At 43.3% G+C, this 245,268-nt stretch overlaps 3 protein-coding genes across 10 annotated transcripts; 2 read left to right on the top strand and 1 right to left on the bottom strand.

Annotated features, from left to right (window-relative positions):
- Positions 1–2,427: 2,427 nt before the first annotated feature.
- On the bottom strand, positions 2,428–28,633 carry DNAAF5 (dynein axonemal assembly factor 5). The gene is made up of 13 exons (XM_041401968.1): positions 28,098–28,633; positions 27,308–27,492; positions 26,142–26,266; positions 25,590–25,705; positions 21,394–21,626; positions 18,768–18,980; positions 16,506–16,649; positions 12,447–12,615; positions 9,673–9,820; positions 6,096–6,246; positions 4,646–4,802; positions 3,281–3,472; positions 2,428–2,787 (listed from the first exon to the last, which is right to left on the bottom strand). The coding sequence occupies exons 1-13, from the start codon at positions 28,630–28,632 to the stop codon at positions 2,639–2,641; spliced, it is 2,517 nt and encodes an 838-aa protein (XP_041257902.1). The 5' UTR covers position 28,633; the 3' UTR covers positions 2,428–2,638.
- A 2,707-nt stretch (positions 28,634–31,340) lies between these two features.
- On the top strand, positions 31,341–123,525 carry PRKAR1B (protein kinase cAMP-dependent type I regulatory subunit beta). Of its 2 annotated transcripts, none has more exons than XM_041401753.1 (11): positions 31,341–31,542; positions 32,629–32,833; positions 42,210–42,380; positions 45,731–45,822; positions 82,324–82,385; positions 83,131–83,177; positions 90,816–90,974; positions 99,819–99,879; positions 103,915–104,036; positions 120,501–120,582; positions 121,000–123,525. In XM_041401753.1, the coding sequence occupies exons 2-11, from the start codon at positions 32,657–32,659 to the stop codon at positions 121,170–121,172; spliced, it is 1,146 nt and encodes a 381-aa protein (XP_041257687.1). In that variant the 5' UTR covers positions 31,341–31,542; positions 32,629–32,656; the 3' UTR covers positions 121,173–123,525. The 2 variants fall into 2 exon arrangements, with proteins under 2 accessions (XP_041257687.1, XP_041257686.1); XM_041401752.1 differs by having other exon boundaries at positions 31,410–31,542; positions 32,650–32,833.
- A 23,881-nt stretch (positions 123,526–147,406) lies between these two features.
- Positions 147,407–183,445, top strand: PDGFA (platelet derived growth factor subunit A). Of its 7 annotated transcripts, none has more exons than XM_041401773.1 (7): positions 147,407–147,844; positions 148,991–149,087; positions 156,335–156,439; positions 158,495–158,682; positions 165,552–165,678; positions 173,510–173,683; positions 182,381–182,499. In XM_041401773.1, exons 1-6 carry the CDS (start codon positions 147,782–147,784, stop codon positions 173,641–173,643), a joined length of 714 nt encoding a protein of 237 aa, XP_041257707.1. In that variant the 5' UTR covers positions 147,407–147,781; the 3' UTR covers positions 173,644–173,683; positions 182,381–182,499. The 7 variants fall into 7 exon arrangements, 5 of the variants coding, with proteins under 5 accessions (XP_041257707.1, XP_041257708.1, XP_041257709.1 ...); XM_041401774.1 differs by having other exon boundaries at positions 182,343–182,391; XM_041401775.1 differs by lacking the exons at positions 173,510–173,683; positions 182,381–182,499 and adding exons at positions 167,323–167,405; positions 168,622–171,854.
- Positions 183,446–245,268: the final 61,823 nt, after the last annotated feature.

The raw sequence follows: 245,268 nt of genomic DNA, 5'->3' as shown, positions 1-245,268 counted from the left end.
CATCCACAGCAGACTCAATAACAGTAAATTTTTGTAAAGGGATTTAAGAAATTTTGGTTATATAAATTGAAATACAAGCAAGGTTAGCATATTGTCAAGTCCTACACCCAAAAGACCTAATAAAAGGACGTGTGGCAGATCCCAGTTTGTCTCACACACACACACAAACAAGGCCAAGCTGGTGTTTAGCATGTCTCTAGAAGGACTATTAGAATGTTCATTTTAACAAGCTCTTCTGGCTCTGAAGAAAAAGCTGCTTTGTTGGATAATGTGGAGATTTTTCTTTGTGAGGCATCCCACAACGGACTGCTCCGAAAGATAACAAAATGTTCAACATATGGAGGAAAAAAAAAATTCCCAGCCTGCTGAAGATATCAAGCTTGATGAATACTTCAGCTCTTACTATTTGTGTGCCTGCTTTAGAACATCTTGAAAAACTTTGACCAGATTCCACGTCAACCAAGAATGTTCTCTTCTCTTCTCTCATCCCACATTTGAAGTTGGGTTTGCAAACATCTCTGCTTTAGATCACAAGAGTAATTAAAAGCACTTGACCAATATTTGTACTGCAGCTATCATGAGGCTGTTAATCAGTGGTAAAGAATCTAAATTTTGGCAACGTAAGAAGCTAAAAATATCATGCCTGTAGTAGTATCATTAAGCAGGATGTATTTAGGGGACTTTCAAGGGAACTTTACCATAAGATCTGGGTTCTTGCTTCTGAAGTGAAACTTTAGGTTGTATTACAGGAACCTGCTGCTTTGCAGAGCTTTGAAAGGCTATTTTGAGAACAAGGTCTCTGCTAGCATAGAGTCTATTTCCAGTCTAATTTAATTGGCTTTTTAATAATTGATTAGACTAAGGAAACAATTTCATGGAACCACAGAACAGTCAGGCTGGAAGAGGCCCCTGGAGATGCTGTATGTAGTCCCACTCCAGCCCAACAGGCTCAGGCAGAACAGGTTTCTCAGGGCTGTATCAAGTCAGACTTTGAATATATCCAAGGCTGGAGACTCCACAACCTCTTCACTCTGTGTAATGTTCTCTAGGGATTTTTACTTCACCCACATTGCCTTATACAAAATTTATATTTTATACATATTGCCTCGTAAGAATTTTAGCTGCCCCTCCACTTACAGTGAGTTAAATAGTTAATAGTTTTTAGTCAATTAAAATGCTGCTCAGTACAGGAACAGCTGTACTTCAGCTTTTCATCAAAAGAAAGCTGAACTTCAAAGACAGTACAAAGGGCCTAAAATGAGTATCCTATTCTACAGGAATGCACAATAGCTTTTGGATCCATAAGAAACTCCTCAACTATTCTGTATCATTAGTATGATTGTCCCTTTTTGGAGAATTTTCAAAGCAAGCCAGTGTTTTGTGGAGAAGTGGCCAGAAGTTTGACTTTGCCTTTAAGCTAGGAATAAAACTTGTCTTGTGTGTGTAATCTGTCTCAAATGTTTCTTTGGGAAGGCAAGTAGACGTTGCTGTAAACAGATCACGGGCTGGTTGACAACTATGTCACAGGCCTGAAAAGGTAAAGTTAGGTCAGATGGACAAACAAACACGAGCACTTCCTACAGCATAAGGAGCATGAACAACCCCCACTGAGTCTGTTTTTAGACTTGACACAAAGCCAAGGCACTTGGGAATTAGAAGCCAAAGAGCACTTTCTGTCTGTAATACAGATAATTTAAAATACCCACATCAGAATCCTGGTTTTCCATGATTTGTGTGTGCAAAAAAACCCCAGCACCCTACCCCACAATGGTGTACACAGCATCTAGGAGCTCCCTTTTTTTATTATACAGCTGAGAATAGAAGATGACACCAAAATTTACACTCTACAAAGCTACTGAAGAAAACCCCAAACAAACCAAGCTTTAACCTAAAGTCACAGAATTTAATTTCAAAGCAATATGCAAACAAACGTTGCTTGCTTTCCAAGGCACAGTGGTATAAACATGAAAACTGAAAATGACATATATTTAGTACAAAAATATAAATACTGTTAATCTAAATGTCAAAACAGCACATTTTTTCTTATGTATAAACCTTAATTTAAAAAATTCAGCTTTACTCTCAGTCATGAAATGTAATACAATAAAAATAAAAACTACTCTTTTAGTGCTACCTATTTCCCTATTATATCAGCATAAATATGAATATTCAAAACATTATACTCTTTGCTGCATTATGAAAGAGAAGTCTGGCTGCTTTTTTCCCCCTAATAAAACTGGTCACCACATACCTGGCTGTGAAGTGTGATTTTATCCAGTGTGAAATGCTTTTTGAAAGACTGAATCCTTGCTATATTATATTAGTAACTCTGACATTAAATTATTACATTGTCAAATAATCTAAAAATTAAATTCCTGAAAAAAACATTCCTTCTTTAAATCTTGTATCTGAAAAACCAATGCAAAGTGAATTAAAACATTGTTTTATTGCTAGGAAATACAAAGAACTGTTCAAACTGCAAAGAACATAGAATTGTGCTAATTTCACTTTCAAATGAACCAACAGTGAATTTACAAAGAAAAAACAATGTACTTCCAGCTCAGCCTTTCTTAAGCAAACCAAAATACAAAGATAATCCAAGTCATACAGATTTCACATCAGTTTCCTACACAGAATCTCAGCAGTGATTGAGAGCTGATTCCTTGGCTGACTGAATGTGATGTAGCAGCTGATTACAATAGACTGGTGTTTGATGCTTGTGTAAAACCCCTTCAATTTCTCTCACCAGCAGATCTGGATATAAAATGCTTCCTTCCTTTAAAACTTCTGTAAGACAAAAATATGTTTTATAAATCAGTAGCTGCTTTGTGTTTCTCTACCCAAGTTCTCGCAAAGCAGCTGAAAGCAAACCAGGAAATTGTTCTACAAGTGATGCAGTGATGACAACACAATTCCTCCCTCCCCCATTTGCTGAGCTCTATATTTTGACATTTATGTTCTTCAACACAGGCTGCTACACTAATAAATTCCAGAGAGCCCCTCCTGCAGGCTGGGATATGGTCACACCCTGCAGTGCTCCATATCCTGTTTACCATCTATAAAGTCTCTGGAGGTTCAGCTGCCCTGCTACCTCCCCTGGGGAACACTGGGCCATATATTCATTTTGCACACAGGTAAAAGGTCAGAGCTCATCCACTGAAACCCAAAGAAAGTTCTAGCCTGGCAGGGTTATCCTCTACCTGTATGTGCTGCCTTCATGAACACTCAAAATGATGATTTAAAATACATTGTTAAAAATATACATGACTGAAATTCTTACCTAGGACTGCTTTTTGGAGATTTTCATCTGGGTCATCGAGATGTACCAACAGCTCTTGGTACAGAAACTCAACATGACCTTCCATTGAGGATTTCACATCACTGTCCTTTAAGCACTTAAACCAATTAGCCAAGGTGTGAGCAGCTGCCAGTCTCACATCACCCGAGGCATCATCCAGACGCTTCAACACCTCTGAAAAGGAGCAAGAACCAAAATGCTCTGGGAACACTGGAGTTGGCTTTTGCATTTGGAAAAGACAAATGCATTCTGTCAACATTCAAATTATTGTTACATTTCTGGCGTATTTTTATCTTTTCAGCATAATAAATACATGTACCACATTGCTCCTAAAAGCTCCTCATTCACTGTTATTGGATGATGTTGTCCAAACATTAATAAAAGGCATATAGAGAAGTATTTAGATTAATTGAACATTATCTAGCACTCTTTCTAAAAAGGAACTATTGATGTCTACTTATGCATTAGAGAACTACAGAGTTTAAGTATTTGTATGCTTCATAAAGCACACAATTTCTATTAATTAGATATTAATTAAATTATTAAACAATATTAATTAAATTATTAAATTAAATATTACTGTTTCAGTGAATTACTGCACTGCCGACTACGTGAATACGCAAGATGCAAAGACAAATATACTTTGAGAATTATCTGATCATGTACTTCTCCAAAACAAAAATGTTTGTAGTTAGATTTCTAGTGTGCCATGTCAGAAAAAAAATATCAGTTGCTAAGATGCTGAGTTAGGGAAAGGCAAATTTATTTGTCTGTGTAAGAACATAAAACCTGGCTCAAAGCATAGTCTGTACTTCTGAATAATAGTTTAGCACTTCATCCTAAGAGGCATTACAGCTCCTAGCTCTAATTGGCAATACAGAACTCTAGATTAGAGTTTTCTTCTTTGTTTTGTTTTTTTTTGTTTTTTTTTCTTTTGTAGATAAAAACCCAACCCGCTACCTATTCAGGTCTATTTATAGTACACTGAAATGGTTTGCTCTTGGCTCTCAAACACAGCACGGAGAACAATGTGACTTCCATTTATACACTGCAGTACTGTTCTGCTCTCACTATACTTAGCACATTATTTCACATAGTCCAAACTCTGAAGCAATGCAGATGAGCTGCTGGCAAGCCCTGCCCAACCCAAAGCATTGAGTGAAGTTCCACCTAGTGGTCTGATGGATAATGACGTTGGGAATACTGCTCGGTTCTGCCAAACCCTTAAAAGTCCAGCAAACTGTGGCACTTTGGGTAAAAAAGGAAATGTCAACATTGCAATCTTGACTAAAACACAAACTAACCAACAATGCCCTCACCCCAAGTCTACCAAGCCATCACACATACCTGTGTAAGTGTTCTTAAATTTATCTGCATCAAACTGCCTCCCACAGACTTTTAGGAAAACATCAACAATACGACAAGCCATCAGTCGAGTAATTTTAGAGTCTTCATCCATGGAAGCAATGATCTGGGGCATCAGCTCATCTTTCACTTTTAAGATCTACAGTTAATAAGAAAAGAATAGAAAAAATATGCTTAGTGTTACAGCATTTACCATTAGCTGTGCCAGATACTTGTTTGCTTAGTTACAAAATTTGCTATAAATGTTACCCTGAAAATCCCTGAAGTTACAGATCTCTAACTTTGCCTCTAGGTTAGCTGGGAAAATGAAAATCCCCCAGTCAATCACCCAGCTCATGAGCACTCATCATACAACCAGATGAGTTTTATGTAACTCATATGTATTTTCAAGCTGGTAAAAGCTTTCAAACTTACTTGCCTTTAAGAAAAACCAAGCTGTGGAGGCTGGGAGCGGGGCGCTCCGCGCGGGGAGCAGCAGAGGGCGCCCCGAGCCCAACAGGACGCGCCGGGCTGGGCCGCGCGGCAGGGTCGGGATCTGAGTAATTCCCAGCGCTTCACATCAGCCCTTAATGCCAAATAGGCATTAAGGCACGATTCAGAAAAAAATGTTCAGTTAGAACAGCAGCTTCTGATATTAATGTTTCTGTATATATGAACTCAACCAGTTATGTGTGTTTAAGCACTTTGTTCAATTAAGGTCTCTTATAAAGACACTAAAGACTGTGAACATTTAGTAACATTTAAATTAAATTATTTTTTTTTTAATGGCCTTGTATTTAACATATTTCCAGTGCATAATTTCCAAATGCTAATTTGTTAGCAAAGAAGCTTCAAAAACACAGCTAGATTCAATAAACCTTTATCAGGGACGGGTAACAACTCTTCAAGTGCTAGCACTCCAGTCTCTATTCATATTCTTCATGTTCCTTTTCAAGTCCTCCTGTCCTTTCTCAGAATCTTTTGATGGTTTTTTATTTTCTCTAAATGGACCTGTGGGCTCCAAGGCAACCAGACAACTTGTCTTTGCCACATGACAGCACAGCACGTCCTGGCTGGCTCCAGTGCTGCTGCACAGGCTCTGCCTGGGGGTCCAGCAATGTCCAGCACCCAGAGTGTTGTGTTCACAGTGGTCAGTACCTCGGGCTGCAGAACTGATCATCTGTTAGAAAAAAATATCTACAAAATTTGCTGCCACTCAATCTTACACCTGAGCATTTTGCTGGCCTCAGATCTCTTCTCAGGATGTCATCATCCCTCCACTAGTGATTGTTTCAGTCATTATCATTCAATTACAATTAACTAATTTTATTATGAAGACTGTATGTCTTTCTGAAAATATTACTTACCCTAACGATTTATTCTTTTTTTCCCACCTTACATTTATTTTGTTTTCCTGCCTAAGATTTCAAAGGGTGAGAAAGAGAGAATTTACCTCTTTTGGTGAAAGCATTTCACAGTGGATGAGAGCCCAAAGGCACAATACAGCTGTAGCACGGATGGCAGCTGCTGTTCTTCCAGCATGCCACTGCAGATTAGGAGCCAGGATGTCTTTTATCACAGTCTCAAGGTAGCTAGGGAACAGCCTGAAGCCAAAAATAAGAAAGCAAAATAAAGGTTCATGAGAAAGTGATAAAGAGACTGACAGGATGTAAAAGAGAATTTTCTGTCATAGAAACATAGGCAGAAAAGGGAAAAAAAGACTCTGTAAAAATAAATAACATCTTCTAAGGCAATGTTATTGTAATGTATGTGATAAGCTTTTCACAACGTAATTTTTCTAGATAATGTTTAAACAAATACCTAACATTCATAGAAAGGAGAGGCTAGACTTTCTCCCACTTCAGGCAGTGACCATGACTCGGTGTTATCTTGGTAAACTACTTACCTTCTCTGTGTCCCACCTTCCCTGTCTGTGCAGTGGAGATAACACCCTGTGCAATGCTCTGAGATTCATTAACATCTGTGAGGCCCTTTGAGAGGCCAGTGAAAAGTATTTATAATGTGAAAAGTATGAATGCTATTGATGACACTGATACAGCTGGGAGCATACACAGAATATTTCAGCTCTCTCTTGGCTCAGAAACTTGTCTCCCCCAAAGATGAGAAGTCTGTAGGATTTTCTGATGGTGCCAGTCCCCATACTACGGGTTCTTATTACAAACACATAAATCTGTGATGTTTTTGGATGCTTTTTCCTCCTCCTCCATTCAATAGGTTGTTATAATGCTAAAAGTTGTTGTAAAAGTCAGCAATTACAACAGGCAGGATTCCCTCACACTCATTTAGTTACAGCTCAAATTAAGAGGAAAAAAAATACAGATCTTACAAGTTAATTAATATTTTGCTGCATCAAAGAGACATTAGTGTCTGGCTGAGGCTGGTAACTGAGGCCCAGGTTATCCACTGTGCCTGTGCCCTACAGAGCAGCTGGCAGTGTGCAAACAGACTGAACTTACCCTGACTGTCCCACTGAGCTCAGAGCTCTGTTCAAAGTGCAGCCCCTGAGAGCCAAACAGCAATCCCCACCCTGCTGCTTGATACAAAGGGAACAAGCTCTTGTTGACTTTTCTGAGAGTCCTGCACTGCCAGGGTGAATGAGTGGCCCCTTTAGTGATGTGCCAAGACACAGGAGGAACATAACAGGTCCATGTTAACAACTAACAATTACCAGGGAGTGCTTTAAAAAGAATCCATGCTGCAGGTTATGTTATCCAGGTATTACCTGACTAAAGCACAAGCAGCTGCACTGCCAGGCCTCAGTTATGTGCTGACACATACCTGCAACATTTTGGAAATAGATACACCTGGCTGCTGCTTCCCCTTGGCAAGGGAGCCCTTGGCCTCTGAAGAAGTCAGAGATCCATCCACTGCTGCTTCTTGTCAGCAGATGGCACTTAAGTAATAACAAGAAATCTGACATCCCATTAGACACATCTAAATCTGTAAAACCCTTTCGATGCAGTATTTTAAACACATTTTTAAGCACTAATAATTTCCTGTTAAAAAAGTTGTTGGAAAAAAATAAAACTAATGATCACCATAATTCCAAATCTCCTTTCAGCTCCAAAGCTAAAAGCAGCTCTGTGCTGTTTGTGCTATCTGACCAGTAGCTGCTTCTGTTTTTAATAAAACCTTCTGTTAAACTGCAGTGAGAAAACAATCTGTTAAAACACAAAGGTAAATTCCATCAGCATTATGTTAACCATGGTGCTGTGCTATTTGTGAGAATGTTTGTTCTAGTGCCTTGAAACAGAATCAGGAAAGCAATATCTGGCAATTATCTGACTCAAGTCATGTCAGACTCAAATACAAGTAGGTGACCACACAACTGTGTTTAGCATAATAACCAAAAGCCTTCCTATCCAAACTCTGAGAAACATTTCAAGGAGCTAAACAAATTACTGATAGCAGTGAATGTGAGAGTGCAACTGGAACTTACTACTGTTCCCCAACACTATCTCTCATAACCATTAACATTTTATTTTTGCTGTTGCTGATGCAATTAAACTCTCCCTCTTTCCATTTTCAGATCTTATTGCAGTAGATCTGTGTAACTTAATTCAAAAAGTCAGCAATTTCCAGGAAAGGACATACCCTGTCTGTGCTGTTTGTACTTACAGAGTTGATACTTCATTCTCAGCTGGATGCAAGAGCACTAAAATGTGACCTGCAGAGACATTAATACCCTGCTCTTATGCAGATGTTACAAAGCAGAACTTTGGTTTCCATTAAAATTGGTTTTATGAACTTGCATACTTAAACTTTCATTCCATGTTAATTATTTTTTATACATTTTTGTTTGGCACTGGTTCCTTTTCTGCTTTTAGGAACTGCTGCACTTTGCTTTATATGTCTTGGGGTTTTCTGTGTATGCTTTTGTTGCTTCTTTTTTTTAAATTTAACATCCTAAACCCAGGTAATTTGAAACAAAATTGGATCGGCTTTTACAAATCAAAACTACCAGAAATGTTTTGCAAACAATGCTTCAAACACAAAAACTCCATGTTACCTCCTACTTGAAAACATCCATGGTAAGCAGGATCAAAACTTCAGCGGCATTTAGCTGCTTCCACTGATTTTTAGTCTTGAAGATAAACCTACTGCTAAAATTCATGGCTTTGCTTTTGTTGTCAGAGGACAGAGCCTCATTGAGAGCTGGACTGGACCATCCTTCATGCAAACAGGTCTGTGACCTTCCCTGGATGTATCTCATCCTGACAAAGGCCATTCACTCACACTGCCCTGAGCAAAACAACTTCCATCACTGCTGTCTGCAGAGCTGCGGTGCTGTGTGGCCATACTCACTGAATTACTTTGAAACATTCCTCTGTTTTTTGCACAATGATAATTTCCCTTTCCTGAGGATATTAATGAAGCTGGCAGCTCATTGGGTTGGGTTTCTTGGTTCCAAGGGCTTTGCATTCCCAGTTAGATGATACAAACTGGTTTAAAATAAATAGTCAGATCCTGGAACACTTCAAACAGTTTTCAAAGTGCTTTTCTTTTTTTTCTGGACTGTAGAATATCTAGATTAATCTTGTAACTATCACTCAGTTACATGATTATTTAAACAAGTAAGTGACTACAGTTTTTACAGTATTTAAACAAGTTACACCCACAGCCCCCAACTCTTTTCCTAAGAATCTCCCTTTTAGCTTTCAAAAAGTATTCTTTTCAACCACAGCTCTTCATTTGCTTTTTGAAAACTATCCAGATCTGCATGACATTCCTTTTAATTCCCAGTAATGGCACAGGTAGGAAGACTACAGTGGAGGAAGCCAAGACTTCCATTTATTTATATATATATATATTTAATTACTGCACTCTACCCTCCTAATCATTGTTAAAAATTACAGCAAGAAAAATAGCCTGTAGAAGATGGTGGGAAAGTCTTTCTTCCAGCCATGCTCACATGGAGATGGTTATAGGGTTAAATAACTCCCAAGGTCATTATTTCATAGTGCCAATGGAGTTTTCAAATAGCTGTGTGAAATCAGAGCTCCACTTACCCCTGAGAATTGATGGTTTCACTTGCTTTCTGCAACAACTGGGATAGAACAGTGAAGAGCTTTAACCGCATCTGGGGATCTCTGTCTGGCTGGAGACACGTCCTCAGAACCAGAACAAAGTCATCCAGAGCTTCACCTATGACAGCACCTAGCAAACAAACACAGAAGGCTTTTTTCAGAATACTAAGTTCTATTTAGATGTTTCATATGTAGGTGCATTAAAATTTCTAATACAAGTGGTGTTAAAATAGTCCTTAGCCTCCCAGTGTTGCATGGCAGCTGTTGAGGGATCCATGTGACACTGTATTGGGTGGTGCAGAAATCCCCAGGCTAACTCCCCACGGGTGCAGGTACCCCCAGTTTTGGCCAGAGCACCTGAAGATCAGCTCCCCATGTCTCATTTAGTCAGCCTGGCATAGCTGTACCACATTTGCCCCATCCCTGGAAGTGTCCAAAGCCATGTTGGATGGAGCTCAGAGCAACCTGGAAAGTGGAAGGTGCTCCTGCCCATGGCAGGGAGTTGAAACTTGAAGGTCTTTAAGGCTCCTTCCAACCCAACCATCATTTCATGACTCTGGAATGGATCTATCCATGACACCCCAGAGCTGCTGGGACCATCAGTACCAGGGGACTTTTTGGCTGGAGGATGAATGCTGCTCCCTTGTAACTCTGCAAGTCTGAGGCTATGCACAAAGCTTTGTTTTCTTAAACTTAATGAAAAACTACACTGGATCTGGCATGACCCTCACACCTCTGGACACAGCAGCATTAACTACACTTTTTTCTTCTTTCAAGTTTTCCACATGCAGCATTTGAGATGTTCATGACTCCCAGAGGCATAGGAAAGGATCAGCTTCAAAACTTGGATAATACAATTACTGCAGCAGCATTCCTTTTCCCTCTTTAAATAATGCTTATTTTCATCTTACAAGACAATCCAAAATATGATGTATTTTAGAAGCTACTTGAAATAAAAATATCTTCCAAATTAACTCTTTAGTTTGTTAATATTTTCACATCCTGTGATAAATTTAAACAATAAACAAACAAACAAAATTCTAAGCTGTTATCCCAACATTTTAAGAAGTTATTTTCCCACAACTGAGGGACATTTGTGCCTTTCTCCTTGATAATGACTAACATCTGCCTGCTTTTAAAGAGGAAGAGTCCATAAAGACTGTACACACACTTTATTCTGCAAGCTTCTTGCTGCAGAATGCTCTTTCTGCTCCATTTTTGCAATAAACTACTTTCCTTTAGGAACTTCTTCAGTTTTGCATCCTTAAGATGCACATTCCATCCAACTCCACTAACTCAGAAAATCCTTCAAAGGAGACACAACACTGGTATTCATGATGACAAGAATACTCCTCACACATGGGATGGACAGATTGAAGTATTCAAGATTCCAAAACAAGCTCAATAGCATTTAATAATATCTGGAAATTTAATGTTTAAAATAATAATGAAAAAACCCCAAATTTCACTGTCTAGACTGAAGCAATACAGGGTGTTGAACTGCAGTTTGCTAAATGTCTGTGCCAACAAATAGCTCTTTATTTTCACAGCATTTATTCAAGATACATTGCTTCATGTGAGTTCTGAGACATTCACAAGATACTACTACTATATCAAACTGATAACAGCAAATTCAACAGATGGAAAATAAACAAAATAAACTACATTGTTAATTTCAGCTTAAGCATATGCTCCTGAAAAACAGTAAAAACCTCAAAATATGAATTGAGTAAAGCTGATTAAATTGATTAAAAACAACATTATGTGTGGGAATGAAAAGAAAGGAAAAAAAATAGCTCTAGGAGCTGTTGTGTCAGACAGAAAACACAGACAATAGCATATTACCAGTATTGGGTGCAAGCCAAAATGTTTGCCCAGACATTTGATGATTTATTTAGCATTAAGGAAAACAGAGACAACTGTCTAGAAGTCCCTCAGTCATGGAAATGGGAGCACAAATATACAGAAAAGTTGGCCTCTCAAATCTCACACTGAAGAAACTTTTTGTTCTTTCCACAGATGAAAACCAAAAGAGGTACTTATGCTGGTTGCTGCACAAACCAATAAGTGGGATTCACACAGGTTTGATGAGGGTTTCTTTGAGATTGAAAGAATAAATGCAGAAGACACATTCCTTTAAAATATACCTGTGCAATAGCCACAGTGATACTTCATGAAGTGACTGTCCCCATCCCCGTTACAACCAACAGAAAGGAAAAAATAAATAAACACTTCTTTTCATTTTAATAATCTTAAAATGGGTGTCTAGGTGGAAATCACTGCCTGTCACCATGTCCCTTGCTGCAGATGCCAGCTGGGGACTGTGGCAGAGGAGTGCTCACTGAGCAGGACTGAAGGAGTGTGAGATGCACACCAGAATGTGTCACTGACCTCTGCACAGCCACGTGCTGGACAGCAACAGTGAGGAACTGTTTGTTAGAGAGAGATGGTGTCCTCTGAAAGACCAGTGAATAGATGGAATAAAAAGATGGATTTTTGGACACAAGCTACATCAATTTGTCTCCCCTTAATCCTCACCTATTTCATTCACCTGGAAGTGCATTTTCCTTAAGTGCTTTTAGCATTCTCCCTGCAGCCACAGAATCTTTGGGAATATGAGCTGCTTCAACATTTCTTTTACTTTCCACCATGTTCTTGTAAGGTTCTGAATGTTACACTGTTCATTACAAAACACAAGCTGCCTGCAGGCTGTGGAGATCCTGACTGGATCTTTTTTAGAACTAAATAAGTTGTACCTGAATGGGTTGAGATGACCTCAAACTGCAACACCTCTGGGGAATAGCAGCTCCACCCTTCACACGACACTGCAAGCCACTCCAGCAGCTCAATGATGTGCTGCTTGTAGAGACAGTGAAAACTTTCCAGTTGCTGCACTGCAGCTAAGGAGGACATTGTTTTCTCCACCTGTTAGAACAGAGACAGGATACTTAACTGAAACCATTAAAATAAAACCCCAAACGTTTAAAACTCATTCTGTAAGGAAAAAAGGGACATGGGAAGATTTTCATAGTTTCTATTAAACAATCAAGGCTGATATTTAATGTCTGTCTATACTACATCCATTAACTTTTATTTGAAGTGAAACATTTGTCCTGATTTTAAAATGAAATCATCAGGAACACAACAACCTAACAGCAAAATGAGAGTCTCTAACCCATGTGCAGACCTATCCAAAAACTAACCACATCATAAAAAAGGCTATTAGTGGTTTTAAAGATGTAGTGATTTTTCTCCTTAATTTAAGAATACTTTACAACATAAAGATAGGGGGAATTTCTCACAATCCCAAGCCACGGTAGCTTCCAGAAAGTATTGCTGTTGCAGGTAAGAGAAAACATGGCATTTCCCCTCTTCCCTTTCTCCCTCCAGATTTAATTATGAAAGATGCCCTCTCTTTGTAGTAGCTGGGCAGGCTCATTTTGAAATTCTCAACTTCTGTTGCTTAGAAGTACCAAAACTCACTGTTCCATCACAAATACCTTCTTCATGTTTAGAGTTAAGACTATCCTATGAGACATGCCAATAAAACATGTACAAATGAAACATGTAAGAACTACTAAATGAATTCCAGACATGAGCATGCTTGGCAAGGATGCCAATAGATCTTCCTAATCACTTGCAGCAGATGTGTTTCAAAGCAAATGAAAATTTGCTTTTACAGTTCCTGAAGGCTCCTACCAGAAGTATAAAACTTCTCCAAGGAAGAGATAAAAAGCATGCTGGAAGCAGGATCTGTAGCCTTGGTGATTTCAGCAGACTGTGAATCAAGAATGGGGAGCAAGGCACCGTTGGGAACCTCAGTAAGGAATAACATGTGCTGCCAGCAGGGCCAGTTCCAGCAGGGAAAGATGGAGTGCAGTGCTGGGAGTGACATCATTGGACTCCAAGTGCTGCAGTACAACTACAAATTGTACTCATATTTTTAATATTTTTAAGCTGAACTCAACCACACAAGTTAGCTCAAACATGTCTAGGACTTTCAGACTCTTCCAGACTAATCACTCGCCAGACAAAGATGTTTTTATGGAGGTACCAGATGTGGAGAAAATAAATGAGAATTTGAAGCAAAAAATAAATAAATCAGGATTTGCTAAGGACAAAGGTTACTCTTAAAGCAGGTTTGTCTGCCTCAAGCACAATAGATTTCTCCTTTATTGAAGCATTCTGCCAGACAGCCAAAACAACTCAGATAAATGAATATTTTACATATAATTTACTTGTAAATTAATTGTAACATTAAACAGGATGTGTCAGGACAGAAACAATTCCTCATTTTTAATCCCACCATAACACATAACACACAAGATTGTTTTCTATTGAACAAGAGATACAAAATAATACATTATTCACATATGATTTAAAGTAAATTCTGTGGTTTCAAGAATGCAATTAAAAACAAAAAAAGAGAGAATAAATTAAATATGCCAGCAGGCTGATGCATATTTTCTCATTAAGCAGTGTCTCACAGTTAAATAAAAATAAAGGTGATTTTCTTTCCTCTATTTGAAAGCTAACAAGTTTAATGACACAATATTTTCCTGCTAATAATCAGTGTGCTGAAAGAAGAGCCAGGATAGCACAGGGCACTGGTAATGAAACAAAACCTTATTTTTAGGTCACCAGTTAAACCCCTGACAAGCTCAAATCAGGCTCCATCAGTTGATACAGCTCCAGTCTCTTTGGGGCTGTGGCCCACCCTGCTCCTTGTGCCTCTGCTGGGCTCAGCTGGGGGTCTTGGTCCATTCCCTCAGCCCCAAGCAACCACAAACACGATGGACACAAAGCCAAAAATCAGGCCAGACCTGAGTGCTCACCACCAGGTCACAGCAGTTGTGGTCTCCACTATCTAAGTGGTCTTCTGTCCCATTATAACAAAGCCTGAATTAAAGTTTTATAATGCAAATTTTTGAATAATTTATGTTTATACTCAAAATTTTTTGAGTCTGAATACATCTTTCTTTTCTGAACTAAAAACTCATATTCATACAGCAATTGTGATACTTTTGTTCTACATGTTCCTAAGCTATTTTAACAGGGACTTCTTTCCTTCTCCAAGCTGTACAGCTCACTTTGAAGTTTTGGAATAATCAGTAACTGGAGAAAAAAAAATAAAATTCAAGCCATATTTGTCTTTTTGACAATTTTGAAATATTGCTCTTATGTAATCTCACTGCCAGATTTTGTATGTGTCTAACTGAAAGAAAGGCTAATGAGAAAAAGGATTCTCATCCAAAGTACTGTCAACTTAAAAAATCATCTGGAACTGCAGGAACATCTTAAACCTTTAATAATCTCAGGAGATTAAGTTTTTCCATTTATGAAAATCAGGATTTATCTCCATGAAACTGCTTTCTTCATAGGAGTATGAAGTTGTAAGGTTTTAAATGGACATTGCTGACTTTATAGACCACTGCAGGGATAAACAGGCAAGATACCACAAAACATTCCAGAATCATCTGTCTAAGGCTTACCCGGACCCATTTTTTTGTCTAAAAAAAAAACCCCAAGCAAACAAACAAAACCTCCAAACCCCCCCAGATCCCACTCCCATAAGACAGATCATCATCCCACCCCTCTTTGACCTGCAAAGTCTTTTCAGTACTTGTTTCAAGCTTTGTTCCACTTTATTTCTTTCCCAAGAGCTCTCAGAGCAAACGCCTCCTCGGAGGCAGCCTGTCAGCTCTGGGGCCATAAATACTGATCCTACACAGGCCTCTGGAATACCATGCCTGGGAGCAAGAGCAAAGGAAGTAGAATAGCCACTGCACTTAAGGTGTGTGTTTGAAAAAAGACAACTGGGATGGGTCATAATTGTACTGCATGAGGATGGCTCACTGATTTATATGATATTTAGCTTGGGGAAGAAAGAGGAAGAGAAAAATAAGGGGGTGAGATAATGCTGAGCCAAAAAGCTCATCTATTATCTGGGCATGTACAGCTGTCCTTGATTTTAAAGCATTCCTGTGACATTCAAACTTTTGTTTCTTGTGGGGAGGTAAAAAGGTCAACTACTGTAAAATCAGTCTGATATTTGGCTAAAGATGAAAAAATCACCCTGAAACCATCACATTTTTAAGGCCAGTAGTACTCTTGACCTCTAAGTGAATTGTTCTTTAACAGTCAGAAAATAAATGTCAGTTTTTTCCTGCATATAACCAAACATTCCCAGTGACTTATATCCACTAAAAGGTAAACACCAACAGTTCAACCAGCACCACCAGCATGCCCAAGGCTTTACAGGATCCAGTACAAACATAAAATCTTGCACACTTCTTGTTCTGAAACTTTACCTAAATGTGGACAGGTGTTTAACACCCCCACCAAAAAAAAAGTGCTCTACTAGGCCCATGGCTGCTCCCATCCAGCTCCAAGATTCCCATGCTCCAGTAATGCACCTCAAGCCATCTATTCTGAAACCTAACCTAAACACTCTTCCAGAAACAAAAAATTATAGTTGTAACTGCAACTACAGACCCATACTTGATGCTTTTGACCACAAAATAAAATTGAATTCCAGGGCCTTTTCTGGAAACAAAATATATTTTAACTCTATGAGCTTTTAATCAAAGTTATGAAGAAACATAATTCTCTAGGCTCTGCTGTCCCAAACCGTAAACCCAGCTCCAGATTTAATTCTGGTACTAACCATGTACAGTCTGTACTGTCAGAGATGCACAATCTCAGACTAGACACAAATACTCCCCACAAATAATTATGGCTCTGTTTCCACAAAGTGTCTTATCAATATGAAAACACAAGAACACAACAAAATATTAAACCAGCTCATAGTTTACCTTTTCTTTAAGGTCCTGAGAAGATGGTATTGCCATTATGGTCACCAAAACTTTCATTAGCTGCAAGCTAATTTCTTTGCAGTCTTCCTGGCACACTTCAGTCAATGCTTGTACACAATAAAGCAGCTGCTCCATATAAAAGACCTATTTATTAATAAAAGCACATATTTATTATGTTTTCTTAGCAAATATAATGTTTTCTTTAAAGGAGAGATATGGGAAATGACAGTAGTTAAATCTGAGCACTGTATAATCCCTTACATTGGTAACATACTGGTAATTTCATGTTAGTTCTTCTAATTACCTATATTCTACTTTTTACAGAATACAATATAATCTTCCTCCCACACTGTTTGTTTGTGTTTACCTTGTCCTGTTAACAAAATAAATGACCCTGCTCTTAATCACACAATGGTTCCACTGGTGAATGGTGAATAAAAACATCAAAGCATTTTGGAGTGCTTGCTGATAGTACTTTCTCTTTCTCAAGTGCAATTTGTTAATTAATAACATATTTGTTACAACTCTTTGAAATATTATTCCATGTTTGACTGTTTTGGATGAACAATGACAGCTAAACACATAAACCAAAAAAACCCCTGAGCCTTTGCTTTTATCTCAGCCAATTTATCTCATTTGATGCCATATAGTTCATGTTATCTTGATCCAACTGATACCAGTTCAAATCAATACTGTTGTCAGTTAGTTTGCCATGACTTCTATGATAAAGTGCATCAGATATCCATGAAGCTGTCAGGGAACAGAAGGAGCCATTGTTACAAATTTACTCCCAAAAAATGAATTGAGTCTAGGAATAGGTTAGCCATAAGTGTTATTAATCTCATGGACATGGTCAATCCTTAGCTAAACAGTGTCTGTGCAGCATTTGCTGAGAGAGAGATTGTTTTCCAAGACTAAAGGCTAGAACAATTCTGCCAAACTTTCAGTTAGAGATGGATCTGACTCCTGGAGCCAATGCCAAATGGAAGTGGTAAGCCTAAACCTCACAGCAATTTTGCAGCTATACCTCAGGGAATTGTTACTTGAACAATCAGGTTATAATGCTTCCACTTATATGAGCTCCTAATCATCACAGGCTTCATGGAGATTAAGGTTAATTCCTGCATCACTGGTACATATTCCATTAGGGAAGAAACCTAATGAGGGAAGAACTTGAAATGTATTTCTTACAATTGGCTCAAAAAGACAATTAGGCCAGATTCAGTCTGCACACATGAATAACTGTTTTAAGGGAAGCCTACATCTGACATGAAGTCAGAGCTCCTCAAGGCACAGCACTGGCCCTTTTTTGGTCATCTTAACAGGAGAGGTCTAAGAAACTCCTGGTGGAATGAAAGCCAGGATTTCATTTGTGGCGAAAACTACAGGGATTCCTCTTGTGCATCTCTAGCAGATCTATTTCTACATTTGAACATGGGAAGGAACAAAAATTCCTGCAGGTTAAAAAATATCCATTCCATGTTTAAGAGAATCTCTCATCTCCTTATATAGCAATTGGTGGATATTCTTCAAATGCTAAAATAAAAATGGTCTTTGGGTTCAGCTATTACCTAAGGATACACTTGGAAGTAAATTTCTAATTGAAAAAAAAAAAAAAATCTTCCTTCTAGACTTTCACTTAAAGAGAAGAAACCAAGCCCAAAAGTTTGCAAAACATGCTCCTAAATATACACATAAAGTGCTGGTACCTGCCTTTTGAAATGGAAAATAAGAATGTAAAACAAAAATCAGATGACATTAAGAGGGAATCTTGGGAAACCTGACATGCCAATTACAATAGACTATAAAAGATTTTCAGTCATTTTTACTGATGAGGATTGAAGTGCATGATCTTGTTTTGATTGTGAACACAAGGAATTTCAAACCATGGGTTAAACTCTGCCTCAGGACCAGCCAGGGTAGTCCTTTGTGAGTACTGTATTTACTAAGCAGCTGCTTGTCTCCCTGCCTTGCCTCTTCATTTTCTTACCACTATGTGAAGTCCTTTACAGCATTTCTTTACCTGAACCTACATCTGCTGAGAGGATGGACTGTTGGTAAGTCTTTGAAAGCAGCAGATTGCCCAGAACATAGCCCAGAAGGATGGGGAAGCTCCTGTTTTGTCTCAGACACATGTCCACAACTATTTCCTGAGACAGGTGTGCAAGGGAGGGACAGGAATGGGAGCATTTAGGGAGAATAAATGTAAAGGTAGTTTGGTCAAAGCCTGTATCCTGCTGTGTGTTTTGCAGCCTTCCTTACCTCTTCAGATCTCTGACAGACTCCAGCCTGTGACAGTGTGTTGCCAAGCTGGGCCACATGAGGCTGTAAGATTTCTTTTGGGCTACCTCGAATCACTGCAGCCAGAACCATCACACAGGAGGCTTTGGGTGTCTGCTCAAAGGCTGGGGTGATTAATTTCAAAGACACCTTAGGGCTGACAAACGTTCCAATCAGTTCTGCTGCTTTCACACTCTGAAAAAAGAACAGGAATAACTTGAGGATTTTCCTGAAAACACAAAGACCATTCAACATATCATGGCCCTTTTCTTTTTATGATTCCAGCTGTTATTTTAAATGCTTCAGCAGTTGCCTTGTAGGCCTTTTCCACTTGCTCAGTAATGATTATATGCATGAAAAAATTTTCTTGACATGTTCAGTAGGCACATAATAAGACATTGCAAGCAGCCTTCCCCACATAAGACAAACTTCCATGAGAAAGCAATGCACAGAAACAAAGTGTACAACTTCACTGTAATAAAGTTTCCAATTTAGAGCAACCAGATGTTGCACATTTAGTGGTTTAGCACTTTGTCCCTCAAATGCTGTCCTGAGGCTCGCCCTTAATTCATCACCCTCTTTATTAAAAGCTGTAACTATAAAAAATGGAAGAAGGAATTTTTTGTTATTGTACTGTACCGTGAAGCTGACATTACAGATCAGGTTAAGTGTGGAAGCAATGCCATGGGGGAACTGCCCACTGCTTTCCATCTTACTTCTTTAACTGAAAGGCTTAAATTACTGTGTATTTCCCATGACAGTGGCATCCCTTGGTCCCATTCCTGCCTTGCAGATGTATCAGGATGTTGTATTCCACATGAAATACCACCACACCAGGGCTTACTGCCTGACTGATGCCCAATGTTTACAATCATGTGCATGAATAAAGAAACAATCAACTACTACAGCACTACCTGTGCAACAGGAACACTTCTTCCAGCCCCACAGATTTAATAGTTGGGTCATTTCCCCAAAGATGAAAGCTTTCTCTGTCATTTATAGCTAGTGACTTTGCTATGACTTTTTTTTTTTTTATTGAACCTAATTAATACTTGAATCATGCTAGTTCTTTTAGTCTCAATAGAGGCACATAGTAATGAGTTCTACAGTTCAAATCTGCACTATATAGAGCTGTTTCTTTTCACAAAGATAGGACTCAAAGGAGTTGTAGCATCCTCTGTGTAGATATGAACTCCATTCTCCTCCATATTTGCCACAGAGAAGGGAAAAGACTCTTAATGCTCTGAAAACTGGACAAAACAGTTAAAGAGTTCAAAAACATGTTTTCATACATTTGTACTGATCGATTTAATCACTTTAATAGAGGAAAAAAAAGAAAGGGTCCCATTTGGTATTACTACTGGAGAAAGACATGGACATTCTCCAAGTTGGTGGCTGCTCTGAAATGGGCTCCTAAAGTGACAAACTAGAGGAGGTTATCACAGTCCCCTAGGAAGCTGCATCACTAAGAGATAAAAAGCATCCCAAACCCAAAGTTGCTGACTCTTATGTTTGCACAAGGAAAAGCACAATTAAATACTGGAATCATCTCCTAACCAGGAATAAATCTCTTGGAAGCACCCATGAGAAGATTAGTGGTGGAATTCCAAGGAAGAGACGAGTATGGCCAATAAAAGGTAAGGGACAGCTATGTGCTGAACACATATTTTTTATTTAGATTTATAGCAATAAGCACTTGATAGGAAATTTGACAGAATGCAGGGCTACGTGGCCTTATTGTCCTAATTATTTATGTTTTTTTTTTAGCCCAGCTGAGAGCAGGAACCTAAACAAGAGCCTGATTTAGGGTTGGACTATCTGCATCCAGTAAGAACAACACATTCTTCCAACTTCCCAAAGCAATAAAATTTGTAACTTTAGAGTAAGTTACGTAGATATATTTTTGTTATACATATGTTCTCTTCCTTGAGTAGAAACAGGAACAGAAGATTTTATCTTCAAATTGTAAAAGCATTTCTACCACCTGTCTTTCTTTTGCTAAATTTATCTCATGTCTTCAACTGCATCTGTTTTACTGGTTTGTTGATCAAAGTGTTGAAAGAATCAACTGTTACTAAAAATCAAACTAATTATTCCTCACAACCCCCCCCCCACCCAACCCCACATTTTCCAAGCATTAAGTCAAAGATTCAAACACTGAATATGGGTATCACATGGAATAAACTTACCTCAATATATGGTTGGATTATGAAGCAGGGGGAGGTAAGTGAAATTAACTTGAAAGGGCATGACCTGCACATTTTTTTACATTGAATTTGTTGCCCCAAGGCTTTTAGACTTTAATCCACTGCTTATAATTTTTGGAGAGATTACTATCAATGCTTCATGGGGTTGGCATACAAACTAAACAGTATTTAAATAACTTTACTATTGGTCTTCATACCAGTAATAGAGGAATACATTTATTTTAACAGATTAGAGAAGTATAATGTGCACATGTTTTTAACATCCATATAAACCTGAGCCTGATCCTTCAGTCACGGGCAATTCCCAGTGACCTAAGGTAAAGTCAACCTTCAGAAGACAGATTGAAGACTATAAAGTCTTTATTCAGTGTACAACAGCTACTTTAAAAGATCAAACTTACATTTTTAACCACTTCACTTTCCTCATCTGAGCACGCCTGGTACAAAGTTCTCAGCAGTAGCTCCATGTGCTGGGTGATGTGATCCTCTGCATGCAGCAATAATGTGTACAGGAGCTGGGATGCTTTGATTCTTGTGCTCCCAAGCCAGTCTGTGATATCATGACAGAGACCTGGGAGAATTTTGGAGAGGTTTCTCGACACAAGTTCCCGACAACCCAGTCCTGGTCGAGTCTCTAGAAAAAACAAAAACAACCCAAAAAGAAATATCAAAGGAAAAGCCAGTGCATAACAATCTCAGCAAAGTTTAAAAGCTGCAAGGTAAGAGCATCTGCTTCAGCATAGAACAAAATACTCCAAATGCTGCTGAGAAATTTAGCTGCAAAAGGTTGCATTTCCTTGCAATATATATTGCAGAATTAAAATTGCAAAATTAAATATTGCAGAATTAAAATTCCACATACCTCTTTGAATATTTATGTATTTTTTATTGGACGGTGATTTAGATTTCATGTTTTAAAATGTTTATGGAAGCAGAAGAGAAAGATAATTGAAATGAATGCGTGTCTTTACCCACTTTGGAAAACACAGCTTACTAATTCACTTTTAATTTTAACAGCAACACAAATCCCAAGAAAAATAAACTGAAACACACATAGATAAAGAGAAGGCTGACTTGTGCATGCAAACGCTGAGCTCAGTATAATTTGGAGGAGGAAAAAAGGCAGAAGGCACAAACAGTACAGAAGACATGAGCTGCAGTAAAACAGACAATGTCAATTGTGCCCTCTAAAAGAAAAGGTTAAAAGTGTGTCTGGCAAAGTGAAGGCAGAAAGGGCACAAACTATGGCTTGTACAGATGCTGTGTAATAGATCAGGCCAACAAATTGATAGTGTTTTAAAAATCATAACTATTATATCATCTCTTTGCTAAGGCCTTTCCAGGAGAAGCAGCCCACTGAAGTGCCACTTCAGTGTTTCAAAAATGGTATACTATGTTTAAAATTATGATACACAAGTTGGGGGGATGTTTTGGGTTTTTTCTTTTTTTTCTTAAGACTGAATTTAATCTTTAATGACTTTGTGGAAAGTGAGTTTTTGTGGTTTGATTTGTCTTTTGATTTCAAAAAGAACCCAAAAGTTTTGCAAAAATATATTCCCTGCCTTAACAAAGGATGCAGATTTCTGGATAACCAACAAACTTACCTTTCCCAACAAATGTCTACTGTACTGTTTTGGTAATCATCAAATTTACTTGTTAGTTAATTCATAAATCACTGAGATTCAGAAGAGCATCTTGACCAATATCACAAACATCTAACAAATGTCCTGTTCTGTACTTTACAGATAAAGCTGTGACAGCCCTTTCCAAAAAAAAAAAACAGCAAAAAACTTTTTTAGAGATTTTTTTTCTGCAGTCTATTTTCTTTTCTTAACACTGTATATGTTTATACAAACAAAATCTGAAAAGTTGTTCTTTGAGAAGCACGATTTCATAATTGCCAATCACAATGTTCACATGCTGTTTTAAGAAAGAGACATCATTCATTATGAGGTGTCAAAATACACTGAATGTGTGAGTGCCTTTTTTATTTCTGATGCAGAGTTCTGTAAATGCTCAGGAAGAAAATGACTGAGTTGTCTCAAGATATTTTCCTGCACTGGCCTGTGTAACTACAAATGCTAAAAGGGAAACTGACTAACCGAGAATACAAAAGGCTTAGAAATACCTATGAAATACCTAACTAGGGAAAAAAATAAAATTCAAGCATCAGGATATGAATTGCTGCTTCTTTTGTCAATGGAGGAAACACTCTGGATTATGAAAGCTGACAATGAGTAGCAAAAGGTCAAATAAAGAAATCAACTTGAGACAGCAAATACAGACTGGCATCCTATTGAACCTGAGGCAGAATTTTGTTTGAAGAATTTGGACCATTCTTTATCAGCAATTCCTTCATTTCAGATGTTCAAATGCAGGCATTTATCCCTGTAGCTACTCCTGTCAAAGACTTCCCTGCTATAAACTGTCTGCACCTGTATCCTGAGGCAATGAGTGCTGGGGCTCAGTGCAAGCTGCGCAGTGCCTGGATGACACCAGGTCTCCCTCTGGTCCCCTCTGACCTGCAGGATCTGTCACTGGGAGATCAAAGCAGGGCTCCTGTGGCAGGTCCATTAGTCTGACAGCTGGACAAAGCTACTTAAATAAAATGTACTACAGACTCACAGTTGGAGAAAAAATATTCTACTAAAGTCACAAGAAACGGCAACAAAATACTAAAATACCCCAACACAAACCCCACTCCCAATAAAACAAACCAATCAAATGTTCACGGAGAGCAAACAGAAAGGACACAGATAGTAACAATCATCCATACACAGGCTGTGGTAGGACACCACATAAGGTATATTAGTGTCTCTGATAAAGTTCTGTGTCTGTAGGATTAAGCAGCCAATCATCCTTTCCTCTGACTTTCTTCTATTTGTCACATCAAGCCTGACTATTAATAAGATATACAACTTGGAAGTAAAGATAAACAGCAAGAAATGGTACCTAAAAGTCACCATTAACTTGGGACTCAAGTCCAAAATTATCAGGCCATTTCTTTAAAATATTCTTTAGTACGTGCACATATATAAAAATACACACATATATGTCACATTCAAGCCTTAACTGCATCATTCTACCAAGAAAAATGCAAGAAAATTCAATTTAATGTGAGGCTGGAATGCTGCCCAAATTCATGAAGCATATTTATTGTGCTAAGGAGATGATTTAGGAGATCACATATCATTCAATTATGAAGTAATTGGTAGATGTCACTTTCTAAAAAGCCCAACCACAACAGCTTATACACACAAACCCCAACACACACCTAGACAAAACTAACCCAGGTAACCCCATCAGCTGTACAAATGGTAATCACTGTTCCAAGACAATGAAATTAAACCTTTTATGACCTTCACTATATCATGGTCATTGCAAAATTAGTGACTGGAGCTTAGACACTCAACTTCATCAATTTGTGTCTGTTAAAAGATTCTCTGACTGCCAGGAGAAGAAATATGTTTCTGCCATGACTAGTGGAAGTAAAAGCCTTCTTTAGCATTTCCAAACCCCTGAGGTAAGATTATACAGAAAATAAGGAGGAAAGAAAAAAGATTGGGAAGGATGACAGATCAACTTGCCTGCCTTCAAAGCTAAACAGTTCTGTCAAACCAGTCACCATTATGAAGTGCTTCCCCTTTCATTCAAGCATTACTGAGTAAAACAACTTTAAAGAAAAAAAAAAAAGAAGTGTAATTCAAAGAAGAAAGAGCTCCGGAACCCACTGTCATGGAAAGGATTTTGCTGCTGGGTATTCTGTGATGTGATTGTCATGTAGGCACAAGTCAAGCATGAACCTGTTCTTTCACACCAAACGAGTTTTTGTTCAGTTAAATATGAGTATAGAAATCAATAAACGAGCCAGTTAAACTCTCTCTTCCCCCAGCTCCCATATGCATATTTTTAAACATTAACTTTGTGAACCCAAGACAGGAAACAAGCTTCAAGCTACTGCAAACACAATGTTTGAAAGCCACCTATAAATCATATGGTACTAAAAAGTAAACTACCATTCTGCATTGGGGCTTTTGTATATTATAATAAAGGAAATTACTCTGTTCCCACATTCTTCATGTACACTGGCAGATTTTAGGTAGCATCCCAGTGTTTCACAAGAAGTCTGAAATAATTTCATTGCAAATTTTTCTTCAGCACCTATTATGTGGATCACTAATGCTGTGACCTGCACTCATTTCTCAAGGACTTAGCTCATGGCTGCTTTTCTCCTGCCTTTCTTTCCAGTCTGTGCCCACTGTGCACCTGGCTGCTGGTTGATGTAGAACTTACTGCTGTTTCTGCACCACTGCTTTACCTTTTTCTCAGCATAGGCAGCCTCATTTACTTTCTCCAAAATGAATTTTTGGATTAACAAAAAAAAAAAAAAAAGAAGAATGAGGTTACTGAAAAATCACTTTTTAAAATTTAAATTTAATAATTTAAATAATTTTATATATATTTTATACGTGCTACCTCTCTACATTAATATTACATATTGTAATGAATATTACACATCCTGCTCTGCTGTGAGTACTGCTCTGCAGCTCTTGGAGATTATTCACAAAGCAAAAACCACTTTCAGCACAACATTTACCTCCTTTGGGATAATGAGATGGTGAAACACTAAAATCCATCTTATCCTTCAAATCTTCTTCATTCTCTTTCTCCCATTGCAAGCCTATCTTTTCCCAGTAGGTGCAAGCCAGTTTCCTAGATATAAAATAAAGAGTTTTATACCACCATGACCCCAAAGAAAAACACTTTAAAATGAGACTTCTGGAAAAGCTGACTACTTGAACTCAGCTGGAAGGATGGGAAACATTCCAGCCACTTAACCTAGGCACATTAAGTTGAGACTTTATATTTCTTCTGTAGTCAGAGGACAGAGGCCTCCTCTCCTAAGGGATAATTCTGTCTCTGTCCACCCCTGTCTTTGTTGCTCTCACATTTAATTGAACGTAGCATGAAAGGACAGTATAACAAAAGATACTGAAGATAATGCTAACATTTTCCATCTAAGAAAAAACAAACTAACTAACAAACAGAAGTGGGGGTTTTGTCCTCCAAGCAAGACATTTCTGAACTTAGGAACACTTCTTTGACATCTATTTAAGGGGGGGAAATAAAGACTAAAGGTTCCACATACGTATTTTCAGGAATTTCATCAGTAAAGCTGCCAAGTAACAGAGGGATCAGCTTGTGAAAATATGAGTATCTGTCTCGTAGGTGCAACAACCATTCTCCAATGACAGTTGTTACAGCGTGCCGTACCTACAGGGAGACAAAAAAACTATTTTAAAGGTGTCAGGAAAATAACAGAAAAATAATAAAAACAATATTTTGTCATTGTATAAAAGACATGGTGAAGCACATCAATAACTCAGAAGAAATTACAAGAACCCAGCATTTCCTCACTTGCAGGAAGCATGTTAAGGAACACACAAGGAATCACACTCTCATTTTTCACTCTGGCTTAGTCAGTTTTAGAGTTTTTGCTGCACAAAAGCACAGCTTTGAGAGGAAAACAAGACACAGACCTAACTCAGAAAACTAAATTCTTGTGGTTAGTTCCTTCCTGAGAATTTAAGAAATGTACATTTGTCTGGAATTTGTAGCTTTCCAAGCACATCTCCAGAAGAAAATTTTCTCTGTTCACTACAAAGGAAAGATTAATTTTAAAATTATTGCTTCAGTTGCACCTTATAAAGGGACCCATACTATGTTTGTTAAGCATCTGAAAAGGCCAGAGAATGAAGGGCCAGGGAGATGTGGCAGAGAATTTAAGACAGAATTGAAGGCACCCATTAGAACAAAACTCTCGCCACCCTGCTGAACTGGACAGCAGTCACCAGCATTGGTTTGGGACAGATTCCAACTGATACAGGCTGGGTGGGACATTGTCCTGGCTTCAGCTGGGACAGAGTTCATCTTAGCAGAAGGCATGGTGCTATTTTTTGGATGTAGTGTGAGAACAATGCTGATAACACACTGATGTTTACTTGTTGCTAAGCAGAGTTTACCCTAAGTCAAGGAGTTTTGGGTGTCTCAAGCTGTGCTAGTGAGGAGCTGCACAAACAGCTGAGGGAGCAATGCCAGGACAGGTGACACGAGCTGGGAGTGAGCAAGGGGCTGCGTGGTCCTTAATCCCATCTGGGATTAAACCATGATAGATGTATTTACAGATCTCAGCTGAATGCAAGACAGCTGAAAACGGGGGAAGCAGGGACAGAAACGCCAAGAAACCCACGCCATAGGGATGGGTTTTAAACAGATTTAAAATAAATGCAGAGAAAAGAAGGAAGAAAAGCACACCTTGGGAATCTCATCAAATAACCTCTGGGCCAGATGGGACAGGACATCATCCACAGACTTTCCATTCCCAAACTGTATCACTGCTCCAGTAGCCTGAATCACATCAACACGAACTCTGTAGTGTTGGTGGGAAATTGTCTGCATTAGGGGTTTTATCAGAGACTCTGATTGCATATGGAAGTGCTCTGTTAGGGCAGAAAGACAAAAACATCAACCATGTGAGTTCCCACCGTGGGCAGGATCCCTGTCCATGGCAGAGGGTTGGAACTAGATGATCTTTAAGGTCCCTTCAAACCCAAACCAATTCTGTGTAGCATGGATTTACCCATGACACCCAACAGTTGTTGGGGCCAGCAGTACAAGATGATTTTGCATGGAATAATGCATTTGGGGGGGGGGGGGGGGGGGGGGGGGGGGGGGGGGGGGGGCTTAATGCTGTTCAGTAATTCTATTGCTTTCTCTACGTGGGTGACAGAGCTGGAGCAACACGATTTCTGTACCACTATGAACAGCAGTCTGACTAGTGTTGCTGTGTTTATGTAGCAGGCAGCTTTAACTTTATACAGTATCAGAGCTGAACGCTGCCCACAAACCCTCTCCTAGCCCCTCCTGCTGCTACTACCCACACCCAACAGCTCAGCCTGCACTCCTGCCACGGCTCTTCTCCGAAAGACCCTCGAAACCCCGCAGAGCACCCCTGCGAGGGCGTGTGCCACCCCTCATCTCTCCCCTGCCTGCATCCCCGTCCCCTCCTAGCGCGCCCTCCTCTGCCCCCATCCCTCAGCCCCACCTGGCGTGGCCCTGGCGCAGGCCACGGCACAGCCGCAACTCTCCCGCCTGACCTCGGCATAGTGGTCGAGGAGGGTGGCCTGGAGGACGCGGGCGATGTCGCCGAGGTAGGGGGCCATGGCGGCGCCGCAGCGCTGCAGCAGCAGGCTCAGCAGCTGCACCAGGCCGAGCCGCAGCTCCTCGCTGGGCTCCGCGCCCTGCGGCGGGCACAGCCGCTGCGCCAGGGCCGGCAGCAGCACGGGCAGCGCCTCGCAGGGCCGCTCGCCGTGGCTCAGCCCGTGGCGGAGCAGCTGCAGGGCGAGCTCCCGGCACCGCTCCGCCGCGTCCCCCGCCAGGCAGCGCGACAGCGGCCGCAGCAGCCGCGCGGCGAACACCTCCTGCAGCACCGCGCCCGGCAGCGGCCGGCCCTGCAGCTGGGCGCGGATGTCCTCCAGCGCCCGCAGCCGCGCCGCCCGGCCGCAGTCGGGCTGCTGGAGGAGGCTGAGGGGCCGGGCCAGCGCCTGCGACAGCTCGGCCGCCGCCGCGGACGCCGCCATGTTCCCGGCACCGGGGCGGCCGCGTCGCCAGGGACGCGCGGGGCGTTTGCGACGGCGGGAGCGCGCTTTACGGCCGTGACCGGCAGTGCGCTGGGACAGCGCGGGGAGAGGGACCGGGACAGGGAGAGGGAGAGGGACAGGGAGAGGGAGAGGGACAGGGACAGGGAAAGGGATAGAGAGAGGGACAGGGAGAGGGACAGGGACAGGGCTGGGGATAGAGAGAGGGACAGGGAAAGGGATAGAGAGAGGGACAGGGACAGGGACAGGGATAGAGAGAGGGACAGGGAAAGGGATAGAGAGAGAGACCGGGACAGGGAGAGGGACAGAGAGAGCGGGACAGGGACGGGAACAGGGATAGAGAGCGGGACAGGGAGAGGGACAGGGATAGAGAGAGGGACAGGGAAAGGGATAGAGAGAGGGACAGGGACAGAGAGAGGGACAGGGACAGGGCCACGGGGACAAGGAGAGAGAGGATTAGGGAGAGGGACAGAGGGATAGAGACAGGAACAGAGACACAGGGATAGGGACAGGGACAGAGAGAGGGACAAGGACAGGGACAGGGATAGGGACACAGGGATAGGGACAGGGAAAGGGATAGAGAGAGAGACCGGGACAGGGAGAGGGACAGAGAGAGCGGGACAGGGACGGGAACAGGGATAGAGAGCGGGACAGGGAGAGGGACAGGGATAGAGAGAGGGACAGGGCTGGGGATAGAGAGAGGGACAGGGACAAGGCCACGGGGACAAGGAGAGAGAGGGACAGGGAGAGAGACAGAGATAGGGATAGAGACAGGAACAGAGACACGGGGACAGGGATAGGGACAGGGACAGAGAGAGGGACAAGGACATGGACAGGGATAGGGACAGGAATAGGGACAGGGATAGGGACAGGGATAGAGACAGGGACAGAGAGCGGGACAGGAACAGGGACAGGGATAGAGAGCGGGACAGAGAGGGACAGGGACAGAGAGGGGGACAGGGACAGAGCCGGGGGAAAACAGAACAGCAGGGACAGTGTGGGGCAGAGGGACAGAGAGGGTGACAGGGATAGAGCCGGGGGAAAACAGAACAGGGGATAGGAACAGAGCGAGGGGACAGGGACAGGGCAGGGTGACAGGGACAGGGCACGGTGACAGGGACGGGGCAGGGTGACAGAGACAGGGCAGGGTGACAGGGACAGGGACAGGGCAGGGTGACAGCCCCTCCGCAGGCGGTGCCAGGGCTGACGGGGACAGCGCTGGGGGCTCCGTGCCCGGCCACTTTCACATGTGCCACTTCCCCCGCTGTTTCTCCGCAGGGATCAAACAGCAGGAGCAGGAAGGTGTCAGTTTCTGTAACAGCGCTGTATGCTTTTTAGTGTTTATTTGTATTAGTTAATGTGTATATACATTGTGTTTGTGTTGTGCTTTGCACAACCTCATGTTTTTTGTTCTCCTCTGGTGACTGCAAGGAACAGACCTCAAACCAAAAAGGTTCTCAGGGTCCTTTTCTTGAGGGATCACACCGAATCTAAAGTGCAATAAACCACAGAACTAATTCAAATTATTTTAAAATAGCCCTGTGTTTACCAGCAAAGTTTATTCTATTGTTGTGCTTCTCCTAGCTTGACTGTGAACTTCTGGAATCCTGTTTCACCCTTTATTCTATGGGAAACATGAATGTGAATTTCCTGGCAACAGAAGGAATACAAAGATGTATTGGAGTATTCCTGACAGCCCAATGCTGAATGCCAGCTGTGACCACACTCCTCACGGTCTTGCACAGAAGTGCTGCTGGCTGGGATGGCTTTGCTCTAAAAACCCCGGGGCAGAGCTGGTGAGCTGCTCTTCCCAGTCCTTTCCCAGCCCTTCCCAGCGCTTTTCCAGCCCTTTCCCGGCCCTTCCCAGCCCTTCCCGAGCTGTGGGTGCCCAGCAGGGCTGGCAGCTCCTGTGTGCCTGCCTTGGCCTAGCAGCCTGTCCTGCACGGCCAGCTCATCATCCGCGATGGCCAGGACACGTTCCATGGCCAGCTCGTCCTCTGTGCCCCTGTGTCACAGCCAGGCTAGTGTCCTTCATGGCCATGCCATCCTCCATGGTGTGGCCGCCGAGTGTCCATCGTGGCCAGGCCTGCTCTGCACGGCCAGACCATCGTCCATCGTGGCTCGGCTCTGTTCCTTCGCTGGCCTGTCCTCGGGCTGGCGGTGCGGAGCAGCCAGGCCAGGTCCTGCCGTACCCTGCAGGGCCGTGCGGGGTAGAGCGGGACAGAGCGGGGTAGAGTGGGAGTGGCTCGGCTCTGTTCCTTCGCTTGCCTGTCCTCGGGCTGGCGGTGCGGAGCAGCCAGGCCAGGTCCTGCCGTACCTGCAGGGCCGTGCGGGGTAGTGCGGGGCAGAGCGGGTCCGTGCGGGGCAGAGCGGGTCTGTGCGGGGCAGAGCGGGTCCATGCGGTGCGATTCGAAGTGGAGGGGTCGGAGCCGCCCGGAGCGGATCGGAGCGCAGGGGCCCGTGCGGGTGGAAGCGGAGGGTCGGTGCGGAGCTGTTTAAAGAGGAGGGGTCGGTGCCGCCCGGTTCGGAGCGGCGGGCTCCGTGCAGCCCGGTTCGGAGCGGAGGGGTCGGTGCCTCTCTGCTCGGAGCGGCGGGCTCCGTGCAGCCCCGTTCGGAGCGGCGGGCTCCGTGCCGCCTCTCGGCGGAGGCGGCGGTGGAGGCCGCGCCCGCCGGGGAGTGACGGCGGCGGCACTTCCTGCGGGCGAGCGGCGGCGGAGCCGGAGCCTTTGTGCGGGAGCGGGAGGAGGGTCCCCGCGGCGCCCCGCGGCCCCGGCGGGCGGGCAGGAGCGGAGGCGGCGGCGGCGGCTGCAGTGCGGATACCGGCAGGGGAGCCGCTTCCCCCGCCTGCACCGCCGGCGAGCACAGAGGAGGCGCCGCCGCTCCGGCCACCAGGTATTTACCGGCGCCTCCGTTCGCCGGGCCCGGCCGGGCGCGGAGCCGTGCGGCAGAGCAGGGACGGGGACCGGGGACAGGGGCAGGGACAGGGGCAGGGACAGGGACAGGGGCAGAGACAGGGGACAGGGGCAGCGGCGGCGGCGGCAGATCCGCCCGGCCGGGCCCGGGGCACTTCCCCAGCGCTCGGAGCCTCCCGGGGCCTGCCCCGCACTCCCCCCGCCCTGCCCCCCGCACTGTCCCGCACTGCCCCGCACTGCACCGCTCTGTCCCTCGCACAGCCCCGCACTGGTCCTCACTCCCCGCACAGCCCCGCACAGCCCCGCACTCCCCGCACTCCCTCCGCACTGCTCCGCACTGCCCCGCACAGCCCCGCGCTGCTCCTCACTCCCCGCACTCCCCCCGCACTGCCCCGCTCTGCCCCGCGCTGCCCCGGCCGCCCCCCGCACCCACCGAGCCGGGCACAGAGGCCGGGGCCGGGGTAAAGCTGCCTCGGCGTTCTGGGCTCGTCACGGAGCGGTCATAACCCCGCCGGGGGAGATAAAGAGGGTTTGGGGCTGCTCTCCCCCCAGCTCATCAGACTTCCCTTCGGGGAACTCACTTCCCTTCGGGGGGCTCTGCCCGCTCCTCCCCCGGGTCGCCAAGGGTCGCTGGCTGGGAAAGGGAGAGATGCTAAAATTGCCCAAAAATCTCTGTAGCAAGAAGCTGGGCTTCTAGTGACAGGAACAAGTCCCCACGGGGAGAGCAAAGCAAGGCTTTACACTGTCATTTAATAGTGCTTTTGAAACTCCTTGCCTCGTAGGTTAATTTCACTGGCTTGTTGTTTTTGGTTTTGGTTTTTTTTTTCAAAGATTGATCACAATCTGGGAGTTTAAATTCTCTTTGTGTACTTGGTGGGATGTTGATGATACAAAGATGACAGAGTTCAGCATTTCCACATACAGCCATAGAACATTAAAACGTCCAAATTGAATAGGTCCTCAATAGGCAACAGGCAATATTAAAATGTCTTTGCTCTTCAGATCTCTCTGACAAAGGATTTGGGATCTGTCTCTCATCTCTTCCTTGCACCATTTTCTTACCTAGGTTGTGTTTTCTGTTTACAAGCCTGAAGATGGCTGCTGCTGCTTCCTGCAATGTGGAAGAAGATGAGAGCCTGAAGGGATGTGAACTCTATGTTCAGAAACACAACATCCAACAGATTCTAAAAGAATGCATTGTAAACCTCTGTATAGCAAAGCCAGACCGACCCATGAAGTTCCTCAGAGAACACTTTGAAAAATTAGAAAAGGTCAGTGATTTTCAGGTGACATTTTCCATTTATAAAATGAAAAAGATTGTTTAAAGATTTCAAATGTTTTGGTACTTTTTTTTTCCTTTCAATTTTAAATGACCACACAACTGTGAAAATAGAAACTGTTAAGAGAAAAATAGCCCCAGCCTTTCATTTGTGGATGTCTACTATAACAATGGCTATAGTTTAGAATTTTTTGTGCATAACACCAAGATTATAATATCTCATCAAACTGCATTTGTTAAAAATGACCCAAATTGGTTGTGAGGCATGGTGCCCTGAACTTTCATCTCTTGGAAGAACATGTCTGTGGGTGCAAAAGATGTTGTTTATTCCATTGTCAGGTGGTGGGGTTTTCCCTTCCCCTAAAACTGACCAAAATCAGGGAGCCAGCAAGTTCTCAAAATCTCTGAGCAGTTTGCTATTTAACTTCACAGCTCTCTCCTGTCTGCAGTGCCTATCCAGGATCCCCTGGCAGGGGATGCATCAAGAGAGACCTCACTTACTCTGACTGCCTTCAAAGGCAGTGCAGAGAGGGGGAAACCTTTTAGAGCAACCCCAGACAAATTCTTTCTAAAGCCTAGGGGTGTCTCTGCAGGAAGAGCACGTTGTGTGAGCCAGTGTTGTTGTAGGCTTGAGAGATAAGGTTTAGTAGTTTCAGTCTTCAGGAGTGAATAATACATAAGGCTGATTTATCACCAGTGATGTAAAACATTTATTACATCTCACTCTCTGCTTTTCAGTTTCATTTTTCTTTAGGTGAGTATATGCCAAGTTTGTGTTGTTTTAAAAAAATGCAAATATTGCATTTTGGTGGCAGCTTGGAACATCAGAGAGGGGTAGAAAGTACAAGGTGGTTTGTAATTGTATTTGATTATTGTGAAAAAGAAACAGTCTCTTAATTCTGTATATTCTAAACTTCTGACAGCCAAGACCCATTTTGAGAGAATCAAAATTGTTGAATTTCATTACTGTGTTGTGAATTATTACCCGTCATAACATGTGGAATTTTGGGCTTTTTGAAAAGAAGGATAAACACCATTCTTGGGGAAAAAAAAATAAATTAAAATATGCTGTGGTATTATGGAATGTGCTCCATTGCTGGAGGATTTCTTGAGGAGCTGTTCTGGGGGAGTTTGGCTTTGTTGACGTTATCACAGCACACACACCTGAGACAGGAGGGCAGCTCCTACCCTTGAGAAATGACGTCTTCTTTCATGTGATCTCCCCTTATTTCCCAAAGAACAGCAGATCCCAGAGTTCTGTAGGACATCAATCAGGATGCCAGCACAGGAGCTGATGGATATCGCTTGGCTCAGAATGGAAGATGATTTAGAAACATCAAGGCATCGACTGCAGGGAATATTGTGCTTGCTGTGGGAGGACACAATCTTGGCACTGCCTCTCTAGAGCAGCCTGGGGGCTGAGCCTGCTGAGCCTGGAGGCTTTAGGCTCCTTCTGGAGGTTTCCAGCACTGTAATTCTTGTTCCTACAGCAGTTTGACTCCCTCATTGCCCAGCCATCTCCAAGGACTTCCTTGGGATAAATTGCACTGTGAAGGATTTTCTGCTGTAGAATAATATTTTGACTTAGTTGGTTGCATGAGAACAGTTAAAAGGAAGACTTCTAAAGATAGAAAAATCTTTCAATAAGTTTTATCCTGTTTTTATATGCTTGTCATATACAGGTAATTTGAAGAATCCTAATGGAATTGTGAATTTAGCAATTGTTCATTAGATTTTTGTGAATGTGCAATACTGACGTGGCACATTCACTATCAGCTCCTTTAATTTGGTCCTGTGTAGGGAGAGGAGTGAAAATCTTTGGGTTTAATAATGATTTTCTAAACAAAGTCATGCATTTTTCCACCTAAGTGTGGTATTGTGGGCTTATTTTCCAAACTCATTGAGATAAACAACACATTCCACTGAAGAGAGCAGTAGAAGAAGAGTTTATCTGTCAAAAACACACGTGGGAAGTTCAGAGATGAAGTGTAGGATATTTTTCAAGTGGTTAAAAAATGAACTTGTGGAAAACAAGTAGAGCTTGATCCACCTCAATGTACTGGAGCTACCACAGAAGTGAATAAAAAAAAAAAATAGAAGAGTGTGTTTAATTTTTCTAATTCTTAACTCATAAAATCAACTCATAGAAGCAAGATTTATTATGATGTGCAAGATCAGAGCGGATCATAAATGCTTCTCAGCTTCTGATGACACCAGAGTTGGGTCCATTGCCTTCAGCTAAATGAGGATGGGTCAGGGGCTAACCCTGACCCCAGCACACCCCCAGCCCGGGTGTCATCCTTAGCTCTACCACAGCAGGAGCAGGTTTGTTTTGGCAGGAACTGGAGAGAGCAGAGCCAGCAGTGAGGTCGTGCTCAGGGACTGTCCTGGGCTAGTGCTCAGCCACTCTTCATCCACAGCATGGACATGGCCTGAGAGGGCTGTAAAGGGAGAACATGAATAAATACTTCTGAATAAAGTTTGGGAGACTGAGGTTTGATGTTTGATGTTTGATTCTGAAGGAGTGCCAGTTTCACAAAGAACACTCCCCCCAAAGCCTTTCTAAATGCAGCTTATTTGTATCAAGTACAGTATCAAAAACCATTACTCTGAAAATAATTGTGGGAAAACTTTAATATACATTTTTCTGTTCATTTAATCCTGGCAGGACCTGCTTAAGTTGCCAGTAATTGCTGGGAATCAGCCTATGTTTCTATATTCTGAAGTTTGCAAGTTACTTTTATATGCTGTGACCTATGGACTTCAAGATGACATCTACTCTGATCACATTAACAGTTACTTTGTAAAACATCTGTGACATGCCCTTGAGCACAGAAAATAGTTGAAAACAGTTTAGGTACTTTAGATTTTAAAACCTGTGATATTTCTTTTGAACAATTTATTTTACGTTTCCTTCTGACTGCATAGATCTTGGTGGATGGAGTGAGGAAAGTCTTTCCCTTAGGGATTGTAATTGGGTTTTTTTGGAGTGAGGGAATAGATGTTAGCTAAGAAACTGGCATTATTTTAACAGCTGTAATTTAGTCCTGTTTGCTTAAGGACTAAAGGAGGCATAGCAGAAAAAACAGGGAACCCATATTTTATCTCTGGTTCTTACGTTATATGAAAAAGTCAATTACTGAGAAATTATGGGCAATGCTTTGTATTTTTAGCCATACTGAGACTGCAAAAATTTCACAGTGTCAGGCTGTTTAGTGCCACGATTATGTGATCAAAGGTGGAGTTGTCTTGCCAGGCTGAGCTCAGCTGTTCCGCAGCAAAGAATGGGAATAAAGAATAGAACTAATGAAGAAAATGGCACAAAAGAAGAGGAAGCAGCAGGAAACCGCAGGATGTGTTTAAAATGGCTTTGCTGAAGCCATTTTAACGTGGGGTATTTTAGAGCAGGGCTGAGCTGGGCTGAGCTCTCTCCAGGCCCCTTCTGTTGCCCTCAGCACATGCAGAAAACCCTGCTTGATCTGATAAATTACCGCCGGCGGATCGGCAGTGTTGTCTGGATGCAGGCTGGTGCCGCATCCTCACGGTGCCGTCGGAAGGGGAATTTTGGGAAAAGCCAAATTTGGAGCAAAAGCCCCGCGGGCCAACAGCGCTGCCCCGCGCCGCGCCACCTGGCGGCGCCGGGCGGAACTGCACCGGGCGGAGAAAAGGGTGATAAAACACAAATGCAAAACTCTGTTGGCAAAATACAGACTTCTATGCTTTATTTACCTGCCACAGGGAGTTTCAGCAACAAAGCAACTCGAGCATCAAAGTTTGAGCACCAGGCTCTTCTTTTGCGACAGTATTGTCTCCCCAGTATTTGTATTTTATCACAGAAAGAAGTCCTTTGATCAATAATTTCCACCAGAACCTGTCTAAACTGATGAAACTAATTCTTAAAAGTACGGGTTATTATTATGCAAAGTATAACTCACTGCTTTCTTCAGATAAGCTGGAGAGAGGTTATGGATTTGAGGCAAAATCACACAGAGAAAATCTATACAAAAAATGCATTAACTAAGCAGTTTTATAAAGCCCAATAACAATATTGTTCAAAGCTTGCCAAGCAGTTGGGTGGTATCTCCTTGGTGGTCAGAAGTGTTCGTAAAGCGTGCAGGAACATACCTGAGATGCTGAGAGAAGCACAAGAGTGGGAGCACCAGGTGCCCTGGCTGTGTGACCACTTCTGAGCTGCTTGGGCAGCCTCTGTCCTGCCTCTCCCCTGAGGTCAGTACTGGGAAGAGCTGATGAAAAGCAGCTCAGGTGGGACCTCTGTGATTGCCAGAGGCAGCCCCAGGCAGTGTTGTGACAGTTTTCTTGGAAGAGGTAAAGGAAAACGAGGTGAATTTTTAAAGCCCTCCCCAGGCAAACTTTTCTACGTGCAGGGAAGGGTGGAGGATGAAGGGAAAAAGAGCAGAAAGAGAAAAAAAGCTTTTTCATTAAGAAATAAAATTGGTTATAAGCAAACCTGTGCTCTTATGAGCTTGAGTGGAACATATTAGAGCTGAGCTCCCTGTTCACTTTGTGTGTCCACAAGTGTGAGTGGCTTTCCCAGTCTCAGAGCCAAAAACTAACAAAACCAGAGTGCAGTGATGGAACATGGAGGGAATTCTGCCTGGAAGATGTCTTTGTTTCACATCTCAAGCTCCCCTGTTTTACATTCATCAGGTTACTTAATCCACTTTTATGTGGGCTTGTCTCTTCTTACACAAGCTATGTGCGCATACATTGTTATTTGGCTGGATTTTAAGAATCAGAAGGGCTGGCTATGATTCTCTTTGATTATATAAGCTTTTGAGTATCAAAAATAGGGTCTGTGTTTTGTAACATAACCTCTCACTTTGCTGTGAGGCGTATGTAAGGAAGTAGGGAAGAGGTGGTGATGGGTTGAGATGCTGAAGACACTGCTGGGGGGAAGACAAGAAGTGTGAACAAGCTGCAGGAGGTAAAACAATGGCAGGAAAGGGTCTGAGGAAGGTCAGCCATGCAGCTGGAGTGCCATCAGAGTAGGTGGATTGTTGGCAGGAGCTTTTTGCCTAGACTGGAAATTGCGAGTGAGAAGAGATGCAGAGAGGCCATGGAGGATGCAGAAATAGTAATCAAAGTGAAGGATAACTTTGGAGGGGGTAAATACCTTGGTAGGATAGCAGGGAGTGCATTTAAAGATATTTATTAGAATTGCTGTAGAAGAAAAGGTAGCATGGAGCAGGGGGAAGGCAGTGGAACAATAATTGGGATTGTGTGAATAACAAGGCTGAATTGATCACAAAGATTGTCTGTCCTGGCAAAGATAAGACTGGAAAGAACATTAAGATCTCTGAGATTTTTTCTGCTTTTAGTGATGGCATCAGTCAGTCCCGTGCTTCCAGCAAAATGAAGGGCTTTGCCTTTGGCCTTTATTGGTTGCTGTAAATCATCAGCCCCAAGGAGTGGTGAGGGGTGTTAGAAACCCTCCTGGATTGAGAGCATCTCCTCTGGGTCAACTCCAGTGCAAAGAGAGATTAGTTACCTGTGCATGAACCTTCCTGCACATTTTCTGTGAATAATCCAGGTCTGCCAGGCAGAAAAGTTTATGAATGTGCCTGAGGGGGAAAAAACCATTTGGAGTGTACTTGGTGGTGTTGTTTTTTAATGCAATATATACATTGTAGGAAGCAGAGCAGAGGTACTGAGATTTGATATCAAATGTCTGACTTGCTTTTAAAAGTCTTCTTGGGATGTTGTTGTAAGGCTGCACAGTGATTTGGAGCCCCCTGAGGTGCTTTCCTTCGTTCAGCTCATCTGAGTTTTCAGGTAGTGACAAAGCCTCAGAGGAAGTGAACTTCTGTTTAGAAATGCTCCCGCTGACAGGGAAGAAAGCTTCGGTTCAGGACGTGTGTGCTCTGGAGCAGTGGTCTGAAAGGAAGGGTAAACCTAGAAACTGTCTCAGCATTGTGGCTGCTTCACTTGCAATGCTTCAACTCATTAAAAGTTCATGCAAACGTTATCTGGGGGAGATGCTGAGGACAATATGCTAAATTTCCGTGGTTTATACCTCAGCCTCTTGTAGCTGAAAGTGGGCATTCAAAAGATAAATTAGTTACTTCAGTTGTCTGTATTGGTTCTTTCAATTTGAGGCAATGGTCAAAGGCAGTTACACCGTCTTGCTGCTGTGCCTTCCATGTGTTTTCTCATTTGGAGGTGGACATAATTGGGCAGTATGATTATGAATTATCAATGCCATCCAAAGAGGGAGAGAGAGAGAGATCACTTGTTGTCATGACAACAAAAGATGATGAGGTGTTTACTTGAAGCTGAGTTCTGCACAAGGATTCACATCAAGCTGCATCTGAAGACGGGTGTTTGAAGAACTCCTCTTGAGACAGTTCATTGCTCCTCTCAAACATTTGCTGCATTTGTGCAGTTTTACCCCAGGATATGTGGAAGACGTCTCTCTGAAAGCTCAGCCCAGGAGAGAGCAAAGGCTTTTACTTGCAAAAGGCACGCTCTAGTTCAGGAATGGGGATCCTTCCCAGACTGCAGACAGCGGCGTGTGGAAAAGCCAGCCAGTCAACTGCCTGCTGTTTGTATAAAAGGAGTTTGTAGTGAAGAGACATCCTTTTAAAATGAATCACACCGTAACTCACTTTTATAATCCTTTAAAATCTTTTTGGCTTCTAAAAGTATTTGAGTTTAAGAGCATGCTTTGTAGTATTAATTTTACTCACTGAGCTTCCTTTTGTATATAAATCTGTGCTGGGGCGGGGGAGATATTATTTATTAATTCCTTGGAAGTGGCTTTTATGCAATGTGTACTGGAGAGAGAAGAGTCTTTTTTATATTCAAATGTGGCAAACTACTACTCTTCTCTCTGAGTAAATGTGCTCTGGATAAAAAGAACTGTGTAACTGCTACGCACCATTAGTTATCTACAACAACTGCCCTCTTGTTGTACTTGCATTTTAGTTAAATTTTAGCTGCTATTCTTCAGAAAGGTCTTTACTGCCTTTCAGTTAAGCCCATGACGAAGGTGAATTTGGTTGTGTTCATTTAATATAGTCAGAGACCACTACCACTATCAGAGATAGGCAGTCAGTAATGTTATTTGAAATTATTCAGTCATAGCTTTAGTTTTTAAACACTAAATATTAAATATAATTGTAATATATAGCACATATTTGTACTTGAAATATTTTGCTTGATAGTAGTTTAGGAATCTGGAGACAGAGAGGAGTAAGGAAGAAGTTGATGAGAATGCTGAAATAGGATTTGCAGTTCTTACACTATAGGAAAATCTAGCTGAGTAATTTTTTGCATAGCTAGTGCTGCTATTTGTATGTGAAATTAAAAATTTTCAGTAAGGATTTAATACATCTGAAATTCTAGATTTTTGGTTACAGCACTGAGGTCAACTGTATTGTGGTCTGGGAGTTTTGGGGTTGTAAGCCAAATTTAAACCCCAATTGATCTCAGAAAGAACTTGGCACTTTTTGAGGCAGGTCAAGATCTTGAAAAGTCAGATCTTTAGCCAGCCCTCTACATTTTATCTCTGAGCTTGTCCCCTAAATATTTCAGTAATGCCTGCTTCAAAACAAGAATGTGTAACTTGTTACTTTGAGTCATGCAGCATGGGAAATACTGTTCAGTTATTTATTTCAAGTAGCAATAGTGCATCAAAGACTGGTGTCAGAGGTTAATGAGAAGGGCAGTGCAGTCATGGTGCAGGAATTGACTGGAATAAGACCAGGAGAGACAGGTGGCGTGATGGATTTGATGTAAACACCAATGGCAAAACATATATTAATCATCCCTTTTTCTTGCAAGCTTGGAAGTTGTGAGCTCGTGCCAGTTTTCTGTACTGCCCTTTTCTGGTGCCATACCTGATGAGCTGTGGATAAGTCACTTCCTCTGTCAGTGGGACCAGCTGGTGATGTTGGTGATCTGCCACTCGTGCTGGTGCTCCCAGATGCTCCCTCCTCCGCTCGCTCCCGTCCTAGCTCTGAGTGGAAAGTCTCACTGGAAATTTCCTGTAGGACAGAGGCCAGGTCCTGGCATTTCTGCTGGAGGAATGTTGGTTTATGGGGTGTGCAGGGAGCTCAGCATTGCTGTGTTTTCTTTTGGGTAGTGCTGCTGAGCTGAGCTGTCTGCTGTCTAAAAAATCCTGGGGTTGTTGAGGGAGTCATGGGGTGATGGCCACTGCACATCCCTCAGCATGGCCCTGGAGCTACCAGCTGTGGGGTTTGCCTACACGGAGGAGATGGCAGCAGATGGAACTCTGGGCTACTGCTGCAGCAGCCAGCTTGCGTCCTTGCAGTGCCTGTGCCCTCCTGCTCATGCCCTCTGTTTCCTGTACCAGGGAATAGAATTTATGGTCCACACCACCTCTAGTTCTCCCCTGCCTTTAGGCAGGATCAGTGGAGATTGGGATGAGCCAGCCCCAAAGGCTCTGGGGGAGCAGCAGGGACACTGAGTGTGTTGTGGCTGAGCTGTGCCAGAGGTGAGGAGGAGGGCTGGGTCTGAGGAGACATCCCCCATTCCTTTGACTGACAGACATGGATGATGCAAAGGGAATTTTACTCCTTTTTGCTTTCCCTTGAATCTGAGGAAGCTGAGGGATACAACACAGGGGCTCTGGGAAAATGCTGTAATTATGGGTAATCTGGTTTGTCTCTACCCTTTGGAAGTCAAATTCAGTGTATGAATTGACAATCTTGCAACTCTGACCTCCTTTCTTGAAGGTTTTCTGTACTGTTCTGTGCTCTTGTTACTCTCTTGAGGGATTCTCACAAGCATGAAATTTGGAGAATAACCTCCCTATTGGCCAGCTGGTGCTAGGCCAGTCATCATCTTTCATAGTCCTCTGGAGCCTACCTTGGATCCTATTTGCTTGGAAAGAGTCCCATTGCTTATAAATCAGCTGTATGGCAGAAATTCTGGAGTAGGGAGCATCGTTGTTGTTTGTGGTGATAGTAAGCTTGCAAAGCAGAGCAAGATGAAGAAACCAATCTAATATATCAATGTGTGACATCTGACAAGTTGTTTGTACTAGAGACAATGACATGTACAAACCAACTGAGAAAATAGCAGCTGTGATGTTGGAGAGTAAGCAATGGAAGTTTTGCTTTCTCAACCAGGAGTAGCTGCAAAGATACTCCTGCACTTTATATACATTGTTTTCTTTTGTGTAAGAAAGAGTTGAACAGGTCAAATGCCTGTACACACATTGGAGATAATGCTATTCTCATTAAATCTGTAATTTTCTTTCAGCAGCGCAAGCTGATCCGTCACCCAAACACAGATGTGAAAGGGTTGCTGATAGCCATAAAAGAAGGGCAAATTGACTATATCCATGAGTAAGAGATATTTCATTTTCTCTTTCTGCCTCACAGGAAGAATGCAAGCAAATCCTGGCCCGGCAGAAGTCCAGCTCCCAGTCGGATTCCCACGACGATGAGATCTCGCCGCCGCCCCCCAACCCGGTGGTGAAGGCGCGGCGCCGGCGAGGGGGGGTCAGTGCAGAGGTGTACACTGAGGAAGATGCTGTTTCCTACGTCAGAAAGGTAACCTGGCTCCACCTCTCTGCCTCTCAGATGTGCAAGGCAATCGAGTGACTCGTGTTTTGCCCCTAATTTGGACTCCTGGGCCAGCCTGGAGGTTCGTGTCCTCATGCTGCTGTGAGCAGGGCTGGCCGTCTTCACACTCAAGGTCTTTTTCTGTCTCCTTGACTGAGGATTTTCCCCATCAATGGGATTTCAGCATTCATTGTTCCCTCTTTTTTTGAGATGTGCTGCTCATCTGTTTCCCTGTCTAAGAGGGTCAGTAATTCTCAGCCATTTTCTTGATAGTGGCTTCAGCATCTTTGGAGTTTGATCAGAACCTCTTCATTGTTCCCTCTTTTTTTGAGATGTGCTGCTCATCTGTTTCCCTGTCTAAGAGGGTCAGTAATTCTCAGCCATTTTCTTGATAGTCACTTCTTGATAGTGGCTTCAGCATCTTCGGAGTTTGATCAGAACCTCTCGTTATTGCAAGACAGCTTTTCTATTGTTGCATTTCCTGTTTGTTTTTTGGTTTTTGTTTCCAAAAGTCAGTTCTACCTCAAGTTTTGTTTAATCTAAGTAATTTAGGTTTCCTAGACCACTCAGGAATGTATTTACCCTATTGATTAGGTACCACTTAATCCACTGAATTTTGGAAGTCTCTTGACCATACTTGGGTGATTTTGTGTGACCATTGTCTTTGAAGAAAAGCCAATCACAAATTAGATAATTTCTTCACTAGGAGCTCTGGTTTTTTGGGCTACTCTCTTTTTAACTGCCTCTTTTCACAAAAATATCTAGCTATGTTATATCTTTGATATCTCTTAATAACTCCGCTTTTTTTTTTTTTTTTTTTTTTTTTTTTTTTTTTTTTGACACTGGCTAAATCTTTCAAAGATTATTGAAAGAGAGACATTACAATAGCATATGTCATGTTTGTTTAGGGAGCCAGGCTGAAAATGTATTTCATAAGGTTGACAGATGCTACTAATGTGCTTTTGTGCACGCCTGGAGTAGCTTTAACTCAAAGTGCGTTTTCTTTATGGGAATGCATTTTGTCAGTCACTGTTTTTTGGCAGAATGCTTTTTGCCTTCACAGTCAGATGTGCTTTTGTCATCTGCTTATGATACAAGTTCACTGGCTGCTCTGGGGGTTTCTGTCCCAAGAAGAAAAGAATTAGGAGAGCCATTCATCCTAAAAACAAGTGTGTAAGAGTATTCCTGGGGCAGTTAAATAATGTTTGCAAATGTGTGGTAAATTTTAACAGCACTGTGGTCAAGCTATGAATGAATGCCCTGCACTGTTAAAAAACTTGTGTGATACTTCAGAAGCCACTTTAAAACACTTCTCTTTCTGTGCGCTTTGCAATATTCTCCTAAAAAACTTCCACAAAGAGATACCATTTGTTTCTGCTTATTATGGGTTCCATCTGACTCTTCTGAAAATCAAAGGAAACATCCCTTCCCACTCCCCTGAGCAATTCTTTTATGTTTATCATGGAACCTGAAGTAAACTTTGTTTTCTTCATTTCTCAACAGTGATGTCAGTGAGCCCTGACAGTAGCATGAGTAGGCAAGAACCAGAAGCAGCAATACAGATCATATTCTGTGTGTTCTTTGACTAGCCCTGTTATGATTTTAATTTCCTAGGAACTGACTGATCTTAAATAATAATAATTTAGGGGATAGTTTCTTGTACAGCTACAGATGCTGGAAGGAATACAGAACTAGCACTGGGAGGATTTGTGTCAGTGCTTTTTCTTCTGCCATAAGCAAATGAATCCCATGGTGAAACCCATGGATGTGTGATTTCTAGAACACAGAAATAAAAGGAGACACTGAAAGGACAAATTATGGAACAAATTTAAAAGAGTAAAAAGCAAGGCAAAGGTTGTGTTAGACTATTGCAAACAGATGGAATTTTAGATGGTAGTCAGGAAGAACCGCTGGCTTGAATTCAGGTGTTGGATAGAAACACATCTGGGTTATAAGCCAGTTTGAAGGATCCCTTGAAGGGGTGAGCTATAGCATGAGTAGTGCTAGAGGCAGTGAAATGAGTTATGTCCCTGGAGAGAAAATCAAAAGAGATTTAGCTTTGTGATTTGAGCAAGCACATGGCATGGTTTCATTCCGGGGAAGATCTCTGTGGAGGGTTAGTTCATCCTTGAACTAGAGAAAGCAATATTTGTCAACACATCTGACAACACAGTTAACAACTAACAGAACAGGAATCTTGCTCTAAAGAGGGTGATCAGCTTGAAGAGAACATCCAGTAATTATTTGGAAGAGTGATGTAAGAAATGGCCAAGTGATTCTTACCAGCATTTGGCTTTGGTCAGATGCCTGGTCACACCTAGAGAATCTCTCCTGTGTTTTCTGTGTCCCTGCCCCAACAAACCCACAAAGCCTTGTGACTTTCACTGCTGCAAATTTACACTGAGAAAGGCTAGTCAATGCTATTTCATAATCAGACAGAAAGGCTGGAGCTGTCTCAGTGATCTGATTATTTACCCTTTTGGCTCATCAGCAGTAAGCTGAGCTGGTGTATTCTTAATAGAGCAAGGGTTCAGGTCTGCAATTCAATCCAGTGCTCCTCTGATAGGGTAAAAACCAAGAATAAGATACTGGCTGAATTTAACACTGAGAAATTTAAGCTTTTAGATCAATTAGATCACGTTTCACTCTGATACAACCATGCAGTTTGTACATGTGTACTTCTCTAGACTTAATTGGAGTAATCTGATGACTGCAGCAGCCAATACAAGAGAGGTCTGAAGCCAGTTTAACTTTAGATCTTCACAGTGCAGCGTTTCCCTGTGAAATAAATCTTGATAATTCTTTGTGGAAACTGGTTCTACATCAGTTTTACCCTTTGAGACATCCTTCTTTTGGTTGGATGGGTATTCCTGCCTTTCCAGGATGAAGGAAGGAAAATACCTGTCCATCAACACATTTTTCCTTTTTTTCTTAAAGAAATGTTTCTATTTTCACAATTTTCACAATTGCTTCTGATATGGGTTGGAAGGAAGAGGAACATAAAATACATTTTCTTCAGTCCAAGATATTTGAAAGGAGACCACACAGCTGCCAATATCTCCTAATTATAGTATTTTATGGATACTCTTCTCTGCAGTCATCCCTGATCTTATATTTCCTTTCTGAGTGTCATTTTGAGAACAGAACTTCTTATCCTCACATTATCAAAACTGTAATTTATTACTTTCTTAGTGGCTTTATATTATAGCCTAATCCTGTCTCAGTGCCTGAAATCAAATTACACCCATTTTCTTGAACAGTGGAATTTTCTGTAGATGTCACAATTTGTGAGGAAATACAATCAGGCATGTAATTACCTTTCATTCTTTTCTCTACAGGTTATTCCAAAGGACTATAAAACCATGACTGCTCTGGCCAAGGCCATCTCCAAGAACGTGCTCTTTGCTCATCTTGATGACAATGAACGAAGGTACGAGGGGCTTTATGATTCAAGGGAATTCACAGCTTGCTGTGAGGACAAGAAATTAGATTAAATTTCATCTCAGGGTCCAGAACTGCTCCCAGTGATGCATTTGAGTCACACTAGATGCACCCTCAGACATGCTCATGGTATTATGACAGGGTGAAAAAGGACAAGAACAGGTTAGAGTGTATTCAGACATATTTAATGTTTTCAGAACAGATGAGCCTGATAAACTTTATTCTAGATAACTTAATTAGCTAAAGCAATCTCAGAAGCATTTGTCTTTACTTCTGAAACTCGGGCAAGACAGGTCAAGTGCTGAATAAGTGGGAAAGAAAAAGCATAATGTCTGTAAAGAGATAAAAGGGAATGACAGGTAAATTGTTTTGCTCTTGGTAAAACTGGAGCAAACAAATTATGTATAAGCACCTGAACGAGACCAAGGAGTTCAGTAACAGCCAGTGTGACTTTTAAAGACTTGAAAATGTCTTTCCAGAATTGATAGCAAGCTGTACAGCTGGGGGAGGCACAAAGGAGGTCAAACAGCTCAACTTCCAGTAATGGTTTTGACATTAATGTTTCTGATGGGTTCATAGAAAAACCCAGTGAAGTGTGTCTTTAGTGAAACCAGTGTGGAGTCTGTGCAGCACTGATGGAATTATACCAAACAGCAGGTATCACTGGTCCATCATTCCAGTGGAAAGGTATATTGGAGAGTTGTTCTGCTTTTCACCATGATTGTCATTCGTGGCATCAGTGGGACAGGTGATGAGTGTTGAATTTTTAGCTGACATGAAGATGGGAAGGGCTGCTAAAACACAGGGGGACAAGGGTAGCATTCAGAATTATGCTGACAGGTTGAAGGAATGTTCTAGTAAAAGCAGGATGGATTGACACTGAGCCAAGTGCACAGAAGTATTCCTTAGGCAGGAAAAGCACCTTTATGACTATAAGACAGTTTTGGTAGTACCTTGGAAAACTATGTGGAACTTATTGTACCTCATGGTCTGAATAATAATCACTAATGTTAAGCTTTTTTTTGAAAATACTAATGTTTTTCTGGGGTAACTAAACAGAACATGCAAGATGTCTCAGTGTTGGAAAGATTTCAGCTGGAACACAGTGTCCAGTTTGGGCACTGCACTTCAGGGAAAAACAGTTGGAGGAGATCCATGGAGCAGTGGTGGGAATGATCCAGACCTAGATAACATCACTTCTGAGGGGAGAATGGGATTGCTTGGCCTCCAGAATAAAAGCTGGGGCAGAGGGATGCAATAATAGCTTATAATTGCATGTGAATAATGCTATATGAGTGATAAACTGCTCTGTGGGCCAGAGGGTAAAGAAAAACAATTTTAAAGTGCAGTGGGAGAGAGTCAAGCCAGATCCAAGAGGAGGTCTCTGATTGCCTGGGTAGGTTGTGGAGTCTCCACCACTTGAGGCCAGGTTAGACTGTGGTCTGCCAGCAAGGACAAGATCAGCCCTGCCTGGCAGCAGGTGAGGCTCACTGAGGCCAGCAACTCCTCACCAACCCCACTTTTCTGTGCTCCCATGGTTAAAAAAGACAAAAAACTTTCTCTGCACTGGTGGTTTCAGTTCTGGCAGAACGTCAGCAGCACAGTCCCTCAGTGGGGCTACTCAAATGCTTGCAGTCAAAGCACATTCCAAGAGTGCAAATTTTGCTCCCTCTCACAGATGTTTACACAGTTTAATTACTTTGCAGTCTTAATGACATCATGTTAACATGCAGATTTCTGGAGTAATTAGAAGAGGATGAAGTTTGCACATTTCTTCTAGCATTTTCACCCAGAGGAGAACTCTTGTACAGAACTGCTGTAAATCCTGATTATACTGTCAGCATGCTGATGTGACAGGCACTGAAAGGATAGGTTTTTGGGCTGGAAAAAAGGACATTTCAGTAATTCGTTATCAAAATAGGGTGAGAGACAAAGTCTGAAGGACAAGTGCTTTATCTTACACTGTGCTGATTGCACATCATGATCATGGTCTCTCCTGTCTGTTCCCTGCGTCCCATTTTCCTCTGTTCTGTCATGGATTTATGTTAGGAGTGAAGAGACCAGCACAGGCTCCCCTGTGGGTGCTGCAGGTGCATTCTGGACTCTTTGCTTTTGCAAACTAAAGCTTGGCCAGGTGTATTCTGCCTCTGCTGTCAAAAGATTCAGGAGCTCCTGGGCTGTGCACTGGAGCATGGCCTGGTACAGAGCATTCCCTGCTCAGGGATGAGTCCAGAGGCCTCGTGTGAGCCTCGTGATGAGCACAGCAGGGCACAGCTGACATCAGGAAAAAGAAAAGGAGCTCACAGAAGGATGCATATTCTGCTCTGCAGACAAGATTGAAATGAAGGAATAAATTGGCATCATGCTCTTACCCTTGTCTGGTTGCGTTTGTCAAATGTGGAGAAGTCAGCAAGTCAGAGCATACCATTGCCATCACTTCCAGTCTGCATCTTCTTAATGTAAATATGTAGCTCAGTGAAGTAAGTGGTAAAATGCTTCATTTGGGCTCTTGGAGTGGTAGAAAGCTGGGTAAGGTTATTTTCTGTGCTGCAGTGGTGATGTTTATTGGCTTGTGTTTGTTTTCCTCAGTGCTTTCTACACTGAAGATATTATCATTGTTTTATGTAATTTCATGTTTGACCAAAATGTAGGAGGTGTTCAGGTGGGGGAAGGCTGGACTAGCAATTTCTCATTTACATGGATGACTCTTACATTTTTTCTTTCTTCAAAAAGATATTTGCGTTAGCCTGCTCTGACTTGTGTTGCACTTGCTGCTTGGCAGCTGCGAAACTTAAGCCTTATTTATAAAGGCAGAGTGTAGCATATAATCTCTGTGTCAGATATTCCATATGAAGGGCTGGTTGCATGAGAAATCATGCTGAAGTTAAGGTAAACAAGTATCTTTTTGCACTGGTGTTGGAAATACTTTTCTTCAAGTCTTATTTTAGATCACGTATTTCCCTGTGCCATGCTTCAGACAGTTCTGCCTTCCATGTCCTACACACACAGAGTCTCTGGTGTAAAATTATACTGAAAAGTGCAAGGAAAGGGAAATGTAACTGCAGCAGTACCAAAAGCAGCAGAGCTAGTTATCAGCAACTTCTGCCAAGATGTTCAAGAGCTGCTAACATTGCAGAGAGCAGTGCAGCTCTGTGCAGTGACGCGGCACGCCGCTGTTTTCTCGTGGGACTTGGTTAAACTCTGGAGGCAGGTCCTGGTTCTCTCAAAGCCAGTGCCAAAATGCCCATTATCTGAAGTGGGAGTGTGGTTTTAGCCGTGAGGAGCTGCTGCTTATTTGAATTTGGTTTGTCTTGAGGGGAATTTCCTTGCTGATCTTATCCCTTCTGGCTCTAAGGCGATCTCACGATTCAGAGCCACTCTGAAGATGATTTAGGGTTTGCACCAGCATCCCCCCTTCTTTTGGCCAGTGCTGCCTGGGAGTTTTGCACGTGGGGGAGGCTGGTGGGGACAGTGCTGTGCCTCTTCTCTGTGCTCTGCCTCTGCAGCCACGGAAGGATTCCTGTCTGTGCACAGATAGAATTACACCCATAACTTGGCAGCGTTCTATTTCCTCTCCCCCTCCTGGATATCCAGCAGATTAATGTCCTCCAAGGCCTCCTAGTTGTGAAATGGTGTATAAAGTCAAAATTGGTGACAAGGGGCCAGTCTGAGTGACCTTTTTCTGACCTCTTCTGATTAATCTCTTCTAAGCCAGCAGTGTAGCTATGAAGATTTTTTGTTGTTCATCACGTAGTGCTGGAATACAAGCACACCCACTTGGCTCTGCCATGATGTAAAGGAGATGTTGAATTGTAAAGGAGAATCAAGAGGAAGAAATTATTCATTTTGCTTCTGTGGATAAAAATAAAAAGTCACTTTTCATCATTTCATTGACAGGATGTTGTGTCTCTACTGGACAGGGGCAGTGGGGAAGTTCAGAGGTGAGCTGCTGTGGGAATGGAGGCTGGACCCAAAGCTGATGATTGCCAAGGAGGAGAAGGAAATATAACTGAAATAACCAGCAGGGGAGAGAGCAGGGCTGAGAGCAGCAGGAGTGTCACTCCTGCTTCCAGGATGTCACCAGTGCCAGTCTGCTCTGCTGAGTCATGAGCCACATCTGTCAGTCCCTGTGCAGAGCCTCAGTGGCCTCCTGACCACATAAAAGGAAAGGTTAAATGTTCACCACATCTGTGTGTAAATGCTATGTCACACTTGTTCATCAAGGAGTAAAGAGAGTGGATCAATGTTTAGCTAATGTAATTTTTGGAAGCATTTGTTACTAATGTACTGCCTTACAGGCATCTGTAAGGCTTGCAACAGCTTTCAGAATATTTTGGTGTATTTTATTACTTGCATTATTAATAAATTGGTTTATTTGAGCAGTATAATGATGTGAAACAGCTTTCAAAGCAAAGGACACAAAATGGTATTTAATGGTTTTACTAAAATGTTGAGCTCTTTTGAAGACACAAAAAAAGCACCAAAAAATGAACTTGAAGGCTGTATTTCAGCAGTACACAGCGTTATATTTACTTTTGTGTGTTTCCTGTGTGGCTAAGGTGGGAGGATAAAGAGCATTTTTTAATACCTGTGCTTGTTGGGACCAAGATGTAAAGATGAACATTGGCACTTTGCAGACCAGGTTCCTGAGCCTTACCTTACCATTTTTGTTGTTCTCACCTCTCCCCAGTTGCTCCATGTCTTGCTTGTTTATTTAAATTTTTCACAGCAATGGGATATTTTTGAGTCCTGTTTAGGATGTGAGACTGTAATCAGTGGTTTCTTTCCTGCAAAAGTGCTACTTTGGCCATGAATTTTCACCATGTATTTAAGCTGTTGGTCACCCCTCCCTTAATGTTCTTAGCTGTTGTGTCTTTACTTTCAGTATATCTATTTTCTCAGACTATTTCTTCAATTTGTAATCATTTACATCTTAAAGTTTTTTGAAGTGCCTGCAGCTCTTTTGCAGCAAGGTATTGTTTTCAAATTCAGAAAACACACTTTTCATCTGGGTTACTGATGACTTGGGGTTTCTTTCAATACAGGCATAAATTATCATGACAAAAGTGGCTTTCCATAGCTAACAAGTGAATTTTAGTTGTTCTCCTGTTGATCTCATATTGAAATCTTCTTGAAACTTGTGGTGATTAGTGAATTTCAAGGACATTATTATTGCCATGAGCTTTATTCACTTCTGCATAATACCATGTTTTATTAAAGCTCTGGCTGCAGGCCAGCTGGAAAGCCTCATACATGTGGAGGAAACCTAAGAAGGCACCATTCAGGAGCAAGAGATTTTAGAAACAGGATGCCACAGCTATGACATATTCATTACACATCCTGTGTTTGCCTTGCATTTGTAACTTAAGTCTTTTGTCAAAAAACAAACACAGATTTAGCTTCTGCCTGTGCTTCATATATGCCTACAGTGTGCAGAGCAGTGCAAGAAAAATTCCACCTTAGACAGAAAACTCAGGTTATGGTTCCACCATTGATTTAAGCTGAATTCCGAGCTGTACCAAAGGATGAAGTAACAGTGAGTGCCAGACCTTGGTTGCATGTTCCTGCTGCTCTCATGGCCAGGTGAGCCAGGGCAGCTCTCTGGAAGGTGATCCTCCCTGCTGGGTTATTTTCAGCCAGAGCAGGTCCTTCCTTTCACCCTGTGCCTGGCTGCCAGGATGCTTTGGCAAGGGGAAGGATGGAGTGGGCAGGGCAGGATCTCCCCTAGTGGCAGCAGCAGGGGCCCAAATCAAACTAAGGGCTGGCAAAACTGCTCCTTAATTTCCATTCTAGTCCCTGGACAAGGCTAAGGATGGAAATAGATGTGTGGATACGTCTTTAATAAGCCTTGCCAAGAATACCCAAGATCTTGAGCTAAACCACTGGGAAGATGAGGGATGAAAAGAAAGAATAAGAGATGAGAGAGAAATTGCACAGTGAGGCATGGCAGTGGGGGCTGAAGGGCTTTGCTGATCCATAACATGGCTTCCTTCAGTTACATTAAAATTTTTTTGGTGACCAGAGTTAGATCCTTCACCCTCCTTTTTGGAGGTAGCAGAAGAGAGAGAGGAGATGCAGCATGATCCCAGTGTTGTGGAGATGCATCCCATGAGGGTTTGTAAAGGTGTGAATGCCCCACCTGTGCTGGAACTTCAGGAGATTGCCAGCAGACAGTGGTGGCTTGGGGGCAGAGGAAGTGTGAATATATATTCAGGATATATTGTGCATGTGTAACAGGTCTGGCACTGAAGGAACTGGTGCAAATCTCCTCACTGTGTGGGAGATTTTTTCCTGCTCATCAGTGGTACTGGATGATTGGCCTGTCCTGTGAATTCTAGTAGTAAACAACCAAAACGAGGAAACTCAGATTTACCAAGGCACGCTAAACAAAGCTTTTATGCTTTGAGTAACATCAAGCTATTTTCCAGGTAAACTGCCTTGCAATCCATCTTTTCTTTGTGCCTTTTGTGCCTTGTTTAAGGCCTTGATTCCTCATGGTGTTTAAAAGTGTGTTTAACTGTGAGTTGTTCCATTGGCTGGCTGTGGATGTCAAAGGAACTATTCATGTATTTAAGTGGAAGCACACTCAGTCTTGCTGAATTGGAGTTTGCCAATGAGGAATACTACTTAAACTAGAAAAAATTACAGATTTTGGAGACAAGAATCATCTGGCAGCAGAGATGGAAATGAAACCAGGTAGAGTTGCCCAGCCGTTTGGAAAATAAATGATCCAATTCTCCATTGAAGGATTAGCTGTGAATTTAGCACTGACTTTATTTTCCAGTACATCCATCTCATTTGTCCAAGAATTATTGTCTTTAATTACCATTGTGGTGCCTGCAGGCAGCAGTCTTTAAATTAGTTCTGCAAAGTTGTGCTCTCAGCAGTCACCCAGAGATTTTATCTGCTTTGGTACCAATCCCCTTACAACAGCCTGACAGCATCAGCAGAATGCACTTTTTGTGATGTCAGGATTTGGCCTGGTAGGTAAGCTACTCTCTTAAACAAAACTAAAAGCACACACATTTGGTATTTATGGATATTTTTATCTCGAGAAACAAATACTGTCAGTTTGTAGCTTTTTAGGGGTTGTGATTCACCCTCAGTGTTTTGTTAGACAGTTTATATTCTTCATCACAAATGCTGGCGGCGCCATGCCTAATGGGGGTTATTTTTAATTCTGCATAAAGCACTGGTTTACATATGGGCAGTATGTCACCCATTCTGAAAACCAGAGTTAAAGCAGAGAAGTTATTTACATAAATCCGTTTTAGATCTTGAAAAAAATAGCCTGAGGCAAATAGTATTCATGCATGCTCGTGAAACAATCTTGAGTCTAAACTTATCTCTCTATATATAAAACAGAAAAATTATGACTACTGCTGAATATAACAGGCCTTGTAAAATTTTTCTACCACTGCAGTATACATGACTGTGCCTTTGTGTGCTTCTTTACACAACAATTAGCTGGCAGTGGCTCTGCAAATACATTACTCAATGCTAAGGCTTTCCAGAATCAAACACAAAGGTTAAATAAAAGAACGTCCACTCTTCTCAGCAAGTCTTTGTCTTCTGCATCAGAGCAGCTGGGAGCAGTAATTTGTCTTTGTGCAGGGATGAACGAGGGTTTATTTCAACTACAGCTCTTTAAAATGCTGCTTCCTTTCTTTCAGCCCCCAGAAGGGTTGGTAACCTGTCACCAGTTACTGCTGCTCTCTGACTCTTCCTGATTCTGCAGCCTTGGGCTGTGAGAGCTTGCTGCCTTCAGGAGGGATGTGACTGCTCCTGGAGGATCAGCTCTGTGATTCAGTTGCTTTGTTATGCATTTAGAGGAGGGTGTTCAAAGAGCTTAAAGGACCTGGATGTTCCCACTGATTGATATATAGTGGGAAGTGAATGTTTAACTCCTGTGAGGTTCTCTTGAAAATCCCCATTGAAAATCCCCACCTTGCATTCTGAGTGGTTAGACCTGTGTGTTTCCATGATGAGGCGATCTGCTTAGTAACACCGTGTTTGGAAAGGCAGGAACTGCCCTTCAAACAAAACAAAAAAAAAATTCCTATAATAGTGCAAGATTTAATAGTGGGATTTTTCTTCTGTATAGGAGAGAATTCAACTCAACAACCAGATGAAATTTCTCTGTCATTCCGGTGCACTTAATGGGAATACCAAGTGTAAGTTATTTGACTGTTAGGCTGCTAACTCACTTTTAATGAAAAAAAAACCCCGGACAAACCCAAACAATGATTTAGTTCTTGTTTTACAAGTTCCTTAGTAAAGACTTTGACCTGAAGTACATCGCGTCTTGTGAGGTAACAGCTGGTCTATCATTGTTTTCAGAAAAAAGTAACAGTTGCTAAGATTTGGAGAAACAAAGATGGTCTTTGAATCAACTGGAACAGCTGTAAGAGACTGACACACCATGCACTGTCAGCTGCTAAATTCAGATATTCAGACTGCCCGAAACGGGATACTTTAACCCTTGGGCACCACCACATTCCTTTTCTCTCTCTTTTTCTTTTTTCAAAAAAAGCAGATAAAGAATTTGGGTTTTCAATCTGCTTTTTGCTTTCAGAAATTAAAAAACAAAACAAAACAAAATCCCCCAAACGATCACTTTCTTTGTAGGGAGGTTGTCTTTTTTGTGTTTATTCAAGTTCTGATTTATAAATCATCCAAGGACATGCTTGTTGACAGCTGAAATTTGCATTAGAAAAGTATAATGTGCTTCTCTGTGTGGTGCATTAAAATGAAAATATAACAGTGCATATCCAAAAACCAGCATCAGATGCTATTTTAAGGCACTCAGCATCTTCCCAGTTTTGTATGTGGAGACTGTATTTAGTTAATTGAAGCAGAATGAAGGTGAATTTATCATAACTGGGAGGGAAAGGTAAGTGATAGCAACAACCTCTTTAAAAGACACATGTTAGATCCATGTGAAATCCAAAAGCTGGTGGCTGAAGTTGGGCACATCCAGACTGGAAAAGTTTAGTTTCTCTTTTTAGAGCAATCAGGGAACTGATCCATAATTTAAATTAGCTTGGGATGTGGCAGATTTTTCCATTGCTTGAAACCTTCAGATCAAACTTGGCACTCTGCTCTTGCTGGTCCTCTCAGTACATTCTCAACTGCTCCAGAATATTGTGAGGGTTTGTTTTTGTTGGTTTGGTTTTTTTTTTCCCAAAGATGGCAAAATGTGATGACATGAAAATTTATTTCACTTAAAGAAAAGTCAGCAGCCATCTCTTGCTAACAAAACACTTGTATGACATCGGTCCTCCTGAAAGCCAAGCTTACAACGTGGAGCCCAGCTGACTTTTGGATGTCTGAAACAGGCACACACTGGGACTCTTGCTAGGCTATTGTTTCAGCTCACTTACAAAGGATGGGGTTTTCTTTAGGAGCCTCTGAGGTTCTGTGGCTGGTGCTGATGCTGTCAGGGAGGCTGTGCACAGCGTGGCTCCTCGTGTTGCTGATGGAGAGGGTGAAGCACCCAGAGCTGCTCTGGTGAGGAGCTCTGCTGCCCAGGCCAAGAGTGCAGTGCTCAGCACTGAACACTCTCTTTTCTTGCCCAAACAGCCATACTGGCTCAAGCTTCTTCCTAAGACATTTTCTTCAGTATTTCCCAGCTTGACTTCTTCCAAAAACTCTTCCTGATCTAACCTATCTCCTCCATGTGTCCTGCACTCCTAAGTCCTGATCCTGCACCATCTGAATAACTAAAAGATTGGCAATTATCATCACTGTTTGCAGGATCAGGCTTAGTTTATTCTGTTTGTAGATAAAACCATGTGAAAAAAAGTAGATTTGCACCCTGACCCCAGAGGATTTGAAATTTTGAAACTTTGCTCCTGTGAGTGAATGTCCTAGAATAAAGGTTGAGACATGAATTGAGTAATTTTCCAGATGTGATAATTGAGGTAAGCAGAATAAACTGCCCAGTCTGGAGCTTTAATTCTAATCAATAGGAAAACACTTGGTAGTCTGTTACATATTTACAGTTACTACAAGGTCCACATAAAGGCTAGACCTGCTGACATCCCTCTCTCCATTTGCAGTGAAAGACCAAGTCTGCTGTCATTAAGCCAAATTCCAGCTCTGTTTTCCACATCTCTGTATTTTTCATGTCTGATAGTCTGAGAGATCTATTTGTTGTGAAAGTCAGGGAGAAACAAGAGAAACAAACCAGCAGATTTACATATATTCTGAATTTAATTTCTTCTTATATTATTCATTGTTGAAAAGATTTTAAAGGAGATTTTGCTGCTACCTTTGGATTGCTTGCTTTTCTTTTCCGTAACAGAGGCACATCATTATTCTATGAGGTGAATGGGAATTACTTGTCAGTATCCAGAAATAGACTTTGGCCTTTTGACATCCTAATAATTCCCAGAACAGCCAACTGAACCTTCACCATGATAGACTGGATTTGCTATATTAAAATATTGTAGCAGTGCCCTGATTTCAAGTCCTGACAGTTTAATCACTGCAGTTGACCCATGTTCCTCATAGAGCTGCTTTCTGCAATGTGGTTACAACATCCATGCAGATTTTCCTTTGCTTTTAGAAACTTGGTTTAAAATAAAACTTCGCTTGTTTCGTCCAAGTTTACCTGCTGTTCTTTAATGCTATGAAATGTGTCATATTTCTTCTCTTATTTATTAAATCCTGTGCTTTGACTAGAGCTTATTTCCAAGAATATTAAATTATTGTTCTATTATTAGAGCACAAGGTTTGATTCCTTGACAGGTTGACAAGAGCTCTGGAACACTTTGCAGGAGCAGCCCTTCCTAATCAAAACTGTCCTCAGCAGCATCAGTCAGCTTACCCTGGTACCAAAATACAGTTGAAATGGAGCTGCTCAGTTGCTCCAGCAGGGTGTTGTGGAATCTGGGACTTAATTCTCTCTTTTTCACAGTCACTCCACCCTCTACCCTGACAGTGACATTCAGAGCAGCAGCCACCAATGCTCTGCAGTGCCTGATCCCCTGCACGTCCTGGCTGAGCTGCTCAGACTTTCCAACATCTGTCAGGTTTCTTGGCCATCAAACACCACATCAGTACAGGCTCATGGCCATGTGTCTCCTGCCATTTGCTAGCAATAAGCAGATTGCACTTAGACTACAAAGACAATAAACCTGCTAATTTGCTGCACCTTGCAATCTTACTTGTACTGCAGGTTTATTTTTCTCAGCCTGCTGGGTGCTTCCATTTACTGTGCTCTTTGGATCCTTGGCTTCTTTCCTCTTCTGGTTTAGGATTTTAACCAAGCATTCAAGATCACTTTAACATGCTCAATTTGGCTCTTTTTAATTACCTAAGCTGTGTGTCATTGTGTCAGAAGATTTAGATTTCTTTTGCAGCAATTTGCTGTGAAAACAGTTACCTTACAAATACAGTTATTTGTGTCTGTGAACTACGTGCTTTTAGAATAGTTTCATTTTCAAAGGATGCTTTCATGGAAAACAAGGTGAAATTATGTGGGAACAATGGAGATTCTGCATACAATTCTCATAGGTAGTTCCTTTCTTCCTTCCAAGGCTTAGTGTTACAAATCAGATTTGAGCACCAGAGATACAGGAAAAAAAACCAAAAAAACCCCCCAGATTGATGTTGTATCCAGACTCCAGAACCATGTTCTGAAAGCCCACAGGTGAGCTGATGAGCAATTCATGTGAAGGTTACACAGAGCTTATTTCTGAACGGTTTCTCCACATTTCTTGTTTATCTGTTGTATTTGTTTGGTTGCTTTGTCCCAGTGCCGTAGTGACACCCTCTGGCAATGGCAGGATAGTTTCCTTGCCATTAGGGAGCTCTTCAGCAGCAATCAGTGAGCAACCTCATGGGAAAGGCATTGGTGTGCCCTCTCCTTCCTTCCCTCAGAGCTGCTTTGGCTCAAGACTGAAATTCCCACATGTAAAGTTAAAGTTGGCACTGTACATGATGGCTAATTGATACAAAATTCAAGTACCATGCAATAAATAGGGTTGGACATTTTGTTCTGGTGAGCTGGACCTTTCTTCTGGTGAGCAGCTTGAAAAGTTTCCCCGTTGTGCTTAAAATTAATTTGTTTACATCAACTCTAAAGCACACTCTTCTCTTCTGGAGCACAGGCTCTGAGCAAAGCCTTACCAATGCTCTGGCTGTGGTGTGGCTCTCACCAGAGCTGAGAAGACTCACTGATCCCTTCTACTGGGAAATAACACACATTTTTAAAGATGGAAAGGCTGCTGGGAGTTGTCTACCCACTGTAAATTTTGTAGATTGCATTGGTAATGCTTTTATTTGTGCTGTCTTACATGATGGGTCACAAAATGCAAACTTCCTGCAGCTGACATTTTTCCAGGCAGTAAAAAGAAAAACCAGGGAGCTTTTGAGGCAGTTGGAGCAGCAAAGTGGGGTGGATGAGGCTTGGAGAAAGGCATTAAGGTGCCTAAGTTGTATTAAAATCAAGGTGTTGGAAAATACTTCATGTTTTTTGCCATATCTAGGTCTGTGTCTCGTTTTGATAAGCAGCCTTGTGCGTGCCTGCAGAGCCAGCTGGTGATACAGAATTATGAGTTGGGGCAGAGCAATTGCCTGGCTGTGCCAGGTCCCTCCCTGGGCCTCTCAGCAACCTGAATTAGCCCAGATACAGAAGTTTGTGCTGCTGGGCTCCAGCACAGTTCAGGAGTTATTAGAAAGACCTCCTTGGATAAACGAGGAGTGGAGGTTCTGAGATGAAAACCTTTGATTGATCCCACAGGGAGTTGTATTGACCTGCTTGGAGTGAGCCCTCTCCAGTCCCCTGGCAGCATCTGAGCTGTCCTGGATGGATTCTGGGGACTCTGGGCTGGGACACGGGGACTGCTCAGCACCGGGATGAAATGTGAAGGTCTGGCTCAGCTTCTGAGAGCAGCCGTGGTTGTCTCTGCCACCTGGGGTCACTGTGATCAAGGTTATTAAAAACGGGAGGTATGAAGTAACAAAGAAAATAGAAGCAGTAAAAAACATGCTTCCCAACCGTAACCCCTGGAGGCTAAAATTGAGATTACCACAAGTATACAAATTAGTTGAAATTTTTATTGTGTGTGAGAAAAAGAAGCCCTATACTTCAGTGTGTAAACAACTCTACTTCAGCAGGTCAGGGAATTCTATAAAGCAAGACATGGGCCATCACAAGAAAAATGTTTCCTCTTGTACACTTTTCTTGTTGCATTTTGTCTCTTCTACCTGTTGGCTCTTACAGTGTGTTACAACTGACTTTGAAGGTCCTTGGAGCTGTGTAGTTTTGTGGCTGAGAAATCTTCCGTGGTCTTGATGCTGATCTGGGTTAATCCTGGAACTGCCTCAGAATCTCGGTGGCTGTTCCTGTTATTTACACATGTGAGATTATAGGGACTCTAATAGATATTTTAAATCTGTGCCTATCTTACAGAATTTCTCAAGTGTGCTATTAATGAAACCTTTGTCTCAGCTAACCCCCCATGATATATTATGTCCCAGCAGTACTTCTTAAAAGCACTTTGGCCAAATTTTCAAGCTGGCTAGGCTTACAGTTGTCAAAATATGTATTTATGTTAAAACTCCCCCAAACGCTGTGGGGATGTAAATCTTTCTGTGGAGGTGCTGCCTTGTGAGAGAGGAAGGGCTGTTTGTGCACTGGCAGAAGAGGAAAGCCCAGATGATGCACATTCAACCTCCAAAGCCATCTCTTGTCAGAGCAGCACGGCAGTGTGGGAGCTGCTCAAAGCTGGGCATCCCTGCTGCTCTCTGAGCCGTCTCTAACACAGCTGCAAAATTGCTGCCTTGTGTTGTGAAAGTCTAAGCTAAAGCAGAAAGGCACAGAAACCCTTTTTACACTCTCCTCTGTTCACAAATCCTTTTATAAAGGCCTGTAGGTACCCAGAGAACAGACTTGTACTGCTGTACCTGCAGTGGCCACCACTGGAGCTGAAGGAGTTAATGCACATCTGTGTACTGCACCTTTTAGCTAAATATTGCTGGAACTTCTAGACAACGGGGCTGCACAAGACATTGCATGGAATTCAGTCTTTTCTTTAGGAAGAAAAATTGGTAAATCATTTTTTAACCTTTTTTTGTCCTTACTAAATGAAAAGTGTATCATAGCATCACAGAATGGTTTAGGTTGGAAGGGACCTTAAATATAATTTTGTTCCAAACCCCCTGCCACAGCCAGGGACACCTTCCTGTGTCCAAGCTCCATCCAACCTGGCCTTGGACACTTCCAGGGATGGGGCAGCCACAGCTTCCCTGGGCACCCTGTGCCAGGGCCTCAAAACCCTCATAGAAAAGAATTCCTGTATAATTTCCTTATAATGTGTGTAATTTTCTTAATGCTTTTGTTGACATATCTGTGCATTTGATTAGATAAGAAATACTTCAGTTACAGGTATAGTTGAAGCAGAACAGGGTGGAAAACAGTAGCAGTGTTCATAGTAGTGTTCCTTCACAGCTCTTTGCAAGTGGAAAACATCCTTTCCTTGCAATACTGGAGGGTTGTATAGTCAGAACTGCCCTACTCCTGTGCCTTTTCAAATGAACTTTGCATCACTGGCACCACCTCTAAATAAAACTACTCAGCATCTTTTGTAGTTACACGATATTCAAAGCATCTCTCAGAACCACATTTTAGTGCTATTATAATCAGTGTTCTTTGGAGTAATTAATTATGTATCCCATCACGAGGTCAGAATCAGAACATTATGTTTTCATCTCTTATAGTGAGATAGCTCCTCGTACAGGCTATCATGCCGCTGTACACATAATTAGTGCTATATGAAGAATATAAATTAACATGTTAGTTTCGATGGGAATGTTGATGAGGTTGGAAAGGCGTCATTAATACGCTCCATAGTGCAAAATAATACTTCTGATTTTAGCTTCCTTTGCTTTTCCTTTCAACTAGTTAAGCTAAAAATACCGCACAGCTGCTTTCCCTTTACACATGTGGAGATGTGTGGAATGTGAAGTAAGGAAGAGAATTGCAGCCCTTTGGGTGAGAAAACACGAGGCTCGGTGCTGAGGCGCCGGGCTGTGCCTCTCGGGGAGCACAGGGGGGCTCAGGGCACACTGTGGCTGCAGGGATGGAGGGGCTGCTCCTGCTGGGACAGCTTCACTGGGGGGCTGACAGCAGGCTGGGCTCTGTCCTGGCTGGTTGGGGTCCAGGTGAGTCCTGGCTCCTGGTGCAGATGCCACTGCAGTTCCTTCTCTAAGGCCTGAGTGGTTCCAAGCGCTGTGGAGCTCGAGCAGTGCCTCAGATGCTCAGGGTCAGCCCACAGTTAATGGGTCAGATTTAGGCAGAGGCAGAAGATCCTTATGGATCTAAATCAATACTTATCAATGACATCTAACTCTGCCAGCTCTCAGGGCAATGGGGAATCCAGCCGCAGGATCTGATCTGCAGCTTGATAAAAACTCTGAGCAGGAGAAAGGATGAATGGCAGCAAAAAGCAAACCGTGGAAAGCTTTGTGAAGTATATTGTTTTAATATTACTTGGCTCTTAAAAGGTGCTCTTTGCCTGTTGTGCTCTGGGCTTTTTGTTAAGAAGGATAAGCAACCATTATCCATGCTGAACACTTTTTGGATATCCTTTGCTATTGTGGCTGATGAACAAAATTACAAAGTGAGTATCTAATCCCAAAAGTTGATCTCTGCAAACAAACTTTTATAAACTGGAGGAGCTCCGTGGACGTCAGCGGGAGCTGCTACAGGAAGGAGGATTAATCAGTATTAAATTGGTGGCCAAAGTAAAGGAGCTGTCGACAGGGAGCAAAGCAACAGAAAATATTGGTAGGGGAGAATTAAATTGTGCTATTAGATGGCTCTTTTGTGGAACTAAATCAGAAAATTGCTAATTAGTTTTTACAAATTCTGGGAGTTGTTCAAAATTGGCTGCCTTTCATTTTTACTAGAAGTTTCACATTAAGTAGATTTCTAATGTGATTGAATTAATGTTTTCCCATTACTGGAGTCTTCTTTTTCCTTTCCTTATTTTTATTGTTTTAAAATTCAGGGTTATAATATTGTATCAATACAACCTTGCATAGATTGCAAGTGTATAACTTTAAGCCCAGAAATTTTCCTAACAGTTATTTTTGAAAATTTCCATATCTCCTTTTAGTTTTCTTGGTGTTTTTTAGTTCATTGCTCCCAGATTCAGCCTCTTGGTAGTGACCCAGCTTTCCAGCCACAGAGGCATGAAAAATCAGCATAATTAAAAATCATATATTAAAGCAACTTTATAACAGTTTTCTTTTCTGAAATGCAAATGAGAGATAAGAGAAGACTCACCCGTGTTTGCTCTGTGTCTTGCTTGACAAAAATCCATCTTTTGCACTTGGAGACGTGGTGCTGGTAGGATATTGCAGTCATTTTTATTGAAAACTCAGGGTTTAACTCAGACAATGCTCTTCGTTCCTGACTCACAATGCTGATTATAATTTCTGGTCAACTTTTATTCTCTTCCTATCTCTATTGCCATGGAATTCACAGTGATACCACTCTGCCTTTTTCTCTTAAATCCATTGGGTTTACATTCTGGTAATTTTCCACTTTTCTTCTCTTCCGGGCCCTCGGTGCATTGCCTCACAGCTCTCTTCCACTTTGCAGTTTCTGATTTATTTCTGGCATCTGTTCAATTTCAGAAAAAAAAAAAAATCTAGCCCGTGAGTCTTGAAAGGAAATATAAATTCCATTTTTATCAACATTTGTCAATTAAAATCCAATACTGCAAAGCCTGTTTATAAATAACTTGACTATTCCAAATTTATGTTGATAATACCTCACACCATTCATGCCTTATATATAACACTTTCATATGGCAGATGAGGAGAGGTGTTTCTGTGAGACTATATAAATTTACAAGTACAGAAATAAAATCCATTGACTACACCCCAGTGTCACACTTGCTGTGTGTACGTTCACGCTCACACACTTGTGCATCTAAGTTGCTTTGAAAGATGAACTTGTATGTGATTATCTGGTAAGATATAAAACTGAAGCCTGAAATCTGATCTCTTGAGCTTTGGTTAAGGGCCAGATTCTGGAAAATTATTTGAGTTCCCATTCAGGCAAAATCCCCCGAATATGTTTTTCTGGCAGTATTTTTGAGAACAGCTGATCTTTTCACATTTTTTCCATTTGGGTTAGAAATCTTAAGAGAGTAACCAAGATGCCACTGAAATACTGATGTTTGCTCACTGGAAGGAAAGTGCAGCCCATATACATGGAGCCATAATTCTGGCATTTTCCTCTGGTGTGTTTCAAAGCTCTAGATGATAGATAATGACATTAAGGAGAGAGAGTTGAAGTTAATTGCAAAGCATTGCTTATTAGGTTTGAAAGAGATATAATCACAGGGCATTCTAATTCCTTAAGACACTGATTAATATAACAGCTACAGAGAAAAAACTGGCAGGGAATACGTTTCTAGGGAGTTTGCAGGATTGCTGGTTTATGCATTTTCTTTTACAGCCTACACAGTTGGAGATAATTCAGAATCTTACTGTTTAAGAGTAAGCCAAGTATCTAAAATCTTGTGACCATATTTAGGGATGGATGAAATGTTTTTGTTAAAATAGCTCACACTCCCTCACACATGCCCGTATTTCTGTCCGGCCTTCGGGCCGGTGAAAGGAAGAAACAGGAGACCTCAGAGATTTCCTCTGCCTTTCTTGTGATCCATCAGCTGGGTGTTAATGATCTCACACTGCTTATTCCAGTACCCAAACATCTGCCTTCCCTCTGGGCTTGGTTGAATCACCCGGTGCCTTTACCAGTTGCTGTGTTCATCTGCAGCTCTGTTTTGGTTTAATCATCCCATTAGCTGAAGCTGAAGAAACACTTTGTGGCAAGTGGCACTGGTTTGTTCTGCATTTCATCCAGCATGATGCTGGGCTGTGCCACGTTGGGTGTGCCACCTGGCAAGGGTGGAAGACTAGGGGGAAAATTCAGAAGTTATGGGGATGATAGCATTATTTGGGGATGACATGTTTTTTTCTTGCTGTCCCAGTGGTACTGATTTTTTCCAATCATCCTCTGTCTATCCAGCATGTTTGTCTGGATAAAGGCTGTCTGTATCTCTGGTGGGAACGTGCAAAATATGGAGAGGACTAGAGCAGTGTAAAAATAACATTTATTAGCAGAGAGATTAAAGGCTGAAGAAGGATGTTTGGGGGAACAGCAAGAAAGGCAGTCCCAAGCTCCATCTTTAACAATGAAATTCTTGCAGCAGACTCAGACAATCTGTTCCCAGTATGTACCAGGACACAGAGCATTACCCATGGCTGTGCCAAGAGCCTGAACTCCACACAGCTCCTCAGAGTCCCTGATTCTGCTCAGCACACGCACTGGAGACAGATCCTCCAGCTCTAATTGGAATTAGAGGATGCCTGAAAAACTCCAAAAGAAGGCAGATTCAGGCTGTACAGGAGGTGGTTTCTTCAAGCCACCAGTGGCAGAATTGGGAGATTGTTTTTGGAGAAGGAGATGTCTCATTCCTGACCCCGTCACCTTCCGTGCGAGCCAGGGGGAGAGCGCTGGTGCCAATCCAACAGGCATGCTCAGCAGATGGCCAAGGCTCTGCTTTATATCCACTGATACTAAAGGTTGTTTATAAAGGCAAGACGTTATTGTTTTGAGTGTTTGGCACTGCCTCTCATCTTTTAAAAAGAGGAACAAGTCTGATGAGGTTCCCAGCTATTTTGTCTCGGTTACAAGAATAGGCTGTCAGGAATCAGTGCGGTTTTTCTGACAGTGATCCTGCACTTGTTTTACTCTTCGTTGTCCTGCTAGGAAACATCTTTTTGCTTGTCCTTGGAAATACAATCTGGAAGGGTTCTCTTGAGTCACTGAGTTCAGCCATCTGACAACTGTAGAAAAACCCAGTCATATGATCCCTCATATAACCTAAATGAGGATGTTTCTGTTTTCTCCTGTTTATTGGGCTGCAGTTGTTGGAAAGCTGCTGCACACTACTTCTCCCATGGCAAGAGAGCATCTCACTTCCAGCCTAAATGTTTATATGTGTTGATTTTTCATGGCTTCGTTGTCCATCAGTTAAAGTAACTCCTTTTCAACTCTGTTGTTCAGCCTAACCCTTGGCTTTCATCCCTATGTAGTTATAAATTAAAACTATATCTGTTCTTTACTTATTTTACTGCAGTAAATTATCTTCTTTTATAAAGATAGACTCTTCATTACCCTTATCACCCCAGAATACCTTTTTCTGCATCTTTTTTTGAATCAAATGCATCTTGTTTCTCCATTTCTTTTGCACATGGTTGATGAGAATTGTGCCCAGTATTGAAGTGAGATTGTTTACAGAAGTGCTTTTTACAATGGCATTAACCCTTCCTGGCTCTCTTGAAAGTGGCCCAGTTTGTACTGATGGGTTTGCCTTCCTCCCAGCCACGGGTAAAAAGGGTGGCTTGCAGTTACCCAGGGGTTTAATGAATTCAGATTAAAGTAGAAATTGTTGCTGTAACTCCAACATGCATGGCCTTTCATGTTAGATTACTGAATTTCATTCCAGCTTTATTGCTTCAGTCATCAAAAGCATCCTCTGTGCAATCCATCTGAACACAGCATCTCCACCCGTCAGGACTGGGCCTTGAAACATCCTTAATAAAATGACCTCTGGGTTTGTTCTTCCACATCCAATATCAACTGTTGTTAATCTACCTTAAATTATTGCCTTAAACACATTATGGTTCTTCTTCCTAATCAACTTTCCCATTTTAACCAGCAGCTTGCCTCTTAGCATTGAACCTGCTTGCTTAAAGAATTGATTGATTTATTTTTTGTAGAATATCAGTTATCAAATAAAGGGAGAAAGCAGATATTCCAGCGTGCCTCATTTTCCAATTACCGCTCTGACTTTCATTATTCCTGACTTAAAAATTTGTTTTCAAACCTTGCACGGTCGAGGTTGGACTAATGGTGAATCTACAGCTGCCCAGGTTACCTTGAGATGACATCAAGGTACAGACATCAAAGATGATGAACAAAGTGCCTTTTAATGCAGTCTTTTCTGAGTTGATTAAAAAAAGGTCCGACATTTGTGCTGCACTCCTGATTTCACATCAGGAAAAATATACCTTCCTGAGCCTTTCACAATGAGAATTTCAGATTGTGGGATGCTGACAAATTTAGTTTTCAACTGCATGAAAATTAACAACTAGGCTGTCTCCCCTTCAAAATCCTAGTGGGATACACAGTGTTTTTTAGAAATCTCTATTTCTAATTAAAACGAATGAAACTGAAAGTGGTTTATGCTTTTCCATTTCTTCCCCCAGCAGGTCACTGAGTCACTACTTCTCTTAAAATTACTTCCAAAACTTTCCTCGTTATTTCCTCATAATTTTGCATGCTGTGTAATAATTACCATATAAAATGTTTTGGCATATAAATGAGTTCACCATATAAAATATATATGGTATTACGTTAAGAATTTATAGTCGGATCTTCACAGTAGCTTTTAGAACTCAATTTTTAAGGGAATTTTTTGGCACCACTTCAAAGAGAAATTAAATGACATTAAATGTAAATATTCTGAATATTGTAATTGTTATCACCATTCACTGAAAGCCCCTTTTAGAGTATCCTCAGAGGGGTAAATAGTTTGCAAGAAGCAAAATGTCCCTGTTCTGGACACAGATTCTGCTCAAAGGAGACAGCAGTCCTTTTGCTGAACATTTCAAGGTTGTGCTTAACTAATTGAGCCTATTTTGGCATCGTATTTTTCCTGAACAGGACTATTCTAAAATTATCAGTTCTTCTGAAAACCCATAAATGTGGATTTTTGGCTTCTAATTTTAAAAATCTTGGCTATAAGTTTTATATAGTGATTCTGTCTGTCGAGAGAACACTTAGCCCGAGATCTCATCTGGATTTAGAAGACAGAGTACAAAGACATTTTGTCTTTTTCTTGTCCGTTTATGATTTTTCATGTTCCAATTTTGCTATAGTTAAAATGGCTTTTCCTTTCTTTGCAAGCTAACAAATAAATCCTTCTTAAGAGTGCAGCCGTTCTGCCATTCCTTGAATTACTAAGAACTTTAATAAAATACAGTGAAACACAAAGTGTTCACATTAATGAGAGTTCAGAGGCTTCTAAAATATTCAGAGCAATAATATTTCGTGGATTATGTTGGATTATGTCTGTAGAGGTCAACTGTGATATGATCATTGAAACCTGTGGCTGTGCTGTAGCGTTAGGAAACCTGTGGGAAAAGAAACCACATGGCTTTGATGGACCAAAGCAGCCAGCAGGAAATAAGGGCAGAACCATCCACTCACTGCTGAGCACTGATGGCATGAGAGGAGCCATTAAAACAAATAATATAAATGAGCCTGAGCTGGCTATAAGACCTGCAAGGTGATTAATGCCTGTGGTGACAAGTTGGAGGCATAGGAGGAGATTAAAGATTAAGTTAAAGGTAAGAGTGCTAACAGGCCTTTTCCTGCCCAGAGCTTCTAATTGCTCTTCCTTCCTGCAAACCCAGTGGCCAGCATTGCCTGTGCAGCACCACATTCCTCCCTGGGACTTGTCAGGCTGGTAGATAAATTAAATACTTATTTTCAAACACTTTCTTCTGTATTTTCTTCCTTTAAAAAAAAATAAATTATTCTTCTCTCTTATTTTTTCCTTTCTTCTATATTCTTTCTAGCTCTGTCAGCCCCTCAGAAGTCACATGGAAGCTGTTGCTGTTGGCTTTGGGCAGTGCCCAGCACTGGCACTTTAGTGTTGCTTGGTCCACACCAGGCTCCAGCTGCCCAAACTGCTGCAGTGGGCACAGAAGGGGCCACAAGAAAGCCTAGGCAAGGACTGCAGATTTCTCTCACTTGGCTTTCCAAAACAGTTGCTCAAAGAACAAGAAAAACCCTGAGTATCAAAGAGCCCGATCCCCTGACCCGCTAAGGCTCAGTTGTAGTGTGTCTACTGCCTTATTTGCAGGAGGTTTTAACACTTGACCTGAAAAGTCAACAAAAGAATCACCATCTCCCATCTTAATAAATTAAGTTCTATCTTCTCTAATCACTTCCTACAAACACACAAAGTCATCTGTTTCCTTTTGGCTTAGATCTTGTATAATGTTTGGAGGAAGAAGGTCTACTTTTGTCAGCACCCCTGTTAAATTTATTTGCTTTTCTAGTTCAAGGAAAAAGCCTATAACTCTGAAAGTCGTCCAATGCTCTTATTTATTTATTTTGCTTCGTTTGATTGATACATCTTTGTTCTGAGCTTATACAAAATTGACCACAACTGCAGTAAAAGTGCCTCTTGTTAAAACATTTCCAGAATATCCACGTGTTCCCCTCCTGTGCTTGTCCTGGGTGGGAAGAAACTTGACCTTAGGTGGAGGTACACTGAATTCAGAAGAGCTCCATCAGAAATCTTTCTGGCTGATAAATCCAGAGCTTGATAATTATTCAGCCTGCTTTGCTGCATGCAACTCTGCTTCTGGAGTTACAAGCAAGGGTTCTCAAGCTAAGATTGAAATAGGGCAGTTAGTTTGACTTCCATTTGTGGCTTTTCTTTCACCTGGCTCAGTGGGCAAAAGAGTCACTGGGAGAAGCAGAAATGCCACCCTAAGATATCACCAGTGCAAACATACACAAATAGATGCCTCTTAGCACTGTTTCATAATTATTCATTAGTTCTCTCTGGAATAATTAGGAGAACAAGCTGTAAAAGATGAAGTTGATGATTATTTGTGCAAATATCAGTAGATATGCATGTGTCTATGAATGTGTATATATACATATATATTCATTTATTTCATGTTTCATGGGCCACCAAGATTTATTGTCCTTTGTAGTAAATATTGACCTTGGATTTATCTCAGTCAATGTTTACCTCTTAAGCCAATAAATCTTGAGGTTCACCTTAACAGAAGTCAATATCTGCTTAGTGTTCAGCTCCATCATTAATATAAATATTTTAGTGACCTTTGCATGTATTAGGCTATTTTTTAAAGTCAACCTAGTGTTACCAATGCTATAGCACATCAATAGCTTATTTTTCAGTTGCTTATTCTTGTAAGATTTTTACAATAACCTCAGATATTCCTGCTGAGGTGCAGCAGAGATTGTTTTTTGAGGAGAATCTCAGGAATGTGAGTGCGAGTTGCTGTTTCCAGTGGGGAGGGATGAGCCCACAGCAGCCCTGTATATCTGTGTGGTTCATCACGTATTTACCTACTACCAGGGCCCAAGCATTGCCTTGATTGCTGCTTCTTTTCTGGGAGTTTTTCAAGACATTCTTTGTATGAGCAAATCTTTCTGAGATCAAGTGTTTGCTTTTCTGTATCTGTCACTGAGTTTAGGGTTAACAGGGACCTTTAGACCACCTAGTCTGACCTTTTTATCTCCTGCCATCTTTATCTCCTCCATTTAAGAAGCACTTCTTGCCGCCTTCCACCTCCCCTGTCTTTTGACCCTCACCGAGTGAAATTTCTCTGCAGTGTCCTTATTAAAGTTTTCCTTTTTAATTGCATTTGATTGGGTGTGATAGCATCTCAGTCTAGATTCACACTGAAGTTTCCCAAACCAGTGTTGCTCTCTGGATCTCTCTGGGCTGTGTCCCTCAGCACGTGCAGGCATTGCCCTTTTTTTGCCTGGATATTTGGGCAGGAATATTGCATATAAATGTTACCTCCAGCCATTCAGGCGTGGCTGGGGTCCCTCCCGATGTCCTCCCCCAAAAAGTGAGATTCAAAGTGGAGTCTAAATGCTTTTGACCTCTTCCCACCTCCTCTGGCCAGGGGAACAGGTGAAGAAGGATATGATTCAGCCCACGAGTTGTGAAATCCTCTCTTTAAAGTGAAGCAGTCTGAAGGCTCCAGGGCAGTTGCTTAATTCAGGCACCAAGCTCAAGATTTTCCTTGTTATTATTGTTACTGCACCACAAAGCACACTTATAATGCTCGTGATTGCAAACCACTTCACCAGCAGAGATAAGAGAGATGTTCATCCCAGAACATTCTCACCCCCAGTCCCTGATTCTACCACCCCCTTTTCATTAAATTACCCCTTTTATTCCAACTTAGAGTGCTGACTGTTCACATAGATAAAAGCTTGCAGGGTTAAACCCTTTGTGAGCCTGTAGAAAATGTTCTGTGCATGTGGAGAGGTTTTTATTATTAGTTATAAAGGTGCTGCTGCAGTAAATGGTTTAAAAACATTGTGCTATGGAGAATTCTGATCCCTGTCACATGAAACAGCATAAATGTCAGACCAGGGATTTATGAATATTCCTTGAAGAGAAGCAAAGACAAGGAATTAGTTGTTCTCTTGTCCTATTTATTCCCTATAATTGGATTTATTTTTAAGTGGGCTTTAGTATAGCAATTTCTGCTTCATTTCTGTATTGTATATTGGAATTTCATATCAACAGAGATAAAGCCTGCTTGCCCTACATTAAAAAAAATCTATTTAAACCAGTGGAGGTATGTTCCTTAAATGGCAAAATCTATTTATTTTTAAACTATTTTTTAAACCTAACCTAAATGAGTTCTCAGACAGAGTATTTTAAGGTGCTTGGAGCAGTTCACAGCAGCAAACAGCCAGGATCCAAGATTCAGAGCAGTTATAGCTGCTGATACATCAGGTCTTGGGGGGATGTGTGTGCTGCAGGCTGGGCTGTGCAGGATACCTGAGAGAGCAAGAACAGCACTTGGCTGGTGTTTGGTGCATGCCTCGAGTCAGACTGAGGAGCTGCTCTCTGTTGTCAACCTTTGATTCATAGAGTTGTGTAAATGGGCAAAAAAAATTCCTTTCTGTCATGCCAGAGGCCAAATTAAACAGAAATCTGTAAACTGGGAGGGTTGTTTAGTTGGGAGGAAGCAACATGAGTCGTGTGATAATGTACTCCTGCAGGTTTATTTTTTGCAATTTGTTTTGAGGCTGGGTTTGTCCTGGTTTATTTAATGCCATAAAATAGAATTCTTTCTGCTGAGAATTTGCTTCAAAACTATACCAGCCTGAGAGCAAACATGGAATTAGCAGAGCCAAGCAAAGGTGTTTGAAGGTTTGGACTAAGAGTGACCACAAAGGTCTGGGTTAATACTGACCCACCAGCCTGCCCAGTGAATTCTTCATGTCCCCTTTCAACCAGGCATTTAAAAAATGTACTGCAGATATGCAGGAAGGCATATATTGCTTTTTCCCCTCTCCCATCCCAGCTATGCTAATGAAAGCCCAGCATAGCTGAGATTTCCAGATCTGCTATCACTGTGGAGAGATGAAAGTAGGCTCGTGCACGTTACGCTGCAGAATTGAACACTGGGCACTCGTGATTTTTCTAATGTTTGTGGCAGAGTGCAGAATAAAGAGGTGAGAGCAGAGTCTGCTGGGCAGGTTTTAAAAACACCCTGAACTGCTGGGGAACTGGGAGGCTGGAAGGAGCAGGTCTTGCTGCCAGGGCTATTGCTGGGACTCTTCAAGACGTCTTTGATGTACATTGCAGCGGTTAGTGAAGACTTGGGAAGAAAATTAATAAGAAAGATGGAATGAAGCAATGTAACAGCATCTGAATTTATTTCCGTAGGTATGAGGAAAGCGTGCCCTTAGGTGTGTCTTTGTGCATCTACAGATTTAAGCTTTTCATGCTCAAAAAGCTCCTCTTCCTTAGGAGCCCTGCAAACACAGACCACTTAAGAAAACATGCATGTTTTGCCTGATCTAATCAATCTCTGTTTTCTACTCCTTTGAATCATAGTGGAGCTGTAAAAAATGGAATTGCTTAATTGCGATAGTTCACTAAGAACTCCTACAAAAGAAGTATTTGTTGTCTGGGGAAATTTTATCTCCAGTTCGTTTTATTGTAGAAGATTCTATCTCGGAAATGCTGTGAATCAGAGATGAAGGGGAGTAATGATGAACTTCAGGAAAACATAAGGAAAATGTGTGGGTGTATGAGTTTGCACATGTCTGTAAGCTATAATGGATATGCAAATAGAAAAGCAAGTGCTTGTGGACATGTGGTTTTGCATTAGATGTGAATTTTATTCATCAGTTCTTTAACACTAGATTTACACACTTTTAAAAAACCATTCTGACTCATTCCAGAGAACCTTTATCAGCTATTTCATAATGATTTCATTTACCGATCCAATTATAACTGAAATTGAGCCCTATCCGCTAACACAGGTTAAAATGTTTTTATTATAGGCAGCTGTTTGATATCTGCAGGTGTGGGAGCACACAACAGGGATGGAAATTAATTAAGCAAGATGTGGGAGATGGCTGCAGCCGGGTGCTCTGAGCTTGTCAGCCAGGGCAGACACGTGTCAAACACTCTGTGATTAGTAGCAGGACACGTTCCTGACTCGCAGCAGGCACCACTCAGGGACTCAGAGCTCTGCAGAGCTTGGCTTTGCTCTCTCACTGCTCCCGAGCTATTCCAGTGCCCCATACATTGATATGATCAGAATTACCCAGGGAATTTCCTGATGTGATAGATTATTGCACATGGACAATATACGTGTCGCTGCACGTATATTGGGCATCTTGTCCTTCTTTAGCATTGTGTTATTAACATCTTTAGCATCCTTGCAGTATTCTGATTTTTGTGTTAATGACAAGGACCACCAGGTGTGGAAGCATAAAGATTTTAGCCTAATACCTAAGAGTTCTTATCTATTTTTGTGCTGATACAGTTGCCAGGCAGAGGTGCTGTCTTGTGGCACTCCAGGCTCACAAGCTATAGTCATAAAAATAGTGTCTAGGAGCAGTAAGTATATAATTTGAAGGAACAATTGTAATTATCAAATACAATTTAATTTTCCTATATTTATAGAAAACTGTTAATAGTGATTACTTTGGAAAATGGGGGCAAAAAGTAAGTAGATTAATATCAAGTTCATGTCCAAGTTTCACAACCACAACAGTTTGTGTGTAACCATGTTCTGAATTGAAAAATTGGGTGAATTATTAGAACAAAACTTTCTCTGGCAACAATTTTCTAATCATAGGAATGCAAGAAAATGTAAATATATATATATAGACACACACATATATATAACTTCATTTTCTTGAAAGAGTGTCCTCAGTATTAAAGGCAAAACAAAAAAAAGCTATTACTGTTGGGGGGGAAGATGTTCCTCTTCACTGCAAAATGTCAACTGTAAGGTAATGTGCATAGCATGGTTTTGTTCATAATTACTTATGTACATGCAAAATATGATTTGTTATAGTTTCTTATTGAAAATAATGTCCTAAATCCCTATACAGGGATATCCTAAGGGATATATGTTCCATGTACCTGTGCTGAGGGACATCTCCACCATCATCTGCTCCAAGAGGTCACATAACAGTGCATTTCCAATCACAGCCCTCTGGCAGCTCTTGAAATCTGAGCCTTTCTGTTACATTTTCAGATCATTTCAGCTGTAGCAGCCATGAGCTTGGGCCACAGTGATCACCTCCTCTCTCAGTGCCACTTGCCAGGGGCTTCCCCAGCTGTGTTACCTGGTTCCTGGAGTCAGGATGAGGAGTGCACAGTGACTCTCCAGCTTCATTGGGATAGTCCAGAAGAGGGAGCTTGAAATTAAAGAGTGAAGGGATTTAAAAGTACCAGAAGGAAATAAATTGTTCAAATATGGGGACTTTGTTGTGGTTGCCCTTTATCACTGTTGGAATTTGCTTTGTATTAACAACAACAGAGCCTTGTTTTGGGAGTGATGGTTATTCCTGTGGTGGTGTGTTTCAGTCCAACCAGCAGTAATTTTCTTCCAGTTACTAAGTTAAAACACTTATTTGTTCAAGTAGTAAGTTAAAATACTTATTTTTTTCAGCATGGTATCATCCATTGCTTTTCCAGAATTTTGAGAAAGTAATTAATTGTGGGGAAAATGAAAAACCATAAACTTGTGTGGGGCTTAAAGGTCCATTCTTGTGTTCAGTCAGCTAAATATTCCAATCTCATTTCAGTGACACTAGGCATGAATTTGGCCCACATGGTCTGAAGTTCATGGTTTGTTGTTGTGCTGAGCCTTTCCCTGGGTCACTTCTTTGATGCCCATGCATACCAATAACACCTCTGAATTTGTTACAGTGCCCTTTTCTGCTTCAAATAATGATGCATTTGGGAACTTCTCAAGATAAAAGTTTCAGCAGAGCGTGCTTGCAGCAGTGCTGTGTTTTTACAGTGTATAATCTCCATAAATGTCTCTGCATTAGATCCAGTACCTGCAGGCTAAGGAAAGAGTTCCTAAGCACTGTACTGTACCTACTAAACCAGAAAGAAGCCTGTGCAGTTTAGTATTTGTGTTTCTCTGTACCTGCATATATATATATTTGTACATTTTATCGACTAGAAAGTGTATTTTATTGACCCAAGCTCCTCTAGACTTTTGTTTTTTGCTTATTTTTTTTCCTTTTGCCATTTAAATTCGTCCCTCATCTTGCATCCTCGTTCCAAGATGAAAATCTTGAGAATGCTCACACACAGAAAACAAGAGAACAAATGTGATTATATTCAACTGAAATCAACAATGCCTTCTTTTGATTTTAGCTTTTCACTAAGAAATGCTCTTTTGAAGTAATTTTACTGTGAAAAGTAGATCCTCTGGAGTTATCACAGTAGGACAATTAGACAGTTTCAAAACTTTTGAAGCATTTTAAATGGGGAAATGACATCAGCCATTTTCGACAGGAATATTCAGTTTCAGCAAACTGTTTTTTATTTTTTTTCCCCCTGAGAAAAATCATGTTGCCCAATTCCTGCTCAAGGCCTCCTGGTATGCACAGACTTTGTTGGTGAGCAGTGGTATTAGTGATGGGAAGTTGGGACCCAGCCTCTTTGCAATTATTCACGCAGAAGGGCAGATATTCCCCCACCAGTGCACAGAGAGCATATTTTCCGTGCATTATGCATGGGATTTGCTCCAGCTGGCCTCTGAGTCACACTCCCCTGCCTCCCCCGTGTCTGCGGCCGGGGCTGGGACCACCTCATCCCTCCCACTGGGAGCAGCTCCGTGCCAAGCCCCGGGCTCCCGGCAGGTGGACAGACAGACAGACATCCCTGCTCCTGCTCGCAGCCGCAGCCAGGCTGCTCAGAGCTGGCTGCTCTCACCAGAGCCTTGCCCAGCTTGGAAACAATCCCCTTCCCTGGGCCCCTCTTCAGGGTCTGACCACCCTCATCGGGATTTTTTTTTCCCCCCTCTTGATCAGGTGGTAATTTCCGCTGTTCCCATTTGTGTCTGTTGTCTTAAGAGCAATGAGATCTCCCTGATCCTGTTTTCAGAAGAGACCAAACACAGTTCTTCCCCTTCTCTTCATCTGCTCTATGCTCCACGCCCTGCACCATTTTGATGGCCACTGTGGACTTGCTCCAGTTTGTCATTGTCTTGCTGGTGTGGGGGAGCCCAAAACTGGCCATGGTACTCCAGGCTGTCCAGGAGGGAGAAAATCAATTCCTTCAACCTGCTGGCCACAGTCCTGGAGGTACAGCCCAGCCTGCAGTTGTTCTTGAACTGCAGATTATTGAAACCTGTGGATCTGGTCTCCTGTGAGAGACTCTGGGGAGCTGGGGCTGCTCCAAGGGCTGTCCTGTGCCTGAGCCTGGCTTTGGGACCAGGTGGGATGGGCTGAGCATCCACTCTGTGCCACCTTCCTCCTCTGCCCCCAGCTCCCAGTGCCTGCTCTGCCACAGGGCTTCTTGGGCAAGTGGGGATGGGGCTGGAACTGGGGTTGCTGAAGGAGCCCTGGGTCTTCCCTCAGCTTTGGGAAAGGTTAGGGGGAGCTGAGAGCAAGAAGGGGACCTGAGTTGTGCTTCCACCAAGCCCTGCCTCCTGGACAAGTGTGGTACAAGCAAGGCTTGGCAGAGAGACTTCAGTGAGGTGATGATTCTAGGGATGGGTGAGAGGAAGAGAGGCCAAAGCAGGGTGTGAGACTGGGTCCTGTCCTTGTGCCACGTTGTTTGTGCCCCTTTTTAGCTCTTATTGCAGTATTCCATGGCAGACAGCTTTCCAGATGAAGATCCCTGCAGAAGCTGTCTCTGGAAGCTGCTGTTAACATGTGGAAGATGATGTGACCCATTGGCACGTAGATATACAGGGCCTGTAAAATGAATTGATGCTCTGCCCATAAAGCTGTACTCTGTTCATTGGGTGTAATAATTAATGAACCCATAAAGGGACTTAATAAAACAGTAAAAATGAAAATACTTCACAGAAAAACAAGATGATAAATTTTTATTTCATTCTGTTTCATGTGTCTGTTAGTTATGTGGGTCTGTGACTCAATACATGTTGTGGAATTAGACATGGACTTTAGTGTTAACCTGCCATTCACAATGTCCTCTCATGTCCAATTTTTATGATCATTATGGTAAAATCAATGCATGTCTTAATTGTAATAATAACTAATAATCAGCCATCATAATGAAGTAATTAAGTATTCTAAATTGTTAATAACTTTGCATGCTGCTATAATTAATTTGTTGCTGCCCTAACAGGAAAAGAAATTAACAGAAGCAGATGGGTAATGTTTTTGTAAAGGCTTCAGTACTGACTCTTTCTTAGGTACATGCCTGCCACACCACATATTTGATTATAGCAATTGTAACCTCAGGCTGTTAATTTTAAATACCTCTAAAAAGGAATTCTTTTCTTTTACCTGGTTGCAATGCTTTTGTTCTCAGTAGTCAGTAAATCATAGTAATGACTCCTGGTGGTTCCAGTATTGTACATTAGCAAGGACTTACAGCATTCCTAGGAACAAGGAGTATGGATTGGAGCCTTGTACTTACACATAGCAGAGACCCTTGCAATTAATTCAGTGGTAAAGTACTGTGTTTATTCCCTCACTGTACAGATGTTTATTGAAGCCAGTCTGGTTTAAATTTTGTGCTCTTCATCCTTATAGAGTAGGAGGAGCTGTTAGAACAATTGCTAGAAAGATGTTGTCTTTTCAGGAAATGAATCATAAGAAAATCTCAGAAGTACATAAGAAGACCCCATCCAGCCCCACCTCCTATTCCCCCCCCCAGTTCAGAAATCTTAAAATAGTACCCTGATAGTACCCAAAGGTACAGCCAAAGGGAGGTGGAGTTACTATCAACTATGTTTACTAAACTTTAAAGGTATGTAAGTAGGAAAGGTTTAAAATACTTGAATCTTGCTGCTAGGGCAGCCTCATTCCAAGAAAATGTTGCATGTCTTTTGTTGAATTATGCCAGAACAGCTCCATATCTTTTAAAGCTGTCCTCAACAACGCAGGGCTGGCTTTGTTTTGCTAGAGACATAGCAAAAGAAGGAAAAACTGCCTAGCACAAACACTGAAGGCTTTCTGAGGCTGCCTGCACAATGAAATTGTTCTGATTGAACTCTTGACAAATTATAACCTGCAGGTAGAGTGAGGATTTTCCATTTTTGCCTAACACGTATACATTTTGTCTCTTCCATTTTTCCTTGCCTGCAATGCATTCAGCACAGCAAGGGCTGGAAAGAAATCTGATTGTGAAACTGATAAATTGTCTTACATAGTTTCCCTATTTTGGCCATTGCCATGGTCTGGTTCTGAAAGTGCTTGGAATTCTCTTTCTCTCGTTTTGTTTTAACAAGCTTCTTCTCAGTTGCCTATTGCCAGTGCTATATTACCCACAGTGCACATCATTTTTTTTTCTATCTCCTATTCTACGTCGACTCCAAGAGGCCTCGGTGTAAAAGCTGATGAGATGATTTATTTTTATCACTCACTTTTTCTCGTGAGAAAGAGAACCCCTTGGCCCTGCCTTCTCCACTGGCTTCCTCTTAGCACAGGCATTTGCTTCTTGGCAAATGGGGTCCATAAAATGCTACTGAATTAAACCAGCAAAGTGTTTCATTATATTTACTCTGCAATCACAGTGATAGATCCTTTTCTGGTCTAAATAGGTGCAGTCTCACCTGGTTTGAGAGCAGTTTGCCTTGTTGGCATCAGAAGGGAATTGGCTCAACCTGGCCAGGTGGCCAGGAGTCATCAGAGATGCCAGAGAGCAGAGGATCAGCCCCTGTGATTCCAGATCTGATTGCAGTTGTTTGCAGTTCCACATACACTCATGGAAGACACTTTATGTGTTAAAACTTGCTGCAAGCCTTTGATATCTTTGACCTTTTAAAAAAAGTCTTCTAAATTTTGATATTCCCCAAGCAGACAGCTGGTATTTTTTGATTGAATAGATAGAGATTTCATGTCCAAACGCATTTCTTGGTTTCACTTTGCTGGATTAGTTCACTGTTCCCTGTATGTTCTCTGCTGCTCGCAGTCTTTTCTTGTGATTTGTTTTTGAGTGATACTATCAAAAGGTTGTGCCTGAAAAACTTTAGTGGTGTCCTGCTAGTGTCTCCCTTTGGATCTAGACATGGATATTTGGGTACACACAGTCCCACCTGCAGCTACAGAAAAAATTGCCCCCGATACCTTCTGATTGGAACAAATGCTTGGCTCCCAAGAGCCACGAGCAACCAGATACAGATCCTCTGAGAGGAGGTGGGGAAGGCTTAAAAAAACTGCAAAGCATGTCAAAATCTTTGGCTGTGGAGAGGTGAAAAAGGGCCCTCCAAGTGCTGATGCTGAGCCCAGGACACACTGGGTGCAGCGCAGCTCTCTTGGTTGCAGTCTCATGAAACAACAGCTTAAACACCAGAACTGGTGCCCTATTTTCTTCATCTGCCACCTGAATAAGTCATCTGGAAAGAGGGCAAATGATATGTGGTCAACAAAATAAAGAAATCCCTCTGAGCAGTTCTCATTTACAGCACAATCATAAAAATCCTGGCAGAAAATCAAACCATTTCCATATCAGTTGAGCACACAGCATTGCGAGCACGGTCGGTGTCAGCAGTGCAGGGGCAGCAGACAGAGGCTGCTGTGTTCTTGGTGCTGCAGCTCAGACAGAAGATGAAATCATGGTAGTTCAATGTTTGGAGACTTAACTACTGATTTTCTGGCTTTCTGTTTGTGCTGGAGCTAAACCTGCTTGTGCTTGAAAAAAAAAAAATTGGTTGTTAGGAATGTGTTTGCATGTGTTTGGCCATAATTATTTAAAAAACCCTTCAAACACTAGAAGAACACCTATTTTTGCAGAGCTGTAGTTACAGTCTCTGCTTGGTGGAGGGATGGTTGCAGCTCTGTGTTTGTAAGGGCTGTTTTTTGCTGTAATGGCCAGAGAATGACTTTGGATGTCTTATAAACAAGTGTGTGGTACAGGGAAAAACAACAGACCATATTTTTGGCCTTGGCTGTATTGTTTATGCCTTTAGCAAGCACCACTTACTCAACTTATTCAGTATTTAAAGCTTGTTTTCTCTACATAGTACAGGCCCAGGAACACATGGCTTGAACTAAATATGCCAGCATCAGACCTTTATTGGGGGATAGAAAATAGGTCTGGTTTTTTTCAGATTTTAGCTTAGTTCAGGAACAAACACTTCAAAATTTTGAAGTATTTTGGTATATTGATCCTTGTGACATTTTTGTGTTTATTTCAGACACTGAAGATAGAGGGAATAAAAATTTCCAAACCTATTCTACACTTAGAACTGATGAAGTGATTCGAAAGCCAGATTTCCTACAGGGATCTTAAGCATTTGGTGCTTTAGGAGGTGATAATTTCCAGAAGGGTGGTTTTCTTTGGTGCCATTCTGAAAGACCCAATTCTTGGCTGAGAAACTTTGGGGCTGCCTGCTGATCCATATCATTGGAGATCTGAGGGTGTTTAATGAATCTCAAATTGAGCATCCAAAAGCAGAAACACTTCAACTCATTAATCACTGCGCGAGATCTTGGCCAAACCATGTCAATTAAGAGCAGTAATTCTCAAGCAGAAAAGGAACATGGTGGTGTGTTTTCAGTGACAGTTGTGATAGTGCTGATTGCTTACATTTATATCAAAGACATGGCCTGGATTCACTTTGGAGTTGTAAATCAACATCACCATAACTTTGGGAGCCTTGCATGTATCTGTGTCCATATGTACTTCAGAATAATTTTTGATGACATGTCCTTCAAAGGTCTCTTCAAAAATCCAAGTCTTGGCCTAATAAGATTAAGACTTCACTGAATTAAGGTTAAGATTTCACCCCATGATATTTTTGGAAGTAAAGAGTATTGGGGTAAATCTGCTGTTGCTGCTAATAGACTTTGGGTTCATTACACTGTCAGATGAAACTTTTAGTCTGTGAGTTTCAAACAAGTTTTTTTTTTTCTGATAAAATTAAAAGGTGATGTAGAAATAAAATGTGGAGCATTTTGGAGAAGGGTGCAGTGCTATACATAATTTATTGGGCACTGTTTGTACAGTCAATTGTTAAGTTATAAATAAAATAGAGGATTAACACAAGGATGAAAGGGTGAAACTGTGGGTAGTCATTTCCTCTGTATTTCTATTTAAAAAAACAAAGCAAAAGTTTCCAAGTTTGCTCAAACAGCACATTTTGGTTTGGTTATTGATATTCACTGTGTTTTACCTATTTTTGGCTGTATCACATTGGAGACTTTCTGTCTCACCGAGTGCCTTTTCCTCAGTAAATGTTCTGCAGGCTGCAGAACCGTTCTCAGAGCTCGGTGAGGAGCCCCAGCACAGCCAAAGTGAAACCAGAGGGAGGCAAACGAGCCTCTGCCACACTGAATTCCCAGTCCCAGAGCTGCTGAAGAGCAACTGGACTTCCCTCATGGACACAAAGTCCATCAGTGGCTGCTCGAGTTTGGCACCCACCTGTGTGGCTGCTTCCCCATCCTGCTGGAACCTCAGCTCCCAGTTCCAGCTGGAGCACTGGCACAGGGACCAGCTCCAGAGATCTGTCTGTACCAGGCAGATGGTTTCTGCCAGCAGAGAAATCCCTTGAAGTGGAGAAATGCTGAACCTAAGTAAGACCACAAAAATGAGCAGAGTGGATTTAAGAATAAAATCCACAGACTTTTCAAAATAATTTGTTGTAGGTCTTTGCACTGGTGCTCAGAATGAGGTGAGGAGGAAGTTTCTCCTGGATGCCTCAGAGCAGGCTTTGTATCCATGGTGGAGGTGTTTCCTGAGTGTGAGTAGGAATAGCATGGAGTGGGCCTGATGAAAACAGCAGGAGTAAAATATATCATTTTGTTATATATAGGCCATGGGCTGAGCATCCCTTGCAGGTGCTGCGGGAGGTGCCTGGTTTGAAATCTTCCAGTGGTGCTGACGCAGAGCTGTGATCCTGAGCAAAAGCATTCAGACTGATGAAGAGGAAAGACATGAGCAATTTCAACTTAGGAGTGAAACATTTCCTAGAACTGAGCCTGAATAAAGTCTGGAACAGTTGAACAGGAAATAAGCTAATAATGGGATTTTACAATATGCATTTCCCATGTAAGGCATTGAAATGTAGCATAGGTTTATGGATTTGGTGGCTGATCTTCTGCCTGTTTTGATGAAGATCTTAGGTTTCTTCCCTGTTTGTGTAGTTGTGTATGTGAGGTCCTTTCTCCACTCCAGACTGAAGAGTTTCATCTCACCACTGTTGTCAGTGGTCCCTGGATGGGCCATTCTAGGCCAGACCAGGGAAGAGAGCAGTTAACAATCCCCTCTTGCTGCCTTTTGTTTTTGTTGGGGAGCTGTTTCCTTTAGCCCTTGAGGCTGATGCATAGGAAGGGGAAGAGAGGTGGGGAGCGCCGTCTCGATGTGGTTCATGCTTCTGAAAATAAAGTTCCCCAAAATCTGATGTGGGGAAAGGAAGCCCTGGCTCCACAGAGCCTGCTGTCTCCCTCAATAAACAAAGGACTGGGTTTGGGCACGTTGCCCGAAGTGTTGGTGCAGGGTGTGTTCCCATCCCCACTGCTCTGCCTGGCCTTTTAAGGCGATGTGACAGCGAGCTGGAGACATGGAAAGGTGTGTAATTCAGCTGTGATTAACGAGCACGAGGCTCTTCTGCAGCTTCCCTCTTTCTGCAGCATCGCTTGGATTCCTTCTCACGAGTAACTCGCTGAGATTTTCAGAGTTTGGCCTCTTCTGCACTGTGAGTGCAATCTCCTGCCAGCTCTTATGCTATATTAATTTACAGCCAACTACCTTTCCAAATGTGCTCTGTACAGTGGAACAGGTTTTGCTTGTAAATGCAAGGCCAGATGTTCAGAAGAGGAGAGCTCCCGTTTGGGCATCTGGCAGTCACTGCTGGGCCACAAACCCATCTCAGCTGAAAATCTGAAATCTCTCTGCTTAGGCAACACAGTACTCAGGCTGGCCAGTTTGTGCACTGCTGTGAGAGGTGCCTTTCTCCATATAATTCAGGAGTTCTTTCAAAACAGCACACACCAAGTCATGGTCTCAGTTTTAAACCACAGCTTGTGCCTAACAAGTTATTATTTCTTGCCGAGCATGGGTTCACTTTTGAGTTCCAGCTAATGTTTTCCTTTCCTTTTTCTGCAAAATCTGTTAACAAAGGCTAAATAAACAATGAAGGTAGGTCTACTGGCTAGATAAAAAATAGGTCTGATATATTAATAAGTGTTTCTTTTTTTTTCCAGTGACATATTCGATGCCATGTTCCCTGTCACACACATCGCAGGAGAAACAGTCATACAACAGGGTAATTCTTCCTGTCATTTTCCCTCCTGTGTGTTTGCTAGGGTCCTTTAAGTCACATCTCTCCATTTGAGGTTTCACCCTCTTTGTTTAATGGAAAGATTAACCACATTCCAAAGGCCTCCAAGTGTGCAGCTATATGATAAGTTCATGGATGCAAATCTCTTGCTACACACGCAAAGAATCCCACTCTGGTGGATCTCCTGGGTTTCAAAGTGCTGCATTTCAATCTAGATAAACAGCACTTCAAATTAAAATGTTCATTCCTTAACTGAAGATAATCAGGAAGTAAACCCCAGCTCAGGATGCATAAGGGTGGCACAGGCAAGCTGAGAGTAATTAGAGATGGAAAATATTTTTATGGTTGTTGGGAATATTCAACACCTCATTGTGCTGTATCAGAGCTATCACACTTGGCAACTTACCTGCATGCCTGCAGCACATCAGGGAGGGCTTCATTACCCTCAGGCTATATTAAAACCTCTTGAGTGTTTACCCTGAATGAAGTATTGAATCAATCAAAAGAGATAAATTAATGCAATTGAAAGGTATTAATAGCAAGAAATCATAGCGATACTTTGATTTATGAAGGCAAACAAGCAAGGATGTTTCAGAAAATTAATCTCTCTCTAAGTAATCTGGTGTACAAACCTGTGCAAATATGTACAGGATTAAATACAGGGACAGGAAGTTATTGAATAGCTTGGCAGTCCTTCAGGAAACAATCACCTTTTGTATTTTGCTTCCAGGTGATGAGGGAGACAACTTCTATGTGATTGACCAAGGCGAGGTGGATGTAAGTATGCTCTTGCAGTATAATATTTATTTTGAAGCTACAGAATAAAACTGTGTGCTTTGGCAGAGAGCTTGAGCCAGCCACGTGCTGTGGGTCTGTCTCCTTTCTTCTTGAACTAGATTTCACAGGATTGGTTTCATTACTTTGCTTTTGTTGTGTTAAGTTATTTGTTCATAGTTTTAAATTTGGCATGTGTTACGTCCTAGCTTATTTGTCCATTCCAAGCAGGAAATCAAAACCAAGCAAATGACATTATCTTCAGAGCCCTAACCACACCTGGAGGTGTGCAGTGTTTGGCAGAGCAGGCCACCATGCTGGAATGCCCCTGAGGGTTCAGATCAACCATAAGGAAAATATTTTCTTTAATCAGTTAGCTTAGCTCATGTGTTGTTTGTTTTTGTTTTGTTTTGGTTTTTTTTACAGAAATTGAGATGCAGCCTCAGGCAGTGAGTTTCATCTTAGAAACCTTAATTTGCTTTTAAAATTAGGTCCAAATATAAGAACAATGCAGCATATTAATAAAGCAAGGATTATTATAAGTGTAAAGTGATCTGTTAGACCACAAAATGTTTACAGGAGTATGCAGTGGTTTAATCAGCAAGTCTTTGAAAAGTAGCTTCTTTCTGAACCTGCCTTCCAAATCATAAATTATTCACCTCCTATCATTTCTCTCCTGTATGAAACTCACCCTTTTGCAATTTTGCTGCAAGCATGTACCTTGGGTAGGACAGACTTTCTCATTAGCAACCTTACTCTTCAGATGCCCACATGAGTTTGGTTTGGCATATTTAAAGAAGAATGTGATTTATTTTAAATCCAGGCAGGAGGCACAGAGTTATTTTAGTGAAAGTTATTTTCTTTTAGCGCTCTGTTTGTGTCAGGAGACCATCTAATTGGTATTGTTGGGAATTGAGAAACCTCACATGCTGCCTCTGCCTCTGGAAGTTGCTCCTCAGGAAATCCGTCTGACTCACGGTTCCTATCAAACAGCCCTCTCAACAGCAAACACTGCCACATCCACAGGGCCAGAAAAGAAAAGGGCAATATTTATAGAACAGTGTTAAAATTTAGTTTTAAAATAATTGGCTTGGGACCGATAGGGAGCTAAATGAGTTCACTGGCTTTGAATCAGACCCGCAAACACGCAAATGCACATGCTGAAGTTATAGATTAATCCTCTTTAAAAATAATTTGTCCTCTCTCAACACCTTTAGGAAAGGTTTCTTCAGTGTTCAGCTCAGGGATAGTGAGAGACTGAATGGCATCAGAAAACAGTTTGCAAAACCCTTGCAATTAATTGCAAAAGTGTTAATATTCTGTATGCACATACTGCTCTTAAAGAACAGTGGCAAGGTAGGGTTTCACTGAGTAAATTGCTACTTTGATTTTATTAGCATTATCATTCCCTTCTCCCCTGAAATCAGCCTATAGCTACTAGGACAGATTAAAATGGATGCATCCACCACAATGTCATCCTGACTTACCAGAGACAGGTACAGACATCACCTGTGGGACAAATACTTCCTAACAAGACTTAAAAATGTAATTTGGACTGTGCTTGTCCAGAAACCAGCACAGCTTCCGTGTCTGGCCAGACTTGTCTGTGACCAGCTCTCACACTGCCCCACCTCAGCACCCCCTAAGGTGCCTCCTTTCCACTGCTCCCCATCTGCTTAGCTTGGTTCTTCCCCCTTCCTAAGCTTTTCCTAAAACTTCACCCAAAACACCCCCTGAATTCCAGCGCAAGGGGCTGTGCAAGGCAGGAGGCGTTTGCTCATGCAGGAGCCGCAGGCTGGAAGTTCCCTGCAGGGAGGTGATCCCACTTCCCCTGAGAGCAAAGTCTGTTCCAGGGCACCAGGGTGGGCAGGGTGGGCTGCTCCTGCATCGGGCAGCAGCTCCCAGAGCCCCGGGGCAGGCACCCCCCGTCCGTGGTGCTCCCCAGGAGAGTTCTGCCACTCTCTGGGCAGAGCTGCTGAAATCCTTGCTGTCTGAGGAAACCCCAGGCCACTAGTAAGAGAGCTGCTGTTCATTTAAGCCTTGCCAGATACTTTTTTGGCGTGCTTCCATGGTTCTCCAAGAAAGAAAAGTGACTTGGAGTGGAGACAATTGACCCTGAGACTCAGAGCCTCGAGCCATTTTCTGCCTGGTTCAGCTGGCGTTGGCACGTGCACAGGGGCTTTGACCCCTGGCCAGGGTCTCTGCTGCCATTCCCTGATCTGCTTGGGAGTGGCAGGAATGCCAGGAGTGGTGGATTCAAGGAGCAATTTACTCTGGAGCCATTGGGACTGATAAGCACCCAGATTTTCCACATGCAGACATAAAGGAGGTCGCGAGTGTCATCATAAAATCCTTACCCATGGAAGAAAGTCATGACAAAACGGAAAAAAACCCCCCAATGAAATCTATTCAACCAAGCAACCAAAACCAAACAGAAACCACCAACAAAGTGAGAATAACAAAATCAATGTGTGGTGTTTTGAGTTTTAAAAGCTGCAGCATGTAAAAGTAATTTTTGTTCGAGTTTTGGCACAGGCACCCCACAGACTAAGCAAGAACTTTCTAAAATTTTCCCTTACAAAATAATCTGAGTCAAATTAGAAGCACCATAAAGTATTTTTTTAATATAATAGCACTTCATTCTCAACTCTTTCATTTTCTTAGGGTATAAACAAACCCTGTTGGCACAGAATAAAATATCTGTACATTTTCTTCTGTGGGCCAAGGGAAGGGCAAAAATTTTCATAGGTAAAAGAAGGATTTTAGAATGAGGAAGAGGTAGACTTGGGAAACATGGGGTTTTCCTCTCTTCTACTGTACCCTACAAACCAGGCACACTTTCACCAAAGCTGGCATTATTGTATTTTCACAGTTTTCCTCCTTAGCACATCAGGGTTGAGGAGAATTTTTATCTCATGACTGTCCCTGCAGATGGGTACAGGGCACACGAGGTAGATGGTGGCACAAACTTTGAAGTCTTAGAGGTCACTTGTCTGCTGGAAGCTTTCCTGCTCAGACAAGTGGGAACGTGTGCCAAAAAGGAGCTGGCAGAACTTAAATTATAGTTTCCAGTAAAGATGTTGAAAGTACCTGCTAAAATATGACTTGCAAAAATCTCTAATCCATATTTCTAAGTATAAAGTGACTTCCTGTTTGTTATTTTAGTCTCATAACCTCACATTTTTTTACTTTAAAAAGCGCCGTAGACTGCCCTTTTCGAACAGATGTATTTTTTTTTTAGACCCAGCAACTTCCTATTCTATTTAATGTCACAGCAACTTTCTCTACAGGCATTCTCAGGTTTTCTTCTTGTAAGACAACAGCAGCCGAGCTGTAGTAGGGTGAAAAGCAAAATGAAAACTTTTCAGTGTTTTTTTTCTTTAATTTCTGTATTTACTGTATAAATTTCTATGTGAAACTATGCATTAATATTGTGGACAATAGATTAAATTATTTCTTGATTGTAGGTCAAATCTTCCTGGAGCCCTTATTTGTATATACAAACTGTCTAATTTGTGTATACAAAGATGAAAATTACACAGTTTTTTATGTGAGAATACTGTTGGATTTTAAATCTAGTTATATTTAATGGTTAGATTTCATAGACAGCCTCTAGTTTAAATTCTTCCATCATCAATGATTTTTCTAATATTGAAAGGTTGCCTTTTGAATTTGAAGCACAACATTTTAAAGTTTGGAGTTTTTCACCTTGGACTTTTAAGTATTCTTAAAAGCAGTCTCCAAGTTCATACATTCAAATTCAAACTTACAAATAAAACACTGTCTTTGAGAAAACTACCCACACAAAAATACCATTCATGTCTAAGACTTGTTCATTTTTCCAAGAATAAATAAAACTCATCTTCATTTTTGGAGGACAAATACTTAGGCTTGACAAGACACAAAGCACAAATTATTACAAACAGATACAAGGGAGGGGATTTAAGACAAGAATTACCATGCCTGGAACAAATTAGATTGTCCACACAGATCACAAAGTGGCAGCACAAAAAAAACCCAAAACCCTTAAAAATGCTTCAAGTTAACTTGAAGTCAGCAATACAAAATGAAAGGAAAGGTAAATTCACTTCAGTGAAGCTCAGAGATAGATGTTCCTGTCCTGCCTTCAAGGTAAAGTGCTCATGGCAAGGTTCCTTTCTGCATCTCCAGAGAAAGAACATGAAGGTGAGGGAGGCCCGGATTCATTCCTGGGGCACTGAATGTTGTATGACTGCAACTTCTCCCACAGTTAGTGCCCATGGATATCACAGCCCATTTGCCTCCTAAAAAGATAATTAAATGAACCAAATTGTGTGATTCTCAAGCCCCCAGAAGTTGCAGTGTTCATATTAGATGATAGAAACCAATAGAAACCTGAAGTATTTTTGCTCTGTGAAAAGTAGATGGTCCTGATGGCTTGGTCATATTTGGGCACCTGCACTTCCACTTTTCCTCTTCAGCTGCATGAAAGAAGGTTCCAGCTGTTATGGATCTGTGACTGGCAGGTCAAGTGACAATTAGGAATAATTCATTTATGTACTTACCACTTTGGTGAGAGTTCACAAATGCCTAAAACTGGCTCAGCCAAAACCTCAGCCCAGCATTTTTTAGGATATATAGGGAGATCATCTGAGCTGCTGCCATATAAAATCGACTTTCATAAGCTGTTCTGAGCCTAAAATATCTTTGCTTCCCACACCTTACAAACAGAACTCCTTTCCTTTCCACTCCTTTTTAAAAAAATCTATTTTAATGGGATTTATAGTGGAGCTGAACTCTGTTAAAGGGCAGGATGGCTTTGTAGTGTGCCATCAATGCACTTCAGCTTCATCACAAACACAGAAGTTGAGTGTTGACTTAGGCCTTTGCAGGGAATGAAGTCCAATGGCTTTGCTTCTAGAAAACAACTTATTCTCAAACTATTTTCTTTTTCAGAGACTGGTATTTGAAATGACATTTTATTGGGGGAGTGAGTGCTGGGCCCAAAGACTGTCAGATCAGTGATTTGGTTTCACCTCAGAGCACTTTAAACCTGACACCCTTAGGGTGGAGGAATGACCATTTGCATAAACTGTTTAAGGCGAGATGTCAAACATGTTTTGTACAGTCTTGTCAAGTCAGACAGCAAAATTAAAGGAGTTTATGAGCAGTTCAGTAGCAGCCTCTCTAAATAATGACTGTGCAACATTTAGTGCCCATCCTTCACTTGCTCAGTCTTGAGTTCTACCAGTATAATTCCCCTCTCTGGGCTGCAGTCACATCCTGCACACTGCTTCAACAAGAAATGTCACCATGTTGCTTAAAAAATATGTGTTGGAATAAGTTTATATTCCTGCTTATAATTCAGACCCTTCTGCAGTAACAAAATCTGTGTTCAACAGAAGAGCATGTACTCTACACTCTACATGTATTTTTGGTGTGCTGAAAAAGAGTCAAGGGTACCATGTCAGTTGGCACTCAGGATGTGATCCAAAACCCTTTGGAATTTAGATTTTTTTCCCACCATCCCTGAGACTTTTTACTGAGAACACATGGATTACTGTAGTGTAGCAAACCCCGTGACCCATCCAGTGAAATTCCCGCAGAAGGAGGGTGTCCCTGCAGTCAAATATGCATCTGGGCAATTTTGCAATGAGCCAGTAGGGTTTAGAAATGTTCATACATCCTCATCATGTTACAAGCCTTTCAGAATTCTCATCTTATTCATCCATTTCTCCTGCTCGTCTCACAAAAAAAAAAAAAAAAAAAAAAAAAAAAGAAAAAAGAAAAGAAAGAAAAAGAAACCACAGAATTACCCGCTCATTTCACCAGGAAACTGCTTGGGTTTGCCTGGCTTTTTTAAAACTTCTTTTTCTACTTTCATTTTTTTCATCATGAGGAGAATCAAAAGTAGATTCAATGTTCTGTGAGATTTTCTTTCTGTGGTGAGTGTGAAAGTTTGAAAGGGAAGGCTGTTGCTGTTCTCTTGTGTGATATTCTCCTGGGTGACATTCATCTTGTCATGGTGATGAAATGAAGCTTTAGCTTTTGTGGCTTCAGCTTTTTCTTGGCAGTGTGCAACCACCTGCCTGTTTGGGATTATTTTTACCCTTTATTTTCAAGCCCCTTGATCCTCAGATGTTCCAGGAGCACCAGGAGCCACCACGTTGCCTGGAGTTCAGCTGCTCCTTTTCAGCTGATGCCCAAGAGGTCTCTTGATCAGCTGAACTGCTTCATGGCCTCATCCATCTCCCACTGAACCAGCATTTCACTGGCCTCAGTAGGAGCTGGAGCAGATCTTAATTGAATACTGTGAAGCTAAATTGGGATTGATTCCAGCTGTATTTTGTATTATGCCTTTTCATCATAAAATGAAGATGGAATTAAAATTAATACTGACAGGTTGTTGAGTTTTGACCCTAGTTCATTTATTTTGGTCACCGTCTTTTCTCATGCCCAGCTTGAGCACAGCTCTAATTCATGCATTTTTTAAAAACTGCTAGTTTATTACTCACTAATTGGTGTCAGGTTATGGTCTTTGCCTCTGCAATACTTTTCTGCTTAAGTTGAGAATACCTGCCTCTTTTGTTCATATTATTTTTCTTCACAGAACTTCCAAGCAAATGAAACTTTCTGGTTGATTTCTGCTGTTACTGGTCTGTAACAGGTTGGGGTGTATTCTGCCCTGAGTAAATGCACCCAGTCTTCCCTCCCCTCCAAACTCAGAGGCACAGTGACAGAATTGAAAGGTTTATTGTGTAGTTTATAGCAAACTGCAGAATGCACGGCCCACAGCAGCCTTTGCCTGCACTCTTTTGGCTCATGAGCAGGATTGTTCATGGATAAATAGTGAGGAAAAAGCTGTCCAGCAGAAAACACCTGGATGAGTCCCCTTCCTCCAGGGAAGATGTCACAAAACACTCAAGTGCAGGAATTCTTCTCAAATGAAACATCATCCAGGACAAATGTGGCAATAGTGGTATCAATCCATACCGTGTTCCAAGAGGATTTAGTACCTAAATGTATCAAATATTTGAGTTTGACCCTATCTGGGTCTAACTCTGCTTCCTGAGTTCTCTGGAGCTGATGTTAAAGGGTCATTCTGCTTAGAGCTTCTCAAGTCCAAAGCCTTTAGTCATCTTCACTAAGGGAGATCGGTAATTTAAATGGGTTTTGGAGGCACTAGGCTTAGGGAAGAAAAGAAAAAAAAGTTCCTTTTCAAAAGATATTTCCTTGTTTTGACTGTTTTTCATTTCATGGCCATGGCACATTTCAGTAATTCTCATTACACATATCAACAAACCTCCTTCCTTTCAAGTCTGACAGTGTTAATAAAAAGCCAAAGTTGTGACAGTTCTGCTTGCTGACTGCCTGAGCCTTGAACACAAGGGGGAAAACATGATGCCAGCTAACCATGGGAGCTGAAAACCCAGAGAGTAAATAAAGTCATTGTACTGAAGCAAGACAACTTGAAATTCTGTCCACAGAGCAGGTTGTTCCCCTCTTTGGGGACCAACTGTCGGAAGCGTCACGCTCTTGTTTTCCTTCTGTGTCCCCAACATTGACAATTAAAAGGAAATTGCTAACAGCCTTTTGGGTAACTGGCAGCTAGGAGGAGAACTCCAACTCTGCTTTTGATGCTTTTGTCTTGTGCTGTGGTAGGTTTATGTCAACGGGGAGTGGGTGACCAGCATTGGGGAAGGAGGCAGCTTCGGGGAGCTGGCGCTGATCTACGGAACCCCGCGGGCTGCCACCGTCAAGGCCAAGACAGACCTGAAGCTGTGGGGCATCGACAGAGACAGCTACAGACGCATCTTGATGGTGAGCTCAAGGGGAAGGGCTTCCTTGTGGAGCTGGCATTTTGTGCTTCCTTTTGCGGTTCTGTGTTCAGAGTGCTCTGGTGCTTCCGCGTGAACGAGAGCGGACATGGCGAAATCACAGAGTAACTGAATGAAGTGAGCTGAAAGAAAAGGGGACAGGATTCAGCAGAAAGGCGCTGAGTCAGAAATGCAATTGAGAAACATTATGCATAACTGTTCTGTGAATGAAAACCTCAGGAGGCCTCTGTTACCCACCAAAGCTATGCAAATCCTCTCCTTATCGTGAGCCTGGAAATATCTCTCAGCAGCACCCCTTGCCTGTGAAGTCTTTGTCTGATCTTGTATTACATTCCTCAAGGCAGGTGATAGAAAGTAAATCCAGCTCCACTAAAATAATAAAAAGTCTTGCTTGGACTGTGCCCTCCATCTTTGTTAGCCAGCACCCAGCCACACATGCCATGGGGCTGTAGCTGCTAATGATTCATTGCTCTGCTCCTTTCAAACTCCCTCATCCCTGCAGCAAAGCTCTGCAGACCTTTGTGGCACCTGGGGCGTGTGCTAGCTTATGGATTTGCTGTTGGTTCTTCAGTGGTGAGTTTATAATGGAAACTTTGACAGATAATTAACTTCAGCAAAGTCATAACTTTTTTATGAGTTTGTTTCCAATGTCCATGTGCATATCTTCCTTCTCCGTAAAATATTCCTTTCTTTTTGATAATTAACAGACATTACTCTGTGTAAAGCTTATTTCTCAATAGGACTTGTCTCTCAAAGCTGCATTGTTCCCTTCTGATCTGAAGGAAATGACACTGTGCTCTCAGACTAACAATTTTGAGATCATCTGTATTTCCAGTGGGTGTTACAGAAAACAGAAAAACCAGCAAAGGAACTGAGTAGATTTTACCCTTTAATGATTAATTCTTAAGCAGCAGCGTAAAAGTGATCTTTGTTTACCCTGTGTGATGGCTGTTGGGTGTCTGTATGAGCACTGCTGGTGTTCACTCCCTCTTTCATGGGCTGAGTTCAGTGTCACATAAACAAACATCACACTGGCATTTAGGAGAGTACAGCTGATGGAAATGTATTCTATCCCAAAATATTCAGCCTGATGGCCCCAAAACAAATTGAGGAATAATTATGAAAAGTGTTTTGTCTTCTCTCTTGTGGGTAAGCAGGATGAATAGTTTTGAAAGGTTCCCAGGGCAGGCAAGCAGGCAGAGGTACTTCTAAAACTCAGAGCAGGAGAATTTCTGAAGAGATGTAAGAGGCACACTCAGCTTATTTGTCCCATGCCCTACAAGGATGCAGTGGAGGGGTGTCTGGGATAACTGGTGTGATGAACCTGCAAGCTACGAGGAAGAATCCAAAATTCAAAAGCAAAGGAATGTAGGAGGGAAATAAATGTCAGGACAAGGTACATATTCCATGGCTCTTTAAGCAGAGCTTTCTGCAGCTGCCTGTAAGCTTGTGGTGAGGAATTGAAGGGACAGGTTCACAGGCTTTGCAGCCTGGAGGTGATTTCAGTGCTGGTGTTGATGGAGCTTCAGGTACCTAAAATCAGCCAGCCCTGAGCTGTCAAGTTTGGCCATGTGTCCATTATCACCTGATAGCACACTTCAGAAGATGAATATTTGATGCAGAGAGAGGACTTTGCTAAAAGGATTTAAAGTCTCAAGTGGAAAAGACTGTGGTTTTAATGCTAGTTTTGTTGTACATACAAGCTGAATATTATGGTTGTACTTCTGTTTGATTCTACTAGTGCTAAGTGCTTTTCAAATTAATTTATGTGTTCTCTGGATCAGTGCCTGCTATGCCTTACCTAGCAAGCTCAGTTTGTGCAGTCGATGAGACCTTTTGATTAACATGGATATATTTCTCTCCCTCTCATGCTTCTTGTGCTTTTTCACAGTTGAGGCCACTAAAAATTGGTCTGTTGCGCTGTGTTAGATAGCCAGACAGCATTATTAGTACTGAGATAGGAAATATTTCTTGGTAAATTATTTGCTGCAGGTATAGAAAATGTCCAATTTTAAATGCAGTCCATGGTGAATGCAATTTACCCATCCACACTGAATGAATCCTGTCATCTTCCCATTTATTTGTAGGTGCAGGGTGTATAACTTTGTTGCTGTAGGTGAAATGAGACACCTGTCTCTGTGCAGTCGTGTGAGGGCAGGTTACTGTGGCTCTCTGCACATTTCCTCAAGCCTAAGAATTAATTACATCTTGTTTCATGGCTGCATTTCACACTTGAAGCTGACTCCACCATTATGGGGCTGCTTTTGCTGGGCTCAGTTCAAGTGTAGTAGTGGCTGCCTCTCAGCTCCCAGAAACATGGTTTCCTGCCATTTAGCCTCTAACAGGGTATTTTGAATGTATAAATACTTCTGCCTTTAAATAAGGAGTAATAATGCTTAGGGTACCTTTTGAACTGTATAATTTAAGATGGTTCCAAAACTTAAGAGCAAGTGGGTTTCTCTTTTCTTATTTTCTGGTTGCAAATCCTTTTGTCCAAGGAATAAATGACCTTTTTCTGCCAAAGATTTTTGCTATAGTCAGATAAATCCCCTCATAACCCCAGATAGTTATTTCTCTTGTCTGCATTCCTTCCCTGCCATGACCAGCCCCGTGTTTTCTCAGTCAAGTGTTGAAATTTTATTTGAGTTGTAAATATTTATTTGCAAATCATGCCTTCAGATCCACACTTGCCAAAAAGATTTTATCCTGTCATGAGACACTTGACTCTCCACCTCATTTCTCCTTGCAGGCACTATTTTGGTCCTTTGCTTTGCATTTAATAATTTCTTGGTTTTATTTCTGCTTAGTGCCATTTTCCCCACTTACGTGTCTCATTGATCCTGACTGCTTTATGATATGAATAAAATGTATCTCAGGAGGTTTGGAGTTTGGGGTTTCCTTTTTATGGATGGACAAAGCCTGATGCAGAAAGCTCTTGCTGGCTTTTTGTTACAGTTGTCATCCATTTATTATTTAGCCTGTCCCAAAGGAAGTTTGTTGAAACAGATATATTTCTTTATATTTCATTGTCTCAGCTTAGGTACCCTGATGGCTTGAAGGTCACATTCAAGTTTGTTTTAGCAGCTGTGATGATTGTAAATGTCGGGATAGGTCTTTTTGTCAGAATGTGCAGTGAAACTGCAGTCCTTGACAAAGCATTACACCATGAAATTCATTGTATTAGGTGGGGTACAAAAAACCACTTCAGCATGTTCCCTCTGTGGTACACTCACAAATTATCTGTCCATCTGTGTGTTCCATTTATTTCATAGAATCATCTCTGCTGGGTTACTTATTTTTCACTCTGTTGCAAATTCTTTTATGTATATGTTCTCTGTGTGTGTGCACACGGGCACAAACACACACACTTATGTATATATTCAACATTTATTTACTTACATTCTTCTGGGAGAGAGCAAAGGATTTTTTTTCTGCCATAGGCTTCTCATGGAATTCAGTTGCTGCCCTCTTCTTTGCAATTTGGATTCAAGAGCATCACGGAATGGGGAACATCCCAGGGTAGTACAATATTTGTATTCTAAATATAGCAAATACCACAAATACCAGAGAAGCAAATGTCTCTATCCCAACATCAGATTGATCCCCTAGACAATTCAGTTCCCAGACTGAGAAAATTCAAAGCATTAATTTCTTGCAATTTCTTCTTTAGGAGGACTTGATCCAGGATAATTTAACTACCCTCTAGTTTCCATGGTCCAAGATACCTGGCTCTGAGAGTGGAGCTGTGTGGGATTCAATACATTTGGCCTATTTGGCAAACTGCTCACAGAAAAAGAGTTATAACATTGGTTTGTAAGTTGTGACAAATCAAGGATAGTCAGTTCCTAATGTTATACTTCATTTTATTTATGCTATTTTGGGTTTCTTCTACTGTCTTTTACAGCTTGGAACCCGAGAACAAATGCTTTAACAAGCAGGGCTTTTTTCAGCTGAGATAAAATAAAGTCAGGAGGATTTTGGGTTGCCATAAAATGCAGGTTGTGTGGTGGCCAAAGCATAAAACAACTCCAAGGGCTGCAATCCACCTGACATCTGTGGCATGGAGCACCAGGACCGTGTGGGCTGCTTGGTGTCCATGGCCAGAATGCACAGGGGCTCTTTCTTCCATGCTCCAGCAGGAATGCACCCCCAAAGCATCATTCAGGAACAGCTTAATCAGGGATTAAATGGGGCTGTGCAGTCCTGAAGTCCATTCTGGCACCTCCTGCCAGGATAACTCTTCCTTTGAAACTTGAGTCATGCTTTGCCTCTCAGTAGACATTTGTTTGGCTTCTTACTGAAGGTGGGGATTTCCAGGAAGGACTCAATCAGCTCCACCTGAAAAAAATGAATTGGAAACAAGAGACAGAGAGTGCTGGAGGGACAAAAAGGATTGGACTGGAGGAATGAGAAGAAAAAAATGGAAGAAAACAGGGAAAGGGCAGTTGGAAATGAGATGAAACAGATGCTGAATAGGAGCTTGACCTGTTACAATCTCTGGGGCATTCGTTTTGCCCAGCCTGTGTATTGCTTAAGCTAAACCTAAGGGTTTGCAACATTAAATGGTCCTAAAAATGGCTTTGAGGCCTTTTCTGTGTGGATTTGAATGAGAGTGATCTTGTTTCTCCTTGGGACTGTCTCAGGGAGGAGCACTGCAGCTTAGAATATTAACGAGGCTTTGTAGTTAATGGGAGCCATTGCCTTTGAGGAGATGAGCTTGTGCCTGACAGCTCAGAGCCAGGGAGAAAGTGAACAAAGGAGAAGGGGGAGAGGCAGAAGCAGCAACTATTGAAATAAGATATTAATAGGATAGAAAAAAGAAGAATTAATAAAGACTTTTTAAAACATGCCATCAAGAACCCTGCCAGTGCAGAATTATTCATGTACATTTACTATTGTTTTTATCTGGCTTAAGCTGTAAGATTTCTCCCGCTTCCCTTGGGAAACTTTTCTGCGAGAGAATAATTCCTTCATTGGAAAACTTTCTTGATATTGATCTTAAATTAGATTTTCTTGATTTTCTCCCATTACTTTGAGTTGTGTCAAGTTATGCTGTACTGAATTGCCCTCTCTTTCTGTCATATATCTGTAGATAATTATCACTGTCTACTTAAAACCCCTGCCACAGTGCATGCCAGCTATGAGGATGACATACCTATGATCCCAGTGCTGAGCCAACAAATACAGGCTGGATTTGTTTTGCTCCTTCCTTATCAGCTCTCCCTGAGTGTTTCAGCATTTCTTCAAGCTCTGTTGGATTTGGGAGCACATTTCTGGAGAAGAGGTACCGAGACAGAATGTAGCACACCAGGCGCCGTCACATCTGAGCCACGGAGATGGAGCCTCCAAACTTCATTCCTGGATGATATCTTTGCCTGTGCAGACCAAAATAGCCTTGGCTGTGTTCTTGTTGCAGTCTGATGCAGGTCTCACCTCCTGTCTGTGAATATCTTTCAGCTTTACAACTTGCAGGTCTTCTGTATGTCAAACATCTCTGCTTTGGATTTTTTTTTATTGGTTATATTTTCCAAAGGGATGCTCATTCTATTATTTTCTAGTCCCATTTCTAACATCCCCAGGTCCCTTTTTGTTATTTTCCTGCTCTGGTGAACTTTCAGCATCTCATAGTCTGTAAATGTTGGTACTGTCTCAATGGCTGCTGCTTCTAGGAGCTCCATGAAAATATTGCATGAGGACAGACCCAACACTGTGCCAGGGAATGCACAGGTTGGCTCTTCTGCAGAGGGTACCTGAAGGGTAGGAGAGGAAATTGTGAGATTGTTCATAGCCCTGGCCTCAGCAATTTGGGTAAAGCAACTAAAGAAAACAAGTATAAAAGGACATCAGAAGTCAGAGGTGACACTATGCCTGGGAGGGGGTGAGAGAGGAATATCAGGCTGGCCAAAGTAGGTTGGAAGGAACTAAAGATGATCTTTAAGGTCCCTTCCAACCCAAGCCACCTGTGATCCTGTGATTCTATGTTCTCTCTCTGTTTCATGGGAGAAAGGATGGTTAATACCAATGGAAATAAACACATGGTTGGTTGGCTGTAATTCCACTGCTGGGTTGTTTTTAGCTTGCACTACAGTACTGATCTCTGAAAATCCTTCCCCTCACCTCCCCCCGCTGTCGGTCACTTCGGGGCTGCCCCCCCGCTGTTTGCCGACCCGGGGCTGGCCGGGGTTCACTGGGAGGCACCCAGAGAGACGGAGACACTTCCCCTCACTGTGCTTGTGAGAGCTGGAGCAGGAAAACACACTCAAGTAAAAGCAATGTTCATAAGGAGGTGAGCCAGGCCTCTTCTACCTGGAACTGAACTTGGGATTTTGTTGCGCCAACCTGGATCCAGCCGCAGATGCTCTGAAAGAGCAGAGAAAGCTCCTGTGCCTGCCTGGGCACCCTGAGGTGAAGCTCTGCCACCCCAGAGGCTGCTGTTTGTCTCCTTGAGGAGAGAGGAGGGAGGGATGGATGGAGCCATCCCTCAGCACGAGTCAGGAGCCATCAGCTGGGTCACCTTGGGTTCAGTGCACGTGCTGGGGGCAAACAGCAGCCCCAAGCCCCAGCCACTGTTCTTCCCTGGGCCCATGTTCTCCCTCACCCCTGTGGGATCATTCTGACAGGAGATATTTAAGTCAGTGTAGCTATGCATTAAGAGGGGTTCTAGATAATATGACAATACAAAAAATTGTAACAGCACATTTAATTAATTATTTCCACTTCAGCTTTGCTCTTGCACTTTTCTTCGCTGTGGATTCTTTACTGCTGCCCTGGCTTAGTTTAGCCAAGGCATAACACACCTGTGTTCCTGTAGGAAGTGGTGGGCTCTTTCTCTCTGAGCCAGGTGGGATGGCTGCAATTCCCACCTTCCTGGGTCTGCTCTGCATCTCTAAATACCCAAAGCCGTGGTCAGGCATCACTTATGGCTACTGATTACTGCTTCTTAAAATTCATCTGTGTCCGCAAGTCATTTAAAAAGCATTTTCCACATCTGTCCCTGGGTGTCCCAACCCATCAAACTAAACCACCAGTCTGGTTTTCCACAGCTGTCAATTTTGCTGCTCTCGTTGCCACTCGATTGCAGGGAGGAAAGCAACAACTGCGCAGTGTCCAGTTTTCCATTCTTTGTCTCCCAGCGAGCTGTCAGAAGCTGGCGTGGCTTGCAGAGCCTCCTGTGTTTGAAGTTCTCTACTTTTTTTCTTTCTGGCACTTCAAATGCTGCCGGGGCCCCCCGAGGTTGAGAACCAAGGTTGTCAGACAGAGGGGTCAGAGGAGGGTTAGCGATGCTATCGCTGAGCAGAACTGTCAGCACCAGCCCGGAGTTACGGCCGGGCTGCGCAGCGGGAGCCTCGCGAGCTGCTGCTGCTCATCCACAGCTACCTGGGAACAGTGGCAGCTCCTGCTGCTGCTGGGGCTCTTTGGGAGCAGGGGTGACCCCAGGACAGGGGCACAAATGGGAGCTGTCCCCAGAGGAGAGCACCTGGCAGCTCCAGCTGGTGCTGTGGTCCCTAGTTGGAGCCGAAGCCTGTTGATGCTGCTGGAAGGATTCTTGGTGCTTTGGGGATTGTTGCAGCCCCACCTGCACAGCACTTGTAGGAAGAGGGATGATATTTAACTCTTGAATACATCAGCTATTCCATTTTCATACCCAAAACACTTCTGGATGCTTTCACACTGGAGAGCAAAATGTTTCTTCACCTTTCCCCTTCTCTATCGCCACTTTCCCAGCACCCACGTGTGGTCACTTGGAGGAAAAGAGAAGTGACTTTTTCTATGGCAGACACTGACATTTGCTTCCATCCTCTCTGCCCAGTCTATGAATAAATGGCATCTTTGCTTTCCTTTTCTTGAGAAGATCAGTGTATCATCCTTGTGTTGTGCCTTGTAGATTTGAGTAGGAGGCACCAGGCAGCCTTTGACATTCCCAGGAAAACTGCCCAGGCAGGAGTGATTTGGGGTGTCACCAGTGTGGAACCAACTGCACTGGACCAAGACAGTCCCTGGAGTTCCTCTTTGGTACCTGGGAAGAATTTCTTTATAAGACTTTCATGTCACTGCAGAAGGAATTAAGGATGCATTCATTATTTTTGTATTGGTAAAATTTCATCATAATTATTCCTACATGAATCACCTTCAAAAATGCATGCTGGAACAGCAACTTGTGGTTTCTGTCTTGCTGATCAAACACCTTGTAAGTAGAAGGTGTCTTAGAAATTTATCACACAACAAAATCTTAGTAGAATGGGAATGACTGTGCTGGTGGCTGCACGTACATTGATGGATTGTCTGCTCCCAAGTGCTTAAATCTTGTTAAAATGATAACATGAATGGATTGCTCAGCATAACAATAGATACAACACTGTACAAAACACTGACCAGGTTTACAGATAAACATGTGGCATTAAAGAGTTTTTAACCTAAAAGGATGGCACCTACAAGGGGGACATTTTAAGTTTTATCCTACTTTGTAATTGGAAAGAGCCTCATTGGCAACAAGATATATATTGAATTAGCTAAACAGTTAATTGATGAAGTTCAGGCTTTAAAGGGAATGCCTGTAAATGGATACAATTCATCTGCAGAGTCCAGTAACACCAGTGAAGTCAGTGAAATTACAGCAGGATTGAATTTGAGTCCTTCTGTCTTTGCTTATCAGCAGTACAACTTGCCCAGACATTTTATGGGGAAACGTTTGCCTGAGGCTGTTTACACTGGCTATGCTGAAGATTTCGAAAAGGGAGGGGGGGGAAAAAAAGGAGCAGCTGTAGGAAGAAATCACAAAAATACTTTTGTGTAATGTGCCTCCTTTTTCTCTCTCCTGTAATAACAGGGCAGCACTCTGAGGAAGCGGAAGATGTACGAAGAATTCCTGAGCAAGGTCTCCATTTTGGGTCAGTTGCCCTTTGGAACTTGGCTGTTGGTTTCTCTGTTATTCATCTTGGCAGGATGAATTTTGATCTTTGGTGGCACGATGAAAGGAGCAGTGCTCAGACAGAAGGTCTCACACTGTGTTGTTTCTGAAGGAATGAAAGTGTAAAGGGCCCTTTTTGTTTTTCTCATTCTTTCCTGTGCACTGCCCATGTGTTTGGAGCACTCACTAAAGGTGGAGCAGGCACACACTGGTACTTTCAGTAGCTCCTGCTGAGTAAAGATCTTGTGGATAGAGCAGAAAGCAGTGCAGATATGGATTTGTCACAAAGTCCAGTTACATCCTCCCAGAGAACAGGTGAGAAGCTTTTTCCTGCAAGAATACAGTGTGCACTAAACAAACCAACCTTGCAAATCAAACTGGACTGATCTTTTTTCTTCTGTGCATTTTACAGCCCCTGTCTCACATTCTTAAAACATCTGTTTAGCTTCTTGTCCTTGGATTTTGTTTCCCTTTGATTAATGTGATAGCCACGAAATTTGGACATGTTCTTGATGGCCTTCAGTAGGAAAAACAACAAACCCATAATGCCTGACCAATCAATCACCATTAGGAGAACAAAAGCCTCTAATAAGGAGGACAGTGTTAGACAGTACAATGAGTTGTTGATTCTGTAGGAGAAACATCATGTTTTCGCTGGGGCTGTTTGGAAAAAAACAGTTCAGGATTTATTTGCTATATAATTGAAGTATTTTTATTTCTACTTGAAATTTTTCTGTTTTTTTTGTTTATGATTTTCACCTACCATTCAAGCTGAGGTACCTGAAATATGAGAGTGTCTCAGTGAGAGTATACTTGAACTTCTGGGGGGTGCTATCCATGAGATTTTCAATTATATTTGTATACTTAAAGTGAGGCCAAGTATGTTGCTTGCTTATTAATGAAGTTTTCATCATTTAAAATCCTTCTTTTATGCTTAATTTAAATCCTCCCAAATTAAGAGCACAAATTATACCAAATTACAATGAGTATTTAAAGAAAAAAAGAATCTGTGCACCTGCACTAATGAGGAGCAATTACAACAATGAGACATCTCAAAACAATTTCAGAGTAGAAAGGTTATTCAGAGATGTGCTTCCTTAAACACATTCCTTCATTGTGGTTTGCATTGTAATTAGAGCCTAATTTGTAGTGTGGCTTTTGAATCTTGGTTCAAAAAAAGAGGAAGGACTTTAAGATTTGAACTTTTTTTAAGTACAGAAAAGCAGTGAACAAAATAACACATCATTGCAGGAACATGGAAATTTAGGTGAAATGTGTAAGGATCTCTTTGACATGTCTAAAAAGTAGATGACACCTGTGAAGCAGAAAGATATTTTAGAAATCTCAAAATGGCACTGAAAAGTCAACTTCACTTTATCCCTTACTGTGGTCAGAACTCAGTGATTTCCTGGTGGAAAAACCTCTACCTGCTTCTTATGTTTCTTTTTTCCAAGCTCTGTCCAGAGTCTGTAATTAGCTGTATAATTGCAAGAGTCACTTCTTTTTTTTTTAAATCTAAGGATTTTTTTAGATTATCATTTAGATTTAGTACTTGCTTATGAAAGAAGTGATACTTTTAAATTTTTTTCTGGAGTTTAATTAAATATAAAGTCGTGAATTGATATGCACAATTTAGACATTGCAAAATAACTGCATGTGGTCTAATTTATCTGATACTTCAACTCTGCAACTAAAACTTGTAGAATATTCTATATAATGCTCTGTTTGCAAGATTCATTAGCCAATGTATTTGTAGTGGTACAGTTCCCTTAGACAAAAGAGAGACACTTCGTGACTAGAGCTAGAATTAGCTTTGAATTTTTCATAAAGCCAACTGAAGAAGTTTCAAGAGGCTCTTTCTTTTCATTGTTAATTACTGAGTTCTTAAAAAAAAAAAAAGAAAAGAAAAAGTCTTCTCTAGTCTGTATGAAAGAGTTTTATGCTTATTTTCAATCAAACAGAGCAGTTTTTGAATGTTGCATTGACAATATGGGCTTGGTCTTTGACGTTAGTTCTTCTGCAGCAAAGGTCACAAACACATCAGGAAAGTGCTTTAGGTGGGGAAAATGTTAGAAACAATTAATTTCCCAAACAGCAACAAGAAAGTGGCACAAAAACGTGAAGCTGTGTCAGTCAACTCCAAACTTACCTTTGGTGCTTTGAGCACTTTGGTCTGGTTTTGTTACCAGGCTCAGTGTCCTCTTGAGCTCAGCCAAAAAGCATTTTAACTTTAAGGAACTTCCTTTCACCTTCACACAATCCTTCTAAGCAATATTTTGAAAAAAAATTGGGAAACCAGAGTCTGATGGAATGGCATACATCTAATCCTGGTGTCAGAAACTGTATCTTGACACACATTAGTTCAATAATTCATGGTAAGTAGGAATCAGCAGAGCTCTGGGACATGAATTTCAGCCCAGCTTTTTGAGGCAGTGAAGGTTAAATCATCGTATTATCTGTTGCTTTTAATAACTTTTAAACCTGTAATTTTTCAGTCAAATGTGATCAAAGTACAAAAGTTCAAGTACAATTCACTCTCGAATTCTCATGCAAATGTGTGTTGGAGAGAGACACAGGTGGCACCTCCTTCCTGAGAGCAGGACAGGTGGAATCCATCCCTTAGCCAAGGCAGGGGAGGGCGCGGGGACACTGAGCAGCCCTGGATGTGCCCTGTGCAGGCTGTCCCTTGCCATGGTGGGGATTTGGAGCAGGTGCAGGTGGGTGATGAGGACCCCTATCACAGACTGCATTTGCTCTGTTAATCCCAAACCTGCCATTGGTAATGACGGAATTTTTTTAAAGTTTTATAACTTTTCTCCCTTAAGAGGGGGAATGAAAAGCAAAACACACTTTGCAGGCCATCCTGCTGGCAAATGGAGAAGAGGTGCCATTTCAAACATCCATAAACCTGGATGCCTCTGGTCTCCTGCTGCTCGTGCCACCGGGGTCTGGCCATTGGCTCTGGTGGTCTCACCCATCCTGGAGATGGACCCTGCATCACCCACCCTGCAGCCCACCAGGACCTGGGAGCAGCTCTGATGAAAACACTGTAGGACTTGTCCTGGCACCTGGTGTGGAAACCCAGGGCACAGGGAATATTCTCTGTCAGCTCTGGGGTGCCCTGATCCCCAGGGGAGCACTGACTTTGACCCTCATTCATGGAGAAAGTTTCCTAGACTTCAAGATAGACTGGAATCCACAAAAGTGTGAAATGGATTATAAAGAGCAGTGTAGGTGTATCACTTGGTGAGAAATTTTGGGATTTTTAGTATGTTTTGGATGGAAGCAAGATGGAGGGCACAGAGTGTCATCCTGGGTTTCTTCTTCATGCTGCTTCCTCCTTCTTCTTCATGGGTTTGGGTGGCATTTTGTAACTGGGCAGAAAAATCTGCATTGAGGGCTCTTTGGGATCAGTTATTGGGTTAAAAGGGAAAATAATCTAGGTGTCTGTTCTTAATTGGAGAGTTTAGTCTTAAAAGACCTTGTAACAAAAGACTGTTGGCCATTTGTGCCTTCTAATGAAAAGCTGCTGAACTCATGGTTGCGAGACTGTTTTACTGATAAGAAATAATAAACAGCTGAGTCTGAACATGAAACTATCATCTCAAGTGCCTTCAATCCAGACCCAGAGAAACCAAAAATTGGGATCCCGAAAACCTGGTGTGGGATGTGGTGAGGGAATCTTGGGTGCTCCCACATCTCCAGGCAGCTCCTCAGCTGCTCCAGGCCGTGGCAGCGCCAGGGCAGCACGGATCAGATGGCAGGAGTGAGGAACCAGAGCCAACTTTTCCTGTCCAACTTTTAAGATTGCTATCTGGGTGATTACTGATGGCTAAGACACAATGAATAAATACATTCATGTTTCCCAACTGGAGGTTCGTGCAAAGTGCCTGGATGAAAGAAATGTTTCTTTTATAACAGAACCAGGCACGGCAGAGCTGTCAGTTTAGATATGAATCTTCAGCCAAAGTTGGAGTGTTTTTATAATATAGCTTTATGATCTTCAATATTTTAGAGTCCCTGGACAAATGGGAGCGGCTGACAGTGGCTGATGCACTGGAACCTGTCCAGTTTGAAGATGGAGAAAAAATTGTTGTGCAGGGAGAGCCTGGTGATGACTTCTTCATTATTACAGAGGTAAGATTGGCAACCTGATAAGCTCTGTCATTTCCTGATAAATATCAAGGCTTTGTATTAAAGATACTTGGGTTCAGTTCAATCTCTTACTTCAGCATAAATCTAATTCCACTTGAACCAGGAGACCTACTCAAAATTCAAATGAATTCAGAGACCAGTTCCATGGAATTGTCTTAAGTGGGACAATCTTCTTTCCAGTAAACTGAAAATGCAGAGTAATTTTGAGGTGTGTCTGGTGTCTTTACTGTTTGAAGGTTTGTTTACTATGGGAGATTTTTCTAGCTCCAGATTTCTGATACTTCAGCAGGTCTGGTCAGCCATGGAGTGCATTGATCATTGTTCCCAAAGGGGCTTACAGGGACATCTGAAAACTGGAGCAGAGACCTGATCAGAAAATGGATAATTTGTTCTTTGTTTTGCCTTAAACTCAGTCCTGATGGCTGAGCCATCTTTTTGTTTACTCTGACACAGGCAGACAGATCTGTCAGGCAGCTGGAAACGCTGACATCTTTTTGGAGATTATCTGACACTTCAGTTCCACCATCTCACTTCTGCAAACAGATGCTGACGGGGTTTCCCCCCCTCGCTGACATAAATATTTGGATCCCTGGTATCTCACACAAGTACCAAGGCACTGTGATATAACAAGCTATAAAGAGGAATTAGAGAGACTCAGACTGAGTAATAGAAGAGCATTGGGGTACGATTGTGGATTGTGAGTGTTCCTTTGCAAATATACAGACCAGAAATAGCCAACATGTGGCTGTGGTGACAGCTCCAGTGCACACCCCAGGCCAGGTGTTACATGACCAGCAGTGAGTTCCAGTGGTGGCACAGGAGCTCCTCAGTGTGGGAGAAGGTGGGTCAGAGGGGTGTGAGAAGCTGGTCATGGTGTGGCCTTCGGATCCAGTTGTGTGCACACAGAATGCATCCCAGGCTTTGCTTTGCTTGCTCTTTATCTGTGGATTTTTGAACAGGTGCCTCTATGCAAAGCAGCCAGAATTTTGTTCATAATCAATATCTGACATTTAAAATTCCATCCTTCCTTCCTCTTGAGTGTTGGAAATATGTATTTTATTTATGAACATAGTTTTGATACAATGCTCACAAAATTGTCAGTGCAAGTAACTGCACCTGTCTATCAAACAGGGAGCCAATTCAGGAACTTTAAATATGTGACAGTGTCCCTTCAAAACAACAGTGTTAGAATAAATGAGACTAGATATTATACAAGAATCCTTTTTTATTAAGGTGTTTAGTATATGAGAAAAATTTAGGAAACAGAAGTTTTTTCAGAAATATGGAATTTTTATTGCTCCTAGTGTTACTGAATGTGCTGTTATTCCTTGCAGCAGTAGGAGACTAGGAAAATCTAATTTTCTTAACCATTGAATCCCATGTGGAAAATTGGCAGCTTGCTTAAGAGTTACTAAGGGCCTTTATTTTCCCCCTCTTGCTGAAACAGCTGTTAAGACTTGAATGGGTAGAAAAGCATTAACACTGTATTCTGTAGAAAGTATCTGCTCACCTCACCCTTCCACTGCAAATCTGCCTTAGTTTCTTACTTTAGAAATTGCCTATATTTTTTTACTTTAAAGAATGAACATTCAATTTCAACTATTTCTTGTGCTGCAGCAGTATTTCTGCCTGCTCACACAGAGTTTAAACTCTGTATTTTAAACGTGATTTTTACAGGAGTTCACATCTTTGATTTTAAGATTTCTGTAGGAAAAATTGCTGCAAGTCACCAGGAACACATTATTCTACAACCTGCTTGAAAGTAGTTTTGGCTGGTTTGTTGTCACAATATGTTGAAAAGCCATTAGCTTCTTTCATATGCTTTTTGATGTTTGTGGTCTTCTAATCCAAACCACTAGAAATGCAGCCAAGTTGTTTGGCTGCTGTATATGCAGAAAACCATTTCATATATCACTAAAATGCAGCCTCCTTTGCAGCACAGCGTGTCCAGTACTACAAAGCTAACTTGGCCGCATGATTTTTGGACAAGGTACTCGTTTACCTTTTTATTTACTCATTTTACATTCCATGCAGCCCAGAAAGCCAGTTGTGTCCTGGGCTGCTTCAGAAGCAGCGTGGCAGCGAGTCAGGGGAGGGGATGCTGCTCCTCTGCTCTGCTCTCTGTGTCCAGCTCTGGGGTCCCCTCCCAGGAGACGCCACTGAGATGATCAAAGCGATGAAGCTCCTCTCCTGGGAGGAGAGGCAGAGAGAATTGGGATTGCTCAGCCTGGAGAGGAGAAGGCTCCAGAGTAACCTAACTGTGGCCTCCCAGCACCTGAAGGGAGCCTGCAGGAAAGGTGGAGAGACTATTTGCAAGAGTCTGGAGTGACAGAACAGGGGAAAGGCTTCAAAAGAAAGAGAGCAGGTTTAGATAAAACATCAGGAAGAAATTCTCCCCTGTGAGGGTGCTGAGGCCCTGGCACAGGTTGCCCAGAGAAGCTGTGGTTGCCCCATCCCTGGAGGTGTTCAAGGTCAGGTTGGATGGGGCTTGGAGCAACCTGAACTTCTGGAAGATGTCCCTGCCCATGGCAGAAGGTGGAACAAGATGATATTTAAGGTCACTTCCAACCCAAACCATTCTATGATTTATCATAAACCATGACCATTCATATCATGCCTTAGACAAATCAGTTATAAAGCTTTGGTGCATCCCAGATACTGGTTCCAAGTGGAATCTTGTGGCTCCTAGCATAAAAGCCTCTCCGAGGTACCCAGGACTCACATATGGATTTAAAATTGTTGAACTTCATAAATTAGTCATTAATTTCTGGTTAACCTGCCCTGCTGCCTTGCTCTGTGCCATCCCTTTGGGACATTGTAAGGACATTGGTCCTGCCCAAAGACACAGTCTCTGAGTGGATTGGCACCTTCAGGATTTGCAAACTGAAGAGAAACCATTGAAACCTTTTGAAAGGGAGACTGATAGCCCCAGCAATGATCAGAACAGCAATTCCTGCTTTAAACCGGGAATATCATCCTATTTAGTATGGATAAGTCTAATTAGTCTCCCCCTTCTATCAAGCAAACACATTCACCTTTTCTCTGTATTTCTTACTACAACCTTTTTGTCATGGCTTTCTGTCCACCTTCCTACCTCCAGCGCTGCAGTTTATTTGGGGTGCAGGCTATTTGAGGTGCAGGCTGTGAGCATGGAAATGCTACAATGCCTCTTGGAAAGCAAGGCTGCAGCAGGAGCTCAGCCAAATTATTAGAATAACAGAAAATGTGCACAGGGAAGAATCACAGGAAACTAGAGCTTTTTAAATTCACTGCTCACCAAGCTGTTTATGGTTCATTTTTTGCTAAAATAATCTAATGAGAAAAGTGTATACCCTGAGATTCTAAGACAGCTACAATTTTTTCTACCATCCTGAATCTTCTCAGGCACCAGTAAGATGTTTACTTGCCGTAGTTTGGGTTCTTTTCTGTTTAAATATCAAGCAGCCTTCAACAGAGATTTAAGTTACTTATTTAAGATTTAGTTCTAATATTTAAAGGTTGTGGGGTTTTTTTTTCCCAGAGATAGAGTTATTGTAATGTTTATACCATATTCCTTAACATGAAGACAGGATCAGAAGTGAATGTCTGCTTATAAAAGCAAAGTAACGACCTCTGTGAGACTGATTTACTGCACTTGAAACTAGTAATTAAAAAATAAAAAATAAAAAAAGAGAAGCAGCCCTGCAGTTTCTGCGTTTTCAGATATTTCCAGGTCTTACTTTCCCACTATGCTTTTCACACAACAAACTCGGGCTTTCCCAGACCAGACAGATGTGGAATGTATCTGCTGGATTCCAAGGTCATGGAATTATCCCATATGAGATTCCTGGCACAGAGGTGAAAAACTTTAAGCACCATGAAACAATTGTTGCCATAAAGAATTATATTTTGGCAAGCGTAAATCATAACAGATGTACGGTTTCTAACAAATAAATTTGCAGTTGTGTTGTGCACTGCCACACTGTGTACCCAGCAGTGGGGAGGATTTATTCATCTGACTTCAGATAACGCAAATATTTTTAGCCAGCATTTTAAAGTGGTGGATGCAAAGGCATGTGAGCTTTGTGGAGTTAAAAGTCCCTTTAAATGAAATGCCCGTTGAACAGGGGCTGGTTTTATTCCCAACTTGTGCTTTGCCACTGACTCCAGCTCAAACAGGAGTTCAAACCAGTGTAGTAGTGCTCTGAAACTGGAAAGAAAAGAGGTTTTTGCTGTTGTCTAGGTTACTGAGAAAGGTAGCGACAATAGTATTAAAAATAGCGGTTATGATCATGTACCACTCTCTTAAGTTCAGCTTCCAGCTTGGCTGGGTGGCACAGTACCTCGAAATCTGTAAGGCAGCTGCCAAAAACGCAGGGACCTGCAGCCTGCTGGGATTTCCAGCTGCCAGCCCTCCCCTGTCACATCCCTGGCATCGCTTGTCACGAGCGAGCGCCGTGTCCGGCGCACCCAGCCTGTCACGGGACTCACCCGCTGTGCTCGGGGACTCTGAATCTCAGCTGGGCTCTCCGAGCTTGCTGAGCTGCTGCCATATGGCCCTAATACTCATAAAGTTTGACATGGTTTACGAAAAATGTGTGCACACGCACAAACGGGCGCAGGTGGAGGAGGAGAGAACAGCAAAAGGTTTCTGGCGGGGCCAGGGTGAACCTGAAGAGCACAGCTTGTGGCTGCCCTTTAAGTGTACAGCCTGTCATCTGCTCCCAGGACAGGTTGGTTTAAAAAGAAAGCATAGAAATAAATCTGCATGAGAAGTAAAACGTCTCCAATTAATAGCGGGTTGAGCTGCCCAGCAATCGCATGCAGCAGTCTAAAAATAAAAGATCTAAAAATAGAAGATAATTCACAGGAGACAATTCAAGGAGAAATGGACCCGTGGTACCAAGGAGTTTGGCACTGGATTTTTGTTTTTAGCTTTAAAAAACAATATATTTAATTGCAGATTTGTGGTAAGTTACAGAAGTACTCCTCTGCAACTCCTTTGTGAAAAGCACTTATAAAAATCTGGGGACTTGTATTCTTCCTTATTACCCTGCTGGTTAGAGAGGAGGCATGGTCCGGGCATCTGATTTTCAGTCTCACCTGTTCAGTCTGTGGGCAGAACATTGCCCTCCCTGTTTCCCCAACTCTGGGAACAATCCTAATGACACTTTTTAAAGGTGAGGAAAAGCTTAGTGGGAAAAGGCATAAATATCTGTCACTACTGAAACCAGGCAATGGGAATAGCAAAATCAACAAATAAGAGAAAAAACACCCACTGATAGTGCAGAAGGCTACCTTATTGAAATAAATAAGTGAAATTAATTGGTAATGATTGTTTTTCCAGCACTATCCTTGGCTCATCACATTGGAAACAGCCCAGTAGTCCTCGGTGGGGGCTGTTCCTTCCGTGCTGCTGTTGACATTTCAAGTCAGGGCCACAAACTGGCTCCGGTCTGGGCAGGATCCGCTGTGAGTTCTTGATGAGAGTGCACTTGAGATAGTGTCCTGTAGGTGAAATCAGTGTTTCCAGCCCTGCTGACACTCCTGGCACGCTCTGGAGCGTCTCTGCACAGATGCAGTTCAAAGCTTGTAGGTGGAACAGTGTTTGTAAACTCTTCCTGCCATGGTAACCTCAGAAGGGCACCTGGTCCTACACAGAACTGGGCTTTTCTGTAGGAAAACTCGACTTGAGTCTTAAATTACACAACCAGCATCTGAAGATTTATGATTTAAAAGCTCCTTAAGAAGGAAAAGAAAAAAAAAAAAAAAAAAAAGAAAAATAATAGCCCAATTGTTTCCTGCCCTAAATCGTTGCTCTTTGACATTCTAACCTAAGAGAGACCCCTTTGGCACCTACCCCTGCGACAGGCAGGAGAACTACAAAGTAAACTCCTTCCATAGGGATAATGAAGTCACTGCCTTAGGCACACTCTGCTATCACACCTGATAATCTCTTTAAAACACAGTGCGATTAATTATTAATTAGGAAGATGAATGTTGTCTAGAAAAGGAGTTTCAAAGGCTACAAATCTGAACTGCTTAGTGTTACCAGGATTTTGTTGATACCGAAAATGTTTGTCAAAGGCAGTCTGCAGCGACTCCTAATGTACCCAATAAACAAAATATCCTGAATAAACAGAGCCAGCAGGCACCAGGGCTCGGTACTCTGCTTATTTTTAACTGCACAGACATTGTTTCCCACAGAGCTCTTACAGGAAGGGGACGTTCGATTTTCTTGATATCACCCAGTTGTGCTGGGGCAGCAGCATTTCCACTGGCCCTGCTGCAGAGTTCCACTCTGTTCAGGATCCATTTTTAATGGCCAGCTGACGTCAAAGATGGCAAGTTGGGTGTGTGATTGGGTCCCATCCTGAGAGGGATGGAGGTGAAGTATTTTGCTGAGTCAAAGAGACTAAAAGTCAGCTAAGTCGTGCTCTTGTTAAACTCAATTTAACTTCCATGGCCAGTGGAACACGGAATAATGTTTCATAGGAAGCAAATGGTTGCTCCCTTTCTTCTTCCCACCAGCCATGGAGGACCTGACAGTGACTGCAGCTTTTGGCCTTTCCTTCCAACTCTTTCTCCAGCCCCACCAGTAACCACTGCAGTGCAGTCACTTCTGGTGAATTCTGCAAAACCTGAAACCTCAGAAGTGATGTACGAGGGAGCATTTTCCTAACAATTTCGTGAAATTTCAGATTAGCCACTATTTCTAGTCTATTTTAAAGCTGTGCAGATTTCGTTCCTCATTTGTGGCAGAAACCAGGACAACTGTATGTAAATGCTGTGAGTTGCTATGAACCCAGAGAGTGGAGAATAATATATAATAGTTTAAAAATGTACAGTTAAAGAATACTGTCAAACTGAGTCATGACTCAATCTCAAGTCCACAACCAGAATTGAGTCCTCTTGCTTCATCCTTCTGCAAGACCATTAATGCCAGATAGCTTTTATATTAGGAAAATGAGTATTTTTGAAAAAGAGGTCTGATGGGAAGGAAAACAGTGTAAAAGCAACATGCACAGCCAATAGTTTGTGATGGAAAAGAGTTTTCACCTGGATTTGGCCCCTCCATATAGTATGAGATAAATAATTTTATAACTAAATAATTGTAAGATTTTTAATAATTGTGGTCTATAATGCATGTAACCTTTTAACCAGCTCATTCCTTCTTACCTGCATGAACATCTCATGAAGGTCACAAGGTTTTTATTCTCACCACACCTTCTGATGAGGTGTGTGAAGCAACCTCCTTGTTGCATGGTGTGATCTGAAGCAGAGGGCACAAAAATTGGGATAGTTCTTCATTCCTGAAAAATCAGTTGATGGGAATTAGGCACCTTGAAGGACCTTCATGATTTTTTTTATGGAAGGTCTAAGGCAGAGAAACAATGGGAGCCTGTGGACAGCACCCCATCATTAGTGGACCATCCTTATTCCTTTAGGTTAAATGTTACCACCCAAAAATGATGGGTGTTATTTTATACTGCAAGTTCTGTGGAAGTCACTTGCACTTTGTATTGGCAGAAATGCATTGGTTTCTTCCCTTGTTTTTGTAGAAAGGTCTCTTTCATCAATCAAAGGTTGGCAAATAATAAAAATACAAGATTATTTACTGGCTAAAGGAATATTTGCAGTGTCTTTGGCTACACAGTTCAAAGGATTTGTCTTCTTTTGGAAGGTAGCCCTAGAACTGCTGATCCTTAGCTCTAACATGAAAGCTGTCCTAGGAATGATGCTATCAGCAGTCCCTGAGGGCTGAAGTGGCAGCTGAGGAGTGATGTGCTGGTGGTCTTCCAGGACACTGGGAGTGAGGACGTTGCTTATGTCAGCAGCACCATGTACACACAAGACCTGCTGTGTTACTCTGTCTTTGGGATATTGATAAACCTATATCTTGAAACACAAGTCCCAGGAGGATGCAGTGCAGCCATACTGTTCCCAAAGGTTTAAAAGTAGTTTTCCCAGCCTCTTTTTGCACATGCTATACCCAGCATAAAAAAAAAAAAAAAAAAAAAAAAAAAAAAAAAAAAAAAAAAAAAAGTATGAATGTTTCCCCGGTTCACTTTTGACATGACAACTTGTGTAGGAGTCTCCAGTCTCATTCAGCTGTAATTTAAAACATCTGATTTGTAAACCCATAAAATTGAAGTTTATGCTGGAATGACAGACACACCCTGGCCCTGTACCACTATGGGATATGTGGAAATCAGGGAAATCATTTGGTGTGCAGAGAAGTAAACCCCGAAGTTAGTAATTGGCAGTTTCATTCTTAATATATGCATGCCCCATTTGAATTTGCATAAAAATCAGAGTGCAAGATTTTCTCTCTATTCAAAGCAGCCTGTAACTTCTTCCTGGGCTAATACCAACTTTAGGGTTTGGTTGGTGCTCTTTAGTCCTGTCCAGTAGTGTCTTCCTGGCAGGGCAGTCTGCAAAAGCATTGGAGGTTCACAGGGGATGAAAAGCCTCTCCATGGGAGTAAGGAGAGCAGCACAGGCTGTTTACCCCTCAAGGTTTTCAGGATCCCTATAAGCTCCTTTGGCACTGGAGCCTGAGCTCACAAGCCCTGATTCAAAGCACTTAGTCAAGGTGAACAAGAACTTTATGGCCCCAGGCATGTTAAATCTGAACTGACATTAAAGACATCTGCTGTGTCAGGAGCTGGGAGCTTCTCTGTCTTCAAGCAAAAACACTGCAGTGTAAACAAGACTTGAAATATGGTGGTGCTCAACCTAGAGGAAGAGAAATGGAGAACTTCCCAATCCCTGCTGGAGTTCATCCCTTTCTCTGGATCATGTTAAAGCTGTTCCTTAGTCCCTGCTCTGCAAAGATATCATTGAGTTGACTGCAGATTTGCTGCAAGAATATAGCCCTTAGGGCCCCTCCATTAGCTGTGCAGTGTGGATTTTCTGGAGCATGCAAGACCCTTCTCAGTGTGCTCCAGGATGAGGCAATTTTGAGTTTGTGAGGTTTTTTTCCCCCTGCATTTCAGAATTTGGTCCTTTGAACACACAAGATTCACTAACTGAAAGGACTCAAAGAGAGCTTTCAGTGGGGAATTTTCCTGATCTCTGTGATAAACTCTCTTCTCTCCTTCCTTCAGTTTACTCCAAGTATTATTTCTTGCTCAGAAGCTGCTGCCCTTGCTGGCCACAGCTGCTCTCCCAGCCCTGGTCACAGCATTAGTTATGAGACTTTAATGACAATGTCTGCCTCAGCCTTTTGCTTGGTCTGGTTACTTCAGCATCTACAGAATGTTTTCACAAAGAAGCAGATGGTGGTAGGAGTAATTGGGCCGTAAAACAGCATTAACAGCTAAAAACGATTTTCACCAGAAAGGATTCTGCAGGCAGGGTGAGGGAGGTTCAGATCTGTTTTCGTGTTTTCTCTCCCATACATTCACCCCTGCCCTGGCTGTAGGTGGTAGCTCTCTGCTTCCAGGAGATGAGCCCTGTCAGGTCAGTCACAAATATGAACAGTTGATGAATAACCCATTATAAAGTCACTTTTATGTTGACTCAGTGGACGTTTCCTGGCTTCAGAGAGAGGCAAGATAATGGCTAGCTTTGTAGAAAGAAAGAATCTCTAAAATGCAACATTTTTTTCCCTTTGTGACTTTTATTGCTTTGTACACTGACATGTCTGAGGGAGGAAAACAGGGCCTTGTTGCCAATAATCCACAGCGCTTGGCACAGACGGTCTTTAAAATCTGGCACCGGGATGAATATTAATTCAGTTGTTTTCCCACAGAAGCTACTGATTAGTCAAGGCCAAGTATCCCTGAGATGATTCATTAAAACCAACATGTGAGCCCACCTTCACTGAGCAGCTCTGCTTCTTGTCACCCCTGCAACAGGTGACTGAATGTGTAATGGAAGGGGTGACTAAAATCCCAGAACAGAGTAAAGATAAAAACGCAAAGGAACCCCAAAGGCTGTGGTGCAGTGGCTTCCCTGCTTTCTGGGCATGGAGCCAGGACAACTAGCCAAGGGGGATCACACCCCAGGCAAGGGGTTCCTCCCACGGCTCAGAGCTGGTATCCTCATTCCTCTGTCACCATGCCCTTGCTCCCAGGCCTCCCAGTCCCAGTTGGCAGCTGGTGGTTTGAAGAAGTGTGGCACTACTGTGGCAGTGGTGCTGTGGTGAACCTCTGTCTGATGATGGGGGGTGATGATGATGGTGATGATGATGAATTCATGAGTCCCCCAGCATGTGGATATGCCTCTACTGGACGCCTGTGTGGTCTAGCCTGATGGTAGCTCAGCTGCTGTAACTCAAGGGCAAGAATTTGAATTCAATATATACTATAAAACTTTAAGTTTTGCTCCTGTAAAGTCTTTCAACAGAAAAGGCTTAACAAAACAAGAAATCCCATTTTTTACTTCTTTGTGCAAAACCCATTTTATTTCACCTGAGTATTGCAGGGAATACTTTGTCTCCATGCACAAAGGAAATTGCAGCTGGTACAATTTCTTTTGGCTTTTCACTGTGTTTACTGGCTCTCTCTGTCTGAATCTTGACTTCTTCCATTTAATAACAGCATTTCTTTTACCTCAAGAGCAATACATAGGTACAGCACAGGTTTAATGCAGGCTGTATCAAATAAATAGTGAAAGGAAAGATTGTCTGAGGTACTGCAATAGGAGGATGAACAAAACGACTGAAAAGGTCTCCCCGTGTCAGACATCTATGATTTTAAATACTGAACGATCAAGACAAAGGCATTTCCTGGTGATTAATGATGGGCTGGGTGTAGTCATGTCTGGGCCTTAACCCTGGCCTCCTGTATATCCCTAGGAAATGCCCTGTGGCTTAGTTCTTTCTGCTGTTTTAAGCTACACTTGGCTTATGATTGATTGTCGTCTTTAAAAGTACCTTAATGTTTGTGGCTATTTTGGTGACTGCTCTAGACAGCTTTGTTCCTCTCTCCCGGGTCTGGGTGTTATTCCTAAACCCACAGTCCTAAACTAATATAAACATGTCTGAATAGCAGAGAGCTGGGAAAACTCCAGGCATATGTAGGGCAGTTGGATGCAGGTGTGATATAAAACACTCAGCAACCTGCAGGTTGTTTGATATCAGTGGTGGCTGTAGAGATGATGTCCAGGACCTCTGCCAGCTGGGCAGTGACAGGTGCTTTCCATCTCTGCTAAAATTTGATGTGCTGTTGAGAATGATGGCCAATAAGATGAATGTTATATTGACAATGCAGTGATGATCACTGACAGTGCAAAGGTGCTTTTGGCAGCACTGCTCTCTTAAGGAGAGTGGGTGAGTATCAGGGTGCAGAGCTTGTTGCTCTCTCTTGTTGCCTTTAGAGCTCCTTTGACCTTGCATTACCAATTCTAACCCCATTCCCAACGTGCTGGCTTCCTAAAGATCCCATGAAATCAGTGCAGCTCCAAATGTACTGAGTCACAACCAAATTAAAAAAGCTGGATGTTTAAAATATTGCCCATTTGTTCTCAAAATCGCTCAGCAGCTCATTACCTTGGGCATTGCCCTGTGCTGTATTTACAGTGAATTCTAGTGGAAACAGAAAAGAACCGACTTTCTCAAGATAAGCAAAGCAAACAGCCACCACTTTTCCAGTCAGTGAAAATCTGGGGCTGCTCTGGCAGCCTGTTCCCACCATCAAAACCAGCTCATCAGGAGGGATAGCTGAGAAGGGAGATTTTTCCAAACTGGACCAAATTTGCTTGAGGTTTCATATCAGACAACTGAACTGATTTGTATTATACTTTTTAAAGTTGAGGCTGAAGCATTGGCTGACAGGTTTCCCAGATTCACCAGGCAATCACTGTTTCATAGAATGGTTTGGCTTGGAAGGGACTTTAAACATCAATTAGTTCCAGCTCCCAGGAATTTCCAGGAAATTTTCAGCTTTTGGCTCTCCTTAAATTAAGTTAATGATTTGGAGATGCTCTAGGAAGCAGATATTATTAAATAAGATGCAACTTAATATCATTGTAGCTGTTATAGTGTAAGAACATGGCCCAGACAGTGTTTGTAGACAGGTGAATGGTGGATTTTATTAGATTTACCTGGGGAAATAGGCAACCTGAAGACAGACATGTGCCCGAGAGCCCTCATCCCTTTTTCTAGCTCTGCTTGTTGATCTAATAAAATATATTACTTCCACAAACCTCATCTTGCCTGCAATTAAATGAAATCCTCCCAGAGTCATAGTGCGTGACAGATCTTTCAGTTCATTTCAGACCCGCTGCAGCTCCATCCAGTCCCTCTGCTTCGCCGTGGGAGCAGCAGCAGCGTGTTGTGCCACTGCCCAGCCCCTTCCTTCTCCTTTTGTAGTAACTGTGCAAAGATTTAATGAGGATTTGTGTGGCTGTGGAGCGAGGGGAAACTTATCTTTTGAACGTGTGAATTATGGAGTGCGCGGGTTAACAAAGTGAGAAAGAGCAAAGGTGTGTTCAGAGCTGCTGTTGGTGAGTTAATGGCAATCACAGATGATCAGCCTGACCTTTCCATCTCTAATTCCATACACTGCACTGCTCTTTCTGCTGGGTGGTGAAGAGGAAAATAAAATAGGCTAGAAAAACTTTCTAAGCTCAAAACTAGGATAAAAATGTCACATTTTGAGGCCATGGGGGAAAAACGTTGCCTGTGCTTTTTTAGAAAAAGCAGTAAGTAAAGAAAGGACAAAATAAAACTGGAAATATAAAGTAGTAACTTCCTTATTATGAAAATTGAAGTTATTTTCTTATAATTTTAATAAAGTTTCTTTTTAATAATTATCCTTTATCCCAGATGGAGCCTCACTATATTTTTTATTGATGGCTATGTCTTTAAAATGGGTGGTTAGACCGACAAAACCAAACAATCAGTATGACTGACTTTTAAACCAAAAAGTTTCTAAAACAGTGCAGTTTCTCATCCCACCCCCTGCCCCTGGTGAAGCCCATCCTGCACTGCCAGTCTCATCCAGGGGTAACACGAGCTGCCACATTTTGCCTAGTGCTGCCTGGGAGTGATCCCATCTGATCCACTGAGCTGGAATAGAGGAAAAAAATACAGGATTTCAGTTTTTAGCACCATGAATCATACTTGCCTTTTGCAACCAGGCTCTTTAGGCCAGCTGCTGGCTATAGGATTCATACTTAAATATAAAAACAGGGCTCCTGAAGCAATTAGTGCTTGTAAGTACCTGAAGGATAAGGCCTGGGAATCCCAGTGTTGTTCCAGATGGGCCACATTAGAATGTCTCCCTCATCTCTCTGTAGGGTCTGAGAGTTTAAAAGTGAAACATCTATCAAAATCTCATTACTTTGGAGAGGATGGGAGCTCATGGATTATAAACCTTAATTTATTTTTTATATCTTAAATCATGGTGCCATATCTAAGGCATAAATTTTTGCAAAACAAACTGCTGAAGCATTTGGAAGGAGTTGAATAAACACTCCCAGCAGTGCTCCGGAGCAGTGCCAGAGGGAGCAGGCAGGTGCGTGGGGTGAGGATGGCAGAGAGGTGCTGATGGCACAGGGCTTTGGGAACTCCCACTCTTGTTGTTTTTGCAATAGGAGGCTTGTATTTACTCAGAGGAGAGGAGAGAAGGTTAATGCTATCAGTTTCTGGGAATACAGGCACTCCCCAGTGACTGAAAGAGAATATTCCTGGATCCCCCAAAGACCATAATTTCACTCCCAAGTGTCTGCTAGCAGAAAGACATGCCTGTCTGCCTTCAGTTTAATATCATCACAAAGGCCTGATTTATTTTATGGTGTCAACCTTCCCGACAGCCTTCGAGTTCGTGCTCTGTAGGGTTTTCTTGGTGGTGTAGGAGGCTGAAGTGGGTATCAGTGTACAAGGCGGCATTTTAAGTTGAGCAGCACTAAGCAGCCTGATCCTGCAAATCTAGGATCATGCAGCTTGTTTCAGAGATTCATCTTGCCAAGTTTTGTGTGTCATTTAAGGAGAAGTCTTTCCCATAGAGACAAAATGCATTTGGGAATGAGAGTGATAAGCCCCTGAAACTTTGTTAGATAATACCCTTACCTCCTGGGACAGGGCCCAGAGGATTTATTCAGTCCTATCATTTGTGGGAGGTGGGGGACCCTAAAGCACAATAAGGACAGAAAAATAAAAAACTCTATCACAAGTATGTGACAAGTAAAATGAAGTTAAAAACAGCCACAAAACTTGGGATGAGGGCAAGGGTAGGGGGTCAAAACTGAATTCATGACAACTTCTTCAGATATATGGGTAATGAAGGACTGCGTCTGTATTATTTTATTCTCTATTATTTTATTCTGCATTATTTTATTCTGTAATCTTTTATTTTGTTCTTTATTAATTTATTTCTGTATTATTTTTGCCCCATTTACACTGTTTGCCTACAACTGGACTCCTCCTCTACTACAGTCAGAATAGTGCTGATTCCAGAGATAAGAGACACAAACTGAAGGTGATACAGACAGGCAATTATAAAAACATCTTTGTTTCCCAGGGTGGACAGCCTTCCCCTGAAGGTCACTCTGACAATGTTCCAGGATGTACTTGTGGAGCTGGTGGCTGCTGCAGTGAGGGCCAAGCAGTGTAATCAGAGCTGACATCTGGGTGCTCTCTGTCAGGGCTTCAGGAAGCTTGTTTTGCCCTGAGATAGACCTGCTCTCACTGGGCAACGGGAAAAGCCTATGTGACTGTTAAAACAAGAGTGGAAAAAAGATGGATCTGGAATATGCATTGCTTTATCCTGCCAAGCCAAGTGTTTATTGTGGAGGCCAGACACATCTGTCCTTCTCCAGCAGATATGGTGTTTCTTGGATTAAAAAGGCTGACTGTAGTGGAACAGTGGAAGAAATTGCTTCAGAAGGCTGACTTATTGGAGTCCTATATCACATGGACCCTGTCAGAAAAATATTAGCCACAATAAAGGCTGACACTCAGGGAGATGAAAGCAATATTGTTTGATACTGTGATTACCTTTATAGCAATGTGCTGAAGGTGAGCAGTGGGGAATTGAGTCCTTTCTTCATTTGACCTGGGTGGTCACTGTGATTACTTCAGGGACTTTTTTTTGTTTTATGCAATAAAACATCTGTAATAAAATATTTTTTTTTTTAAATGAGTTTTGGGAAAGGAACTGGAGACAGGGATTGCAGCTATTTGGGTCAAGGGGTTCAGTTTTTGCCAGGCTGCAGATGGGAGATGAGAGGAGGACAGGGGCTGGAAGTGACTCTGAAGCTGAATCCATCTACACTGTACAAGCAATGAGAACAGCATCAATTTACAGAGCTGCAACTGATCCAAAGTTTGCCAAGAGAGGGATGGATGCAGACATTATTCCCTGTGTGGGGTATTTCTGAGAATGCTGCTTGTGAATGTGGGTCTGCTCTGAAAGCTGCAGCAAGTGTGAATAACAACGCTCATCACACTATCTCTGCATTTTCATGCTCTTGCAGATTTACTGGAAGATCTTGGGAAACTGCAATGTTGGTGGAAGAATTTAGTTATAGGAAAAGGATTTTTTTTTGGAAACTTGAGAGAATAAATAAAATTTACCTACTGGAGGTGCACAAGTTTCTTTTGGTGGAAGGAGGCTGCAGGATATTTGCAGCCAGCAAATGTTCACTGAACACTCTGCACTGGAGGAAGGTTTATTTTTTTCAGTTAAAATCAAAATATGTTAACATTTGGCCTTTCCCTATGCTTTTGGTTTGGACTCAGAAGATATTCTCATATGTTGCTGTAATTTTTTTCCAGAAAAGCAGATACCTTCTCTGTTCCTCTACAAAAGCTTTATGCCACAATAATTTAGATTTCCTCCAGGTCAGAATATTTCTGCATGTAAAACTCTTTGAAGGTTTAAATAGATTGTAACTGAGTTTTGACATGTATTAGCACGTGTCAGGTACAGCAGTTATTAAGGGTAGGGGAGACAAGGCACATTCCATCTCTCCAGAGATTGACTTGCAGGTGTCCAGATCACTACAGGCCACGAGCAGGCAAAGCCTCTAAAAAAAAACCCACCCTTTGTTACAACAAGCATTAAAAACATTGTTTGCCACCCATTTCAGTAATAGATCAGGTGAGGAGTAAGGTCTAGTTGCTCTTACAAAATTGTGTCCCAGGATTATTACTGGGAAAATTGCCTTTTAATTTCTTTTAATTAAATCTTTTCTGTGTGTCTCTCTCTAAGGTTCTGCATCCACACAGAACATATTTTAAAATTATATTAAAGCATACATTTATATTAAAGCATGATGTGCTTTGTTCCTGGGTTCTGTCCTGTTCCTCTCCTTTTTATGAGCTGAATATGTCTGCATCCAAACAATTCATAACAGAGAAATTGTTTGATGGATTTTTTTTTTAATCCTTTAATTCCTTTCATTCATATATCAGGAAGGAGTGTGATATGCAAAAGGAAATACTCAGGCCTGGGTACTTTTTAAATCAGAACAGGTTTGAGCAAAACCAGCTGACTCCCTGCCCTTCTCTTCCCAGGGCACAGCCTCCGTCCTGCAGCGCAGGTCCGACAACGAGGAATACGTCGAAGTTGGAAGACTTGGTCCATCAGATTATTTTGGTAAGAAAATTCAGCTAAGCATGGTTCAGAAAGACAGGCACGTCTGGGTCAAGTACTTATTGTCTTAATTAGTGTTCCACTCTTACATGTGAGGGGTTATGCACAGGTCAGCCGCTGCTCTCAGCGATGCTCAGAGTTTTCAGGGAAGCTGAATCCATTCCATGGTTTACACCAGTGTAGCTGACAGGAGACAGATCCAGAATCAGCAAAACAGTCTGAAAGCATTTGTTTTCAAAGGCATTTTACACACATGCATTATGCATGTGTAATGCATTTGTACTGTCAGCAGAATTATGTAAAGTGTCTATCAAGAGATATATAAAGGGAGATGTTCTACTAGCAGAGCAACGGGATGGTGGAATATGAACTCTCTGAAGGAGAAGAGGGTGTGTGACAGTGTGCTGTCTCTGTTTCCAGGTGAGATAGCCTTGCTGCTCAACCGGCCCCGGGCAGCCACGGTGGTGGCACGTGGACCCCTCAAGTGTGTGAAGCTGGACCGGCCCCGCTTCGAGCGAGTGCTCGGCCCCTGCTCCGAGATCCTCAAGAGAAACATTCAGAGATACAACAGCTTCATTTCACTCACCGTCTAAATGATTCCTCTGGAAAGCTGCCTTCATGTGACCTTGTGCACTTAAAATTTGCTCTGTGCAGCTCCACAGCTTTATGAAGAAAAAAAAAAAGAAGTGTGCATTTTATGTGTATTTTTTCTGTTTATGTCACCTAGTGGATGTCAGCTCAAATCTCATGTATCGTGGAAGTGGAAGGATAACTATTTGGGTAAGACTAGCTTTGGGGAAGATTGGGCCTCTTTTGGGCTCTTAGCTTGCAGACAAGGTTTTTGCCTATTGTTGGTTCATATTGGTTAAAACTGTGGGTTCAACTATTTAAAATACATATGAATTTCTGTTTTCTTTATTATCTTTAAAGCTGGTCTTACTCACCTTTTGTCAAGGTTCTTTGATCAAGTGATGTGAAAGATGTCCCTGCCCTTGGCAGGGGGTTGGAAGTCAGTGGCCTTTCAGGTCCCTTCCAACCCAAACCAGTCTGTGATTCTGTGATATCTCCCTGCCTGTCACTTTTAAGACTTTTCACTGGTTACAGACTTGGGGATTCCAAAATCCCATGGAATGAGTGGCAGTCTCATTGATGAGATGCAATTTAAAGGGGAAGGTTGGAGGAAGCTTTTGATCATTCCAGCAAGCCAGGGAAAAGTAAAGCTTTTGAGTGATTTTGTTTGTGGCTTAAATATAGGGGCCATATTCCTCCATGTCACAAACCCTTTTGGGTCTGCTTTGTGGGACATGTTCAGGCAAACAGCCTGCTCCAGTCTTCTGGGTGAAGAGGTCAAGGGACAATATTTTGTAAGAATTCAAATGGAGCCTTTAGGACCTAAATTATTTGTCCTCAGCTTTTTTTAAATGAGGGTTTACATTAGAATCCTTAGAAGTCCAGTGAGGGCTTCTCTGCTGAATTACGTTAGCTTCAAAACTCAGCAGAATGTCCTCAGCCACTTCTCTGAACATTAAATGAAATGCTGAAGAGATGGTGCCAGGTGCACTTCAGGGACAAATACAGCAGCTTGTTTTTAATAAGGTCCATTTAATAAAATTCAAATGCCTTTCTTCTAGTATATGACTAAATTTTAGAATTTTTAAAAAATTTCTGAAAGCCAAATAAGTGCTTCAAAATGCTGCTTCTCCTCCAAAAGACAGGTATTGTGTAACAAAGAGCACCAGGATCCTGGAGCCCAGGTCCCTCCAGGGACCTCATGGCCTTGGTGGCAGTTATTGCTGCCCTGCCTATAGATGGGGCTCCTCCTGAATGGAGCTTTTTGCAGATCTCTCAAGCCTGGAGATCTGCACAGCCCTCAAGGATGGGATCATTGGGACTATGATTTGCAAAGCTTTACCTTTGCAGGTAAACTTGTTGCCAGCAGCAGCAAAGCTCTGCATCTCAGCCATACTAAACACCACTGCCTGCCCTTCAGCTGGGCCAAAATTCCATTTCTTTTATACAAAAGCATTCTTCTGAATAAATATAAGCTTTCTGTACCTTTGACATGCCAAAGGGTAAGCAGTGAAATACGACATCAATCTCCCTTTTGAAACTAGACGTGTAGCTGAACTTGGCTATATGGTTAAAAAGAGTCCTACTGACACACAATTGCTTTCTTCTTTGATATTAACAAATGCTAATTGGACACGTTCCTGTTGACTCCCACCAAGGGCCCAATATTCCAGTAGCTGCCCTCAGTGGTTCTCACAGAGCTAAAAAGCTTCTCAGCTTCACGCTCTTCTCATCACTTAAAGGTGCTTAATTTATTTTAGCATAATTTCAGTGGTCCTGTTAGTGTATATTCGTTGCTGCTATTTATTATGATTATGTTATGCTTCTTGCACGTGTTATTAAATATGACCATTCACACTTTCCAACTTTGCAATTTTTATCATGTACATTTATATAGGCAGAACTATTCTATATAGATATGTTAATGTATACACATTTGGTTATCTGCTGCACTGTTTTTGTATTCTCTTGTGCAATTTTTAAAAGAAATACTTTTTAAATGTTACCAGTCACTCAAGTATGTTCTTTTACCTGTTGCATTTCTGTTGTGTTAGTAAAAAACTTGTGAGTGTTTCGCATAATATGCAGGACACATCTCTTGTCAAATACCAAGTATTAGCCTCATTGTTTAGAAGTTACTCGAGCACACAGACACACTGCAGATTCTTTGCTTTAAACCTTCACAGCTCATGGAAAAATACATTTGAATTATGGTTCTGTTATAAGCAATCTCAAGAGAAATGTAACTGTCTAACACCAGGATTCCTGTGCTTTAAGTGGAACAAAATGATATTCAGTGACATTTTGAAGATAATTGTAATATTTGCAGTGGATGATGGGACAGGATTATGGTATGAATAAAATTCTTCTACGTTACAAGTGGCCATTGTGGGTTTATTGCTAATGGAAGTTTGTGTGAGTAGATGTCATGTTCCAGTTAAAATCTGTATATCATCAAAACTTTGAGCTCTACTGAAAATAATCAGATGCAAAGGGACGAAAAATAGACCAAGACTCCCAGTGCTATATATAGTAATGGAAACCAAACTGGTTTTGTGGAGGATTAGCATGAAGGAAAAAAAAATCATCTGTTTAAATGTAACCATATATGTCTATATAAAGAAATAGGGGTCTGATGTGTCTCTTGGACCTTCCTGTTGTTGTCCAGGTGCCAGCTGTGAAACCCTCAGGACTGATGCTGAGCCTGTTGTATGGCCAGGGGGTACACCTGGGAAAAACAGGCTCTTTCCTTCTCAAATACCACTGCTGCTCCTTTTCCCCAGTATCACAGGCAAAGCCCATGGTCCCAAGAACACTAGGGATTTGTCCCAGGTGTTCCTCTCAACTTTTGGGCACACATGGGTTTTTAGAACTGCAGCTGCCCTGGGACTGAAGCACAGCCCCATTTTTGGCACCATGGATGTACTGTTCTGCTTCCATGTGTTCATGCCACAGGTTGGCCAGGAACTACACTGAAGACAAACTTCTCAGAGAAGGCAGAGCCTCCAAAGGAACCACCTGCACCTCATGCATCAAGGTGCAGACATGGGTTGAAGAACTGGAGAGCATGGCTTCTGGGTGACGAGGTGTTCTGTGTGCTGTTAGTGTCACCCCACCTACCAGAGCTCTGGGTGGCCACTTCAGTAGGTGTGTCACAGTCCAAGTTTGGCTCTAGAGCTGGAGCTGTGACCCCAGAGCAGAGGGCAGGGCCAGTGGCTCACTCCTTGCAGCTTCTGTGTGGTGGCCCCTGCACAGAAATCTTGGGTGGCTCCCAACGTCCAAGGGCTGTGCAGCTTTCCAATTTTGGAATGTGTTATTTTTCCCCTCTTTGCTACGATTCAGGAGGGAAGGACTGGTCTTTCCAGAGAATTACTCACATTATGCAGTAATCAAAAGTGACCACTCTCTCTGAGGTCCTTCCAGACGGACATTACCAGCCCACGCTCCCCAGAAATGAGCGTCTCACCACTCCTCATTGTCATTCCTTTTTCGGTTGGTTTTAATTGTATCACAGCCATTTCAGGACTCCTGAGACCAAAGAAAATACTTTTTTTTTTTTTTTTTTTTTTTTTTTTTTTTTTTTTTTTGATAGAAACTAATTGCACCTCAGGTTTTTACAAGGCCATGTGGCTGACCAGGCTTTGTTGTGTGTATCACATTACTCTGGCTGGCTCAGGCACTCCCATTGCTTCGTGGCACTAAAGTGGTGCTGAAGTGGTGCTAAAGTCGTTGAGTCATGAACCCTGTGAATCCTTCCTTGATTATCAATCAAACACATCCTGACACCATGTTACCTGTTCAGGTGTTGGTGGGAAACAAGAGTATTGGAGAACCAAATAACCCCAGCCGGTGATTGGCTGCTGGGCTGTTTTTCTTGCAGTCAGTGGTCTTTGGAAGTGGAGTCATCACACAAAGGGTGACATTTCTCCTGTTGTGAAAGTTGCACAAGGTGTGTGCATCCCATTCAGTTTTAAGTCTTAAATGATGCATAAATCCTTTCACTGCCCTATTTATGGGAGAAGTATTTGTTCTTTGCACCCATTTCTGTAGGGCAAAGAGGATATTATCCTGTGCAGCAGCAGCACCATGATGACCTCCTCGAAGAGTAGGTGTCTGAGAACCAACCAGCTTAAAGTCTCACAGTTGATATTCCAAAGACCAGTTCACTATGTAAAGACCAAATTATCCCCTCTAACATTGCCAGGCATTTTTTTGCAACTTGTTTCCAATGATTTGGCAACTCTGACTGGAGCTTCAAGTGCACACAACTGCTCAGAAACTCATAAGAGCATTTCCAGCCAGAGTCACTTCTGTAGGTCCCCCTTCCCTCTGGAAAAAGAGAGCATATTTGGATATGAGCATATGTGTAGCCTTGAAAATCTGATGTTACGGGAATACGTTGGCTTGGATGCTCCTCCTCCTCCAGGGATTTCTTTGTGGCTCTTTGCTGCTCTGCAGAGTTGTATCTGGGATGCAGCACTCCACAACAAGCTGGCCTTTTCTCTCAAAACACTGCCTGGCCGAAGGAGCTGGCATCTGCAGCCATCTGGTATTTTTCTGAAGGCTGAGGATGTTTTTTGTGCTTGATCAGGCTCCAATACCAGAGTGATTCTTCTGATGTCTAAAAATCTGGATTGAGTTTGTAGAAAAGAGGCTGCACTTTGCTTGGGCAAGGAAAGCAAAGCATGAGCATCTCCTTGGGCTGTTCTGACTCCTATCTCAGATGTACAAGGGAAACTTTTCCCTTCTGAGTGTGTCAGCTCCTCCCCAGCTGTGCTTTAATTCTTGTTTTCAAGTCATTCTCTGCACAAGTATCACAGACAGCCTCCACAGCCCAGACCAGCAGCAGCATACTTCCTATGCTCCTGTGCTTCAGCAATTTGAAGTGTGCAGTGTTCCCTTTAAAAAGTTGTGAGATCCTATGGAGGAAAAAAATAATCATTTTACCCAAGAAGACTGCTCCTATTCCAGTATAAACTGCCTCCAAACGTGGAACAGTGGCGTGCCATGTTGCTGCATGGGCCAGCAGTGCTGAATGAATTGGCAGATGCTGTGCTGCTGTGTGATCTCTGGGAGCTGGGCTGTGAGAACGCTGCTCCTCTGCTCATAGCTTTGGTTCAAAGCTGAGAGAGTTCTTTTGCCAACAAAGTGCCCCCCACCCAAGCCCCAATGGGATAAATGGAGCCTCGTGCTGCCAAGACTCACTGGGTGCATTCACCTTACCCTTGGTGGGTGCTGACAGCCTCCACTCTTCCCAGAGCTGGCAGTTGGAAACAGGATGTATAGACTGATGATGAGGTAGGGAATTTCTCACCACTGCCTGCTGTTACTGGCGCTCTGGATGTTCATACTGCTGGCTCCAGGGAAATCAAGCCTTTCTGGGAAATGGCTACTCCCTATCCTCTTTATACAGAAAATGTATTGTTATTATTTGAAAGCACTTTTGTATTGCCCTTAGACTACAAGCATGGCGATTGTTCCATTAGAAGACATCATGGTGCATAGCAGTGAAATACGACGTACAGTACCATGCAGTATGTATTTTCCAGATAAACTGGGAAAACAGTGAAATGGATCTGCAAAGTGGGGGTACAATAGTTGCTTTGCATTCCTCCACATGTGTGGAATTCATGTGCACTACAGAGTGACTCTGTTTCATTCCCATGTGCTTACGATGATCGGATGATCCGCTGTATTTTCTATCCGGTTTCATTTTCTCCGTTGTGTTTGTGGGCCAAGCACAAAGTCACAGCGGCTTCAGATTGAACATGGCAATGAATTAGTGCTGGCTAAACCCTCCCACCATTTATTTCCACTGTGGTAGCGAGAGGGAGCAGACTCAGCAGCTGAAAAGCACAAGAGATTGTTTCTCCTCGTCAACCAGGGGCAGCTCAAGCTGCTTGCCAAATAGAAGGAGTTGGCTGGGCTTGCAGACTCTGGGTTGTTTGATTGAGACTTCCCAGGCCCAGGCGCATCTCCTGCACACCCCACCCTGCCTGGGGAGCCAAGGCGCCGTGGGAGCATGGAGCAGGGAGATGTGTCACTGTTCACAGTTTAACTTGCGTAAGGGTGACTCTGGAAATTGCTGCCGGACGGGAATCTGCATCTCTCAGTGCCAGCTCCTGCAGAGATGGAAAAGCCCTGTCTTGGCCCTGCCTGGAGGAAGGAGTTGTGCCCTTGTACATGCTTCATATGGCTCTTGGCGAGACAGAAGGTATCTGAGAAAGCAACAGAGCTGCTCCCCAGCCTGGAAAGCCTGTTAGTCACTGCTAACAGCCACCACAAGCACCAAGAGCTCTGCTCCATGGGCCAAATTCCCATGAGATGGCAGGATGGTTCATATCCTTGACACATATCCAGTAAAGCATCACACCCTCTCCCATTGCCTTGCATGTCTGGCTCTTAGCCCAGGATCTAGCTCTTAAAGAATAACATGACCAGCAAGGAGGGTTTTTCAAACCTTGGGTTTGCAGGGAGCAGGAGAAGGTACCAAAATGGGCAGAAGAACACGAGAACCAGACCAACAAAGGCGCCCTTGTGTGGGCGGGGAGATGCAGCAGAACCTGTGTCCGGATGAAAGCTGCCCTATCAAAATAGCTATAAACAAACCCGCCTCCTCTGCTACAGAAAAGCTGTTGTGCCAGGAGCATATTAAATTGTATATGCTTTTTCTCAAGGCAAAAGAATTGCAGCAGTGATGGCAGCTGTGTGTGCTGGAGCCGAGCCACTGTATTCAACTCGTGAAGGCCTTGCTGAGGACGGGGTGGGGGAAGGACTGTGGATGAATGTATTATTCAGAGGGACCCACACTGAAATGGTCTACCGGCACTGGGGATGTGTGAAAAGGGAGAAAAGTGACTGCCCCGACACCAAAGGCTGATGTGTTTGCTAGAGGGTCACTCAGGTGATAGGCCAGGTCCCCTCCCAGACTGGGAGCCACAGTCCTGCTGGTGTTGCTGTTTATGGGGGAACACAAGGTGTGTTTTGCCTTCCCCAGGTTTCCCTGGGGAGGTTCCAGGTCTCAACCTCCAGAAGCTGAGCTGGGCTGCAGCCACTGCTCAAACCTGGATGGAGGAGCAGGTTGAAGGCAGGAAATGCCCAACCTTCCCAGTGCAAGGGGGCAGGAGATGGGATTTGAAACCAGTGGTGGGCAGGGAGCCACAGGCAACCCCATCCTGCACCTGGCTGGTCCCACGTGTGGTGGGTAAATTGGAAATAAATTGGCCACATACCCACAGGGTGGCTTGTTTCAGCCCCATTTTCTCCCAGCAGGGCTGTTCTCTGCCTTGCTCCTGCCTATGTCCTGGAGAAACAGGATGCAGAGAGCTCAGGACCCACCTATGCTGCAACCATCACCTGGTATCTGTGAGGTCACCTCTGTGTGAGCATCCCCACACCAAGAACAAGGGCTTGGAGAGATCCTGCAGCCTCTGAATATTGGTGAAAGCAACAGAATGGGATTTCATCACTATTCACATCCTCTCTGCCATGTGTTAGCTGAGTGTCCCAGACAAGCTTGTTGCTCGGTTGGTTGGAGGAAGCTCTCTGCTGCCCAGGTTTTGCCCTTCACTCACTGGCCTATTAGAGATCCAAGCCTGAACCTTACAGCCCAGAGGAGACACATCTGTCCCATGGATGCCCACATCACCCAGAGACCTTCTGTGAAGTACAGCAAGTATGTAAAATCTTTTTTCACCCTGAGCTGCAACTCCCCTGTGAACAAAGGTGAGTTGGGAGTAAAGGATATGGGATGCTTTCCTTATTAACCCAGGAGCATGCTAGGTAAAGGCACCTCCTGTAGATCTCCTTAGGAGAGAGTGAAATAAAACAGAATAAATTCAGAAAGGATGACTTGTGTGCAGACACCGTGCAGGTGCCTCATCAAAGATCAGTTTATCCCCAGGCGATACAGTTCAAAAGCTGCAGCAAGGAAATGGGATAGGAGAGCCTGACACTCATCTCAGCTTAAATTCAGTCACGGCAGCTGTCCCGTTCTCTAAGGCAGAAGGGGAAATTTATGGCTCTCCTGCAATGCGAGCTATGCTCTCACCCACAAGGTAAATGCCCTTTTGTGCCTGAATCCCTTCCCTATCTGAAGTCACTGCACAGACAGGGCTAACATGATTCAGTGAAAGAAAACCCATTTCAGTTGCTTTTTAAGCAGATTACAGCAGATTAGCTGACTAATCTATATGGAATCCTCTCTAACAATTTCAAACTGTAAACAAATCCAGCCACTATTGCATTGCACATAAATATTTACTGTGGATTATATGAAGATTAACTTCAAATGATATTTGCAACAATGGTTTTATTTTGTGGCTTGCTACCTTTAGTGATGTAAAACCTTCAGAAAGAAATATGCCTCCCACAAAGTGTGAATTTAAGGCTGTCAGCTGTACAATGGCATCTACCAGAGCATGTACACAAGCAGAAACTGAACACAGTATTGATGACAGATGAAGGAAGAGAATAATAAAAGCTACTGGTGCCAAATAAAAACACCTTGGTTTATCATAATACGGAAGTATAATGTTCTCCCTAGAAGATATGACTTGGTGTTAGTAGTTGACACATCACTGCTACTCACAGCTGGTTTTCCAGCTGCAGAAAAGAGTTGAGCAAGGTTTCCAAGCAAAGGGGGTTTGAGGGGTTCCTGAGACATCACCCTCCTTGGGTGTTTGGTGTTGGTGGACCTGGCCCTGGTGGCTGGTGAGAAACAAGGCAGCCTTTGTTTGAGGGGTGTTGTTTGGCATCCTGAGACATCACCCTCCTTGGGTGTTTGGTGTGGGTGGACCTAGCCCTAGTGGTTGGTGAGAAACGAGGCAGCCTTTGTGATGAAGCTGTTCCTCTTCCTGAAGATCTGGGGTTCTTATTGTGTCTCCAGCCATGTGGAGGAACCTCAGAGCCACCAGATAATGCTGCAGAGCTGCTGCTCACCCAGTGAGGTTCCTACAATCACAGTGATTCCTGGTGTGAAGGAGGGAGCTGCCCAGAGCACCTCTTCCTTCCAAAAAAAAATCCAGGCCAGAGGCCACTGCTGAAGAGCCACAGGCAAAAGCCAAGACAGAGCCGTGCTTGGCAGCACATCATGCTCGGAATGGGGAGTTCCAGGGGCAGCCAGCAACAGCCCCTGTGGGGCTTTGCCCGAGGCTGTTCAGGCTGACTGGCTCAGGTCCTGCTGCTCCTTGCACAGCACTTGGTTGGGACATGGGGAATGTTGTGTCTACCAGGGCAGTGAAGGAATGCTCAGTTTATAAGACAATAGCTTTTTAGGAAGCCAGAAGAAGTTAAACAGCCTTCCCAGAAGGAAGATTGTCCCTTTCCACCCTTTGTATAATTAGGGCAGCTTCATGCTCCTGTAGAGAGATGATCTGTTTAATATAAGAGGTTTCCAAAGTCTTAGCAAATGAGTATCTGAAAACTGGCTTCTGATGTGGTTTATGTTCTTTTTGATAGATTTAGGTTATGGGAATGTTGGTTACAGAGGCAGTGAGTGATTCATGCTGAAACCATCCGTGTGCTGTCTGATCCATGCTGTCCACCCGAAGGTAAAGGGAGGCTGCAGCCTGTGCTGTGTTAATGCCTGCAGTTTGAGCTGTTCAGTGTAAGTTATAATTGCAGAAAAATTACTGCAGCAAAGAAGAAAGATTTGTGTTTTGCAGAGAGAGGTAATGCTTCCCAGAGCAACATTTCCATAGTGAGCTGGGGTCTGACAGTGATGCCTCAGGACCTCAAAGTGCTGTGCTCCGTGTAAGGAGTTGTACTGGCACCTTAGGAAAAGCAGGTCTCCCTGGAGACTCTCTGGCTGCTGCTTGTCAAGCACAAAGCAACACAGACCCAAGCTGATTGCACTGTGCTACTGCCCACCTTGGAGTGGTCTTGGAAAACATCATTTCCCCCTGGCTTTGGGTTTGTCCCAGCAGTACTTGCAGGGTAAAGCCCTTGAGCAGATGGAGGAAAGCAGCAGGGGGAGAAATACCACTCTCCTTTACATTTATTTCCTACAGTCAAGCATTTGTAAATCCTATCTCCATCTGAAGAACATCAAGCAAGTAAAGGGGCAGAGTGTGGGCTCTCAAAAACCTCAAAGGGCAGCTGCTCTACAGCCCAAATGTGCTCCCTGGAGCCCATGTCCCATCATTGACCCCCTTTGCCTAGCTGGGGCTGGGCCTTGCTGCTGCCCAGGCTGTCAACTGAAAAACCACTTCCAGAAGAATCTCAGTGCCACAACAGGAGACCAGGCACTGAGCGTGGAAATTCGGATGGACAAAGTCAGGGGCTGCCCTGTTGGTCAGTAATGAAGTGGTCAATGCCATGCAGCTGCCCTGCAGCACATCTCTGTGCTGCCTCCTGGCATAAAGGCATGAACAGTGAGCAGCAGAGATACTCCTCATCAAAATTCATGGATTCCCGTTGCACTTGCGTAACTTCTCCAGGACTTGTGTGAGAGCAGGGCGAGGCCACAAGCCAAGAGCTTTGCAGCATCACATACCTTTGTTGCCATGTAATAAGCAGAAGATTTGAGGATACTAATTTTGTTTGCAGGCTTTCCCCCTCTATTGCTCATGTTTCAGCTGTACATAAATCCAGAAGAAAAGTTTGCATCATTGTTATATCAGATTTGTAGGTGAATTATGGGGGTTCCTTGCCCACTTACTCTCTGTAGTGTTAGGATAAATTCAGAGTCCCTGGAGCAATGACTTGTGGAGGCATCAGGAAAGCCCTAGGAGGCTGTGAGCACCAGAGCAGCAGCTCCAGCCCACTGAGCCCTTTGGGGCATGCTGGACACCCACCAGGGCTGTGCTGGACAGCCTGGAGTGGCTCCATAAGGGGCTGTGTGTCCCTCCCAGCCCCACCTCTGTTTTCATAGAATCGTGGGCACACAAGGATCGCCGAGCCCAGCTCCTGACTCCACAAAAAACAGCCCAAAACTTCCATCCTGTGCCCAGGAGCATTCTCCAAACACTTGAACTGTGTCAGGCTTGGTGCTGTGACCACTTCCCAGGGATGTCTGCCCCAGTGTTCACCCTGTGGGTGAAGAACCTTTTCCTCATGTCCACCCCAAACCTCCCTGACACAGCTTTGTGCCGCTTTTCACTCGGGGTTAGTTCACACACCCCAACCCACTGCAGATCCTTCCCCCTGTGCCTGGGAGGGAGAACAGCTGCAGCAGGAGGAGGGACAGGCATCTGTCCCGATTCAGCATCCCTGTTTTATGGCAGGCTGGTGGCCTTGGCCGAAGGCCGGCCCTCAGGATAACCGGGCCCAGACGAGGCCTCCCCGGCCTGGCGGATCCCGGCCAAGGAGCAGCGCCGGCAGCTCCTGCCCGAGATAAGGCAGTGTGCTTTCAGGATTTATTGCCTTTATCCCCATGTACTGCCAGCCTGAATGTTTCAATTATCTTCTTCTGCGGTGGCATTTCCCTAACAAGCGGCGTTATTTTGTTGCTGCTGTTTCGGCCTGGACAGATGGAGCCTTGTTTTCCAAACATGACACACAAGCATTGAAAAGCAAGCGGGCCATGGCAAAGCATATTTGGTCTGCCTTGGTGGTTTGAAAGGTTATTATCTGACCCCGGGCTCATCACCTCAGCCCCATAAATCTAGCAAAGGGGCCATTCTTAGCCCTTTAGAAATGCATCCTGTTTCCTCTGCAGTAGACTCATAATTTCATTGCTGACCCTACCCAGTAATTCTGCTAATTCATTCACTCAGAGTTTCTTAGAAGTTAATCCACTCCCTAGCTTGACTCTCTTGAGGCAAATTCAGCCTTGGGGAACTTTACCCATAGCTGGGATTAACATCAGCACCAACTTTAGCCCATGGATCCTCCTTTTTGGTTGAGGCATCATCTCAAATTGCATATTGGCATCAGATGGTTGTTTTTGAGATCTCACATAGCTCTAAGTCCTCCTCTCTGATGCTGCATGTGCTGATAACGAGCTGTGTTAGCTAATCCCCCATCAGGATTCATAATGTCAGGAGAAAAACCTGGTAGAAAAAATGTTCATCACAGTTTGTTCTGCAGCACAAAAGGTCATTCTGGCTGAATAGTTTTCCATTTGGCGTGACTGGTAGAAAAAATGTTCATCACAGTTTGTTCTGCAGCACAAAAGGTCATTCTGGCTGAATAGTTTGTCAGAAAATTTCCATTTGGCGTGGAAGTTTTTCAGGGAAAATTGTGAGTTTCTCCTCTGTGACAATTAGAATATTTCAGTTTTCAATAGCTACCAACTGTCCCCTGCACCAAAGTGTAAGGTGAGATGCAAACACAAAAGAGCACTTTCTCCAAAAATACTCATGAAAAGTGTTTCCAGCAGCTCTTCTTGTGACCCTGAGCTATCTATTACCTGCTGAAACCCCTTCAGACAGTCTCTAGACCAGCACAGCACTCCCATGTCTCCAGCTCCCACAGGCAGCACACAGATTTCCACAGGGCACAGCCAGAGTGGTGTTAACTGGGGGAGGATTATCTGTATCTGGATTCCACACAGCGATGTACAAAATTAGATTGTTAAAGGGAAGAAAAACAGAAATATAAACTGATGAGAGCTTGCCTTATGTTGCTGCCAAATATGATCCTTTTGCATTAGGAGATTAACTTGAAAAAGTTCTGGCCTCTGCTTTTTAATCCATTTTACATCCCACCCATCACTAGAGGCGAGGCTGTTGGCAGACCTGGAAGTGTGTCTGAAGTGATGGGACCAGTGAATGTCCTCAGAAGGGGATGTGTGTCATGCGGGGTCCTGGAAAAACTCCATCACCTTTCCACTGAGCAGGGTGTGATGGACACAGGGTGCTGGGATGGGAGGGGATGGATCTGAGCTCTGATTTCAGCCCAGGCAGCAGGTGGGGAAGGAAAAATAGTTGGTACAAGTCAGGAGGCTGCTGCACCACTGTGCCCAGAAAGGAATGTTAGATGTGCTTCAGCCTGACCAAAGCCACAGACTGCCCATCAGCCAGGATGTGTGGGAGCATCCCAGTGGAGCCCCAGGAGAGACCTGTCTGTCCACTGTGCACCACACCCCCTGAACACAGCTTTGAAACAGCCTCTGGCAGCCAATGCGCTTCATTTTACTAACAGAAAAACATTCACAACCTCAGTTCCCAGGAGGGCATGATTAAAGGAATGTCTTTTGGCCAAAGGGTGGAAATGGATCAAATCTGCACATTTGCCAGGTCTGCTGGGTTCTGGGCAGGTGAGGGGAGGGAACCTCTGCAGAACAGGGTTCGCCTGGAGCTGCTGCTAAACTCATTTTTTAACACAGCATTTTCGATTATTTCCTATCCACTTGATACACCACCAAAATAGATCCAGTTCTCCCCTGTTTTAGCCTCTGCTAAAACCCTCAGACCACATCTTCTCCTATAACAAAAAGTATGTGGAATTGGCTAAAAGAGAAACATTCCTGTTCTCACAAAACTTAAAAAAAAAAAAAAAAAAAATCCACTCCTTTCCTAAAGAAAAAAAATAGCACTTATAAGACTTTATAAAACTGCTTCTGTCCAGAAGGCTCCTGCGTCAGCTCAGCTTTGTCCCTTTAACCATTGCTCTGCCAAGCCTCACTGTGAATTATTAATCATCCCAAAATAGCTGCTGAGAAAAGAGGCAAAAAAAAAGGAAGGCTTGATAACAGCACTGCGTATGGCAAAATTTATTTTGATCTTACTGAAAGTCTTTAAGGAAATCTTTAAGAGGCTGGGGCAGGATGAGGCAACGATGAAGCTGGAGGGATGCTGGCAGGCAGGAGCCCAGGACCTGGCGGGGGGGAATGTGGGATGCTTTTGCAGACTTGGGGAGTAACCCTGAACGGGAGAAGAGGAGAGAGAGGGGAAACCGAGCGGCGAGCTGAACTTGCAAATGTTTCTGGCATGAAATCATGAGGGCAAATGCAGAGCTACCCGCCCACCAGCACATGTGTGGAGCTGCCACTATATGGGGACAGTCCTATATATGTATGTTTATATGGAAGGGAGAGAATGGAGAGGGGCTGTCATGGGCTCCTCACCAAGGGGAGAAGGCTCCTGGCTCTCCTGCACAATCCCAGGGCTGTGCAATGGCAGAGGCTAAAGGGCATCAAGGCTCTTGGGATGAAAGCTGGGTAAAAGCACTACTTTACAGCAATGCAGTGACCCAGGAAGGTGCCCTGGATGGGGACTGTGTGTGTGTGCTTTGTGCCCAGCCTGGGGTGTCCCTGTCCCTGCAGTGTGGGTGTTTGTGCCCAGCCTGAGGTGTCCCTGTCCCTGCTGTAGGTGTTTGTGCCCAGCCTGGGGTGTCCCTGTCCCTGCGATGTGGGTGTTTGGGCCCAGCCTGAGGTGTCCCTATCCCTGCAGCGTGGGTGTTTGGGCCCAGCCTGAGGTGTCCCTATCCCTGCAGCGTGGGTGTTTGGGCCCAGCCTGCGCTGTCCCTGTCCCTGCTGTGGGCGTTTGTGCCCAGCCTGGGGTGACCCTGTCCCTGCAGTGCAGGCGGGAGCAGAGCTGAACAGACTCCGCGCCTCAGTTGCGGGGGAGTGTTGGGAAAACCGCACCCAAGCGGAGCTGCCGGAGAGAGAAGGACATTTTGTTGTGAAGGGGTTTTTCTTCTCAGATTTTTTTTTTTCCAAGCTGCATTTCTTTGAGAGGCTTTGTGGACAGTGTGGGCAGAGCCATGTGGAAGGAATTTAAAGGGAGAAGCCAGTTCAGGGTCACGGCCCGATATGCGAATATAAACCAAACAGTTGTGGATGGTACGAAGCAGCTCCCCAGGGCTGACACAGGGCTGTGGACGTGTGGGATGGCACCAGCTCTCAGGGGGGCAGAGAGCAGCACTGGCAGGCCATGGACATCCCACAGCCAGGAGCACTGGAGGGTGCCCGGGTAGCCAAAACAAGGACCACAGGATGAGAATGACCTGCACAGGGTGTCAAGGCAGGGCAGGAACCCACATAACAAGGAGTCCCTTTGGAACACAGGTCTGAGGACAAGCATCTGGGGAGCTGGAGAAAGTGGAGACCTTCTCACTCTACACAACTTCTTGAAAGCAGGTTGTAGCCAGGAAGGTCAGTTTTTTCTCCAGCAAGCAATAGGACAAGAGGAAATGGCCTCAAGCTCTGCCAGGGGAGGTTTAGATTGGATATTAGGATACATTTCTTCACCAAAAGGGTAGTTAAGCATTAGAACAGGCTGCCCAGGGCAGCGGTGGAGTCACTGTCCCTGGGGGGATTCAAAAGAGGGTAGGTGTGGCCCCTGGGAACACCATTTAGCTGAGACCTCTGCAGTGCTGAGTTAGTAGTTAGACTTGATGACCTTAGAGGTATTTTCCAACCTTAATGACTATGATTCTAACAAGCCTGACTGAGCTGATTTTGTCTTGGCCCTTAAGCTGTGGAGGGAGTTCCTGGGCAGCTTTCCAGTGGGGACATGGGGAATCTGGGAGAGAGCAGCTGAGTGAACATGGGCTGAGGACAGACAACATCCACACCAAGAAGCCTTGCAAGGAAAAGCAGTTGTTTGCTCTGTTGCCTTCACATACAGTTGAAGACTACCACTAAGGGGTCTGATGCCCTATCAGACTATTATGGCTTTAGTAAAGGAAACCTGGGAGGCTGGATTGCTCTTCTGCTCTGTGTGTAATGACCTTTGTGCCATTTCAGTCACCTCTTCTGTGGTACCTGCTTCTTTCCAATTCCTGCACAACAAGGTTAGAAAATAACCATCAGCAGGAAGGAAGGCTGTGCTGCAAGAGACTGTAGCTTAGTTTAGTCAGGCTTTTGGCTCCTGTGTGCATGGCCAGATTTTGTTCTCACACTGTTTTAATCTTAGGGATGCTCCAGACACAAATTCTTACTTGCTTCTCATTCTTTTATTGACACTTTCGTAATGTTCTTTCACCTCTGAGGAGCCTCTCACCAGGTACACATAGGATCAGACCACTGGGACTGCAGAGTCACAGTTTTCATGAGACATAGGCATGAGCCATTTTAAAACTGGCTTGAAAGGTAATTTGGAAGAGAAGGAAAGGTCTTCCCTGTGGAAGGCGGCCAGGTGGGCAATGCTGCAATATGAATTTCCCTTGCTGCAGAAGGTGCACAAGCACTGCTAGGGACTGCATCATCCATATGCAGCAGGTGACATTTCCTCTGTTTTGAGGGACCCTCACATACCTCCTCAGGCCTTCTAGCTAAAGCAGGGGGTGTTTATAAGGGAAGTTTTTCTGGCATGACCATACATACACTAGAAATTGGACTGAGCCCACAAAGTTCACTGTGGATCAGAGCTGCATTTTGGAGCAGTGATGTCGAGGTTACAGACTCCACTGCTAGTTCCCAATCTCTTGAGCCATCTGGCTCCTTATCAGTATTTTATTTTTCTCAACTGCTTCAAATGCAGAGGCCCTGCTCTGGTGTGATGGCATTTTGAATTAAATCGACAGCCAATTTGGATTACGAAACCATGAAACAAAGAAATAAAAGTCCCTCCCAGCAAAAGGTGTCTGATGACACTTATGGAGTAGGTGGCTCAGAGCCTTCAGGGGAAATTCCAGATGGAAAGGAAAGTAGCAGTGATACAGCAACCTTTACAAAGGGCGGGATTGGGGCATGTGGTGAACCACCAGAGGAGCTGTGGTTATGAGATCAGATGGATGGCCTGGGGAAAGTCAGAGAAGATGTGTGGAAAACCAGTGGGCAGCTCAAAGTGTGTTACAGAGATAAGCATGAGATGGGAAGGGTGTGGTTAAGACAAGCTCCAAAGGACTAAATATTTGCTTAAGGTCAAGAAAAGAAGCAGGTCCAGCCTAATGATGTCGAGAGAATACTCCATGCCCTGGGTTAGTCATGTTCCTAAATGCTGGGTTAGGGAATCTGGGCTGTGTTTGACCCTCCTGCTCCATCCCTGAGGAAGCCAGGATTGAGCAAGACCACACATCACTCCGCACACCTCCGGAGGGAAGTGATTAAGCCATGAATAAGAGATCCACCAGCTGCTGTGCTTTGTGTGTGTGCACACACCATGGAACTACTGCGAAAAGCTAAACCTAGGGCCAAGAGAGCCTGGGACCAAAGGTGAGACCTCCATGAAGGACCATGACAACAACTGCACCACTAAAAGCATGAGCAATGGAAACAGACACCACGCTGGCATAGATGTTTGAATTTGGCATCTTAATTTTAAACAAAGGAGGATAGAAGAGTATTTTTCAAATCCTTCTCATTAAGTAATGCCCCAAACTCCCATTTCAGTGGAAGTTAAACATACACACACATCTTTGGTGCCCTTGAAAATTTCAACCTAACTTTAGTGTCAGCTCTACAAAGGCGGGTGGGGGTTTTTGTAGAAGTCTATGATAGCTGGCTTCAGATTCAGCCATGCTATACTTCTGAGCAGCTTTTATGCCTGGCCACAATGCATTTTAAAATCATTGATAATTACAACAGAAGACTAATCCCCAAAGACTCCCACCACTGGCTTCTGTAAAAACAGGCTTTTGCACTACGGGCATGTATTTTCCCCAATGGCTTTGGACTTGGACTTGCTGTCTGCACTGAGAGTAGAAGTTGAGCAGGCCTGAGCTGGCCTTTTCCACTCCCACAGCAGTCACTACAAACACCCAGAGTTGAAATGGTGGCATCCCCACCCAACACCCCCACGGCACTGCCCCCAGACTCCAGACATGCACTGGCTGGAGGAGTATCTGACCACTCTGGGGCTGTTGGAGTGTGTTGGAGTAGTTGGGGTTGGCTGGCTGCAGCTTTTATTCTCTCTGGCATCTGCAGAAACTGAAATCAGACAGGAAAGACAGCAAAAGATGGAGAAAATAAAGACATGGAGGGAATCTGGAAATCACAAACTGGGGAAAGGATGGGAAGGAAGAAGGGAAAAACACAGTGAGAAGAAGAAAGAAAGAAAAAGTCACAGCAAAAGAAGCACAGCAGTAACCCCTGTGATAGAAACAGAAGCAGTTTGAGGTTTGTATGCATTGTGGCTGGGCTCTTGCCCATGGTATTTAACTTCACAAACTAACCCAGCCATTATGCACCGAGGGATCGTTAATGCAGCAGATGCAGCCAGACATACGTAGGAGTGTGTTAATATAAGGCCTGATGTAAAAAACACCTGCTAGTTTGGCAGGGTGTCTCAGGAAAGATACTTGTGGCTCGTGTAAGGGTGCAGTATTTACAAAAGTATCCGCTGCTTTCCCATCACATCATGTGCAATTCCCATTGCCTTACTGGGAGCTTTGCACAGTGACACTGTTAGACACTTCAGGCTGAAGCTGGGTGGAGCTGGTCTCATTTACACTAGAAGGGAAGCTGATGTCTTAAATGTTCTTCTTTTTTTTTCTTTTTTCTTTCTTTTTTTTTTTTTTTTCCATCCAAAATATTTAGGACATGGAGAGGAATTCTCTCTCTACAATACCTAGGCTCCAGGGCTGCCTTGTTTACAAAGGCTTAAGCTTTTATAACCCTGAAGGAATTGCACTGATGCCATGCAAGGGGAAGAGGCACTTTTGGAAGATTATAACAATGTGGCTGCGTTATCCCAAGCCCTGATGCTGCTGAAGTGGATGTGTGCCATTACTGAAGCGTTAGAAGGGCTGGCACACAGTCCCAGCATGAGATTCTCTTACAAACCAAAGATGGGGCTGGTACCAGGCAATTAGGCAGCAGCACAGGGCCTGGCTGCTTCCAGGAGCATCCCAGGGATGGAGGGCTCTGGCTCACATGCAGAGAGCAGACAGCTGCAGTGGTTTAAGATGTTCCCCCACAGCTGTCTGTCCCAGCTCTCGGTGGGAGGCTGCCCGCGAGCAGGACTGATGGAATGAGGGATGCCTGTGCCTCAGCTGTCCCAGCTCAGGGCCCAGGGGATGCATGGAGAACACAGATGGAGAACTGGAGTGGCTGCAGCGTGGGCACCTCCAACACAAACTGGGGAGGCACCTCTGGCACACATGCAAAGTGTGATGAAGGCAATACTATAACTGTCCCACAAAAGCTAATTATAGCTCATTTATTAGGACCTCAGCAAACAGGTTTATTCTCTGCTTCCTCATTGTTCTATGAGATTCTTTCTCAGGCTTTGCTCACTTTTGCATCTCTTCTTGCCCAGCTGTCCTTACTGGAGCTCTGTCATCTCCCACTTCCCATTTCTCCACAAGGTGCACACACAGGGAAGCCTCTGGCACAGGTAGCCATGCCATGGGAGCTGGTGCTGGACAGCCAGAACCACAGCCAGCCCCAGCAGTGAGCCCAGACACAAAGCAAGGATACACAGAAATCTGCTCTTTTATGTTCTGTCTCTTGCCCTTCTTCTTGGCATTTTAAACCTTTTCTGCTCACCTTTCTCTTTCCAGATTTTCTTCCAGCCCCAAATAGCTGCAGCAACAGAACCCACTGCCTCGCGTTTCATTCTCAGTCTCGCAGTCGCCACTTTATTTTGCCTTTTCCCAGTTTCATGAAAGAACGCAGTCGCATGAATAACAGGATTATTTATCATCCTCTCCCTCCCCTTCCAGGATGGCTTGCTGTTTATGGAAAGCACTGGAGTGCAGGAGAGATCGTGCTACAGTTAAACAGACAATGCTTAAAGGGCCATTGCCTGCTCTCTGCTTTAATGCTGCACTCCTCACTGACTTCCAAGAAAGAGGGAGTTCTGCATCCCAACTGATGGGAATGGCATCACAAACCACTGCTGAGAGGTAAACAAATGCTATGTACAATAGGATGGAGAAGATGGTTGGACTTGGTGATCTTAGAGTTTTTTTCCAAGCTGAATGATTCTACAGTTTCATGGTTCTGCACTTCACCTTCGGCAAGAACCAGGAAATTCAGCTCTGGTGTAAATGTGGGTGCGTGGTCCCTTTCTAACCCAGCAGTGTATCAGGAACATGCTCCCAGGGACCATGTGATGGTGGCTAGCAGGTGACAGACCATGTTAAGACATCTCCATGTGACACAGCCAAATTATGTGACCAGAGGTGCTTTTCAGAGGCCTTCTGGACCTGAAGTTTAGCAGGGGAATGATAAAACTTGTCCTGAGGTGGTGAGAAAAGGGCTTTGGAAATGCTTGCTACCAGTTTCTCACCTGAAGTTTGGCCACAGCCCCATGGTAGGTTCTCTACATCCTCCCTGCATTTCTGATTACTGATGTGCCTCATGGCTATGGAAGACCTTTATCAGCTCTCAGGAAGAAATCACCTCAGTACAAAGTGTTGAGAATAAACAGCTGGAAAGCACTGAATTCCCTGGGAATTTCCCCAAGGATCACATGCCACCACATGGGTTGTCTGTTCTGGTCTGACCACAACCATCAGTGGGTCTGTGGATACCAGTGTGTCTCGAAAGGATGGAAGTGCTCAGGGAGGGTGAGTTTGGAGACTCAGCATGGGCTCCATGAAGTCTTTCTTTAGAGATGCTGCTCTGGGCTAGGGACTTCAGGTGTGATCCTTGAACGATGTGCAGCCACTGAGACCATGTGAGGACCAGGCTGTTGTACGTGTAAGAAAATTAAAAGAAAAATGCAAAAAACTCTACACTGGAGTTTCTGTAAAAAAAAAAAAAAAAAAAAAAAAAAAAAAAAGCAAACCAATCACCAATTCTTTACTTGCTCTTCTCCTTCCCTTATACTAACTAGGTTTCTGTGACAAAAAGGGTCAGAAATTCAATTAGGAAGCTTCACAGCCATTACAAACATTTGCAGTTCAAAGTTAGCAATTCCACTACAGCAGCCTCCATATCTCCTGTGTCCTTTAGGTACTGCTGGATCCTGCAGTCTCTGGTGTGCTGAGTTGAAAATGTGTGTATCATTCTCGTGAGTTTTTATTGTAAGGGAGGGAATCTCACAGGACAAATGTGTAATGTAAGAGCAACAAGGTTGCATGGATACAAGAACACAAACGGGGCGGCTCACACTTTGAGAATACAAATTCTTCAGGAAGAACAACTATCTCACTGTGTTTGGATGGAGCTTAATAAAACTGACTGCTCCAAGCTAGGCCTCTACAGGCCTCCAAGCTACAAACAATGGAGAATAATATCACAATTTTATGGTACTTAGCGTGGCTGAGTTACATCCTGGATGGTCTCCACAGAATCACTGCAACTGGTGTTGATTTGAGTCAGAGGAGAAGAGCTTTACACCCCCATTGCTGAGGAGACATGAGCACACCACGCACAGGACCCCAGGGGCTGAGCCCTGTGTGCAGTGCTCTCATTTACAGCATGTATCAGCATACCTTAAGCTGGGCTGGTACTTTTACAGTCATTCAGCTGGATGAACTACATATTGCTGACAAAACACAGCCCATTTTTAACAGCTTTATCCACCAGGCAGAGGATATCCCACACTCCCAGCAGCTCCCTTGTCCCACAGGGGTGGGGAGCAGGGATCAGCTTCATATACCCACTAAAATAGCGGCCAGTGCTGGTATGCAAGTGCCCTAGTTTAATGCCTAAACATGGTATCTTGCTACCCAGGCTGGCAGGGCTGCCAGTTCGTGCTCCAGCCCTGAAGGTGAACTGTGTGTCACTCAGCAGTGGCTGTGGCAGCAGGGAAGGTCAAACAGTTCCTCACTTTCAGCCGTGCTGCTGAAGCTCCTGGGCAAGCAGCAGCTGGGCACTGGGGGAGAGAGGAGCACATTAGCAAGAGCGTTACTGTGTCTCTTGGCTGTCAAACCAAGTAATGACTCTGGAGACAATTGGGTCCAACCCCCACTGAAGTCAAAAGGGCAATTTTGGGTGGAGGATCAGCTCAGCAGGGACCCTGCCCCATTCATAACAGAGCAAGACATCTCCAGAAATATTGTAGCTTTAAATGTCAACCTACGTAAGGGGATGCTGGCCAGGGCCACCCTCTGTGTTTGGGGCAGAGACATCATAAAATCTTTCCACACCACTTCTGATCACTCTTCTTAGCTGAAACCTTGTAGCAGATTTGCATCTCATGACTATTTAAGAAAATTATCAACTGTGAAAGCCTCTGGAAAGGTGCACCACCAAAAGTTACAAAGACAACAGAGCTCAGCCAGAAGGACGAAGCCAGTACAATGATCCAAAAGGAAGAACTGGAAAAGAAGGAAATCATGTTTGTAGGTGCACTAGCTGGAATAATAACAGCCTTGTTCGTTCTCCTTGCAGCTTTCCTTGCTGTTCTTTATGGGCTGAGATTCTGGAAAGGGAATGGTGTGTCTGCCATCAGTGCCTACTGCATTTGTAATCCTTGCCTGCACTGCACCTGCACCTGTGCCAGCCTCATGCCTTTCCACAGGCAGGCAGCAACTGAGCTGCAGAGCAGGAAAACACCCGCCCCCCACCATGGCCACATGCCCCTCGGAAGCTACAGGCCAAAAAAATGTTCAAAACCGGAGAGGAACCACCCAAAGTTGGTGATCTTTCTATCGAGCTTTCTGGATTTTATGTTCTGCACTTTTATCCTTTGTTATACACTGTGGGGCACTGACAGAATGGTGCAGGTCCAAATTGCTGAGAGTATTTCCTATGGCTCCTTCCCAGAGCCTGGACAGATGTGGTGGCAGGATGTATCCTGCAGAACACACTGAGCAGCTCTGGCCAGTCCCAAACACACACTGCAATAAAAGCAGGCCACTCTTCCAACAAAATCCCTTACCCAACCCATTGTTTTGTTAATTTTAGCTGGATTACCTACGAGGCAAAAGCCCCACTAAAATCAAATCTGAAAAAACTCAGGTTTCCCAAGACTCCCTCAGCAGGAATGTCATTGCAATGAAATTATTCCTCTTGCAACCTCAAGATTTGTCAGGAGGGTCAAACAAGCGTTGTTCCAGCCTGAGCTCTGAAATAGATGTCCTGGGCTTCAGGTACCACCTCAGAGCCAGCCCAGTGCCCCCTCCGAGCACCACAGCGCCCAGCTTGCTGGCCATCCCTGGCTGCACCTCCCCCAGTGACCTTCCTCCAGCCCCAGCACGCATCTGTGGAGCATCAGTTGGTCCTCTTACATTGCCTGGCCTGTGTTTCTAAGAGCTGAGCCAGCAGAGATTTAAACGAGCTCTGTAGTGGGTGCTGGAAGTCTGGTTTGGGGCACTCCAGCTTCAGGTGACTCCACCGCAGAAAGCAGCACTGGTGACACTGAAGTGGTCTCATTTCACGTCAATGAGCTTCTGCATCCCTTCCCCCATGGCAAGTGCTGTGCAAACCCTGGGAATCCTCCCTCTCAACACTCTGTCATGGTGTAATTCTATTATAATTCCTGACATTTGAGAGACTTCTAACAGTGTGTGCTTTAAATTAGACAAGCAATATCTTGCTCGCTGCTCTCAGATAAATAAAAAAGTGTAAAACCTAATTTTCTGACACTCTGTTCTTGGTACTGATTTCCTTTTAAACCTGTAACTACCATGCTGTCACTCCTTCCTCACGGGTGGCTTGTGGGTATTACATAAAAGGTGATATTTCATGTTTGGTGCACACATGTGCAATAGATGTGTAGGAAGTTGCCATGCTGAAGAAAACATGCACTGGTGTTTTGTTTTTCACACAGCTGTATGTAAGGACTTAGAGGCAACAAATGCAATTTTAGATCAAACAATAGACAAGGACAAAATGTGTTTTGTAAGCAGACAGACAACCTAAGTATAAAGTTATTTGCAGAATCTGTGTGAATTTTATTTATGTTTCCTGGTCTTCGCTCTCCTCTGGGATCTTACATATTTTGCGTTATCAAATACTTGTAATGATCCCTATAAACAGTCTAATGTTAAAAGCTACTCCAAGTGTAACTTGACCCAGAGGAAAGATGCTTATCTGAGCTCCACAATGACAGATTAAAAAAAGATGCTGATGCAGTATGTCTCGTAAAATGAGGAAAATATAAGAAAAATCAAAACTGCATAGATTTTTTTTTTGCCATAAGATAAAGCAGGAGTTATCTCTGTTGGCTTTTGCAGTGGAATACCACTAGCAAGAGCTACAAATATACAGCACTTCTGATCCCAAATGCACTAGCTAACCAAGGAAGGAAGGAGAGGAGTAAATGCTCAGCCAGCCGGTACTGTCAGAATCTATTTCACTGTTTAGTAATTATTTTTTTTTATTACTATGACAACACAGACCATAAGAATTGCTTCTTTAACCCCAGCAAATGAGACTGTGCAGATGAGACTTTTTTTTTAAATTGAAGTAATTGCTTTTTACTTCTGCCATGTAAGAAAGTGATGGCACTACCAGAGTGTCCTGCCCTGCTCTGCCTCCTCCTGCCCTGCATGGATAGCTCTGCTGCAGTGTAGCACTTGGGTCATTTTTTTTATATCAGGAGGCATTTGAGAATGGCTCCACACTGGCTCAGCATTTTCTGTCTTAAAAAAAAAAAAAAAAAAAAAAAAAAAAAAAAAAAAAAGCAGCATTCTGCTTTTTAAAGTGCTTCCAAATCTTTTACATCTCTTTTCCTTTTCTCTCTCTTTCCAACCCCCACCTTTTTTTCCCCCTCCTTGTGGTCCTGGAGACCACCCTGTAAGCCTACATGACATCATGAGAGAGAATTAAACGTACTTGAAAGGCCACTTCTGTTTTGGTGGGAACTTCTATGCAATTGCAAAGTGCCCATTAAAGCACAGGTTGTTTCCTAGAAGCATGTCCAAGCCAGTAGCGTGCAAACCCCTTCAGGGCTTCTAGAAAGCATTCGCTTTTGAAATGCTGAAGGAAATTCAGAGATGAAAGGATAAGTCTCCCTGGCTGTGCATTTACAGTCTATTGTCTTCCATGAAGGATAGTATCACTCCTCAGTTGTGTTATTGCAGTTAATCCACTTAAATGCTATTGGATTTTCAGATGAGCTGAATTCTTTGCATCTGCTATTAAGAACCTTTGTTTAGATGAGAAAGGGCTGTTATTTAAATCACAATGAGTTCAGGGAGATGTCAGGGTGCAGCAGGCACCTTGTGCCAATCCGCGCCGGGAGAACGGGGGCAATTTCTCGCCGGGGCGGCGAGGAGGGAGGATGCGAAGGGAACGCGAGCTGCCCCTGCGGAGCGGCGGGGCCGGCTCGGGGCCGGCTGCGGGGTTCGGGACGGGCTGCGGGGGGCCCGGGCCGGCTGCAGTTGCGGAGGGTCGGTGCGGGATGCGGGCCGGGGCAGTTGCGGGGGTCCAGGGTGGGGGTCCGGGGCAGTTGCGGGAAGCCGGAGCAGTTGCGAAGGCTGGGTCCGGCTGCGGCGGAGCCCCGGGGCGCGGCGTCTCCGCGGCCGCGGCGGGGAGCCCCGCGCCCGCGCATGCCGCAGCCGGGTGCCGCAGGGCGGAGGGCTCCGCTGCCCCCCGCCCGCACCGCCCCGCCGCCTCTCGTGCAGTTTTGGGGGTGCTTTTGTATTCCTTAAGGCTGTGCGTGCGTGTTGTCCTTGCAATGAAGGCTGCGCTGCAACAGCAACGTTAAAACCCGCACACCACAACCCTCCGCCGCTCTGCCCCTCCCCTTCTGCAAAAGGCAAGGCCCCCCAGCTAAAACAGAATAACAACGATAAGAAAGCATACACACACGCACACACGATCGCGCCGTGGCCATGGCGATCCGCTCTGCCTTATGTAAAGGCAGAGCACACGGCCGAGCCCGCCAGGTTACACGGCGGCTGCTGCGCAGCAGCGCCCGCCCCTGCGCCCGGTGCCGCAGAGGGCCGGCGGCGGGGGCTGCCCCGCTCCCCCCGACCCCTGCCCGCCGCCGGCTCCTTGTTTTCCCCTCTCAGTGGGCAGAGCCCCTGGCCCTGGAGCAGGCGCCGCAGCTGCCGGCACCCCCACGACTTGTTGTTGGTGGGTCTGGTGCCGGGAGTACCCGGGAGGAGGGGCGGGGGCGGCGCACGGCAGGGCGGGAGCGGTATATGCTGCTCCTCGCCGGGGCCACGCTCCAGACCGGCCACCGCTCCGGAGCGAGCCCCGAGCCTCCCTCTGCCTGGAGTTGCAGTTCGTCTCCGATCCCCTTGGGATTTAAACCTTCTTGCATATATATATTTTTTCCCCCCTCCTTCCTCCTTCTCCTTCTGTCTTTTTCTCCCGTGCAAAGTGGAGCAGGAACTGCACCAAGGCAGCCCGCGAGATCCTGCAATACCGCTCCGATTTGTCCCTGCTATTATTCCTAATTAATTATTATTTTTGACCTCGCCCCAGCCGGGGAGGGAAGCGGGACCATTCTCGGCAAGAGAAACATTTCGCTCCTTATCAATAAAGATTTTTGATTTTTCCCCTCTCCGCGGAGGGGCCGGGTGGAGGGCAGGCACGGCGCGGGGGGCCGGCCCTCGGCGGAGAGCTCAGCCCCGCGGCAGCCGCCCCAGACAGGTGATGGGCGTTTCGGCTGCGCTCCGGATCGACTCCTTGGGTTTCACTTTGGTCTGATCTAAGCAAATATGCAGAAGTACCGGCTGGTCTAGTCCTAAGAGCCAAGAGGAGCGAGCGAGAGCGGCAGAAGGGAGAGCAGCCACGCTCCCGTAGCGAGGGGAACGTACAAACAGCGGCCGCGCCGTCATTAAGCCACCGCCGCCCCGGGCAGCCCCGACCCACCCTGGATGCGGAGGACCCCCGAGCCACCCCGCTGCCTTTCCCCTGAGGGATGGTACTGAATTCCTGCGCGGCAGGAGCCGGCCTGCAGCCCCTCTCCATCAGCGTTGCCTTCCCTCCGTGTCTAAAGTGCACTAGACCGCGATGAGGACCTGGGCTTGCGTTTTGCTGATAGGTTTTGGGTACCTGTCCTTTACCTTCTCCGAGGTAGGTGAGAGCGGCTTCCTGCGCTGCCAGTCCCCGGGGCACGCCGCAGCCGGGGGTCGGGGCGAGCAGCGGCGGAGGGCACCGGGGAGGGAGCGGGCTGCCCACCTGGGCTCCGCGGGCATCCCCGCGCCCCGGCCCCGCCGGGAGCGCTGCCCTGCCCCGGGCCCTGCGCGGCCGAGCCTGGGAGCAAGTTGCCATTTCATGCATGGCAGAAGCGAAGGGGAATGACCGTGCATTCCGCGCTCGGGCTGCTGGCCGCCCTTAAGAATTAATATGTATATAATATATATTGTATATATATAATAAATATATGATAAAATATCCACGCCCCGCGGGTGCCAGCGGGCTGCGGCTGTGCGGAAGCCGAGGGTGCGCGGAGCCGGGCCGCCCCCGCGGCGCCCAGCACTGCACACGGCGGCCGCGGGCACCGCTAGTGCCGCGGGCAGAACTTGCGTGAATCCCCCGCGCCCCAAAACGCAGCTCCCCGGTTTGGGAATGTCCCCCGGAGCAGTCGGGAGCTCTGCCGCCCGCCTGCCCGCAGGGGACGGAGGGGGCGCGGAGCCGCGTCCCGGGGCTGCTACAGGTGGTCCCGGTCGGGGCGAGCGCGGTGCTCGGCGCTGCACAGCGGCTGTAACTTTTCCCGGGACCCGGTCTGCTTGGCACTGGCAGCAGCGACGTGGGCGCTGGTAGGATGGCGGCGGCCCGTGGGACGCTGTTCTTCTCCTCCTCCTCCTCCTCCTCCTGCCCGGCTCGGGGGAGCCCGTGCCCGAGGGGGACTTGGCACCCGCCCGGGCGAACTTCGGCAGCCGCTGCCCGGGGTGGGCTCCAGCCGCCCCGCGGGGCTCGGCGCTGCCGGGCACACGCTGCCAGGCGGGGCCGTGCGGAGCTGCCGCCCCGCTGAGCCGTGGCGCAGTCGGGCGGGCGGCGCGCAGCCCCCGCGGGCGCGCAGGCGGGGGCGGCGGGAGCACTCCGGCGCCCCGCGGAGCGCTGTGGGGGGATGTGTGCGTGGATTTTCCCCCTGCTTCATCCCCACATGTCTCGCAAACACCCCGCACCCTCCCCAGCTAGCCCAGAGGCGCGGCGCGCCGGATGCCCGGCGCTGCGGGCGGGACTGCGCGGTGACCCGCGGTGTGTGTGTCTTTGAAGGAGGCCGAGATCCCGCAGGAGCTCATCGAGCGGCTGGCGCACAGCGAGATCCACAGCATCCGCGACTTGCAGCGCCTCCTGGAGATTGACTCCGTAGGTAAATTAGTCCCGTCCTCCTTCCTTCCGCGCCGTCGGCCGCCGCCGCCCCGGGGGGAGGCCCCGCACGCCCCGCGCTCCCCGCACGCCGCTCCGCGCCTCGCCCGCGACACCCGTGCGGGGACCGGCCCCGAGAGCCGGGCGGCCCTGGGATGCGTGTCACAGGGAGGCGGCGGCCAAGGGGCCGATCGGGGATTAAAACTTCGTGGGGTTCAGGGTGGAGAGGGACCTTGTGACCCCCCGTGTTTTCAGAGCTCTCTCCGTCTCGCAGCGGAGAAGAATTGCCATAAGGTTTGTTGTTGGTCTTGCATTGCTCTGTTATCTTTAAACTACTGTCCTAGAGGTATTTAAAATATTTGAAACAATATTTATGAATGAAGTAATGTCTCTTCAAGTGCTGGGCCTTATTAAAAGGAAAATAAACGGTCCGCACTGATTTTAAACAGAAACCTGCATATGAAGCTTACCCTCAAAAATACACTTTTTTTTTTTTTTCAAAAGAAAATAGTGCAGGGTTATTTTCTGCATCATTAGGCATGCAAATGGGTGTAGTGAGAACGTGCAGTTTAACAGATCGTTGCAGCAGTAAATCAGATCTAGAAGCATGGTATTGCTGGGTTCCTTATCATTTGGTTTCACTTGATGCACTTTGTTCCTGGTGATTTCTTCTCTCAGTAGAGAGCGAGAATAAACCCGGCACCTTTGATGTGCCCAGGGGAAGCCTGCATCTTGCTGAAGCACAAACATGGAGAAAAATGAATGAGTTCTTGCTTGCATTGGTACTGGGCCATCTCCTTTTAAACCATATGCTGTGTATTTTTGTAAAGTCTCTGCCAATCACCTTCATTCAGAGTTGCGGGATCCTTCTAGAGTTTAACTCTCTGCTTTTTGTACAGTGCTCTTTTAATGAGTAGGAATGCACTAGGAATGTATTTTACAGTCATAGCTTTCAATTTTCATTTGATTAGAGAGAAAACGTTTTCCCATTACACTGAAAACGGGTGTATTTCTGTCTTGCACAACACTTTACCATAGAGGCTAATTAGTAATTACCAGATTGGCATTGGTTTGGTATTTTTGGAGAGCAGTGCTTCATCACTGTTGTTTATCACCACAATTAAAGAAACTTTCACAATTGGGAAGAGGTATGCAGTTCATATTTCCTCACTGAAGGCTGTTTTGGACCAGACAAGTGCACTACTGCTAAAATCTTTTTCCCAGTGAACTTGGTGGAGTTGGCTGCTGTTGCAGAAGGGCTGGATCTGAATTCTAGCATTTTAAAATAGTACATACTGCTCCTGCCTTTGAGTCAGGGTTCTGTAGCTACCAGAATACATTATTTTTTCAAATACCTCAGCGTAACAAGCACATGCTTCATTTTTAAATACCACTTAGAAAGAGAGCAAAAGTTCACATAGCTCCATTGCAAGTGAATCAGGCAGACAAGTGGGGCAATGGCAGGAGTTGAATAAATGGTAGATGTAGCTGAGAAATTTATTTCAGAAAATAATTATTTACCTCATGGCAAATATTAACTGGAGGATGCAAGACCAAAAATGGAGAAGGTCAGCCACAAGTTTACCCATTTCATTTTGCTGTTTTCTTGCAATTTGTCAGTTTAGAAACCATTAGAGAAACAAGAGACATAAATATTTTACTATCTCTCTGTGAAACAGTAATTCCTTAAGACATGAACTCAAACAATATTAAAAAATAAAACCAAAATATTCAGCCTTTCACCCGTTTCTTGCTTATGTGAGTGCTGCTTTTGCCTGTGTGCTAAGCTGTGCTCTGAGATACTCATGGTTGGGTTCTCATGGAGTAACCCGTCTTTACTACCCACATTTGCTTTTCCTGGGCACAGTCCTGTAGACTTTACTGTCATGAGTAATTCTTACTAAAGGCTTATCAGAGTGACTAATCGAGTATTGAAATTGCTGTGCTTTCCTCAGTAAACAGGATCAGGCCTGTTTACTATATTTAGTATTAGCTTGAGTTAGCAAATCAAATGTTTTCTTGTTGTCCCTGGTAAGATGATATTTCTGAAATATATTTCCTTAGGGCTGCAATTGCCTTTAGGGAACAGCCAGTTCAGTGAGGGCTTGTACAGTAGGTATATTTCTCTTTTATAGCATGTGCTCATTTTCAACTGGGGCTCAGAACAAAATCACTCTAGTGACTATTCTCTCCCTCGTTTTAGTGCATGGTATTGCCAGTCCTTCTGCATGTGAGTAGCCCTGTTTAAACTCAGTGGGTGGACTTGAGAATTAAGAATGATCTTGTAGGCTAAGAGTTTGCAGGATCAGGCATGCATGAAGAAAATGTCTGATATTCCTGAGTAACAAGGCGGAATCTGTGGAAAATGAAGGAAGAGCAGTCATTTTCTCTCTTGCAATGCAAAACATATATTTTTAATTGGAAAAGTAAGTTTTGTAAGTCAGAGTGGGCAGGTTTTTCTTCTATTCTGACAGATTTGGTCTCTATATTGTAGCGCAGAGATGACTGATAACCCCCTTCATAAAATTAGAAACCACACCCCCAGACCATCTGGCATATTACTTAAAGAAAAACACTACCCAACATGGAGCTTATCATTGTATTCAAAAAAGAAAATCCAGGCCAGTTTGTCAGAGCCCAGTGCTGCATGTCCAACTCAGAGGGTAAAGGCAGCATGAAAATTCTCTGTTCCTGTCAGGAAACAGGGTCTTGTATTAATTTACTGCATTGGGATCTAGAGGCAGTGACAGAATTGCCTTGGCATGAAGGAGAGCAGAGTCTGACCCTGTTTAAAGGAGAAAGCATGCACAGTCCCAGGAAGTAGGCAGCTCTAGTGTGCAGAGTACAGTTTTACTACGAGCAGACTAAATCCCCAAAACGGGGGCATTTCCTCTGCTCTGCTTGTGGAGCTCTCTCTGGCTCAGCAGCGTGGTTTCTCTCCTCGTGCTTCACCTCTCCCATCTGTCCTGTGGGAGGTAGAGTTCATTTCATCACCTATTATGTTTGCCTCCCGCTGGGAACAGATTTTCCCCAAGTCATCTGCCTGCATGGGGAGAGGCAGGGCTGAGTGTGCCTCTTTGCACGGGTTAAGGGCATCCACCAGGGTCACCTTAGGCCATGTGAATTTAACGGCCTGTGATTAAGAACTAGCAGAGCAGCTTTTGTTCAGTGGAGAAACGTTCTAAATTAACTGTATACTTCCGTGGAAAAAGTGTTAGGCTGCTGCAGAGCTCAACCTTTTGGAAAATGGGTTGTTGGCTTTGTGGCTTTTGGTGTGGTGCTCAATGAAGGATGTTACAGTGCAGTGTTTTGGCTTCTCTTGGACCTCTTGCACATCATGAGAGGCATCTTCCATGTCTGACCTGTGTTTTTCCTGAGACAGATGAGGGAATATTCCTCCTTCTTTACAGTTGGTTAATCACACCTAGGTAAAGGGAAAAAAAAAACTAACCTAAACAAAACAGGTTGCGAGCTGCTACTTATATTTCCTTTAACAGATCAAAGCTGAAAACTTAATGACATCTGTCTCTGCAGTTGGATGTCAGAAGGGCAAATTTTGCATCAGCCAAAAAGAAGATCAGAAAAGCAGACTGATGTTGCTGTGGGCTTTCTCGGTCTAGGACTGATCCTAAGACAGAGCATTTCAGCTTATTGTGCCTTACATTGAATTCCTGAAAAAATTAGATTGTAAGAATTTCCTAAACTGCTGCTGTTGGTACTAGAAGTCTTGGATCTGAACTTTCTGGATGTGCATCAAAGTGAAATCTAGAAGAGTTTGCGTTAAGACTGGATGTACTGGGGGTTGTACCTCACATAAAATAGTTTGGTAAGAAGATGGAAATTCAAAAGTATAAATTGATAAATAGAAAATAGCAGTAAACTTAGGATGCTTTCCACATGGTTCTTGAGTGAGAAGAGTAATCATGTATTGGCAGAATGTCACAGGAACTCTGTGATTTATATTCCATGACCCAGTGGAAAATTGCCAATCTGACAAAAAAGAACAATTTCAGCTACACTAATGGATTGACCAAGGCTAATTGCAAGAGTTTTTATACCCATCATTGATATGTTGTCAGTACATAAAAGATTACAGAGAAATTTCTTGATTGGCTGCCATGAAAACATTTTTTTATTATTAAAACGTTAAAAGAAAGCTACACTAATCTGGCTCTGTGCAGCATTCTCCATTTTCACTTCGTGATGAGCAGTGTTAGAGTTCTAAACTAAGAACCACCCATTTCTGCTCTAAGCCTCATTTTGTGAGGTGCTAAGCACCCATAAACTTACATTTCCTTTGCTAAGAGTTTATCCTCACCCTGCAACTCAGTACATTGAGGGAAAAACTGATACAAATTAAGTATCACCCTTCCTTAATGTAACATCATGTTTTTAATGAAATAAAAGGAAGTCTTCTGGCCACACGTTCAGAGCCAAGTGTGAATTTCAAAGCTGACTTGGTGATTTTTCATTCCTGCTTGGGCAAGACTCCTGTTGACTTCAACATTACTTGAAGTGCATTGATTTTCCCATTGACTCCACTGGGAAATGGAATTCCTTCCAAATGCCTGTGGGAATCAGGGGGGACACTTAAGTGCCTTTAGCATTGTAGTGTCTTCTGGCTCCAGCCATGCCCCATGATTCTGTTTATTAAACCAAACTTGGATGATGTGTTGGTAGAAATAATACAATTTGTGTTAGATAACACACTGAGGTTTAACTGGAGCTTGTTCTGCTGAGCTAGCTGTGTAGATCTCTTTTTGTAACCCTCACAGAGAGACATGAACTTAGGAACTGCTGTACATGCTTAAGATATGTAGTGAGACAGTGAGGTACAGTATAAGCCAGAGGCCTTCTTCACCTTAGAAATCATCTTATAAGCAACACATCTCCTCGAGTTGTCATTTTGCTTTATAAACATGGTGATGGAAAAAGGCTAATTGCAGCTGAATCGAGCAGTTATGTGTAAGCACATGACTTAACACCCTGGGTAGCTGATCATACCAGTCCTTTGGTTCTTACCAGCTTCTTTAAAGGAGGCAGCAAGGGATCCTTCATGCTAGGAGGGAGCTGTGCCAGCATTGCTGAGTGTGGGATTAGGAGCCATGGCCCAGCCCTGCCGTGGTGCTGGCAGCCCTGCCAGCTTCCCTTTCCAGCCTGATGCCTGTGCCCACCAAGCAGTTGGGATTAGAGGCATTACTTTTGTGTTTAATCTCCTTTTAAACACTGTTTGCTTGTGCGAGGACATGCTTCTTGCTCCGAGCCGAGCTTGGATCTCAGGCTGAGCAGAATTCATGCTGCTTTCAAGTATCACTTCATTGCCTCAAATTGAGGGAGAGGTTGTGACAACTTGAAGCTGCCAAAAAGGAGGTCAGTATTAAGGTGTTGGGTGGCTGAGTGCTAGGAAACAGAAGAGGGCTGGAGGCACATCAGAACGGATCCTCATTTTGCATAACACCATTTGGGATCAGGTGGATGGCCTGGTGCCATTGGAATGGGATGTGGGAGACCTGGCTCCACTCCCCAGCTCAGTTGCAAACTTCCTGTGGGATCTCTGGCAAGCCATTTTATTTATACCACTGATGAGTTTTCTGGAGTATGGGGTGCAATAAAAGCAGAAATAATACCCTTTAGTCATTGCTGTGTTACATTACTGGACTGGGACTGCAAATAAGGCCCAATACCAGCTAATTAGTCAGATTCCAAAATTTCCCATAGAAATCTAGGGGAAACAAGTACCATAAATAGGAACTAGGAGCCAATTTATTTGGATAAACTGAGACTAATGACTAATTTCATACAAGGATCTGTTCAGCTGATAAGGAGAATAGGCAGGACCAGTGGGTGATCCTGCCACTACCTCTAGGACTTCCGATTTTATTTTCTCTTAGCTACTTACAATAGTATTTTCCAAGAAGTAATGACAAACCCTGGGATGCAAAACTCTTTCTAAGGTGCTGAAGATCCTGCTGTCTTCCTGTCTCACCTGGTTGTACAGGTGATTTCACAAGCTGCATGTTCCTTAGGGCACAATTTCTTGGAGGGAGGAGAAAAGGAGTTGGTTGTTTTGTGAAGCAGAGCCTTATGATGTGTGTTACTAATAAAGCTGAGATTAAAACAAGTTCCAGAGACAGACAGCTGTGTGTACAGAACAAACTGGAAGCAGGGAGTGTGGCAGTGCAGAAGATGGGAGTGTAGGGTGTTGGTAGCTTGCAGAGAGGATAATTGAGTACTGTGTAATGCCCTTTTGCATTTTTTTAGAGCATGTCACAGTTTTCTTAGGAGCCAGCAGTGAAACCTTGAAACTCTGCAGTGATGTTCCAGAGGACACTCCAAGCAACAGAGTGCTAAACCCCTTAGTTTGGGTGTCCTGGGGTCTGTGTGCAGTTCCCTCTTTGGTTCCTTCTTCCTCATCCCCTGTTTGCAGACTGTGCTTGTGGTTTTCAGACCCCACGGCATGGGACACGACCTGAACTGCTTCACTTAACAAACCCAAATAGTTGGAGCAGTTATTTTGTTGCTTTTTTATGATAAATGAAATGCCAAGTTTTCCATCTTTGCTTTTTCTCATGGCCCTTTAACCCATGTGGTAGGCTTATTTAGGGAACAAGACAAGCCTGGATGCAGTCCCAGAGTTTGCAGTAGCTTCAGATGCCCCTCCAAAGGTTAGGATACTTCACAGGGGATTTGTTCTGCAACAGAGAGGCTAAAAGGAAACCCATGCTAGTTACTTTTTGCTTTTGATTCTGCCCTAGTACTGCCCTGAAAACCAAGCAACAGAAAATTTACAGAGGCAGCATTGTTGCTGTTGGGTCTAATACCATATTTTCTACTGTTGCCTCATACCAGAACTTCAAAATGTTTGTAAGAAACATTTCACATGCAGGATTATTGTTCCTATTTCTACACCTTTCCAGTAAGAAAAGCCGTATTATGCCTTCCACATAAAAATGCAACTGTTTTAATTTAGATATGGTTCTGTGCCACAGTGTGTGCAGTGTTTCTGGGGGCTTTCAGTAAAATGGATATTGGAATTAAATTGTGTATGCTTATACATACATTCCATGTCTGTGTCTTTATTCCCTGCCTTATGCCCTTGCAGTTGCATTAACAGGGGTTACATTAGACTGATTGTAGCAGGATTTGGTCTTGTGTCTGTGAACAGCACAGATTTGTACCTGTGGAGCAGCAATGTAGAAACACTGGTGCACATAACATACCTGAGGTTTAACATTTTGTTTCCTGTTCTAGGATATGATGATGTTTCAGAAACAAACTTGAGATCTTACAGTGTTCATTCTGCTAAACATGTGCAAGAGAACCGTCCTGTGCCCATTCGCAGAAAAAGAAGCATTGGTAAGAAACAATCTATTTGTACTTTGGGAGTGAAAGCAGAGGGGGTGCCTTTGCTCAGCCAAGCAGGACATTTCACTGGAAAAATGTGACATGCACAAAGGAAAAAAAGGGCCATTTCTAGCTTCTGCCTTTCTTTTTGCACAAAACGAGCCATTGCTTGAGAAGCTGTCTTCTGGAGGATGTCCATAGGAGACAGACATGCACAAATTCTTTACATTCACTTTCTTGTTGCAGCATGTTGGAAAGCTAGACCTCAGTTAGAAAATGCTGTGATATTCAATGTATAATTCATAGTGTGGGGAACAACTACAGCAGTGTGCTTTAAAAAACATCAACAGTTGGTAGAGTTTTCAGTACAGAAGCTCCACAAAAGGAAACAGCTTGACTCTTTATTCACAAGAAAAATACAGTTTATCCCAAAAATTAAAAGCCATTGATGGAAACGCTGGGGCATTGATTTCCGTCACAGTGTAGGGCACCAGGCATATTTACAAGGGATTTTATCCTTATTAATGATGAGGAGGATGCAAAAAAGCCCAAACATAAATTAAAAAAGGGACATGCAAATAGGATTTATGTGCAGCGCTTGTTCATCTGATTAGGTGTGAGCGTTCCACCATTCCGCTGGCCTGTGGAAAACATCCATGGTGCCATCCCTGGTGGGTAAATCAGCGTGTTTGTCCTTGGAGCTGTGGTGGCAGGAAGAGAGAGCCCAGCTTGCTGTCAGCAGGGATTTGCAGTGTGAGTTGGCAGGCACTTTGGCTGCCTGGGGAGAGCAGCGGTGCCGAAGCAGCCGGCGACGTTGGCACCTCACCCTGCAAGGTGCTGGATGCCTCCCCACCAGAGGCACTGGGAACTGGGTGTGCTCAATAACTTGTGGGAGTTGCCAGCTCTCTTGCAGTATTGCATCTGTTAATTTTCTTGAGTTCATGGCACTGGGGGCTGAGAGTAAGGATTTTCATTCTATTTAGTCTATTGAAATGCATCTTTCAAAACCAAGCCTAGATTTCCATGTTGCAGGCACAGGCTAGGCCTGAGCTTCTTGTGCTGAAGAACTAAGTGAAGAAGTGCAGGCAGTGTTCCAGTTGCCTGACACATCTAACCCAAAGCTATCACAAGCTTCCACTGTAAGGAAAAAAAAAATCCCAGCTGTCTTTGGAGAACTTATCAGCAAACAACCTGTCCCTGAAATTGCTATTTTTTCTGGATTGTTTTGAAATACCAGCTTGACTTCTTAAACAGTCCCTAGGTTGATGATGATACATAGTTTGGATTATGGCAGCATCACACAGTAATACAGAGCTACTCTTTATAATCCTAAACAAGCTCACCTTACCTGAGCCCACCAGGATATTGGTTTAACTGCAGGTTTTTCCATCATGCTACTCTGGTGGTTTTGCATCATTCAAGAAATAACAAATTAAATAAAACCCACCATCTACAAAGCTTTGATGACTGCAGAAAAAATGGCAGTTGCCCTTTGGAATGGTGGATGAACCAGACTCCCTGATGTGGGGATGTTAAAGTTCTGGAAGTGGAAACCCAAGTCTTGAAAGTTTCAAGCTGGTGCAGGTTGTTTCCCAGCTGTGCAAATTGGGTATGATACAGAGAATCCTCAGTTTAACTTCTGAGGCAGTGTTTGCCAGTTGTGTGATGGTGTTTGTGTGCAGTGATGACCCCAGTGCTGGAAAGCAACAGCTGCTGTTGCACAGTCACTCTGAGGAGTCACAGTCACTCTGTACTAGGGGGTCATTGAATGTGGAGGAGCTCCTGGCTTGCTGTCATTCCCAGAGCCAGGATTGCCTTATCTCATGGTATGTGCTCCAAGCTGTGTCAGGAGCCAGGCCACTGGAAACCCTCATTTTAGGGCTGGGCTTTGGGAGCGAGTCAAGCTTGTCCCCAGGGTAACACCACAGCTCAGCTGCGAGCGCACAGCGCTCAGCACTGGCTTGCCAGTGACCGGTGAGGACTGGGAGCACTGGCCCCACGTGTGCCTCACCCACGTGGGTGCTCTGGCAGCTGCTCACCCTGGCTGTGACTCTCCTGTGCCCGCAGAGGAGGCCATCCCGGCGGTGTGCAAGACGCGGACGGTGATCTACGAGATACCTCGGAGCCAGATCGACCCCACCTCGGCCAACTTCCTGATATGGCCGCCCTGCGTGGAGGTGAAGCGCTGCACCGGCTGCTGCAACACCAGCAGCGTCAAGTGCCAGCCCTCCCGGATACACCACAGGAGTGTCAAGGTGAGCAGGGCCCTGCCTGGGTCCCCATCAGCCCGGGAACTCCACTTACCCCTGTGCCCGTGTCGCCCAAATCTCTGCTGTCCTTCCTCACACAGAATGCCCCTCTCCGTTTATGGCTTTTTCAAGTGACGTGGTCATTGGAAAATCTTGGGTTTGGATTTGGTTTTCACAGGATTCCCTTTAGGTTTTCTCTCTCTCTCTTTTTTTTTTCTTTTTTTTTTTTTTCTTTACAATGAAAATAAAGTTGATTGTGCCTTTCCCATGATCTCGCACAGTACAGATCTTAAAGTTAAGAAGATAAAATGACTCAAGGGGCATTGGACTTAAAAAAATAAATAAATCACAGTATGGAATGCTGTTTTCTTAATTAAATATTATGCAGCCTAAATTGGGCTTTTACATTTGACAACATAACACTTTTGATCTGAAAAAATGTGTTTCAAATTATCTTACCCCAGGGATATTAGACTCAACAGCTTCATGCTGTATTTACTCATTAGACAAAATCCCTATTGCAACTTTCCAGTAAATATTACGTGAAATATTTATGTTCATTTGGCTTCACTGTGTTCTAATTTTTATCAGTATTTAAACAAGTACTGTTGATCTACATCTGTGTGTAGGAGATTAGACTTACACTTAGCATTCATATTGTGAAGACTCTGAGTTCTTGTTGCCCTGAATTTCTTAAGAGCAGAATTAAAATAAACCCCACCACATTCTTAAACGTAAAATTGCTCAGCACAACACACTGATTGCTTCACTTGCAATGGATTTCTTTAGAAAAGTGCTGTTCACTTAGTGCTGTATATCCTAAAACAAAAATAAGGCACCTAAGCCATTTCATTGTTTTTCATACACTGTTTTTCATACATGCAGACCTGTCTGGGCAGAATTTCTTTTTCTTTTCTGTTTCTGAACATCTGAGAAAAATGTTTTTGCATCCAAATAAGCTGGAGAAACATTGAGATTCCTTCAGTGTTCCTAAAAATAATTATACTTTACACTTGCTTGCTGCCTTGCCTTTGTGGGATACGCTTTGCAGAAACAATTAAAAATTATGTAAAAATTTGGATCAATAATTATTTGAGGGCTGAGAACAAACTGGAGAGATTGAAAGACTACAATTGTAAACCTTTCTGAATAGGAGCTAAAAAGCAAAGTGCCTCAGGGCTGTGATATTTAGTGCTGTTGCCTTTGGGTTTGATGCAGTTTGCACTTGATTTTGTGTAGCAGCAAACACGTACAGAGCAGCTGGATGTGCTCAGCAAAGAGCTGACATGTGTGTGATGAACTTGCTGTTGGTACCTGTGTGTGATACTGAACAATACTGTGGTATTGTGCTTCTCTCCTACCCCTGAGGGATGGGAGAGATGACAGATGAGACAGAGGGTCTTGGCTGTCCCCCTGCTGCTGGGACAGCGAGTGTTCCCTAAGAGCTGCAAACTCCTGGCAGCAGCTTTGCAGGATGGCACTGCTGGGGCTGCTTCCCCAGCACACCACCACATTGAAGGAATTTCAGTCTCAGCCCCTTGTAGTGCTTTTAGACTTGCATTCATTTTAGTAGGGCACAAACTAAAAGTAGGCTCAGCTGAGCAGCTGCTTTTCGTGGCTGTGTAAATATATTGCCACCAGCAATATCAATATACGTCAGCCAGCTTTGGAGGACATTTTTTTTTTTTTCCAAGCTCCAAGACTGCTCCAAACAGTCATTAAATAGCAGGGGAAAAAAAGGACAAGAGGTCAAGCAGGAACAGGATGTTCATTGTAAAGGTTGTAGGCTGACCCCACTGTAACACCAGAACTCTTAGAACAGAATCCATATTTATGCCCTCCAGAGTCAGATCCCCTTGTAGCTTTGATGTAATTGATGGTTTTCTGAGCCTTTTGCCAATCCTAAGTTTAGAGCTGAATGTCTGCTCATGCCATTAAGTAGCTGGCTCAGAGCGAGGGTCCCTGGAAAGGTGGGAGCGGTTTTGGAGAGCCTTCTCAGCTGCTCTGCAGTGCATTGGAAAGCCGGCTTGTGTTTTCCCCTGATGTCAGACTGCATAAAAGCTCTCTTTTGATGGAACTTTGAAAAGGCTTTCCCCACTTCCTCCTCATTGACAAGGTAGTGAGATCATAGCTGGCCCATTCACACTAGAAAAATGTTCATCCAGAAAGGTCAGCAAGTGGGTTTGCATCATCCAACAGGCAAAAGCAAAGGGTGTTTTCTTTGTCTCTCTGAGGGCCACTGTAGTCAAGGTTAAGAGACGGCTGGGGCAGTGTGGGAGGAGCAGTGGAGATGGTTGTGTTGGTGCATGTCATTCCTGGGATGTGATTCAAAGGCTGGAGGGTTCAGGGATGTCCTTTCTCCATCTTCACTGAGCTCTCATCAGTGAAATACCCATTAATGTGGAATTGAAGCTATAGGGAGGCTCCAAGCAAGAGGGGTTGGTGGAACAGCTTCCCTGAAATGGGTCTTGTAAAGTTTCCCTTTCATGGGGTGGGTTTCATTAGTGAAAGGTGGGTTTGCCCTGCATGGTGACAGTGAGCCCATGGGAGCACAGCTCTGGCCCTAAAGAGACATCTGTGTTCAGCCAACTGCACCTGCACAGCCCTGCAGAACTCAGACTGAGATGGAGAGACTGGCTGGGAGCTGATCTTTGATGGGAAGGAAAGGATTCTATTTCTGTCCTCATAGAGCAATGGTGACAAGGATGGGGAAGTTAGGGGTGTTGGTGTCTGTTATAGAGGGATTTTCTCCTCTTTGCAAAAGTATTTCAGTAACATCTGCAGATCTGTTACTTCTGTCCAGTGAGTTCAAGTACTTACCAAGTACTAGATTAATTTATTTGGGGGGTTCTGAACAAAAGTCTTCCCAAAAGGCTTTTGAGCACAGTGTTGCTCTTGGTGGGTTTGATCACAGAAGCAGAAAATCATTAATATTATGGAGCAAATCCTGGCTATACTACTAATTTTGAATAGCCAAGCTGAACAATATGATTGTTTGCAGCAATGTTCATATGCAAATTAAGAAACAAAAGCTAAATGACTCCATCTCCCTCAGCTTTGCCTCAGGTTGGCCTTGAGCAGAAGCCCTGCCAGCTTCAGCCATTTCTGCATATTCAATGTCGATCTGATCTGGGGAATTTTAACCTGGTATATTCTTAGAATACATTCATGTGAGGGTGAGGTGCAGAGAAAAGGAGCTGGATGGGAGGGAATGCAGGAGCAGCTCCTCAGCTGTCACTGGAGGGTTGATCAGAGGTTGGAAAAAATGCTGGAGTTCAGGATGAGTTGTTCAGCAGAGCTACCCAGCCTCAGAGCAGGTGGGAAAGGCCTTGCAGAGCACATGGGATGTGTAGGTGAAATGGCTGTATGTCACATCTGCTGGCTTAAGAACCTTTTTCTTCTACCACTGGGATAAGAACACTTGGATTGAGCTGTGACCTAACTGCAATTGCAGGCAGGACCAGGTATCAAAGGTCAGTTTAGGAATGGGAGAAACAAAGGAAACCCTGACAGAGGTGAAGGCGGAAAAGCAGCGAGGTGCCCTTGGAGCATGGGAAGCCCTGTCAGCCTGGCAGGGTCTGGCTGCTCTGGTCAGGGACACAGAGACCCCACACAGCCATTCCTGCCCTCCTGTCCTTGCAGCAGTGATTTGCCAGGCCCTGAAGGCTCCTGATGCCTCCCCAGTCCTTTAGTCCCTCTTGACTCACATCTTCCTCACAGACAGGTTTTCCACCATTGTATCTGCATGCAGTTGTTTTACTATGGAAGCAATACATGATTCCAAGAAGTATCCTCATTCAGTTGCTTTTTGGGCTTGTTTCCATCCAGTATTTAGGTATCAGCACATTAGTTCTGCTGTTATGAGGAATTTTCTGTGCTGACACTTCTCTTGCAAGCCTGCCCGTGATAAAATTTAGCTTCATACTGGAGGTGTTCTGGACATTTCTGCTTACAGTCTTGTTTTTTTTTTTACCCTGCTATTAATCCCTGATTTCATCTCTCCTGGAGGATCTCAAAAAAAAAGTGTTCCCATGATGTTTCCATTAGGCCGCATTTTTATCAGATTTTATTTTCATTTTTACTTAGCCACCACACTGTATTGCAGGATGTAGACCTAGAATCTACACTGATGCAAGTATGGTGTCACTGATTATATACCACTTGAGAAGCTAAACAGTTATTTCACTCTCTTGCTCTCAAAGAGTTTTTATGTAGTGATACTTTCTGGATCTGGAGGGCTTTTTACTTTTGTTACATTAGAGACAGGTAAAAGGAGCTTGTTGATTTGTCGAGGACTGACCATCTCAAAGTTTTGTGTAATACACTTGAGAGACTGTACAATATGAACACCAGGGAGAAAAATACAAAGAAGGAAATATCATTTGCACACAAGGCCAAATCCCATGCTGTTGGCACAGCTACCCCTATTTATTCCCACTGAAAATGTGACCTGCAGCCTTCATCGTTGTAGATCAGCATTGTGTGTGGCAGCAGGTCTTAACAGGTGACAGAAACAGCAGCTTATGTGGTTTGTGCTGCTTCACTTGCAGTATTTGCTACATCTACAAAATGACATTCCTTTAACTTGTGTAGCGTGAAGTAGGGCAGTGGAACATGTGCTGGATTGTATTTTAACTACAATATTAAAGCCAGCTTTAAATTGCTGCATAAATTCATTATGATCCTCCACAAAGTATTAGTTTCTGGTTTTTTAACTGTTGTTTAATACCAAATAGCCACAGGAACTGCATATATCTTTCAGTTTGTAAAACCAAGCGAAACAAGGACAGGCTTTTAAAAGCTTGATTACAGTTTATTTTTGTTGCATGTAATTTTCAATGAGACTGGTTTATTCTAACAGCTGTAATAAGCATGGCAGATCTGAGAGCTGTTTTGTGATTGCTGGGTCCCTTTCTTTGTCTCTGATGATGGAGGTGTCTTAATTACTGTTTGTTTTCATAAATTTTAAAGATTAGTCATCCTTTGACGCCAGATGATTCAGTTGTACCATACATTTTCAAATCATCATGTTCAAAGGCTTGATGGAGTTGGTTTCTGATAGGAAATTTTGAAACTGCTTCAACCCATAGTCTTTCAGATAAAGTGTTCTGGTATGTCATGGCCAGCTTGTAATCTGTTTACATGGAGACCTGACAGTTTCAGAAGATACCTTTTAATGTGGGTACTTTAGTTATTGCATCTGTCTCTGTAACTTTTGTTTGCTGGATGAAATGAAAATCATCTCCAGATCCTGTTGACACAAGGGGTGGTGACTAAAACATGGATCTGAACTCCTTGCTCTGTGAAAGCTCAGGCAGATCTCCCGTTGGCTTTAGAAAGACGAGGATTTTGCTCTAGCTTCTCTCACTGGCATTCAGAGGCCCTTGATAGTTGTGACCCCAGAAACACAGAAGAGTGTTTCTGGGAACTGGCAATAGAATGGGTTTTTCCAGCCACCACTGTTACTTTGTGACACTGTTGTTCCAGTTTTGAAAGGGCAAGGGAATAATTTTCGCAGTATGAAGATTGATTTGGAGCATTGAATCCCACCAAACACACAAGGAAATCATGGCTAGGAGTGTCACTGTGGATACTTTATTTGGTGGTGACTGGAGCTTTTGGATGGACCAGCCTTCATGGCTTTTTCATGTAACTTCTGTAGAGACAACCAGCCTCTCCTGTCCTTCAGCTCCCTCACCTCATTTATATAGCATCCCTGGGATTTGTAGTCTTCTTGTTTGCTGGGACAGCCACCATGCAGTGCCCTATTGTCAGATGAGTAGCTCTGAGAAGCCATGATTTAATTGCAGTGATTGCCATTGCAAGCAAATGCTCACCACCTATTCTGCGGTGTTCAACACAGTTGAGAGCTAAACACTGGACCCCTTGCAAACTCTCTAGCACTCTCCTTGCCCACATTAGGCCAATATTCCCTTGCATGGCCCTGACCATCATGCCCACTACACTTAGCACAAGTCAGTGCCCAGCATCCCACGAGCCATTTCAGCACCCCAGAACATCAGTGCTCTGCCCTCTCTGCCATTCCTCCTCTCCTGGCTGCCAGCCTGTGGGTCAGGATGTCCTCATGTTCAGTATCCCCCCGCCCAAACATCCTTCTGTTCTGCTCCAGCATAATCCTTCCTCCAACCTCAACTTGCTCTCCAGACTTTTTTGTTTGAAGGATGCCAGAAGTGGAGCAGTGCAGTTGTGAACATTTGGAAGGACTGGGGAGAAATATTCTGTCTGCCAGCTTTCCACAATAAAGCCAAAGGCTGTACTCAGTTCAGGAGTGGTGGTTCCCTTGGTCCTAAAAACTGTGCTTGAGAGCTCTTGTGAACAAGCCCCAGGTTATTGCAGGGAGTGGGTAGGAATGAAACTGCTTTCCAAGGTGATGTTCAGTTCCTGGTCATATAGGGTTGAGCACTTCACATTCAGAGGGCTCTGGAGACACCAATTTGTAAATAATAAAATGTGTTACAAACCAGACTAATGCTTTCACTCTCAGCCTTGAACAACACTTACAGAAGATCGAGCTAAAAGTGGCAGTTTACAAGAAAAACCACTGATTTGAATCTGTATAGAAGTTTATTGTGATACATGTGGAAACTGAGTTGCTTAAAACATCAAACCAAAATGAATGGGAAATTGTTTTATCTCTTGGGGGAAAATTGTTTGGAACTACTGAACTTGAATAAACAAATAGTCTGTGCAATAAATAGTTACACGATGCACAATTAAGATAAAAGATGATTAGTATGCTAACATTTTGTATGGGTTTGGCTACATTAAAAATAGAGGTATATAGTTATCTGTCTTCAGTTCTGAACTGTAACCATGTTGATGTGTCTCAGTACATACCTCATCGTATTTTATAGGTGGCAAAAGTGGAGTATGTTAGAAAAAAGCCAAAATTAAAAGAAGTTCTGGTGAGATTAGAAGAGCATATGGAATGCACCTGTACATCATCAAATACTAATTCAGATTATAGAGAAGAAGAAACTGGTATGTTTTCCTTTTATTTTTGCATTAATGCTGATTTCATATGGACCTCGTTTTTATATTAGTAAAGAACATAAAACAAACGTTGCTTACAGTGAACTGAGTAGAGAAGCTCCCAGCTACTTCTCTGTGTTGAAGATGCCAAATGAGGGCCAGTTTGTGCTGTATAAGGAGTTTGGATTTCAAATTTAATGTGTATCACTTCCCATTAGGTTGGCCTTTAAATAAATACAAATGCCCAGTAGTGTTCAGGTCTTGCTCCACTAAGCTAAAGGTTGTCATGTTGCAGCTCGTGGATGAACTCTGTTGCCTAATTTCTTTGACTTTGTGGATAACACTGAAATTTACTTGACCTTGGGGAAAATATGAATTAAATTAACATAAAGCACTTGGGAATAAATTCAGGATTCAGGGCTGAGGAGTTAGTTTGGAAACAACATTGCTCATTCCCATTGTTTCCTTACGTATGTATACTCAAGAATTTGTCAGTTGTTGCATTGAACCTGAATTTGCCTTGTCAAGACAACCTTTGTGTTACAATGGGGAAAGATTCGTGGGGAAAAATTACTTTCAATCTGGCTTTCATAAAATCATTTTGAATTAATCTAAATCATTGGCTCTGATCTACTTACTACAGTGCAATCAATGCAGAGCTCATCACACTTATTCAGAAAACCCGCTATGGTAAAAAGGACATTTCCTTTTCTCCTGATACTGGGTGAAGGCAGCTGTAAAAGTTTGTTTTGCACCTCTGCAGGGAATTTAAGGGTGCAGTAGAACCATCCAAAAATTAAAGAGTCAGTGAAGAGCAGGTAAACAAGAGGAAAGCTGCCCAAAGGTGATAGATTTTGTAGGTGGCTGGGTGAGGAGGGGTTTTCTGTACTGGCTCCATCCAGCAGGGAGACATAAACCTGGTCCAAATGTAAACTTCAAATGTAAATGTAAACTTCAGTTGCTATGTACAGAACAGAGGAGTTAGAATTTCTATAAAAGCAAAGTTAGACCTCTGCTGCAATTTTACTGGACATCAGTTTATAATCAGAGCTGAGTGTTTAGCTGAAACTAGGTGGAGTTATTAGACAAAACCACATATAAAGTGGCTATTTTTAATGTGGGTATGGTTTGATACATTTCCTACGTCTCCTGTTTGGAAAAAAAAGTTCCATTAGATCTATTTCAGTTTTCCAAATTATCTTTAATTGCTATAGACTAAGCAGCTATGATTTTAAGATCAAAATTTTTGGTTTTGATATATGTAAAAACTGGGGCAGAATTATCATGGAAAAATACGTATTTCTAGGATTTAATTACTGATAGGAGCAAAACTTGCACCCAGCAAGTGGATGGTGAGCTGAAAATAGCTCAACTCCAGAGCTGAAGGCAAATGTTGAGTACTGCATGGTAACAGTAATTATAGATGGATCCTGGGAATGACGTGGGCAATGCCAACTTCGTTTATTATTTCTTTACTTTTGTGTAATTACTTTGTAAACTCAATGTCAAATCAGAGGTTATAAAGTTATTACTTTAATGCAAAGGATAATGAGATTTCTTTGAAATGTAAACGGTTTGAGTATTTATGACTTCAGTGTTACACGAAATGCATTACCTTAGGGCTTTTCACCAGCCCTGCCCTTATGTTAACAGGAAGGCCTAGGGAATCAGGTAAAAAACGGAAACGAAAAAAGTTAAAACCAACATAAAACCTACTGGAACTATTTGATATTCAGGTAGGACCTATATGCTGAACACCCTAATAGCACAAGTACTGGAAAACTTAATCAAATATCATCACTTCAACTTAATCACTGTTCAAAATCTTGACACTTGCTACCTCAAGGCTGCAAAGAGATTAGATTTGATTGGCTTTGATAATTCTACCTGCTGGTATTTTCCCTTTAAGCTCCACATCACCATCAGCATCTTCATTCTTGAGCTACTTCCTTTTCTTGCCTTTTTTATTTCTTTTTTATTGGAGGGTGCTAATACTTCAGCTTCTGAAATCTCAAGTTCCATTGCCTCTGCTTGTGTTTCATTATTATTGATTTCTGAGGTCAAAGCATCATGTGATAATGCATGAATGAATTGCCAGGTTACAAATCATTGTGTTCCCAGTCCTTGGCTGTGAAACATTGAGTGCACATACAGCAAATATTATTATTTGTGTGGCCATCAAACCCATGTTCTGGCACGAACTGGGGTTGATTGCACATGCACCTGACACAGTCTGATGATCTGCTTACTTGACCAGAAAGATGCTAAGAAATGCCTTTTTTGTGTGTGTTGCAGAGTCCTGTGTTACTTACACCAGAAAATTAAGATCTTTATTTTTGGTCTGTTCAGTCTCAGTAGGATGATGATAGTCAGTCATCAAAATTCATGAGGTTTTCAGAGTAGTGAAAAACTAACACCCTCTAAGTGCAAAAATGACTGAAATCCTTTGGCCAATATATTAGCAATGTATGATGATGGCGACACACATTCCAAATTAAATATGGAATTTCCATTTCTTAATGACTTGAAAGTGTGTAAACTGCAGCACTTGCAATTGATTCTGGTATTTGGAGTGGGAATGGTTTGGATTTTGCAGTGTCTGTGCCTAACGCCTGGATGATGGTGAATTTAATTTCAAGCCCCTGTTTTTGCACATGAACTCCCAGTGGCAGTTTTCATTTATACCAATGTATGATTTCTAAAGAATGCTAAACTTGATATCCTGTTTCAGATTAACAGGTATTTATTGGGAGTAGTATGATAGAAGCAAAGATTTTCTAAAATTCAACTTTAAAAGTGAGCATGTAAACTCAATCAAAACAGCATTTAGAACTTCTTGTCCCAGGTTAGTGACTCTTCATGCAGAACAGTTTTTTTTTTAAGTCATCTTCTTCAAGGACAGGACCTTTGATTCTAATCATAGAGTTATTGTATCTTTTTTCTCTCCTGCAGATGTAAGGTGAAAATAAGCTAGAAAAAAAACTTCTCTCTGGGACATGGATGTACATGGTTTGTTACATTCCTGAACCTACTATGTATGGTGCTTATTGACTGTATACTTTATTTGTTCTCCTGTGTGAAAAAACTGGCTCAAAAGAACACTTAATGAGAACAAAGAGACAATGTACATTTGTTTAATGTGACATCAAAGCAAGTATTGTAGCACTCTGTGAAACAATAGGAAGCTTCCCTGTCCAAAAAAGAAAAAAAACGAAAGAAAGAAAAACAGAAAAGAAAAAAAGACAGTTGAATGAATGGAGGATACCAAAAGAACTAAAAAACATGACAAAAATCTAAGTGAATAGTGGATTTCTGTCAGAGCAGTCAACGGTGCTTTACGTCAAGACATGTGCCTGCGTTCTTGATGAAGATGGATGGACACTGGTGGACTTCAGGCACAAAAAAAGCAGGAATGTATGAAATGATCAAATGCCACGCAAACACTATAGAACAATACATCCTTGCTTGGTGGTGTTTTAAAAGTCTATACAAAAAACCTTCTGGGGAGCCTTAAGTGGATTTTTTTTTTACACCATAAAGTGATTATTAAGTTTTCTTTTTACTCTTTGCCTAGCTTTTTATTATCTCTTGGACTACATTTGCCAATAACACATATAAAAGACTGGTATAACAATAAGCAGAACACAAAACATTATGGTATTTCTCCTAGTGGGATGCAAACTAATGAGATGTATTAAAATAAAAATGGTATACCTATGCATAATTTTCTAGACGTTTCTTGGTTTATGTTCCCCAACCTCCCCCGTAATTTAAAGCATTACATAAAAGAAAAAAAAATAAAAAGAGAAAAAAAAGAGAGATGTGCGTAAACAAATCATAGGATATCCATGCAAAAATCCTTTTTTTTTTTTTCTTTAAGACTTATGCCAGTTGCCTACTAGTGATATTGTGTTAGCAATTGTCATTCTTATCAGTATACAGATACTTTTATTTCACATGTTGGAGCTGTGTGAAATGTACAAATTCTTGTATCTGCATTGTATAATGTCATGGTGGCATGGGAACTACCTTGCTGCAAATATTTGAACAAAACCTAAAATTCTTTATTTTTGGTAAAATGTTATGCTTTATGTGTATTCAACAGAAATATGTGTTTTTGTAAAGGTGAAGTTTGTATTTTTATCTAAAAATTAACAGTTTTATATACCTGAGAAAGCCTGCTATGTTTTCTTGAACCAAAAAAAAAAAAAAAAAAAAAGAAGAAAAAAAGAAAAAAAAAGCATTTTGTGGTCATATTTTTGTAGTAGAATAGCCCAAATAACATCAAAATCTATTTTAAATATAGCAGGGCAGATAAAATACTCTGGCATCAGCTCCTGTATTTTCAAAGTTCCAAAGGATTATATGTTCAGTTCCCCACAGATTGCAGAGGGAGCCACATGGATAAATCCTTCTGTACTGCTTTGGAAATTTAGGGCTGTGCCAGATATGACATGGCTACTCACTTGGCCAAAATCACTGCCCCACCCCAGTAGTTTGGATTATGTACCCTTTGTTTTATTTGGATTATTACATTGGATATGTAAAATGAACTACTGGATTCTTTTATTTGTGAAACATCTACAAAGAGATGAAAGAGTTTTCTTAGTTAGGAACAACAAAAAAGTTTGTCTTGAAGACAGTGTTTCCACTCAAATAAAAATATCTTCAAATGTGAATGAACTGCAGAACCTTCAAACAACAAAAAGACAGCAAGATTTTTAACCTTTCCATTTCTCTAAATATAGTTCAAACATTCCCCTCCTGTTCCTGTAGCTATGTCCAAATTCAACCAAACAAAGCAATGTTAGCTAACAGGCATTATTGGCTTCAGTTGCTAATGCAGAGATAGAGTTAGTCACCGTTCTATTTTGTGATCATTTTCCCAGTGTATTTGTTGAGCACCAAAACTGGAAGTACATTTAACTAAGATTGTCTGTGCTTGTTTTCCACTAAGTGTACTGTTCACAATGTTATGCACATGAATGTATGTGTCTGCGTTTAAAAAGGTGTATAAAATGTAATTTATATATTTATGTTTCAGTGGGATGCCAATAATGTTGCTCCGTTCCTTTTTTTTTTTTTTTTTTGTCAAAAAGATATCTAATGAAAGAAAAAAACCAAACATATATCCATTAAAATCGTGTAGATGAAAAGCATTATGTGACCCACTCAGACACTGTGCAGGTATGAAAGGATGTCAAAGTCACTTAAGTGGAATAGTTTGCAAAACAACTCTTGGAAAGAGTCCTGTGGTTGGACTTGCATGAGAAGGTTGTGTTTGGGTTTGTGGGCCAGCTCTTTGGGAGTGACTCCCCTGGGTATGCTGGAGCTCTGATTTACATCACGAGAGAGTCTGGCCTTGTAGCAAAGTGTAGAAAACAAAGCAAACCGAGAGGTTTTGTTGGTGCCAGCAAATAAACGTGTTATGCCAAATTCAGCACACCAGGAGAGAGTGAAGACTGAATGGGGACTTTTCCAATAGCCGTTTGTTTGAGACTTGCAGTCTTGAGTTAATTTTGTTACGAGGAATGAAACGCACATGAGTCTTTGTTGTCAAGCACAGTGTTCATACAGCATGCGGCAGAAAACACAAAAATCTCAGGGCTATGTTCTCAGCTACTATAAATTGGCAAATGTTTCTGACTTCAGATGGCCCCAAGCTAATTTACATCAGATGAGGATGCAGTCCATGGCTGTTAACTTGTGAGGAGTAGTGTCACGACATGAGCATCACTTCCTGTAGTCCAGCTGAGCTCTCACCTGCCAGCCTTGGGACCGTGGCGGGTTGTGGGATTAGTTCTCCTTCAAAGTGGCAGATACAACCAGAAGGAATAGCGACACTAAAGGTTGTGACATGGGAGTTGTTAATTCAAAGTTAAGTTGGACATTTCAAGGGCCATATCCTCAGCTGGTGTAAATCACCATTGCTCTGTTGCCTGCAATGGAGCTGTACCAGCTTACACCACTTGAGGGGCTGGTCCCTCATTCTTGCTCATCCCTCCCACTCCTCGGTCCCACAGGGATCTCAGATTGTCGTGTATGGTTAATGTAATCCTGTGTTCTCTAATACTTAAGCACAATAAGTGAATATGAGAATGAGTGTCAGACTTAACTTTGAATGTCCAAGCTCTGAAATGGTTTGTTTCACCATTGTGGCTGTAAATTAAACAGTTCTCTGTGCATTCGTGAATGCCGTGTCATATCTTCTTCTGCTGTCTGCTGGAGGTGGACTCCCTCTGGACTTCTAGTGTGCTGCATTTGGAGTGTTGCAGGGAAAGGTGTGAGCAATTGGAGCCACAGGATATCTGATGGACAGTGCTGTCACTTGTGGGGTGGGGGGTGTGTAGGGGCTTCATGGAGCTGAGGGTGGTGGTTGTCAAAAGTTGCTCTTCCATGCAGTGCGTTAACACCTTGTTGGTTTTGTCCTTCCACATTGTTGGCAGCAATTTGGGGATGAAATGTTTTTCTGTTTTACATTCTGCACTCATTTCCTCTATCCAGGGATCCAGAACTTCTTGGTCTGATTATGCCTTTGTCTCAGGTCTTGTCTGATCAGAAAGGACATACAGAGAGGACTGCCCAAACCCAATCTCAGCATTACAATATGGTGCATGGTCACTGATTCTTTAGTCAATTCATTGCATTTAATTCAGTGCTTAGTCTTTCTAGATCTGACCTTGAGATACTTTTGTTGAGTGAAACCAAGGATTGTGTGCCAGTTTGCTTTCCTTTTCTCTCGTCCTCTGTCCTGCCTGGGTCTGCTTTGTTAAGCAGTGCACAGTGACTGCAGGCAGTTGATCCTCTCCCAGGTTGCCAGGTAGCTCCTGCACTTTGGGTTTAGGCTTTTTACTCGAAACAGCATCCTCCTTCCAATGGGCTTCAACATTCCACTTGCCTGTCCTCCTTAGGTCCATGTTGTCTTTCTGTGGGCTGTTTTCCAGCTCTTCTCTGCCTGACTTTCCCGTCCCTCTTGCTTCTGTCTCTCAGAAAATATTTTCCCTTCCTAAGATGTGTCTCGTATCTGTTTTCTCTCCTCCTGCCTGGTAGAACAGCCTTTGATCTGGTGGTCTCCAAATTAGTTGGTTTATCTAGGCATGTGCCCTGAGATCCTCTCTCCCAGACCCACAGGCCCATAACTGGCCCTCAATATGAAAGGCAAATGCTTTAGAGAAAAAGATTCATCTTTGCATTTGGAAAAATACTACTGAAGACTCTTTGCTGAAGCGCTGTCCAATTCCAGCAGCAGTGTGATGCTGGAATAGTGGCATTGAAGGTGTTCCAGACATCTGACAGTTTAATTAGGATCAGTGGCCCCATTTATGTTTTAATTTGAATGTTTCAGATTTTATTTTGAAGTTTCAAAACTACATCAGATTTGCATGCTGTAAATCGAAGAAATCATGTTTGTAGGCCCCTCCTATGGCTTTGAAACTGTTCTGAGTAGTTATCTGACCCTCACTTGGGCTGGTAATCATGGTTGCTGTAAAACAGACACCACGTAGAGGTTCTGAATGAAGTAATTTCCTTAGTGTTTCTAATACACAGTTTGTACTGCTAGCAGATCTCAGAGTCGTGTCAACTCATACGAATCCCATTTAAATTTCCTTTAATTTCAGGTACAAAGCCTATCAGTGTTGCATTCCTCAAAAATCAGCCTATGTTTTGTGTTTATTACTCAATTTAATTACTGTCTGTGTTCCCACATTTTATTAGCAAGGCATTATTCCGTGTCTGAGCTTTTCTGTGCTGCTCTTTGCTGTAGCATCTCTGTGGCACAGCCTTGAGCTGGTTTGTATTCCTATGTCTGAAATAAAGAACTATTGTTATCCCATTTTAGGCGAGACCGAGGCATGGAGAAAAGCCTGTGCAAGGTCATACAGCAAGGCTGTGGCAGAACCAGGGAGAGGACTCAGATCTGAGTGCTCATCCAGTGCCCTAAATCACACGACCATCTTCCCTTTCCAAGAATGAATCCTTGCACCCTTAGAGCTAAATACTGAAAAGATTGAGGGTAAGTCATTTTGCCTAATTACTGTGCATTGGATACATGATCAAAAGCCACTGCCATATTGTCAGAGAATGTAGTGATTGATGAAAATCCATCTTTCTGCCCATGCAATTATGCAGCCTTTTATCCTATCATGAGCCAGTCATTTCCTGCTTCTTTTAGGAGTCAGCCTTTCATGACTTACAGTCAAAATTATGCACGTAGAACAAGACTTAGATTTTATGGGAATTTACAAAAATTCAGTGGACAATTTTCATTCTCCTTCAGTTCAGTGTCATTCCTTCCTTTTATGGTGTGGGTAACTTTTCCATGGGGAACTGTTTTTATCATGGGCTCAATCTGAATTTTTTTTCCCAGGCCCTAACATGGAAAAACACTTTAAGAGATGCCTGTGTTTGCTCATCTTCAAACTGGTGCCTGAGCATGCTGCTAGGTTTGGACAAACATCCCATTGACCTCAGGCAAATGGAGCAGAGTTGATGCTTTATTTTTTAATTAGTGTGTGCCTTCCTGACACAGGATCCCAGTTGTGGGCTGGGGGTCTTTGTGCTCTCAGAGTGTTGAAGTATTTTGTAATTAACCCCAAGGATGAAGTAACAAGACTTGTGTATACAACTAGGAAAACAGCTGGGAGTGTGCCACTCCTGCTCCCATGGAGGTTTCCATTTTGAATTACAAATTTGTTATTTTTGGGGAAAATATTTTCTTGGCATACGTGGATTCAGGACTGTAGTCGCTAATGCCAGTGAGCCCACTTCAGATGATCTGTCGGGTACCTCAGGATACAGTTTGAAAACTCACAGTTGTACTGATAACAGACACATTTGAGATAAGAGAAATTACTGAGAGCAAATTTCATATGAAATTTGGCAACTTTTAGCGTAAAAACAAAAAAAAAAAAAAAACAAAAAAAAAAACCAAAAAAAAAAACCAAAAAAAAAAACCAAAAAAAAAAACCAAAAAAAAAATTAGAAAGGTAGAATAAACAAGACCAAAGGCTCGATCACTCTTTTTTCAGTTGTGGCATGACACCTGTCCCTTTAGTCATTCTAATTACTTGCTGCATCAGGCTAAAGTATGTGCTGAAGTAGCTCAGAATCACTACAACATGTGAAAAGTTAGGACTGGTTCTTGTTGAACTGCTGCCTATTACCATGGCATATGACTGTGAGGTGGGGCCCACAATCACAGTTGTAAATCAAAGAACAAGTCATAGGTTAGGTTCTGTTTTCCTTAGATATTGTCTCTAAGTTTGTTTTCTGTATGCTGGTCTCGAGTGGCGTTTGGTGAGCTTTCCAACTAGGGGGAAAGTCATGAGTACCTCTTTCCCAGCCTGAAGGCAAGAAAGTGCTAACTCTTAGTCTAGCTCATAATCAATGGATGAAATTCTGGGAGCGTCCTGGTGATAGAATTTCTGTCACTTGAAGATTTCATGTCACATTTTTCCAGGGTTACTTCTTCCCATAGAGAGAAATCAAATAATTTATATGTTTGACTTACTAGCAGGCCACCAAATCTGACTTGGTTTGAGTTTTGAGCAACTCAAGAATTTCTCTTTGGGCCGATACTTGTGCATGCCAGATGTCTCCCAAATTCTTAGACAAAATACACAAAAAAAGGGACACTTGAGTGCGTCAACAGAAAAGAAGTTCACATGTGAAGGCTGGAGTAGTCCCTGAAACCAGTAAATAAGGAGCCAAGTTTGTGACAAATGTTACACACTCATTTTCAGATCAGACCTGGTGTTTTGGCCTCTATGTACTGTCTTTGGTCTTGCATAACGAAGGCAACTGGGTTTACTGTCCAGCTTTGAATTCAGAGTAGCTGTTAAATCAGGTGTGCAAAAAGCAGAAGCACACGGAGATGCAGTTGAGCCTACAGGGCTTGAAATCCCCAGGGATTTTGAAAACATCTTCATTCTTGAAAGTAATCACAAATAAGTAGGAGAAAAACATTTTAAACACTTCTGAAAATCCCACCCTGGTTTAATTGGCAGGTTAAAAAAAGGATCCAGAAGAGATACTACTTATAAGGATAATTCAGTTATAAAGTATATGCTCGTGGAGAAGGCCCATGCTTAAATCTTTCAGCAGTTAATTATCATCTTTACAGACCATAATACTAGAATACTTCACTTATCAATGCATCAGGGCTTGGATGAACTTTGAGACGCATGAAAACAAGACACTCCTTAGGCCTGTGGTAGCTCTGTGTTCTGGTAACTGATCAACCAATTACATAATTGGTCAGGTCTCTGCCTTGCATGAGCAGATACAACTCCATTGACTTCTCTGGAGGTGACAGTTACCTGAGAACTGACCCGAAACTCTTGCCATGAAGCAGATAATGGTTTCATATTTTGCTGTTTAGTGTTGTTGTAAAAATAGACTCATTTCCTGGAGCAGTTAGAACAAGAAAATAGGGAAAAGCAATTTCCCACAGAGACTCATCCACGCTGGAATTCACCGAGGACCCCGGATGTGAACATGTGCTGATAGAAAACATAAAACAGCAACTTTGTTTAGGGAAGCCTCTGACCTGTCAAAAATGCAGAGCATTTTTTACCAGACTTTTCCTTGGCAATTAGTGGGTAGAATTACTCATAGAAATTGTTTTGTTTGCTCACAAGGGGAGAAGTAAGACATAAATTCAAGATAGCCCCTCTGACCACAAGACTTTGTTCACAGAGGGCCTATGGGTGAAGTGCTGTGTGGCCTCAGCTCCCTCTGGGGATGAACTCAAACTTTTAGACCTCAGTGAAGTATGAAGGACTCCTCCAGACTTGCTGGATATCCCTAGATGGAATTTTTTCAGCAGTCTGAGGGATTTGGACATCCACTTTTAATTCATTTTTACATAACTTTCAAGAAACCTTTGTTGGCTTCAGAACATCTCTGTCTTTGTTCTAAAGAGAGACTAATTTTGACCCAACGATGTGACTGTGATTTCTGCCTTCCATCTCTAGGCAGCAGCACTCAAACGTTGGGTTTCAGACATTGCAGATGGGGAGCCCCCTTCACTCCAGCCATGCTTCACCTTTCCTTAGCACTTTGGCTTTACATGCATTTTCTGTATAAAGGTGCTGCTGGTTTAACCTGAAGACCAGGGAAGTTTCAAACGGCCAGATTTCACCTCTGGGCCCTGCTCAACTGATGTTGGAGTCTGTGTGGGGCCAGAGGAGGAGGGAGAGAGGGAGGAGAGATGCTCCAGCACTTCCAGTGTGGGTGAGGGCTGAGGGCTCTGCTTACACGCTTGGAAGTGAGGACATTTTTTGGCCCAAACTTACCCACTGTAAAGCACTCTGCTCAGAGGTCTCCTTGGAGCCAGGAAGCTCCTCAGAAACCTGCCCAAGATCTGAATTCCCCTTGACTGCAAGGGGTTTCCACAGCAAGAGTGACAGAAGCAATTTATCCCACACAGAGTGGTTTCTTCAACAGGCCGCGTAGGAGTTGGGCAGGTTAATGCTCAGCCTGTGTAACTCAGTGATTGCCCCAAATACTGCTTTTAAATCAAAGTTTAACTGCTCTGGGATATGTTTCTTGTGGAGGTGCTTCAGAAGAGCTTGCCTAACAGCTTGTACCCATTTGTTGTGAAGAGCCTCTGGCCTATCCAGAGTGGTTGGGCTTTGCCTGTGTTGCTAACGGGTTTTGGGGCCCTGCAGCTGGGGTTAGTGAGTGCAAATGTTTCCCATTAGCTCCCTGCATACTCTAAATTGTGATTCAGCAAGGGAGACAGTGCAAAACTGAACTTGAGATGTGAGAGATGTTTCTTTGAAGTTACCTGTGCTTAAAGTTAGGCGTGATCTGAGTTGACTTGCTGAGCTGAGGTCTTGAGGAGCACACTGTGCTAACACAGGGCAGTTTAGTCTTTTCCTCTTAAGCATTGTCCAGAGAGATGGGAGTTTCAGAAGGGTCTAGAACCTTTCATTAAACCATTCTATAGGAATGAAGGAGAGCTTTAACTATTCAGTGGTTTTCTACCAGTAAGTTCAGCTACACTGGAGAGCCCAGAGCGAAGCTTGCTCTCTCTGGGCCTTCCCCTTCCTTAGTTTCTTCAGAATGTTTCTTTTCAAAGGCAAGTGGGGAAAAAAAAATCTTTAAATGGGACCTTAAAAAGGTGGGGAATTAAAGCAGATCATATCATCTTGATTCCTTTATCTCACTTAATTAAGGAGAAGTTTGCCAATAGTGATCTGGTATTTCCTAAAACAAGCATATATGAAGAACACTTTGAGGAACTTCAAAAGAATTTTCAGGCTAGATCAGGAAAAGATAAAAACAGAAGTGGAAACTTCTAATACACTTTATATTTCAGTACTTACAGGAAGTACATTGTTGCATAGGATACTAATGAATTCTGCAGGAGGAGGTTTCCAAAAGAAAAATGAAATGGCACTTTCTCTATCTTAGAGAAAAGGTCTGAGGGCTTTTGCAGTTATGACAGATATGCAATGGATATGTATGGTCATATCACCTGGAGAGAGTCTATCTCTGGCAAAAGGCTATTTGGAGTTTCAAGTGTGTACACTATTGAATTTCTGTAGCAACTTCCTGGTCTAGCTGTGAAAAGTGATAAAGGGAATGGTAAAAGTCTATCTTGCTTTCAGTAGCCCTGTTCTACACCCCAGAGGGCAGAAATGCTGCCCTGTGTGTAGCTGGGTGCAGAAAGCTTGGCAGGAACACACTGGAGTGGCTAAGGATGAACCCATAAAGTTGGTGCTGATATTCCCAACCAGGTAGTGAGGCCAGAAGGGTGAAAATAGCAACATGGGTACTCCAATACACCAGTGACACTTGTCTGGAAAAATTATTATTTGACAGAGTCTTAATTAACTCAAGTGAAGTAGTAATTCTAAAATCCCAATTTTGGAATCCCAGAGTAAATGCTCTCAGAAAAGATGTGATACAGGATTGCTTCACATTTGTAAAGCACACAGAAATCACAGGTAACAGTTTTGTACTGTTTGAAGAGTTCTCTGGTGTCAGCAGAGACTGTGGTGCCTTGAGTGTGGAGAGTGCCCCAGGCTCAGCTCAAGTGTTCAAGTCCAGGTATGAACATATTTTAGGCAGCAAGGCATTTCCATCAAGACTGAAGCACATGGACATTTTTTTCTTGTGTACAGGCAAGATATTTAAGAATAGGGTTAGCTGCTCTTTGTATCTTCAGGTCCACAGATCCTTCTAAGCCTGTGGTCACTGGAAGGCTCTCTGACTGAAAATCCAGAGGCCTTTGTCCTTGTGAAAGTTTCTACCCTTGCCTGGAAGTGAGATTTGGACTCCTAAGTTACAAAGATGCTTTTGCAATTTGTCTTTCTGCTGCTTTATAAATCAACCTGCTGGGTCTGAACTGAATGTTTAATAAACAGCTAAAAGACTCTCTGATGGCTTCTTTCTGAGTGTTTCCCTTAGGGAGCCCTTGGGATCACATGGCATCTGCCCTGACCTTAAGGACTTGCTTTCTGGAGGCTTTTTTACAAAGCTAACAAACCTCACATTTTAACTAGCTGTTAAATAAGCCAGTCAGTGGTAACTATTCAGGACAGGGATTAGGAGAGTATTCTTGCTGGCATACAAGATGGCTCTGTCCATGTGCTGGCCAGGGATGAAGGGCTGGAAAACTGTGTGGTGGAAGAGACTATTAATGTGATTTTCCACAACTTTCCTTGCAGCTGCATTTTTGAGAGGAGAGAGAGAGAGATGGCTAGGCTTGCAGTAACATGTTGTGCCGTCATAAATGCTACAGCCACCATCTGTTTCCAGCCCACGACTTGAAAGAAAACTGAGCAGTAATCTCATAATTCACATGAGTGTTTTACACTTGTGAACCCTTCCCAACCTTTGTCTAATAATGAGGGGAGTGCATGGTGCTAAGTTTTGTATTTTTCCTGTACGTATTAGTGTTTATTTGTATGTCTTCTCCTGTTTTGTTGTTTTGTTGGGTTAAAAAAAAAAAAAATTCACTGGGAGGAAAATCAGACCAGTTCCACGGTCAAAAGAAACATAATAAAGGCAAAATCCCAATTCCATTGATCTTGCTGGCAAAATTCTCCAGAAGGAGGTGCATTTAACATTCCTCAGTGTATCTGTTTTAGTTACTTGTTGATGAAAAGAAAGAAAGACATTAGAAAGTGAAGAGACAGGTTGCTGAACTGCCCTTTCCCTGCAGAAGCAGAGCTGCTACAAGAGCTGGACATGTGCATTTTAAACTGAACCATCAGGCAGGATGGTGATGCTAGGTTGGATTTTAATGAAAACAGATTCTTCTGCTAATCTTTGCTTGGGGCTGGCCCTCGGCAGGATTAAGGATCCCACCTGCTGTGCCAAAGACACGCTCAGGTTTGGGGCTGCTGGTGGGTGGGAAGAACACAAACATCTGAGAGTGGCTCTGCTGAGCAATCCCAGTCTGTCCTGGTGCAGTGCCCTCAGGGAAGCCAGAGTTGAGATCATTTAGTTGATGGAAATACTGCTCCCCTCCAGCCAGCAAAGTACGGCTGAGCATCATTAAGGATTTCTTTCTGGCTGCTCTTCAAAACCAAGGGCTGCTCTGTCTCTGGGCCTCCTCTCACCTTTGGACCCAATTTGCACACCTCCTCCTACCACAGCTGAATGAACTCCTGCTCTCCTCTGGCCTTAGGAACAATGGCTTTCATCATCTCTACCAGACTGCAGAGCAGTTTGAGGATGAAAGGGCTTCTCATTTCATATATCCCACTGCTGCTAGAGCTATAAATCATCGATGGACTGAATTTATAGCCAACTGCTACTGCAAGCAAGTGAAATTTATTTTGTGTTGTCATATGTATGGTCAAACTGTCCAAGAAGTTGCCAAACAAAGAACTGAGCTGCTGCTGAGCAACCCATTCAATCTATTCTCATTTTATTTAAAAATAATAAATAACTGTCAATCAAAGGAACTTATTTTGACATGTGCTACCTGCTGGGTGATCTGCAGTATCTCCAGGATGTGTCCATAAGTGGAAGATAGCTGCTAGCTGTTGCCAGGTCCAGCAGATATGACATGAAGTTCCACCAAGAAAATGTTTGTGGGCTCACTAGGGTTGGGGACAGGTTAAGGGCAACCTCCTTTTTTAGCACTAAAAATTAAAAATTAAAAATGTTGCTCCTCTGAGAATGTTTGGTCTGGTAGCCCAGGGGTCGCAGTGACTTCTGCTTGAATCAGTGACAAATCTCCATTGACCTGTACAGAGCAGTGGCCCTTCTTCTGTCTCACAGTTTGCTGACAGGTGGATTGTTGGTGGGTCTCTGGGGTCTGTGCCTGTGCCTATTTGGGTGCCTTGTGATGGCGATGAGCTAAAAATGAGAGAGTAGAAACTCTTCAAGCTGCTGGGGTCTGAATCACATATTTCTGTACGACTTACTTACAGAGCCAACAAGCCTGGGAGGTTATTTTTGTGTTTTACCCAGGCTCATTAATTAGCTGGGGGTGTTGGGAGCTGTCATATTGAGCAGCCTTTCCTTGCTCACTCTTGTTGTCCTGCTGGATTCAATCCTGCAGCCTCCCACCCCACTGTCTGTAGCTTATGGCCACATCTGGAGTGTCTCCCTGCACACGTGCTGGTAGGAGCCTCCTCCCTGCTGGCACACACGTCATGGCTTTTGGGGTCTGTGGAGTTACAGTCATCCTTCCCAACACTTGTTTTTCCATGAGAGGGAAAGAGAGAAGGAGTACTGGAAGGGCAGTGGCAGGGAAGGCCTCTGACATCAAATTCCCAGGAACAGGATTTGCACATTTTATGACTGTTCAGATGGAAATGCAATGGAGCTGAATTATTCCTCCTTAATCCTGCTTTCTCACTTTCCTCCCAGCAGCCTCTTCCCCTGCAGTGTAGGTAACACAGAAGCTTATAAACAAATCCCACCGCGTGAAAAATAGCAAAGGGGGGGAAAAAAAAGGGACCTGGGTTAGGGCTGTGATGGATAGACAGGTGGAAGGCAGGCACCAGAAGGGAGGATGAATGGTAAAAGCCTTTGATGGAAACACTAAAGAGCTATTGAAAATCCAAGGGGTGGGGGGAGGGAGGAGAAAGAATAGCAGGAGGAGGGAAAGCAAGGGAGTCGTGCCCCGTCCCCCCGCCCTCTTTCTCAGGATGTTGAAAGTATTTGTCCTTCGTTACAAAATGATTGAACTGCCGCCAGGCCAGGCCACCCTTCCAGCCATTGCACTGGGAAACTGGCACTTCTGAAAGCCTCGTCGCCTCTCAAATTTTATAGCTTTCCCTTTTTGTGGGAGTTTTTGTGTTGTGCTATTTGCAGGATTGTTTTCAGATTTACCGCCTATCAAAGAAACTATGTTTTGTTTTTGTTGCTCTGACAAACACAGAATCCAGGTAATGAAAAGAAAAATTAAAAAATAAAGGCACATTTTTATCAGAAAACACAGCTGTCTGCCTTTTATTGAGTCAGAATTTCATGCATTTGGTATTCACAGCGTGAATTTGGTTTACTTCTAGTGCTTTTTGAAGGAGAAAATTTCATACTACAAATAGAGCTTCTGCTTTACTAATGTCTCTGTGTGCACAAAAGTGTGCCTGTTCTTCAGAGTCAGAGTAGTGAGGATGACCCTGTTGTATCATAATTAAAATGGATTTTGCATCACGTACATGTAGACAACAGTGGGAAAAAATAATCTTTCCCCTTTTCAGAATGGTTCCTGAAGCTCTGCAATGTCTTTGACCTGCAGGATCTACAGATGGAAAGAGCTGTTGAAGATCTGAGTACGAGACTGTTCCTGCTGCCAGAGGCTGTGTTTGTACCATGTATTTATATGTGTATGTATTTATATAAGCCTGATGCTCGGAAAGGACTGGAGCCATGTGTGTTCTTAATTAGATTTGGAGGTCTGTAGATGCAGCATCCACCCAGATTCTTGTTAATCAGGGGAGGACCCCAGGCTGTGGCGTCTGCCCAGTGCCACTCACATCTCAGACAGGTCAAGGTGATGCCCTGGCCAGGGGGGGACCAGGGCTGGTGCCTGCTCTGTGCGTGGAGTGAGTGCTTGTCCTCCTGTCCCATCTTCTGCGTCACCCTCACTGCAGCCCCAAGGGCACTTTTCAAGTACACAGGGCAGACAGGCAGCTGTCTGTTGCCTCCAGGATTAGATCCTGGGATTAGGTCTCTGATGGGCCATCCCATATAATTAAAATAGTCCTGGAGGAGCAGAAAGGCAATGTGCCACCCATACACAGCTGAATACCAGGGGACTCTGCTTGGTCACAGACCCTCTGCAGCTGAAAGCAAATCTCTCCACTAATATAGTTTACAACAGCAATTTCCACCTAAACATCTCCAGTGCCTGGTTTTATTCATGAGTTTGCAGTGCCCTGAGAGGTACCACTGCCTTTGCCCCCAATTCCAAAAGAGCAGAAAGGGTAAGTGGTTGGCTCAAGGTTAGGTGGGAGTCACTGGAGATGGTGTTCCACACTCCTGCCTTCAAAGGAATTTGCTGTGGTGACCAAAGCAAACAGCCCCTGCTGTTACCACGCTGGACTGTGGCGTGTCACTCGCACTTTGTATCTGAGATGCTGTGTCTGGGTAGGTATCACTGTCCTTGTGAAACCAACTTTTAGTTCTGGAGCGTGGGTGAACACTTGTCATCATGCCAGGATGACACAAAGTCTAGAAATTATGATGGCAATTCAGGTCATGGGATAAAGGGGGAAAAATGCTGTCTCAGAAGTGTCCCCGTCTGGTGTCACTGCTGGTGGTTATTTAAGATGCAGGACATGACTGTGGCAAAGATCAAGTTGTAGCTGATATGAATCATGCCTTGAAATAACACTTTCCTTCTTACATTGTGAAAATTACAGCAGTATGGGAAGTGAGGGAAAATGGGATTTCCCTGGAGGTTGAAGATTTTCCTTTAATCAGCTTTCATAATGTTAATTAAACTTTTGGAACAATGGCTGAGTCCTGGGATCCGCCCGCTCTTGCATAACTATCTCACAATGCTGATTTCACTTTCATGTTTATTTGCCAGCATGATTCCAAGTGAGAGCTGAGCAAGATCTCCACACCAAGGAGCTCCTTGGGGGTTTGGGGGAACTCACCTCCCTCTCTTACCTCTCCTGGGGAAAGAAGGCTCCAGCTCTCCCCTCCCAAGGAGGAGCAGCCTAGAGGGATCAAAGCACTTTGTCTGTCATCATCACCCCATCTGCAAATGGGGCTAATAAAAACTTACTGGTATTTTGAGGCTGGTGCATATAAATATATACCCACCCATATGGAGAAAAGGGTGTGTTTATAGAGATCAGTACATGGATACATCTATTCCGGGTAGGTAAGATGGATTACAGTGCCACTTGTTCCCTGAATTTTTCACTCTTTCTGTAGCATAGTTGCTATGTGCCCATGGGAGCCATAGTCCCTAGTCCTTTCAGTAATGGGCTTAATATAACCTGGTCTCACACCACACACACACAGAGCTCTGGGGAATAGAAAATTTGGGGAATGGTTCACAGGCAGGGCATGACATTGATCACCCCAGCCCCATGGGAATGGGAGCTGTCCTGGGCACATTTCCTGGGCCTCTTGGTGCCTGACTGGGACATCTCTCACGGTGGTCTGAGATGTGTTGGTGAGCCCCAAAGCTGGATTAGTGATGTTTCAGGGTAGCCACCAGCCACACAGGTGCAGGGGGTGCACACACATCCAGAGCCACAGCCTGGCCGCTTTGTTCTTCACATTAGAAAGGACTTGCTTCAAAAATAAGGTATGAAAATGTACAAATGTTGGACACTATCAGGAAAAAAAAAGGAACCTATTATATTTTAGGTCAAAGAGTTATCTAGCTCAAGATTTTTAAATATGTGCAAAATGCAGTTTGTGCAGAGGGGCCATTAATCAGCCTCTGGAAGAACTGCCTTTTCTGCCTATTTTTAAGCTGCAAAGATGAAAACAAAAAGCGGGGAATGCAGGGGCAGGTCCATTTTCCCATTGCAGAGAGCAGGAGGGCACCTCTATCTGTGCAGGCTCCTGCTTCCCTGGCAACATGTTCACATCTCTGCAAAAGCTGTTTAAATACGCCGAGCCACGCAAACTACACGGCACTTTCCCTGTTGACACACGCCTTTGTCTGCTCAGAGGAGGTGCTCTGTAAACACCAGTGCTGGACGGTTTTTATGTGACTTATTCCTGATTCATTTGCTCTAAATTAGTAGCCCCAAGGCACATACCTTTCGTAGAGGCAGGGAAGAGATTGCCTCTTCTCCCCACCTTTGGGAACTTTGACCTGCTGGGATCACAAACTGTAGGAAATCTCAGAGGCGAAGTCCCAGGTACTGCCAGCAGTAAAACCCGGGAGTAAACAGATTAGATGTGTTTGAAAGACATTTCAAGGGAGCTTGGGCTATCTGGCTCAGCTTCCCTACATTACCAGCAAGATTATTTCAAGACTGATTTTGATGGCATGAAGGCTTCTTCCTTAATACAGGAATTGGCTGTGTAATTTCTATATATATACATATATATTTATCTTATTTTCCTCTTTGGCAGTGAGGAATTGAAACTTCTTCTCCCCACCCCTTTGATTAGCACAGGAGTGGCAGGAGGGATTTTTCCTCTCTTAGTCATTCTGGGCAACCTTTGAGCCCAGGTTTTCCACCCTGTTCCCATTAGGAAGCTGCAGAGGCCACACGAGTGAGTTCCTGGCCAGCTGGGAGCCGTCAGCTGCCTTCAAAGCCCTGGCCAGCCCTTCTGTGATAAATCCATGGTGAGGTGTGTAATGCACATGGTATCAGCCCTGTATCCCACACAGTTCCTGTCCCAACAGGGATGAAAGCTTTTTTGAGAACTCGAGTACAAAAGGGGAAAACCTGTTTCTTGGACTTTTGAGTCAGTTTATGGAGCAGTCAAGAGTGTTAGGGTTGGGTCTTGCTTGGTTTTAACAGAAGGCTGCTGGTTGTAGGTTTTACCAGCCTCTCACAGGAGTGAGGCGAGAAAGCCCTAAAAACTGAACTGGTCCTTCCCAAATCCTCCCTTGAAGATGGCAAAGTACATTGTTGATTTGCACAAAAAAGAAATGCAGAATCCACTCTAGACATTTTGTTCTGAGACAAATGAAGATTTTGTTTTTGTTTTGTGATTCTGGCTTTGGCATCACCTTTCCAGTTCTCTTTTGTTTGGTCTCTCAGTGATTCATCTCTCCATTTCACTTCTCTTTTGTTTGTTCCATAATTGCTGGCTTAACCTGGAGGCATGAGGCTTCCTTGTGGAAACATCACCAGGCTGTCAGTCAGCCACGGAGAGGTGGTACAGCTGGTACAGTCCTTCCTCCCTCTCAGGAGTGAGTGAATCATCCCTTGAATATGCAATATCATCCAGGACAGAAGCCAGGATTCTCAACAGGCACATGAATTTGAGCATCTCTGGAAACATTATTTCCACATTTTGGGCAGACTAAGAGACAGTAAGTAAATAAGCAAGCTATGGCATTTGCAATCTCTTGTAGTTTTATTTAAAGTGACTGCCTGTGCTCAAAATGCTTGTGTGGGTATTAAAAACACAGAGAGAAAAGTGTGTATCCTTGATCTGATACTGCCCAAGGCAGCTTCAGGGTATGGCCCATTTAATGCCATTGAGCAGTCCATTGAACAGTTAAGAACCCACCAAAAACAGTAACTGCCTGCTTTCCTCATGAACACCCACAAGAACCAACACATCCAAACCCTCTGTGTTGCTGGCCTCTGGATTTCTCCTTTGGAACTGTGTCCATGCTCCTGCAGGGAGTTATTCCCCACTGCCCTCGCTCAGAAGCAGGGAAAGGCACATGGGCTCCTTCCCTCAGCTGGGATCTTGTTCAAAGTATCTCCCCTCCAAGGAAAAGACCAATTTCCCATGTTTTCCTGGGCTGTAGGGGGGATGTAGCCAGAGAATCAGGGAATATTCACTGCATCAGCAGGTACTCCATGACACAGCATTTCACAGGATCAACTGGTTTTCCTGAGCTCTCATGTGCTGTGCTCATGAATGCAATAAAAGTGCCCTGAACATACAATGAGATTTCACTGCTGAATGTGTGAGAGATGCAGTGGGAAAAGAACACTGCTCTGACTGAGCTGGGAAGCACTGGCCAGGAGAGCTGTGATACAGTTTTCTCTACTCTTATTAATACCAGGAGCCAAGACTTTTTCTGCTTTACTTTTGTGCCAAGGTCGTAGCTATGTGTTAACCTTCATCAGTCCTTCTGATGATAACAGTGAAAGCAAAATACCATTAAAATTATCTTCCTATATGTTTAAACCACTCTGGCACTTCTCCAGGCAGTGTTTGTGCCCCTGTTTATGCCGCAGACCCTGGTGACCCTGGAATACTTTTATTTACGACAGCATAAGCATCATTTCCATGGCAACATGCTTTTCAAGCTGCAGATTGGGGATTGCAATTTCCTGAGCAATAGAAGAAGCAATGGTGGATTTTTTTTTTCTTCCTAATCAGCTAGTAGCAACTTTCATGTGCAAAACAACCAGCCACGACAAATCAGTTAAAAGCTACATTATCATCAAGGCAATTTGAAAGCTCAGCATGGTTAGCCTAAAAATAAAAGAGAGTTAAATCCAGTTGTTTAATGGAAATAGAGATGGTGAGATGATATCCTCACTGCTGCTCTGGTAAATTGCCTTCAATGTGCTCTGCAATGCTGCCTAATGAGGAGCAGAGCAGTTCCCTTCACTGCAGTGACACATTATTTACAGGAAGACTAGGACAGTTATAATCCTATATGGCTTCAGACAATGCTTTCCCATATTGGAGGACATGACAAAGCCTGTTTGAAAACAGTCCAAACGATCAACAAAGGAATGTTACTAACAGGGATGTTGGTTAGCAGCTCTTGTGAAACTGCCCTTGGTGCTCTCTGCCTTCAGAGAGCACTGGGGTGGAGCTGCTCCCCGGGGTGGGACAGCCTCCTGTGCACACAGAGGTGCCAGCACAGCCCTGGGGACACAGACACAGAATTGAGATGGGGAAACATCACTCAGCAGTGCCACTGTGCTGCTTCCCTCCCCAAAATGAGTCTTCAACAGCAGTTTAGGGTCACCACTCCACCAACAGGATCACTGTGGGGCGGAAAGATGCAATGATGTGCCCAAGGCCGCTGTGGCTGACAGTCAGAGGTGCTCCCTGGTGTCCAGGACACCATCCTGTCTACCAGGGGCTGTGAGCCATCCATCAGAGTAGGGTGTTTGAAGGCTGGATCTGTGCCCTGCTCAGCCAGCTTGGTGCCCAGCACCACTGGGACCATCACTGCTCGCTGGAGATCAGCACTTTTCACAGCTGCTCTTCTCACCATCTCTCGCTGGCAGAAAATTGGCACTAAGAATACTGCCTTAAGGAATTCAGAAAAAGGTGAGGATTTCTTTCTTGGTAGATTGACCTTGAGAGCAAAGAAATCTCACTTCCTATCCAGGCAGGCAGTGATGCTGACCAGGCCAGGCCCAGGGAACTGGTGTGTCAGGATGGGTGTATTTAGCAACACTGCTTCACACCTCTCTGTATTATCAGTTACTCATGTCTTTGAGTTCCAAGTTAGACCTTAATGGTGACACTACAGTTATCAGAGACAAATTTCTAAGTCATAGTACAAATCTTTTCAGAGAAAATAAGTGCTGCTGCTGGTCCCACCCACCAGAATTATTTGAGGTGACAGGTAAATAAATATTAAACTACATTCTGTAATGGTAAAAGTACACTCTACTTGCTAAAAACCACGTCCACACTGATTTGTCCTGGGCCTCCAATAGTTCTGGGGCAAAAGTTCCACTGGTTTTGAAAGCAGTGGGACAGCAGAGGTGCCTCCAGGGGATCCCCACATGTTGTGAGGTACAGCTGGCCATTACCTCTCCTGGAGGAAGCTGAGGAGATGCTGCTTTCAAACCCCAGCTTTTCCAAGAAAAAGTGAAGTGTTCTGGGGTATGAGCTATTGGACCAGCCCACTGCAGAGCTCAATGTCAAAAGCTTCCAGGACATCAGGGTCTGCAAGGATCCCTGGACTAGGCAACATTTAAAGGTTCCTTTTGACCCAAACTGTTCTGTGATTCTGTGACTCAAGCCACTGCACACTGACGTGCAATACCAGCCGCAGCATCCCAGCACCCTCCTCCCTTTGAAGTCAGTTGTCAGACCTGATTTGGAGTCTAGGCACCTGGGATAGGAACCCAGGCAGCCCCTAAGCACGTTCTGCCCCAGGGAGAGTGCTCACCCTCGTGCTGGCTGGCGATGGGAGAGCAGGAAGGGTTTGCAGCCTGCTCTCATGGTTTAGACTTGAACTTGGAACTGTTTGTTTTTGCTACGCCACCCCTTCCGCCCTAGTTAATAGTCAACTTTGAAACCCAGCTTTATGTCCGTGTTTGATTTACATTTCAAATGCAGGGCCAGCAGGGCAGGCTGTCTAAATCACTTGTCAGCACAGGGGAAGGAGGTGACACAGTGGGAGGAAAAAGTGAGATGGGGCTATGGCCCAGTATAAACGTTCAGGCAGCTGGGCAAAGCTGTTCCTGGGAGAGTCCCCAGCAAGCAACAATTGCTCACCTTGCCCAAAGGTTGGGGTCCAACCCAGGCACCACACAGGGACCAGCTTGTCTCCTTTGATTTATGCTCTATTCCTCCAGCTCTACAACCCTGCATCCTGTTTTCCTTCTCCTCTGCAGCTGTACATGGAGGTGAGGGCTCAAAAAGACCCAGCGAGAAGAGTTTCTTTTGAAACCAAAAATAGCCTGTCATGAACCCCGTTTTTTTTTTTTTTTTTTTTTTTTTTTTTTTTTTTTTTTTTTGTCAGCATGTCGCAATCCTAAATTTATCACTGAATTGGCATACAGGAAGTTTCTCTAATCTCCAGTTGGAGGGCACAGGGCAGAGCGAGTTCACCGGCCACTCTCAAGAACCGTCTGGCTGGAAATATCATTTTCAGCTGCTCTTTGATGAGGTAACATCAAGGAGCAGAGTGACTGCACACACCACCCAGGCCACTGCCAAATGCTTTGCAGGGCCAGTCAATGCCGCATTGAGGAAAGGGGAAACATTTGCAAAATCGGTCAAAAATGAATTAGATGTGTTTTAAAGTAATTCCTGTGCAGACTGTTTACTTGGAATAGCACAAATATGATCAGCCTGTCCTTAGAGACCCTTCCAGGCTTGACCTGATGGATGTGGTGATGCCTAATCCTGCCCCGATGCTGCTGCCCAGAGTTATGCTGTGTGTGCCTCGGCAGCTCATCAGCAGAGCCCTGCTGGCTGCCACACACTGCCCTGATGCCTTTGTGCAACAGGACAAACTCTTCCTTTCATCTTTTTAAATTAAACATAAGATCCTTGGGCTGCAGAAGGAGCAGCCAGCCCCTGGTGGAGATGGCAGGTGGAGGAGCCAGTGTGGAGACACAGCCCAGCACCATCAGAGGCTGCTGAGAGCATTATGCCTCTCCAGTGAGCCCACATTTTCCCCAGCTTCCCAAGATTTTGCTGGAAATAGCTACCTCTGTTTCTTGCAAGCTTGTTAAAAACTACCTGCCAGGTTCAGCTGATGTAAATCCTCATAAATTCTCTCACCAGCCTTATTCCCTGAGAACTGCTGCTTAATGCTCTGTTTCTTCATAGCTGCAATTTCTCTCAGTTTATTTTAACATGGTGCCTTGCTCTCAGTTTCACCACACACATCCTCTATATTGCCAAAAAGGCACTGATGAACATGAGCTGTGTTACCAGAAATCACATTCCTGTTCCTGTTCCTTGGCTCATTTCTCCCTCATTTCCCTTTGCTTTCCTATTTTAAGACTGCATGCATGACATACCTGTCAGCTAGATCCACTCAAATATTTATCCAGTAATTTAATCAGTGAATTTTATGGTACATTGCTAACTCCATTGATGATTTTCTCCTCATTCACATAGCTTGGGTTGCGGTGTGTTAGGGAGCTGGAAGGCTGAAGGTTCATGGGGGTCTATGAAGTCAGAGAAGTTTATAAACTAAGAAAAAATTCTCCTTTTTCTGACACCTGTGAGGAGCCCTGGCTTGTGCTGTGCTGAGTGGAAGGGGAAAGCTCCAGAGCCTTGTTGGGACTTGGGCATCAACGTGACCCCACATCAGCCTCAGCTGGGCCAACTGCCGGCACATGCCGAGGGAAAAGCAAACAGAAAAGGGGCAGAGTCCACTGGAACAGGGAGAGAGGGATTTTACCTTTAAATTTCAGAGCACACCCCCTTTTTTTACTGCCTCCTAATCTCCGCTCATTCAGAAGACAGAAACTAGTGTTTCATAGGGAGCTATTCCCCCAAATAAAGCTCTTAAGCCAATCCCAGCTTCCAGGCTAGAACAGCTTCAGGAGGTACACCAGACCAGGCTGTGCTCTTGGAGCCCACCGTGACCCCAGGCTGGAGCTCCCCAGAGCCAGGCACCATGGCTGAGCACCCCAAAGCCCCCCTGCTCTGTGCCCCAGGGCTGGTTAACCCTGGGCTCTGGTGCTTTGGCCAGTCAGCCCTTTTCTCACCTCCAAACGGGGCCTCAAAGAAAGGGAGGAGTGAGAGCTAGCGCCCTTTTATAGTGTGAGTAATGGCTCAGCAATACCTTCCCCCGGGGCAAGGTATGCTCCGCACACCGTGATTTCAAAAGAAGTTAGGAAAAAAAAAAAAAAAAAGCAAAGAAGGAATGAGGAACTAACTCAACACACCCTGTAGGCAGGTTCTGGCTTCGCAGGGAGAATTAGAGTACAAACTTCCAAACTGTGCTTAACGTGTTATAAACAGCTTTTTCTTTTGCCCCTTCCCCAACCTGAACCCCAGGTTTTGGTTTTTTTAACAGGGTAATGCTCTACCTTGTCAGGATGAGAGAGATGTTGTATATGTGTAGCTAGAGATATTTTATCACCCATTTCCATTAATAGCTATTAAGAATAGGGATAGAAATGATAATCTCCCTGTGTTGCATCCTGTGCCCAGTCTCCAGGAATCCTGTTACTTAATGTTTGAAACATCCTTTGGAGGATAGATGGATGTAGTCGCCCCCCACTCATACCTGGCTCTGGAAGCAGCAGCACACCCCGAGCTCTGCTCAGCACAAGCTCTGGATTTGGCTACAGAGCTCCAGGCATTTGCTGAAGGGCTTTGCTGGGCTGGTGTGCTTGATATCTTGCAGGATAGGGAAGGAAGGCTGCGGGAGATTAAGGATTTTATCGTGTTCCCAGGAAAGTTCAGTGCAGAGTTTCATTGATTTGTGTGGAAAAGAAGCTGACCCTCATCATTTGCACAGCTGGGAAAGAAGCCTGGGAGATCCCAGTGTCCTGTCCTTTCCTCTAACCATCAGGCTACACTTCGTGGAGAAATATGGGATATGGGGGAATTTACACTGTCATCCAACCATGAAGGTTGCTCCAAAAAGAAGTAATGTTCTTATATAATAAGAAGCATAAATCTATAATAATTGCATAATAATGTATATTGTCAGTGCATCTGAGTAAGTGCCAGGCTGGACACAGTGCCTTACAGCATACTTTGGCAGTTTTATTAAAACAGCAGATAAGTGGAGATTGATACAAACTTGTCAGAAGTGTGGATGCTTTTTCCCCCTGCAATACCTGCACTTAGCTGAAATTCCATATGTGATTACATTTTACTTGGGTAAGTCTCCCACAGCAGTGGCATGAGGCCTATTAGGAAATAACTTCAAACTTACTGAAATTCAAAGCATTTTCAGTACATCAGTGACCTCAAACAGCTCTGGTTAATTGCTGGAGTGACACTGCCTTCACATCTCAAACAGCATTAGCTGATATTAGCTAGAATATGAAGATCAGAAGATGAAACATTTTAGGCTGGAACATCTCTTGCAAATGCAGTCAGACTAGGTAGCTCAGCATGCTCTGGTTTTCTCAAAACACTTTGATAAAATTATAATAATAATTGTAGTATATTAGTTAGTCCTCAGGGATAGCTCCATTTTCCATGCATGTAACCTTTACTGCTTTGGGATGCAAGCTATTTGTCTTGGCAGCCTGAAACAGCCCATAACTTCACCATGATAACCATTTTTAGTTTGGCCTGTGGATGTATTTCTTTTTTCTTTTTCAAATCCATCTGTCCTGAGAAGTCAAATTCCTGATTTTATCTCGAACCACCCACCCTCTTCACTTACAAAGAAGACCTTGGAACAAACCCTCAGCCTCTTCCCTTGATTTTTGGCTTTTTCCCTTGCCTCATTCTCAAAGAGATTCGTGTTTCTGTTTCACTGTGTCTGGGTTAAATACTTCTGTCCCTGGAATTTCTCTGAGGTTCTGTATTTATTACTTCACAATAACAGCAATAACAGCCAAAACGCTTTTGTTGAATTTACAAGTTTTAAGAACAAGAAAAACAATCCAGAAATCATTTTCCTGCCTTAACAAAGCTGTTGATGATGGGTGCATGCATGAGAAAAGAAACCAGCTCTTCCCCCATCCTCTTCTATTTTTCTCAGAGGCAAAAACAGCAAAAACGTCTCTGCTAGAAAAATCATTGAGGCTCGTTGGCAGTGGTTTGCCATTCAGCAGGTTCATTCAGGCTGTTTTCATGGGTGATTCTTTTTTCAGATGTCCGGCATCCAAATATAGCAGATGTGGATGTTTTCTGTCTTTGAAAAGAGAAAAATAGTCATTTTGATGAAGACAGTGGGACTGATGCAAAACACAGAGTGAGACCCGGTGCCTGGTGAGAGCCTTGAGCTGCTTTTCATCTCCACATCGTCATGGAGGCAGCTGTGAGGAGTCTGTAACTAATTTATAGCAGAACAGGGGGCTATTCCATGTTGCCATAGGTTCAAGTTCAGCCCAGAATCTGCATGGGGTAGGAGGGACATAGGTCTGTCTTTGCCCTGTTCTTTCAGCCTTTGCATCACGTGCTCTCATCAGCTGCCCAAGTGCAACTAGACCTGAGCAAACTCAGCCATGGGGGATAGAATTATGCTGAGGAATTGTCTTAGGAGTGCTGTGAAAGTGGCAGCAATTTGAGAGACACTGGGAAAAACGCCTCTGGTAAAACATGTACTTCTCCACCAGTATTTTAGGCGTAGGCACAAAATGATGTTGAGTGTTTCTTGCTTCCCACAAAGTGCAAAGCTGTTCCTTTAGGTTCATCCCAAATCCTCTGAGTGACTAATTCCCTCTCAGAGTTAGCAGGGAAGACACGTTGGCCTGCTACGCAGACTTAGCAGGGATTACTTGGTTTGTCACTATTAGTTTCCCTACATTCCAGAGCCACTCTTATTCCCAGACAGATGTTCAGAGGTGGGCCCAGCATCTGGGCAGTGCCTCACCAGACCCTCTGGGTCCTCACTGATAAATACCTGCAAAAATGCTTTTAATCTGTTTGGTTTGGTTTGGCTTGTCACAGGGCCACAGGGAACAGCCTCACAGGCTGGATTCAGTTACTTGGGCTCCCACATGGCCATCTTTGCTGGGCAGTCAGGGACTTTTTTGGTGTTTGAACCTCTGTATCCTTGAAGGTTTCATGGAATCACCCATTTTGCTGACAATTGAGGTTGTTCAGCAAACTCTGCTGCCTCTTGGGAACCAATGTGTAGATATTCTTCAATAACATTCAGGGTTTTACCTCTGATTAGGAACAGATTGATATTAAAATAATTAATGTTAATATATTAATATTACTAGATGTTATATTTTATTATCTCAAGATATGCATATTAATGAGTTAATGGCAATTTCTAGCTAATTAACATCAAGCTTCTTTGATTATGCTCCTTGCTCAGTTGACCACTTTACAGCTGCTGGCAGTTAGTGTGATAAAAGCCTTGCAGGAAAAAAACTTTTTTAATTTTTAAAATTGTAATTACTATTGCTTTCAACATCCCCATCTGAAGAGTATGGGAGGACTGATCTCTCGTGGAAGAACTGGAAGGTGTCTTGTGTCACTTGAAGGTGACTGGGTGAGTACAAACACACCACATTTATTTAAATCTGTCATTTCCTTTCCCCTTGGTTACTCCTAATTCAACACCATAAAGGCTTTGTCTCCTTGATGATGTCAAGAAAAAGTCTTTGTTTCAGCCTGCTCTGCCAACCCAGTGACATAACCCGAGCTGCCAGATATCTCTTTCCTCATACACAGGTGTCATTCCTCTGGATCTTTCCAGTTCTACTGCTAAAGTGTATCCCATTTATTCTGGTTATCTAGAAATCCTCCCTTCCCCTCCAGCCCAGTCCACCTTTCATCCCAACCATCTGGAAGACTGCTGTTAGGCAATGCTATCTTGGTCTAATTTGCGAGAAATAATTGATTTATTACTGTTACATACCTTCCCTGATTTTCCTGGACATGGCAGAAATAACAGACTGTCCTGGTCTTAAAGAACTTCATATAAATTGCATTCACATACAACATTTCTGAGTGATAAGGGGACCTGAGCTCAAAGGAAGCCGCATCATATCTCAACCCTCTGGAGTTTTGAGAGGTTTATTTTAATAATATCCTGACTTTAGCATATACAATCCACGGTATTTGCCAAGCTTAAAACAACAGCCACAGGAGGATCCTGTCGTACGTTTTGCAACCGGTTCTCACATCAGCAGAGTGCTGATCCTGCATGGAATTCATTCCACATTTTATTCATTATCTGAATGAGTTATCAAGACAGCTCTCTGCCTGGCTGGAGGTACCAACATAGTGCAGACAGATTTTTTCCCACAGAACTCTCTGAAGAAATACTGTCAGCATGGCTATATTTAATGGGCTCTACCCATGCAGTCAATCTCTCAGTGCAGAAGAAATAGTTTACAATCTCTGAAACCCTACACTCCTCTCTGCCACGGAGCAAGAAAAAGTAACATCTACCGTCATTCCTTTTGCATGTCGCTGGGTCCAGGGGGAAGGGAAGGCTAATAAGACAATGAGGACATTGAAAACAATATTTTGAGAGGCAGAGCAAGGCAAAAAAACCCCAAAAACCCCCCAGTAGTCAGCATCTGCAAGAAATCTTTAAGCACAGCTAAAGGCTGACTTTAAATTCACATATGCCATTCTTACCTTTGCTTTAGGCTTAGTTTAGAAATTTAGATCTTCTTTCTAGCATTGCTGTTGCTGAGTGAAGTATTAGGACAAAGACTGCTGCATGCAAAGATGTTTCCCCCAAGTTAAATGCCACTGGGCAGAAAATAACTGACATTTTGGGAAGATAACACAGGGCAGCATTATGTGCTTCAGAGTCCTGTTCTGTAGCCCTGCAGAATGCCTGACAGGGCTGCCACACACATTCAGGTAAAGGTCATTTGTCCAAAAGTGATTTCTATGAAATAAAATTGCCTGTTTGACAGTTTTAAAAAGAAGTCTGGTTCATGAATATGGCAGAGAAATGTCACTACATGCTGATCAGGGGTAAGTGGCAGGGTAATGGTGTGACCTTCCCTTCACATCTGAAATAAATCTCCTGGGATGTGGAAGAGGGGTTGGTCAGTGATGTCTGTGAAACCTGGGCTGGGGAATGGGAAGGCTCCATGCTACACATGGCATGAGCACCATGGAGGGAGAACAGTCATTTTAGTGAGGTTTGGCAGGATTTACCTTCAGAACAATGACTGCTGAAAAATAGAATGACCAGATGAGACAACACAGCTGGATGGCAGTGACAAGAGGGATGGAGAGCACTTCACCTGGGAATGAGCAGTAGCACAGCTGTGTTGGGCAGCTCACCATGACTGGAAATGCAACTCAGCCATGACAGGAGGAAGACCAGGAGCTTATTGCTGTTTTATTGTAAGTGCTACAGAGTTGGGAAGTAAAAAGGTTTTGAAATACAATCATCGAAAGGCTACCTTACAGCTCAAAGCTTTAGGATTGATGTTCATCACTTTTTCCCATGCTGTATGTGGTGTGTGTGTAGGTCCCTTTTTAAAGTCATAAACTACATCAATTGTGATTGTCCAGGTCAAAATTTCCCTCTCTACAAGGCATAGGCATAAAGTTAACTGCTCTTATGACACAGTTTAATTCTTAACTCTGCAGTCAGACAGGAAAAGATCCAGAGTCTTCTTGCCCACTGTGTCCTCCTCCTCCCCCCTTTATGAAAAAAATACCAAATGTGCAAGTTATAAATAACACAAGTTATCTAACATTTCACCATATAAGGAATGAGCAGAAGTGGAAATGCTGATTTCTTTTTTGCCTTTAGCATTCAAATGAAATGGTCAATGTAGCAGACTGAATATTCCCAGTGAAAATGGTTTGTGGGTACTTCTGGTGTTCTTGTGTTCTGCTCTGAGCTTTGCTGGCCCCTTTGCTGATGATTCAACAGCGAGGAATCAGAAGTGTGACATTATATTCCCAAAGCATAATGGTTTCTGACCAGTTTGAAAGGAAGGGGCTCCCTGCTCTTGTGTTCCATCCCGTGTATGGGAGCACACAGGAAAGGACTGTTTGTAAAAGCTTGTGGGACGTGTAGGTGCTTGTCAGAGACTGTCATGAGCTCAGTAACTCCATCTTCACTGCTGCCTTTAGCCAGAGAAGGGATATTTTGAGGGCAAGTACAGGCAGTTAGATCTGTTGTCATATAGATTAATCTTGGGGTAAGGTTTGAAGCTAATCTGCAGCTGACATTGGAGTCTGAAGGAACTAGTGGTTTAAACCATTTTTTCCCCTTATTAAATTATAGGTGTCCTTCCAGACCCCTTTTTCCCCATAAGCAGGAGCTGATTTGGTTCTGGGAAGCAGATCCCTTCCCTCTGTGCTTCTCCTCTGGAGCTTGAACTGGCCTCCAGTTAATTCATGTAGAATTGAAAAAGGGATGAAGATATGAAGCTGTTCTGAGCCTCTCTCTCTCGCACAGGGAGATATCAACTACTGAAAAGCAGTTTTGTATCCCCTGGTAACACCAGGCTCAAGGAACATTTCACAAATAAGGAATGTATCTACCTGGTTATTAACAGCCCAGTGCTTACTTAGAGTTATCTCCTACTCTATTTGCTCAAAACCAGGTATGAAAACATTCATGCTAAAAAACAAAAATAATGGGAAAATGCACTGATTTGGGAAACAAAGTGAGTTAAAGCAGTGAACCACAGTACGTGTTTTTTTTATACATGTACAGCAGCATAAGGAAACTGTGGGAAGCTAATTTGCAAGCCTGTTTACTGAATACCTGGAACAACTCCCATTTCCCATTTAAATTAGCTACAGGAAGCCAAGTGTCCAATTTGCTTCTCCAGTACCTGCTTATTCCACTCATTTATGTCCTTAGCCTCATGCATTTAGTAGACCATCTCTCCTGGCATTTCAGATGTTTATTGCTGCATCTATACTCTGTGAAAGCCTTTCCAGGGAGGAATAAATGCAGCCTGCTAGCAGCCAGGGCTGGCTCTGTACCTGCCTTGCATTTCACAGGCACAAACAGCTATGTGGAGTCAGGAGAACAGCAGGTCAGGGTTATAACATCCAAAATCCCTGGGCCAAAAGCAGTATGCAGCTCTTGCAAAGGCAGGGACTGAGGAGCAGCTTCCTATTTGTGGTCAGTGCTAAACCTGTTCCATTTCCAGAGAGCTCTGGCTGCCCAGTGTTAAAGCTGAAGATATCCAGGCAGGGTAATAATGGGATTTAAAGTATTCTCTTCCCCTCACAACAGCACCTCAAAGCTGCTTTCAACCCCACCTGCTCAGGGCTAACTCAGGCTGTGAAGAAATTCTCTTTTTGCCATCAAAGTTTTTGTCTCTTTGGGAAAGGAGGGGATGTGGCTTTGGGCTGTGAGAATTGCTCATGGAAAATGGTACTGGGTTTAGTCCCTGTGCTCTGGTCTCCAGAGCCTGGAGCTCGAAGGCTCAGCTGTGCCTCTCTAACCAATTATGGGCTGTGTTAGCACTGCAGCTTGCTTTTCCAGAGGCAGGTTTCTCAGTGGAAAAATGTGAGAAGTGTCAATAAATAGTGACAGTTTTGAGAGCACTGGGCCAAGGTTTTGTCTTGCCTATGGACACAGTTATATAATGGTTCTTCACCATCTGTGGACTCCTCTTAACCAAAAGCTGACCTGGAATATGCAGGTAATGCAGACAGTGGAGAGGAAATGCCTCTGGTTTAGCAGTTGAGAACTGGTTTACTTTCAGGAAAATTGAACTAGATGATCTTACAGGTCCCTTCCAACCCAAACCATTTAATGATTCTGTTGATTTGCAATGGCATGAAGTACGTGGAGCAGCATTTTTAATGCCTTCTTCTACTGCTGATCAGTTCTGTCACCAGCCAGCCTGTCCCTCTGATTAGAGTGTGACTTTTCAATAGAACAGCAAATGCCAGTTCACTCTCATATATTTTATGCATTTGTTTGTTTGCTACTGACAAAAGAAGAAAATTCCTTTATTCTTTTCCCTCCTCTCTCTCCAGAGAGGTCAGGATTTATCCCTGAATGATTACATGATCTGTTTCATGCTAATTAAATAGAAAGCAAGTAAGAACTATCGTTTATGGAGTCCTTAAGCCCAGAGGTCTTATTTTACATTTCAGAAGGAAATTGAAAACATTATTCCTTGGAGAACTGAGATGTAAAAACACTGGGAAATATTCATGTAAGCGAAGCACACAGAAATATCCTTCATTTATGTTCCCATTTGTTCAAACAAAACGGTACTTTTTTAAGCAAATGATGAAAATTGAACACTTTCTTCACAGTAGGAATATCACTGGTATCAGCCTTATACCCAGAATGACCATGTACCCCCTGGCCCTAGAAAACATCCTTTACAATACAGTGCAGTCAGACATTGTCCCAGTAGGTGAGTCTTGCTAAAGCTGTTGCAATTTGCACAGTGCTCTTCTTTAAAATAATAATTTAAAGTAGAGGTGGAAAAAAGAACTGTCATTCTTCCAGTATCAATGTTTGATTCACTGTTTTGACTCCTTTAAGCACATATCATTATGTCTTTCTCAGATGCCATACATAGTGAGTGAAATACATAACCTGTACTTAAGAACAGCATATTTTTAAATCAATGCTGAACAGTAAGAAGTTCAATGGAGTTCTAACAAAAAACCAAACCCCAAAACAAAACCCCCAACATCTAGCAACCTAGAACCTGCAGCTGCTTCTTTTGCTTCCTCAGTGGTTCAGGTTTAATTTTACAGGCTTTATTACATTACATGATCTCACCCTTTTCCTCCTCCAGGTGGATGAAAACATGGTCATTGAAATGATATTCCTGTGAGGCTGCAGAACTCAGTTTGGTGGAGGAAGAATGGGACATAGGTGGTAAATGTTTCTAGGGCTGAATCACCTAAATTAAATTACAGCTCTTACAGAACTTGTCTGGAGAGAACCATTTCAAAGCAAGGCTTATAGTGAGGAAGGTACCCAGCAGAAGGAAACCTGGGGATCAATCAAAGTAGTGCTGAAGAAGATGAATTATGGAGATATTTCGTTTTTGATTGGCTTTGGACAAAGTTATGGGTAAAATCTCCCTCTTACCCAAGGCCTTAATGGACATAAATAAACAAATGATTCTGGGGAAGGTGGGTGGGGAAGGCAGCAGCCACCCAGGAAAGCCGCACAAAATGTCCAAAGCCGTTTATCTTGGTGAGGGTCATTAAGGAAGGCTGGGAAGTTCCTTTCTCCATGGAGGCTCTCAGTGAGCTTTGGGGTGTCAGTGACCCATATCAGCCACTGCAGAGCAAACTGAGGGTGTTTTCAGCACTGAAACACAGGCAAATCTAAGCCATTACTGCAATATCCCACGGAGTCTGGAAAACTTGACTGTGTGAACGTCCTTCTTGCAAATGTGGGAAATGCTCAGCCATACTATCCTCCATGGCACCTTCTTGAAGGATTGGGAATGTACCTATCAAAATCCCTTCAATTTCATGGTTTTTCACTGGCTACTGATACCAATGAAGTGCTTCAGGAATCCTTCCATGCCCAAAGCAGCTGTTTTGCACCTGGTTTTATGGGAAACTGTGAAATGAGATTTTCTCAAGATTTTTGGGGGGTTGAGTGTGGGACATAAAGAATTTAAAACAACTATATGAAGCTTTATTACTTAGTGAAAAATCATACATTCTGGAAGAATTCATTACTGGAAATCTTATAAACTATTAGGACCTCACATTTCAAGTTTTGACCTTTTACTGATTCCTGATAAATATTTTTAATCAGGAAGGCTGACAGTGGTGACTAGTCTTGAAAAAAATCTTTCATACCAAGAGAGAGCCACAAAAGATTTTCTTTTTGTTCATAAATAATTCTCACAGAATAAGCATGATGCATGATAAGTTATAGAAAATACTGTGCTAAGACTGCTGGAAATTCTTCCATCGAGATGGAAACTGTACTGTGAGTTGAACATTTTTATTAGTATTTGCTTTAGTTACATTTCCATTTTCAAGTAGAAAACTGATATTTTTTTGGCTGAAAGTTCTTCCCTCCTCCGGCTCCCAGTGCAAAAATGTCCAACCATTTTCTACTAAACAGGTTTTTGGCTTTCAGGTTTCCAAGAAACAAGGCAAATATATCCACCGTATCCCTTGCCTGAGCCACTTGATTTTACTACAGCACTGGGGAGGTTCACAGCTCAGCAGAACAACAGTGTGCAGTGTGTGCCAGCAGATATGCAGGAAAATAATGTCTCTGCCCCCCCAGCCTGCCGTGTGCAGGGAGGAGAGGGAGAGGAAGGGGAAAAAGGAAAGATGTGCCTAAGCAGAGATTTAGCTGGGTTTTATGAGCCCAGTCATTCTTTCCGGCAGAAGAGTTCCAGCGAGACTAAAGTGCCTTGGGGTGAAGTTTGGAAGGGGATGTTGTGGGTGAGGTAGGAGGGAAGAATGGTGGAAAAATAACAGTGGAAAGGAGAGAAGGAAATGTGTGAGGGGGGAAAAAATTGATATAGAGAGGGAAAAGATCAGAAAAGGGGGGGGGAAATAACTCACAAGAGAGGAGAATGATGGTTGATTGGTGGGGGACTTGAACAGTGAGGGAGGAACAGGACAGAGGGGACCCCACACATCCAGGGTCACTGTGAGGAGAGCAAAGCCTGGAGTTTCAGAGCTGAGAGGGGCAGGGGCTCAGAGACATGTGTCCCCCTGGCTGCTGCTTTTGTTTGGGGGGGGGAGTCACCTGGTTCTGGCCAGGTTTCTCTAGGAAAGAAGGGAAGGTAGGAACCAGAAGTCTGTACAAGGAGTAATGGCTTTAAACTGAGAGAGGGCAGATTAGATGTCAGGAAGAAATTCTCCCCTGTGAGAGTGGTGAGGCTATGGCACAGGTTGTCCAAAGAGGTGGTGGAGGTCTGGAGGTGTTCAAGGCCAGTTTGGAGCAACCTGGTCTAGTGGAAGGTGTCCCTGCCCGTGGCAGGGGTGGCAGGGGGCTGGAATGGGATGATCTTTAAGGTCCCATTCAACCCAAACCATTCTGTGATATTTCTATGGCTTTTCACCCTTCCCATCTGCTGCTGGGGCAGTGCTGATTGCAGGGCTTTTGTCCTGGTGACAGATCAGCCATGGGGTGGTTGGGAGCTCTCGGTGGGGAGCAGAGCCCAGTGCGTGGTGTGATTAAGCTGGTAGCTGCAGAAAAAGCATTTACCCCAGTGGAAATAGATCCACACAGATACATTTCATTCTTCTGCCATTAAATGGGTAACAGGCAGCGCGAGCCAGGCGATCCTATTACATTTCAAAAGGTAGCTCTAAGAATTCATCTTCCCCACACTCTGCAGTCCCATATGGTGTGTGAAGGAGATGGCTTTACTGGAGCTACTATCTCCTATTGGCAAGATGGGTATATTCCAGGAAAGCCATTAAGTGAAACGGCTAAGGCTGGTGCCGATGGTATTTTTCCTCCCCCTGAGCAAACTTTCTTTCTTATCTCTGGTTGTCTCATGTATTAGCACACATGAAAATTTTACTGATATGAATTATATAAATGCACTGGAGAGGCTGCTCTGCAGCAGCACAGAACAGGGAGGCTCTATTGTAACACCACAAAAGCACCTCATAGATGAATGAGTATAACAGAACAACAGAAAATCATTAACAGTTCACAGGCCAGCTAAGAGTGCTGACCATAATTTATTCATATTTGTTTAGATTTCTCTTCTGATTATGATGAGACATAAATTAGAAAACTTGGTCAGCCATATCATGATCTCAGCTTAAAAAGTTGGTGGCAGAAGTGCCTTCTTTTCATCAATCCTCAGTGTTCAGGAGGCTCACAGGCATCTTTGCTGAATCATATCCAGGTGGTGTAAGATGTCACCACCTCTGTGGCAGCAGAAGGTAAAACCCAAGGTCAGGTACTCCCCAAACCTCCAGTGGCCTCCTTCATCAACTTGTTCATCCTGGTATGGCTTGGACACAGGAGAACAGGGAGAAAGAAAAGACAGAGAGGGGAAGACCCTTACATGGCATGTCCTGGACTGCTTGAAGCCCAGATTTTCCTCATCCCCTGGCAAGACAGGGCAGCCTGGGAAGACTTTCCCAAGCAGTGATGGAGTGAGGCCTCATCCCAGGCAGGTGTTTGGACAGGGTACAGCAGGTGCTTCCTGCATACCCAGCCTGCAGGAGGGAACAGAAATGCCAGGAATGTTCCTTGGAGCAGTGATGAGCCAAGCAACAGAAACACCTGGTTTCTGCTATCTGCCTGAAACAGTTTTTGAAGAAAGAAGCAGCCCTGGGTCTCAGCAACACTACCTGGGAAGTTGTTGAATCTCTCCCCAGCTGTCCCCAATCAGGTTCATTCGAACACCACATAGAGACCATTAAGTTCTGTTCCTCAGCAAACATTTCCCTCTTTGGGAGGAGACTGAGCCCACCCAAGTCTGCCCAGACTCTGCTCTGTGTTTGGCCATCTGAGTCAGAGACAAGAAAAAAAATCATTGTGTGCATGAAAGCCTTTTTTGTCTTGTGTGTGTGTGTGGGGGGGGGCCTTCCTGACATTTTGATGATCTTTTCTGTTTTCTTGCTGAAGTTCTCATTCCTGTGCCATGCACAGTTGATAAGCTGGGACACTTCTGAGAAGCCTCACATGGAGACAGTCACATTCACTTCCTTCAGTGTGGCCAGGCACAAGGAGAAATTTCTTTGCAGAAATTCTCTTGCTAGCAATTAATATGGTTCCCAGTCTGGCTAAAACCACCAACACCTCTTCCAAAAAAAAAAAAAAAAAAAAAAAAAGAGAAAAGATGGCATGACTTCATGACTTACTGAGCTCCACAGGGGAAAAAGGTGCATTTCATGTCCATGGTCATTCCTCATGTAGGAGGACAGCTATGACATTTGAATGATAAATATGTTATTAGTTCTGAGTCATGAAGATCAAAATGCAAATCTACTTTCACTGAGTGTAGAGTGCCTTCCCAGTGCTTTTTTGTATTCACTAGATATTTTCAGCTAGTTGGGTAAACCATTGAGCAGAATATGGCTGATATTTTAGGTGAGGATGCTGCCATAAAATATTTTCAAGTTAACAAGCCTATGGCATCTTCTAACTTTCTAACTGAAACCCCTCCATGTCTGCCGAAAGAAACAAGGGATAAGTGAAGTGAAACCTGAACTAAGGTACAGAGTGGATTCATGATCACCTTCCCCTTGGGTCAGAGAAGGATGTTACTGTCAGTGACACTCTCCAGCTGACCTCTGCTCCTTTTTTGGAACCAAAACCAAAGCCAGAAAGAGAGAACCAGGAAGCCATTAATGCAACAGCCCTGCCATGGGCATGAACTGGGCACAGGCAGGAGACCATGAGATGTGAGGGACAAAGAGCACAAGTTGACACTGAACACTCAGCTCACATTTTAAACAGAACACAGCAGGCAAGATTCCCAGGGAGTTCAGCATTTGGTTGGGGGATATCAGTTCCTATGAACATATTTGTATCTGTGCTGGTGCCCAAATCAGCCTTCTTTTCATCAGCAGATTAATAACCATAGAGGAACAACCACCTGGAGATGTTTCCAGAGCCACTTTCCAGAAAGTAAGGAAAGAGTTCCCCAGAGGGTGCAGGTCAACTGCTGCCTCTGCTGTTGAGGCCAGGATGAGACCAAGGCAAGGAAGTGAGAGATGCTGCTGAGACAAATCTTGGTTGCTGAGGTTGCTGTGGTGACAACCTGGCCTGTAGGGTCCCCATTGCTGCAGGTGGCTGATGGCATGCCTTGGGAGGCACAGCGAGTCATCAGCCAGGTTCTCATGGACTTTGATCCTGAGCCACAGCACAGAGACTGCGGCTGCTCTCAGCTGCTGATCATCTTTTCAGCAAGGCAGTCCTGACTTCCAACTCTCTGTTGAAACGAGGTCTTGAGATCTGAGATTAACATTTCCCAAGATACCTAAATGGTTTAGGGGCCTATTTTCTGGTATTAATGTACTTTAGCAACAACAGCTGTAGATTGGGTGATAGATTATTGTTCATGACTAAGAAATTACTTAGCTAAATCCTACAAAAGGCTGTTTGGAACTACTTCTGAATTTCCAAGGGGTTTTGGTTCCTTATCCTCTGTGTGGGATCTGTGGTTCTCCATCCCTAGGGAACAGGCAACCATTTTCTTGATGGCTATATAGATAAGGTCCCAAATTTTTCCCCCTTGAAGTATGGGATCATGGCACAGAAGAGGCTGAGAATCACTGGTCTGTATTTAAAATTTCCTATTTTGTGCCAATCCCGTTATCCTTCTCTTAATGTACTGCAGTTTTGTCTTCCCAAGGGGATACTTCCTTTTAAATATTTTCTTATTTTTTTCTTCTTTGCATTTTTTTTGTACTGAGATAATCTGATTGGACACAAACCTTTTTATTTTGTTTTATAGAAAACTGGCATTTTAAAAGAAAGATATTGCTACACTTCCAAGGACTTTATTGTATTTAGGTCTAATTGTTCTTTACTTAAAATCCATGGCTAAATTCCTGTTGACCCAATAAAAATAAGTTATATCAAGAAAAATATATATTTATAGGATTATGAGAAGAATGGATTATTGCATAAGCTTTTCATGTAAAGGAAAGACATAATTAACCAATTGAACTGGGTTTGTGTGGCCTATTTATCTATTAGGTATTGCGGATGTTTCAATATATTTCCTCTCTTCATTTCTCATTCCCTGCTGAGCCAATAATATTTCCAAAAATACTTTAGGCAGAGGGTGAATTCGTAGGTGTCCTACTAAGTGAGAGCTTGTCTGTATTTTTATGATCGACTCACAGTAGGAAAGTTCACATCATTTGAAAAAAAAATTTGAGAAAAAAGATGCTGAAACTTATGCAATTGTTCTCCTGCAATATCTGGGGCAGAGAGCACAAATCACACCCAGAAACCTCCTGGGACAGGCAGGTGGAGGAGCAGGAAATCAAAGAGCAGCAGTGCTGTGCTGTGCCGATAATGACAATCACTGTGAGGACCTCTGACATCACCAGTCACTCCCAAACATGCAGTTAATAAATATCTGTGATGAAATTATTGCTGAGTCACTGCTCAGCAGTGTTCATCCCCTTTGGCCTCCTCAGGCAAGCAGGAGCTGATCTTGGCCATGCAGATGTTGGTCTAAACCAGTTTGCCATTAAGCAGATTGCCATAACTGAATTCCATGTGGGAGGGTACTCAGAGACAAACTTTGGCTCCAGTGACTGCATCAGGCGTTTACTGTGTGGCTGTAGGTGCTGCCAAGCTGGTTTGCTACTGATAACCAGAGTGGGATCAGAGGGAGCTGGGAAAGAAAACCTTTGGAAAATGCCTAGGTGGGGAACAGGTATCTATTTTCCATTGCAGGGTAATTCATTAGGACACTGATAAACTGTCTCTCTCCCACTTGTCATTCAGGCCTGTTATTGGGGTGAGGAGCTGTCAGCTCCAAGGATCAGTGGGTCCCTGCCTTTTGTGCCTGTGAGCTGCCCTGACATGAGTAGTTACTAGTGAGGGCAGTGAATGAGTAATGGTGAGAGCAGTGACTGGGTGATGGTGAGAGCAATGAGTAGGTAATGGTGAGAGGGTAATGGTGAGAGCAGTGAGTAGGTAATGGAGAGAGCAGTGAGATGGTAATGGTGAGAGGGTAATGGTGAGAGCAGTGAGTAGGTAATGGTGAGAGCAGTGAGTGGTTAGTGGTGAGAGCAGTGAGTGGTTAATGGTGACGGCAGTGACTGGGTAATGGTGAGAGCAACAAGCAGACTTCAGATGGTTGCAGCCCAAAATGCAGCCCTTGCCCCAGAGATGCTGTGTTGCAAAGGAGACACCACATTGCTCAATGTCCTTGGTGACCATCGGCTTTCAGAATGTTGTAGCAATAACCAGTGTTTGGAGGCAGCTGGGCTGAGAGCTGATTTACCCTTTCCATGTGTGGGGATAGGTCTGCCTGTGTCTTTTGTTCTAATTTTTCATTTTTCTCTGATAACGTCAGCCATATTTGGATGACCAGGACACAACTTGATGGTGTAGCCCTAAGGACAGAGCTGCTTTTGACTCAGGCCCAGACATTTCTGATTTTATTTTATTTTTCCAGGACTGATACTGTAAGAAGTCAGCATGAAGCAAAGTCGTGTCACTGGTTCACTGCATTCCCAGTAAGTCCTTCAAGCAGGTTTTGTCTATTTCTCATGGAGCTGCTCTCAGACACAAGAACATCAAGTGTCGAGGTGCCAACACTGAAACTTTTCCAAAGCATCTGTCAGTCCTTTTGTCCTCCTCCCTTCTCCCACCCCTCACCATTCCTTAAGCCTCCAGAGAAATGATGCAGTGAAAGTTTGCACAGAAAACAAGGAAGGAGCTGCAGACAATGCTTTCACCTGCTGTGATGTGCACAATAGCCAGAGGCTGAAAAGACTCTCTTCGTTCTTCTAGGAGGAGAGTCTCATGTGAGCTCTCAAAATAGGGTTTAGCAAGCCAGAGCTGAATTTCATCCAGCCCCACTCTCTGCTGGAGAAGGAAAATCTTGATATTATTAACGTAAGAGGTGAGGTTAGCTCAGGAATCCGTGCCAGAAGGGGCTGAAATCCCTGCTGTACGTTTTGGAGAGCTGGAGCCTGATGGTTGCAAGCCGGGGTAGGTGCCCAGTTCTGTGGAGTTTCAGCTGGAACCAAATGGCTGATGTGCCCTTGAAAATCCCAGCCTGCAATTCCTCCCCTCTGCAGTTACAACAGCACAAAGACAATGTGGTAATGTCTGCTGCGTTACAGAATCCCTTTATCTGGGGAAAAAAAAGTCCTGTCAGACTAATCAGGGAATTAGCAGTATTACAAAAGTGCTCCTCACAAATGCTAAAATACAGACATGACTCAGATTAATTTTCAGATCAGGAAACTTATCTTTCTAGTGTGCAGCACTAGTCTGTATGAGAGGATTCTGGCTTTAATATGGATTTGTTTGGTGGCACTTGGCAGAGAAACAGAGGGCTTTTAAAAAAAATCATTATTATTTCAAAATCTACTGGAAAGGATTTAGCAGCCTTTTGGAAACATTATATTTTCTCTATTTTTGGGGAGCTTTTTGACCTTTTTTAAAGAATTTAATTACCCAGAATTGTCACATCTGATTTCTTTAAATACCCATAAGAGGAAAAACTCACAAAGCAAATGAAAGGTTGGTGAACTTTGCTTTATTTTGCTCACAATGCGAACTTTCAAACGATTGGAAAATTATTTCCTTCTATTTTGAATGACAGAAGTTAAAGATAGGAATGACCTATTAGATCACTGTGAGCATTTCCTTGACAATCGCGGTTCTGTTTCATTAACGGGAAGAAAGGAGCCCGAATTTCACCGAGTGAGCAGCTCCAAGGGCCAGCAGTGGGGTGTGGAGACCCTCGTGGTGAGGAAGACCTGAGCCAAGGCAGGGGGGCCGGATGCCTTCAGCACCCAGCTCCTGCTTGGTGGCCCCGTGAGATGAATGAGCTGCGTCTGTCCGACGCGGAGGGCCCGAGCATGAATAGCACAAAAAGCACAACTATGACTGCTCCATTTATTGGCAGTTTTGGCAGCATGGCTGAATAGCAAATGGATGTGGAAAACTGCTCGGAAACTCCCAAACAGGGACCCAGCTATGTGGGGGAACCTGCACTTCCTTCACCCTTTGACATTTTATTATTAACTACTAATTTTGCAATCCATAGCCCATTGGAGGAGCACAAAGAGAGCCAGCTTAGCACAATAATCATCTTCTTGGTTAAAAGCACCCATCTATGCTCCACTGCTCACATGACAAAATTTGTTTTCCACAATGTTTCCTGGGCATGGCTTAACTGCAGTAATTTTTAAATAGGGATTTTTTCCCCCCTTTCTTTCCTTAAACCAGTATTACACTAATAGGATGTATTTCAGATGGCAGGAAAAGACTTGTTCTTGTCCGGCTTGGAAGTAATCATGGAAAAGTCTCTTATTCTATCTCAAATGGAACAAATTGTTTGGAGCTCCTGCCCACTGGCTCTGCAGTAGCTCTTTGGGACAATCTCATCCAGCTCGAGGATTTTCCATGGCCACTCTGCCCTGGAGTTTAAAGGTCCTTGAGCAGTGCCAGAGAGTATTTTTTCTCTACATCTCCAGAGGGTGACAGACACAATTACTGCTGTTCCAGCTGCAATTTATTCTGAATCTTTGTGGCACTTTATTGACTTTGGCTGAGGGTGGCTCAGAGCTCCCGTGCAGCAGGGTGATGGATGAGGCACATGCTGCAGTTTGTCAGTCCAGGGCTCTCCCAGAGCTATGATGGCACCTCCCAGTAAGCTGAGAGTTGGGTATTCAAACACTATTAATGTTCATCTTCAGAGAGCTGAGCTGTATTCCACCAACTGAGATCTACCTCTTCTTCACGAGGATCCAGAATAAAATCCTCTTCTTTCAGGAGCTGGAAGAGCAGTCAGACCCTGTCCCAAGTGTGCCAGGGGTAGGGAGAATTTAGTGAGAGTCAAACTGTCATAATGTCCTGGCTCCTGCCAAAGGCAGGAGCTGCAGAAGCTGCTGGTTCCTTATCAGAGATGTGAGTGTGATATACAGAGTTTGGATATCAGTACTGCTGTAGAGGATCACATCTGGAACAGAGTCAGATCTGAAGAGGTTGTTTGGGCATCATTTTGTCACTGGGAATGTCCTGTCAGGTAAAATCCAGGCATGTGGTCCCACACTGCATCTGCAAAGAGAAGAAAGAAGAGGTAAAAAGGGGAAGTCTGCTGAGGGCTGGGCATGAGGAGGATGGAGGAGGATGGTGTCCAACTTCTGTGTCCAAGCCCAAGTGACACCCTAAACAGGACACAACCACACATCCCTCATAGGTCCTCCTCTGTGGGGCTTCTCTTTCTGAAAGTGGTCTTTCCTCAGTGGCTGCCACCTTGGGGTCACTGCTGGCTCTAAGTGGGGCAGTTCCCTGTGCTCTACAAGGTCCAGTAGAACTTTTGCCCTTCCCAGGTTCTCTTCCATGACAGCCAAATCCAGGTCCTGGTTGAAAGATGAAGCAGATTCCCATATGCTGAACCCTGTGGGAGCTGCAGAGCTACAGGGATTGAGCCTCCTGCTGTCTTAGGGATCAGACTCCTTAGTCCTCCACTGGTTTTAGATATTAATTTCTCTCTGTCCCCTCTGTCTCTCTTGAGTGTGGCACTGGAGAAATCCAAGCAGGTGCTGTTACAAGGCAGGAAGTTGGGCTCCTCTGAAGCTTTGGGTCTTGTGGGGTGTCAGTTCAGGTTTGTCCTGAGGCTGGGAAGACAAATCCACGTGTTACCTGGAGCACCTGACAGTCTTATTATGGGGCAAATGGAGCAGATTTATTTCCATGTCTGTAATGTCTCCTTAAAGGACTCAGATGGAAGAAACAAACCTAATAGGAGAACAAACCCTGTGAGCCTGTGTGTGCCTATTTCTATGCCTGAATAGAAGTGCCTGGTGACTTTTGAGATGCCTTTGAAACTTTGGCCAAACTATTTCTTGAAAGGCCTCATAAAGAGTTCAGTTTGACTCGGTTTTCCCAGCATGGTCTTAGCTGCAGAATATTTAATTATTTTGAAACAGGTAGAGTTTATTTAAATCCTTCTGTATTTGTCGAATTTTCCTGGAGAAGTCCCTCTATTTTCTAGATTTTGAGAATGCTGTTCTCTAATAAACTGCAGCTATATTTATCTCAGCACTTGTATTTTCTCCTTGTTATTCTTTGCTCTGACACAAGCTGTCCTGACACAAGGCACAGTTTGAGCTCTCTTGCTTTCCCTCTGTTTCCCAGTGTTTCTTTTGAAATTATACGCAAGAGCACACATTCCACCTTGGCATTTGGCAGCCCCTTCCCTTCTTATCTTCTATTCATGAGCTTTTAGAAATGTCCTGCAGTAGCCCTGCCTGGCTGCTGGGTGTCTAAGGCTTTTAATAGTTCTGCTAAGTTTAATTGTACTTGATTTTGCTGCTTCATTTTTATATGCATGCCAGACAGCTCATCCCCTCAAGAATGTCCTGAAGGCATCCTCTGCCATAATAAATAACAGAAGTGATAGTTAAAGTATACATGTATAAATAAAGTTTGCTCTGGTGTGTGAGTTTGCCTAGCAAATATGAAAATGTGACCGAGGGCCTGCACCTCTGCATTCAAATCCTTGCTCTACAGTGAAATGAACTGGAATGTGCTACAGTGATTTTCTTTGATAATGTCTGGCTTATAATTTACTTTTGGCTGAAGCAATCAGTGAGGGAAATCCATTTGAATAGCTTTGTAAGAACGCTTTATTTTTCTGGTGCTGCAGGCTGCAACTTTCACACTCTGAGACTAAATCCCTTTTGCATCGTCCAGGTCCTGGGGAGAGACATTTATTTAAAAGTAGCTGAAATGAAGCACAGAAACAAACTGTAAGTGATTTTTGGCATTACAAGTGCAGTGACTGTAAAGCAGTGGCTCGGCTCCATACTTTAATAGGCTTTAACGTATCAATTATAGTGCTGAGTAGTAATTAGGGCTATAGAGCAAAATGCAGAGTGACCTCTAAACTGTTCCAAAGCTGTGGGAACTGGTGGGAAGGGGGATTTGGGAGCAGACTGAATTCTGGTAATCATACCACAGGGTGCAAAAGAGCAAATGTGACTATTAAAAGTTGAATTTTGTTTCAGCGTCGCAGGCAAACCTTGCCTACTCTCTGAAGGTGAATCTTCCCACAGCATGGGGCTAAGTGGGCTGAGCAGGGCATAAATCCTCTGCGACCATAGGCAGCAGCATGCTGGTCCTGCCAGCCTGCCCACTCCATTAAATAAATTGTGTCTAAAATCCCTGCACTGCTCTGCTGTGCTCAGCTGCTTGGGAGCCTCTCAGGAGGAAGGTGAAAGCTGAGAACTGGGGAATGCTGCTTCTCCTTTCAGTGTGGCCTAAAGACACCCCCAAAAATTCCATGGTACAAAGGAGATGCCTGGCTTCCAGCTACACTCTTTCCACCCTCACTCAGCTGGTGAAAATATGCTTTCCTGGCTTAGAAAGGGCACTCCAAAATTTGGAGGACAGAGGCACTGAACCTCCCTTCATAGTAATAACAACAATAAAAATAATGGTAAGAGCAATGCAAACCACAAAATTACAAGTTTTCTTCCCTTTCTGGTTGTTTGCTGCTCAAATTGCCCTGGAGACAGAGTGAAATGTCCAGTGGTACTGTGGATGTTTGGTTGTAGAGATGGCAACCTATATCCTCATGTGCCTTGTTAGTCCCATAAATCTGAATGAGCCAAGCCCCAAACCTCCTCTTGTTTTCAGGGTGGAGTTAAGGCCACAAAATACTTCTGCAGTGTTTGTAGCCAGTGATCAATTGTAAACTAAAGAAATATTTATTCTGAAGCGTAAACTGAGCAGTGTGAATTTCTTTGCCCAGGATATTCCTCTTGATGTTACTATTTTGATATGCCTAAGTTCATTGGTATAAATAGGGTGCAGTTGTCATCACATTTAACTATAAAAAGCCCTCCTCAGCTGACAGCATAGGTATCATAAAGTCACATCACCCCCTACTAAGCAATTTTCACTTGAGCCATATGCAAGCCTCTGAATGACAATTCTGCCTTTCTAGCTTTGGCTGGCATATAACTTAAGAGCAAGGGAAGGATTTCAGAAACAAAGATTTGTAGGCTTGACACAGCACCAATGAATCATATACTTGAAAACTTTATCCACCATAGCTGAAAACAAAAATCACATACAAGCCAAAAATGCAAAGTGGGCCCCATGGATGTGACATGGCTTGGCTCCCCTCCAGGAGGCTTCAGTAATCTTCTAGCATGGTTGGAAACATGCCAGCAAGTGTCCTTCACCAGGCTGGAGGGAGTGAAACGTTCACAAGAACTAATTTCTTCATGTGGAATCTCACAGAGAGAAATGGCTGCTCTACCCTCGTGAAGAGCAAGATGAAAGTTTATCCCATTTTAGGACTTGGTTTTGTCTACCCAGTAAAGTGCTTATATGGGCTCCATGCTGTCCTGCCTGGGCCAGTTGTGGTCTTTAATACATTTATTTTTGTGGGTAGAGGAAGGGCTGATATTTGTGCTTCAGCTGGGGAAGGCATGAATGGCAATGCAGCGTTCCGCCCCACACTGAGAGAATGGAAATTAGCACTGCTTGTCTCAGCAGCAGAGCGAGTCAGGAGGAGCTTTACTTGAGCATGAAAAACTGGAGAGAGGAGAGTCAGTCTGTGCGAGGTAGGGAGAACTGCCAAGACTCAACTGGATAAGTAACACGCAGTAAATGCTTAGAGTCACCTTGCCAGACAAATATTTGCCTTTCACTTTGAATGAAGACCAAATCATGTTCTAACTAGTAGGACCAAGAAATTCCACGCATTTTAGTAAGTTGAGTGTCCTGCAGAAACTCCCATGGTAAGCATATGAGGGCAGACTTTGGGGGATTGCTGGACAGGCAGGAGGAAAAAAAAAAAAAAACCTCGGGAAGATATTTCAGTGTAGGAAAAAGATCAGAGGGAATGCTGGAAACTGGGAACAGAGTGGAAAAAAGCTTTGTAAATGAGAATGGCGAAATACACCACCACATTCAGTGGATAACCTTCATATTTATGGTGGTCAGAGGGGTGGAATCCAGGAGCTGAAGAGGTCAAAGTCTCTGGGGAAGCACTGGAGACAAAACTATGTCTCCTCCCTAAGTTCAATTATCTCTGAAAAATATGTTATGAGAAGAATTAAAATCTAGAGTAAAGACCACAGTCCCTGGGCATTTCCAGCCCTTTCTAACAGCCATGTAAACTTCCCTCTCTTGTTCAGTGAACCAAATGCAGAAGACAATGGCAGACAAAAGACAGCAGTAGAATTGTCCTCTTCGTGACTGATGTGGCCTTGGTATCATTATTTAACTACACTTATAGGCAATCCTCATTGTTCTCAGGCCATTTGCCCTGTCCGCTGTAATAGTCTTTTATGACCAATTTTTGGAAACAACTGATTTTATCAGCTGTTACTAGGTTGTTACTAGGTTAGTAGCTCTGGTTGGACTTTGGTACATCTAACAGTTTTAATGAAAATAGAAAAAATAAAGAAGGAAGACTGAGATGGACCAGATCCTTGATCACTGGGCTGTGCAAGAGCAGAATTCAGACCCTGGTTGTGACCCCTCTAAGTGAGACTACTCTTCCACTTTTTTTTTGGTTGGTTTTTTTTTTAACTTTAAAGTAAGCCAGAAATGACACCTTCACAATTTCCCTTGGGAAACCTGGGATCCAGAGCTCTCTGCATTCAGTAAGAATCTTTCCACTGACTTTGATGTCCTTTGGACTAGAACTTATATTTCCATGGCATTTCTGGGACGTGCGTCTGAAATTCACTTGCTTCCCTCACTCTTTCTCATGCATCGTTCTGGCCAACACATCTCCTGCCATAAATACAACCCGGAGCACGCTCAGGAGTCCTCCAGTTTTCAGTCAGTGGCAAACACTGTCTGATACCTGTCTAATTTTCCTTCCTAGTTTCATCTCATTCCAGCTGTCTGTATCCCCTTGGGCCCCCGTGGCTCCTCTCCATTCCAACACCTCTGCAATCACGTTTTGTGACCTTGTATCATGTATGTAAACACGGAAAAGGTTAATTAAAATGAGCAAATGTATCAAAGTACATAATCTACATACAGTCTAAGTACTTATGTACCTTTCAAAGGCATATCAGAAGCCCCTGAATAAAACCCTGTTTAGCAACTATTAATTAAGTGATGTTCATACAATGCTTTGAACATGTAAAATGGTGAGAGCTTCTGAGTATATCATGAACATTGTTATCACTGGTAAACAAAAATCAGGAATGTACTGAACTTCTCTTAATCCCACCCAGTTACTGAAGACTTTGTGAGTTGAAGGGAATCAGCCATGACAAACTAACAGATAGTCTTTCTTCCAGCTGGGCTGCCCTTTTGTCTCTAGAAAATGGTATAAAGTGTAACTCCTTTTACCCATCTTGTTTATTTAAGCACATTTGTCAAAGCCTACCGCAGAATGGTTATTCCAGCTTAAAGAAATCCTTCCGGGTCAGAAAGTCCTTTGGATGTCTCACATCCAACTACTCTCCCTTCCCATTCCTCTCTTTTAAGTCCCTGAAAGTCTGTCAAAGTCTGGGCTGAATTCCTGGAGCCAGTTGGAGTGTAGCTCTCCTTTTGTTCCCCACTGCCAACTGCAGAAAGCTGCGTTCACTGGGTTTTGTAGTCACCAGCTTTAAAATCCCTAAGTCCCATTGCTTCCTTTGAATGGCCAGATGCAAAGCAATGCTTTAAACCTAGGAATGACTTTACACAGCTTTTCACTTGCCGTGTTGGATGGGCTGCTGTGCTGTCTCTGATTTCAAGGAAGAATGCCTTAAGCAGCCTGTCTGTTTCTTAAGACTATCAGAGGTAAGGCTAAAACTTGCAAAATAACATCTGGAAAGTCCAGACCGTTCTCTAATATAGAAATAGTATTTTCATCCTTGAGGTCTGAAGGCTATAAATATAGTTCTATCAATGTAATTAATTCAGCTTAAAGGGATGTCTTCCGTTTTTAAGGTATATACATTTAAACATGGTTTAAATGGAAAACTGCTTCAAGTGCTGTAGGGCTGCTAAGTTTTACTGCACTTGAAGGTACAAGATGTTTGGGTAATTTTTGTCCTCTTACTATTCATCAGTGAATTAATTTACTGTTCTGCTTATGGGTAGAAGTACAATCCAATACATTAATCATATTGAGATTTTTAAACCTGCACTAGTCTGTTATGACTTGTTCCTCATAAGGCTGAAAAATATTTCTTTCATCAGAATGGCTTAATGCCTATAAACATGTCCTAATTATATTTTCCTGGAATTAATCAAGTTCATTATGTTAAGTTTGGGATCTACATCTGAAGTGAATTTGAATTGTGAGCATCTGCCACATTCCCTTCAGATGTTACTGATAAGAATAGTGGTGTGGGATTTTCAGAAATACTCAGTTTTGGCCTAATACTGCTCCTTTTAATGTCAGTTGGAGTTTTACCACTCTTTGAGTGGTGTGAATTTCAGTCAAGCCCGAGCACTTCTCAAAACCTTGCAGTTTTGACAAATTTTTCAAACATCTTGAGAGAAGTCTACACAAGGTGTCACTTCATTTAGAAGAAGATGTAGTTATCTCTGTTTGGTTGGTGGTTTGGGTTTTTTCTCTGTATTTTTCCCCCTAAAATAGAGGTTTACTGAGCACTTTGGATGAAAAGTGATTAAATAGCTTGCTGTCAGAGACTTGGGGTTTTATTTGCATGAGAAAATCCTTCAGAAACCTACAGAATCCCTCAAAATCACTCAAAAAGTCAATGGGCTTATACAAAGAAGCCCCACTTGTACAGGAACTAAGACATTCTCTTTGATTTAAAGCCCTCTGAGAGGGTGATCTTTATCTCATTAGTTCAACCACTGTTGTTTCCATTGCAGTTTATTTACAAGAACCAAATCTTGAGGTCCTGAATTCAGTTTGGTCAGGTCAAAGAAAGCTTTTTCCTGACTAATGGTCCCAGGATATGACCAATTTCTGATTCCTGATCTTCCCATTGAAGATAAATGAAATCATGCTTTCAGAACTGTTTGATATTGAGGACTGTAAAAAAGGAAAGGGTTGAAAATGAAGGAGAAAACTCTTTATCCACCAACCTATCATCCGTGTTTTTGAAGTCGATATTTTAGCAAGCCCAAACTTCTGAGGTGGTCAGGCAATGTCCAGAAACACAGTACCTACCAATTTAAATGTTTCTTACTCATGGTTCTCTTTGGTTTAAATGCTGTGGAGTCAGCAGGGGAATGGGATGCAAGGGGGTGCAATTCTGAGACATCAAGGAGCCAAAAAATTCCCTCAGACAATTGTGCCTGTCAGCATTTATGAATCTTGCTAATTGAAGGCACCCTCCCTGAGATCACTGCCTACACAGTAGCAGGTACGTGGGGTGGGCTTGCTCTCCCTCCACTGTCTCAGAATTGGCTGTCTGGCTGCAGGTGGGTGTCTAGACTTCCATCATAACCTGTGGAGTTATCCCTGCTCCCAGGAGCCAGCTCACCTATCCAACCTGCAACCATGTGATGAATCACCCTCTGGCTGTGCTTGCCTCTCTCTGCTGATGACAGGGAAAGCCCAGATGGGTGACACCCATTTTTGTGTTAAGAAGCTGAAATTGGATGAGATGGATCCCACCCACATTGATCACACACTGCTAATTGCAGTGTCAAAAGATCTGGTGTGTATTTAAAAAGACACATATTTAAAATAGCCAGTTCTGGCGCTCTAGGGTGGGCAATGTGATGTAGGGGGTAGGTTAGGGTGCCTGGCCTGAATCCAGCAGTTGTTGTGGGCCACAGTGAGAACGTCCAGCTGACCTTCCTCAAAGTCAACACAACCAGCTGGCCAGGAGCTGTGCAGCTTGTGGAGCTGCAGGGGCCTTGGAGGGACCATTCCTCATAGCCAGGGAGGAGAGGGACAGCCAGGGGGAAGGAGAGGAGCAAAAAGCTCATCTGCATGGAGGGACGATGGCAGCAGAGCCAAACCCCTCAGCTGTAACCACCAGAAAAGGCTTTGCCTAAGTGGCAGGACAGTTTCAGCCAAAGCCAAGAGCTCCCAGGATGAAAACTCTCGTCCTGATCTTCCCAACATCCATCTTAAAAGTGGCTTGGCTGCAAACAACTTCTACAGCTGATGCATAATTAAAAAGCCATTTTCATTCATTGCACAGGCAGTGCACAGATCTCTCAAATGTCCATTTGTTGCACACTATCACCAATAGACCATTAAACTTGGCCCTGGGCTGTACTTCTGTGTCTGCCTTTTTGTTAAGCACATGTGCTTCGTCTGTCAATAATTACAAGGAATTGAATCTTGGCTCTTCTTTTCTGGGAACTGCCCTGCTGCTGGAAAAAAGCTAACAGAAACATACTAGTACAGAGTTTTCAACATTGTGACACTGCTTGGCATGAGAGATAGCTCCTTGTGACAAGTTAAATGCTAATTTTTATTGAAGGCAACAGTAAAATGGGAAATTGGTCTCTGCACTTCACTTAGACAAGAAATTAGGAAGAAATATGCCAGCAATCACTGTTTCAACACTATAAACTTTGCTTTACAGCATGGTGCTGGACCAAAGAAAACCCTTTGATTATTGAAAATCCATGTGGATTGCTGATCACTGGGGAAAATATGTTATTTTCTCCCCTGCACACAGAGACAAACACACATTTCTTGTGGGGAGCTGAGGCAGGCATTATCACAGCCATTGCCGTGGGCAGTGCAGTAAGCCCCGGCCTGTGAGCCAAGATTTTAATCAATCAATGGCAATTCCTTCTGCAGTAGGAATAAAGTTTAAAGGCACAGTCAGCACCAGGGAGTTTGGTAGCTGTGGCTGACACAAAGTCCTTGGAAATCAGTGACCATGGGTCAACCTCTGTGCTGGGGGGTGTGGCTGCTCAAAAAACCTCATATACTCAAAAATACTCAAAATACTCATCCAAATTCTGCTGGTCTAATGTCCAAACACTTATTTTATTTTACATTTTGGTAATTTGCAATGAATATTCATATCTCATCTGGCAGGTGTCCAAACACATGAGATGAACTTAGAGAATGGAGACAATAAATACAGGGTGCAAAGGATGGGGCTTTTTAAAATCAGCTTCTGGATTGTTAGAAATGTTGTTCAGGTTTTTCTTCATAGGCACCAAGACGTAAAAACTTACAATTTCTTCTATTTTAAGGAAAAGCCCTGAACCTCATGCAATCACTTGTCTCCAGGGAGACCATTTAAGAAAAACAAAATACTAAGAGATGAGGGACGATTCAGAATAGTTAGAAGCAATGTATTTGCTTTAGAAATATTGATTAGTGTTTTTGGAATTTAATTTTCTGCTCAGCACTCCAAAGGCCTTAGGTACTGAAATGTGCTCTATTACTCATTTTATCTATAAAGCTCTCCCCCTCAACACATCCTGTAAAAGCACTCAGGGTGTTGCATGGTAATTAAAAGGTGATATTAATATTTCCTGACATGCACTATAAAACATCTTCAATTAGCTTCCTGTAACTATCACACACATAGGAAAAGAAAAGGAATGTATAATAAGAAGAGAAAAAAAAATATTGGGAAGGTGGTTGCTGTGACTTTCTGCTTGGGTGTCCTTTTTTTTTTCCACAAAAAAAGTAAATCCTCTTTGTTTTCCTGTCTGCTTTCCCAGTTAGACCAAGGCAGCTAAAATCCCCAGATGCTGATGTTTTTCAGGCTTGTTTCCCACTTAGAGCCTCATGGGCAAATTACTCTGTCATACAAAGATTTCCTGTAAGAAAATAGGAGAATTTATTCCTCAGAGTTCAGATTTCTCCAGCCTTTGTGCTGTCCCAGCCACTGGCATCAGTGACACCTGATTTGAAGTGCAGCAGTAATTTTTTTGCGCTTCTGTTGTGACATTTTGTAATGTGGGCTGCAGGCAGGTTCACCTGGCAGATGTTTGCATCACTTGTCCTTCCTGGAAGGGAGACAGAGATGTCTCCAAGGGCAGTGCTCTGTGCAGAGAACATGGTTATAAATCAAGGTACCAAACTGGTAAAAAATCCATTCTTGCACAATGATTCTAGGGCTGTACAGTGCCATTGAAGGTGATTTTTTGCTGTGGGATTTGAATTTCTGCATCTTCTCTGACTTTCCTGCTTCTCTTATTGCCTCTCCGGTATTTTTCTCCCTACAAGGAGTTTGGTATCTGCAGCCTCCTCTGTCCTGGTCTCTTCCATGGGACCTGCATGACACCTGCATGTCTGACATGTCTGTCAGAAATTTGTAGGCAGAATGATGCCAAGATTAGAAAAAGAGCTGAAAGACATCTCAACAGATCCAGGAGAGGTTTGGGTACAGATAGAGGTGTGTGAAAACCTGGACCACACATAAATATACAGAACCCCCCGAGGTGATGTTTCTGCTCTATATTTCAGGACATAGTTAAGATCTCATTTTAATCAGCATGAAGTGGAACATGGTATTTAGAAAGCATGAGATATAGTTCAGAGTATATTATAGACATGGAAGTTGTCTCACTGGGCTAATTTTACCATGTCAAGACAACCTTTCCTAATGCAGCACTGTGCTCCAGCCAGTACCCATTAATTGCAGGAGAAGACGGAGATTGAAATAAATTCAGGGCATTTATTTAGGAGCTGAAGCTGTTATAGCATTTTTTACATACGAAAGTTCAAAAGAAGAACCACAGGGATGGATGTGAATCTGACAGTGGTTGGTAAAAAAAGCTTCAGAGTGATGTGAGGGTCCAAAAGAGGCTGCTGTGAGGTTATCTGCACTCCCTCATCATTTCCTTGCATGTTGCACCTTTCTTTCTAGCCATTAGAAATTGGCTCAAGCCCTAGAGAAGGATGCTGAGTAAGCACACCATAATTTTCCTTCTTGGTATAATTTCTGTCACTCTCTGGATATCCTTGGAAATATTCAACATCTTGTTTGATACTTCTAAGCCATGTGTGGCTTTCTGTGGAGGTGATGTGCGTAAATTCATTGCACCTGCATTTAATCCATACTCCCTTTTATTGGTTTTGGATTTGTTGCATTTCCACTGCATTTAATGTCACCTTGTTCTGTGGCAGCAGCACTGAGGGCAGAGCACCTGCCCTGAGCCCTGGGAATTTCACAGATACCAGAGATACCCACCCAGGATTGTTTCTAATCCTCCCAGTGTCTTTTATTCACCTGGGATTTTCAGCCATCCCTTGAACATTGTTTTCCTTTGAGCATTGTCCTCCCTCCCACCACCCTTCCCCAAATCCCTCTTTCTTCCAGGCTTAATTCTGTGCTTTGGGTTTGTGCTCTGCCATGATTCATGTGTCAAGCCCAACTCCACGCTCAGCAGTTCAGCAAAGCTCTTAGGCCCATGGTAATCTTTAAACTCAGAACATGCTGAAGTGCCCCACTTAACAGAGATCAGATCATTCATGTGCTTAAAGATAAGCATTTGCTTAAGTACTTTGCTGAATTCAGGCCTAAACACACACATTAAATTAATCAGCTAGGACCCTTGACAAATTTTGCCACAAAGGTCCCTATCTCTTGCCATGGACTATAAAGGGAGACTAGATGACTAGTTTAAACTAGATAGCTAATCTTTAGACAGCTAAAATGAGGTGAGAGGAATCCCACCCTCTGTACCTATCTATGGTGTCAGGCACTGATCTCTGTTGGGGGCCCTTCATTCTATTGAGAGGCAATTAATGAGCACCAAAACTGGGGACGAGCCCAAAAGGTGATGGGGAGGGAATTTCTGGGTCCCTGCCTCCAACAGACCAGCACCCAGGTGAAGCAGGTTGGAAAGTTAATGGTTTATTTCATTCTCAGACCTGAATTCTGCCCTGCAACAACAACTGGGCAGGTTTTAAATGATCCCTTGTCAGAGATGAGATTTTGAAGTCCGTGTGCTTTGAAGTGAGCTACGTGGCTGTCCTGCTGAAAAATTCCCCAGGAAACCTTCAGCCTTGACCTAGCGGTTCAAAGTTACAGAGATTGAGCTGAAACGTGACTTTAATGTTATCTGGGCTTTTTGTTTCAGTTTTGATCATTAAACTCGGGGTTGCCACATAGTCAGGAGTGATATTGGGTTTCTGCCAGACCTGCCAGTGGCACGAACACTTGAGCCATTACGTACACAGTAACCCAAGAGTGCTGTAAATGCTCATGTGCCTGCAGAGTTGCCATGTCTCTAATGTGAAGTGCAAGTGAGAGCTGTCAGCTGCATACTAAAATGTCCCTGTGTGGAATAGCCTGGCTTCACAGTAAACAAGGTTTGCACCTTGAGGCCCAGGCTGAGGGTCTGGAGTAGCTGATGGAAATGTTATGTCCATATCTGCCCTCTCTGCCTGTAGGATGATACATGATGCTCATGAAGCTGATGAATTGGTGTCTGCTTCTTTTATTTTTTTTTCCCCATTTCATGAGATCAAAGGAAATTAAAAAAAAAAAAATTCCAAACCCAAACCAAGACATGGTGTATGTCTCCCTACCTGGCTTCTGTCATTTTGATACCATTTTCCTTGGGAAATTTATTGTAGTTCAAGCCTTGATTACCAAATCCTAATTTTGCCTAGCATGGTCTGCTTAACCATGAGCACAAGAGGCTAATTCTGGTGTGAAGAAAAATACATTTCTGAAGATATTGCCATTATTCTGCTGAGTTACTTTTTGAGGAATAACATGTCTTATTAAGCTTCCAGTGATGTGGACAGTTCCTTCATGTGGGGGTGCTCACCAGCTCACCTTTCAGCAGGACTGTGAGTCCCTGGGCTATCACCAGCCACAGAACCAAAGCCAAGGCTTTTCAGCCGTGCTGGGAAGGACAAAATCCAGATCTGTCTGACACAGGGACAGAGGAAGAGCCCTTCCTGCATGGCAGCTTCTGTGCTACGCATGCCCTGTGTGCAAAGTCTCTGTCATTGGAGTTCACATAATTCTTTTAGTCTCTCTTCCCCTTTCCTTTACTCATTTCTTCTTGTCTGTCTGCTTCTGTTCTTTGTATTCACTTCCTGCATTTGTCCTCCAAACCAGGAGGCTCCAAACAAAGCAGGCTCCAAACAGGAGCCTTTTTTCTGTGAGCCACAGTAGCATCCCAAATCTAGAGAGGATCCTCTTCACCCTGCTCATCCTGGGCAGAGAACCTCCCCACATCTCTGGCTGGTTACCCCCAGAGAACACAACAACACCCTCAGCTTGGATCTGAGATAGCATTTTCACCTCCAGGAAACACTGCTCTTCTCATGTGATACTCAGTGTTCTCCAGCTAAATGTCACTAGAAATAATGGCAGTCCTTGGAGTGGAAAGGCTTGGGGTTTCCACAATGCAGTGGTTCATTTAAAAATAAAAATGAATCAGAAGCTCACACTTTTCGAAGCCAAGAACATTATGTTGGCACTGGTGCCTCAGAAGGGAATTAGGAAAGTCTCTCCTGGGCTGGAGTGCTTCCTGGCTGATCTGCAGGATTCCTGTGTGTTCTCCACAGGGACCTGCCCCAGACACAAGCGGGGTAATTCAACACTGGAGGATTGGATCACTCAGTCTGTGCCCTAGGAAAGAAAAGTTTGTGTCCTGACAATGTGTTTGAGCAGCACAGTCTGGGCAATACATGGAGGCATTAAGCTGTGCAAGAAATGGAATGCCATAATTACTCAGATTTGGGGGGAAAAAAAAGAAAATCAGCTAGGGAAAATTTACATCCCCCCAAAAACAAGCATGTAATTTCTTAACTGTGCCTCTGAAGTGTTAGTTTGCTTTTGGCATTTTTCCCCTTTATCTCAACCCCTCAAATAAGCCATAATGACAGCAGGAGTTGCATGTTACTTCGTGTACTGCCTTGCAAAGCACTGGAATTCCTTAGGTGTCTTACATTGTGGGCTTCTTTAGGGCAAATGACTTATATTCTGCCTGATATTGACCAATATGCTGCAAACAGCACAAATATTGGATAGAGTTCATGTCATTATTGCACAGACATTTGTTAGACTATGCACAGTGAAAGCTGCATATGTTTTATTGAAAATAGATTTAACAGTCTAATGGGCTCTCATATGGGACAAATACAATACAATGAGAATACTTGTAGATCTGTATGTCACAACCAGAAAAATCTAACTCCATAAATCTTCCAAAGCTTCACCTCTAATTTAATCTCCTTCATTCACCTGAAATAATTTTTGATAGCAAATTCTTAAAATTTCCTTCAATTTTTCTAGTTGGATCTTTTTTCTTAAGCTTGTGGACAAGTCTAACTAAATCTTTTTTTCAGCACACTTTCATTGTGTTGTTGATTAGAATTTATGAGAAATAATACAAGAAAATCTAATCTCAGTGATCTTTTCTTCCTGGGAAAAAGCAAAAGATCTGAGGAGTTTCAGTTAAACAAGTGTTGTTACAGGGTGATTCTCCCCTGGCCTGTAATAGGTTTTGTCATTTAAACTTTTGGAAACTGGGAGAGCAGGAATATTTTTCTGCTGCAATAGAAATTTATGTCTCCTTTGCACATGTCTAAATGAGCACAGGAGGGACGCAGTGGTGGGAATCTGGACTGTGGATCTTGCACAGTCTGGACCACTAAGCTTTTTCACTGATTCCCAGAGTGAGGAATGATTGCTCTGACATTTTTTCCCTCCTTTCAGTACTGAAATTCTTATGAGAAATCCAAAGCTGCTATTTTTGGCAGGCATGAACAGTATGATTTTTGGTACCTTACTTCAAAATGTAATCTATTTTCTTTTAATTGCCACAACAGCTTTATGGTCCTCAGCACTATTAAAATGTTTCAGACCTTAAAAATAAGTCTGTAAAATAATGAAGAGAGCCTTTCATGCAACATGCTGCTCTCCACAAAAGCATAATCACACAGAATATTGAATCCTAAGAGATCATACACTTACCACTTTCCCTGAAAGGAAGCCAGATTCTGCTCTCATTTGAACTACATCAAATTTAGGCCAGTAAACATGAAAAATACCCCAAACCTGGGATTTTATGCAAATGTAAATAAGTCATAATATGTGAGTGATCTTTCCAAATGTGTGTACTACTTCTTGACCTCTTCTTTTTGACTTTGTTCCTAATCCAGTAACATTGAGCATGACTTTAACTGTATGAAGTTGCTGGATCTAAGAACTTAGGTCATGAAAAATGCTGTTGTTTTATTCTGGATCTGTCTTTATTTTAAATAAAAAAACCAATGGGACTTAAGCACATTATTTGAATGGAAGCAATTGCTTATGCACTGTGCTGTGCTGATTTGGGCTAAATGGGAATCTCAGGAAATTGTCATTTGTGGACATTGACATTTTCTGAGGTATTTGTAGGTGAACTTTTATTAACAGCTCTGTCCTTCAATAGAGGTTAATAAATCACTGTTGAATTTGCAGGCACTCTCAGAATAGATAGGAAGCCAATTCCTCTGAAAGATTACTCCTCTATTTGTTTAGCCACTGGCTCTTTGCTTGTAACTGATAGGTTTAAGAGCTGGGAATGCTGCATTTCCCTGTATGCTTTAGCTGACTTGGTAGAGATGTTTGTGTTTGATAAACGAGAAGATGATGAGGGGCTGGCTAAATGCAACAGGGTTTTTTTTTTTTTTTTTTGGTTTTTTTTTTTTTTAATTTTTTTTTTTTATCTGTAATGGTTAGAGATGGGAATTCCTCAAGAAGGCAAAGCCACTGGCTTCTGGCAATGAGTAACTGTTTTGTCTTGGATGCAACCTGAGCTCGTTAGTGCTCTCTCTTCCTTTCACACATGCACACACACCCTCTTGGGTCAGCTCCAGCCCCCTGTGATGGCTCAGGGGGAGCCAAACTGCTGCTTCTCTTCACTTGGCTTAGAAGTCTCAAAATGTGTAAAATGCACGTGTGTGTCAGTGAACCCCCAGCTGCTTGAAAACACACTTGATTGAACTGGGAAAACTGCAAGTGGAAATGTGCTAAATGTGTGAAAAGTGGAAAACATGGGGAGAGTGGGGGAGCCTGTCTGAGACAGCCACAGCAGTTTAAAAAGGGTCAAAATGGACCAGGGAAGTTCAGAGGCCAGATTTGTGTTCATGTTGGGTAAACACATGGGAAATTGCATTTGGTTTGCTGCAGCAGTAAACAGAGAATAGGTATTACAGCAGGGCATAAATATCTGTGTGCACTTGGCTCCTCTGTCCTGACTGGATGGAGCTCATCTGTGGGTACCCAAATATATTGTATGGACAAATTATTACAAAGAGTACTCTATTTTTTTATGGAAGTCTGTAGCTAAGTGCACATCACATTTCAGTTTTAAAATCCCATTGCAATGCTGAGATTCTAGGCAATATCTCTCTGCTCTGTCCTTGCAGATTTGTATTTATGGTATCCATTAGCCAAGGTGTCCATAGGCATTCAAATTGGACTGGCTGATACCCAGGGGTGCCATCCAACCTCAGCTATTCTTTGATTCTATGGCCTCTCTCTTGGACATTGCTACAGTGTGAGATGGTTTCAATTTGCAAGCTGATTCAGCTTGGCTTTTCTGCCTTGCATAGAGGTTATTTTACAAAAGTGCTTAATCTAAAAATAATGATTTGAATGTAATGATTAGAAGTGGGTCAAAGAAGCTGGGATGTGAATTGTACCATGGGAGTGTTTGGAGCTTGCATGTGAGCTGGTAGCTACCCAAAGGCACTTTTAATGGACAAGCAAAAAAGTTGATAGTTTAGCAATCAAAGTGGCCAGTGATCAAAAGTTGCCCCCTCTCATTATTGGTGGAAAGGAATGGCTTGGGCAATGCTGGGCTGCCTTAATTGTAATCTGTCTTAATGAAGAGTAAATGCTCAGTGTGAAAAATGAAATAAACCAGCCTCTTTTCCCTTAGGCTTACACAACAAAGATTATTTCCCTGTGGAAAGCAGATGTTTAATTGCCCAAGACCAGAAGCAGGATAACACATGGCTGCTGTACCTGTTACAGCTGCGTGTGCTGCATGCTCAAGCTGCTGTGTCACAGCTACAGCTGCACACTGGGTCTGTTCACAAGGTAACTGTGAGAGCTGTCATACTGCCTAAAAATCAAACTCAGCTGGTGCAGCAGGGTAACAGGGAAGGGAGTGCAATTGCCATTATTATTAATACCTGCATAGAAAGAGTGGAAGTAAGTCTGGTATGGAGCCAAAGGCTCCCTCTGTGTGGTACAATTCAATCAGCTCAGTGCCTGATGCAGAGAAAGTGTTTGAGATCTCTCTCCAATCCCACTCTTGCTCCATGAGTCTTTGGTTGTTCTGCCTGGAGGCTGGGGATCTGCACCCAGCCTGGGGGTGCGTTTCAGCTCTCTGAAACTCCTCCACCAGCAGGAACTTCCCTGGCCATCGCAGGACCGTGGTGCAGCGCTGCTGAACGCACGGGGTGTGTCAGAGCAGAGGAAGGAGAGGGCCCCTCTTTGAGATGGGTAACATGGTCAGGTCTCAGAAAGTCCTGCGTTGGTTAGAACTGGTGTTAGCAGTTTGTACTCGGGTTAATCTGGCAGCTGAGCTGCAGCCCCTGCTGTTCTTGTTTGCAGCAGGCAATGGCAGGTAGAGCCAGCACTTCCCAAGGCAGGATTTCCATGCCAAATATATTCCCCCTTTATTTCTTCTGTGTCTCTCAGGGTAGGGAAGGGAGGAGAAGTCACTCCACTCTCTGTGCAGCTGGCAATGACATTACAAGAAGCTCAGGGACATTTTGGCACCCTGTACGACTCCTGCAGGGACCAAGCCAGTAAAGATTAACACCTGTTTCCAACAACCACGTTCTTAACTAGCAACTTCCTTCCACAAGACTATTTTTTTAGTCTCTCTTTTTGTTTTGTTTCTAGCAACACACAGTTTTGTTGACAGTGAAGTACGAGTGATGTCCCATGTGCCCTGGTGGGTCTCTCAAATGGGCAAGCAGACAAGCTTCCCCTCAGAAACTCCTTCAAGGTGAGACACTCAGGCCACTTGGGATGTCATTGGGACACAAGATTCATGGAATGGGGAATCTGGACTTCAGATCCAGCATACAAAGGACTTCTTCAAACCTACACTTTATTAAAAAAAAAAATAAATGTGTTTGAATCAATTTGAGAAATAAGCTATTTTTATTTGAAAATTGTGTCCAGCTTGCTTGGGTCCGAACCCCCCAGTAGAGCCTCAAGAGAAAAGGTGCAGGAACAGGAAAAAAAAACCACCTGAAAGACTCACAAGGTTGAGAGTCACAAATGAGGGAAAATATCTAATATTCACTTATTTTTGGTTGCAGAGCTTATTTTTATTAATGCACAGTCCCATTAGCTGGTTGCCATGATACAGGGCAGCTGAGAGGAGGTGCAGAGTAAGGAGGTGAATAGAACTCAGAGCACTCCAGGGAAATGTAAGCTTTTCATGGTTTTTCAACATGTGACCTCCTGAAGTCTCTCTCTTTGTGTTGCCTTTGATGGATGGACATGAAGCTCCCTGCAGAAGTTAGATGTAATTGGTATTGCTTTGGCTTGAGAATTGCCCTCCCAAGTCCCCTGGGGTTAATAGGGACAATTAATATTGGGATTAATACAAATAGCCCCAAGCCTGAGAGCGCAGTGGGTGCTATAAGGAGTGTCTGCTTCTGCAGGAACTTGGGAGGGTGGTGATAGGAAGGAAGTGGTGATGGGAAGGGAGGAATATCTCCAGGAGATAATGGGAACACTGCCCTGCCATGCTTTAATGACAGGCACATTTATTCTGAAACAATAGGATGCTTTGGCTGGCATCCCTCTAGACTTACTCCGAGGGTTTTCAATCCTCAGGTGGCATTAATGGCAAGGAAGGCAGCTCCTTCTGGCTTGCCATGAAAGCCTGCTGTTTCTCTGTAGGAGAATATCTGGCCATGCCCTTGGAAATTCATCAAAGCTACCTTGTACACTGATAGCTCAATCTGGAAATGAAGGAAATAGCAAAGAAGGAAGTTTCAATGGAGGTTGACACCTCACTTCCTCAGTGTCTTTCTGCTCCCTCCCAAGGTCACTGCTTGTGACAGCTCAACATCTTCACCATGCCCTTTAAGCTTTTGAGTAAGCTCATCATCTCAGAGACCACTCACATCTTTCCCACCCTTCCATGAGGGAGTTTTTCTGCAATTCAAAGCAATTCAGTGGAGCTCTTAGACACAAAGTCCTTGGTGCTTCACAAACTCCCCAAATGTGGATAGAGATAATAAAGAAAGCATTGCAGAAGTCCTATCTCACAATAAATAAAGATGAGATTACAGAGAAAACCAGAACCTCACAGCAGAGCTGCCCATGTCAGCTAGCCCACGTGAGCCAAGCTGAGTGAGAGTAAGAGAGTTTGTGGTCACTTTGGAGGGCCAGGCCACCTATGGCTCTCTTGAATCAAGTTTGTGTCCCCAGTTTTTTCTTTTCCAGGCTGAAAAGCCCAGTTGCACTGGGGCATTTTTCTCCTCAGATTTAGAAAATGTACTGTTACAGTTCTATTCCATATTTACTTGTGCTCTGTGAGTGTCTGAGAGGTTACTTCTCAGACAGAGTCTACCACCTGGCAGTAATAAATAAAACCATGGATACACCTTGATGGTAAAGGCGGGGGGTATCCCTGCAACAAGAAAGGGATTTTCTGTTGCTGTTTTATCCCTGTCCCTCTGCAGCCCTGTCTCCTTCTGCTCCAGTCTCAGCTGGAAGCCTCTCAGGACTTGCCTTTCCCCTACCAGTGCAATCCTGCTCTCAATGAAATCAGGACACAGAAATCCTCCTCTCAACGTGGCCTCTCCTTTCAGCCTCTCCCTGGCGTGCACACTTGCAAATGGCTCAATTTCCTGCTGGCTCAGTGCAAATTTTTCAGCATGGGGATTTCTGTCTGGTGTTGCTTTGCAGCATGAAGCTGACAGGGATTTATGGCTCAGAAGGGACAGAAACTCTGCCAGGTTAAACTTCAGATGCATGATCCCACCATGTGTCAATCAAAATCACTCTGCACACTGATTTATTCTGCCTTTTCCCCCCATGATGACAATGGTTGCCCCCCATCAAATAGGCACTGAGATGCCTTAAATTCTCCAGCCCCCTATGTAGAGAAAGAACAAAAATATCTCTTATCAGTGGAGCAGGGAAAGGGTAGTGCTAGGAAATTTTGCTGACGAATGCAACTCATTGTGCAATTAACTGGCATAGCCTGATACCCTGTATTCATTTGCATATGTTTAAATGAATTAGGCAAGTCCTAATGCTGAAGTTGGCACCCAGACATTTGGGCTCATACAAACACACCCAGCTTTGCTAAAAGGTCATAATTTTCAGGGTAGACATTTGTGTCTTTCATTTGATCACACCTATCTCTTCCTATATTGTTTTAAGTTATTTACAGAATATATCTCAATTGTTATGATATTTCCAAATGAATCACAAAATCAATCATTGTCTTACATATTTTAAAACACAAAAGCTCCATTACTGTTTTATAATTGCTAATTAACAGATACATGTTTCATACTCCCACATTTTTTATCCTCCAGATACAGCAAAACAAACAGATTAACAGAGGAACCCTGAGGACTGCAATATCTGTTTTATGATAAAAGCATTTAGTAACTTAATCCCTACTATGCTCAGCTCTCAAAGACAATGTACTGGTGGTTATGTGATACACAATAATGAACCAGTACTGTACATTTGTGTTGTTCTCTGGTTAGTGTGGGAGCTGAAATTTAGCCTGTTTGTTTTGGTTTTTTTCCCCTGGGCTTGCTACTAATTTAAATGTCTTGTCTAAGGATGTAGAATGATTTCAAGCATTTTATAAGCCTTATGCTGTGAAATAGAGAAGATGCATAAACCCCTCTCAGTTGTGCACCCTTGTGTATCATTGTATGGGGACACCATGGTTATTAGACTGACATAGCAACCTAATGCAAATGTCTGGTGTAAAAAATAATGATAATTAGAAGCAGCAGAGGATGGCAAATAATCATCTTCAGGTGACAAATGCGGGAAACCTGAGAAGTACCAGAGGGTAGTGGGACTTCTCCAGTTGCTCCTTAGGACTAATTACCTAATAAAACCAGGATGTGATGGTAAGATACTGAGTCATAGATTCAATGTGAGACGCTGTGCTATATTAGAAGATGAAGTAAAAAGGTATTTTGAGTCTCTCTGGCTGGAAGTAAATGTCTTATCTAAAAAACCACATACATTATGGTTTCAGATATCTGCATTTTTCCAGCCTAATTCTTGATTATTGCAGAGGAGGTATTTGTTTAGCATGGGACTCTTCCCAAAGTATCACCATTTAAATTCTCCAGCTTGCAGCAACACACTTTCTATTTTGGCAAGATGAATCTTCTGGTATCTGCATACCTCTCCTGTTCCTTCCTTCCTGTAATTAGGGGTAAATCTGCTCCAGGACCTGTTCTTTTGTAGAAGACACCATTTTTAGAGCAATACATCACTGGCAAGTCATGACACTAACAGATCCTTGGAGAGGGCTGCCTCTCTAAAGAGGTGTAGTATCACCTTGATCCCTGCTAGACACTGCTCAGTAAAGAGCTCCATCAGTTGGCGAAAAAGCAGGAATAAACTCGTTTTAGCTATAAGGATGCAGGTGGAACTGGCTTTTCAATTAAATATCCTCAACAAAGTATCTCTTTTTTACCTTAGTCCTATTTCCCCTCATCACTCCCCTAACCTTATTTTGATTTTAGGGATTCAAGATGAGCTGGATGGATGAATAATGTTGGGGTTTTTTTTCCTCCCAGAAATATTTATTTGCATCTGAAAATGAATCACTACTATTTTTGCACTTTCCTTGACTCTGCTTTCTGTGGACATTGGTCTGATAGTTTTGTATTGATGAACACAGAGCAGAAACATTAGAAAGAGTTGTGCTTGTACCTACTTTCATGGGACTGGGGAATTGCTGGTGTTTACATACCATGGCTCTTATTGTCAATCCAAGCACTTGCCCATAAAGAGGTTTGTGAATTAGTGATTGATCTCAGCTTTGTTAAGCTATGGATAAGAAGCCAGTGGTGTCAGAACCTGCTGGTCCACAGACCAGTCTGGTCCCCAGAGCTTGTGTTTCTTTATTCAAGATGAAGATCTGCTGGTTGAGGTGCTGAAAATGAGCCACATGGTAAAATGGACCCATTCATCAGCACAACAGAGATTATTGCCCAGGAGCCAGAAGACATTAAAAATATTTAAAATATTTAAGACTGAAGAAACTAGTATAAATAAATGTGAATAGAGCCACAGATCTGTTCATCAGGGAGTAGCATTTTTTGGGGGCAATTCAGAATACCTAAATGGACATCCTCATAGAAGGTTGCTTAAGGATCTCAGTCTGAGAGACAAAATTAGATGTCCAAAGCTAGAGACTGTGAATGCTGCCAACCTTTGGCAAACTTGGCTTGTCTTTAGTTACCCAGTACCCTCTTGAGGAAGTGGATTGTGGAAAGTGAAACCCTTCTCCCTGTTACGATGATATTTCCCCTTCTTACTGGTACCTGGAAGGAAACCTGGTGGATTTACACTTTGGTTGTAGTGTCAGATGATTCACGGGGTGATGCCTGCTCTGGTCCTGCCATGTGCCTTGCTGCTCCATCAGCTGCACTGCTCATCCATCCATCCATCCATCCATCCATCCATCCATCCTCCACCCACCCAGAGCCCTGGTTTGTTGCATTGTTCTCGGAGCAGCTCGGAAGCAGCACTCAGAGCCGGGATTTCCTCCATGTCAGCACACAGAGGAGCTCTCCACTGACTCATTGGCCTGCTCCCAAAAATAGCAGCTTCAGAATAGAAAACTTCTTGCCCTATCTGTCGTGGAGAACAATGTCTTGAACAATTTTTTCCTCCCTGAGTATAAAATAAATCCCCTTTGTGCTTCCAGCTTGGCAGGGTTAAGATGGAAGGGCTTGGTCCAGTGCTCAGAGCACCTGACTGTGCTTTCAAGGAGAGGAGTTAATCACTGGGACTGTTATTTACTTAATTCTCATCAGGGACATTATTTATTTCATTTTCATCAGGGCTTTCTGTTTTTTGTCTGGGGAAATGGAGACTTAAAATGGAGAGAGATTCAAGCAAACACCCCTCTTCACAGTCTGGGTTTTTTAATCTTTCTTCAGGGCAGAAACCAGACAGAAAAATCAATGAATCCAACAGGAAGGACAAGGAATGTTAATGAAGTGTAGGATCCTTCAAACAACTAAAGTACCCAAGGATTTTTTGAGTGTTTGCTTATTTTCTGTTATTATTTTAAAAATGCCTAAACATCTGCCAAGCCCATCTAAGAAAGAGCAAGACCCTTCTATGTATAACTGCGTGTCAGTGCTTTACAAACCCAGTAGCCAAATCTCTGTGGGTTGGCAGCTGCTGATGGTCTCTGTACAGCTCAGTTCTTGTTGGGCTGTGAGGGAATCCTCAGGGAACAGCACTGGCAGTGGGACCCCAACCTGTCAGCCTTCTGTTCCTGGCACCCACCACTTGTGCAGCCTGGCTCCTCTGCAAGCTGGCAGCATCCTGATTTTGGGAACTGATCTGCTGGATTTTAGTCACTTACTGTCAGCAAGGGCCTTATCCAAACTGCATCTCTGCAGCTGAAGACAGACTGGGCTGCTGGGCAAAGCTGTGCATTCTCCAAGTACTGGGTAGGCAGCCTGATAATTTCAGAGATAATTTTCACAGTTTCAGATAATTTTCAGAGCTTCATGTCTTCATTTATTCTGACAATCCAGGTCTAGCAATCCCATGTGGGAACACTTTCAGGAAGCCAGGCTGTTTCCTCAGCCGAGGTTGTGACTACTGAGAAATATTGGAAATTTTGCTCCAACAAGAAGTAATCACAAACACTGGAAAAAGGCATTTAAATATACGACTTCCTGAAAAGTAGGAGAGGTGAGATTCAACTGGTTTGCTTTGTATAGAGAAAACCCCAAATCATCTTCTCTAAAGAATGCATTGAGCTTTTGAAAATCTTCTTCCCCCTCCTCCCTGCCCATCTCTACAATAAGTACAATTGTTAGACAAGGCAGGTCTTTGTGCTCCAAATTTAATACACAGTTTTTGACCCATGGAGTGATAAGCTGGAAAATAAATGGCTGGATTTTCCCCAGTGCTGAAGAACTCCTTTCAGATTGACTTGGGAACTTGCCTATTCTCGTCTGCCCACCTGGCTTTCACTTTGATATCCCTAACATTATCATAACTTTTATTATGTTTTCATGTCAGTCAAGCCTTCTTCACTAAATTACTTTCATTTATACATCCTCTCCTGCTATTTGGTCTCATCATCATCTAAGATTTAAGGTGAAAAAGTTTCTTCTATTTGACAGGGTGGGAGGTGGAAATTACTATGTGAACAGTAAACTACAGGTTACATAAATAATGTGTCATTGTATATCACCCAGTGGAGCCTTAAATCAATTCATTAGTTTGTATAAAGCCTTTGTCTGCTTTTTAACTGCATCATATCCAAGTTGATTGCACATTTGCCCTCAGTTTAGTTCTTTTCCTTTCTTTATGTCGTCAGCTTTCAACATTCTTATATAGTTATGCAGAGTGTGTTTCTAAAGATTGTTTTTCTTTCTTGAGAGGCTTGGTTTATGTTTTTTCCTCTGCTTCTCGACACATCCCTAGCCTGAGGCAAAAGTGCATTTTGTTCATGAAAGGTAGACACAGGGATATTCTTCCCTGTGAAAGAGTGAAAAGGCAAGCTGAGATATGCTGGATTACTGAGAGAGGTACTGAAAAGCAGCTGGTTGATCCAGAATGAGACATTCACTTGCTTTTATGCTGCTTTATAGCAAAAAAAAAAAAAAACCACAACAAAAAAAAACCCACAAAAACTATAGTCTGGACTGTCCTGTACAGATAATTTATACTAACACCAAGAGTCTCCTAGTCTTTTCATAGGCTAACTTTTTTTCACAGACATGCCAGAAGAGATTGTTTTTTAGTTGAAGTTGAGATTATGGTAACCCAGAAGAACCTTGTTTTGGAAAAGGACAGAGTTGAATAATATTTTTTTACAGTCTTTACTGAAAATCTTAAGAAGATTCTAGTTTGGGGAAACAAGAAAGAGAGAAGCAACATTTCATTACACTGTCAGTAACTGCCTATGCTGAAAACTGGTCTAGCCTGACTGCAAAGCAAAAACAGACATTGCTTTGATACAATGATCGATTTTATTATTCCAGCTGAGATTTTTCTCTTTCATTTTTCTGCAGATCTCCTCTGGTCAGAAAATAAGGAACTGTACAAAAGCCCTTTACAATGCAGACTTGATGTACAACAATATTAAGCAAGAAAATATTCCAAAAGTCATGAAACAGCCATCAAAAGTACTGCTCCTTTTTTCAATCCCTGCAAGAAATCAAAACCTTTCAAGCAGAGCCAGATTTTAACGAAGGGTGGCTGTTTAAAGCAGAGTTGCCAAAAGCCTTGGCTGTGCCTGGACTTTTATTTTAAGTATTTGTACCATTAAATATTAATATAGGTCAAATAGCTGATCCCCCTGAGCAGATGAAATCTGCACAATGAAAACAAACACACTGTAAAACATGAGCCAACGTTACCCTTAATGTTACTGCATAAATATGCAAATACAGACCCCGATTTTCCTGAACAAGTTTTCTTATTGACGTTCTGGGAGAATGAGAAGGAAAATATAAAAATTAAATAATAGTCACAGCCCTGAAACTTTTAAGAGCTGATCCAGGGCTCATTGGCTCAAGGGAGGTTTGTCTCTACTACCTTAAAGAGCTGCAGTGCTGCAGAACCTGAAGCACACGCAGGGAAATCACAACATGGTGCCACTCAGACAAGGCAATGTCACATTTGACAGCAGATATGTCCTTAAGGACATATTGCTATAGGAATGAAAAAGAAGAATTTGGAGCAGTTCTGCTCATTTTTTTACTGGCATTGTCCTGCATAGTTTTACGCCAGGCTCCCAATTTCTGCAGCAATCCTGGCTGCAGCTCAGCCCAGCCAGGCAGGCTCTGGAGCCAGGAATTGGGATTTGCACCTTGGACAACTGATGGTGATGGGAAATATGGGGGATCCTTCAAGAATGTGGGTCATTGTCTCAGTCACATTTTCTGGAACAATCCCTTTGCCCAGGATTCTTCTCCTGGGAAGCTGAGAAGCCTCAGAGAAAAAGGAAAACAATAATTACCTGATTTGCTTCTCCTGTGTTTTGCTGCTTTGGAATGTGTTTAGACATTGTTCACCAACAGGTGATTGTTTCATAGGTTTAATGTGAATTGTTTTGACTTATTAGCCAATCAGGGTCAAGCTGTCTTGAGGCTCTAGAAAGAGTCGCGAGTTTTCATTATTATCTTTTTAGCCTTCTGTAAGTATCCTTTCTGTATTCTTTAGTATAGTTTAATTTAGTATTCTTTAATTTAATATAGTATCATAAAATAATAAATTAGCCTTCTGAGAACATGGAGTCAGATTCATCATTCCTTCCTTGTCTGGGAACCCTGTAAATACAACAGGAGATGTCCTTGGTGAGGTCCAGGCATGATGAACTCTTTGTCCGGCTCATGGTCAGCATTTTGAGGAATATTGATAAGGTGCATGAAATAAAATTGAAAAGGAAGAGAAGGATGAAAACTGAGAGTTCACCGAACTGATCAGGGTGTGTAGAACCTCACACATTATTCTGGAGAGGCAGCCATGGGAAGCCTTTGCTCTTGATCCTTTTTCTCCTTTTCCCAATCTTCCCAGCTGGCAAAGCTGAAGCTGGGTTGGTGCATTCAGGGCCAACCTGCGTGCTGGAGGCTTGGCTGCTCTGGGGTGGGTCAGCACTTGGAAGTGCTTTGAGTTTGAATTGGGTACAGGAAAAACTTAAAGAAGCTGTGAAAAATACCACAGATCCTTGTTATTCCTCAGGAATAACTCTATTCAAATGATGGCACTGGCATTGAAAAATTGTGCCTTAAAAATGATGAGTGAAGGTACAAGGGCACTCAAATAATAGTTTAAATGATGCTTAATTCAATAATTTAAGGTTTTCTTTAAAAGAAGTGTGAATCCTATCTAGTTCCGTGCTTCCACCAGCTGAAGAGTTAAGAATAATCCTGATACTGTGATGCTTAGAAACCTCCACACAGGGAAATATGGATTCCCATAGCCAGAATATTCTGGTAACACACATAGCAGTGAATGCAAACATCCAATTTCAAATCTTAAAAGTGAACAGTCCCATGGCCTAAGCTGCATTTCACCATTTTTTTTGGCTGCCATCATGTTCAGGAGCAAAAAATACAGAGTGACATATATGTACTCCAAAGGGGTGCAATCTAGATTTTCAGCAGTTGTGAAATGTTCCCACTCTGTAAATATAATCAAATCCATAGAAATATTTCCTTCAGAAAGAAAAGTTCAGGTTTCTCAAAATATGAAGAGAAATATTCCAAATACTAAGTAAATGCATTTACATAAAAATATTGGATTAGAAAGTAAGCTCTGAAAAAAAAATGTAAATATTCAAGAAAATCTCATCTGATAGAAATTTTCCACGTAATTTGATTTTTTTGACACAATCTTTTCACCTTGTTGAAATCTGTATTTAAGGAAACGCTTCTCATTCCTTGTATTTTGATTAAAATTTTTAATCATGTCTTTCTACTCATGTGCACCATTCTGGAGGCTGCTTCTCAAAATCTAGCCCAAAATGCTCACATTAGAGTGCTGATGTGAAGGAGACAAAGCAAGCCTGGCTTCAGCCCAAGTGCTCAGCCCTTCCAAAGCACACTGATTGGAGTCATAACCATCCGGCTAAATGGAAGCTGGTAATTAAAAATATGCAAAAGGGTTTGGAAATAATGTGAATCTCTCTGAATGTGGATTTTGAATATGGGTGTCTCTCACATGGGTAAAGTGGATAATTGCCTGCCTATCCTGCCTCTATTCATTGCGAATAATTGAGTTGTTGTCAAACACTTCCAACACTGCCTATCACAATAAATATGAGAAGACAGAGGGGCTCTTTGAATAATCTCATTTTTTGTGGCTGAGGAAGCTGTTCCTTTTGTACTTGCCTGGGGAATGGCATAGCAACAGGAAATGAGAAAGGCAGAAAGAATGGAGAAAGCACTGCAGACTTTGCTTTATTTTTAAATTTCATATCTCTACGTTGCATCTCAGAGTGCAGCCCCACGCCTCTGTTTCTCCAGGGACTTCCTTTGTACAAAACCCCATGGCTTGCTCTCCACAGGAGCAGTGGGATGAACTGGGTGCATGGGGACAGTGGGCTGGGGACCAAGGGTGTCAGACATCCAAGGGGAGCTTAGCGCAAGTCCCCGGCTAAGGCAGCTGTGGGTGCTTGCCAGGGAAGTGGGGCATGTTTGGGTAAGGGCTGAAGGGACACCTGCACAGCTCTCTCAGGCTGCACGGTGTCATCAGTGTCACCGAAGCCCTGTGGAGGCAACTTGCCTGCACGTGACAAACCAGCCTGACTGATGGAGGGGGTGTCACTACCTCCAGGCAAGCTCAGGTGCTGCTCTGGGCTTTGCTCTGGTCCTTGGGTCCTGCAGAAGGGCTCTGGTGACACTTTTCCTTGCTGTGACCCCAGCCATGGCCCATCTCTTACAGCTCCCCCAGCTCTGCTCCTCAGCAACCTGTCCCAAAACACCTCCCCCTGCACACCCTTCCACCACCCTGCTACTTCAGCAGCCTTTCCTAAGCCCCGTTTCCCACACTGTCACAGCTCTCCATATGCCACTGCAGTTCCCTTTCCCCCATATTTTCATCCTTCCCTTCCTTACAGCAGACATTCCCTGCTGGTTTCCCCTTGCAGTTTCCACTGTGCTGCTGCTTTGGGGGTTTATTGTGTTTTGTACCCTCGGACTTCTGCACAGAGACATGCAGAGGTTGTGAGCTGGGTGGCTGGAGCACTGAAAAGGTGAGAATGGTGCTCCAAGAGTTTTGACAGATGGGTTTTTTTGCCTCCATTTGAGACTCACTGGCACGGTGTGGGAGAGACAAGCCCTTGTCTCAAAACAGCTGCAGCAGGTGGTGCCTGCTCCTTTCTGCCTGCTCCTCAAAGGAACACGACCTGCACCCCACTCTTTCTTACCTCACTTCTGAATTGCAGTTTTGCTCGGGGTGTGTGCTCTCCAGTCCCTTTCAGACAGTTTCTGAAATGATAATGCAGGCTGAGCTGGAGGAACAGCCCCAGAAAGAATCGGTCTCACGTCTCAGTCCTCAGATTTTCCTGAGCATCAGGATCCCGCCTGGAGTATTTCTGGACACATGGTGATGAGTTTCTCCAAAATTCCCTTTCACCATTAGGGTCTTGACATTTCTGCTGCCACCTTTAATGTAAGGCAAAGGTTAACCCAAAGATGCTGCAGCAGAAATCTTTGCACATTGCAGCAACCAGAACAAACCTTTGATATCTGAGGGCTGATCCAGCTGCTGCCTTCTAAGGGCTCTTGCCTCACATGAGCTTTTGCCACAGTAATAATGCAGCAGCCTGAGAGCCCAGAGATGGTTTTGCTGTGCAGCATTGCTCTTGTAGTGACTAAGATGCACTTGGGACCTATTACAGTCCCTGGCAATTAGACAGAGTGCAGCATCTCCAAAATACCATTGTCCAGGCAAATTAATTAATCCTGTGCCTCTGGGACAAGGATTGTTCCAAGGATTGTCCTGACCTAGCTGAGTGTGCTGGCAGTCCTGGGCTGCTGGGGAGAGGGGAGGGGGCTGAGCCCACCTTTCACATGGGTAACTCCACTCCTGGAAGCCAAATGACTTCTAGAGGCCACACTCAAATGTGTGGCACTGTCATCCCTGGAGTTCAACCAAAGCCTGGCTGAAGGCAAAAGGCCACATCTCTTTCCATACTCTAATTGTTGGTGTGTTTGAATCAATTCCTGCAGGGACACATGCCATATAAAACGTGTGAGTCAAACAAACCAGAAAGCAGATCAGCTTTGCACTGTCATTTATACTGGAAGGGTAGGCATGTTAAATCCCTTTTCCCACAAATCCCCTTGCTGTAAAGTTCTGGAGCAATGCAGCTGGGTGTCAGGTGCTTTGCTGGTGCTGTGCTCTCAATGACTCTCTGTGCTGAGCGATGTTCTTGAAAGCTATACTAAAATACACCAGGCAGTTTTGGAAAAGAGAGGTGTGTATCCAAATAGCAGAAGTGAATGAGTTCATTCTATGTACCAGGGAAATGCACAGCGGGCAAAGAGTGGCCAAAATTATAGGCCAGGTACTTTCAGAATGTTCTTGGCTGGCTTCACAAGCAGGTGTAAATCTGCTGGATGCATTAAAAGCCAGTGCAATTCAGATGCAAAGTGGGAGCCTTTGAGGCGTCCTGGAGGAGACAGCCTGGATTGGAGGAGAGCCTGACTCCTGCTCATTAAAATAGCTGTGCCTGGGAACTTGCTGGCTCTGGGGGAGAACTGGCAGTGCTTCCTGCAGGGAAAGGTGGGCACCATCTTCTGAAAGCAGGTGTAAAGCTCAGAGCACACCCCAAACATGCACAAGGCATCCTGGGCACCAGCAGTGGAGTAAAAGGACCCTGAGGAAAGCATGAAACAAAGGTGATGAGAAACTTGGGCAGCTCACTGTTGTCAAAATGTCTTTCACTGTTCTAAGGAATAACCCCTTGTGGCTGCTGAGCTGGAAGGCCCCATCCCTTTCTACAGCCCTCACTCCAGTTCCTCAGGACTTCTCACCTGAGAAAGCAGAATCCCAGGATTTTATCCTGGCTACAAATGATGTGGGAACATTATCAGTCTCTGTTAGTACTCTTTAGGGTAAAATACCTCCGTTTGCAATTTACTTCTGCTGCCCTCCTGCTTGACTTGAATGTGTTCAAGCAAGGGGAAGTAGGAGCCAAAGCACCCTGTCTAATTCTTGTGGATTTTGGTAAAATTTAGTTTTCTTTACTCATTTTTTGAACCGTAAAGATTTACATTGCATTCAGTCGTGTAACTACTCAAATTAAAAACTCAGCTTGGCAGAGATCACCCCGGAGTCCTTTGCTGGCATCTTTCCTGGAATGCCAGCTGTTCCAGAGAAGCACAGAGGCCAGGGTCTGCTGATTTCCCTAGCCTTGCAGATACCTGCTCCAGATTTGTTTTTTGAAGAAATAATTTAACATACAGGTGGTTTTTGGGTTGAAAGTCACTGCTTTATTTTGTAGATTGCCAAGACTGATGCGACATCAGGTCCGGATCCAGCGAGCATGAGGGAACTGAGCTCCCCTTTCAGCAAAAAGGTTTAAAGTTCATCTCTGAATTCAGTGGCAGGTATTTTGGGACAGGAATTAAACCAAAGACTGCTTTCCTTTGAACTGCAGCTCAGATGAAGAAAGTTCTGTATAGGGAACAGGGATTAGTAGAACTGATTTTATTATGGCAAAAAACCCCAAAACATGGCAATGTGAAGCGCCAGCATCAAAGCCTGTGAACATTTTCTACTTTTGCATGTTGGAAGTTATATATATTTTTAAATGTTAGACATTTAAAGGGTTTGTATATTCTTGATATACAGCAGAACACAGAGAATTTCTTTGGATTCATGGGACCACACTCCCCCATAATGCCACTATAAATTAATTGGCTGCATAACCAGTACCTCTGCCTGAAAGTTGTATTTTTGCTTCCCTGAAATGCACTTAGGATTACTGAGGCATATTGAGCGACTCCCTTTAGTGAAAGCTTCTATCACATAAAATATATGCAAGAATATCAGCCCTAAGTGAGAGAGAGGTTAGTGGGGAGCGTGAGAGATAACGGTGATAAATTGGAGGAGGGAAGGTTCCAACTAACAAAAGAGTTACAAAATAAAAAAGATAATGATTCACCATAAGACCTGTCCATATCAGAAGTTTCACAGAGAGCCTGCATTTGGAGAGTTGGGCTGGACAAAGCCTTGGGCAATCTGAGCTGAATTCAGTGATTTTCCTGCTCTAAGCAGGAGGCTGGACCAGAAATCTCCTGATGTCTCTTCAATCTGAGCTGCTCTGTCCTTCTGTGAGAAATTGTCATGAGCTGGCTTTTGCCATTTTAAAACAAATGACCGGATTTCCAGGTTTCTATTAGCAGGAACTCAGCATTTCTAAACAAATCATCATTTTTGGCAGAAGGGGTGGGAGCCAGTATTCACTGGGTGACCCTCAGGGTACTCCTGCACACCTCCCTGCGGCTCTGTCACTCCTTTTGAACTCAAAACTTTGGGTGCACATAGCAGGGTAACCTGGAGCAGGTCAGCTGTGTGTGTTTATCCCATGCCCAGGTTTATCTCGGGAGTCTTGCAACCATCTCCTTGACTCCATGGGCAGTAGGGGGACCAGGGTGACCCTCAGCAAGCTGCCTGGGTGGAGAGGTCAGCAGACTGATGGAGCAGGCATCTTGTTCTCCACCACCCACCTGCAGCCTCCACTCCCTGAGGTGAAGGGGGGTCCAGTGCAGGTGCTGCTCTGACTCCCTTCAATATGCACAAGGTTTTTGCAGCAGCTGCTGCTGAGCCATGGAGGAGCCACTCAAATCCTCTCCCTATTTATTTTCCTGTTTTCTGCTCGATTTTTTGCTCTGAGTTGAACGTGCTAATGGGCTGCGTTTGGCAGAATAATAAGGAAGCAACAGGTTGCGATCTAAATATTTGATTCTGATCACCACTGCCATCAGTTTATTGTTGCTGTTGAATGAAGATGTGGGTGAATTCCAGCAGGGAATTTACAATCTACCTCTGTGTTAGTAATTACTGATTGGATTTCCAGGTGTCCTGCAGCTGAGTACTCTCATTTCACATTGAAGTAAGAATTTCATCTTTCCTTGGGAGTTAATTGTGTAACATGCAAACAAGAAATCAGCCATGAAAACATGGAAATTCCCAGGTCTTCATTTCCTCTCTTTTGTTCAAAGTTCTATTGGAAAGGTGGGGTTGGTTGGACACAGCTGGACAATGTGTCCAATGTGGATTTGTGCAAGCTGAAGCCAACATACAAAGAAAAAGCAGGTTAATAGCAAGAGCTTGATTCTGAGCTTGAGTGCCACAGTAAAAAGTCTTGGGGAAAGGAGGATGCACCATTTTCAGTCTCTTTGTTTTCCATGCTTATGCAAAAACTCTGTACCACACACCAGCAGAACTGATCAGGGTGAGGCTATTTCATACCAGAAAAGTTTGACATAACAGCTTTTAAAAGAAGGAAAATTTCTGTCCATCCAGACCAAGTAAATATCTCTTCCTCACAGATAAGAACTTTACTTTCAATATGCAGCACTGTCAGCACAACAAAAATGTCAAGAAGATATCGTGAGAAATGCACAGAAAAATGGCATGAAATTAATTTTTCATTCCTCAGGATACTTCTTCCCACTGAAGCTATCTATCACCTTTAAAGTGACTTTAATGAATGCTTTCTTGCCTTTGGGGCTGCTTTGGGTAGAAAGGCAGGTAAGGATTAAACAGGAGGAGGTCCTTGATGTTGATAAAAATGATGGCTTTCAAATCTGAAATGCACTTGAGCAGCCTGCTGCAGCCAAAGGGATGCGCCGCGTCCCTCTCCTGATGCCGTGTGACGGCAAGAAGAAAGCTTAGAAAAGTGACCCATCCCAGAGGCACTTTAGGCAGACCTCTGCAAACAGACACTGCCTTGGACACACAGGAGTGACACACAGCCAAGAAGTAGCTGTTCCCTGCTGAGCCCCAGCGCTGTCCCAGATAAAAACCTGGGCCAGGTTTCTCCCCGAGCGCCTGCTCCGCTCCGCTGCCACCCCCCAGGGCTGCAGCAGAAGTGCTCGCTCTGAGGCCAGCTTTGTGTTGTGCTTGGCACGCAGTGAGGCCCTGAAAATAATCTCTTGTATTAGCTGAAACCCTCTCATGCCAACTTCGTGATCCCTCTGACATATTTGCTGCCAGCTTTTGGTGTCAGTGCGTTGGCCCGCGGCTCAAAGCAGTTACATTTTTAATGCTGCACAATGCATACCTTCTCTCCCTGCATCCCTCTCTAGTGGATGAGCAGGACTTGGGGAATTTGGCTGGAGCATCGTTTTCCCCAGTAAAGATTGGGGACTGATGGAGAAAATGATCTGTTGTCCCCCACAGTGTGTACCAAAATGGCATGTGGTAATTCTCATTCTGATTTCTAAAATGCTGGATAACAGCCAGCGTCTCTGCTCCTCCAGCCCCATACAAACTCTTTGGGACTGTCAGTTCTCCAAGGCCTTATTTGAACAATTCACTGAAGAACTGGAAGGGATAAGGTGATCTGAAAACACAGTGAAATTCTCCAAAAACCCCAGGAAGGTTATTGTGGTTTTTTACCATATTAAGCAATAACTCTAGTCCATAGAAAAATAGTATCAAAGCATTAAAGAGAATTGAAGAGCTGTCCATATAAAAAATAACTTTATAATCATAATCAGCTGAGCACCTTGAATTAAACCTGAGTAGGTGTAGGAAAACAAATGTTTTAATGTCCTCCTGTAACCTCCTTCTTCCAGGTGCCAATTTTCACTCCATCTTTAGAGAAGCCAGGCGTTTTGCCTAGCTGGGTTTTGCTGGGCATTAACAGAGGTCCAGGCAGGAATCCAGTGTGGACAAGCAAAAAAGGCCCTTTAGTTGTTGGGAGGTAGAAACTGGTTCCAGTGCTGTGATGGAGAGTGATTGCAAGGCAGTGAGAGCAGACTTTGCTTTGTCCTGCAGAGCTTTAGTGCCCACCAGGCTGTGCCAGGGGTGCCAGCCATCAGCCTGCCAGGCAGTCTGGGACCTGAGGGGCAGAGACAATTGCTGAAAGAGCAAGTTTTGTAATAGCAGCAGCAGAACTCAAAGCAACAGAAGGGAGGAAAGCATCACAACGGTGAAAAATAGAAGGTGGCTGCAGCTATGGCACAAAGCTGTGAGGAGCCTTGGTGACCACATAGCGTTGGACACGCACCTGCAGAGCAACCCCAGCCATTCATCAGCTGCAAAATGGAACAGCATCTGTGCTTTTCTTCAGCTCAGACTGCCTCCTTGTATTCGAGCCCCTCACTGAATATTTTGCTGCAATGGAGGAAGGATCTCAGGTGGCATTTCACTGATGCAACAAAACCAGTGAGAGGTGTCCAGTGCTGGAAAAATTCTTCTGACTTAGCATCTCAACTGTCCTTCATAGTGTTGGTATTTTTCTGTCAATTACCATTTGGTTTCCCAAATTAAGAGATCAATCTCAATTTTGTCCCCACATGGGGAAATTTTGCTATTTCCATTTTGTCTACAAAATAAAAGCAAACTGTAATTTATTTTTTGTGGACAAAATGGGTTTGGGTTCTTTCACTTTTCTTTTGGCATTCCTTCCCGTTGACAGCATGATTTGCACAAAATTACATTCTGTTGATAAAAATGTGCTGAAATGTCTTTTGGTTTCATTGACTGAATGATTTGCAGTAAGAGGTTTGACAAAATGCATGTTGTCGACAGAATGAAATGGGGCGGGAGGAGGAAAGAATATACTTCAGACATATGGAGCAAGCAGTTACACACTCACTTGGTTTGTTAAAAACCCTGCTCAGAGTCTATCAGAAAGAATTTTGTGGGATTCAGATAAGACAATGGTTACTTTGGAAAAATCTAATTTGCACAGACACATCTGGCAGTGGGGAAAGGCTTAAAGAAAGTTAACGGGTGCAGAGTTTGGCCAGAGATCATTGCAAGTGCTGTTCTGCTTCCTTAGATGTCTTTCTATCCAAATAAATTTCC

Source organism: Onychostruthus taczanowskii, unplaced genomic scaffold, assembly GCF_017590055.1.
Source record: "Onychostruthus taczanowskii isolate IOZ18803 unplaced genomic scaffold, ASM1759005v1 scaffold19, whole genome shotgun sequence".
NCBI lineage: Eukaryota > Metazoa > Chordata > Aves > Passeriformes > Passeridae > Onychostruthus > Onychostruthus taczanowskii.
This window is presented reverse-complemented; position numbering and strand designations above follow the sequence as displayed.

Excerpts from the sequence above, each read along its gene's own strand:
- DNAAF5 (XM_041401968.1), bottom strand. The coding sequence starts at position 28,632 with ATGGCGGCGTCCGCGGCGGCGGCCGAGCTGTCGCAGGCGCTGGCCCGG. Across the intron at positions 26,267-27,307 it reads TATTTGATGAGATTCCCAAG|GTACGGCACGCTGTAACAAC; the intron begins GTGTGCTTTTCT and ends GTCTCCCTGTAG. Across the intron at positions 12,616-16,505 it reads CTCAGGACCTTAAAGAAAAG|GTGGAGAAAACAATGTCCTC; the intron begins GTAAACTATGAG and ends CTGTTCTAACAG.
- PRKAR1B (XM_041401753.1), top strand. The coding sequence starts at position 32,657 with ATGGCTGCTGCTGCTTCCTGCAATGTGGAAGAAGATGAGAGCCTGAAG. Across the intron at positions 90,975-99,818 it reads GCTACAGACGCATCTTGATG|GGCAGCACTCTGAGGAAGCG; the intron begins GTGAGCTCAAGG and ends CTGTAATAACAG. Across the intron at positions 99,880-103,914 it reads GAGCAAGGTCTCCATTTTGG|AGTCCCTGGACAAATGGGAG; the intron begins GTCAGTTGCCCT and ends TCAATATTTTAG.
- PDGFA (XM_041401772.1), top strand. The coding sequence starts at position 147,782 with ATGAGGACCTGGGCTTGCGTTTTGCTGATAGGTTTTGGGTACCTGTCC. Across the intron at positions 149,088-156,334 it reads CCTGGAGATTGACTCCGTAG|GATATGATGATGTTTCAGAA; the intron begins GTAAATTAGTCC and ends TTCCTGTTCTAG. Across the intron at positions 165,679-182,342 it reads TTATAGAGAAGAAGAAACTG|AATGGTTCCTGAAGCTCTGC; the intron begins GTATGTTTTCCT and ends TCCCCTTTTCAG.